Source organism: Rana temporaria, chromosome 9, assembly GCF_905171775.1.
Source record: "Rana temporaria chromosome 9, aRanTem1.1, whole genome shotgun sequence".
Classification (NCBI taxonomy): Eukaryota; Metazoa; Chordata; class Amphibia; order Anura; family Ranidae; genus Rana; species Rana temporaria.
In genome coordinates, this window is record NC_053497.1 from 60399647 (window position 1) to 60688004 (window position 288358).

The 288358-nt window shown below is 43.0% G+C and overlaps 3 protein-coding genes across 16 annotated transcripts; 1 reads left to right on the top strand and 2 right to left on the bottom strand.

Annotated features, from left to right (window-relative positions):
• Positions 1 to 10557: 10557 nt before the first annotated feature.
• Positions 10558 to 199339, bottom strand: ZNF185 (zinc finger protein 185 with LIM domain). 14 transcript variants are annotated; one of them, XM_040323636.1, is made up of 44 exons: positions 199195 to 199339; positions 134513 to 134581; positions 134082 to 134205; positions 130756 to 130827; positions 129946 to 130017; positions 128517 to 128603; positions 126039 to 126062; positions 125746 to 125811; positions 124487 to 124570; positions 123002 to 123082; positions 116545 to 116628; positions 116380 to 116421; positions 113950 to 114042; positions 112695 to 112757; positions 112256 to 112360; positions 111178 to 111255; positions 107925 to 108044; positions 105002 to 105082; positions 103807 to 103875; positions 102277 to 102339; positions 97201 to 97275; positions 95811 to 95873; positions 90750 to 90824; positions 89048 to 89110; positions 86641 to 86748; positions 82896 to 82964; positions 80599 to 80712; positions 79051 to 79116; positions 72756 to 72875; positions 66215 to 66268; positions 65376 to 65432; positions 53423 to 53485; positions 51961 to 52020; positions 46052 to 46159; positions 44778 to 44885; positions 44245 to 44352; positions 43901 to 44008; positions 32208 to 32297; positions 28228 to 28335; positions 24696 to 24764; positions 21401 to 21481; positions 20744 to 20846; positions 18702 to 18806; positions 10558 to 11041 (listed from the first exon to the last, which is right to left on the bottom strand). In XM_040323636.1, the coding sequence occupies exons 2-43, from the start codon at positions 134535 to 134537 to the stop codon at positions 18708 to 18710; spliced, it is 3402 nt and encodes a 1133-aa protein (XP_040179570.1). In that variant the 5' UTR covers positions 134538 to 134581; positions 199195 to 199339; the 3' UTR covers positions 10558 to 11041; positions 18702 to 18707. The 14 variants fall into 14 exon arrangements, with proteins under 14 accessions (XP_040179570.1, XP_040179569.1, XP_040179568.1 ...); XM_040323635.1 differs by having other exon boundaries at positions 10558 to 11034; positions 126039 to 126065; XM_040323634.1 differs by having other exon boundaries at positions 126039 to 126065.
• Positions 199340 to 213934: 14595 nt separating this feature from the next.
• Positions 213935 to 252470, bottom strand: NSDHL (NAD(P) dependent steroid dehydrogenase-like). Its single transcript, XM_040323650.1, has 8 exons — positions 252354 to 252470; positions 249851 to 249898; positions 248070 to 248231; positions 242469 to 242615; positions 234471 to 234599; positions 229710 to 229852; positions 217868 to 217970; positions 213935 to 215194 (listed from the first exon to the last, which is right to left on the bottom strand). The coding sequence occupies exons 2-8, from the start codon at positions 249869 to 249871 to the stop codon at positions 214862 to 214864; spliced, it is 1038 nt and encodes a 345-aa protein (XP_040179584.1). The 5' UTR covers positions 249872 to 249898; positions 252354 to 252470; the 3' UTR covers positions 213935 to 214861.
• A 185-nt stretch (positions 252471 to 252655) lies between these two features.
• On the top strand, positions 252656 to 268309 carry CETN2 (centrin 2). Its single transcript, XM_040323651.1, has 5 exons — positions 252656 to 252758; positions 255764 to 255922; positions 258905 to 259033; positions 264243 to 264380; positions 267887 to 268309. Exons 1-5 carry the CDS (start codon positions 252756 to 252758, stop codon positions 267974 to 267976), a joined length of 519 nt encoding a protein of 172 aa, XP_040179585.1. The 5' UTR covers positions 252656 to 252755; the 3' UTR covers positions 267977 to 268309.
• The last annotated feature ends 20049 nt before the right edge of the window (positions 268310 to 288358 follow it).

A 288358-nucleotide genomic window follows, 5' to 3' on the forward strand; every position in this document is an offset into this window, starting at 1 on the left:
GGATTGCAGATGAGGCTTTTCTCCAATAACGCTCGAAAAACGCCCCAGTGTGAAAGGGGCCTTAAAAAAATGGCGTAGGGGTCCCCCTCAAAACTTGAAGGGTCTGGTATGAATTTTAAGGGGAACCCCGTGCCAAAATAAAATAAATGGCATGGGGTTCCCCCCAAAAATCAATACTTGACCCTTATCCGAGCACGCAACCTGGCAGGCTGCAGGAAAAGAGGGGGGACGGGAGAGCGCCCCCCTCTTGAACCACCGGTCAAGGGTTGTGGGGATGCTGCCCTTGCCCCCATCAACATGGGGACATCCTCCCCATGTTGAGGGCATGTGGCCTGGTACGGTTCAGAAGGGAGGGGGGGCGCTCTCTCGTCCCCCCTCTTTTCCTGCGGCCTGCCAGGTTGTGTGTTGGGATGAGGATCTGGTATGGATTTTGGGGGGGAACCCCACGTCTTTTTTTTTTTTTGGTGCGGAGTTCCTCTTTAAATCCATACCAGACCTGAATGGCCTAATATGGAATTGGGGGGAACCCATGCCGTTTTTTTAAATGACTTTTATCTGTATTGCCGGGGCCCGACAATTCATGAATAGCCGCAAGTAGTTTTAAATGACTTTTTTCCTTTAGAAATGTCATTTTGTGCAGAGACTGTTATAAACACGGGAAACATGCACTACTTTACAGGCATACTATAGACACCCCCCCAGGTATGAAATTTAAAGGAATATTTCACTTTTATTGTTTCACTTTAAGCATTATTAAAATCACTGCTTAAAGCGGATGTGCCACTAAAAAAATATATTAAAAGCCAGCAGCTACAAATACTGCAGCTGCTGACTTTTAATATTAGGACACTTACCTGTCCTGGAGTCCAGCGCCGATCGCAGCAGATGACGAGCGATCGCTCATCACCCTGCTGCTCCCCCCTCCATCCACGGTGAGGGAACCAGGAAGTGAAGCGCTCCGGCTTCACTGCCCGGTTCCCTACGGCGCATGCGCGAGTCGCGCTGCGCCCGCCGATTGGCTCCCGCTGTGTGCTGGGAGCCGAGTGTTCCCAGCATACAACGGGGGACGGACGGGAAGCAAGGAAAAAACCCGTCTTTTGCCCGTATCGTAGGGCCGGAAGTGGGTGCAGATACCTGTCTGTAGACAGGTATCTGCACCCCCCTCCCCCCTGAAAGGTGTCAAATGTGACACCGGAGGGGGGAGGGTGCCGATCAGCGCGACTTCACTTTAAAGTGGAGATACGCTTTAAAATTAGCACTTTTGATTTCTCCCATAGACTTTTAAAGGGTGTTCCAAAGCTTTCAAACACCCCAAATTGTTCGCTATTCGGTGAACGGGCGAACAGCCAATGTTTCTTTGGCTCAGCCCAGGCGAACAGCCGGGCTGGGCCACGGCTCCGTGTTTGAATGGACACACAGAGCATCTGCTCAGTTGCCCCCATAGCAAGCTGCTTGTTGTGGGGGCAAGGAACTCAGGCGAGGGACCCAAGAAGAGGAGGCTCTGGGCAGCTCTGTGCAAAACATTTACACAAAGCAGGTAAGTATAAGAGGTTTGGTATTTTTAAACAAAAAAAGACTTTAATATCACTTTAATCTATCCATTCTTATATGTGCTCCTACTATGGAGGCTTTGGAAATTTAGAGTTGGGACTGCAGTATATACTGAGGTCCCTTGGCCTAAACAATGGCATCTTATGCATATGTGTGCAAACAAAACCCCTTTTAACGCAAACCATTCGGCAGGTTCAATATGGTTGTTTTGCTGGCTGGTCGGTAAGTGTGTTTCATGTGCACCTAGCTGCAAAGGCCAGTTATAGATTGGGGTGGGGTGCCACTTATTTTGTACATTTGCTCTTAGACCCCTTTCACACTAGGGCCTGGTCAGCGCTAAAGTGCTGTTTAAGCGGCACTTTTCGGCCGCTAGAGGGGCGCTTTTAACCCCATAGAAGGGGGTTAAAAACTTCCGTGTTGCACCAGTTTTTGGGCATTTGGAGTGCTGCCCATGCATTGGCATGGGTGTTTTGGGAACTGCCCCAAAGATGCTGCTTGCAGGACTTTTCCTAAAGTCCCGCAAGCACACCGCACCTATTGTAATGAATAGGAGGCAGTTTTCTCCTTTCACCTTGAGTGAGTGAGTGAGTGAGAAACTTATATAGTGCAACACATGCGAACTGAATCGCCTCTGGGCGCTTAGTGTCCTTTCCCTACTGTACTTTTGCCCTCAGAAAAGATGGGTTCTTGCAGGACAGCCTCTGAGACATAGGGCTCCTTCTTCCAGGACAGGAAACACGTACACCCAAATTCCTTAAAGGTGGTCCTCCAGGCCTTTCCCTTCAGTTTTTTGTGTTTCCTGCTGGACGGAAAGGGAGCACGTAGGAACTTGGGGAGCTCCATGTCTCAAGGCTATCCTGGAAGTGCGGTAAACTTACGGCGGAGTGACATCATCAGCGGGCGCCCCCCAGAGACGAGGTTCTGGTCTCTTTGGCGCGACGGATGATAAAGACCCAGCAGAGGCTGTGGGCAGCGCGGAGGTGGTGTGGGTTTAGGCAGTCACGTATGGGCAATTGTCTCTCTGTTTTTGGCTTTTAGGTTAAAGCTCAGGACAACGCCCAGATGCAGCCTCCCAGAAAAAGATGTACAGTATGTGCGACAAAGCTGAGTACCAATTGGAAAAAAACAGTTCGCCCTGAATGTGTCAGTAATCTGGTCAAGGAGGATTCTATGACTGCTTGTCATAAGATCCTTTCGTCCGTTAAGGATGAAATTGCTTCCACATTCCAATCTTTTAAGGGGATGATGGATAGGATGCAGGGTCCCTCTATGTCCCTATCCAGGGCAGCCAGCATGCCTCCCCTATCAGAGCCTAGTCAAGAGGATAGCGAAGACAGGGAAAGGGAACACAGGTCGCTCTCCTCTTCTCAAGCAGACTCAGGGTATGATTTAGAGGGAGAGTAAGAGTAAGGGTCCAGATACAGATTGACACTGGACGATGTGGGGGACTTACTGAAAGCGATCTACGACACTTTGTAGATTAGAGAGGAGTCGGTACAGCTTTCAAAGCAAAACCTCATGTATCAGAGGGCCAGTGCACAGAAGGCTAGGGCATTCCCTGTGCACAAATCTCTAGTAGAATTGCTCTTGCTGGAGTGGGATCACCCTGAAAGGAGACCATTCTTTTCAGGCAGCCTTAAGCGCAGATTTCCCTTTGAAAAAGATGCGACCCATCCCTGGAACAAGGTTCCAAAGTTGGATGCACCTCTGGCCAAGGTCTCTAAAAAGACGGACATGGATAAAAGGGGTGATGTGTTGCTAAGACGGGCTTGGGATGCCTCTTACATTGGGCTTAAGCCAGCCCTTGCAGCCACTTGTGTTGCTAGAAACTTGGAATGCTGGTTAAAGCAGTTGCAATCCCACATTTCTGCAGGCACATCCAGGCAAGATTCCTTTACAGCTTTTTAGCGGATGCTTCAGCAGAATCTGTAAAGCTGGCAGCTCGATCAGCAGCACTGGTAAACGCTGCAAGAAGGGCCGTGTGGCTGAAAGCTTGGACAGGGGATGCAGCGTCTAAGCTTAAGCTTTGTGGATTACCTTTTTCAGGTGATCACCTTTTTCGGCCCCAGAGAAGAAGAAAAAACCAGAGGGTAAACGTTTTTTTTTTTCAAGGTTTCAGGCAACAGACCCAACAGGAGATAGAGGGGAGCACTAAGAAGCATTGGACAGGAAATAAGGGGCGAGGAAGAGGAGGAATCTTATTCAACCCTCCTCAGACCTTCACAAAACCCAAGTGACTCGTGCATCCCGGTGGGAGTAAGATTGGGGGACTTCCTTCCACAATGGACCAATGTTACTTCAAGCCCGTTCATATTAGAAATAATAAAGAACGGGTGCAAGTCGGAGTTAAATTCCATACCCCCCTCCCACTCGCTGGAAAAAACAGAAATTACAGTGATACTAGACTTTTTCCCAGGCAGGAATGGAATTAGGCTTCTCTATTAGCACCCTAAAGGCACCCTAAAAATATATATAAAAACTTTTTTTTCCCTCAGTTTAGGCCGATACGTATTCTTCTACATATTTTTCGTAAAAAAAAATCGCAATAAGCGTTTGATTGGTTTGCGCAAAATTTATAGCGTTTACAAATAGGGGGTATTTTTATTAATATTTTATTTTTACTAGTAATGGCAGCGATCAACGATTTTTTTTTTGGTACTGCGACATTATGGCGGACACTTTAGACACTTTTGACACATTTTTGGGACCATTGGCATTTTTATAGCGATCAGTGCTATAAAAATGCATTGATTACTATAAAAATGCCACTGGCAGTAAAGGGGTTAACACTAGGGGGCGGGGAAGGGGTTAAGTATGTTCCCTGGGTGTGTTCTAACTGTAGGGGGGGGTGGACTCACTAGGGGAAATGATTGATCTTCTGTTCATACATTGTATGAACAGAAGATCAGCATTTCTCTCCCTGACAGGACCGGGAGCTGTGTGTTTACACACACAGCTCCCGGTCCACGCTCTGTAACGAGCAATCGCGGGTGCCCGGCGGCGATTGCGCCTGCCGGGCACGGGGTCGGGGGCGAGCGGAGGGCCCGCACGCGCCCCTAGTGGCCTGCGCGAGAGCCGACGTTATATTACGTGCTCTCGCACAGGGGAGCCGACCTGCCGCCGTAAAATGACGGTGGCAGGTCGGCAAGTGGTTAAGAAGGGACTTTTTTGAGTTAGAAACATATACCCAAGTTGATTTTTTTAAAACCAGAGTTTAGTGTCACATTAGGCCAAGATTGATGGGGGATTCATAGACAAAGCATAAACAATTTGCAAAAGAGGTCAGCATATTGACGGTTAAATCAAGTAAAGCCTTTATTACTCAAGGGTCCATTTATTAATGTGTTGGTTTGGATGACTGACACAATAATAGACCGTTGATTTTGAGAATCTTTTCATTGATCATTAAAAAAACACACATATTAATGATTATCTAGAAATTGATAGACTTTATTGAGTACAATGCAACTTTAGAGAATTCCAGATGTGTATGCTGCATAGATGTATTAAACTTGTACAGCTTCCATTTCTTAAAAGATTGTACAATCACCGCAGCAAGTATACAATATTTAATAGCCTGCCCTACACATGGATACCTATTATTAAGGATTTTTGTTATAAACAGAAATTCTTCACCTGCATCAGGACCCTTTTTGTACTGACCCAGAGGTGTCCATCCTTTCTGCATTTGGTGTTTTTTTAAATTTGATCAGATTTCACATATAGCCCCCTGCTGGTAAAATATGGTATTGCGGCTCCTCCCGTTTTTAAATTCTATGGGGGAAATTCATTTAGACAGACAGAATCTGGAACAGCTGTGCTTATTAACCAATCAGCTTCCAACGTCAGCTTGTTTAGTTTAGCTTTGAAAATGAATGCTGGAAGCGGATTGGTTGCCATGCACATGCACCTTCCAGTCTTGGTAAATTCCCCTCTGTGTATTTTATCAGATGAGGAGGGATTCATGACTGCAATAGTGGAAAAAAGGTGCCACTCCCAATCCCAATAGATTTCCTAGGAAAATGGAAATCACCTATATCATTGCTGACTTTTTGTGTAGAAACGAGAAGTGGTCCCCCAGCTTTTAGAGTCTGCTAATACCCATTAGTAAGCTTCTGTTTCTGTGCTTGGCAGACTGCCATATGACCATAAAAACACAATGATTCCCATGCAGATTACATTTTAGCCCAGGTTAACACTGGGCTGCGGGAATGAAGCCGTGCGAGTTCAGCTGAGCTCACACAATTTCACTCCCGCTTGTCTGTCCTGATTTCAGCCGCGATTACAGAGACATCTGGGCAGTTTCCTTTTGAAATTGGTGCAGCGCCGCAGATGTGGGGTCGCACCGATTAGGACAGTGCCATTGCCGGCAAATGCCGCTGATTTGACATGTCAAATCGCACCAGTGTGAACCAGGGCTCAAGGTTAAAATGCAATACTTTAATAAAAGAAGATACCAATGCATGTGACATCTACGTTACGGTAAAAAAATAAAAACTAAGTTGTATAAAGAGGGAATCCTGCTGTGTTACTACATGGTATGTGTAACAGAATGGCCCAGGACACCCAGAGACTTTTGAAGGATGTGGGGTACTCCTGTGCCAGCGTCACTAATGACTCTTGGGTCTAGGGTCATCCTGTGCCCCTTTTGGGCATAGGATGACTGAGAAATAATAATTATAAATTACATGAGATGGGACATTACTGATAATTCATGTTTTGCAGGATATCTTGGAATATTACAAGTTGTTAAAGTCTCACTCCAAATGGAGTGTTTTCATTTAATTGGGGGGGGGGGGGGACACATGCTTTTGAGGTGTTAATTGCGTCTGCTCCTACACATTCCATTGTGTGATGCTAATACTGTTTTGTGTCCATTGTGCTAATTAGGTCTGCTCCTAAGACCTTTCATTATGTATGCTAATAACACTGTTTTGTGTGAAAAGTATAAGATGTGGAATGTGACTTGTCAAGCTGTCTGCGGAGACAGGCTGTCTGGATAATGACTAATAATTAACTCAACTGAATGTCATTGTCTAAGAGAAGGTGTATTGAAGCCCCATTGTGTGATGTGTGGGTGGAGTGTGTCTTTGTTCCTTTGATTACTTTAAAATGTCTGTTCTGTATATAAGAGAGCTAACCATTAAAGCATTCATTCATTCATTCATTTGACTCAGAAAGAACAGAGCTCGTCTTGTCTTAATTCTGGGGCAATGGATCGTGTCTGATGTCTGTCGGACTGTCGGATAAGCTGTCATGGGGCGATGGAATGGAATATCGTAAACAGTGGTGACCGTTACAGTATGGTCCAAAACAAATGAAACATTTCCAGTTTCTTGAGGGTTATTTTTCAAAAAATTTAGGTTTTTTAAAAATCCTCCTCTTTTTCTAAATGTCCTCTCAAAAAGTCCATGATATTTACTGTTCTGTACATCTAAAACCTCAAGCATGGCTTGGGTATGTATAGGCAACCTAGTGTCTGCCTAAGCACTCTGGTGCCCTGCATTGGGCCCTGCAAAACGGTCACACACTGAGACACTGCTTGTAGAGTTTAATGTATCATATCAACAAAGGAAGGATGTGTTAATTGTACTGAGTGCAGTCTGATGCTGGCCATCTACTGTACACCTACCTGTAAAATAATGGACACAAAACAGGACAAAGTTTGTTTACACATTGTACTCTTTAAATCTGTCAGGGTCAAAATATGGGAGCTGTCCCACAATTTGGAAGTCACTGACCTGGAAAGGGCATGTTCACATCAGCTTTTAGGACAGCCCTGGGACTACACATCATACATTGTCCTTTGGTCTTGCAAATATTGGCATTAAATGGAGGCTTGGATCTCTCTCCTGGAATCCAATGCATGTTCCCCATAGATCATTAAAATAATATGTAGCTATGACTCAATAGAAAAGTGTCACTTTGCATTGCTCTGCAAAGCTGCTTGCAATGTCTAGACCAGGGGTGTCAAACTCAATTTCATTGTGGGCCGCATCAGCATTATGATTGCCCTCAAAAGGGTCGGTTGTATCTGTAAGATTAGTTTTCCAGCGTATTCCCTCCCCTTTACATTAGATGTCAAGAGCCACCCCACCATCAGAAGTTGAGTCCCCCACTCTCCCTTACATCACCCCCCTTTCCTTATGCTGCTGCTGAAAAGAAGCTGGATGCATTGCTTGAAAGCAGAAAGTAAGGGTCTGGAGCAAGACCAGAGGAGGGCTGGAGCTCTCCTGCAGCTGCTGGAGAGGTGCGAGGGCCACATGAAATGGCCTGTATTTGACACCTGTGGTCTAGACTGTGCTTGATGCTGCAGGAATATTTACTTTTAGGACTCCCTTTGCCTGGGGGGGCATTTGAAAACCAAAGGACATGCCGTAGATGCAGACTAACACTAAACATAACTAAGGGCTGGTTCACACTGCCTCCATGGTAAAAACACTTTCACTGTGCAGGAGGTACCAGTTTTGGCCGATGGTACCTTGAACTTTTTTTTCTCTGTTCACATATCATGATGTATTATTTTATTAATTTTTATACACAGAAGCTGAGCTGCAGTGCATAGAATCACAGACAGAAAGCAGCCTTTGGATAAACTGAAATCTGCGACATGTGTGCATTTCTCCATCCCGCATGGCAGCTCACTCGAAGGCTGCGTTTAAGTGGGAATTGTGCCCTTGCAGGGATTGGTGTTTTCGTAGTGCAGAAAAATAGTTATCTTCACAAAAGTGTAAATGAGCCCTACCTGTTGTCCAACAAGCCTAGAGGTCTACAGATGCACATGGGCTGAAAAATGATAGGATTGATGCTTATTTCTAATGCCTATACAGTGCTTCCTGAATTCTAGTATTATCGTTCATTTGTTCAGGCTTTCCTTTATTTAAACACAGGAGAAATTCATCTTAGAAACAAGATCAATTTCTCTTGCAAGTGTTTAGATGTGTTCAGATTATCTAATTTGCCCCTGGACACACAGATTTCGATTTTTTCTAAAAGCAGATAAAGTGAACGAACCCGAATGCAGGTAAATGCACAGTGTAGATCATACAATTCAAAATCATTACATGCATTTATACGAAATTCGAAATGTTCTATAATTGCATATAATTGCATGCCCATGTGAATGAGGCCTGAAGGGTGTGCACCGACCCTAATGGTTCTATACAAACAAGCACTTAGAGAAGAGTTAATTTTGCTCTTATTTTAGACAAAACTAATCTACAGCGTCCGCTGAGTTTGGACTTTGTGGCAGCTGTTCCTGTCAATGGCTTCCCAAGTGGCACTGGCAATACCGCCGATGCAGGAGATTTAAACACAACCACTAGGCGCATTGAGCTTGGAGCGCTTACATGAACTCATCCTCATACAGTTACATGTCCTAAAGTAAAAGATCTGTCATTGGGTTTTTGCAGACTACCAACAAATGTTGCTCTACCAAAGTATCAGTAAAACATGGGGAGGATTTACTGAGGCCTCGTACACACGATAGGTTAAAGAGAGGACAGCGGTCTGATGGACCGTTTTCATCGGTCAAAACCGATTGTGTGTGGGCCCCATAGGTTATATAACCATCGGTTAAAAAAAAGCCAACTTGCTTTAAATTTAACCAATGGATTCCTAACCGATGGTAAAAAAACGATCGTTAGTAGGCACAACCATTGGTTAAAAATCGACGCATGCTCAGAATCAAGTTGACGCATGCTTGGAAGCATTGAACTTCGTTTTTTTCAGCACGTCGTTGTGTTTTACGTCACCGCGTTCTGACACGATCGTTTTTTTAACCGATGGTGTGTAGGCGCGACGGACCATCAGTCAGCTTCATCGGTTAACCGATGAAAACGGTCCATCGGTCCGTTCTCATCGGATGGACTGATCATGTGTACGAGGCTTAAGGCATGGGTCGAATTTCGAAAATCTTATCTAAGAATTTTCGTTCGTATTTCGCACCATTAGTGGGGCTGCAGCAACAGCCTATTTTTGTGCGGCCATCGAATTTGAGTAATCGGACATGTTGGAAATTTTTTGAAAAACAAATGAACTTCTAATCAATGATGGGAGAATCGTGCGAGAAATTTAATCGAAAAAGAAATGTGCAAGAAGCGTGTCACAATCCTACAGGGTAAAATGACCGCACCAGCCAAGCAGACTCTGGCTGGAAAAAGCGCCCAGAGGCGATTCAGTTTGCATGAGTAGCGCTATACAAGTCATTCATTCATTCAAGAAAAGAAAATTCCCGGAAAGAAAAGAAGATTCCCAGCCACGAAAAATTATTTTCTGTAGGAACATGAGGTGAAATTGAAGGCTTGGTTGGTCGAATTTCGAAATCAATGGTGGCGTCATCGGATCACAAAACGCACACATTTTCTGATTTTCAAAAGAAAATTCTTTCGAAATTCGACCCGTGTATGGCCTAAGCCTGGAGAGTGCAAAATCTGGTGAAGCTCTACACAGAAACCAATCAGCTTTGACGTTTTAGCCTAGGTTCACACTGCTGCGAATTCAAAATCGCGGTAAAATGCGCGATTTTACCGCAATTTCGCGGCCGCGATTTTGGCCGCAATTTAATGTAAATCGCGGCCCGAAATAGCAAAAAGTAGTACAGGAACTACTTTTTGAAATCGCAGATGCGGCGTCGCACTGATTAGGACAGTGCCATTGCCGCCGATTTGAGATGCGATTTGACATGTCAAATCGCATCTCAAATCGTTCCAAATCGTACCCAGTGTGAACCAGGGCTCATTGTCAGAACCTAATTTAACAAGCTGAAGTTGGAAGCTGATTGGCTACCAAGCACAGCTGCACCAGATTCTGAGTGCTCCAGTGTTAGTAAATCATTACATATACTCTGGCAGCAGAACAACCAGCGGTGGAGCAGGCACATTGGGCGATTTGACACAAATAGCAATTGCTTAATAAAATAACACTGTATGTTTTATCAGGATAAGGGATAAATACAAACAACCAAAATGTAACTATCTATATTCCCAAAACACCAGTCATAAGCAGTTAGATTCATAAAAACCTTTTTATAGGTTGGACTTGTTAAATGGAAATTTTGAGTAATAGAACATGATTATTAGAAAAAATAGTAAATACTGTAAATACATTGCCAAAAGACAAGTCACCCTATATACTTACTCAATATCCCTGCTATAGATAGAACTTCACTAAGCAGATTGCACTAAGTCATATCATGTCTTGATAAGAATTTGTTCAATAAAAGGAATATATAACAGTCAGAAGAGGCCTATGACATTAATGTATGTACTGCATACTGTCTGTCTCCACTTCAATATGTACAGATGTCAATCACAGTAAAAAGGTGCAATCCCTCTGAGTAAATAACTTGCATCTTACATATTATAAGCAAATGAACACGATTAAGAAAATACTTTAATTTGTAATAACTTGGTCATGTTTAGCCAATAATAAGAATCTGGTTGATGATGATGATTCAGAGTTCCCATGATGGTCTTCCTTAAGCTGTAACCTACCATAAAAAGAAGAATATATATATGATAATTCTGCAATGGTAAAAAAAGATACAATATCAGTAAGGGTTATTTACAATGCTCAGAAGGAAAGCTGACCTCTATGCAGATTTAAACTACTGTATTTATCAGCGTATAACACGCACCCTAACTATGAGGGAAGTTTCTGGTAAAAAAAATTCTACAGCCCCCTGCACAGTACACAGACCCCCCACCCCAGACCCCCCTGTCCCAGACATGGGGTCTGGGGTGCCCTGGACATGGACCCCCCGCTCCAGACATGGACCCCCCACCGTGGACACGGACCCCCCACCCGGCAGGGCAGCCATCAGGAATTATTGGGCCCCTTACACAGCTTCAGGCATGGGCCCCCTGGAGCAGAGAACCGGGGGTGGGGGGCCTGGGGACCTTTGGGCCCTTTAATTAAAAAATAAATATATATAAACAAAAATAAAAAAATTATAAAAAAAAAAAAAGGGGGTTTGCCACATGGGGCCCTGGGGACCTCTGACCCCTTTAATAAAAAAAATTATATATATATATATATATAGATAGATAGATAGATAGATAGATAGATAGATAGATAGATAGATAGATAGATAGATAGATAGATAGATAGATAGATAGATAGATAAAAAAAGAAATAAAATAATATAAATAAAAAAATCTTTTTATAAAAAAAGGGGGGTTGCCATACGGGCCCCTGGGGACCTCCGGGCCCCTTACAGGTGTACTGCCTGTACCCCCCTGATGGCGGCCCTGCCACCCGGGCATGGAGAAAGGATGAGAAAGGACTGGCAGTAATGATTTCTCAACTTTAAAGTATGCTGGCAGCGCTGCCCCAGACACAGACCCCCTGCCCCAGACCCCCCTGTCCCAGGCACGCCCCCCCCCCTGCCATGGACCCCCCGCCCCAGACATGGACCCCCCACCCCGGACACGGACTCCCTGCCCCAGACAAAGGATGAGAAAGGACTGGAAGTAATGTTTTCTACGCCAATAAATACATTTAATTCTAAAATGCAATCATTAAAATCCTTACAATCCTTACACTTTCAGGACAACAGATATACGTGTATTAATTGGTCTTGGTAATGGTCTTCTGTAAACCTATAAAGCAGCATCCAGGCTGGGACTTTGGCTTCAATACACATTAACGGCTAGTTTACACTTGCTTCAAAACAAGGCTTCTGACAGGCTTTGTTAAAGCTCTCCAGGGATGGACTGGCCATTGGGACTACAGGGAGTTTCCCGGTGGGCCGATGGCTCAGTGGGCCGGCTTCAGTGACAGCGGCCTGGGAGTTTCTCACTTCTGCCTAATCTTGTCCCATAAGGGGGGGCACCAAACTGATTCTTTGCCCGGGAGAAATAATGTCTAGCTTCCCCACTGGTACTGCCTATAAGAGTACCAGTACCAGCCGTTCTACTCTAATAAAGTAGAACGGCTAGTGGCTAGTGAAGGGGGAGAGGGGGCTTGGGTGGCCGGGGGGGGGGGGGGTGCGGGAGTTGGCCGGCCGCTGTGGGAGAGACCTGTCAAAGTGGGCCAGTCTGGATGAAGTCCAGGGCCAAATTTTTGTCCCAGTTCAGCCCTGAAGCTCTCTGAATGCTAGTCAAAGCTTCAGTCACTAAATAAAATGGTTAGCTTTCAGTCCTGTTTACACCTTGATTTTGCTTTGCCTCAGCTTCGCTTCAAAAATTATACCCAATGTAGCATCTTCAAAGCCCCCATAGAAGTCTATGGCAAAGCTTGCTTGAAGCTCCACCAAAGGCTCATTGAAGCCCCACTGAAGCACCAAGCAAAAGCAAGGTGTAAACGGGTCTGTAAGCTAACCATTTTATTTAGTGATAGGAGCTTTAACAAAGCATGTCCAAAGCCATGTTTTGAAGCAAGTGTACCTGAAAACCTATAGGTGTTAGCAGTCTAGCTACTGTATATATGAGGCCAGTCATAAAATCAATGCGGAAGTAGACTGTCCCTTTTGGTCTGCAGCTTGTCATGAATTATGCAGGCTATTTAGTCATGCTCTACTGCATCTGCTTGCACATGAATCTTCAGCTGGTTAACAATTTGTATGCCTGATTTCCTGCTATCTGCTGGTTAGGACAATACATACATAAATACAAAATGATAGACCTTCTTCCAGCACAAGCACCAAAAATCGTGTTCAAACTGAAATGGCTTGGTAAGGCTATTCTATGATATTCATGTATGTATAAAAAACGTGACTCCCGTTATCGAAGATTTATTAAATCACATTTTAAGACACTGGCGGAAAATAGAGCAATAACTCATTTATTCTGGTTTCATGAATCAAATCACTTTTTCTTTTTTCCACAGTGAATATGTATATTAAACAGAATAAAGTGGGCTTTTTTTTAAGAATTGTGTTTCTAGTGAGAAGAAACCTACCTCATCTCTTTATTTTAAAAGGGAAACTAAAAACTTTAGTACGTATATCTTATTTTATAAAAGTATATTAAAACTTAATTACTAAAGTGAATTTCTGGATTTTTACATCGGCAACTTTTGTTAAATAATGCCTGGTGATCCTGCCATTGAGGTCCTTGTTGAAGCACTATCTTTTATAGGGCGACAATGTTCTCTTCATTGCACCATCTTGTCACATGGACTTCCAATGGAGACTACAAGTGGCTATTTCAGTATTCATTATGCAGATGAGGTCCACTGTTGTCACCATCAGAAAACCTGCCCTAAGAAATGCCACGTAGCAGTTGCTGGAGGGCATGTACACAGCCGGGGGCTGCCAGGGAACTCCAAGATAAAGTTTTTCAAATAATTAGCTGTATTTTATTTTAAAAAATATGGTTTAGTTAGGCCAGCCATACAAGAGTTGCAGGAAAGAAATTTGCACGATTCCCCCATTAACCACTTAAGGACCGCCTCCTGCATATATACGTCAGCAGAATGGCATGGCTGGGCAGATCCACGTACAGGTACGACCTGTACATGTACCCAGCCGTGGGTCGCGGGCGCGCTCCCGCGACCGGGTCCGAAGCTCAGGGACCGCGGACCCGATCGCCGCTGGGGTCCCGCAATCGGTCCCCGGAGCTGAAGAACGGGGAGAGCCGCGTGTAAACAGGGCTTCCCCGTGCTTCACTGTGGCAGCTGCATCGATCGTGTCATCCCCTTTATAGGGAGACACAATCGATGACGTCACTCCTACAGCCACACCCCCCTACAGTTGTAAACACACACTAGGTGAACCCTAACTCCTTCAGCGCCCCCTGTGGTTAACTCCCAAACTGCAACTGTCATTTCCACAATAAACAATACATTTTAAATGCATTTTTTGCTGTGAAAATGACAATGGTCCCAAAAATGTGTCAAAATTGTCCGAAGTCTCCGCCATAATCAATTTTGTTTGGGAGCCACGTCGCACGACCGCGCAATTGTCAGTTAAAGCGAGGCAGTGCCGAATCGCAAAAAGGGGCCTGGTCCTTTACCTGCATTTTGGTCCGGGGCTTAAGTGGTTAACACAGACAGTGCTGACAGGCGAATCCCTCCTGCCAAGCAATTTGAGTTTAATTCTGCTTTAAATAGTGAGAGTGCAGTCAAAATGTATCACTGTCTTCTACCGATGGAGATGGCTTCCCCCAACCACCCCCCCGCCGGGAGAGAACAGTGAATATCGCTAGTGGCTATAACAAAACGCTAGCAATGTTCGCAAGAGAATCCGGCAGGTTGGTTGAACCCAAGCTGATCAATCGATCAACTTGGGTACAACCAGCCTTTGAAACTCGGATGGTTCCTGCTGAGCCGGTTGAGATTCCAACCATGCATGGGCGGCCTTAGAATTTACACCTACTTCAATAATAAGTAACTTTGATGTGAACTTAACAATGTTAAATTAACGACTCCAATGTTAAGTAACGTTAACTAATGTGAACCAACGTTAACATTGGTGTCATTAATTAACGACCAACAATGACTCCAATAGACACAAAGAATAAATCTAATTTGCATGGCCGCAGCTCATTAGGCACCAACTGCCTATAAGTACAAGTAAGTGTTGTGAATAAAAAACTAAGGCAGAGTCCCATTCATAATAATTTTATAGTTCTTTTAGGAAGATTGGTGTTCTTCACTATTTTCTTTGGAATCACCTGCTGGATACACTTTGGAAGTTAACCCTTCACATGGACTTTTTCTATAATATTATTATGAATGGCACTCTGCCTTAGTTTTTTATTCACAACACGTATTTTTTCTTTTTAGTTATTTTCTTTCTTTTTTTGAGTGTTTATTATCATTATTCATATTTGTTTAGCATTGATCACTGTGTTTGACAATTTGATTCAGGGTTTATTACCTATTTGCTTTTTACGCATCAATTTCATTTCACATTTAGCACTGCACTCCTTTGAAATGTATCTTTATCCAAGTTTTTGTACTAAACTTTAGTGTTAGGTGTAATATTGAATTAATAAAGAAAGCAGCTATCACTTTTCATTATATAGCGCAGCGTCAGTCCTAGGGCTTTCTTTTTCCTTTGCCTATAAGTACACCCTTCCTTGTGAAATGACAGGCAAGTGCACAGCTTTGACCAACTGTGCTCTTCTTCGGGTTTACTGCAGGAGCAGGATATAGCTCAGCTGTTGTAGAACTACACATCACATGAGGCATTGTAACACACTGACATTCACAGACATGACTAGGCATGATGGGAATTGTAGTTCCTAAACAACTGGAGGGCCATAATTTGAAGACCCATAATATAGCTGGTACCTCTAGACCAGGGATCACTAAATGTCTGAGCCTGGACCACTTATCAGCTGTGTGAGCTCTTGGGAGTTTCCCGCCTGGCCGCTGCGGTCATCCTCACAGCAGGCAGGGACAGGAGGTGCTGCAGATCGGGATGAAGGCCGGGAGTCTTTTTCAATTAACAACCTACTTGTTAACATAGTAAGTTGGGCAGCTCCCACCCTCCATCCAGATCTGTAGCTCCTCCCACCCCCTGCTCTGCTGTAAGGATGACAGCGACGGTCGGGTGGGAGACTCGGGAGAGCCAACACAGCCAATAAGTGCCTCTACCCTGCCGAAGGTAGGACAGTGTAGGGGAGGCTTACATTAAAAGGGGCACTCTGATGTGGTGGGGCACTCCAATGTAAATGGGGGCTGTTCATGTGAAGGGGAACTGAAGACACTGTGGGACTGTTTTAAAGGGGGGAACTGTGATGTAAAAAAGGGACTATGGACACTGGTGTAAATAGGGGAAACTGATGTGAAGGGGTGGCTGAGGATACTGGTGTAATGAGAGAGCTCTGATGTTAAGGGTTGGCCAAAGACATTGATATACACAGGGGTAGGGGTGGGTGTTACAGAGCAAACGTGAGATTCAGACATCTGCCAAAATACAATTTTAGTGATGGAACCTCTGTAAATTTTTATTCAAGACCCCTGCTCAAGACACTCACCAGTCTTGTGGATGATCTAGTTATGGCTCCAGTAAAGGAAGATTTTCTTCTGGTTCAGGCAAGTTTAGCTTCGATACAATGAAGAGGAGGAATAGCCTCTCCAAATATTAAATATTTAATATTCTTGCACATGTACCTGGAGCACTGGGTTTGCTTAAATGGTGTTCCCCTGCCACATGAAGCATTGTTTTTTTTTTTTTTTGTACATGCATTGGAGTTACCAGTATATTCTAGGAACGGTGTACAACAGAGGCATTTAATGCTTAGTGGCGCTCTTCATCTTGGTGGAAAACATGTTCTCCCTGTGCCTGCATGGGTTTCCTCACACACTCCAAAGGCACGCTGGTAGGTTAAAGTGGAGGTTCACCCGGAAATTGCTATTTTTAACCTTAGATTGATGCTCATTTTGTCTAGGGGAATTGGCTAGTTTATTTAAAATCGAAGCTGTACTTACCTTTTTAGAGATAGATCTTCTCCGCCGCTTCCGGGTATGGGCTGCGGGATCTGGGCGTTCCTTCTTGATTGACAGTCTTCCGAAAGGCTTCCGACTGTCGCATCCATCGCGTCACAATTTTCCGAAAGTAGCCGAACGTCGGTGCGCAGGCGCAGTATAGAGCCGCACCGACGTTCGGCTTCTTTCGGCTACTCGTGACACGATGGATGCGACCGTCGGAAGACTGTCAATCAAGAAGGAACGCCCAGTCCCGAAGACCCATACCCGGAAGCGGCGGAGAAGATCGCTCTCTACAACGGTAAGTACTGCTCGGATTTTAAAACAACTAGCCGATTCCCCTAGACAAAACGAGCATCAATCTAAGGGTAAAAAAAAATGTATGGGTGAACTCCAGCTTTAACTGGCTCCTGTCTAAATTGGCCCTACTATGTGTATGTATGATTGTGAGTTAGGGATCTTAGATTGTGAGCTCCTTGGAGGCAGGGCTGGACTGGGACAAAAATTTGGCCCTGGACTTCATCCAGACCGGCCCACTTTAATTCAATAAATAAAAATCACGCCCACCAAAAGGCCCCTACATCCATTATTTTATATCGTGAGAGAGAGGGGAATGAGAGAGAGAGAGAGGGAGGGTTGAGGGAAAGGGGGCGAGAGAGGGGGGTGAGTGTAAGAAAAAGAGAGTGAGTGTAAAAGAAAGGGGGTAAGTGTAGGACCCCTTTTTACACTGAGGCGTTTTTTAGGCACCTTTGGGCTAAATATAGCGCCTGTAAAGCGACTGAAAAACGCTTCCGCTGCAGTACCAGTGTGAAAGCCTGAGTGCTTTCACACTGGGGTGCTGCCAGGGTGTTAGAAAAAGTCCTCCAAGCAGCATCTCTGTTTTAAAAAACGGCCCACTGAGCCATCGGCCCACGGGAAACTCCCTGTAGTCCCTATGGCCAGTCCATCCCTGCTTGGAGGCAGGGACTGATGTGAATTTAGAACATACAGTATATGTAACGCGCAGCGTAAATTAACGATGCTATATTATTACCTGTGATACATAAAAAAATAAAACATCTGTGGGATTGGGTAGAAAACCTTGTATTTTGGTAAATAGATTCAGTTTTGTGACTTTAAGGATAACTATACTTTTAGTACAATTATCCTTTAAATAGATCCTTTTCCCCAGCAATTCCCTGAAGTCTCAGGCCTCGTACACACGACCGGACATGTCCGCTGAAACTGGTCCGCCGACCAGTGTCAGCGGACAGATCCGATCATGTGTACAGGCTAGCGGACAGATTTCCAGCGGACAAATGTTTCTTAGCATGCTAAGAAACATGTCCGCTGGGAAGCTGTCCGGCGGACATGTCTGCTGGTTAGTACATTTAACCAGCGGACAGAAATCCCGCACATGCGTCGAATTGATTTGACGCATGCGTGGAAGCATTGAACTCGCGCGATAGAGAACGTCGGTGTCGTCTACGTCACCGCGTTCTCTGTCCGCGCGGATTTCGGTTTGATGGTGTGTACAGCCATCAGACCGAAATCTCCCAGCGGACATGTCCGATGAAAACGGTCCGGCGGACCGTTTTCATCGGACTGTCTGCTCGTCTGTACGGGGCCTCATACTTACCTGTCCACACACAGTCTCTTTACCAAAAGCCTCCTGGATGGGATCTATACAGGACAAGCTCCATTGGTAAGGACATCTGCCATTTGTCCAAATGGGGAAAACCATCCATAAATATGAATAAGGATGTATTGTGAAATTTTAAAAAAATACTTACATCCAACTAGAAGAGCTTCTCATAGCAGCTCTCGCAGTGAACCACATCCCGATGAATAAAGAGGCTGTCAATTAAATCTCCCATTGGCTTATTGCAAATTCCACACTGTGGGGATAGACACAAAGTTACATAAGATCAGAAGTACATTTATGCAAAAAAAAAGTGGCTTGTTGCTCCATAAACAGAACAGAGTGTGGATGTAGTGCACCCAAACTTGTCACCTACTATATACAGTACATGAGGAGCCTTCACACATTGTTTTGTAAATTGGGAGACTGCTGATGAGCCCTAATCATAGCAAAGGTAATGGAGAGCCTCTGTACACAGATAACACTCAGTAATGCAAGGCTTTCTCCCTGGTGTGGAGTGTCGTGCTCGCCCCCTCCCTTGGACTACAGGAGAGTCAGGACGCTCTCTACCTTGCAGATAGAGAAAGGAGCTGTGTGTTAGTGGGCGTCCTGACTCTCCTGTAGTCCAAGGGAGGGGGCGAGCACGGCACTCCACACCAGGGAGAAAGCCTTGCATTACTGTGTGGAGTTACAGACAGAAGAACACATACACACACACACACACACACACATTATATATTATATATATTGTACAGGATAAGGCGGCTTCAAGGATTGGTTGCTAGGGGGAATGGGCTGGGCCTGAGCTCTGAAAAAGTATTGCCCCAGGGAATTCTGGGTCTTTTAAGGAATGTGGTTGGAAGAGCTGCCCACCCTCCCGCCCCTTTTCCTATGGTAGGTCACAGCTTGCTGCGGCTTCTTGACCTTGCCAGCATAAAATGGCTTTAATGGGCTATGCCCTTGATGGAAATCGGAAGTAGGCAGCCTGTCCAGTACTTATGGTAAGGACGGGACCCTCCCATTTTTGGAATTGTGTGCTCACAGTACAACTGTGACTGGCACTGGTTGAAAAGTGTTCACATGTTATGTTTGGATTTAATAAAGCTGTGGCCTTGCCCTTTCCAACCTAATGGCTGCAAGTGTGTTTATTTAACAGGGTGAGGGGGCAAGGGCAGAGGCGTATCTAGTGAAAATAGCGCCTATGACAAGCACTGAAACTGTGCCCCTGTCGAAACATTTGAAACCCATCTTTGAGATAACCTTAACAAAAAAGATAGCTAACAAAACTAGTGATATTTATCATCCCTTGTGATACCTTGGGTAGTCATACAGGGGCGGACTGACAACTCATGGGGCCCCCGGGCAATAGAAGATTATGGGGCCCCTGGGCTTACAGATGACCACCAAGCCACGAGGCATTACAGAGGCGGGGCAGCTAAAATCTCAGGATTTTCACATCAAAAGCATGTCGGTTTTGGACATATCAGGGACAGATGTAAAAACACAGATTTTTACATACTGTCCCTGGTTTTAATGAGCCTGGTAACCCTGATGGGGCCCCCTAGTGGCATGGGGCCCTCGGGCAGTGCCCGAGTGCCTCAATGGTCAGTCCACCCTGGTGACATATCCTCTTTATGGAGAAATGTGGGGTTTATTAGACCCCTGATCCCTCCTCTGCCCTCCAAGGCCAGGTAAATGCAGAACCAATACTGGAAGTGATGAAATCTTCATCACTTAAGGCCTCAGTTTTCACAGAGGAGAGGGAGAAACTAATGTTCCTCCTTCTTTGTGTGCTGCCAATCCGACCAGATGGAATGGGAGAGCCTGGGCGAACATGGGAGAGCTGTGGCTGAACGCAGCAGGGATATCGCTGCCATTGTCCATTAGCAAAGGTGCTAAAAAGGAGATCCTGCCTATGCTCTGGAGGAGGTAAAAAGAGACCCTCAGACCCTGGTAAGTGCCTTGCTGCCCAGCCACTCAACAGCACCCCCTTCATATGGCGCCCATGGCACTTGCCATGGCTGCCATACCCTAGATACGTCACTGGGCAAGGGGGAAGGTTTTTCTATACATCTATGTTACAGTTAATTGTACCTGGGCTCATTGCGCCTCAGCAGTCAAGATAGATATATGTGTTGTGTCTTTCAGGTTCAGTTATTTTACAAGTTTAGTAGAAATAACAGGTATGATTACCTTAAAACAATACTCATGGCAGTAGATATTAAGGTGGTCTAGCATGATCTTGGCACAGTCTTTGATTTCACGACCACAGTAAGTGCAAGGACCTTCCTCAGACCTAAAAGGCAATTGAGTATGTTAATTACATTTTTAAAGAAAAAAAAAGTAGTGCAACTTGACTTATGTACAAAGAGCTAATGTTTAGAGTTGTTACCCAGCTCCTAAAGTTGCCTATACTGGTAGATTTATGTGCGAGAAAAATCTCATTGGTACAATCGACAATCTCTACAGACACTTGACGAACACCATTTGATAGTCCTTTAACATTTCACTTGCTTTTAACATTCAATTTTGGAATGAATATAATCTTGTAAAAGGAAACCACATACATTAGAAATTCTCCACTTCAATAATTTTTTTTCCATCCTGCCCTTTCAAATGTTTTTATCGCTGCGGTCAAAAAACGAATATAAATTTGAGCCTACTACAGATTAAGGAATTGAACGAATGTTCAATAACATATACAAATACAAAGCATTTGCCTCCAGAGTTACAATACATAAACCAGAATACTGAAATTCAGTTTGGATTGGTTCCATTGAACAGGAACTCTTGTGTCACTTCACATAAACATAAAACAGTCAACTGGTTTCCCAATGTCCCTCAGCTTACCTCCTTGGTGCACTGCTGTACATATAATTGGAACTGCTGCTGTAGGATATCTCAGAATCACCTGAGAAGTCTGGGAGACTTCTGTAAAAGAATAAGAAAACACACATCAGAAACATTACACTGGCAAGACATGCTTACAAACCAACATTTCAGAATTATTTTTCAGTTAGAACAGAGCAGTTTGCTTCAGGAAATATAAAAGTGTGTCTATTCTCTCCATTGCATTCAAGTGAAATTTATGATCATTTGCCATTATGTGTAAAGCCTGGTACGCACCAAGCCGGCGGGTTCAAAGGAAAAAAACTCACAGCTCAGATTTAAACCACTATACTAACAATCAGATGTTAGTGCAGCGATTTCCACTACTGTGCTCTTGTATTCTGACAGGAGGATGCCTCCCACACCACAACACTTCGGTCAGCGCTCTCAGCCATTGGCATGGAGCGCTCATTGGGAGCTGGTCGGCTGCTGGTTTTCCAGCAAGAAAGTCCATCAGAAGATGGCCGGCTTCTGTCGGACCAGCTGCCTCATACATGGGCCGAATGTCAGCCGGTTTTCATTGAATTGTCCAATGCTGCCTGACATTTTTCCCATGTGTACTAGACTTTAGTTTATCTAGGCACCTGCTGGTTCTGTTCTTTGCATCTTAGAGATGCTGGGCATATGCCAGGACTGACTAATGTTTACTAAAAATGGTTTAAGATTTTGGGATGTCACCAGAACAGGAGTGGAAATCTTCCAATGGGGACAATAGTTCTGGGGACAACCAGGGATTCCCGCACTTTGAAGGGATTTTTTCTCACTTCCTGTTTTGGCTCTGGGACAGGATATAAAGGGAAATCTGCTCATTGGCACACAGATGGCAAAAACACAAACCTCCCTTACTCTATACAAATGAAAAAAAAAAATAGAAGTAGGTTTTACCTTGCTGACTAGTAAAAACATCTAACAACTTCTAAAGAAAACCTAAGGTTCCACAGAAACCTGGTTGAGATAGGCTACCCTGTAGCAATCCGGCATCTTTTTAAATGGGATGCAGACCAGCAGGATCATATGACTCGGTTTTAAAAGACAACTTCATAGAACTTTATTTCATTTTTTATAAGCTGAGGTTTTAAATGCATGTACTGGGTGTTTCTCTTCCAAATTGTATATTTTTTCTAACAAAACAAAGTAGTACACCGCTCAATGTAGTCACCCTTATTTTCCCCCTATACTGTACAAGCAAAGGGTGCTGGCCCTGTGTTGTAATATTAATATATATGTGTAGGTATGTATGGCACAATATATTGTATTGCATTACCGTATTGACCAGGAATTCAGTTGAACTGTCCAAGCCAGCTGAATTCTAACATATCAAAAGGTACAGAAGACCCTTAGATGTGTTAATCTTATGCAAGACTACCTAGGTGTGTGTGAGGTATGGCCCGTTAACCTCAAAGGTTACATTGTTTACATACGTTAGGAAGTATTTATTAATGGTAATTAGACTTGAGGGGGTATTCATTCATGAGAAACATTTGGTTGGGGTCATTATCTGTCACTCTGAAAGACAGGATGTAGATCAAAGACGGCCAATCAAATTGCTCAGCTATTCAGTGAATAGGGAATATAATCCTGGAGGTGAGTTTTGTCACTCAGAATATTCTCTGTGTATTCTCTGGGCATGGCACAGGTCTAGAGCTGATCTAGTCAGATGGGACTTTGAATTACTCTGTTGGATTTGTATCATCTGTGGAATTTGGACTTTATTCTGTATTGGAAGTCAAATAAATGCACTCTCTGGAGAGCCTGGTGTGTTGCTGCGGAAGAACATAACTTTTAGTCATCATACCAATACCTAAATATCAATTATCTATTCCGGACTACACTAAACATTAATATCACTACACCCTGCACCTAGCAGACAGTCAGATACAAAGCAGAAATGTTTGGATAGCCTCACTCCAATAAAATCACCTTTATTTGAATACAAAAAGCATATAAAATGACAGTCCATACAGCTGTATTGCTTTCTGTATCTTTTTGCCCTTGCTTGCTGTATGGACTGTCATTTTATATGCTTTTTAATTCAAATAAATATGATTTTATTGGACTGCGACCATCCTGACATTTCTTATTCATATCGGTATATTTTTTCTAGACATGTGCACACCAAAATATTTTGTTTCGGAATTTCGTTTTCGTCCGAAAAATACATTTATTTAGTTACTTCCGAAATTCATTTTTATTTATTTTGTTTCGTTAAAAAATGCATTAGTCCAAAAATCCAAATTAATTAAGGTTGAATCTGTCATTGAAGGCGCCTATGGTGTCTTTCGAATGTTCTAAGAAGATTCGACGGAGCAGCTAAACTGTACATTTCCAGGCGAATGTTCCGCCTACAAGCTATAGAAGAATTCTAATGTTGTATGACACTAGTAACAATTATATTTATAAATTATTATTACTAGTCAACCAACATTCAAATTGACCGAAAATGTACGATTGCGGTGTCGTACAGTTTAGCTGCTTGTCGAATCTTCTTAGAACTTTGGACAGACATCATAAGCCTTCAATGACAGATTCAACGTTTGTATGTTTTTCGCTGCTTTGTCGAATCTTCGTCGTTTATGTCGAATGGTCTTCCCCAACACTGTCTCTATAATGTCGAATCTTTTCTCTCTATGTAGAATAATCTTGGACTAAGAGTTAAGGTTAGGCACATTCGACCGCAGATTCGATAGACACAGATTGCTATTGCCAGCGTCATGTCGAATCTCCTATCTATATCGAACTGTTGTAGCAACGAAAACGAAAATAAAGCATTTTTTTTTTTGTCGGATCTTTCGGATTTCGGATCCTGCGCGTTTGTTTTCGTTTGTTAAAACGATAACGAAAAACACCCGAAATTCAGACGAAAATGCATTCGGACGAAAACGAATGCACATGTCATTTTTTCTGATGCCTTGACTTTTACTTTTAAAAGTTAGTAAACCTGATATATGTCTGTTGTCTGTTGTCTGTTGTACCATGTACTTGAACGAAAAAAGTATCCTGTTCTCTTTGTATTGCTTGCCTTGTATGAAACCCCTGGTCCCTCTGATTTCCCAGTCAGCGTCATAATTTGGGCACAATTTATTTTATTTAAGAAGACTTTAACTTAGCACCTGCTGCTAACCCCCCAGAACAAAAAATGGTCTACGGCCCTGCCCAGGGCTTAGAACTGGGAGGCCTGGATTCAGATCATGTAAATAGGGTTATACAGCAGTAACCTGGCCATTACATCTGTATGATGAATAAAAACACCTCTCACCCAGCAGTGGTTGGAGATTTCATATTCTCACTTGTGTTGACATACTCCTTCAGAAAAAGGATTCCTTTGCTATCAGAATAAAATAAAAAATGTTAAATTTAGGACCAGTTGTCACAAACACATTTACAAATAACAATTGAGCTGTGAATACTTCAAATAATAAAAGAGGTCTATTCATAGAACATACAAATTTATTTTTCTTCTTCTGCACTTCACTCATTTTGTCTGCTAAATTCTATCATTTCTTCTACAGTTCATGAAATAAGAAGTATAACAAAATACCGTCTGTTGAAAATTGAGCCTTTATTCCGTTGTAAAGTATGCATTGTATATAAATCAAATTGTCACTTTTAGTGACATGTCAAACAGACAAAATTGCAGAGTAGCTTTATAAACAACCAAAATGATAAGGATGGACATAGGCCTGCGCACAGGGTGTGCCAGGTGTGCATATTTCCAATGTTTCCAATGTTTAGACCACTGATATTTCACCAAATAAAAGTTCTCTTTATTTCTTATTTCTCCTAAAAAATATATATTTTTTTTTTTTTAGAACATTGTAACTGCCCTACTGACACCAGTCTCTGCCCTTATGACACCGTCCACTTCTCTACTGACACCGTCAGTATATATACAAATGCACACACGCATGTGTGTTTGAGCTTTGGGCTACACACCCTAATGCAATAGGCTGCGCACACCTATGAGGATGGAAAAATCATGACTACTGATTGCCATTTCCAAAGTACCCACTAGGTGGCAGACAGGGTGAACCAGACCTGTGTCTATGATGGCTTGCACACCTGAACAGAATGGGGTAGATTCAGGTAGCTGTGCTTGATGTTACGGCGGCGCAGCATATCGCATTTACGCTACGCCGCCGCAACTTACAGGAGCAAGTGCAGTATTCACAAAGCACTTGCTCCGTAAATTGCGGCGGCGTTGCGTAAATGGGGCCGGCGTAAGCCCACGTAATTCAAATGTGGAAGGGGGGGCGTGTTTTATGCTAATGTGTGATGACCTGACGTGATTGACGTGTTTTACGAATGGCGCATGCGCCATCCGTGTACATATCCCAGTGTGCATTGCTCCCAAGCAACGACGTATTGGTTTCGACGTGAACGTAAATTACGTCCAGCCCTATTCGCGAACGACTTACGCAAACGGCGTAATAAATTAAAATTTCGAAGCGGGAACGACGTCCATACTTAACATTGGCTGCGCCACCTAATAGCAGGAGCAACCTTACGCCGAAAAAGCCTAACGTAAACGACGTAAATAAATTGCGCCTAACGTACGTACGTTTGTGAATCGGCGTATCTAGGTAATTTGCATATTCTACGCCGAAAACAACGGAAGCTCCCCTAACGGCCAACATAATATTGCACACAATTATACGCCGCCGCATTCAAGTTACGTCGGCGGAGGAAGCCTATTTTTTTAGCGTTTCTGCCTTTGAGAATCGGCGTAACGATACGCCGGCGCAGATTTCAAATTATGGCGGCGTATCTGGAGATACGCCGCCGTAAAAGCTACCTGAATCTACCCCAATGTATTCTTGGTGATTTTTTTTTTTTAGCCATTTTACAAGTGTTTTTGCACATGTATCAAGCTTCAGAACTTAGTTTTCTGGACTGGACAAGGGGAGGAGAGAAGGAAAGGAATTACTTAGGTGTGAAAGCATGCAAACACGCACAGATTGCGTATTTACAGACACTCTTATTGAAGTCTATGGGACCAAAATGCCTAAATATGCTCAAAACGGCTCATGTCTACGGCATAGCATAGGACAACTGAGCGTACATCTGTAGATGGCTGAGCAGTTTTTAAGCTGCAAAAAAAAAAAAACAGGACCAGTGCGTTCTCAAGCTCCAGAGTAGAGCTGTAAAAACGGCAGATGTTAAACACTCAAAAACGCTCAATAAATAAATAAATAAATAAATAAATAAATGAATATGGACAGGCGTTTTTAAGCTGTAAAAAAGGCTAAAGAAAGTGGCTGTAAAAACGTCCATGGAAATGAAGCCTTAAAGCAGTGGTCTCCAAACTGTGGCCCTTTGCTTGCCTGTATGCGGCCTTTGGGGCACTGCACCTTACACCGATACAAGGCACTATTCCTCCCACAGTAATTAGATGGGGCTCATTCTTTCCAATGATGGAGAATATTCCCTTCCATGGACACCAATGCTGGGGCACCATTCCTCCCACAGACACCAATGCTGGGGCACCGTTCCTCCCACAGACACCAATGCTGGGGCACCATTCCTCCCACAGACACCAATGCTGGGGCACTATTCCTCCCACAGACACCAATGCTGGGGCACCATTCCTCCCACAGACACCAATGCTGGGGCACCGTTCCTCCCACAGACACCAATGCTGGGGCACCGTTCCTCCCACAGACACCAATGCTGGGGCACCGTTCCTCCCACAGACACCAATGCTGGGGCACCATTCCTCCCACAGACACCAATGCTGGGGCACCATTCCTCCCACAGACACCAATGCTGGGGCACCATTCTTCCCACAGACACCAATACTGGGGCACCATTCCTCCCACAGACACCAATGCTGAGGCACCATTCCTCCCACAGACACCAATGATGGGGCACCGTTCCTCCCACTGATACCAATGATGGGACACCATGTATCCCATTGATACAAATGCTGGGGCACCATTCCTCCCACAGACACCAATGATGGGGCACTGATCCTCCTGCTGACACAGAATGATAGGGCACTATTCCTCCTCCTACTGACCAGGAGTGCTATATATATTTTTACTCCCACTGACCATGACAGTAAACTTGCCCTTTGTTTAGAAAGTTTGCTTTAAAGCAAAACACATAAAACACGGTTGGAGCTTTAATTTCACCAACCTACATTTAGATCTCTATTAAACACTTTCTAGTTTTAAGAAAAAGCCGCATTCGGTATTGCATGCCATTGAAGTCAATGCGGAAAAAATTATTTTCGTTTCCATTGACTTCAATGGGGAAACTCGCTTTGATATGCGAGTACTCTCCTGGAACGGATTACGCCCGTAATCTGAGGTTCCACTGTACTGGAAATGGAGAGAGTGCAAGAAGGGCAAAAAAGCTAACAAAGGGTCTGAGGATATTAGTTATGAGGAAAGACACGTGGCCACTCATTAAAATTAGAGGAAAATAGGTTTAACCTTAAACAACGTAGAGGGTTCTTTACTGTAAGAGCGGCAAGGATGTGGAATTCCCTTCCACAGGCGGTGGTCTCAGCGGGGGGCATTGATGGTTTCAAAAAACAATTAGATAAGCACCTTATCGACCACAACATACAGGGATATACAATGTAATACTGACATATAATCACACACACAGGTTGGACTTGATGGACTTGTGTCTACTATGTAACTATGTTTCAGGTCAGCTTAAAGCTATTTTGTCACCAGGGTGGTGCTACAAGTATAGAATTGTGCTTGTGATAATCCCCTACAAGCATAAAAGAAGGCTTCTATACTTCAGTGCTGTAGGCCTTTAGAAAATAAATACTTTACCTGGAAGACTGAGGATCGTACGGACTTGTGTCTCCATAGGAAGAATTGTCATACCGAGTCTCCACTGTGGTAGATGTTGTACCATTTTCCCTTGAGTTATGGACAGTTCTGAAAAATAAGAATTTCCAGGTAAAACATAATTACAAGGGTATAAGCAATACATTAGCATATTCCAACACCACTCTTGGAGACAAATACTTTTTTTTAAATATATCTAAAACCAACTTTTTTCTATTTTGGGTAAAGTATGGAGTGAAAGAAAAACCCTGCCTGCTTTTTGCATATATGTGTGTGTGTGTGTGTGTATATACCATTAAAGGGGTTGTAAAGGTAAAAATGTTTTCCCTAAATAGCTTCCTGTACCTTAGTGCAGTCCTCCTTCACTTACCTCATCCTTCCATTTTGCTTTTAAATGTTCTTATTTCTTCTGGGAAATCCTCACTTCCTGTTCTTCTGTCTGTAACTACACACAGTAATGTGAGGCTTTCTCCCTGGTGTGGAGTGTCATGCTCGCCCCCTCCCTTTTGACTACAGGAGAGTCAGGACGCCCACTAACACACAGCTCCTTTCTCTCTATCTCCAATGTAGAGAGCGTCCTGACTCTCCTGTAGTCCAAGGGAGGGGGCGAGCATGACACTCCACACCAGGGAGAAAGCCTTGCATTACTGTGTGTAGTTACAGACAGAAGAACAGGAAGTGAGGATTTCTCAGAAGAAAAAAGGACATTTAAAAGCAAAATGGAAGGATGAGGTAAGTGAAGGAGGACTGCACTAAGGTAAAGGAAGCTATTTAGGGATTTATTTTTTTACCTTTACAACCCCTTTAAAAGGGAAATGTAACTTTACTTACTATCCTGTAAACAGGAGGCAAGAGGAAATTGCTACAAAATAAGAGAAATGCCATCTTAGGCAGTTGTCGCCATGGATGGAAAGATGTCCCTTCAATTCAGTGGGCACCAGAACAAATTGAGAACATAAACCCAGGGCTTTTTTTCAGGGGGAACTTGGGGGAACTCAGTTCCACCACCTCTGGCTCAGACCCTTTGGTGCCTGCTCACCACAATCACTTGTAAACACAGAAGTCTGGTTTCTGTGTTTACAAGTGACAGCTCTGCACTCTGTATGTAATGCAATCCTGGTATTTAATGCCCCTTTAAGGTCTAGTACACACAAGAGGATTTATCCGCGGATACGGTCCAATGGACCGTTTCCGCGGATAAATCCTCTCGAGGATTTCCGCGGATTTGGATCCGATGGAGTGTACTCACCATCGGATCGAAATCCGCGCCGAAATCCCATCATGATGACGTGTCGCGCCGTCGCCGCGATGATGACGCGGCGACGTGCGCGATGCTGTCATATAAGGAATTCCACGCATGCGTCGAATCATTACGACGCATGCGGGGGATCCATTCGGACAGATTGATCCGGTGAGTCTGTACAGACCAGCGGATCAATCCGTTGGGATGGATTCAAGCGGATAGATTTTAAAGCATGTCTTCAAATTTGTATCCGCTTGAAATCCATCCCAGGGGATAAAAATCCGCTGGATTGTACACACCAGGGGATCTATCCGCTGGAGCCGGTCCGCGGATCAATTCCAGCGGATGGATCCTCTCGTGTGTACGTGGCCTTAGACCCTTCTACTGTTTGTGAAATTTGAATGGGGTTGTGGTTGAGTTCCTGCACCTATTTTTTGAGGAAAAAAAGCTCTGCGATAAACCCCACTGGTAGGCACACAGACCGCAATAAAAATTTGATTGTTGTCCTAACCCTTCACCACTCGATTTAATATTTTTTTTTAATTTTTGATTTTAACAACTAGCCGACCAATTTACAAAGATTACCATCACAAGCTATTTTTTTTTTTTTTTTAGCAAACACCATTATAATTAATGTAAAAACATATGCATGCTTCTAGCCATGCAAATATAAAATCATACGTGCAACGTCATCTACTTTAATGTTCAAAAAAATATAAATTAGGTACAGGAGAAATATTACTCCATTTTGAAAATAATTCATGCATCAAAAAAAAAAAAAAAATATTTAGAAAGAGGTAGATAAGCGACTGGCATTCTTGTCTGACAGCGCTAAGGTTCATGGGATAGTTACGGTTAGGAAAAAAAAAAAACATGCAAACACAAGGAGATCATACAATCTCAATGCAAATGACGATTTCCTGTAGATTGTACATTCTTCCCGGTGTTTGCATGGGTTTTCTCTTACATTCTGAAAATAGAAAGTTAACTGGCATCTGACCAAACTGCCTCTAGTGTATGTGGAAAAAACATCCCAATACTGGGAACAATAGGAACAATGAAATCTAGTCATCCCCATAAAGCTCTTGTGCAATTCTAATCTTTCTCCTTGAATATATTCCTGTTTACAGGCTTGCTATGGCATTCAGGACTCGTTTTACTTTAAAGAGAAACTGCAGTCTGCTCACACAATTTGTAATAAAAACATCTTTGCCATTCTGAAGCTTCCCTCCGACCACTTGCATGGGCACTACGCTAAAGTTATTGGGGAATGGGAGAGTTACCTTGCTCCCACTCATGATTTGTTCAAATTTCGGGACCTCTGTCATTCCAGAATTGTCCACTGGGTCAGTCTGTGGTCCAGGGATGCAGTGCCATCCCTGGCCAGCAGTTGGCGCTAGAGGGGTTCTGGCAGAGCAAGCTTTCTCAGCAGCCAATTAGAAGAGTTTTTCCCTCGCAAGGCATGCTGGGGGAGAGTATATCTGGGACAGGTGTCATGTGTTCCAAAGTTCTTCGCGGGGTCCCCGTTCCAGGTGCGGTACCCACCTTCAGGGTACGCGCATCCATGGACCCCGCCAGCGCGGCCCACCTGGCCAAAGCTCAAGGCTGCATTGAACCTCATCCGGAGGTGAGGGAGGACCCCAGTGTTTTGCTGGGTTCCAGGACCTATTGAGAGAATCCCAGTCTGGGATCGGATGTCCGGACCACTGACAGGTATGCTTGCTGTCATCCGGGGGGCCTGTTTAATGAAAAGTCTACTGGGAGGAGGTGCTCTTTGTTCACCTAAGTCTTTTATTGAAATTGGCCTGTGGCCGAAGCCCTGGAGCCGGGTCTGTGAGACAGACCTGCTCCTCCCAGACAGTTCAGAATGACACTTTGGCTGCCAGACCCATCATAGGGGTCTGTCCGGGGGCACTTTACCCACTTCAAGTAGAGTGGCGACGAGTTACAGAAGTTGGTGCTATACAGAGCAGTACTGACTACTCCATTGCTATATAGGCCTGATACTGCAAAGTTCTCTCCTTCTATCCTTTCATCAACCTTGTCCTTCCAAAATGATGTTGATGTTGGCCGTGTTGGCCTAGAAATAAAGCATTGAAAACCTTCCAGTCACTGTCTGGACCGTCGCTCACTATTTGTTCCACCCCTTCCCCCCCTCGAGCCATGTCAGGGTAACTTAATTTGCCGATCCCAAATCAATCAGCGGCTCCTTCGGGGGTGAGCGCTACAGTTATAAATGTATGTGCACCCTCTCCGCTTGGGTTTCTGCCCTTTATTCTAATTACAGATGGCATCAAAGGAGTTTTTTAGTGTGCTAAGAAAAGGTTACAACCCTTGCATATTTTTTGCCTACTCTTTTAAAATTACTGATCATATGCTAATTATTTTAATTTGTATTTAGTTTGTTTTTGTAGCATTGCAATAGAAAAAAAAAGTGAAAAAAATGCCTTTATTTTATCTGTAAAAAATATATTTTTTGGGAGGAAAAATTATTTTAGTATTGTAAAAAAATAGACAATGCACAGTAAAATTTACACCCATAGGAGGTATACAGATATGGAAGAGTAAATGGTTTAATACATACAATCCAATTCATAATTTAATTGCTTAATTATGCATAGGTATTAACTGGATTACATCTACATTATTTAAAAGTATTTTAAGAATGGAATTTGTTCATATAGACTTCTTTATATACAGATGAATGCTCTTCTCCTACCGTGTTGATCTGGTATTGCGGTCTTCTAGATAATCTGTGTACACAGGATCTGTGGTGCGAGTTGTAGTGACTGTAGTACGTGAGCTGGATCTAATTCAAAGATAAAGTCAAGGCTGTTAAAATATTCATCTATGGTATGTATGTGCTTATGTAACCATCAACCATATTGTATACAGTATTGATTTAAAGCAGTGGTCTCAAAGTACCGGCCCGCGGGCCATTTGCCATTAGAACCCCCAAACATTATATATATTTTTTATCCTAACACCCTAGAAAATAAAATGGCGATCATTGCAATACTTTCTGTTACGCCGTATTTGCGCAGCGGTCTTACAAGCGCACTTTTTTGGGAAAAAAATTACACTTTTTTTCATTAAAAATAAGACAACAGTAAAGTTATCCCCATTTTTTTTTAATATTATAAAAGATAATGTTACGCCGAGTAAATTCATACCCAACATGTCACACTTCAAAATTGCGTCCGCTTGTGGAATGCCGACAAACTTTTTTACCCTTTAAAATCTTCATAGGTGACGTTTAAAAAAATCTACAGGTTGCATGTTTTAAGTTACAGAGGAGGTCTAGGGCTAGAATTATTGCTCCCGCTCTACCAATCGCAGCGATACCTCACATGTGTGGTTTGAACACTGTTTACATATGCGGGCGCTGCTTGCGTATGTGTTCGCTTCTGCGCGCAAGCCCGTCGGGACGGGGTGCGTTTTCTGGCTCCTAACTTTTCTAGCTGGCTCCTAGATTCCAAGCAAATTTGTCAAACCCTGCCTTACACCAGTGCTGGTGGTAATAATGCGCTCGCTGACACCAGTGCTGGGGGTGAATAATGTGTTCGCTGACACCAGTACTGTTGTTTTTGAAGTTTGAAAGTTTGCATGCGGCCCCCCATGGCATATGAAAACTTGTCTTGTGGCCCTCAGGTAATTTGAGTTTGAGACCCCTGATTTAAAGGGTCTGTGTTATGAACCAATACACCCCTTTTGATTAGGTTCTGATTTCCTATTGCAAACTGACCTTGCTGGACATCCTTACCAGTGTAGTCAGTATTCTGACTGTGCTAGGAGCACAGCCTGCCTGTCCTCCAATGGCCAAGACCTGCACTGACATCCCCCTGCACAGCTCTTCTCTGGGAAGATCAGTGTATTGCTTTCTCTGCCTTCTGCTAACCCACCACCTCCCTCCCCTGCATCTCCACCCCTACATCTCCAAGGCTGCATTCACACCTGAGCGTAGCGTATTTGAGGGCTTTTCCGATTTTTTTTTGCATGTTTTTGCGCGTTTGTATGCAGCGTTTTTGGACTTTGGCATTTTTTATTAGCCAACAGAGAAAACTATTAGGCCCCTTTTACACGGATGGCTGTTCTGCTGCAGTTAAAAGCATGTTTATTTTCTGTTGAAATTCAAGACTCCAGGCACAGCGATCAGCTGCATTTGTACAGTGCGATTAGCTGCGGTTGCGTTTAGCCGCAGCACGATATTGAATGGGGAACCAACTTGGATCCCTGCCTATACCAGGCACAGTGTATGGTATGATTCTTGAGGGGGAACTCCACGCCAAATTTTAAATAAAAAACAGGCATGGGTTCCCCCTCCAGGGGCATACCAGGTCCTTGGGTCTAGTATGGATTTCAAGGGGAACCCCGTACGCCAAAAAAATGACATGGGGGTCCCCCAAAATCTATACCAGACCCTTATCCGAGCACGCAGCCCAGTCGGTCAGGAAAGAGGGTGGGGACGAGCGAGCGCCCCTCCCCTCCTGCACTGTTCCAGGCCGCATGCCCTCAACATGGGGGGGTAGGTGCTTTGAGGCATGGGGGGCGCCCTTGTCCCCATGTTGATGTGTCCCCATGTTGATGGGGACAAGGGCCTCTTCCCGACAACCCTGGCTATTGGTTGTCGGAGTCTGCGGGCGGGGAGCTAATCGGAATCCGGTAGCCCCCTTTAATAAGGGGGCCCCCAGATCCCGGCCCCCCCACCCTAGGTGAATGAGTACCCCTACCCATTCACCTGGAGAAAAAAAATACACACTAAACAGGTTTAAAAGGACACAGTGCTTCCCCAGTGACGTAGCAGAGGGTGCGTCAGAGGGGGACGGGGTCACGTGACGGGTGGCCCCGCCTCACCTATAAAAAATGTCACAGCTTCAGCAGCATCATTCGCCGGGCTGTCTCCGGTGGAGACAGGCGGCCGGCGATGCTGCGCTCTGGATCCCGGACGATCTTCACATCACTGGACCGAAGAGGAGATCACCCTTCGCTGGATACCGACAACGTTGGAGCGGGGACCCGGGACCGAGTGGATTACCACCGCTGGATTTATTTATTTTATTAAATTTTTAATAAAGGACTTTTTTCCACGGTGTGTTTTTTTACAACTATTTACACTTCCTTTGTGAAATGGTAGGGGTACAATGTACCCCATTACCAATTCACATGGGGGGGCCAGGATCTGGGGGTCCCCTTTGTTAAAGGGGTCTTCCAGATTCTGATAAGCCCCCCGCCCGCAGACCCCCACAACCACCGGCCAGGGTTGTGGGGATGAGGCCCTTGTCCCCATTAACATGGGGACATCCTCCCCATGTTGAGGGCATGTGGCCTGGTATGGTTCAGGAGAGGGGGGGGGCGCTCTCTGCCCCCCCTCTTTTTTGCGGCCGGCCAGGTTACGTGCTTGGATAAGGGGTCTGGTGTGGATTTTTTGGGGAACTCCACGCCATTTTTTTTTTTAATTTGGGGTGGAGTTCCCCTTAAAATCCACACTAGACCTGAAGGGTCTGGAATGGATATTTGGGGGGAACCCCACGTCTTTTTTTTTAAATTGACAGCGGGGTCCCCCTTAATATCCATACCAGACCTGAAGGGCCTGGTAACTTTTTTTTTTTATGAATGAATTCTCTCTGAATTGCCGGGAGCCGACAATTCATTATATAAAAGTAGGGGTTCTGCGCAAACCAACACACTAACGTGATAAGTGACAATGGTGAATCACTAATATGTGTAAATAATCATAATAATAGTGATGTAAAAGACAAAGCTCACAGCATATAGAATAATAATAAAAAGATTATGCGAACAATAATGATCAGGAGAGCAGAGCTCAAATCATGTGAAATCAATATAAAGTAGAAAACATAAAGTGCAAGAATGTCCCAATGATAGCCCCAGACGAAGACACGTGACCCCGTGTCGCAACGCGTAGGGATTGGACGGACGTACACCTGGAGTGACGTAAGCAGGCGCTGTGGGCGCCGCTCGTGAATATTAGTGATTCACCATTGTCACTTATCACGTTAGTGTGTTGGTTTGCGCAGAACCCCTACTTTTATATGATTTCTGTACTTGTGTATTGTAAACACGATTAGGTTTTGCTGCACCCTATTTTGTTTTGGGTTATCGTCACTAATACTAGCGCGAAGGCACTTTTCATTTTTTTGACAATTCATTATAGCCGCGAGTCCGGTTTTAAATGACTTTTTTTCCTTCAGAAATTACACTTTGTGCAGAGACAGTTCTAAGTACGGGAAACAAGCGCTATTACACATGCTTACTTTACACCCCCACTAGGTACAAAATTTAAAAGAATAATTCACTTTTATTGTTTCATTTTAAGCATTATTAAATTCACTGCTCCCGAAAAAACTTCAGTTTTTAAAACTTTTTTTTGCATTGATACATGTCCCCTGGTGCAGGACCCAGGTCCCCAAACACTTTTTAGGACAATAACTTGCTTCTAACAGGGGGATGCCCCCTCCAACAAAATAGTACAGTCACCCAATCAGCAGACCTTTTTTGGCCAGGCTCTATCAACAGGTAGGCGGAAACATTTTTAAGAATAGGTGTAGATAAGCTTTTTTTTGTTTTGCTTTAATTTTTCTTTAGGTTTAGATACATTTTAAAATCACTTCTGGATGATAAATGCTGAAAAATAGCAAACAATGGATGACAACTTTCCTATATCCCCAATGTCAATCAGTAAACAGACAGAAGTCATTTAATAATTTGCAGTGTTTGGAATCTTCTGTTTCCCAGTCTCCAGGATGATGTGAGGGGGTCACACGAGTTAGAGTAATTGGAAGGACAGTGAAGCAGTGGAAGACGGGCAGACTCCTAATTACTGGTGACAAGCTGGAGACAACTGAATAAAGAGTCCTGGAGAAGAGCGCATCCGCCCCTACTCTACATTAACCCCTTGGCTGGCTTGGAAAACCTAACCTACATTGGTCTTCATTTATCAAAGCATGAGAAAGAAGAATTGTTCCGATTCCTCATAGCTTATCCCCAGTGCAGAGAAGAATCCGATTGGTCTATGGGTTTTGAACAAAGTCGATCTTTCCCACCCCCTTGAGGCTCATGGCTTCTCTCAGAATTATTCCAGTGAACAGTACAGGGATATCTAGAACTAGGTAGTCATATTTTTCCAAACCCAGCACAGGGCTGTATCCGATTTCTGGAAGGGTGAATCTGAAAGTTTGACTATGCCGACTAGGATACATTGGAGCCAGCAGATAACAACGATGAACAACTAATCACAGATTCAAATGATATATTGCCCAAGAAAGATTGTTTTATACAAAAATAAATTTCAGTTGGATATTCTGTTATCACCAATTGATCTTTTGCAAAAAAAATATTAGTTTATTGATCAAAATGATCACTTTGCATAAATCGAAGGCCTCATTCACATGAGCGCTGTAGTCTGTACAGCATGAAGGAGTGACGTATTTATGCAGCTGGAGCTGTGTGCAGGCATCCCATGTTTCCCTATGTACAGACACAGGGCGTGATTTACTAAAACTGGAGAGTGCAAAATCTGGAGCAGCTGTGCATGGTAACCAATAAGCTTCCAGGTTTTTTTTTTTGTCAAAGCTTAATTGAACAAGCTTAAAAGGAACACTAAAGGTTTGTTTTTTTATTAGATCAATTGATTGCTGTAAGCTAGAGCATTTAAATATCACTTGCCTCGTTTTTCCTTTTGACCTCCAAAATACAGTAATCCAGGTTTGAAAATACCATTTCCTGTCACTCCTCTTCTTGCTTTCCACCAGCATCTGAGTCGTTTTGCATGGTGGAAAGCAGAATGTGCTCACCCCCTCCCTATGACTACAGCCCTGCGTGAAGATGCTCTCTTATCCCTCACAGGCATGGAGGCTAAGCCTAATGGGAACTGTAGTTCCCATTAGGCTGGGATGTAGCAAGAATGAATGCGCACTGCAAACCAGGAAGTCAGTGAGAATAATGATTCAGGAGTGACGGAGGTGAATAAAACAGCTCGATTTCAACAGGTATCAAACTAGTTATAATGCAAAACATTACTTTTTACTTTATCAGCTACTGTCAGACTTTAATTTAGGAGGAAAATATTTTTGTCTTTACAACCCCTTTTGCACTCTCCAGTTTCAGTAGATCCCCCCTGCAGTCTTTTGTCCTAATATGACTGGTGAAAGGGTGAGGCCTCGTACACACGTCTGAGGAACTCGACGGGCAAAACACATAGTTTTGCTCGTCGAGTTCCTTGTGAAGCCGCCGAGGATCTCAGCGAGCCGAAATTTCCCATTGAACAACGAGGAAATAGAGAACATATTCTCTATTTCCTCGCCGAGATCCTCGTCGGCTTCCTCGGCCAAAAGTGTACACCCGCCCTGGTTTCTCGGCAGAATCCAGCTCCGATCGAGTTTCTGGCTGAATTCTGCCAAGAAACTCGGTCGTGTGTAAGGGGCCTGAGAGTTTGGTTCCAGACGACTTACCTGCCCCTGCACGCCTGTGACATTAGGACATGTCTTTATTGGGAGATCGTCCTTCACCTACTGTTCTGGTATCAACTACTACAATTTTTTTTTTTTTTTAAACAGCTTTAAATAATATTGGTGTTCATACAACATGAACCTTTAACACTGTATTACTAAATTCAAAAAAATATTGTAGGATAATTTTTTCATATTTTATAGTCGGATAAAGAATTCATGCCATATAAATTTGAAGTATAAGGCCCCTTTCACACATGCGGACTGTTTAGGTCCGCCTCTCAGTATTTTAGGCAGACCTGAACGGACGCTCCATACAGTTCTATGGAGCGAGAGATGTCAGCAGTGACATGTCAACTGACATCCACTCCACTAAATTCAGACGGATGGAAACCCTATTTTACTCTCGTCTGGAAGATCAGATTGGATGAAAACGGACAGGCGGATCTGTTTTCATCTGATTCCACATAGAGGAGAGTGGAGTTCCAACAGGTCCATCTGCATAGTGAGCAGAGATGGACCTGTCATCCGCTGGCTTAGCGGGGATCAATGGAGTGATCTGTGCTAAGCAAGCGGAGTCCGTAAAACTGGACAAGCGTGTGTGAAAGAGCCCTTAAGCTAAATAGCATATGATAAAAATCTCAAGAAGGTTAATCAGACACTATATTACAGATTTCTGGCCAAACTGGTTCTTGGTAGCAGCCTCCCCCTTCACAAAAAACGAACCACGCCAACCAGAAGCATGCTGGGAATGTGGACAACCCACTTCTATCTAGATATGCCAAAACACAAGTAAATTGTCTTGGGGCCAGTCACCTCCCTTGACAAATAATGAACTTCAGACTCTTGATCTGAGGTTAACCAACACTTTTTTTTGAGAGCATTACCCATCAAATATAGTGGGTGAATGCATACCATGATAATACAGATGCAATATGCATTTCACATAACAAGGGTGCATTATTAGTCAGAGATGACCACAATCAACTCCCTCATAAAGGAATTAGAAGTCCGATTGGCTGCCTGCATTAAAATGGTGGCAGATCTGGGGTCCAACACAGAAACACACTTCTGTCCACAGCCCACACTGCATATATTCCAAATGCTGATAAGTATCATAAAATGAACCTGTTGCGAGGCTATGGGAATTAAAGTGTTTTCATATTAAAAGCAAGCAGTATAAACATTTTAGTCTCTGGGAGTGTAAGAGGACACAGGGCCACACAACGAGATTGGAGGAGAAGTGGTTTAACCTTAAGCTGTGTATTGGGATTTTCACTGTCAGGGCAAGAAGGGTGTGGAACACTTTTCCACAATTGGTGGTGTCAGCAGGGAGTATTACAATTAAAAAAAAAAAAAAAGACTCTTGGGCATGCATCTTAGTGAGCACAACATACAGGGATATGGGAAATGATTAATCGACATTGACACACATACACCTACACAGGTTGAACTGGATGGACTATTGTCTTTATTCAACCTTACCTACTGTGAAACAGTATGTAGCTGCAGGCACTGTGGTGCAATTTTGCAATTTATCAAAGTTGATAGCAGAAGTACTGAAGGTATCCAAGTCCTTCTCACAGCACCTCAGTTCCCCCGCTTTCCCTTCCAGAACTCCTACTCTGGCTTTACATTTAGAAGGCTGAAAGGCTGCCGAGTTAAGCACTTGGACAACTTCAGTGCCTTTGCTGTGAGGTTTCATGATGAATTTCTCTGCAGTGCTTGCAGCTACATAGATCAGTGAGAACTTGTCGCTAAGCTCATTTACTGCTTGCTAAAAAAATTGAAAACTTGAATTTCTGTAGAGTGGCCACAAGTTAATTTTAAAGTACCTACATACACTCACAATTCAACTACTAAAAGATCTTTCCGATAAGAGATTATGGTCCAGATGGAAATGTCATCATATCCGGTTTACTTGTGCCTATGGAGAGGAAGCACTATAGTCATCTCCTGCACTGGGAAAAGCAATGGTGATCGGCTGGGTAAAATCCAACCTAGGTTATGAACTTTGCTTCTGAAAATCTTGGGTCAAGAAGATGCCCTCCATTGTTGGGTAGGGCCTACGAACCAGAACATTCTCTACTTGTATATAGAACAGGCAGATGTTTTCTGCTAACTATAAGTACCTTAAATGGCAACAGCAAAATATGAAACAGTGCAAATGGTAATGATGGCAAGTATCCTGATAATAACTATGCCACATATAAAGTCACATAAAATATTTTTTTGGAATAACGTGGTATCTGCATCATCTAAGGTGGAAACATTTTGTCCATTACTATTGTTGTCCTTGATGAGACTACATGAAGAGATCCTGTAGAGCCGCACAATTCTCATACAATCGCTATATTTAAAGAGATCCTGTCATAAGAAACAAAAGGGAGGTTGATTTACTAAAATTGGACAGTGCAAAATCTGGTGCAACTCTGCATAGAAATCAACCAGCTTCCATTTTTTTTGTCAAAAGCTTAAAGCGGAGTTCCACCTAAAAATGGAACTTCCGCTTAACCCACTCCTCGCCCCCTTACATGCCACATTTGGCATGTAATTTTTTTTGGGGGGGGAGTGGGGGCTTCAGGAGAAGGGGACTTCCTGTCCCACTTCCTCCTTCTGCCAAGGGGCTGGAAAGGCGATTAGCTTAATCCCACCCTGTAGGCGAGCGCCTGTCCAATCGGACGGCGCCGCGCCGCTCGCGCATGCGCAGTGGGTGCCCAGCCGTGAAGCCGAAAGCTGTCACTGCCGGGTGCCCACACTAAGAATGAAGAGGGGGGGCGAGGAGCGGAGCCCCGGCCGGTGCGTCACTGGACCCGTGGAGCAGGTAAGTGTTTGTTTATTAAAAGCCAGCAGCTACACTTTTTGTAGCTGCTGACTTTTAATAAACTTAAAAAAAAGGTGGAACACCCCTTTAACTGAACAGGCTAAAGATACAAGTCGATTGGTTACCATGAGCAGCTGCACCCAATTCTGCACTCTCCAATTTTAGTAAATCAACCCCATGGAGTCTGCCATTGCTGGTCCCTCTCTCCTACTAAATGCTAGATGCCCTAGATATTCTGGCTTTTTGTCTCAATTCTTTGAACCCATATCCAAAACAAGTCTATAGATGCATTCTGGCTGTACTTCGGCTTTGATGATCTGCATCCCTGTTTTGGGAAATTGATGCAAACAACTGGAGCCGGTTCGTCAAAATAACAGCCAGGCAACTAGAACTTTCAGAAGCAATCCAATGCCAACACAGGGGCAGGTTTCATGTAACAGAATGAAACAGTCATGTCAAAAGTATTTAAGCAAACCTGTAAAAGTGTGCATGTAAAATGCCAATGTCTCATAACCTAGAAAACCAGTTATACTATTTGCGTTCTAAACTGGCTTTAGTGACATTTCTGTAACACTATAATGGCTGCTTTAAAGGGCACACCTAGTGAAAGTTTCCAATACCTACAAAATACTCAATGCTCAAAAGGCAAACATACAAGTATAGGGGCATTCCACACATTCACCTATGGTGTGTACACTGGAACTGACACACATTCATGAGCAATTACTATGATTATGATCTATCACTGCCCTAAAAGTCATATCCAACCAAGCACAGCTGTATTTTACTCAGGGTCAAACAGGCACAGCAAATAAACAAGCTTATGTTACAATGAGCTACAACTTATTTTTTTATTGAAATATGACCAGTGCTTAGACTTCCTATGTTATTCAGAAATTGTGATTAATTACGCTCATGTTAATAAGGTGCACCAAACATCAAAATAATTATGCAAATACAACATAAAATAAATTATGCGTATTAAAATGTCCAGCCGCTTCCCCAAATTTTGTTTAAGTATGGCTCAAACTCCCTGTGCAATTCAATAAGATGTAATCATTTACACTTGTATAAAGTGCAACAAACATCAGATGATTGTGCAAAAAAAAAACAATAACGTACTTATTTTGCGATCACAGGCCCAGATTCTCAAAGGGCTTACGACGGCGCAGCGCCATGGGCCGTCGTATCTATGCGACTGATTCTTAGAATCAGTTACGCATAGATATCCATTAGATCCGACAGGCGTAAGTCTCTTACGCCGTCGGATCTTAAATGCATTTTTTTTTTGCTCGCTAGGTGGCGCTTCCGTCGATTTCCCCGTCGAGTATGCAAATGATCTAGATACGCAAATTCACGAACGTACGCGCGGCCAACGCAGTAAAGTTACGACGTTTAGGTTAGGCTTTTCCCGGCATAAAGTTGCCCCTGGGTCTATGAGGCGCAGTCAATGTTAAGTATGGCCGTCGTTCCCGCGTCCAAAATTTATAAAATTACGTTGTTTGCGTAAGTCGTCCGTGAATGGTGCTGGACGTAATTTACGTCCACGTCAAAATCAATTACGTCCTTGCGACGTCATTTAGAGCAATGCATGCTGGGAAATTTTAGAGACGGCGCATGCGCAGTTTGTTCGGCACGGGGACGCGCTTCATTTAAATGAAACACGCCCCCTACCCGCTGAATTTGAATTCCGCCGGGTGATTTACGCTACGCCTGCCGCAACTTTACAGGCAAGTGCTTTGTGAATAAAGCACTTGCCTGAAAAACTTGCAGCGGCGTAACGTAAATCAGATACGTTACGCCCGCCCATTTTTACGCCGATCTACGAGAATCTGTCCCACAGTGTCCATCATCACTGCAAAAGTGTCCAAACAAAGTGACACACTCCTTAAAGTGAGAAGTGCAAAGCTTTTCTAAAAGGCCAAATTCTAATTCACCAGAAATATTTGACCTCTTTTTTCAAAAGAAGGTCAAACAACGCTTTGTAAACCCTCAGATCTCTTCCACCCCCTCTCTCGAACCACCACAGAAGCGCCATTGGATGGTTCCAGATGTGGTTTTGGATAAAGGGTTACCTGCAAGTGAGGGTGTTGAAGACCCTACTCAGTGGAATGCTATAGTTCTTTACAAATGAGATGATTCTACGAACCAAGGAAATCACCTTTTACAACCTATGGACTGCCTTCCTTCACATACTCCTCTGTATAAAAGAGAACCAATTTTTGGTGACCCTATACTGGTACAGAGAATACTCACTGATTGTGTTCCTATGAGTTTAGTTAGGCAGACATGTAAACAAAACTAGTGTAGCTCAATATAAAACACATTCACTATATGATCAAAAGTCCCAACAATGTGAAAATTCCACCGTTTTGCAACTCTGGGTGATAGTTCATAAAAATATAAAAAAATCATGATATCTGGTGACTTCCGTGACTACCACCTCTAGCTAGAATGCCTGCTCTCTGTTGAGCTTTTTTAGCAGGTTGACCTGCTGAAGAAGCTCAAAAGAGAGCGCAATGCGTACAGGTGTGATGTGCCGCTATTCAGGACGTTTTTTTTTTCGTTTTTATACCAACATGGAATGTTGATGATATGCATGTTTTTCACATTTATGTGAGTATTTTAATCCCTGTGTGTAGTTGTAATAAATATTCAAAACAGAGAGCACTATGGTTTCCCCTTGTTACTCTATGGCCATACATAATTGTTTGAGATCCCAAGAGGAGGTCAGCGAGGTCCAGGGACGCCAAGAGGAGGATTTATCCCATGGCATTCTGAGAGACATACTATCAGGCATTTGGGACTCAACATTTGGAGGTGAGCAGGCATTCCTGCTAAAGGTGGTGGTCACTGAAGTCACTGGATATGAATTTTTTTATATTTTTATGAACTATCACCCAGAGTTACACAACGGTGGAATTTCCACATTATTGAGACTTTTGATCATATAGTAAATGTGTTTTATTTGGCTTTGCTACACTAGTTTTGTTCATTTGTATTTTATTTATTTATTTTGTACCAAGTTTTTCCAATACTGTGCAGATTACATTTTGCTTCACATTCCCCTGCATGTATTACCGACATCTGAAAGAATAAGGATAACAGAATGAGCCATACCTGCTGGGACTTGATTCAAGCATTGTATCTCCAAGTGTCTCTGGAACTCGGTATCTAGATTCTGTGACTTTGGTTGTCATGGTGCTTTCTCTGGAACGTGGACTAGGCCTGAAAAACACATTTGAGCTTTTAGGAAAAACTAAGTTGAGATAGGTGATAAATGGGTGCCTTGAGTTCTTTTATATCATTGTGGGACTTCAGAGGTGACAACTCAATCCCCAGCCCATATTGTAGTTCATAAGATCAGCGCTCCCATACATCTGCCCATGACTGCAGAAAGTACCTGAGACCCTTGGTGCAGCCCCTAACTGTGGAGTGACCCTTTTAATATCACAGATAATCACCTTGGAGAGCTGCTTCTCTCTGCTTTGGGGGTTTCAGTTGTTTTCGGTTGCTCAGATAATGTCTCTATTGATATCTTGACATTTCTGTTTGAAGAATTTGAGGGTATGCTGGAGATACAAAAAAGAGAAATATTGTTGAACTCTGTATACACTATATTTCTTTATACCTTAGGCTGGACTGACACCTGTACATTCCACTGTCTTGTGTTAACGCATGTTATTTCGCCCATAAACATGCGTTGCTTGAAGGCGGCCTATTCAAATTAATGGCCTGCCAAAGCACCAGAATTGACAACAAAAATGGACATGCAGCATTTAATCCAACGCGGTGCACCACAATGCACAGGAAGCATGCTTTAACACGCATTGTGGGGAGATGAAAATAGACCCTATAACAACAACATCTAAATGCCCCTTGCATTTGAAGTGAACATACAATATAACACCAAGGTTGGAGACAACTAGATCTGGGAAACTCAGGTGCCAACAAATATCAGTTGATGAACAGACCCTTTTTTATGATAGATAATCACCTTGGAGAGCTGCTTCTCTCTGTTTTGTGGGTTACAGTTGTTTGTGGTTGCTCAGATAATGTCTCTATTGATATCTTGACATTTCTGTTTCCTGAATTCGAGGTTATGCTGGAGATACAGAAAAAATAAATATTGTTGAATTCTGTATACACTGTATTTCTTTGTACCATGGGCTGGATTGACACCTGTCCCAGTGCCTTACATTATTTCGCACATAAGCATATATTGGGTTAAGGCAGCTTATTTAAATAAATGGCCTGCCAAAGCATCAGAGTAGACAAAAAACGGACATGCACCATTCTTTCCAATGCAGCGCACCATGATGCACAGTTGTGTGTGAGGCCCCGTACACACGACCGAGTTTCTCGGCAGAATTCAGCCAGAAACACGATCGGAGCCGTATTCTGCCGAGAAACCCGGTCGTCTGTACACTTTCGGCCGAGGAAACCGACGAGGATCTCGTCGGGCCAAATAGAGAACATGTTCTCTATTTCCTTGTTAGTCAATGAGGAAACTTGGCTCGCCGAGATCCTCGGCTGCTTCACAAGAAACTCGACGAGCAAAACGATGTGTTTTGCCCGTCGAGTTTCTCGGATGTGTGTACGGGGCCTTGGAGGATGTTGTCATAAGCTTCAGAGCATGTGCACTGGAGGTGTGTTGAGTTAGTGCATTGGAGTGCCTTTGACAATAAATGGCACCACAACCTTCTACTAAGGGCAACATGCATTCTGGAGAGACGAGAATAGACAGTAAGTGCCGGTTTCACAACATGAAAGTCGGCACGACTTTGAGGCAACTTCGAGGCGCCTCCAGGACAGGCAACTTTGCCAGTGGCCAATCAAACAATAATCAGCTCTGTGGGAGGGAGGGGTTTGCCTGAGAAAACTATTTTCTCTTCCTGTAAAGTTGTTTCAGTTAAGACACTGATGGCACCTTCCATTGAAATCAATGGGTACAAGTCACCTAGAAGTCTGTTTGAAGTAGTACAGGAACCTTTTCTGAAGTCGGAGCGACTTTAGTAGTGTGCATTAAGACGGCTCTCATTCACTTTAATGTAATTTCTCATGTCGGGCGACTTGGGGCGACGCAAGTCGGATCACAAATTCTCGGTGATAGCATGAACGGGCACTAAAAGAACAACCTCTAAATACTACTTGCATTTGAAGTGAACATACAATATAACTCCAAGGTTGCAGCCGGCAGCAAGACCTGGGAACGCAGGTGCCAACAAATATCAGTTGATGAACAGACCCTTTTTTATGATAGATAATCACCTTGGAGAGCTGCTTCTCTCGGTCTTGTGGATTTCAGTTGTTTGTGGTTGCTCAGATAATGTCTCTATAGATATCTTGACGTTTCTGTTTCCTGAATTTGAGGGTATGCTGGAGATATTGAAAAGAGAAATATTGTTGAATTCTGTATTCAATATTTTTTCTTTGTACATTAAAGAAGAACTCTAAATACAACTTGCATTTAAAGTGAACATTCATAGCCTAACATAACAAAAGGTAACACCAGGAAAAAAAAAGTAATGCAAATGGAAAGAACAGACAACATTAGCACCTTAGTGTGCCCACTTCTAATACCGTACAATATAAGTTGTTTCCTGTGTCAGTCGTGATGATAATATGGGTGAGACAACCCGAGACGCAACAGGTCTCCTACTAATTGTAAAGTAAGAGCCGGTTCACACAGGGGCGGCACGACTTCTGGGGCAACTCGGCCAGGCGACATGAAGACGACATCTAAGGCGACTTGCAAAATGACTTCTGTATAGAAGTCAATGCAGGTCGCCCCGAGTCGCCCCTGAAGTAGTACAAGAACCTTTTTCTAAGTCGGAGCGACTTGCGTCACTCCTATTAGAACAGTTCTATTCACTAGAATGGGACGCAACTTGTCAGGCGGCTGCGTCGCCTGACGAGTCGCCCCAGTGTGAACCGGGTCTAAGAGGTGACCAAAGAAAACCATTTATTCGGGGTCTTTGGTTTTAGGGAATCAACTAATTTGCAAATTAGGAATCAAAAACTGAAAACATTTTGAAAGCTAATTTCCAGGGAAATATAAAAACACCTTTACGCTTAGTATGTAATATTTGAAAACTACTGAATTTTCAAATACAAGTAATATAAGAAGCTAAACAAGTGGTCTGAAGAAATAAAAAGAAAAAAAAAAAAACTAACAGATTCCGGCATCCACAAGCAAAGTGCATGCAAGAATCCCCACCACTGTGCCATTGTATTCTGACAGCAGGGACTCCTAAGCTGTCAGAATACACTGATCAGCGCTGCAACCAACTGGATGCAGCCACTGATTGCTGAAGGTTTTCCAGCGGGACCAATAAAAGCAGACCCAATGAAAAAGGGGGCATTATTAGTGCCCACTACATGGGATTGTGGCTATCCCTAAGGAAGTTAAGTTAAATAAAAAAAATAAAAAAATAGGGGGTTTCATAGTTTTAAATAGGAATCAATAGGCACATGTTTTTGAGAGGGAAAAACGTGAATTTAGGCGGGATTTGCACGTGTTTTTTGGGCGGGAAGCGCGTGTAAGTTCAGGCGGGAAAAACACGTGTACTGATGACTCACATGTGCTACGAGGTGTATATAAAGCCCGCAGGTATAGAGGTCAGGTCACAATTTTACCTTACAGGTCAAGAGCTCCCCATCCCCCCCACCCTTGTCGCAGCACCTTGTATGTGGTTTGTCACCCTTGATTCAAGGGGGGACTTGGTTGATAATTTATTTATGGCACTCACTTGAGTCTTATGACTGAGTGAGAATTTTTTAAAGATTGAAAAAGAAAATATATTTTAAATTAAAGATTTATAGATTGATATTTTAATAAAGATTATTTATTTAAATATATTTAATGTTTGTATTATAGATTATACCAATAAAGGTGCCGCGGCCGAGTTATCACCATCTTTGATGGTCTTGTTTGGTTCTCTTATTTTAAGATTTTAATAGCTTGGTATAGCCTACATTCCCATGATGGCTTCTGTCAAACAGGGAGGGTCACACATGGATTGAGATTTGTCCGGCCCCTGCTGCACCAAGCAAATTTTGTTCTGTGTGTACATGGCTTGCAGTGCTGTCTGTCAGCAGTATGTGCATGCTTACAGAAGAAGGGGACAATGAATTAACTTTGCAGGATGCTGTTGTTTTCTAATTGTTCAAACACAGGTATACGTGCACCTGCACTGAATTCTTGAGCAGACTTCAGTGCATTCTGTGGAGAAGTCACAGAGCTAGCTGTGGTGTCTGGCTGGGGAGCCAGGATAACAAAACTCAATGCACATATTTGCCAGCACACCACAGATCATCAAGCATCATCCAAAGCTTTTATTGAAGAACGATCACATTACAAAATGCCAAGTGCAATATTTCAGGACCAAGCAGAACCTGGAGAAGGGGTCCTGCGCGGCTCTGAAATGTTGAACTTGGTCCTTTGTGATGGGATTGTTCTTCAATAAAAGCTTTGGATGATTCTGGTGTGCTGGCAAATATGGGCATTGATCTATGATGTCTCTAGTCTCCACCTTGTAGTTGCTGCAGCACCCGCTACTTTTGAGCCTATTCCAGGAACGTGTGCAATGGTAATACTTACAAATCTTAGGATCACAAGACTGGCAACAGAGCTACAAACACTTTGGTATTTTAACTGTGTATTTAGCTGTTTGACCTAGCAGCTGCAGCAACTTTACATTTGAAGGTACTAAAACCGGAAGTTCCTGTCAGGCTGGAGCTGTCTTTTGGGAGTTCTATAAACCGGTCAGATGCAAATAATAGAGATAAGTCCAGGAGGTGGTATGCACCTCTTTGGACTTAACTCATACTATGCCTTCACTTTTTACAAAGGAGCAAAATTCCTGGAGTTCAGCTTTAAGCTTACAGAACCTCCTACAATGTCACCCCTGCTGGGCATATTTCTAAAGGTGTAGATTTGATCATGGTCTGTGTTAAAAAAAAAACACTGACATCATCTCTTGCCACAACAATTATTGATAGAACAATGTAATTTGTCTGCTGTTCCGAGCAGCCAATTGCAATACAACAACTTTGTTACATTTTAATTAGTCACAGCAATTCTTGATATTAGCCTCTAATTAATCCTCAATTTTAATATCTTTTTTTTTTGTTTTTTTACTTTTCATAAGCGAATATTGATTTGGTATACTTTTTTGTTTAAAAAACATAAAGCAGAATATATATATATATATATATATATATATATATATATATATATATATATATATATATATATATATATATATATATATATATATATATATATATATATATATAAATAAATAAAAGTCTTATTTTGTAATGATCTCCTAAATATATTAGTAAAAGTATTTTATATCTGTTGAAAAGTAAAACAAATACCTGATGATCCTGATGAACAAATTACTTTTTTTCCAGCTTAAAGCGGTTGTGCCACGGGAAAATAATATTAAAAACCAGCAGCTACAAATACTGCAGCTGCTGACTTTTAATATTAGGACACTTACCTGTCCTGGAGTCCAGCGCCGATCGCAGCAGAGGACGACCGATCGCTCGTCTCTCTGCTGCTCCCCCCGCCATCCACGCTGAGGGAACCAGGAAGTGAAGCGCTGCGGCTTCACTGCCCGGTTCCCTACGGCGCATGCGCGAGTCGCGCGGGGGCCCGCCGATTGGCTCCCGCTGTGTGCTGGGAGCCGAGTGTTCCCAGCACACAACGGGGGACAGACGGGATGTGACGGAATGCCCGTCTTTTGCCCGTGAATGCCGGGCCGGAAGTGGGTGCAAATACCTGTCTTTAGACAGGTATCTGCACCCCCCTCCCCCCTGAAAGGTGTCAAATGTGACACCGGAGGGGGGGGGAGGGTTCCGATCAGCGGGACTCCACTTTAGGGTGGAGAACCGCTTTAAGTTGGCAAAGTTACAATTTCTCTCTCTGGACTACAGAACACCTCATCCCTATGTTATGGAGGTGACAACGCTAATCATCCCTAATACAGTAGGGCGAGTGTCGTCACTCTAGGACAGAAAACGGGCTGCTGACAGGGGGCCAGATTCTCGTAGATTTGAGGCGGGCGTAGCGTAAGCCATTTACACTACGCCGCCTCAACTTACAGGAGCAAGTGCTGTATTCCCCCAAACACTTGCTCCGTAGTTTGGGGCGGCGTAGTGCAATTGGCCCGGCGTATCCCTGCGTAATTCCAAGGGGGCGGCTTGTATTTAAATTAAGCGCGCCCCCGTGCAGTTCGAACTGCGCATGCGCCGGGCTTAAAATAGCCCAGTGCGCATGCTCCAGTTCTCGACGGAAAACGTCAATGACGCCGACGTGTGCGTCATTGACGTAAAGTCGTATTCAAGAACGACTTAGTAAAACGACGTACTCGACGGGAAAAGACGACGCGGACCCACGCCATACTTAACATGGCATACGTGGGACTGGCGTAAGGTTACCCCTCATATAGCAGGGGTAACCTTACGCAAACGACGTAAGCGACGGTTACGCCACGCGATTTTGTTCGGGAATCGGCGTATCAGGCTCATTTGCATAAACAAATGAGACCTGAACATAAACGCCACCTAGCGGCCGGCGGCGAATTACATTTAAGATCCGACAGTGTAAGTGACTTACACTAGTCGGATCCTAGCCTAAATCCGGCGTATCTTGTTTTGTGAATACAAAACAATGATACGCCGGCGGGAAATTTTTTCGATTTACGCCGGTGTATTAGTAGATACACCGGCGTAACTTGTTTGAGAATATGGCCCAGGGTCACCAGGAAAAAATGAAATAAAAAAAAAAAAAATGAATTCAACCACCACATCTAACAAATGGTAAGCTGACATATATTACATTTTAGGTATTGGGCCAATATCTACTTTAAGCACAGGATTGGAAAACATATGACATTTGCATGCAGTATGCACACACTGGAGAACCATTAGGCCAAACCAAAGCTATGTAGAGAAACGTTATGCTATTGCATTCTATAATAATGTTGTTCAGCTTACTATTTCCTAAGGTCGGGCTCAATTTTAACCATATGTGTAAACACATGACAGAGAAACTTTTGTAAACTTTCTATCTGTCTAGTCCTTTGCCATGTTCACTTCTTTTGCAGTTATCTTATTTTCCCATGATAAGTTTAAATAAGGAATGATAGTACAAAGTGATACTTTACACAAAAAAATGATATATTTTTAAAATGTATAATCATAGGGATGATCACTTCTTAATGCAACACAATACAATAGCCATGTGCATGAGTCCTAAAGTAACGCCTTACTGATTACTGCTGGGAATCAGCTCAGGGTCATCCAAGGACTCTGAAACTTTGTATCTTGCCTCCGTGCTGATTGTCCCAGGTCTGGAGGGCTGAGTAGATCTGAATCACAATTTAGAATACACGTATAGCAGCGCAAAAACCATGACACAGCAAGAGGGGGTATTCAGGAGTGGGCAGGATTGTGGCGGATAATCACATGCTATATCATATAAACTATATTCCCAAAAGTATTGGGACGCCTGCTTTAGACGCACATGAACTTTATTGTCGTCCCAGTCTTAGTCCGCAGGGTTCAATATTAAGTTGTCCCACCCTTTGCAGCTACAACAGTTTCAACTCCTCTGGGAAGGCTGTCCACAAGGTTTAGGAGTGTGTCTATGGGAATGTTTGAGTGCATTTGGGAGGTCAGGCACTGATGTTGGACAAGAAGGCCTAGCTCGCAGTCTCTGCTCTTATTCAACCCAAAGGTGTTCTATTGGGTTGAGGTCAGGACTCTGTGCAAGAGGTCAAGTTCCTCCACCCCAAACTTGCTCATCCATGTCTTAATGGACCTTGTTTTGAGCACTGGTCCAAATCATTTGATGGAGGGGGGATTATGGTGTGGGGTTGTTTTCTTTTTAGTTGAGCTTGGCAGTGAAGGTAACTCTTAAGGCGTCAGCATACCAAGACATTTTGGACAATTTCTTGCTCCCAACTTTGTGGGAACAGTTTGGGGATGGCCCCCTCCTGTTCCAGCATGGTCCATAAAGACATGGATGAGCAAATATATATATATATATATATAATATACACACACACACAGCATATATATATATATATATATATATATATATATATATATATATATATATATATAAAAATGATTTCATAATATATTCATTCATGTCAAAGAAATACCTCTTATTATCGAGCTCTGGGGAGATCACAGCCAAGGGAGCTTCATTTGCAGGTTTCCCACTAATAACGAAGGCAAATAAAAATAGATATACAAAATAAACTATACACACCAACTAAACCTAAAAGAGAAATGTATGTTATGTGCTGCATGATGGGAAAATATACATGTATAAAAATATTTAAAGGTTTCAGAGATTAAGGGAGGTTTGCCCTGTCCCAAAGCCCTCTTTTCCTCTCCCCCTTGTAACCCCCTCCTACCCCTAACCTGCCCTTTTCTTTACTTCCTCTCTAATTTTACTTCCTTTCTTTTCCCATGGCTCATACTCTTCTGTACCTTTTGGTATTCTCCAAGATGGCAATGACTTTGCAGTTGGGTTGCCCCAATATGTGTGTGGCCATAATGTGATTTGGGTAGTGAGGTTTCTAACCTGTAACTGTACCCTTGATCAATGCCAAGTCTCTTGCTGTCTTTGTATTCATCTAGTATTTTGTAACTTGTAAAACGATATTTATATCAGAGTATGCCATTTACTGCTCCCTCTGCCCATGCAAGAAATTCCTATATAGCCAAATCTAAGGTCCATGAAGTCTGCCCATGTACAATGATATCTCATACCTCTTTTCTCATATGATTTATGTTTTTATCTTTTCTCTTGGTTAAAATCAATCTAATGTCTTTAACATACTGACATTCAGTAGGCCTAATCTAGGTGGAAGCTGATCAACCTACCAGTATGTTTTTTTTTTTGGTAGCAGCAGAAAAACACACATAAACATGGGAAGAACAAGCTAATTATGTAAAGTTGATTCCTTGACAGGAACTGAACCAAAGGACCTAAAACTACAAGGCAAGTGGTCTAACCACTTGGCTACGGTGATGCCTGGTAATACCTTCTAAGGGACTAGGCAGCTTTACTAGTTGCATCTTACATTCGTTCATTCAAAATGCTATTAATTCGGCCATTTCATTTAAACATAAACATGTTCAAAGGGATCATGTAAATTATAGCTAAAATAGGATAAGCTATCCTCAGATGAATTTAAAGACATGAGATCATTTGCAACTATTACTACTGCTACTAGCATTTCACATCCATCTCCGTAAACAAAATTTATTCAACAGTTAAGATCCCCCCAATCCATTCAATAACATCTAAAATCCACCCGCTTTCAAGTAGAGCCCCAATCATGGGACGTCCATAACTGGACTTTACTGGGACTTCTGGGACAGTTTGGTTAAAGGCATTGCTTCTTAATTCAAGCTTACTCCAACAATTGTCTTTATAGCAGGAGTGTTTATAGACATTGCTGTGGGATAATCAGCTGTTGGAAAGTTTACATTTTATTTCTTCATTGTAGCTATGGATTTATCAATAGACAAAAAGCTGCCCATACAAATTAAAGATAAAAATGCTTTAAAATAGTAAGCAGGAAAGAAAAAGCTGCAGTGTTAAATACTTGCCTGTCCTTATTGGTGATACGGGGAACTGGTGTTGGGGCTGTTGCTGGTTTCTCCTTTGGAAGTCTGTAAAAATACATGTATAATTAGCTCTATGACCAAACAAACATTTTTTTGAAGCACTTCCTCCATACATTGATTAAAATGCATCTATACCCAGAACTTTTTTTTTGTTTTGGATACAGTAGGGAATAATTCGAACCCATGTCAGGTTACATAGTTACACTGGTTAAAAAAAAAGACAAGTCCACTCAGTTCAACCAATAAAAAGGGAAAAAAAAAAAAAAACTATTATATACACAATCCTATACCCACAGTTGATCCTGAGAAAGGCTAAAAAAATAAATAAAAAAAAAACATGCAATGATCCAATTTGCTCTAGCAGAGGAAATATTCCAAGAGGCAATCTGATATTCCTGGATCAACTTTACCTATAAATATTAGTATCCAGTTATATTATGTACATTTAGGCAAAATCAGAATTCAGGCCTTTTTTTCAAAGCAATGAATGGGAGCTGGACATAACCAGCACTTGAGAGAGTCTATTTCACATTTTCACAGCTCTGATGCCGTGTACACACCATCACTTTATGTGATGAAAAAAAATGACGTTTTTAAAAACGTCACTTTAATTGACCGTGTGTGGGGGAAAACGTCGTTTTATGTCTTGTAAAAAACGACCAAAAAAAATTGAAGCATGCTTCAATTTTATGTGTCGTTTTTCAAAAGTGCACTTTTTACTTCACAGAAATTGACCGTGTGTAGCAAAAAACGTCGTTTTGTAAGACGTTTTTTCATCCACGCATGCCCAGAAGCTACTTCAATGGTAAAACGTGGTGGAACGTAACCTCACTTTGCAAGAACATTGTGAGAAAAACGATGGTGTGTAGGCAACTTCGTCTTTGAAAATTGAAGTTTCAAAAACGTCATTTTTTACTTCACAGAAAGTGTCGTTTTTTTTCATCACATAAAGTGATGGTGTGTACGGGGCATTACTGTGAAGAAGCCTTTTCATATTTGGAACATAAATCTCCTTTCCTCCAGATGCAAAGAGTGCCCCCTTGTCCTCTGTGATGATCTTAAAGTGAATAACTCAACACCAAGTTCACTATATGTTCACTTATGTATTTATACATGTTGATCATATCCCCCCATAATCTCCTCTTCTCAAGAGAAAATAAATTCAGTTGATTCAAGGTAATACTGCAGTCAAAGAGATTTTGCTTTACTTTCTGTTCTGGGGACAACATTTTACCAGACAGGGGGTCTGGAAAAATCTGTAACAGGGAAACAGCGTGTGCTCTATGGTGCAAGGTATATACTAAGCTTCTACAGAGCCCAACATCTGCTTACACCAACCCACTACTACTAGTACTGCATGTCTTCAGTAGGTTAAAACAGAGCCTGACTCATTAAAAGTTTGAATCCCATGCTTGTCACATTTGCTATGCTAACCATTAACTTTCTCAAAAATAATCAATTACTGTATAGAGTCTTAAGATTTGAAAAAAGTTTCACTTAAAGAATAGTGAACATAAATGCATGGTTGGAGTCTATTTCAATTTAATCCATAGTAATGATATCTGACTTCCATTTGAGGTTATATCTATAAATGAATAATTTTGATTAGATGCTGTGGGTCATATCTTGAAGAATACGCTATTGTATGGGCCTGTATGGTAAAAGCCTAACCAATGATACACGTGTAAGAAAAAAAAAAAACAGTGCTACCACTTAAAGCAAAGCCTACAAGTCCCCAACAAGTTGGCAACAACTATTTAAAGATCCAGTAGCCAAGAATATAGAGATATGAAGGTGCCCATGAACATCACAAATAACCCCCAAAGCCTGCCATTGGGTACACTAGTGTAAAATGCCCTTATACCTCTTGACCATGCAGTTTTATATCAGCTGGAGATTAACATGTCAACTAAGTGTAGGTAAATGGCTGTCCTGTCCTGTGCAGTCCAGTGTGTGGAATCTGGTGCTGCAATGAATCCAGCAGCTTGGAAAGCATTGTTGTTATGGTTCATATCGACCGATAAAGCAAAATTCCAATGGAAAATATTAGGCAATCGTTGACACACTCAACACACAGAGAGAAAAAGGAGGATCCCCAGTTAGGCATTAAATTGTTGTTATAGATGTTGACTGATAGGGGGATCATCCAAGAGTCTGCTTCTTCAAAAATGTTGATCAGATTCCTGCATATATAGCCAGCCTAAAATATTCTTCCCAAGCATACAGCTTATAGGATTTATGGATCCATGAAACATGAAATGGCAATGGTTTCCTCCTCCTACTCGAAACCTAAATATTTCCTTTCTTACTAGTGCTAACTTTCCTCCCAAGATGAAACCTTACCTGGCTTCAGTGGCTGTGTCAACCTCCCCGATCAGTCCAGTTCTGTCTAATACAGCTTCTGCAGCTTCTCACACAGCCAGTTTACTGTTTTAACATAACCTGGGTCATATATCACTGACATTGTCTAGGGTGTGTCCTGTCCTAATGTTCTACTCCCACAGCCCAGGGAATTTCATGAATTAAGTATTGTTAAATTCTAGTGATGTTTCATGCTTTGTGTCACACACTGCCAGTCCTTAATACTTAAGAACATAATGTTACACAGGATAGGAGAATAGTTTTCAAGGCACAATAGTAAGTTCAAGTGTAAGATATTAGGTCTCGTACTCAGAGGGAATTGACATGTGCATGCCTGTCTTTATCTGGATGTTCATGTGGACAGCATTAAAAATGATTGCATGTATTGCCATGATATACCAAGCTGACTTTTTAGTTACGTCAAGAGTAGGCAAATTACTTTCAAATTGAGGAATTTGTCAGTCCAAGCTAAGAGCACATAGACAGATTTATAGAGCTGGCCAGTATGTGTTAGTATTGTAAACAATAAGAAAAATGGGTGTTTAAGAACTATGGCTACATATATATATATATATATATATATATATATATATATATATATATATATATATATATATATATATATATATATATATATATATATATATATATAAAAAGGCAAAGACTGGATTTGTCATAAGGCATGATTAGCCCATGTCAAAGTACCACTGCCAAGGGTTTGTTGCTCTACTGATGGCAACATGTCCCCAATACATTGTTAGTACAATGACCCCCCCCCCCCCCCGACCCGCTGATCTGCAGTCAGCGCTCGTTGGCCTGTGTGCTAAGTGCCAAGTATAAATAAAAATACATATAATTAACAAACACTGTACAGTAGGTGCTAGCTATCCTTGTGATTAATGTCAGAAAAATGCCTACTTTCAAGGTACAGAGTTAATTATTTTTTTTTTTATACTTTTTATTTAATAAGTCTGCATTTACAAAAATTGACAATATCACATTTCATCGTTATCCAATCCTTTGTTTCTTTATATTGATCAATGCAAACCAAAAAAATAAGAAAAATCAATATATTAAAGATAACCAATTACCCTGGTTGCAGCGCCCTCTTCCCCTACTTTTCTAAGATCCATCAATTAAAGTCCTCTCCTATCTATGCCCCTCTTATGCATTAATTTCCACTAAGAGTTAATGATAAGTTCAACCACCTATCCCAGATTCTGTGATATTTCTGAGGTGTTCCTCTATGTTCATATGTAAGTTTCTCATATGGAAGTATTTGGTTTACCGCTTTAAGACATTGTTCCCTTGAGGGGGGTATTTGTTGCATCCACCTAAGCACAATTTGCTTGCGTGTCATAAATAAAGTTTTCTGTATACAGGTCTTAACATATCCAGTCCGATTCTGGCTCTCAGCCAGTCCTAACAAAAAAACTTCTGGAGTGAATGGGATGCATTCTCCCAGCACTTTGATAATATATCCAAGACCTGTCTCCAGTATCTACTACTGCCTGGACAGGACCGCATTAAGTGCACAAAGTCAGCCCCTGGTTGATAGCACCTTTTACATATTCTGCGGTTGCCGTTCGTCCCATTAAACTTAATTTGCATGGTGTGAGATAGGCTTGATGTATTATATACAACTGTATCAATCTGTTATTACTTGCAGGGGATACTACCAAATGTGATTTACACGCCTCCTTCCTGGTCTCGTATGTCATAGATGTACAAAACAAATTGCCACTTCCTCTTAATCTGTAATGGGGCATCCCATATCTTAACCTGCATTAGATATGTGTATAATTTAGATACTAATCCCCTTGGTTCTTAGTATACCAATAAGAGGGAATTTTTATTATATTAACACTTTTACTACCAAATTGAGCATATAGTGTGTGCCTTAACTGTAGGAATCTATAAAAAAATATATCTGCTAGGTTATATTGTGTTTTTAGAAAGTCAAATGAGCATATATTCCTACTTTGATATACCTGATCCAATACTAGTATTCATTTTTGCGTCCAAGTTCATTCTTTAGGTAAGAAAAAACAGGAAAAAAAGCGCCTCTGAGTCATCTGATTTAATAAAATGATTAATGTAGATATCCAACACTTACATTACATATAGCAGGAACAAGGGTGCAAGTGAGGATCTATGGATAGGAGCCAGATCGTGTATCAATCCTGATGAGCCAAGTCCGTGGCTGTGTATGAGCGGTCTTACACAGCCACGGACTTGGCTCATCAGGATTGATACACGATCTGGCTCCTATCCATAGATCCTCACTTGCACCCTTGTTCCTGCTATATGTAATGTAAGTGTTGGATATCTACATTAATCATTTTATTAAATCAGATGACTCAGAGGCGCTTTTTTTCCTGTTTTTTCTTTTCATGTATGCCCGAGTTGACTTCACTCTTGGAAGAGCAGCCCTTGGTCATCTACTGATAAATTGTCCAGAGAATACAGCTTCAATGCATGGACTGATTGTATTCCCATTGATGAACTTTTAACTATTTGGTTCTAATTTTATTCATAATTGCTGCTGTCATCCTGCATTTTAACCTTTTTAACCCCTGCTACTGATTGTTGTCACTTGATCACTCTGAGCGCTGTTTTCTTGTAATTTTTTCTTTAGGTAAGATTGTGAGCCAGAGCAATCAATGAGCGTTAAATTCCATATATCTCAATTTATATTTATTCTTTTTATTACAAATATACTGATCTTTAATGCAGTACATATCACTGTGGATCTTAAAGTGACTGTAATCCTAAATGTTATCCCCTACACTGAGTTGTTAAAAGATTCTCACAAATAAAATCACAGATACTCAAGTATCAAAAAAGTGCTCTTAAATACACTTTTTCCCCTCATAGGTCACATGACCTCATCATAGAGTCTGCACTGCCTGGGTGATAGGTGGGACCTTCCAGTTGTGCAAAATCCGGAATGGGGTGGGGCAGACTAAGCTATAGATGTGACTTTTTTTCATGTATGCATATTGAGGTGGCAGGCCTGCAAAGGGTAGACAGAACTGCACATTGTTGCCAATGCAGACAAGAAATGGAAGGTCACTGGCAGAATCAAGAGGACGTTTCATCAAAAGGAAGATTATGTAAATATAAATAAGTCACACACTGTTAGCAAAATGTATTAGTACGGTTATAATGTGATATTTTGGGGTGCCAACAATAAAGCAGATTTAGGGACATTTGTCAAATCTGTCACATTGCAAATCACTACTAAACAGGAGCAGTGAGGCACATTGTCGGACAGAAAATGTCCAAGGTTACAACCAAAGTCATAAATTCCTCATTTGGCTGCGACTGAATGAAACCTGACCCTGATCACGTCCTAATCTTATGTTTGTTTAGAGTGAAAATGGGTCTCAGCTTCAGTAATAAATCTGTCTTAGAACTTTCCAAACTGTCGCACTTGGCTGCCCAGGAACACAGATGCACAGGTCTGTAAACCTGTTGCAGAGTGTTTGCTGTAGGAGATACAAACTCTTGCAAACCCACATCGCATAATAGCTTTAGAGCAGACCTTTTCATTGCAGCCAAGAATAGAATTGGTAAACTGAAGGTCGGATGTATCAATGACATACACTGGATCAGCTTATGTAGGCAATGTTATTCTTTGTTTTTGTCTCACAGTGAGAAGATAAATTTGCATGGTGCACCCTTGTTTATTTACACTCTTAAGCAATACAGCATATTGAATGAATATCTTATCTGTGACAAGGGTTAAAAGAGAGAAGTGTCCCATATTACATCACGAGGATCACAGGGAATACCACTACTGTTGTCTTTGGCGATGTTCTCCCTTATTGTTCAAAGCACAATTCATATGTGTCTTCATGAGATGGAAACTAGCATCTTTAACCACATTAGAGCTCAACCACGGGAAGGTAAATAGAATGACAGGCTATATATATATAATGCACCTTTGTGTAAGAATTGGTTGTCTCAGTTCTATTTAAAGACAACAAAAATATTCCCTAAAATGACATATGACAAACTCCTTATTTGCCCAAAACACTTCTTATATTTCTATTGCATTCTTTATTAAAAAGGACTTGAAACCTAAAGTGGTTGCAAACCCACTCTTACAACTTGCACCTACAGGTAAGCCTAGATTAAGGCTTACCTGTAGGTGCAAGAAATATCTCCTTAAAGTGGAGTTCCACCCTGTTTTTTCTTTTTTCCTAAACCCCCCCCCCCCCAAAAAAAAAATAATTATATACTCACCAGAAAGGGCTGTTATGTGGAAATCGCTCTTCTGCCTCTTCCTCCACTGCAGTCGTCTTCTTCCTTGTCCTCCATTGCTGTGTCTTCTGGTGAATGGGGCGTGCTGCCTTTTGGGAACTGTGTGCATCCCAGGAGGCAGCCGCCCATTCACAAAGTTCCGTGCGAGTCGCGCATGTGCAGTAGGAAACAGGCAGTAAAGCCGTAAGGATTCACTACCTGTTTCCCTTAGTCAGGATGGAGGCGCCAGGACCGAGCGATCGTCGTCGGGGGCCCATTATCGTGGGCGCCTAGGACAGGTAAGTGTAAAAAATCAGTAGCTACAGTGTTAGAAGCTGCTGACTAAAAAAAAAAAAAACGCGGGTCGAATCCCGCTTTAACCTACACGGTTAAGGAGATATTTGCAGAAAACACTGAACCGATGTCTACGGCGCATACACGCCATAGACAACGGCGCAGGTGCACTGAGAGTCCCGGCATTATTATTGAGATTATGCCGGTCCCACACGCATGCGCAGGAGTGACATCATCAGAGCAGCGATACCCGGTAGAAGCGTGGAGGGGACATGCCGGTGGCGGAGGAGGGTAACGAGAAGCGATTTGGGGGCCTCGATCTCAGGTAAGTCATTCATAATGAGCTAGTATGCTATGCATACTAGCTCATTATGCCTTACTTCCTCTTAAGGAGGCTTCAGCAACTTGGAACTGGTCAACCTGTATAAAGGGTGAAGGAAAGATGTCACCAGCACACCATGGACCTTTGTCATCATGTCAAAAATCTCTGAAAAGAGATCATATCACAGTGCAACTAGTTCTATATTTCGGGGCACTCAGGACCCCTGCCTCAGTCATGTGCCGATTGTTACATGCCTGAAAAAGGGTTCTGGGTGGTGTCATCTTTTAATAAAAATGTGCACATTATAACAAAGATTAATGTTGTGTTGGTGACTTATTTCCACATACTTATCCAAATGTACATTTATGTGCGATATCTTTCATATAACAAAACCAGGCAGATATGCTTTAAACAGGGTAAGGACTCCCTGGGACCATGGTCTGGTAGAATTGTTTCCTTTTGCTACCCTGTTTCTATCCCACTGCTTATATGCCAGTTCTTCTAACTGAAGACTAGTAAACATGCCATGCAACATTTAATTTATTGAGGTATTTATATTCCAATAATGAAAAGGTTTTTTTTGTATTATTATTATTGAAAAAAAAGGCCATTCATATGCAAATCCACCACTGGTTAATGTACGTGCAAATCATATGCGGGTCCGTCTATATGTAAAAGAACTCACAATTTGCCCATTAATAAGCAGTGGACAACATGTACAGGGGCACAGCCTCTGCAGGACACAACCCCTGTAGCATAAAAATCCAGGAATCTTGGGAGGCATTTAGGGCTGCAACTAACGATTATTTTTATAATCAATTAGTTGGCCGATTATTGTTTCGATTAATAGCCATAAAAAAAAAATTGCATTTTTAATTTTTTTTGGCCCAATTTGTTGTTGGGCAGATTACAAAACACAAATTGCCACAAAAACACATTACATGCTTTTCTGCAGCTTCTCCATTGAAGTATATTGAACCAAAAAAAATAAATAGCACCGTTTTGCGTTAAAAAGTTCTTGCCCTTTCCAAATACGTAGCAGCTGGAAAAAAATCATGGATGTGAACGTGTCCCATAGGAAAACATTTAAATGAACTGTAGTGTGTTTCTGCAAAAAGCACCAAAAAAACAGAGGTGTGAACCCAGGCCTGAGAGGTTTAGCAACATAATGGGCTTAAAAAAACAAAAATAAGTACAAAAAGAGCAAATAATCGCTACTGTGCTACTTTTTTTATTGTGGGACAGTGAAAGTAATATTTACAGTAGCAATTTGCTTTTTTGTACTATAAAGGGCTAATTTTTTTTTTTTTAACCCCATTATGTTACTGGCCGATTAATCGACTAGGAAAATTGTAATCGATTAGTTGACGATTAATCAATTAGTTGTTTCGGCCCTAGAGGTATTATTGTGTTCATATTTATATTTCAACAGCTCTGCACTTTAAATACCGTGCAACAGTCCTGGATGGTGCAGGAGTATCCTTCATTTTCACCCTTCTCCCGCTGTCCTGTGTACAGGGTGTCATGCAATTGCTGTGCCCCTGTACATGGTGTTCCCTGCCCATTCACATGCAAATTGTGACTTAATTTGAATTTATATTCACCCACATATGATATGCATTAAACACTTGTGTCATTTGCATATAAATGAGCTTCACCTGCGGCTTGTTCATAATGAGAGCGAAGGGAAGCACCTCCTTGGCTCTAGTCAGATTGCACCTCTTGCTTCCACTGCATCTCACTCTTTCTTCTGGTGAGTGATCTTAAGGGGGAAAGAGGTCTGTACTGGTCGGGGAGCAGGAGTTCGGTACTGGGAAGGGGGGGGGGGGGTCTGTACTGGAAAGGAGTGGTCTGCACTGGTGGGGAGGGAGGAGGTCTGTACTGGTGTGGAGGGAGAGAATGTATACTTGAAGGAGGGGATGGTAGGTACTGAAGAAGGGGAGGGGGGTCTCTACCAGAGGGAGACCTGTACTAGTGGGGAGGGAGGGGGTCTGTGCTGATGGGTATTATGGCCAATGGGGGGGGGATCTGTACAGGGGGATATGGATTTAGGAGGGCTGTTTTCTGTACACTAGCATGTGTGTTATGTACTTCCTATCACTGCACTTTTTGCATTATGCACTCCTGACCACTGTACTCTAATTGTCACCGATTCCTGCCCCCTGCACTCTGATCATCACTGATTCCTGACTCCTGCACTCTGATCTTCACACATCCTGCATCATGGAAACTATGATTATTTTTTATTTGCTTTGACTTTTTTAGACCTGTTTCAGTGACTAAGAATAGGAATAGTGATGGCCACACAAGTAACTGAAAGCTGGGGAAGTTAAGAGCATTGTGTTTAAAATGAAAAGTGAGTATTTCACAAAAAGGCTTAAAGTTTTTCTTATATTTTAATAAATTTCATCCATAATTTGTATGCAGTTTGCTACTTGCACTTTTTATTTATTTTACCCCGCTTTGATGTGCAAGCATAGTATAGACAGAGTCATCTTAGTTTAGCTCCTGACTGCCACCTAGTGGAACTGCTGTATATTACAGTGTATAATTACACGTTTAGGGCTCACTCATACTAAAAACAAGCCCTTTGGTGTGCATTGTGTAGGGATTGTGCAATGTATTGTTAAAACCTATCACTTTTTCTTTTTTTTTATTTCACCGAAATGTCACAAAATTGTATTTTATTTAACCCTATCCACAGCAGCGCGTTGCAACCCACTGCAATGTGTTGACATACAGTGATGTACGTTGACTTATACAGACATGTTGCATTTATACACAATACACACATGTATAATGTGAACAGGGAGCATAGATCAACTTTTGAATAGAGTGGGAAAGTCAAGTTTTATTCTTGTTATTTATTCTTGTTACTCTCGCGCTACAACTGTGTATAAATGGTGCAAATTATATGAGTCCGCTGCTCTCTCACTAATAGCTAATCCGTGGCTAATTGGTAAGAAAGTAAAAGGTGGGCAGTGATGTGCTGTCAGCCAAAACAATAAAACAACTTAACATATGTAATATTTATTCTTGTTTCCGTCACCACTCAACACATTTCCTGTCACTGCCTGTCTATTTGATGGGTAAATCGAGGAGAAATTTTACCCACTAGAACACAGACTTTTTTTTCTTTTTTAGAGTTAGAAAGAATCAGAACTTCTGCAGGTTGTAGTTGATTTTTAGTCATGGCTGTTATGCTCTAATTTGTGGTGTACCTACCCGGGGGAAGCATGAACTTCCCCAACAAATGTATCACAATAGCTTTTTCACTGGGTCAGACTTTTGAGTTCTTTTTACAGTGGAACCTCGGATTACGAGCATAATCCGTTCCAGGAGAATGCTCGTAATCCAAAGCACTTGCATATCGAAGCGCGTTTCCCCATAGAAGTCATTGGAAACAAAAATAATTAGTTCCGCATTGACGTCTATGGCAAGCAATACCGCATGTGGCCAGAGGTGGGGGGGGGCACCGGAGAGCCTCGGAAATACTAGGGGACAGCTCGGTTGAACTCAGAAAGTTTTTCCGAGTATTTCCGAACGCCTCAGAACAGCTCAGATCAGCTCAGATCAGCTCCGATGCCCCCACTCCTCTGGCCAAATGCAGTACTGCACACCGCTGTGGCTTGAATCCTGCTCGTATTGCAAGACAACACTGGTTAACGAGCTTTTCGCAATACAAGCTTTTTTTTATTTTTTGTTCTTTTTCATTACTCACAATCCGAGGTTTCACTGTAACTAACAATATACATGTGCATGATTAGTAACTCTTAATATTGCTCATTTACTAAACCGGGTGGGTGTCACATCATGCTCTTCACCTCATCCAATCATAGAACAATATTCACTCATTCAGAGAATGCTTTGCATTCTCTGAATGGCACTTGTGCTGAGCAGCCCACCTCCTGTGTTCACAATGCATCCAGCTGGCCACTTAGCAGGGCCCTGCAAGCTAGTGGGGATATCACTAGTAGCAGTGTCTACTTCAGTGATTTCCAGCTTCTAGGGTCATCGGTCCAGATATGGTACATACAAAGTTACATTGGTCCATGCTAAACAAATGTAATTATGCATAACATTGTCATACCTGGAATTCTTCTTCAAAGTGTAAGTATAGTACCCCTGTTAGGGGTTTATTGCTGTTTGTGTTATTCACCATATCTTCTTTGTCCTGATGCCCATTGTCACCAAGGCAGAAAGTGATGGGAAATACAAATTGTTACAGTTGCCACTAGACGATGAAGAGGGTTCTTTACTGTTAGAGCAGCAAGGATGTGGAATTCCCTTCCACAGGCGGTGGTCTCAAGCTTTTTGGATAAGCACGTGAATGACCACAACATACAGGGATATACAAGGTAATACTGACACACAGTATAATCACACACATACAGGTTGGATTTGATGGACTTGTGTCTTTTTTCAACCTCACCTACTATGTAACTATGCAAGGGCAATTCTTCCAATGGAGACTCCGGTTTTGGTGACAACTTTCCAAGATGAGAATTTCTCTTACTCGGTTGAGGTTTAATCTCAGTTATGTTGTGTCTTTGGAGCAGGAAGTCAAAGGAAATCTTTACAACAAAGCAAAACTGAAAGAGGTTTTACCATCCCTACTTGATCCATCAGTGAGAGGACAGATTAGAGAATGCATACTGCATGCATGTAATCTGTGAATTACAATACTTCCCATTAGCTGCTATGCCTTACCTGTTGTCATAGTTGTTTTCCAAATCAGTCCAGCTGATCAGATCAAAAGGTTTATTACTGCAGAATGAAAAACAGAAACTGATATAAGCAACACCACATAAAATCATGTTGTTGAGGTACTGCTGGCCAGACACAATTATTTTCTATCCATTCCGAATACCATATAAACATTCATAAACAATGATCGAGATAGCCATTTGTATTGTAGCCATGAGCCATGACTAAGCACTGACTGCCAGTGCGAAACGCGTCGGCCATACTGAATGTTGTTGGTTTGCAGTGACTGTATGTACAGTTGAAAATAAAAGATATTTCTTTTTTAAGTGTTTTTGGAGTGCGGCAGTCCAGTTTTTCGTCCTTTCCATTTTTGCTACTATTTGTATTGTAGGTGTTCAACAAGACTTTTATTTACCAAAATTTAGATGTTGAATTATATCCATTAACCTTGGTCAGTCAATTTTTTTTTTTTTTTTTAAACAAACTCAAAAAGTTGTGTACCCCTACATCTGCCCAGGACACCAAGCATGCATCTCAATATCCATAATAATAGGGGGCTTGGACACTCACTGGCCCTCTAGATGTGGTGATGCTAGTCCATAATCCTCTTGTTACAGTTTATTTTTTAGTTAACAAAAATGGTAAATAAGAAGCAAGTGCTGAATAAGAATCGACAAGCTGGACTGCAGATTAGGCATTTTACATAAAATAAAAAATAAAATAAAAAAATAAATAAAAAAACAGTACGTTATCAAGTATAATTATTTTTAGTAGTTTGATTTTTTAACTGCTTTTTTGTTAATAGCATCTTCTATAAATTTGTTTTTTGGTGGCATGCTTACTTTGAGGTGTCTTTTGGCTTTGATTCTGTTCGGGGGACAGGTTTAGGAGGTAGGCTGGTAAAAGAAATATGGTATTTAAATAGATATAGACAATGGTACTTAAATAAATCTAAATAAATTAAATTGATATTAAACTTACAAGGACTACAAAAATTGTTTTGATTATTTAAGGTTTTAACCAATCAAGAAGAAATAACAAGAGAAACTATTTAGAGCAATGTGATCTACCTGTGCCAACTCCTTCCAGCTATGGTTATATGACCCACACATTACAGTATATAAAAAGAAAGTCGACTCCAATACTCAAGGAACTATCAGGACAACAGTTTATTTGAGCTTTCTTCCCTTCACCACTCTACGGTTATTCTAAGGGAACTACACATTTAGCATAAACAGTCATGTCTAAAGGCAATCTACCAGAAGTGCCATCTGTGGGCAAAAAATGGCAAAAAAAGGTAACAACCCCCCTCCCCTCCAATTTTTTTTTTTTTTTTTATTATTAGGATACCTTATGTTGATACATCATATTCTCCAATGCTCTACAACAGGGTGTATGGTAAATATACATATGCTCTTAGGGCTTTATTTATCAAAAATTCACTTGTTAATGTTTGCTGGATAATCGTCCATCTGTATTTTACGTGCATTTGGCTCACTTTCACAGGATTCCTAATGTATGTAACGCAATGGCAAATCTTGTTTGAGTTTTCAAATATGAAAAGGAGAATTTTGTTTGCAAATTTAATCTCTTATGTACTGATATGAAAGGGGAAATCTTGTCTGAATTTAAAGCCCAATGCCGCGTACACACGAAATTCCGAAACAAATGTTTGATGTGAGCTTTTTGTCGGAAATTCCGACCATGTCAAGGCTGCATTGGAAAGAAAAATTTGAGAGCTGGTTCTCAGTTTTTCCGACAGCAAAAGTTCTTGTTGGAAATTCCAATTGTCTGTATGCAATTCCTAAGCACAAAAATCCTACGCATGCTCGGAATCAATTCGAAGCATGCTAAGAATCATTGAACTTTTCTCGGCTCATCGTAGTGTTGTACGTCACCGCGTTCTTGACGTTCAGAATTTCCGACAACATTTGTGTGAACCGTGTGTATGCAAGACAAGTTTGAGCCAAATAAAAAATTCAGTTTTGTTTTCGGAATTTCCGATCGTGTGTATGCGGCATAAGACTGGCCATACATGAACTGAAATTCAGCCAGTTCAGCAGGGACCAACCAAGTTTCAATCCATGTATGGGCAGGCTGGTTGTACTCAAGTCAATCTATCGATCGACTTGTGAACAACCAGCCTATTGGACAATTTTCACGATCAGTGCAGCCTGCTATAGCTGGCAATGCAGATAAGTGTATTCTGACGGCAGGGAAATCTTCTTGCTGTCAGAATACAAAGCCTTAGTGTGTGTGGATGGGGTAATGGAGTCATTTTCTTTCATTCAACCCACTGATTGAATGAAAGAAAATGACCGGTGTATGACCAGTCTTAGTTTAGTATTTTTTTTTATTAGCAGATATAACAGTGTTTAGATTCAATAAGAAGTGTCCCTTGTGCCGCTCGCTGCACTCTTGGTGGAAATCCTCAGTCCCCTGCCCACACCATACCCCCAGGTGGTCCCTGGTAATGGGAGGTGGGAAACCTTTAAAATGGCCACAAAGTCTCTATTTACCTCTAAAAGGGGCTTCTTTTCCTATTACAACAATGATCAGAGGCGATTTATTAAAGCGGAGGTTCACACAAAAAGTGAACCTCTGCTTTTCGGAACCCTCCCCCCCTCCGGTGTCACATTTGGCACCTTTCAGGGGGAGGGGGGTGCAGATACCTGTATACTACAGGTCTTTGCACCCACTTCCGGGCATAGATATCCGCAGAATCTGCGGATAATCTACGCCACTTCCTGTCCCCCCCCCTCGCTGTCTTCTGGAGATAGAAGACAGGAGGGACCATTTCGATTGTGCAGCGCGACTCGCACATGCACAGTAGGGAACCGGGAAGTGAAGTCGCAAGGCTTAATTTCCTGATTCTCTTAGCGAAGATGGCGGCGGCAGGAGCATCCAAGGAACGCGTTGGCCTCGGATGCCGACATCGCGGGCGTGCTGGACAGGTAAGTGTCCATGTTTTAAAAAAGGCCAGCAGCTGCAGTATTTGTAGCTGCTAGCTTAAAAAAAAAAAAAAAAAGGATGTAAGTTACTGTATTTGCTGGCGTATAAGACTACCTTTTACACTTAAAAAAACTGGCAAAAAAGCAAGGGTCGTCTTATACGCCGGGTCAGCTGCTTGGATGCCTGCTGGATGTGCGGTAATACTGTATGTAGCTTCGGCTACATACAGTATATACTGCTTAGCCAATCCCGGTGAGCGATGTATTCAAATGAATACAGAGCCTGCTCGGATTGGAGTAACAACCTCTGCCAATCCGAACAGGCTACATACAGTAGCCTGCTCTGATTGGCTTTGAGAGTCAGAGAGGCGTGGGCTGATGATGTTACAGCCTCTGCCAAGCCAAGCAGGCTTTGTATTCATTAATAGAATACATTGCTCGTGGTGATTCGCTCCAGCAAGAATGAAGAAGAATATGGCTTCAGAAGGAAGAAATATGAAGCGTCGGCAGGGGGGGTCGTCTTATACGGTGAGTACAGGCAAAAAATATTTAAAAAAAATGTAAAATCAGGGGGTCGTCTTATACGCCCGGTCGGCTTATACACCGGCAAATACTATGTACTTTATACCAGGAGATAAGCTGTCAGTGATGATATTTCTGGAATTTTGGAAATTATTTGAAGTTTTTAATCAAACGCGTCATCATGTTATATGGAGTTTATGGAATCAGTTTGTCTTTTTTTAAATTAATAAAAATGTATAGTTTTATTATAAAATAAAAATGCATGATGTATATCTGACACCTAAAAAGTCCTACAGATAATGAATGTGTAAATTGAGAATTCAAATGTGACAGAGAATGTAGTCTTTAATTGAAATCTGTGATGTTGACTGATGGGTGACTCTTATTTGACTTTAAATGTGACATAATGTGATGTGAATCTTGTATGGAATCACTACATCATTATGTTGTATGCTGATTGGCGAATCCTCTTTGAAAATGATGACCGAATACTGTAAAATAAACTCTGCTCACATTTGCTGTGCAAAATCACACAGTGAATCCTATATATACAGGATATGTTTAGCCAAAATATTTTTTTATTTTATTTTTGAATAGGGTAGGGAAGGGTTAAACTTATGTTCTCTAATAATCTGATGTTGTAAAGCGCTGCGTAAACTGTTGGCGCTATATAAATCCTGTATAATAATAATAATAATAATACAGTAAAACCTTGGTTTGCGAGCATAATTTGTTCCAGAAACCTGCTTGTGTAATCCAAAGCACATTTTTATTACAGGGTATAAAAGAGAAGAGAGTCACCTCCAAGTGTAGCAATACGTTGCTAAATGTTGTGCCTTTAAATGTAACCATATTGCTACACTTAGAGGCTCCTCTCTTCTTTTTTATACTCAGTTGTGACATGACGCTACTCTTATATCAAGACATCGCTTGTATATCAAGTCAAAATGTATTGGTTTTCTTGCAAAATGCTCTCAAACCAAGTTACTCTCAAACCACTTTGCTGTTTTACTGTACTAATTTCTAATGATTCAATTTTATTGATTTGGTTTTTATCTTGTACAGCATAAATCAAAGGAACACCTGTGTTTTAGGACTAACCATACTGTAATCAAACACTATTATACAGGTGAATTCCACAAGATGATCCTAGACTTTGTACAAACACTTCAAAGCTTCAGAAATTCACACGTTAATGCGGTCACACTACAAAGAACTAAAAGGAGAAACAAGACAGACTCTGCAAAGAAAACACACAATGAAAGCAAACCATCATCCAGACTGCAGACAGCAATTCATTGTGAATACAGGATCTGCACATGACACATAAAAACACACCATCAAGGCGGCTCTCGCCCAGCAGCACTTGTGTTCAGCTCTTTGGCTCTTTGTACACATGATCAGAATTTCCGATGAAAGTCTGACGGAATTTTTTCATTGGATATTCCGACCGTGTGTGTGGGCCCCATCAGACTTTTATTTCCGTCGGAAAATTCCGATCGTCTGTGTGGAACTTCGATGGAGAAAAAAAACACGCATGCTCAGAAGCATTGAACTTCATTTTTCTCGGCTCATCGTAGTGTTTTACGTCACCACGTTTTAGCTATGACTAAGCACTAGTTTCAGTGCAAAACGCGTTAGCAGTCAGGTTTTATTTTGCTGCGACTTGTAGTGCTGTCCTTCTTTCAATAAAAGGCTACAATTTGTTAAGAGTGCAGCTGTCCAGAGACAATCTTTGTTCCTACCACGTTTTGGACGGTCGGAATTTGGTCTGACAGTGTGTATGCAAGACAGCTTGAATGGAATTCTGACGGAAAATTCCATCAGGTTTTATTCCTTTGAAAATTCTGATCGTGTGTACAGGGCATTAGGCCAAGTTTACACATGCAGCAGACCTTACCAACGTATTTGATCGGCAATGAGAAAGCGATATGCCAACTTCTCATAGCCTGTTTAACCCGGTAAAGCCAAGACCACCGCAACTGCAAGCATTGCACACATGAGTTCTTATTCACTTGAATTGGTCACATTTGCTTGCTGAACATGATGGGGGGGTATAATTTTTGCTCTGTAGCGTATGTACAATTCTGTCCGGCTGCCTTTGCAGCTTAAAGTGCACTTAAATTAAACTAGGGTTGTCCCGGTACCGATACCAGTATCGGTATCGGGACCGATACCGAGTACTTGCGGGAGTACTTGCAAATGCCCCCGATGCCTGGTCGAATACTTAGCCCCCCCGCCGCCGCCTCCGCTTAGTTAATACGGGCGGGAAACATTACAGCTTTCATTTGAATAGCTGTAGTGTTTCCCGCTGCGCCGCGTATAGACACTGCCCCTTGCTCGGGATTGGACGGGGGATCTGTCCAATCCCGAGCAAGGGGGAGTGTCTATACGCGGCGCGGCGGGAAACACTACAGCTATTCAAATGAAAGCTGTAATGCTCCCCGCCCGTGTTAACTAAGCGGCGGCAGCGTTGCGGCGGGATGCGGCGGCGTTGCGGCGGCATCTAGGTATGGGGGACATGGCTGCATCTATGGTGGGGACATGGGCTGCATATATGGGGGATATGGGGGACATGGCTGCATATATGGGGGGGACATGGCTGCATATATGGGGGGGGACATGGCTGCATATATGGGGATATGGGGGACATGGCTGCATATATGGGGGACATGGCTGCATATATGGGGGGACATGGCTGCATATATGGGGGACATGGCTGCATATATGGGGGGACATGGCTGCATATGTGGGGGGACATGGCTGCATATGTGGGGGGACATGGCTGCATATGTGGGGGGACATGGCTGCATATGTGGGGGGACATGGCTGCATATGTGTGGGGACATGGCTGCATATGTGGGGGGACATGGCTGCATATGTGGGGGGACATGGCTGCATTTGTGGGGGGACATGGCTGCATTTGTGGGGGGACATGGCTGCATTTGGGGACACATTTAAAAAAAGTATCGGTATTCGGTATCGTCGAGTACTTGAAAAAAAGTATCGGTACTTGTACTCGGTCCTAAAAAAGTGGTATCGGGACAACCCTAAATTAAACTATTAAAGCAGGCAGCTATATTTCGCAGAAGAGACTAGCAATGTCTCTTCTGCAATGACAAACACTTGCCTTCCTGCCTGCATGGAGCCTTCTATTAAATGCACACTGAGCTGAGCATAAACAGCTTGGCGAGCATCCCCAGCACACTCCAGCTTTGTTAAAATGACCGGCTTCCATACGTATGTGCAGAATGACATCATTCAAACCTCAGCCAATCAAGAGGCTGAAACCCCAGACCCCAGAAGCAGCTGGGGAAAATATGAAAGCAACTGGTTTAGTTTTGCTTTAAGAGGAGGGCATTGGTGGGGAGAGGAGGGCATTGGTGGGGGGAAGGGCGAACTGTCAAAACCAAACACTAGAAAGTGGCAACTGTGGCAGTGGAGGGGGTTGTGAAAACGAGCGGAACTTCCCCTTTTTGGTAAAGTTCTGCTTCTCTTATTTTTGCTACCCCTCACCCCGAAACACAAGCGTTTTAAAAATCCCTAAGTGAGGGTTGAGGAGCAAGTAAAGCATTACATTTTGCTTGCCATTAAATTTTTCCTTTTTTTTTTGCCCCATGGATCTCCTTTACATTACATTTCCCATTTCAGTTACAGAAATAAAGAGAGTAAAGATTCTTAACCCATTTAGTAAATCAGCCCAACAGATTCTTATTATTGATAATTTGATATGATTATTGATAATGCGTAAAAAAGTAGGAAAACTTATCAGATTAGATTGGAATGATTATATATTAAATCGAGTAAGTAATGCATAATCACGATGCATTCTAGTGAAGGGAACGTTTCCAATCACGGAATTACATACTTATAAAAATAAAATAGTAATAATGTGAGGCTATAGTTTTACCTATCCTCTCTGATTATAGTGATTTTTCCAGGTCCAGCCTGCATTATGGGTAAATTCTCTGTGAGAGTTCTGGAGAAGGTGGAGGATGTCAGGGTTGGGATGTCTGGACTATCTTTGTTACTATGAAAAAAAGCAATTCTTAAAAGCTGCATTTTACAAGGCAAGACAGGAGCAGATTAAAGAATACCCGTCAGAAATGTTGGTCATTTAAATTAAGAAAAAAAAAAAATGCATAGGCAGGAGGTTACCATCAGTGAAATCATCGAATTATCAGCAAATCCACTTTTCTGGTGAGAGTTAAACTTGGATCAAACCCCTTCTCTCCTGCCTCCTGAATCTCTTTATTGGTCCCTTAATGTTATGAGCAGTCCCATTGCCCATTGACCAATAAAGCGACTTGGCAGGTATGAAGGTGTGAAACCAAGCCCAACTTTTATAGGTAAAATCAATATTTGCATATCACTGTAGCCGCCTATATTGTTGCATCTCCTTATCATTTTGACATGTGGTTTTCATGAAAGGTTACCACTGATTATGTATTTTTATCATTCAGTTTGAATTTCCCAGGTTTGCTTACTTGGAGTATTAGGCACCATTCACACTTGTGCAACTTGTCATGCAACTTTTGGACATCAAAGTTGCATGACAAGTCGTTCCCCATGTTTTACAATGATAACCATTCATATATATGTGACTTAAGCCTCGTACACACGACCAAGGAACTCAACTGGCGAAACACATCGTTTTCCTCGTCGAGTTCCTTGTTAGGCTGTCGAGGAACTCGACAAGCCAATTTTCTCCATTCCCGTCAAGGAAATAGAGAACATGCTCTCTTTTTGGCTCGTCGAGTTTCTTGACAGTTTCCTCGACGAAAATGTACACACGACCGGTTTCCTCTGCAAAAAAATTTGTCCCAGCAAATTTGTTGCTGGTTTTTGCCGAGAAACTCGGTCGTGTGTACGAGGCCTGAAAGTTGCAGCAATTTCAAAGTAGTTCATGCACTACTTTGGTCTGATTTTCATGCAACTTGAGGGCCATAGACTTCAATAATAACCCTCAAAAGTTGCATGAAAGTTGTACCTGAATGTTATACAATGCAACTTGTGTGGAACAGTTGTCCATTATCACTGGCTGCCAAAGTCGTATCCATGTTGGACCCATCAAAAGTTGCGTCAAAGTTGCACTCCAAAGTCAGCACAACTTTGGAGTCGTACAAGTGTGAATGGAGCCTAAAGGCCATAGCCCCCTGTATTTCATAAAACCACGCTTTCATTATTGTTCAGCTATAGGGCTGCTAATTTAAACTCAGATTTCTTCTTTGTTAATGTACCCAAGCACACCAGATGATAGCCTTGGCTTGATTAGGCAACCACTGTATGTCCATGGGGCACTACAGTAACTGCTAGTCAAGGCTTCTCAGGGCGATGGTGACCGAACAGGTTAGAAGGTTTGTCCAATGGATTCTTTTCCCCCTGATAAGCCAATGCAGATGTCTGCAGCATGCCTCTGCTGCCTTGCTTAAACATAAATGTCTGACCAATTCAATTTGAAGATTGTACAGTTCGACACAGATGCCCTTGGGCAGATCAAGTCTACATGTCCAACCCACCTCTGGATGGTCAGCTTTAGAGGTTGGTCAGATGTGCAAACCAACATCCCAGGCTAAACTGTCTGCAAAGCTCTTCATAAACTTGGACACTTGCCTTAGCCAAACATACATGTTTGTGTCAATGGAGAATGGAGGGGCAGAAGAAGTACTGTATACTATCCAATTGTAAGCAGTTTCCCAGTGGGTATGTGCTGCGGACATAAACATTAGTGGCATCCGGCTAATGTCACCTCATGTCTATTTGTAGTTTTAGTAAACCTAATAAAAATGCTAGACAGTGTAAAATAGAAAATAAATGGGGATTTAAAATAAATAGAAATAATGTTGGTAAATGATGTTCAACTAGGTGAAACCGATTATTTTATAACAATGCAACACTTTTTCAAATGAAAAGTGTTAAATAATGAGTAGATTCATCACAGGTGACTCCCTAGCCGATGTAATTTAAAGAGGAGCTCCAGTCTGGAAAAAAATATAAAAAAAAACAGCAGCTACAAGCTACAGCTGCTGACTTTTAATATAAGGACACTGTTACTGTCTAGGGATCCCCTAATGTCCTCACCCCGAACCTTTATTCATCAGTCAGCGTCGGGTGCAGGTGCCGAGTTATTGTAAGTACGGGAAACCGGCAGTGAAGCCTTCAGGTTTCAGGCTTCACAGCCAGTTTCCTACTGCGTGAATTTTGCTGCACTTTCTGAATGGTCCTGTTATTTTCTGGGACCTGTGTGTGGGCTGGAAATGCTCGTAGATTGCCACGCCAAAGTGAGAGCGGGTACCTGTCAAAACCAGGTGCCCGCTCCCCCCCCAAAGTGGCAAATGTGGCATTGAAGGGGGGTGCTTCCCCTTTTTGGTTGAGCTTCCGATTTAACATTCACATAATTAACTATTTAGGTCTACAGCGAATGCTATATCAGGTTTCAACAGCAAGTGGCACTGCAGGTAAAATCTGGAGGTGGATGCTCTTAATACCAGCAAAAACCACAAGCTGCTGAACCAGGGAACCTTCTGCATTACTGTACTAATGCAGAGATAAGAGCCACAAACACAAAAAATCTCTAAAATGCACTAAAACTCTACAATGGTACTTACTATTGGCCAGTGACAGACCAATAGTAAGACAGAAATGGTGAGAGAGGGCAGGCCAGGGACACCGATCACAGAATTTGGTTGTTGGTCATATTAGGGCCTCTGCATGAAATCCATCAGGTGTATTGTAGTCGGGCAACCATAAAACACACCAAAAACACACACGTACATCAAAAATGCAGCAAAAACACATATGCGTTTTTACTGTATTTTTTGAAAGTAGCAAAGTGAAGGGGTCCTTGGATTCTGGAGGACACTCTGCTGGAAATCCTTTAAAGCGGAAGTAAACCCAAAGGTTTAATAGTTTAAAAAAAACAGTCACATTCCCGGCATGCCAGAAGTGATAATTGTCACATTGGATGTGCTCCCAACCAAACTGTCAAACCATCCAATGGCTATTGTCATAACTGATCACATGTGCAGTATCATGGCAGTTGAAGATTAAACAGTGACCAAGACAGCCTCCAAACACACCTCTATGTTAGCCTGTATGGCCATGCACACTGAAGAGCTGAAAAAAAACTATCACTTGTGCATTCAGGAAAGCAGCATTTGGGAAAAAATAAAAACACTAAAAGGCGTATAAACAAATCTAAGGGCCGGTTCACACCATGCCCATACATGAATCGCACAGGAATGAGCTGTACGTTCCTATGTGATTCAGACTGCATGCAAAACACACTCCATTTGCGATCTGCAGTGGGTGTCAATAGAAAGTCAACACCACCACCAAACACAGTGCGTTTGCCTGCACCTGTTCGCACTTTTGTAATTTTGTACCATGTGATCCGAGTACAGTGCATGCACTACTTTAATGAGGTGCGGTGCTATTTTAGCCCATTCAAAAAGAAAAGGCTGAAATTGCACCACACAGAACCGCATGTGAATCGCACAGTAACGCTTGTCGCAGTCCTGTGTGATTAATGTGCGGGCATGGTGTGAACCGACCCTGAAAGGGCCTAAATGCTTTGAGTGTTTAGCACTTGAGCGCATGCATTCATTCATTCCAGAATACATTAATACTGTCCAATGGAATGAATAAATGGCCAAATGTTTAAAGCGCCTAAATGCGTTTGCAAAACGCAGCTTTAGGAGCATTTTTTTTTTCAAGCTGCTTTTTTCCTGCTTAAAAGCAGAGGTGTCCAGGGAAGGAAAAAAAAAAACACATTCTGTGTGCCTGAGGCCTAAGATGGCCGTAGACAATATAACCAGGTCCTTGCCGAGGTTTCTAAGATTTCCTTCTGCTGTGGCTTATTGACCTACCATCTAATGGCATCTGCATAATTCTGGGCCAATGTCACTTGGCAAAACCAGCGGCAAGACCCAATGATCTCATTAGCTGTCTATGAGGCCGGCATTCTTCCTACTGACCACTAAGGGGCATTTTCCCCATTGACCCCCAATTCATTGATTTAGTAACCTAAAAATCATTTTAGGGTTTCCTCTGGGGTATTAAGGTTAGGAGAGCCTGCAGTAGAGGGTTGTCTGACATGAACACACAATTTGATCATTTAGTAATCTCTAATGGTCAGCACATGGGGAGGTAGGGGAGCTAAAAACACCTCTGACACCAATTTATTGGGGCAAACAACAGTTTCCAACCTATCTCATTAACTGACCATACATGGGTCGAAATTCGGCCAGTCCAGCAGGAATGTCGATGTATGGCCAGGCTATCTATCTATTGATCGACTTGTGTAGAACCAGCCTGTCGGGTATTTCCTGAACGATCAGTGCCGCTGGTTAGAGCCGTCAACACTGATCATTGTATTCTGCTCGCGGGGATATCTCCCTGCTATCAGAATACAAAGGCTCAGTGTGAGTGATTCATCCATCCACATTGAGAGTGTGAATGGGGGAAATCAGCTAATTTTCTTTCGTTGAACCCACTGGTTGAACAAAAAATATGTAATGTATAGCCAGCCTTACTATTTCCCTTAGAGCCCCAGCTGGTAGTGTCTTTCACTGACCATATATCATACTGACTGTAAAATCTCCTTTTGATCTACTGTGTGATTGGATACAAATAGAAAGAATTGTTCAGGTTTGTCCTCAAATTATATACTTTTGATCAGTTTAAAATTGATTGCACAGAAATTGTACAATCAGATTGTAGTGTGTACGGCCACTCCTAAAGCTGGCCATACGCATAGAGATTTCTTTGCCTGCAGGCTGATTAAAAGAATTCCAAGAGATTCCTCCATCCTTGTCAACAGCGAATATGGACTAATCTCCCCCCGAGGGCTATTGTTTTCTGACAATTGGTGCCTCCAGTTGTCAGAATATTTGAACAGTGGCTGCATCTGATGGGATGCAGGTGTGTTGTTTCCACCTGGCTCCTTTAACAAGAATCGACTTTTATTTACCCGGTTGTTGCGGACAGGGCTACCCTACGGATCAAATTTTATTGCGTGTATGGTCAACTTTAGACATTGGTTTGGTGCCAGATGACTATAGTTGGTGGTGTCTAATGCGTCTGGACACCTTAAAAAGAGGTGACCTTTTTTGAACTTCTAATTGATGGGATGCAGGCATGTACTGGCTATCGGGACTACTGGGAGTTTCCCGGTGGGCTGATGGCTCAGTGGGCCGGTTTTAGCAACAGCGGAGGTAGAGCAGGAGTGGACTCCCAAACCCTGTCCACCAATAAGCTAATCTCCCGCTGTGTGGCTGTTTAGAAAAAAACATCTCCAGGCCCCCTGTGTTTAGTGGGGGGCCAGGGGAAAGAAAGCAGACTATTTTATCACTTTCTGCTTTGGGCGGATTAATCCGTAGCAGCGCACTACTCAATCGAAGGCCGGCCTGTGCTATATCAGAACACTGGAGCCGGCCGGGAGTGCTGCTGCGAATGAATCCGCCTAAAGCCAAACGTCATGAAATAGTCTGCTTTCTGGCCCCGGGCGCCCACTGAACACAGAGGAGACCCAGGGAAGTTTTTTTTTTCTAATCAGCTACACAGCGGGGAGTCGGGGAGATTAGGTGGACAGGATTTGGGAGTCCCTGCTCACCCTGCCCCCCCCTTCCAGTTTCTTCCAGCCCTAGTTACCCAGCTCTGTGGTGCCCAGGAGGAAGGGAGAGGATCAGATTTACCAGCAACCCGGGCTTCCAGCTCCAGAGAAACCACCTGCAGGACAAGCACTGCAGCCGGAACCTAAGTAGAAGAAGCTGTGCAGACCAGGTACTGGGGGGACGAACATCGATGGGCACTTATGAGGCTAAGCTGATGGGCACTGATCAGGCTGCAATAATGGGCACTGATCAGGCTGCATTAATGGGCACTGATCAGGCTGCATTATTGGGCACTGGTGTTCTGTCCTATGCCCAATAGTGAAATGTTTTTACTTATTTTTTTGGCGCAATTGCGTATAGTTTATATACTGTTTTTGTGTGTGTTGGCAAAATCAAAGTGAGCTGGTTTGGAGGAAGTCCAGGGCCAAATTTTAGTCCCAGTCCAGCCCTAATGGGATGTCCTCAGGTCTGTGAGGTCACTAGAAGATAAATGTATGCAGTTGGTGAATGAACCAAGTAGAAACCAACGTCAAATGAAATACCAACTTTGGGTGAAGGCAACCTTTAATACATACATTCCCACACACCTACCTTTCATGAGAGGTTTCCACAGTCCTTGTAGTGGAACTTGCTTGTGTCGTCACTTTTGGAGGCTCCCTGTTATATAATGACAATAATAATTGTAAACATTGTTACTTATATAAAAAACAAAAAAAAAAGTTTGTAGCGCGCTCCCACTGCTGTTGATCAAGTCCAGTAACGAAGGAGTAGGGGTGGGGCTTAGCCACGCTCTGTGTGTTAAGGGACACACATAGCCGACTCAAAAACGACCCTACATGAGTGCCCCCATAGAGGGTGGCTTGCTATGGGGTGCACTCAGCAGAGGGAAGGAGCCAGGACCACCCGTGGGGGACCCCAGAACAGGACAATCAGGCTGCTCTGCGCAAAACCATTGCACAGAGCAGGCACGTATTACATGTTTGTTATTAAAAAAAAAAAAAAAGGATTACAATCACTTTAACATTAATAGATCAAGCAATAGCAATAGAAACAGAATTTGTCTGGTGAACACAGGAGGTCGCTTACTTAGTGCCAATCACAAAATTTACTAAGCTCTGACGCAACTGCAAGTGTACCAGATGTCTATCCAAGCATGCATCCCGGCAGGTCAGAACTATACCAGGCCACATGGCCCTAAAAATAGGGGGCTGGGTGCTTTGGGGCAACGGGGGCTATGCCCCCCACCCAAAAGCACTTTGTGCCCATGTTGATGAGGACAAGGGCCCCCAGATCCCATCCCCCCAAAATGAATGAGTATCGGGTACATGGTACCCCTACCCATTCACCAAAAAGTGTCACATGGTAATAAAAACACACACAGTTTTTAACAATTCTACCAGGTGACCTAGCCAGGTGGCCACGCCCCTTACCTATATAAGAAGTGTCAGATGGCGGAGCCTGTCGTAGGCAGCCAACCTTCACCGATGGCAGGAGCATCTTTGTTTCCTTTTTGGGTCCGGTGGGTGCCGTGATTGATGGTTAATTTACATCAGGGGACACAATTTTTTTGTTTGTTTATTTTTTAATAAAAGAATTGTCAAAAACTGTTTTTTTTTTTCTTTTACCTTGTGACACTTTTTTGGTGAATGGGTAAGGGTACTATGTACCCGATACTCATTCACATGGGGGGGTGGGATCTGGGGGCCCCCTTCTTAAAGGGGGCTTCCAGATTCCGACTAGCCCCCTGCCCGCAGACCCCAGCAACCACTGGCCACGGTTGTGGGAATGAGCAAACAGATGTGATGGGAAGATGGTGTCAACTGTGTTAGAGTGCCATCAACAAATGTGGGGCTGATCTATGCCCCGTCTCTGCCTCTATCACTCACAGGGAGATATCTGCAGCACGCTCCACCCAAATCTTAAAGAACCGCCTGATATCTGCATCAAAGTTTCCAATGCCTTCTACAGTCATTCCAAAGAGCCTGCTGCATTCTCCATTAATTTATATATTTCCTTTGATTGCAGAAAAAGAGTGAGACTCACTTCCTTGAATTCATAGTGGCTACAAGTGAAGCAGTAGACAATCAATCCATCACTTGTATAACATGGATGGAATGGCCTGGTCCAGTTTGCACTTACCTTTCTTCTCTAAGGAGAGTGATCTTCCCAGGTCCTGCTTGTACAGTTGAGCTTCTTGTCTCAGTGTTATCACTGCAAGATTTCAGCTTAGGGATGTCGGAAATGATGTTTCCACTATAAAGAGGTTGATAAAATGTTATATTTTCTTTGATCTTACAAGAAATCCAGAGAATAGTTTAGAATACATAGTTTGTGAAAATAAAAAGATAATTTTGGTGGCCATGTGTGCCCTCTCTCTTTGGTGTAAGAACCCATCAGTCAATAGTATAGAAGCTGATGAGTTCCTAGCAGTTTAAAAGTCAGTGTGGCCACCAACTGGAGCAAGCAAGTGATGCTCCAGATTTTGTGGATTACTTGTGGCAATCAAGACTTTCTCTAATGCCGCGTACACACGATCGGAATTTCCAATGGAAAAAGTCAGACAGACCTTTTCCATCGGATATTCCGATCGTGTGTAGTGCCATCTGAGTTTTGATGAATTCCATCGGAGTTTAGATATAGAACATGTTCTATTTTTCTCCGATGGAATTCCGATGTGATTTGGCCAGGCAAAAGCCCGATCATGTGTAAGCGACATAAAGTGAATCTGATCCCCTTCTATGGAGGAGAATGAATGTGGTGTTAAACCAAAAAAGATTTATTGTTAATTCTTAGACATGGTTGCATTTGTTTTCTATTTAACCACTTGAGACCCGCGCTATTGACAAAAGACGTCAACAGCGCGGCTCTCAGGTGCCAACTGGACGTCTTTGGACGTCATTTCAAATGCATTACCCGGGCGCGCAGCGGGTAAACACTGTCACGGCGCATCGCTGGGGAGCCGATGCGTGTACCTGGCGGCCGCGATGTCCACCGGGTACACGCGATCGTCGGTAACACAGCAGATACGTGGAGCTCTGTGTGTAAACACAGAGCTCCACGTGCTGTCAGAGGAGGCCAATCTGTGTCTCTTGTACATAGGGACACAGCATCGGTCACCTCCCCCAGTCACCCCCCTCCCCCCACACAGTTAGAACACACCCAGGATACACATTTAACCCCTTCCTCACCCCCTAGTGTTAACCCATTCACTGCCAGTCACATTTATACAGTAATTAGTGCATTTTTATAGCACTGATCGCTGTATAAATGTGAATGGTCCCAAATTTGTGTCAAAAGTGTCCGATGCGTCCGTCGCAATATCGCAGTCCCAATAAAAATCGCAGATCGCCGCCATTACTAGTAAAAAAAAAAATCATAAAAAAATCATAATTCTGTCCCCTATTTTGTAGGCACTATAACTTTTGCGCAAACCAGGCGCTTATTGCGATTTTTTTCTTTTTTTTACAAAAATACGTCGAAAAATACGTATCGGCCTTAACTGAGAAAAAAAATATTTTTTTTTTAAAAAAAATTGTATATTTATTATAGCAACAAGTAAAAAATATATATATATTTTTAATTGTCGCTTTTTTTTGTTTATAACGCAAAAAATAAAAACCGCAGAGGTGATCAAATACCACCAAAATAAAACTCTATTTGTGGGGAAAAAAGGATGTCAATTTTGTTTGGGAGCCACGTCGCACAACCGCGCAAATGTCAGTTAAAGCGACGCAGTGCCAGAAGCTGAAATTTCGCCTGGGCACGAAGGGGGTTTATGTGCCCAGTAAGCAAGTGGTTAAAGCTTTTTTTCCCTTTATTTTCACTTGCCATATTATCTTTCAACTTCTTTTAACAGACTAAGCTTTCCAGACAAAATGACAGTTAGACGCCTTTCACACCGAGGCGCTTTGCAGGCGCTATAACGCTAAAACTACCGCCTGAAAAGCGCACTGAAAGAGCCACGCTTGACTCCAGTGTGAAAGCCCGAGGGCAATGTCCTGCAAGCAACATCTTTGGAGCGGGTAAGGAGCAGTGTGTATACCGATCCTCCACTGCTCTTGCCTGTTGAAATCAATGGGCACCGTGGCCATACATACTGCAGTAGATGCCTATCGAGGATCGCCAACCATTCCATTACATAGCACACTCATTGAAGGATGCAGAGTTACCCAGCCTTGTAATCATTATCAAGATGGTATCTGTCTATGGCCAAATTTCACTGTTTCCCACTGTTGTGTAAAACCCTGGCATCATTACATGAGTATGAACTGTCCAAGACCATAATCTGCTCAGGGGGCATCCCAGCCTGCTGTACTAAATCAGAACAATGAGTGGGGTTTTGATACCTACATCATACCATATACCACATCGGCAACAAATGAAAACGCACAACCTTTGCTACCATAAGCATATTCCCATCCAATGAATTAGATTACCTGTCAACTGTGGTGGTGACAGTTCTGGTGGATGTTCTGTTCTCGGTAGGTTTGGGTGTCAAATTGTCACTGCAAAAAAATTAAGTTTAAAAATGTATCTGTGTTCTAGATTTGCTGATAATAAACTACACATGATAAGTAGTAGCAGGAACAGTATTGTATTATTCACACAGGAGCTCTATAGGTTAATGATGGATAGATAGCTTGACAAGACTTTGCATGTAGAGAAAGGTCTGCTAGGACAACTATGCGCAACACACACTGGACCCCCCCCCCCCCCCATTATCCACTGGCTCATGCCAATTTCAAGGCACTGATGTCAGCCTGTGAAGAAAACTCTTATTTCAGAGTTACAACAGATCAATCTTCCCTAAAATGTGGCAGCTAAAGGTTACAGCCAAACTCCAAGCATAGGTGTGGGCACAGGGTGTGCCAGGTACACCCTAATCAACATGTGTGGCACAGATTCCCCCCTATTTTAACCCCTGATTTTTCACCAAAGCCCCAGATGTGGTTCCTACAAGGCTGTCTTAATGAGAGGGCACACCTGGGCACTGCCCAGGGGCCCCAGCTGCATGGGGGGCCCCTACACTTTCCCCAAAGCAGCTGTTCCTTGAGACCACGCTGCCCCGGAATGAGAGTGATGGATACACAGGGGAGGCAGGCTGGCAGCGGTGCGTTTTGCTGTGCAGAACAATACCTACTATTTCACAACCAGCAAGGAGGGGCGGCCGGAGCGCCAGTGATGCTCTGACCACACCCCATGCAACTTGAATGCTCGGGACTCAAAGGCTGCGGGGTAGGAGCTGGAGTGGGAGCTGCTGAGTCGGCAGCACTGAGAGCCTACCTGCAGAAGTGGCATTGTGGATGGTGTCATGGTGAGACCAGCTATCCAGCACTGTTTGCACTGAAAGGCTTGGAATGCCCGGAGGGATGCTCCCTCCTCCACCCCTCCTTCTGCCTGCTTGATTGGTATAGGTGAGTGCAGTGCTGGAGGTGGGCACAGAGCCAAAAGTTTACATCACTGTATCTCCACTGGAAAAGGGGGTACTACATGGCTGGAATAACGGTGCTGGGGGATATCAAGGGTGTATGGGGAAAAACAATGCTGGGGTAGTTTGGGTGGCTATAGTGCTAGAGGTATCAGTGAAACAGATAGGCCATAGTTTAGGGGGTATCAGGGATGTAATGGGGTCACAATACAAGGGGTATCTTATTGTATATGGTTACAGTGCTGGGGGGATTATCTAGGGTGTAGAGTGGTCAGAGTGCTGGGGGGATATCTGGTGCGTAGAGGGGTCAGAGTGCTGGGGGAATATCTAGGGATGTAGAGGGGTCAGAGTGCTGGGGGGATATCTAGGGATGTAGAGGGGTCAGAGTGCTGGATGGATATCTGGGGTGTAGAGGGGTCAGAGTGCTGGGGGGATATCTAGGGATGTAGAGGGGTCAGAGTGCTGGATGGATATCTGGGGTGTAGAGGGGTCAGAGTGCTGGGGGGATATCTAGGGATGTAGAGGGGTCAGTCTTGCTCAAAAATGAGCTGCTTCAGTTTGAAGCCCTGTACACACGATCGATTTGTCCGATGAAAACAGACCGATGGAACATGCTGCATTTTTTAATGTCGTTTTTTAAAATGTCATTTTTCGGGTTGTAAACAATTATCGTGTGTGGGCTAAAATTACGTAAAAAACCCGCGCATGCTCAGAAGCAAGTTCTGAGACAGGAGCGCTCGTTCTGGTAAAACTACCGTTCATAATGTAGTAAGCACATTCATCACGCTGTAACAGACAGAAAAGCGCGAATCGTCTTTTACTAACAAGGAATCAGCTAAAGCAGCCCAAAGGCGAATAGAACTTCCCCTTTAGAGTGCCGTTGTACGTCACCGCGCTTTGCTAGATCATTTTTTTAAAACGATGGTGTGTGGGCAACGTCGTTTTTAATGATGAAGTTGGAAAAACTTAGTTTTTTTTCATGATGAAAAACGACCATGTGTACTCGGCATTAGAGCTTGTGAACTCGGAAGGAAGATCGGGTGAAGATGGAGATGCCTGGGAGCCGTGACAGCGCTGCGTTGGAGGGCTCCGTGTCCAGGTAAGTCTGTCATAATGTGCTAGTATGCGATGCGAAGTGCTTTACATACTGTGCATTCAGTGCTCTCAAGTAGCTTACAATCTAAGATCCCTATCTCCCAAACAAACTAGCATCATTTTGGAAAGGAGCAAATTAACCTACCAGCATGTTTTGGAGTGTGGGAGTAAGCAGGGGTACCCAGAGAAAACCCACGCAAGTATGGGAAGAACATGCAAGATAATGTCCTGATTGAGATTCGATCTGAGGACTACAGTGCTAAAAGGTATGAACAAACTAAGCCACTTTGCTGCCAATAATATACAATATTGTATTAGACTGTAGTGTTTTATTACATAAAGTTTACAGTTATAGTGGCTTTTAGGTCTCATTCACATGAGCGCTGAGGCCTGTAGTCCGTGAATGGGATGCGTCTCCTTGTGGCTTGAACTGTCAGGTGCTGCATGCAGGCTTTTTCAATTACGGGGGGAGGCAGTGGGCGCTTTCCCAATTTGACTGGCGTGCGAGTGAGCGGCCCCCAAAATGCGCACTGTCTGTTTAGGGCCGCTCATCTGCACCCACATACCCGGCAGATTGGAACACAACTGTTGTGTCCCCATTGACGCGAATGTCTGCATGCAGCACCTACCAGCTCACAGTCCAATCATGGACTACAAACCTCAGCGGCTGGGTAAATGAGGCCTAAAGTATCTTTGACACGATTAGGAAAGGTTTAAACACCTGGGGCCAGATTCAGGAACGTTTTACGCCGGCGTATCTATTGATACGCCGCGTAAGTTAAAAGATGCGCCGTCGTATCTATGCGCGGTATTCTTAAAACAAGTTACGCCTGAATTTTGGCTTAATACGACCGACGTAAGTCTCCTACGCCGTCGTATCTTAGGTGCATATTTACGCTGGCCGCTAGGGGCGCTTCCGTTGATTTACGCGTCGAATATGCAAATGAGCAAGATACGCTGATTCACAAACGTACTTACGCCCGGCGCATTACTATACGCTGTTTACGTAAGGCGTACGACCGGCGGAACTTTACCCCTCATAAAGCAGGTGTAAGTCATGTTAACGTATGGACGTCGGAACACCCGTCGAAATTTACGTTGTTTATGACGTAAGTCGTACGTGAATAGGGCTGTGCGTAAGTTACGTTTACGTCGTTGGCAGTGTTCGACGTATATTAGGCATTCTAGCCGACGTGATTTTGAGCATGCACACTGGGATATGTCCACGGACGGCGCATGCGCCATTCGTTCGGCCCCTAGTTTGCATGGGGTCATGGCTCATTGTAATACAACACGCCCACTGCCTTGATAATTTGAATTAGGCGGGCTTACGCCGGCCCATTTATGCTACGCCGCCGTAACTTAGGGCGCAAGTTCTTTCTGAATACGGTATTCGCCTCTCTAAGTTACGGCGGCGTAGCGTATATGAGATGCGCTACGCCCGCCTAAAAATACGCCAGCCTTTCTGAATCTGGCCCACGATATATTTTTTTTGTCCCATTGAGGAGATTCTGCTTTATTTCCTGTCTTGAGACACAACAAGAGGAAAGAGCAAATCTCTTTAGAGTAAGGGAAATCCTTGTTGGACCATACGTTCTAATAAAGTTAAGGCTTTTGATGGACAACAAAGCTTACAATGTGACCAAAAGATATTCTACCTTTCTGGTCTTAGAACTGTGATCTTTCCAGGTTCAGGTTTGATGGTGGAGCTCCTCGTCTCTGTATTCCAGGATGTCAGCTTGGGGCTCTCTGAACGGTCTGATGCGCTGAGATAAAAATATTGTAAAAATTATTTTTTACTCGTAACAAATGCCAGATCTGAGGAAAAAATTCAACAAAGCATTCTTTCTACGATACGTGTTTGAAATAAGAAAACAAGCAACAGCTTAAAAGCTCCTAGACTTGCTGTTTATATAATTAATGAAATGGGATTTAATAGTTAAAGGAGTTGTAAACCCTGTTTTTTTTTTTACCTTAATGCATCCCCCGAGCCCCTGTGTTACTTACCTGAGCCCCGAATCTCCGAGGTCGCGATCCCAGGCCGTTCACTCCATGGCCGATCGGCTCCTCATTGAATAGATTGATAGCAGCGCAGACATTGGCTCCTGCTGCTGTCGATCAAATCCAATGATGCAGCCGACTGGGGGTGGGGCCAAGTCACACACTCGGCGGCTATGCACACCAAGTGTATAACATGGAAGCGCGCCTGCAAGGCAACCCCCTCGGGAGAGAGCTTCCCAGAGGGGGTTAGCTCTTGCGGGGAGGAGCTGAGACAGCCGCCGTGGGTTCCCAGAAGAGGAAGTTCACGCCCCTCTAAGCACATGCCCAAAATAGGAATAGTGTGAAATCAAATAAAAAAAAAAAGGATTGGGCACCTGTCACATCAAAAATACAAAGCTTTTTACGTTCTAAAATGATAAATATGCACTCCTCATATAAATAAAGATATTGGACACCGCTAACACAACAAACAATTTTAAAAAGCAACATTGTTTTGTTAAAAAGTTACACTACGCCAACTAACCCGAAACCTGCCTAAATTACACTTCCTAAACTTTGCAACTATTAAGACAGTTGTAATGCTACAGAGGACTGTCAGAGACAGCAGGCATACTACAGAAGATGACCATAGACAGCAGGCATACTACAGAAGATGACCATAGACAGCAGATATACTATAGATAATGGTCAAATATAGTAGGCATACTATATGAAATGGTCAGAGACAACAGACAAACTACAGGAGATGGTCGGGGACAACAGACAAACTACAGGAGATGGTCGGGGACAACAGACATACTACAGGAGATGGTCAGGGACAACAGACAAACTACAGGAGATGGTCAGGGACAACAGACAAACTACAGGAGATGGTCAGAGACGAACAAACATGCTATAGGAGATAGCCAGAGGCAGCAAACATACTTCAGGAGATGGTATGGGACAGCTGACATACTATAGAGCAGGGATATGCAATTAGCAGACCTCATGCCTCTGCCTCTGGGTGTCATGATTGTGGCTGTCAGAGTTTTGCTATGTCTCATGGAACTTGCAGTTCTGCTACAGCTGGAGGTCCGCTAATTGCATCTGTTGTCAGTTGGCAGTTGTCGCCAGATGAGGAGGTGAAGCAAATCTTTTAATAAACAGAGAGGATATTCATTTACTTTGGAGGGTTTTTCTCGCAGTCACCTTTGTGTTCCTGGAACAGGAAGCAAGAACATCGCCCCAAAAAGACATTAAGAAAAAAAAAAAGTTTTCGCTTTACATACTTTGAGTTAATGTTGTATTAAACCAAAAAACAAGAAATGTATATATTGCAGCCTACCAATACTTAGACATGTGTAGATATGGTGGCTGCATTGTTTTTCTTTACGCTTAATGCCAGGATCGTCATTTGAAAAACAATGCAGATACCACATCTTTAAAATTCGTGAGCTGCAATATAAGTACTATTTGTTTGCTTTTTTATTTAATACCACTTTGGGTTTAAAATTAAAGCCCTGTACACACAATCGGTTTGTCCGATGAAAACAGACCGATTGACCGTTTTCATCGGACAAACCGATCGCGTGTGGGCCCCATTGGTTTGTTTTCCATCTGTGAAAAAAAATAGAACATGTCTTTAATCTTTCCTATGGATAAAAACCGATAGAAAAAAAAACGATCGTCTGTGTGGAAGTCCATCGGTCAAAAATCCACGAATGCTCAGAATCAAGTCGACGCATGCTCGGAAGCATTGAACTTCATTTTTCTCAGCACCTCGTAGTGTTTTACATCACCGCGTTTTGGCACGGTCGGATTTTTGACTGATGGTGTTGTAGGCAAGACTGATGAAAGTCCGCTTCATCGGAAAAAATCCATTGTATTAGATTTCATCAGATATCCGATCGTGTGTACAGGGCTTTCGAGTTTGTGTTTGGAAAGAATCAAACTGGCTATACATTATACAAGATTTTCGATCAGCGTGTGGCAGTCCTTAGGGTGAAGTGTAAACTAAATGCATTATATCTATTTTTCTCTTGATATAGTCAAACAGAATGCCAAGGTGAGCTCTCTGATACAAACCTGGCAGGTGATGTCTGGAAAGCTGGCTGTAGTGCTTGCATTGATTTCCAAGCATTTTCAAACCTGTAATAATAGATATACAACATATACCTTTATGTTATGGCACTTTAAATCATAAAGAAAAACTACTGTAAAATATTTTATCACAAGCATATAAAAAGTGATGAAGGATGGAAAGCCACGTTTATTACTTAGATCTTTTAGAGCAGACCTTCGCCTATTACATGAACCAGTTTTCATTTAGTTCCTTCCGCCTCTCTATTACAGAACAAGGACACATTTTATTATTATTGGTAAAGTATAGTGTAGTTTTTCTGCTGCAAGGCAGCACATCCAGCTTATTTGCCTTGGAGCGAATTGGGTTTTGTGCTTCCCTAGGCCTGACTAAACTCGTGCACCCCTAATTTAAATATGCCCCACCCCTTCCTGTCAAGGTCACACCCCTTGCCGTTTAAGACCCGCCCTGAAAATTTACAGTGGGGATACTAGTTCTGAGGGCCTGGGGGGGCAATGGAGTCCCTTAAATGGTTTTCCTCTCGCTTCCTGTTTGCCTATGGGGCAGGAAGTACAGGGAAATCTCTAAAAAAATAAACTGACCGGGGCTAAAACTTTCCCTTACTCTATCCAAAATGAAAAAAAAAAAAAAAGCATTGCCTATAGTTCTACTTTAATCACAAATTTTTGATCATTTTATGGAGAGGACTAAGAAGATATAATGGTGCAGCAGAAAACATATAGCACAGTGAGGAAGGTTTGTAGTCCAGGATGATAGGACAGTCAAAATTAGAAGCACCACCTCTCCCCCACAGTTGCGGATGCTTGACGCCTGCATACCAGAAGCAGTGTGGCCGCTTTATGGGGGTGCTAGACTAATTTGCCTCTCTGTCCAGTCCGCCCTATAAGACTGGCACTACACCAACAGTGTAGTGCAAGCCGGCTTGGACTCTTTTGATGCTGCCCCCCTGCAAAGTGCTGCCCTAGGCCTCGGCCTTGTTGGCCTAGGCCAGGATACAGCATTGTGTGTACCCCTTTCTGCCTCCTGGAATTGCCACAACACACATTTCTAGGAAGTAGTTCAATGAGGGCACATGGGTTCTGAAAAACTGCCAATTTTTTTTTCGAACATGCTCTATTTTTCACGACGTGTTTTACGTTGTCATTTTTCGGGTTGTAAAAAACGGTTGTGTGTGGGCTTTAACGACGTTAAAAATCCGCACATGCTCAGAAGCAAGTTATGAGACGGGAGCGCTCGTTCTGGTAAAACTACCGTTCGTAATGGAGTAAGCACATTCATCACGCTGTAACAGACAGAAAAGCGCGAATCGTCTTTTAATAACACAAAATCAGCTAAAGCAGCCCCAAGGGTGGCGTCATCCGAATGGAACTTCCCCTTTATAGTGCCGTTGTACGTGTTGTACGTCACCGCGCTTTGCTAGAGCATTTTTTCACGATCGTGTGTAGGCAAGGCCGTTTTAATGATCAAGTTAAAAAAGGCTGTTAGTCGTTTTATAATGGGAGAACATGATTTTTTAGAAACTTCTGGAAGAACTTGCATCCGTGAATAGGCATTTTTCTTATCTATGATCAAAACTGTCACAATTTGGACTGAATGTGCATATAAACATAGAAATAAACATAGAAATAAACATAGAAATAAACATCATAGAAATAAACCAGTCTTTCAGCATTCAGAGAAAATTACCTGCTGGCATCCTCAAATAGGTATGAATCAAGGGATTTCGACAGAGATTCATCCTTTTTGTCTTTGACCTCCACCCTGTGCAGAGAGAACAATCACGGTGATATATCGGTCTTTGCAGTTCATGTTTTCATGTTTATCATGCAGTGAGATACATCTACAGATAGAACTGGTTGGAAGGACTTATGCCTCGCACACGATCAGGCTTTTGCCCGACCAAACTCTCATCGGAAATTCCGATGGAATTCAATCGGAGGAAAGGAGAACATGTTCTCTATGTAAACTCAGATGGAATTTCTTGGAATTTCCGATGGAAAAACTCAGATAGGCATACACACGGTCTGAATTTCCGATGGAAAATATATACACAGTACAGACCAAAAGTTTGGACACACCTTCTCATTCAAAGAGTTTTCTTTATTTTCATGACTATGAAAATTGTAGATTCACACTGAAGGCATCGAAACTATGAAGTAACACATGTGGAATTATACATAACAAAAAAGTGTGAAACAACTGAAAATATATTTCATATTCTAGGTTATTCAAAGTAGCCACCTTTTGCTTTGATTACTGCTTGGCACACTCTTGGCATTATCTTGATGAGCTTCAAGAGGTAGTCACCTGGCGCAGCACCCCATCACTCTCCTTCTTGGTCAAATAGCCCTTACAGCCTGGAGGTGTGTTTGGGGTCATTGTCCTGTTGAAAAATAAATGATGGTCCAACTAAACGCAAACCGGATGGAATAGCATGCCGCTGCAAGATGCTGTGGTAGCCATGCCAGTTCAGTATGCCTTCAATTTTGAATAAATCCCCAACAGTGTCACCAGCAAAGCACCCCCACACCATCACACCTCCTCCTCCATGCTTCACAGTGGGAACCAGGCATGTAGAGTCCATCCGTTCACCTTTTCTGCGTCGCACAAAGACATGGGGGTTGGAACCAAAGATCTCAAGTTTGGACTCATCAGACCAAAGCACAGATTTCCACTGGTCTAATGTCCAATTCTTGTGTTCTTTAGCCCAAACAAGTCTCTTATGTTTGTTGCCTTTCTTTAGCAGTGGTTTCCTAGCAGATATTCTACCATGAAGGCCTGATTCACACAGTCTCCTCTTACTAGTTCTAGAGATGTGTCTGCTGCAAAAGGTGGCTACTTTGAAGAACCTAGAATATGAAATATATTTTCAGTTGTTTCACACTTTTTTGTTATGTATAATTCTACATGTGTTACTTCATAGTTTTGATGCCTTCAGTGTGAATCTACAATTTTCATAGTCATAAAAATAAAGAAAACTCTTTGAATGAGAAGGTGTGTCCAAACTTTTGGTCTGTACTGTATATATACACACACACACACACACACACACACACACACACACACACACACACACATATACATACATACATACACACACACTTGTTTTTATAAGATGCAAACTAGCATTGCTGAAACCTTCTTCCCTTCTTCTGAAAATAGCTTGGAGGATGACATGAGAAATGAGAGTATGATGTTCTGCAATCCATTTCAGTTAAATTTTAAGTGCCCATAGCTAGGGATGACCTTGGGTTTGGCTCCAGGTTCAGCCGAATACAAGTCATATGTCAATGCTGGGCCAAAGAGCTGCTGGTGGGACCAGATTAGGTAAATTATGTAACGAGCATCTATGTATCCCAGCCACAGCCGTTTGGCCCAGGTATGACAGTTGCCTTCTGGGTGTGGCCGAATCCAAACGCTTTACTACATAAACACTGAATTTGCACAGCTCCCAACTGTCCCTGATTTCGAGGGACTGTCCCTGATTTGGAGAAATGTCCCTCTGTCCCTCATTCCTCCTCATTTGTCCCTCATTTTGGTCTGATCTATATAGTTGTATATAAAATGCACTTTTTATCTATTCCAGGTCTAAACCTTTCATCCCATTTCTATATTGCAGCATTTGTAAATTCCAAAAGCCAAAATGAAGGAATAGTAGTGATAAAAAAACAAACAAAAAAAACAACAACACTTTTTTTGTACAATTCTCCTTTAAGAGGGTGTGTCCTATGTCTGCATACTTTTGCCGATAGGTGTCCCTCATTCCCATCTCAAAAAGTTGGGAGGTATGGCATTTGTCATGTGTTCATTTTTTGAATAGCTATATACTTGTCTATATTCTCCTTTCTTCTAGAATTCATCATGACATGAGAACCGGTCCACTTTATTGCATAATTAATTTATGTGGTAGTGGACAGTGTGCTCATGTAATGCAATAGCAGGTTGCCTCTTCTCAGTCACCCTCAGCACACTTAGGTCACTTTTTTAAAACTGTGGTGGATTTTGACTTGTGGACTTTGCCATAAAAATGCAAAGGAACCTACAGCTGATTTGCACCCAAAAAGCTAAATTTTAAATATAAGCAGATACCATAAAGTTGAATGTAATGCTAACTTATGTACAGTAACTTGAGCATTCCAGCTTTGACATTTGTGGAGTTCCCATCTTTATCCCCCCACTTTAGCAATATAAAACAAGACAAAAAAAAAAAAAAAACTTGCTCTGCTGCTTTGTTTGCAATTTGCAAAAGTTGAAAACCAAATTTGAGAATTAACAATTTTGTGGCTGCAGCAATCAGGTGGAGCTACAAACTTAGGTACACAAATCTCATTACTCCCCCATGCTCCTCTGTCCTCCCCCTGCTTCTTTGTCCCCCCAGGTGAGCGCTGCGGGGAGGGAGAGGAGGGGAGCGCTGCGGGAAAGGGAGGGAAAGAGGAGTGGAGGGGGGCGACGGTCTGCTGTCATTGAAGCTGGCCCACTGAGCCATCGGCCCACCGGGAAACTCCCTGTAGTCCCAACGGCCAGTCCATCCCTGGACATACTACAGGAGATGGTCAGGGACAACAGACATACTACAGGAGATGGTCAGGGACAACAGACATACTACAGGAGATGGTCAGGAACAACAGACATACTACAGGAGATGGTCAGGGACAACAGACATACTACAGGAGATGGCCAGGGACAACAGACATACTACAGGAGATGGTCAGAGACAACAGACATACTACAGGAGATGGTCAGGGACAACAGACATACTACAGGAGATGGCCAGGGACAACAGACATACTACAGGAGATGGTCAGAGACAACAGACATACTACAGGAGATGGTCAGGGACAACAGACATACTACAGGAGATGGTCAGAGACAGACATACTACAGGAGATGGTCAGGGACAACAGACATACTACAGGAGATGGTCAGGGACAACAGACATACTACAGGAGATGGTCAGAGACAACAGACATACTACAGGAGATGGTCAGGGACAACAGACATACTACAGGAGATGGCCAGGGACAACAGACATACTACAGGAGATGGTCAGAGACAACAGACATACTACAGGAGATGGCCAGGGACAACAGACATACTACAGGAGATGGTCAGAGACAAGAGACATACTACAGGAGATGGTCAGGAACAACAGACATACTACAGGAGATGGCCAGGGACAACAGACATACTACAGGAGATGGCCAGGGATGAACAAACATGCTATAGGAGATAGCCAGAGGCAGCAAACATACTTCAGGAGATGGTATGGGGCAGCAGACATACTATAGAGCCGGGATATGCAATTAGCGGACCTCATGCCTCTACCTCTGGGTGTCATGCTTGTGGCTGTCAGAGTTTTGCTATGCCTCATGGGACTTGCAGTTCTGCTACAGCTGGAGGTCCGCTAATTGCATATATTGGCAGTTGGCAGTTGTCGCCAGATGAGGAGGTGAAGCAAATATTTTAATACAACACAACAGAGAGGATATTCATTTTCTTTGGAGGGCTTTTCTCGCAGTCACCTATGTGTTCCTGGGACAGGAAACAAGAACATCGCCCCAAAAAGACATTAAAGGGGTTGTAAAGGTTTGTTTTTTATTTTCTAAATGGGTTACTTTAATCTCACTTACCTTTTCCTTCAATTTCCCTTCTAAATGTTTTTTTCTTTGTTTTCTTTTTCTGAATTTTTCACTTCCTGTTCCTGTTCAGTAAGCTGTTTTAAATGACTTTCTACCGCTCGGATGATGGTGGAAAGCTTACTGAGGCGAAACAGGAAGTGAGAAATTCAAACAAAGAAAAAAAAACATTTAGAAGGAAAATGGAAAGAAAAGGTAAGTGAACCCACAATGCACGAGATTAAAGGAACCTATTTTGAAAATAAATGCTGAACCTTTACAATCCCTTTAAGAAAAAAAAAAAAAAAAACGTTTTCGCTTTAGATACTTTGAGTTAATGTTGTATTAAACCAAAGAACAAGAAATGTATATATTGCAGCCTACCAATACTTAGACATGTGTAGATATGGTGGCTGCATTGTTTTTCTTTACGCTTAATGCCAGGATCGTCATTTGAAAAACAATGCAGATACCACATCTATAAAATTGGTGAGCTGCAATACAAGTACTATTTGTTAGCTTTTTTATTTAATACCACTTTGGGTTTAAAACTAAAGCCCTGTACACACAATCGGTTTGTCCGATGAAAACAGACGGACCGTTTTCATCGGACAAACCGATCGTGTGTGGGCCCCATTGGTTTGTTTTCCATCTGTGAAAAAAAAATAGAACATGTTTTTAATCTGTCCTATGGATAAAAAAAAACGATAGAAAAAAAACGATCGTCTGTGTGGAAGTCCATCGGTCAAAAATCCATGCATGCTCAGCATCAAATCGACGCATGCTCGGAAGCATTGAACTTAATTTTTCTCAGCGCCCCGTAGTGTTTTACGTCACCGCGTTTTGGCACGGTCGGATTTTTGACTGATGGTGTGTAGGCAAGACTGATGAAAGTCCGCTTCATCGGATATCCGACGAAAAAATCCATCGGATTCGATTCCATCAGATATCCGATCGTGTGTACAGGGCTTTAGAGTTTGTGTTTGGAAAGAATCAAACTGGCTATACATTATACAAGATTTTGGATCAGCGTGTGGCAGTCCTTAGGGTGAAGTGTAAACGAAATGCATTATATCTATTTTTCTCTTGATATAATCAAACAGAATGCCAAGGTGAGTTCTCTGATACAAACCTGGCAGGTGATGTCTGGAAAGCTGGCTGTAGTGCTTGCATTGACTTCCAAGTATTTTCAAACCTGTAATAATAGATATACAACATATACCTTTATGTTATGGCACCTTAATGACAGTAACAACATAAATCATAAAGAAAAACTACTGTAAAATATTTTATCACAAGCATATAAAAAGTGATGAAGGATGGAAAGCCACGTTTATTACTTAGATCTTTTAGAGCAGACCTTCGCCTATTACATGAACCAGTTTTCATTTAGTTCCTTCCGCCTCTCTATTACAGAACAAGGACACATTTTATTATTATTATTATTGGTAAAGTATAGTGTAGTTTTCTGCTGCAAGGCAGCACATCCGGCTTATTTGCCTTGGATGAGGTAAGTGAAGGAGGACTGCACTAAGGTAAAGGAAGCTATTTAGGGGGAAAAAATCCTTTACAACCCCTTTAAGTTGGTTATTCAGCATAATGCATAATTCCAAGAATAAATAGGCAGTACAAAGAGACATAGCAAAAGCAAAGCACACAATACATTTTGTTGAGATTTTCTGAAAAAATTATAAAGCCAAAATGAACGAGCTGCATGGAATGTGATCCTATAGAAGTTTACACGCTACTGGCTTGACTCTGAGATTTAGTTCTCTTCATAGATTAAAATAGGACTTCTGAAGCATTTTCTTTTTAGCTTCTGTGACTATGTTACCGTGTACTGATGCCAACGGCAAGATGTGAGCCTGGTGAGTGAGTGGAAAGCTGTGTAAACATTGTGAAAACCACTGATGAGTGAATCACACATTTCCTGTAATGCCAACTAAAATGCAATTGACCAAGAATACTTTTATACGATAGCTACACATACAGGCCTCATGTACAGGAGTGAGGACTCTATCCCCACCTTATGTAAATGTTCTAGGTGCACAATCGCCAGTGCTGTCACATGATTCGCTATACTCAGAAGTAGGGGGTATGTCACTGCCTGGGCTAGTGTTGGCCAAACAAAGTGGCACAAAGGTTAGGCACGTATGTGTTGCTGGTGGGCAGCATTAAAGTGAATCTGTTGATTTGTCTTGAATTGGGAAAGAACTTGTTTACTTTAAGATAATCATGTACATATTATTACAAAAAACACACTAAAAGGCTGTTAGTCATTTTATAATGGGAGAACATGATTTTTTAGAAACTTCTGGAAGAACTTGCATCCGTGAATAGGCATTTTTCTTATCTATGATCAAAACTGTCACCATTTGGACTGAATGTGCATATAAACATAGAAATAAACATAGAAATAAACATAGAAATAAACATAGAAATAAACATAGAAATAAACATAGAAATAAACATAGAAATAAACATAGAAATAAACCAGTCTTTCAGCATTCAGAGAAAATTACCTGCTGGCATCCTCGGACAGATATAAATCAAGGGATTTCGCCAGAGATTCATTCTTTTTGTCTTTGACCTCCACCCTGTGCAGAGAGAACAATCACGGTGATATATCTGTCTTTGCAGTTCATGTTTTCATGTTTATCATGCAGTGAGATACATCTACAGATAGAACTGGTTGGAAGGACTTATGCCTCGCACACACGATCAGGTTTTTGCCTGAGCAAACTCACATTGGAATTCCGATGGTATTCAATCGGAGGAAATGTAAACTCAGATGGAATTCCTTGGAATTTCCGATGGAAAAACTCAGATGGGCATACACATGGTCGGAATTTCCGATGGAAAAAGTCAGACTTTTTTCATCGGAAATTCCGATCGTGTGTACGAGGCATAAGAGGCATATCATAGGTGAGAAACACTCTGGAGATAAAAACACATTCTGAAATGTCTACAGATATATTCCAGTCAAAAACTAAAACAAATATTAGGCAACTTATCAAATCGTTACAGAGAAACCAGTTCTAAATGCGTTCTGTGCCGCCACTGTATATATACACATACACACATACAGTACAGACCAAAAGTTTGGACACACCTTTTCATTCAAAGAGTTTTTTTTTTTCATGACTATGAAAATTGTAGATTCACACTGAAGGCATCAAAACTATGAATTAACACATGTGGAATTATACATAACAAAAAAGTGTGAAACAACTGAAAATATATTTCATATTCTTATTATTAACAAAATAAAGAAAACTCTTTGAATGAAAAGGTGTGTACAAACTTTTGGTCGTCTGTACTGTATGTATATATATATATATATATATATATATATATATATATATATATATATATATATATATATATATATATAGTGACAGGAAGTCAGGTAAATCTGTGGGTGTTGTCACTGATGGGACATACATTTCTGCCTTGTTTAGACAATACACAGATTGTTATCGGACGTCGGCTACAAACGTAGCCAGAGGAAGGCTAGAGGCCGTTAGAAAACTTCAGCTGTTCAGAATGAAGCAATCAAGGCCTTTATAAGTAGCCAGAAGGTTACCACTTGGTTGCTGCATCACTCCTAAGGCTGTGTGAGTAGGAGAGCAGTGCCAGAAAGTCTCCTGATGAGGTGAGGAGACCATTGACTTTTTCCTGTGTTATCAATGTCAAAAGACTACTGTTTGTGCTGTATGACCAGCATTGTCTGCCCAGCGCTAGGCTGAGCCAGACTCCTTAGATAGGTTCCTGTGTGGAAGGTAGACGCCCAGAGTGGCTAGGATTTATTTTATATTTGATTTTGTTTATGCTGTTTGGATGCTTGCAATTATTTTCCAGCAAGATGGAAAAATAAACAAAAACATTTATTTTTCAACTGTCTTCGACTGCCAGTCTGTATAAAATCAGTGTGTGGTGAACCCAAGTAAGGGGTCACACACCCCGCTACCGAGCTAACCCCTCACATATGGTGGAGAATGCGGGCAATTAAAGTAAACCCAAAATGGAGGAGATACTGAAATCAACAACAGGCAAATGCAGCTCAACAACAGACGAATGCAGGTTTGCAGCGGAGCCTTGCAGCTCAACAACAGGCTCAACAACAGAGCCTTGCAGCTCAACAACAGGCTCACCAAGAGAGCATTGCAGGCTTGGAACAGAGACACCAGCAGCAAATGGAGGCCATCGTGAAACTACTTCAGAGACAGCAGACCGAGGCTGGGAGTCAGGCCAGTAACGTACCGACTTTTCAGGTGCGAAAATTATATTTGATTTTGTTTATGCTGTTTGGATGCTTGCAATTATTTCCAGCAAGATGGAAAAATAAACAAAAAAACGTTATTTCTCAACTGTCTTCGACTGCCAGTCTGTATAAAATCAGTGTGTGGTGAACCCAAGCAAGGGGTCACACACCCCGCTACCGAGCTAACCCCTCACAATATATATATATATATATATATATATATATATATATATATTTTTTACACACACACATACATACATACATACATACATACATACACATATACACACACATACATACACGCACACTTGTTTTTATAAGATGGAAACTAGCATTGCTGAAACCTTCTTCCCTTCTTCTGAAAATAGCTTGGAGGATGACATGAGAAATGAGAGTATGATGTTCTGCAATCCATTTCAGTTACATTTTAAGTGCCCATAGCTAGGGATGACCTTGGGTTTGGCTCCAGGTTCAGCCGAATACAAGTCATATGTCAATGCTGGGCCAAAGAGCTGCTGGTGGGACCATATTAGGTAAATTATGTAACGAGCATCTATGTGTCCCAGCCACAGCCGTTTGGCCCGGGTATGAAAGTTGCCTTCTGGGTGTGGCTGAATCCAAACGCTTTACTACATAAACACTGAATTTGCACAGCTCCCAACTGTCCCTGATTTCGAGGGACTGTCCCTGATTTTGAGAAATGTCCCTCTGTCCCTCATTCCTCCTCATTTGTCCCTCATTTTGGTCTGATCTATATAGTTGTATATACAATGCAATGTTTTCCAGGTCTAAACCTTTCATCCAATTTCTAAATTGCAGCATTTGTAAATTCCAAAAGCCAAAATGAAGCAATAGTAGTGGTAAAAAAATTTAAAATAAATGTTTTTGTACAATTCTCCTTTAAGAGGGTGTGGCAGGGTGTGTTTCCTATGTCTGCATACTTTTGCTGATAGGTGTCCCTCATTCCCATCTCAAAAAGTTGGGAGGTATGGCATTTGTCATGTGTTCATTTTTTGAATTGCTATATACTTGTCTATATTCTCTTCTTCTAGAATTCATCATGATATGAGAACCGGTCCACTTTATTGCATAATTAATTTATGTGGTAGTGGACAGTGTGCTCATGTAATGCAATAGCAGGTTGCCTCTTCTCAGTCACCCTCAGCACACTTAAAGCGGAGGTTCACCCATAGCGAACACATTTTCCCCTTAGCTTCATGCTCGTTTTGTCTAGGGGAATCGGCTATTTGTTTTAAAATATGATCCGTACTTACCCGTTTACGAGATGCATCTTCTCCGCCGCTTCCGGGTATGGGCTGCGGGACTGGGCGTTCCTTCTTGATTGACAGTCTTCCGAGAGGCATCCGACGGTCGCATCCATCGCGTCACGATTTTCCGAAAGAAGCCGAACGTCGGTGCGCAGGCGCAGTATAGAGCCGCACCGACGTTCGGTTTCTTTCGGCTACGAGTGACGCGATGGATGCGATCCTCGGAAGCCTCTCGGAAGACTGTCAATCAAGAAGGAACGCCCACTCCCGAAGACCCATATTCGTTTTTATTTTCTATTTTCCCCTTAGCTTCATGCTCGTTTTGTCTAGGGGAATCGGCTATTTGTTTTAAAATATGATCCGTACTTACCCGTTTTCGAGATGCATCCTCTCCGTCGCTTCCGGGTATGGGTCTTCGGGAGCGGGCGTTCCTTCTTGATTGACAGTCTTCCGAGAGGCTTCCGACGGTCGCATCCATCCATCGCGTAGCCGAAAGAAACCGAACGTCGGTGCGGCTCTATACTGCGCCTGCGCACCGACGTTCGGCTTCTTTCGGAAAATCGTGACGCGATGGATGCGACCGTCGGATGCCTCTCGGAAGACTGTCAATCAAGAAGGAACGCCCAGTCCCGCAGCCCATACCCGGAAGCGACGGAGAGGATGCATCTCGAAAACGGGTAAGTACGGATCATATTTTAAAACAAATAGCCGATTCCCCTAGACAAAACGAGCATGAAGCTAAGGGGAAAATAGAAAAAAAAAAACGAATTGGGTGAACTCCCGCTTTAAGTCACATTTTAAAAACTGTGGTGGATTTCGACTTGTGGACTTTGCCATAAAAATGCAAAGGAACCTACAGTCGATTTGCACCCAAAAAGCTATATTTTAAATATAAGCAGATACCATAAAGTTGAATGTAATGCTAACTTATGTACAGTACAGTAACTTGAGCATTCCAGCTTTGACATTCGTGGAGTTCCCATCTTTATCCCCCCCACTTTAGCAATATAAAACAAGACAAAAAAAAAAAAACTTGCTCTGCTGCTTTGTTTGCAATTTGCAAAAGTTGAAAACCAAATTTGAGAATTAACAATTTTGTGGCTGCAGCAATCAGGTGGAGCTACAAACTTAGGTACACAAATCTCATTACTGGAAATTCCACGATGTGCAAGAAGCTAATCTGAATACAGATATCAATATCTAGACACTAGTAGAAGCTTCCCCCAATTATACACAGCTCAAGTGACCCAACATAGTGTGACCATTATGCTTCTGAAGACATCAGCCACCACATCTCCACTTCCCCCACTTTTATTGGATAAGCCAAATACTTGCTCCCCCCACTGGTCACTGTGTTTCCTCCCACTAACATGTACATCCTATATTGATGTAAGATCTTGTGGGAGAAACCACAGCGGAAAGGTGGGGGAGAAATAATTTGACATAATCAGTAGTCTAGAACACATGCAGCAGCTGAAAGTGAAGAAGCCAAGTGGCGTATTGAGAAAAAATGACCTGTGGTGACATCAATTTAGGATTATTTTCAATGATTAGATATAGTGCCAGCATTTAGATGAAGGTTAAGGCAGCGTTTCTCAATTCCAGTCCTCAAGGCGCACCAACAGGTTATGTTTTCAGGATTTTCCTCAGATGAAGCGGCTGTGGTAATTACCAATGCCCCGTACACACAATCGGAATTTACGATGGAAAAAGTCAGACGCCCCATCGGATTATTTCCATCGGAAATCCCTGAGGAATTCCGTCAGAGTTTAGATAGAGAACATGTTCTCTTTTACTCTGATGGAATTCCGTCTGTATTCCGATGTGATTTTGGTCGGACAAAGGTCGGACCGTGTGTACGGGGCTTTAGGCAGTGAAACTGATCAAATCACCTGTACAAAATAATGGAAAGCCTGAAAACATGACCTGTTGGTGCGCCTTGAGGACTGGAATGAAGAAACACTCGGTTAGGGTACCACCTAGTAAAAATAAGATAAAAACTAAAATTTATTAATTATATTTGATACAATCAAGAAGAACGCAGAGGTGATCTCTGTCATACAAACCGTGCAGGTGATGTCTGCAAAGCTGGTTGTGCGTTTTGATTTACTTTCCAATTATTTTCAAACCTGTAATAGATATGTAACAAATATAATTTCAGATACTTAATGAGAGTAACAAGGATATATCAATTAGGAGAAAAAGGATTAAAAGGATAAAAAGGTTGACATTCAGTGCTTCAATAATAAAACCTGAGTTTCTAGAAGCCATATTCCTGTTTTCAAATAATCGGTATAAAAACCCTTCAATTTGTACAATTCATAAAACGTATTTGGTTGCATTTAAACATGGTTAAAATAAAAATGAGTCATTGTTAATATTTAGCTTTAAATTACAATGTGTAAAGATTGGTAATGGCTGGTTTGAAAATAAGTTATGCTAGCTTGGGGTCCTTCTTTAACAGCTTATAACATCCTATGATTATCACTTGTATCATAGTGCCAGGTCTAAAAATTGGAAATAAATCAGAATACAATCATGAATACAAGTTCATATTTAACTGATGGCATACACATGTATATCAAAGTGGGAGTACATGATTGCATAGCTCCCAACTGTCGCGGATTTCGAGGGACTGTCCTTGATTTGGAGCAATGTCCCTCTTTCCTTATTTGTCCCTCATTTTGCTCTGATCTATATAGATGTATATAAAACGCACTTTTTATCTCTCAAAAAGTGTTTCCCAGTGCTAAACCTTTCATCCGATTTCTAATTTGCTGCATTTGTACATTTTAAAAGCCAATATAAAAGGAATAGTAGTGGTAAAAAAAAGTCCTTGTGGATTTAATGAACCTTTTTTTGGTCACTTCTCCTTTTAAGGGGTTGTAAAGGTAAATGTTTTTTCACCTTAATGCATCCTATGCATTAGGGTGAAAAAACATCCGACGGTACCGGCCCCCCCGAACCCCCATTTTACTTACCTCACCCCTCGAAAGTCCCATGCGCGTCCCCGTGATCCTCTTCGGTTCCCAGCCTGGCCGTTGATTGGCTAGGCTGGACGGATTGATAGCAGCGCAGCCATTGGCTGGCGCTGCTGTCACTCACTTCCGATGACGCGGCGCGCCGGGGGGCGGGCCCGAGTGATACAGTCGGCGGCTATGCCCGCCGCTGTATCACGGGAGCGCGCCCGCAAAAGATTTCCACCATGTAAGCGCGAGCTTGAAGGTGGAAAGCTCTTGCGAGGAGGAGCCGAGACAGCCGCCGAGAGACCCCAGAAGACAGCGTTTGGGGACACCCTGTGCAAAACGAGCTGCACAGTAGAGGTAAGTAAAATATGTTTGTTATTTAAAAAAAAAACATTTTTGCCTTTAGTGTTCCTTTAAGGGGGTGTGGCATAGTGTGTGTCCTATGCCTACATACATTTGCTAGTAGGTGTCCCTCATTCCAATCTCAAAATGTTGGGAGGTATGTGATTGCCAATGTGAATTACATGTGAATAGGCGATAGGTTATCTATCATCAAACTGTCACCAGTTGGACTGAATGCGCCCACGATCATCTTAGAAATAAACCAGTCTTTCAGCATTCGGAGATTACCTGCTGGCATCCTCATAGAGGTATGAGAGAAGCGATTTCGGCACATCCTTCTGGTCTTTGGCCTCCACCCTGTGCAGAGAGAACAGTCATTGTGATAGATCTGTCTTGTCTGATTATCATTCAGTGCTAAGTGAGATACATCTACAGGTAAGACCGGTTACAAGGATGAAGAGATATATATAGAAGGGCGAGCACACTACAGAAACATGCAGATGAAAACAATTGCCTAGATACAGTCCAAATTGTTTACAGGTACATTCCAGGTAAAAAAAAAAAAAAAAGGTAGATGCTTTTAAGCAACCTGCCTATCAAAGGGTTTTGTGCAGCCAATTCTCAGTTCTTTCTATGGCTTGCTAGAAATGCTACAGAGCTGTTGTATTCTTAAAGTGGAGTTTCCATCCCCAATTTTTTTTTTTTCATTATTGTGCTTATTAGACCTAAAAAAGTAAAAAAAAACATTTTTTTTACTCATCTGGAAATGCCTGTTGCTATGCGGTCCCACGAAATCTGCCTTTGAAAGTTCTTAGGATTCTGACATCATCTCCCTCTAATGCTCCTGGAAAATGTGTGTCATCATTTCCCAGGATGCAGTGCGGTGTCCAATTATCACTCCCCATCCAAGACTTCCAGGAAGTAAGTGCTTGTAGGCTTCACAATGCCCACAAGCAAAATGACAACGGTGTAGACATAGTTTTATAAACTATCTTTTTTTAATATCTATGCGGATCGGTGGCGGATTGTAAAATAGTAAGTGACCAGATTTATATTATAAAAACGCAGGATGAAAGGACATACATTTAAAAAAATGCTAATTGTGGTTGGAACTCCGCTTTAAAGAGACACGGTCATAAAGAAACGTTTCCAAAGGGTTAAAAAATTTTTTTAAACAATTATCACTTATGCTGCACTTGCATACCAATTAATAATGTATTTTGTCACCAACAGCGGTATCGTTTTCTTCAACCTACATGTCTGGACAACATTGCTCGCTCTGTCCCTCCAGGGGGCCTGACTGCTGCTTGCAAAGCCTCCGGCGCTCCCTTGAGCGACAGTGGGGACCAGGCCAAGTTTCCCCTGCCTGTGCTGAACATCAGAACCTACCGCTGTCACTGATAATGTGAAGGTACCCCTGTGTTTCTGAAGAGCTAAATATTTTCCCCATTTCTCTTATTGTATAGAATTATTTCACAATTACCTCTCAGTTCTTGTAGTGTGCGTAGTTGTAGAGCTCTCTTTCTCTGTTGGTGGTTTGGAAGCGTCTTTGCTTTCATTGCGGCTGGAAACACAGAGGCCATTAGCTGGTTTTGTACAAGGTGCATGAATTTTGTACCCACATTTATTTATCAAAGGTGGTTTTATGGCACCAACAATTTACGCAGTGCTTCACATATTGTACATTTATATCAGTTCCTGCCTTCAAGGAGTTATAGTTAGGGTCCCTATCCCACCTGTATGCTGTGACGGACCCTGTACTCAAGATGAGTCTGTCCGCCGTAAATGCTTCCTCTGTCCGCAACCACACCATCCAAAGACCCCTTAGCTTTCCCATTCACTAGTCGTAGCTCAGTGTAGGGTAAAACAGACAGTTTTATTAGAACCAGAATAGTCAGAAACATAAATTAACATGAGCTAATAAACTAATCCCTTACATCAGCCGATGTGACTCCCTAACTACAATAGACATTATCATACATATCAACACAGAACTCCTTAATGCAATTGCAGGGTTAATTAGCACAACCAACAATGGGTGAAAGAAGCTACACTAGACTCATTTACATTATAACAGACAACAGACAGGTGGCTGAAGGTTACATCAGCATCTTCTAACAGTATGTGTCCCAACATATGAATCAGTCACTATTTCTAATATGACATATACAGGGTTCCCAGAGTCTGTGTGTCTTGGGGGGACATGGACCCAAATCCAAAGTAACACCACCTCAAGGGTCCCCAGGCATACAGCTCACAAAGAGCACCGTTCCCCCAAATGCCAGGGCCCATAATCGCAAGGCAAGAGGCTGGCATTCAGTCCTCTCCAAAAGTCTCTGTCCCGGCTAGGTCTGTCACACATGCATTCAGGCACACACACATACTCCGGTCAATTTAGACAGTACGTTTTTTGAAGTATGGGTGTAAAACAGAATACCCAAGGGAAACTCACACAAGCACGAGGGGACGATGCAAACTGTATGCAGAGAGTGTCCTAGCAGAGGCAATCGGGTCCTCTCTCCTGCTAGACTGGGATACGAGTGAGATGGCCCCCACCCGTCCCCATAGCATAGCAGGGCGGAAGCGATGTCAAAACGTCACTTCTGCCCATGCTTCTTAAAGCAATATTTTCTTGTTGTCATTTTTTCAAATGACAATTTTTTTTTTTGCATTTTAGTCTTTTTGATCCCAGATCAAATATTTAAGAGGATCTGTCATGCCTTTTTCTATTACAAGGGATGTTCACATTCCTTGTAATAGGAATAAAAGTGATCCATTTTTTTTTAGTGTAAAATATAATCAAATAAATAAGCAAACAAAAATTTTTTTTTGAAGTGCCCCGTCCCGATGAGCTCGCGCGCAGAAGCGAACGCATACGCGAGTCTGCAATAGCTCTCTTCCCTCTTTCACAGGACACAGAGGCAGCAGTGGGAGCCATTGGCTACTGGCTTGGAAGCGTACCTGCACTACTGCCACCATATAAAGTGGCCTCCTGTGGTGGAACATGGAGAAGATGAAAAGCCAAGAGTGCTGACCCCCTACTGTATAATTAGATAGAGAGGGAACTGTCAGTGCTACCTCTAAGATTTAAGCAAAAGATTCACCACCTGTGCTTCTCATTTAGGTGTAAAGATACAAGCAATAATCTGGTGGGTTACCAGGGATGGACTGGCCATCGGGACTACCGGGAGTTTCCTTGCGGACCGATCGGCTCAGTGGGCCGGCTGTTACTGTCAGTGACATTCATAGTCTCTGAGTCGGTCTGTGTGGATGTGTCACTTAAGCGAACGCTGCTGCACCCGGCAGCGGCGCTAATAGCCATCATCGATGCCGCACGACACTTCCCTCCTATGTTTACAGCCCTGTCCCAGCGGCGCGACGTCACTCACGGCCGGAGGTGGAAGAGGATTATCATGGGAGGAGCCAAGGAGAGCTGCTGTGCAACCAAGAGGAGCCAGCACCGCTGAGGAGCCACTATTGCCAACAACTTCAGGCAGCAAAACACAACAGTCAGTGTGTAACTAGTATTGCATTCAAAAGTAAGAAACCACTAAGCTAAATTAGGCTGATGCCATACGGAATGCAGCCATCTGATTTCAGTATGAAGATTATGAACTGGGACTATCTGTCTGTTTTTTTTAATATGCAGCATGGTGGGGGAGGGGGGTAAATGTACTGCCACACACTGGTCATAGTAACTGATGTAATAATGTCCTGCACTGGTCATGGTCACAGATGAATGAATTTACCAGTCACTGATGAATGAATTTACTGGTCACGGTCACTGATGAATGAATTTACTGGTCACGGTCACTGATGAATGAATTTACTTGTCACTGATGAATGAATCTACTGGTCACGGTCACTGATGAATGAATTTACTGGTCACATTCACTGAGAAATGAATTTACTTGTTACAGTCACTGATAATTGAATGTACTGGTTACGGTCACTGATGAATGAATGTACTGGTCACTGATGAATGAATTTACTGGTCACTGATGAATGAATGTATTGGTCACTGATGAATGAATGTATTGGTCACTGATGAATGAATTTACTGGTCACTGATGAATGAATGTATTGGTCACTGATGAATGAATGTATTGGTCACTGATGAATGAATTTACTGGTCACTGATGAATGAATTTACTGGTCACTTATGAATGAATGTACTGCCACTGCTGGTCATGTTACTGATAAATTAATGTACTGCCCCTACTGGTCACGGTTACGGATAATTTTTTGTTTGCGCAATTGCGTATAGTTTATATACTGTTTTTGTGTGCGTTTGCAAAAAATAAAGTGGGCTGGTCTGGATGAAGTCCAGGGCCAAATTTGTGTCCCAGTCCAGCCCTGTGGCTGTTAATAATAATAATAATAATAAATAAAAGAAGACAACATACCTCTCCTCTCTGACCACTGTGATTTTTCCAGCTTCAGGCTTCACAGGGGAACTTCTGCCATCAACATTGCTGATCATAGAATAGGAGGTCAGCCTGGGGCTGCTGCTTCTCTCGGACACCCTAAGAAAACAATATGTTACAGCAACTCAGGAAACTGGGGGATCCTTTTTCTTAACAGACAATATTTAAAGCCATAAAAGGAAAGAGAAAGGTGCCTCTAAGTGCAGTAGTTAAAATATTTATTACAGGCACAACAGGACTAAAAACACTTAGAGTAAAAGGTCATAGGTATATATCAATTGCCTAAATATACCTGCACTGACAGAAATCTCAACTCTAGCACACTACCCAAGTAGAGGGTGCTAAAAAAGATTTATTACAGGCACAATGGGATTAAAAACACGAGAGTAACCGGTCATAGGCATATAATGATTAGGCCTCATGTGGATCACTGTAATCCTTGTCTGTCTGGGTAAAAGAGAGCTGTCCTGCAGCTGTCAGAGTCCCTGGTGACCTGGATTAGTGAGGAGGTAAAGATGGGATGAGGCGGCCCAGGTTCTGGAACCAAGCTGGAACGCACAAGGCCGATATACCATCAGGTGAAGGTGGTGTTCGGTAACGCATTTCGGACCATGCACGGCTCCTTTGTCAGATGGGGTCTATGTCACCAGGGACTCTGACAGCTGCAGGACGTCTCTCTCTCTCTCAACCAGACAGATGAGGATTATAGCGATTCGCATGAGGCCGAATCATTATATGCCTATGACCGGTTCCTCTCTTGTAAGTGTTTTTAATCCCATTGTGCCCGTTATAAATCTTTTTTAGCACCCTCTACTTGGGTAGTATGCTAGAGTTGAGATTTCTGTCAGTGCAGGTAAATTTAGGCAGCCTAGCTGACAGCTATGCCTTTTTGTCTTGATCTGTGAGCTGGTAGTGTTTTTAAAGTATTCTGGTGACTCACAGCTAGCTTCATTTTTTGATTGCCTCCCTTCTGTTTCTAGAAGGAAGGAGTGGAAGAAAGGTGGAGCTGTATGGGGTGTTCTAAAGAGCCCTGATCAATCCCCAACCTGGATTTGCAGGGGGCTGGCCTCCTTTTAAACCTAGATTCAGCCCAGCTGGGAGGACTTGTTTGGGTAGAATAACTGGAGATGGAGCATTAGGCTGTTGGGCCTTGGAGGAAGCACCCCAGTCTGGGGGTGACCTTGGGCCAGGGGCTCAGAGCTGAACAGGAATCCCACACAACCCAAGGGCTGTCCTGAACAAGAGCAAGAGAGGACAGCGGGGAATACTGCCAGGCAAATATCCAGGAGGGATTCACCAGGTGTTGGTGAGTGGCAGGCACACTCGGGAGAGGGATGCCGGAGAGGACTGGGAGTGTGGCAGTGATGTCGGGCTGCTGCAGTCAGGAGGGCTGTCAGGGTCTGCAACGGGCTGACTCGGATCAGCAGTCCGTCAAAGAGGGCAGCTAGTATCAGTACTTTATTTGCTACAGGATAGGGGCCTGAGGTCCCTGCCTGTAATAAGGTACTCTTTGCTAGGCTTAGGCTTAGCCATGTGCTAGCTGCATCGGAAGAACTGTGCTGGAGGTAAAGGGAGAGCTAGTCTGTAGAAAGTGTTGTGCAGTAGGAGAATATCTGAATTGTCCCAAACCACACAAGAATCTTGTTTCTGGGCATCCCATGAATTCCTTAACTCCATCCAAGTTCTAATCATTAAAATAAAATACAAAAACAAAGCTGACGAACTTGTTCATCGTCTTGGAGTGTCTGGAAGTGAATGCCGGGCCAGGCCGGGCAGGGTGACAGGTGGGTCACAATCACTCAACAGCCCCTACGGGGGTACCGCTACACTTTTAACTACTGCACTTAGAGGCGCCTTTCTCTTTCTTTTATGACCCTCCAGAGCTGCTTCTTCTCTAAAAATTGCTGCCTTCAGTGCCATCTCTTCACCGCTACAAAGGACTGGATATCCAGCCTCCAACCAACCTTGGCGTTGAATACATGAATGCTTAAATTGATACAAAGGCTGCTCTGTGCAACAATATTGAATAGTAAGGTTCCTTTCTTCCTCTTCTGCTTCCCTCCAGCGCCGGCAGCTTATCCCTCTTCCGGGTGCATCCTGTAGCAAGCCTGGTGCTAAGGGGGCACCTGTACATGCACACTCCCCAGCTGGGCTGTGTGTGTCCATAGGCACACACAGTACAATTAGGCCACACCTCCACTCCCTTCTCACAGGAGTTTGACTGATAGCAGTGGGAGCCATTGGCTTGTCCACTGCTCTCAGTTTCTCTTGTGAATGCAAAAAGTTAGGGAAACAGTGCTGGAGCCGGAGATGTTTAGGGACAGAGGAGGGTAGGACAGGTAGAGAATACATTAAAGTAAAAAAAAGTTTAAACTTTAGAACAACTTTAACATGTTTGACAGTTTCTATGCACTCTACACATCCCACAGTCCATATCCATAATTGGGAGTGAATAAAAAGAGGGTGACTATGTTCTTACATACATTAGGACCATGGAGAATGAGCTTTGCCACCCTGTAACAGGAAGGCAGATCAAGCAGCAGAATATAAAAGGAATCTGGAGATTTGGAGGAGGCTGAGAATAATATAAGGGACTTTTTTTGAGTTAAGAATATTGTACATACTCAAATAGAATTTTCTTTTTTTTTTAAAACCAGAGTTTAGTGTCACATTAAAGCGGAGGTCCGCCTAAAAAAATATATATTAAAAGCCAGCAGCTACAAGCTGACTTTTAATACATGGACACTTACCTGTCAAGGATGCCCGTGATGTCGGCAGCCGAAGCTGATCAGTCGCTCGGCTCTCGGCTGCCCCCGCCACCATCCTTGGTGAGGGAATAAGGAAGTGAAGCCTTGCGGCTTCATTTCCTGGTTCCCTACTGCACATGCGCAAATCGCGCTGCGCATCCTCACTGGTTCCTACTGTCTTCTGGGACCTGTGTGTCTCCCAGAATACAGCGGGGGAGGACAGTGTATGTGCAGGAAGTGGCGTAGGTGACCGTGATCACTGTGGTGATCTATGCCAGGAAGTGGGAGCAAATACCTGTATTACACAGGTATCTACTGCCTCCTTCCCCCTGAAAGGTGGTGGGGGGGGGGTTCCAAAAAGTGGAAGTTCCATTTTTGGGTGGAATGCCACTTTAAATATTGTAGACACACAACAATAGCCATTGGTAGTGATTGAAGAACTAAATATTGGCCTATATTCTCTAATACAAGTTTTTCCCAATTACCTCTCAGTTCTTGTGTGCACAGTTGTAGTACTTTCCTTCTGTGTTGATGGTTTGGAAGCGTCTTTGTTTTCATTGCGGCTGGAAACACATAGAAGGTCATTAGCTTGTTGTGCAAGTGACATATTTCACCAGCAAATCCACCAAAACGGGAAGGCTGACTCACAAAAATATATGACTAGTTTGTGGTAATTCCGTATGTCTCTCTATATACTATACATATGTCAGGCTGTACACTGCTGAGAAAGTACAGCAACTGCATGATAAGTAAATTGTAGATCCTCAGACTGCATATTTGTTGATAAATCTAATTGTCCAGAGTTTGTACAAATCAGGTTGTAACATGCATGACCATCTTACAGCATATTACCATAAATAAATGTGAATGGGCAGGTTGACACTTGGCTAACAAATACCAAAATTTCACAGTTTTATTTATATGAGAAAATTGAAAAGATATAATCCTGACCCTAAAATGTCATAGTTTCATAGTTTTATAGTTACATAGTAGGTAAGGTTGAATAAAGACAATAGGACTTTTTCCATTGGAAATTCCGACCGCGTGTATGCCCCATCGGAGTAATTCCATCGGAAATTCCAATGAATTCCATCGGAGTATACATAGAGAACATGTTCTCTTTTCCTCCATCGGAATTCCGATGTGAATTTGGTCGGACAAAGGTCTGATCGTGTGCACGGAGAATTACACTCCCTAAAACTGAATAGTTTCTTCCCTAAGATGGGACCACCATTGAGACATTTGTATATCGCTATCATATCTCCTCTCAAGCATCCTCGCTCTCTCCTTGCAGCTATCACTGGAGAACTCTCCTCTGGAAAAACTAGTTGCAATGCTAATCAATGGCTTTGTCACCTTCTATGTGACTAATCTGGAATATGCATGTTTGGTTAGACTCAGTAAATCAGAAAACATTGTGACCCAACATAACCAGGCCAAGGGCATTTTCAAAAGAAGATCAGAAATGGCCCCGTATTTCTGCCATCATAGATTTCCTTGGCCTACATTTTCCTATCTTTGCATTTTGCACATGTCTCTCATGCCCAGTAATAAATAATGTACCTATCCTCTCTGACCACGGTGATCTTCCCAGCTTCAGGTTTTACAGGGGAACTGCTGGTCATAGAATATGAGGTCAGCATGGGGCTGCTGCTTCTTTCCGTCACCCTGAGATAAAAAAAGAAAAAAAAACAATATATTGTATGGAATCAAATATCATACTCATCCTAATGGGGCAATTATGTCTGTGTGCAGAGATTCAGAGTTCCTACTGTGTGCATTCCTACCATGAATCAATGTGAGGTTATCAGGAGTATCTTATTGATCAAACCCCTGTTTTTTGGGGGGCAGTGTCTTTTAAAGGCCAAGTTCACTTTTCCTAAGGGAAAAATAATAAATGCATTTTTTTTGGCAGTAAACAAAATGTGCAATTATTATTTTTCCCCACAGAAGCCAATATTCATAGTGGTTTAAATACAATAAAAACATTTGTTTTACCAACCTAGCTGGAGATGGCTGAGTTGAAGTCTGCTTAGTTTGTGTTTCTGCCCAGTTATTTTCATACCTACAATAAATTGAACAAAGATGAATACAATAGAGCAATGAGTGAATGAGCCACATGCACATATAATAGAGCCATTTTTTGGGGTTTTTGTTTTTGCTGTCAGTGATGTTATTGGAGGATGAATCCACCTAAAAACTGGTATTTCACAAGATGGAGCACTCATAGGGGAAAGAGACCGCCACTCCAGATGAGTGCACCTCGGTGGTGAGTATATACTCAGAAAAATCCAGTGGGTGCAGGCAATGCACGAAGCATAAATAGAAGCAAAAAGGTATGGACAGCCGCACACGGAGTGCGGCTGTCTATACCTTTTTGCTTCTATTTGAGCACTTATAGGGGGTCAGATTCACACAAATCGATAGAAACAGAGTTGAGCATTACGGAAGGATGATCTACCTTATGGCGTATCCTCGACATCAAAGAAGCAAGGAACTAACTCAACCCACCAGGCTCAATCTATAGGTAAAATATAATTTTTTTTGGTGAGCCATTACTTTAAATCTTCAATAGCCTGGAACGTGCTGCTTCCCTGGCTGTGCCGTACAGGTAAAAAGGGAGCTGCTAATATTAGACTTCTTGTGATAATGCAGGTTACATGGCATTGTCTGGCTTGTTAACACACCCAGACCAATCATAACAACCAATAAAAGTTATAGAAATCTATGAATTGCAGAATGTTGGAGACACTCTAGACACTTAACCAATCACAAAACACCTAAGGCCTCATCGACACGATAGGTTAAACAGAGGACATCGGTCTGATGTACCGTATTCATCGGTCAAAACCGATCGTGTGTGGGCCCCATAGGTTATTTAACCATCTGTTAAAAAAAAGCCAACTTGCTTTAAATTTAACCGATGGATTCCTAACCGATGGGAAAAAAACGATCGTTAGTAGGCACAAACATCGGTTAAAAATCCACGCATGCTCAGAATCAAGTCGACGCATGCTTGGAAGCATTAAACTTCATTTTTTTCAGCACGTCGTTGTGTTTTGCTTTACTACGTTCTGACACGATCGGTTATTTAACCGATGGTGTGTAGGCGCGACAGACCATCAGTCAGCTTCATCGGTTAACTGATGAAAACGGTCCATCGGTCCGTTCTCATCAGATGGACTGATCGTGTGTACGCGGCATCACACAATACTTAACCAAAACAGCTCCTTCTCAATAAACCTAGATTTCTGTACCTGTTGGCATCATCAGCGAGATACGATGACAGGTTTTTGGGGAGGGTCTGACTCTTCCTGGTGGTGCCAATCTCTTCATCTTGTATATCAACCCTTTAAAATACATTTTGAAAAAAGTGTGAACAAGCTCTTGCACAAATTGCCCAATTTTCCACTAAAAAGGTGTACCTACACAATCTTCATAGTAATAATAATGGAAAACAAAGTACAAAACATTTTTACATATTCATTCAATTTCAGCAGTGGGAAATAATTTATTCTGGAATTTTTTGTTTATATTTCTGGCAGCTCAGCAAATAGTCGCACAGAGATGGGAGAATTTAGCGCTGTAGACAATTGTTGAAATCCGTAATTCTCAAAGTGAATTTAACATTACAATATAAAATACAGATTGCTATGAAAGCAATTACTATTCTGTATTACTAGAGGAATTGCCTTTGAGATTGAGATTTAAGTGGCACTGGCAGGGGGTCCCTTAATGGATTTGCTATGGTGCCCCCATTACACAGATGGAGACGTATGTTATAATGTTATCAGAATGAAGGACGCAGAAGTTACATAATGTTTTTATTGTAATTAGAGAGCTGCTGCATGTCAGAGCGTCTGTTTTTCGAAGTGTGAATTAATGGGAAAAACAATGAATTTTAAAAAATCTTTATCATTATCACAGACAGTTTCTATATCTGCCATACACATGGCAAAAGAAATCTAGCAAAGGCTTTATCCATTCCCTGTTCTGAGCTTAAAAAAGTCTTATCTAGAATTTCACTCTGAGGACCACTGTAACTATAAATATATGTGTTAGGTATAGTTTTAACATGAAGAAGGATACACCTTCATATAAAAGGAACACTCGGAAAAAAAAAAAACTTGGTTTACTAAAAGGTTTTATTTGCACTAACATACAATTTTTCAGGACAAGCTTTCGGGGTATGTCGCCTTCTTCAAGGTCCAAGCAGTAAAATTTTACTTTCAGGGAATGTGGATGTTAAATGCAATTGTGCAAGTCATGCCCAAATGGCCCTGAACTGAATCCACCTGGCTCATCTGTATTTTCCAGGTGGGAGTTCATGTAGTGCACTAAATCAGAAAAATGCTGCACGTGTGTTTTTTGGTCTGTTCTTGTGTATTGCCAACCCCATCAAAAAATAATTGACTTACCCAACGCAATGCATGTTAACACATGACACTCTGGGGTTGATTTACTAAAACTGGAGAGTGCAAAATCTGGTTCAGCTCTGCATCGAAAACCAATCAGCTTCTAGGTTTTATTGTCAAAGCTTAATTGAACAAGCCGATGATAGTTGATTGGCTACCATGCACAGCTGCACTGGACTTTGCACTCTTCAGTTTTAGTAAATCAACCCTAATGTGTGCTAACACACGTACATTAAAGCCTCGTACACACGATCAGTCCATCCGATGAGAACGGTCCGAAGGCCCGTTGTCATCGGCCAACCGATGAACCTGACTGATGGTCCGTCGCGCCTACACACTATCGGTTAAAAAACCGATCGTGTCAGAACGCGGTGACGTAAAACACAACGACGTGCTGAAAAAAACGAAGTTCAATGCTTCCAAGCATGCGTTGACTTGATTCTGAGCATGCGCAGGTTTTTAATCGATGCTTTTGCATACGAACGATCAGTTTTGACCTATTGGTTGGGCGTCCATCGGTTAAATTTTAAAGCAAGTTCTCATTTTTTGGACCGAAGGTTAAAAAACCTATGGGACCTATACACGATCGGTTTGGACTGATGAAAACGGTCCTTCAGACCGTTGTCCTCTGGCGATCCTATCGTGTGTACGAGGCCTACTGCAACACAAAAGAACAGAGATGTGTGAATGGACCCTAAAGCCTCTTACACACGATTGACAAAGCGAAAGACTTTTGTCCGAAGAGCTTTGGCCAGGAACTTGTCTTGCATACAAACGGCACAAATTGTCGGCCAACAAACACAAAGTAGTGGCGTACTACGTAGTTTTTCAGCTCTTTAGCGCCACTCTTTGGGCACCTTCTGCTAATGTTGTGTTTGAGCTGCCTTTCAAAGCACCTCAACGCACATCTACTGTGTGATGTAATACACCTTATTATAAATATTAGCACACCCCAATACACAAATGCATATATATAAAAAAAAATCATGCAACACTTATTTTTTCATGTCTTGAAGTACACTGACAGCCCATTCAAAATGAAAAGGCTGCCTAAAGCTGCACTAGAAAGATATTGCAGCACCCCATATTATGTGAGAAACAGCCCTAAATTATGGCAAAATAAAAAAATTAGATTCTAGTCTGATTGGTGGTACAAGTGATCACGGCGCAACAAGTTGGTATAAAATGTGTGTTTACTGTATAATTCACCTTTTAAAAGATTTTAGTATGTGTATGAAAGAAAATTATATTTGCGTAAATTAAATATCTCACCTTTTGGCTAAAAAAGGTGTACCTGAATCTTGTGTGACAACTCTGAAATAAAAATGAATGGAGAAATCTATTAGATACATGAAGTTTTGCAATATGTGAACTATTTTATCCTTTCATAAAGAAGCAGATGTTGACCAATGTTTACCCGTGCTTGCCAACACTCACCCACTATGTCTTTTTGCTGCAGATATAACGTATGAGCGATCTTTAGATGTAGTGTTCCTCAGCACACTGCTCGCTTGTTCAGTCCTAATTAAAAAGAATAACAATATTAGTAATTAAATTAAGACGTTTGTCAATGGGCTTTTGTTCATTTCGAATGGGTTTGAATTGCCATACAGGTCTATTATGCCGCGTACACACGGTTGGAATTTCCGACAACAAATGTTCGATGTAAGCTTGTTGTCGGAAAATCTGACTGTCAGGGATCGGATGGGAGACTGATTTGATGAGGTCGGCCTCTCTTATATCTCCTGTCCTGGCTCCGCTGAAGATGAAACAGAGGAAGCCGAAGGACAAGAGGGACACGAGTGCCTGGAGCCGGAGGTCCCTGGGGAACAGCTTGGCAGGGTTTAGCGGCCTGGAGCAGACCGTGATAAGTTGCGCAGGAACAGGTGATAGCCAGGCAGGTAACCGAGGGTTAACAGTGATCAGGGGCATAGACAGGAGCAAGGTCTCAGAGATAGCCAGGTTCGTCAGCAAGCGGGCAGTGAGGTACCGAATCATAGACAGAGCCAGAGTCAGGAACGGAGCCGGGTCAGAATACTGGGAAGACATACAGGATCAAGCAGGATTTCAGAAACAAGCTGAAGATCAGTCAGCAAGGCACAAGAGCCCAGACACCCTTTTGTCTGGCACCAAACTGAATTAGGCTCGTACGTGTGCGCGCGTGCCCGTATCTGTGCGCATGCGTGCCCGCAATTGCGAGCTCTGGCGCGCATGCGTGCGCCTGTGAGCCATTCTAAGGCAAAGGCTATGCACTTGCGCACGTCTATGTGCAAAGCGTCTTACGGGAGTTCCCTGACACCGACCGTGTGTAGGCTGCACGGTTTTGTTGTCAGAATGTCCGATCGTGTGTCCGCGGCATAAGAATGTAAAACCTAATTAAATCTGGTCAAATGCAGGTCAACTGCAAGTCAAATGCCAAAGCCATCAACCCAGACCATACACACTTTTAGGAATTTCCGACAAGAAAAGTTCCATGTGAGCTTTTGGTTAGAAATTCCGACCGTGTAAAGGCCCCATCAGACGGGAAAAGTTATTGGTGGAAATTCCGATCGTCTGTACGCAACTCCGACAGGCAAAAAAACAAGCATGCTCGGAATCAATTCGATACATTCTCAGAATCATTGAACTTCATTTTTTTCAGCTCGTTGTAGTGTTGTACGTCACCGTGTTCTTGATGGTCGGAATTTTGTATGACCGTGTGTATGCAATACAAGTTTGAGCAAAAAAATTCTGTCTGAAAAAATTCCACGTTTTTCCTGTCTGAATTTCCGATCGTGTGTACGCGGCATTAGAGTGACTTGGGGGGTTAACCAGATCCAGAACAAGGTTGGTATGAGACTGAACCCAGCTGAATAAACCTTCTTCGAGAGCAGCTTACTGTGTCCTCAGAAAAGAGTTTATCTTTGCTTAATACATTTCTATGGGCACAGGCAGCCCTACGCAGACATCCCTGGCTCAGTGACCTTGGTTATATCTCTATTCTCAACGATAACTCACATGCCTTTTTATAAACAGTCACATGAAACATAAAAGTACTTAGTATATTTAATCCACTGCAGATAATTGGTTTACTTTAAGTAAAATGTTAAAAATGTGAAGTGCCCATGGTTTTGCCAAGCTTGTGCGGTCACTGTGCATAGCAATCATTGCATAATCACGAAACTGCAGCTGCTCCCATTGGGTACATCCAATTATCTGTGAACCACAAAAGTCATCATCATTCATGTGGTCTAAAAGCAAACCACAGAACATACTTGTTCTCACCTGTCTTTTTTTTGTCTGCTTCCATGACTCCAAGCACAAGAACAGATCACCTGGGTAAGTTAGCGCCCAATTCCACCCATAGAGCAAACAGGGTTATACTTTGTTAGGTTTTTACTTTTGTCTGTGACCCTATTTGAGCGATTTTAATGTCCTGGACCAGCGAAACCAGCAAAAGAATAACCAAAAGCTCCTAATTTTTCCCTAATGCAAAATGTGTTGCCCATTTAAAGGTCACCTGTATCCAAAGAAATCTAGGACACCATTGCTGAACTCCCCCTGTGAAAAATGAGAGTAGCTTGGCTGTGTCGGATCTTTTTTGTAACAGAACGGACATTTACAAAAGGAGACTTTATTTATTCATTACAGGTACTTATATAGCGTCGTCAATTTATGCAGTGCTTTACATATACCGTAAATAATGTACATTCACATCAATCCCTGGCCCTTAAGGAGCTTACAATCTAAAGTCCCAAACTCACATACATACATACATATACTAGGGCCAATTTAGACAGGAACCAATTAACCTACCAGCATGTCTTTGGAGTGTGGGAGGAACCCAGAGTACCCAGAGGAAACGCATGCAGGCACAGGGAGAACATGCAAATGGTAGTGCCGCATTTGAGATTCAAACCAAGATCCAGGTGAAACTCGAAAAATTTGAATATCGTGCAAAACGTCATTTATTTCACTAATGCAACTTAAAAGGTGAAACTAATATATGAGATAGACTCATTACATGCAAAGCAAGATAGTTCAAGCCGTGATTTGTCATAATGGTGATGATTATGGCTTACAGCTCATGAAAAAATCCAAATCCACAATCTCAGAAAATTAGAATATTGTGAAACGGTGTAATGTTCTAGGCTCAAAGTGTCCCACTCTAATCAGCTAATTAAGCAACAACACCTGGAAAGGGTTCCTGAGCCTTTTAATGGACTCTCAGTCTGGTTCAGTAGGAATCACAATCATGGGAAAGACTGCTAACCTGACAGTTGTGCAGAAAACCATCATTGACACTCTCCATAAAGAGGGAAAGCATCAAAAGGTAATTGCAAAAGAAGTTGGATATTCCCAAAGTGCTGTATCAAAGTACATTCATAGAAAGTTATGTGGAAGGGAAAAATGTGGAAGAAAAAGGTGCACAAGCAGCAGGGATTACCGCAGCCTGGAGAGGATTGTCAGGAAAAGGCCATTCAAAAGTGTTGGGGACTTTCACAAGGAGTGGACTGAGACTGGAGTCAGTGAATCAAGAGCCGCCCCACACAGACAGATCCTGGACATGGGCTTCAAATGTCGGATTCCTCTTGTCAAGCCTCCTGACCAACAAACAACCTCAGAAGCGTCTTACCTGGGCCTAAGAAAAACACACCTGGTCTGTTGCTCAGTAATCCAAAGTCCTCTTTTCCGATGAGAGTGAATTTTGCATCTCATTTGGAAACCAAGGAGCCAGAGTATGGAGGAAGAATGGAGAGGCACACACTGCAAGATGCTTGAAGTCCAGTGTGAAGTTTCCACAGTCAATGATTTGAGGATCTGTGTCATCTGCTGGTGTTGGTCCACTGTGCTTCATTAAAGTGGTTGTAAAGCTTCATGTTATTTCATCTTAATGCACCCTGCTAGTACCTGAGTGAAAGTGAAGCTTGGACCGCACGCTACCACAGGAGAACACTTGTTGAAGACACCAGCTCCATTACACTGCTGGAAAGGCTTGGTGCCGGCTTGTGGGCACTGAAAACTGTAAGTGCAATCGTTTTTATTTTTTTAAAGTAGCAGATATACGGCGCATGATGGCTATTTATTTCTCCATGAGCTGCTGCTGATAATAATATACAAGAAGCTAATTGCTGAAACGCTGACATTGCTGATACGCTGATTGGGGAAGGCTTCAGACTGATCCTTGAGAGTGCAGTGGTTATCCCATAGATGAACCAAAGGCATACAAATAGTTTACTTCTGGTGAGTGGCCAACTTATAAGGTGCTGGTGCCATCACAAATTGGTGAACACAGATGTGCTGATGGAGGAATGGTTGATTTCACAAATCTACAGTTGAACCGCACTGTAGAGATTCACTGGGACTATAATATATAATATATTTAAGCCTATCTCTTTTAAATCTTAGACACCTTACAAATTATTTGTTGTTTTTTTGTTGTGTTTTTTGATCCGTTTGGTGATTTATTGAGATACATGCAGTGTTTAGTATTGTATCACTGAACAAGCACATAGGGAACCATTTGATTGTAGTTTTTTTAAGGATATCAATATTGAGCCTAGGTTCACACTGCTGCGAATTCAAAATCGCGGTAAAATGCGCGATTTTACCGCGATTTTGCCGCGATTTCGGCCGCAATTTAATGTAAATCGCGGCCCGAAATCGCAAAAAGTAGTACAGGAACTACTTTTTGAAATCGCAGATGCGGCGTCGCACTGATTAGGACAGTGCCATTGCCGACAATTGCCGCCGATTTGAGATGCGATTTGACATGTCAAATCGCATCTCAAATCGTTCCAAATCTTACCCAGTGTGAACCAGGGCTTAAAGTTGCATATTTATCATTTAATAATTGCACATTTATTGCTGAATTAGAAACGTTAAGGACCAGTTCACACCAGACGCGGCTCTGTACAGTTTTGTGGGCATTTTTTTCTGCACTAAAAATGCATGCAGTGTTTTCCATGTATTCCAATGGCTCTAGTTGGCTCTTGTTCACACCATGCAGCCAGTTTCCGATGCAGGAGCTGACCAGAAACTGGCTGCATGGTGTGAACTAGAGCCAACTAGAGCCATTGGAATACATGGAAAACACTGCATGCATTTTGTGCAGAAAAAAAGCACACGGAACTGAACGGAACTGCGTCTGGTGTGAACTGGCCCTTAAAATATATGAAAGTTAGCGCAGTTATCACTTTTTCTCTTTTTTCAAGTACCCCACTCTAGGGTGGGATATATATATATATATATATATATATTTTTTAAGTGTATTTTGTGCGTGTACTCGAGAGAGAGGAGCCGGACTGCAGGAGTTGGGAGTAGGCAGGCCTCCCCCAGAGGCAATCTGCCATCTTTCTCCATGCCCCGGGTGGCAATGGCGGGTGTGTGAGGGTGGGATATATATTTAACTGCAGCAAACATAATTTGAGATTGACACTATTAAGTTTTGTTAGCGCCGGTGTATTTCATACATTGTGATGATGCTTGCTGCATTTTTAGGCTGGTCATTCATAAAGTGTTGGAGGTAAGCAATAGCAGCCTACTTTTTTATTTCTTTACAGGTTTCTTAAGGCTGGGTCCACACTAGAGCACAGAGAAGCTCACAGCAGGGGGTCCGATGCATCTCCATTCACTGGTTCAGGTCTGATTTCAGGCCCAAATTTTTGGCTGAATTCAGACATAAAATAGACCAAATACGCACAGGACTGCTGTGCAATTTGCACCATAGAGACCTGATCACAATCTCCTGCTATGCGAATTGGATGCAGGGGAAACACGCATCCAATTCACAATAGAGTGTACCCAGCCTTAAAAATGATATGCATACATCTTATTTAGTTTTCTAATGTGGCAGAACTGGTTTGTGGGTCATCCATACATTTCTGAACAACAAATTAGGCTTCTATAATTCTCATTTACATTTTGCAAACTTACAAAACCATTATATGGTAATAAGACTCATAGGTTGAAACTGAATTTCTACTCTTATATGCATATGAAGAGAGTCTGCATTTCAACATGAATATATAAATAAATTAAACAGGAATATTATATGACTGTAATTATCAATCCCTTTTACTAGTCCTCAGGATCTGGGTGTACAAAAGAGTCACTCACCGTCCAGACACTTCGAGAGAATACCTTGGTTACTTATAGTGTTCTATGGCCATCAAAAATCTGTTCTGTGGCTATCATGAGCCATGAGCTTATTCTTGGAGCCTTCAATCAAACCAGTCAGCCATCGCAAAGTTTTTTTTTTTAAGCAAACATTCTACCGAAGAATGGCTACCACGAGGTACTTCCATTTACATTTGTTAGCTTGATAACCTGATTTTGGCTTTACACTCTAAGCCCAGGTTCACACTGGGCTGCGGGAGTGAAGCCGTGCGAGTTCAGCTGAACTCGCACGGCTTCACTCCCGCTGGCAGTCCCGATTTCGGCCGCGATTTAAGAGACATCTGTGCAGGCTTCTGCACAGATGTCTATGTAAATCGCGGCCTGAAATCGCAAAAAGTAGTACAGGAACTACTTTTTGAAATCGGTGCAGCGCCGCAGATGCGGCGTCGCACCAATTGGGACGGTGTCATTGCCGACAATTGCCGGCGATTTGAGATGCGATTTCACATGTGAAATCGCATCTCAAATCGAAGCAAATCGTACCCAGTGTGAACCTGGGCTTAAAGGCCTGACTTCTAAGAATTAGAACACAGGGTGAGATTTACTAAAACTGGATCAATCTGGTGCAGCTGTGCATAGTAGCCAATCAGCTTCTAACTTCAGGTGGTTCAATTAAGCTTTGATGATAAAACCTAGAAGCTGATTGGTTTCTCTCTTGCAATCTCCAGTTTTAGTAACTCAACCATACCAGTATCTCCCCACTACTGCATACAAAATTCATAGAAATAATTGTCACCTCTTAACTTGCTCCTGCTGTGTGAACGTTGTCTCGTCATCTGAATTGTCTCCCGATTTGCTTTTTATATTATATGGTGCCCTAAAAACAAAAAAAAACAAACATACAATAGATGAAAGGCTATAATATTAAAAGAGAAGTGTGGGTTTTTAAAATCACAAACATACATATTCTCCTCTGGATCAACTGTGGGTATGGAGTTGGGTGTATAGGATTTGACTGTGTTTTTTATTTTGTTTTTTTATTTTTTGTGGTTGAACTGGATGGACTTGTGTCTTTTTTCAACCTGACTAACTATGTAACTATGTAACCTTGGTGGATGCAGCATTGATCTGATGCTACATATGTCCCTTGCTGCCTTTTAGAGTGAGAACTGAGCTATCAAAGACTGCTGATTGGTCAGTGCTATGTCTTCAGTGAGCAGAGAACCAGTGACTGTCAGCTGTCACCGACTCTCTGCTCTGCGGCTCCAGTTCACTTTGGCCCTACTTTAGGCAGGGCTCACACTAGTGAGAATTGGATGAGGTTTTTTTCACATCCAATTTGCATGACAGGAGACTGTGACCGGCTCTCATAGGAGCCTGTTCACACATCTCCTGGACAGCCACGGAGCAGATTGCACAGTGGTTCTGTGAGTCTTTGGCTCAGTTTCAGGTACGAATTCAGGCAAGAAAATAGGCCTGATTCATCCCTGAAACGGAGAACAGGGACGCACTGGACCCCTGCTGTGAGCTGCGTCCGCAACAAGTGTGAACACAGCCTAAATGGTTGAGAATGGACAGTGTATGTTCTCTTTATTATAAAATAATTATTAATGTAGAACTATAGGCAAAACTTTTATTTTTTCATTTTGGATAGAGCAAGGATAACCCGTCCGTTTTTTTTTTTTTTTTTGCAATCTGTGCCCCATTATGGAGATTTCCCTTTACTTCCTGTCCCTTAGCCAAACAGGAAGTGAGAAGAAATCTCTGCAAATTAAGGGAATTCCTTGGGTTCCCCCCACGTCACCAGAACCATGGTCCCATTCATTTACTTTCGATGATAAACAGGACAAATAGAGAGGGTGCGTCTCCTTAACAGGGCACAGACAGCAATAAAACCTGACATGCATTCTAATCCCTCTATGCTCTATCCAAAACGAAAAAAAAAAAGTTTTGCCTTTAGTTTTACTTTAAAGCCAAACAGCTGTCAAAATATGATTATTTCCTAGATTGTCAGCTTTTTATTGTCATCTGTTGGTGATGGACATCAACAAAAACACATCAGCAGACTCCATTAAACAGCAATAAAGCCCTTGCAGAGCTTCCAATTCTTTCCAAAATTCAGCTCTCGCATTCCCTTATTGACCAGAGACATTTTTACATTTCTACTATGAGTGTTTTGGCAATAACTTTGTCATATATTGTTTTTTGCTTGAGACAAACACGTTTTGGTGATATTATCTTACAGAACAATATTAATTACATTTCAATATTTTTTGCTTACAGTTTCTTGTATTCTTCTGTAGACATTTTGTAGCCAGTAGCCGTTGGGACTCGTGGAAGGCTGGTTGTCCGAGCCTGGATTTGGCTGACAATAAAATAAACCAATATTTTTAATGGAAGAAAGGATTAATTTTATACTGAAGTATATTCATTTATTATGGCCATAGGTGTTGGGTTGGTTGCAGGCTCAGCACATTTACAAAGGCCACTACTTATTGATAAGTAGTCTGGCCAAAGAAAGTTACAGTTGTTTTTGCCCACTTGTGTTTAAAATACCAAAAAATGTAAGGATTTCTTAGTGGGGGTGGCTTATCATAGCTGTAGTGGGCGATGTAAAGTTGAGCTTTCCTTAGGCCCACTATACATGGGTCTATTTCCGAAATAATTTTCTTTCGAAAATCTTATTCAAGAATTTTCCGTTCGAATTTCACACCATTAGTAGGCCCCAGCAACGGTGGATTTTCAAATTAGAGTGATCGGGCATTTTGAAAGTTTTTTGAAAAACGACCGATTTTCTATTCAATGATGGGTGAATCATGTGAGAAATATAAATCAAAAAAAGAAATGCCCATTAGCAAAAGAAAAAAAAAAATTCCCAGAAAAAAAAAAAAAAAAGATTCCTAGCCATTAAAATGATTTTCTGTAGCAACATGGAGGTGAAATTGAAGGCTTGGTTGGTCAGACTTTGAAATCAATGGTGGCACCATTGGATCACAAAACACACTAAATTTCGGATTTTTCAAAAGAACATTAGTAAAATGTATGTAAAGTGGCAGCAGTTTCAGGTGTCTGCATATGCTAGAATCTAGTAAAATCTGATTTGTAAATACAGTGGAACCTCAGATTATAAAAAAAATTACCGGTAGTTCCAAAGTACCATATTAAAATTGTATTTACAGAGAAATAAGCCATAATTGTTTCATATTACTAAATTGGTCAACCTATGAGCAGTGAGACATGCAGTCAGGTTGTGACATCTGCAGGTGCCCCCTGGATTGTCTATCAAAAGAAAAAAAATATTGTCACGCAATGTTTATGGGCAATTTGAGAAATGGTAATGATTTGTCATTAACAAATTCAGAAATATTTCATGATCGCAGTTCAGAAAGTTCCTTGGTGTGGAGAATACTGTATTTTGGACCATGCACCCTTAATATAGTTCCTTTGACCACAAAATAATATTTTACTCTTCATTTTTATATTAGTCAATCAATGTAACTTTACCATATCTTTTATTAGTATTGTAAAATAAATTGTTACCTTTTCTGGTATCCATTGAAGAAAGTTGGGTTTTTCACTTGAGAGACCGCATTTACTGGCTGTCCCCTGCAAATAAGTAAAATATTATTTTATTTTCTGCCACGATTGTGAACTCATTAATAAAACTGCGGTAACTGAAGAATATTCAGTAAATGTAAAAGCAAATTTCAGTAACTTCATTATTCAAAAATTCTCATGTGATTTTCATTTTCTTTTTTTGCATTACTACATACTAATAATTAATTGTATTCTGTTATGTTGTGTTATCACATTGCTTATAGTACTGAACTCACCTTATGATGTATGAGGTTGCTTGCCTGCTAAAAGAAAAGATGAATTACCACACAGAATAAATGTTGGGATTTAATTCACATAGATAGGTGGCTCTTTGGAACTGGTACATTACTCCTCAGTCTTGGCTCATCTACTGCAAGCAACACTAATCTTAAATTGTTTTCAGAAGCATTAATTTAGAGCAGGGAGGAATAACAGACAGAAAATGTTTTGTGGGGTTTGAGTTTGTATGGGCCTACCGATTTCTGAAATTGGCTTTTATGGACAACATATAGCAACAGATAAATCCCAACTCCAGCACATTTTTTTTTTTATGGTATATAAAGTAGGAAAGCTTCAATGATATCTCCTGCGCATAAGTGTGATAGCCCAACTGAAAAAGTCACTCAGTTGCAAAAATGGCTGATCCCTTTAAAGCCTTGCTGCCCTCTAGGACTGGGGTTGTCCTCAGAAACACTGTCAAAATGGATAAAAACACAGAGGGTTCACTGGCCTAGTGCATTATTCAACACAATTTGTATTGAAAAAAAGTTCTGGGCTCTAATGAAGAAGGACATACCTTTGAAACGTGTCAGCCAGCAGGGACCCTGGTAAGGTCCCCACTGAGCTCGAGTCCTTGGTAAGGTTGCCACCTCATTCCTTTAAATCCGGACACATAATTACAATATCAATAAATAATTACTGCGCTCATTCAAAAAACGTGAAAGCGGCAGCTATAAATTTTATACAAACACTGGACAAGATAAAGAAAAGAAAGCTGCGCTAATGAGGTCAAATTAATACTAATAAATTGATGAATAAGTTACTAACAAAATAAACAATAAGTGATAAGGGTCTATAAGACCTAAAGTGCTACACAACCACTAAAGAAAGTGAATGGATATCAGTCCATGTGGTCACGGGAACACGTCCCTCTAGTGATGAAACATTGGGAGAGCAACGTTCTGACATCACCGCGTCACGCGCTAGAGCCGAAAGATACGGGCTGCTAGATCGAGGAGCCAGCCGACTCGATTGTTTACATGCTTTCATTTACTGCATTTATGCAAGTGTGCACTTTTTTATGATCTTAATTACATTTAAAAGGGTTTTATGCTATGTGAGCCTTTTTATTTTATGTGGCATAGCCTGAATTGGTATACTGCACGAGTCATCTATGCAAGCAGAGATTTCCCAGAGGAGATCCCAAGCTGGGATAAATGCTACATACGCCAACGGATCTCCTGTAACTAAGAGATCATGTTTATCCGGTAAGCGGCAGTGTGTTATTCAGGTGGAAGCACTTTTCTATCACCATTACTTTCTGGATTCTGTGGATTATTTGCACTTTGGAGACATTTCTGATGTATATTGACATTCAGGGTGGTTCACAATATCACTAGTGTCAATTTTCAAGAACTGGTTTATATACATTGCACATGGACTGATATCCATTCACTTCCTTTAGTGGTTGTGTAGCACTTTAGGTCTTAAAGACCCTTATCACTTATTGTTTATTTTGTTAGTAACTTATTTATCAATTTATTAGTATTAATTTGACCTCATTAGCGCAGCTTCCTTTTCTTTACATATTAATTACAAAAGGTTCTGAATCTAATTAAGGTGGGAATTAATCTTATCTGCATTTAATTAGCCTCAGAACCTGTATAATTAATATGTGTTCAGGTTTAAAAGGGATGTGGTGGCAACCCTAGTCCTTGGCCAGTCTAGGAGAGTGGAGCCATGAATAGTGGCCCGATGAACGTTTTAACAACATATGTTTGTAAAGTAAATAAAAATAGCATTGAATAATGCACTAAGCCAGTGCACCCTCTGTGTTTATCTATTTCTAAAGTAGAAAAGCATTAGTATCTATAATAGAAAGTTAACTTTCTATTGCAATATTTGTCTCTACAGGCAGTCCCCGGATTACAAACAAGATAGGGACTGTAGGTTTGTTCTTAAGTTGAATCTGTTTGTAAGTCGGAACATGTCAATTTTTTAAGTGTAGCTCCAGCCCAAAAAAATATTTTTAACCTTTTTGGATAGCATAGGGAAGGGTTATCACCGCTATTTGTTTTGCTGTCTGTGCCCCTGTTCAGAAGATTTCACCTCACTTCCTGTCCCTATGACAATTAGATTTTGAAAATTTTGGATTGTTAGGGAAACATGGACTGGTGATAAAGCATCAGTGGAGACACCTCGTTCCCATAATAACTCTTACAAGAGTGAATTTCCCTTCCTAGGGGTAGATTTCATCTCACTTCCTGTTTCCCTCCATTTGCAAGTAGGAGTCGTTTGTAAGTCGGATGTTTGTAAGTAGGGGACCGCCTGTACTTGGAAAATGTCCCCTCACTTTCTGTTGATTTGAAGGTATCAAACAGAACATGAAGTGAGGGGAACTCTTGAAAACCTTTTTTTTTTTTTTAGTAAAGTAGAAATGTCTTTCAGGTTTAATTGGTGTCTGGTATGCATCATTATACAGTAAGGTCACTCACTTGCCGCCTGTGGTGGATGGTGGTGGTGATGGCTTAGATGTTGTGGACTGTGTTGTATTGTTTTCAGTGGAGCTGTATGAGAACCGTCTGTTGAAATAACAGAAATATACACATATAATATACACATCGATCTTTAGGTACAGGATGGGCTTACCAACCCACAATCCTATTTTATGTGCATTACATATCACTGATCAACAGTGAACATAAATCTGCTGTTTGTAGGGCTGAAATCGGGAGTCCCTATAAATACCCCTTTCAACTGCCACAGTGTCAGTATGCAGTTAGTCCTTGACTTTTCCAGATAAATCAACTTGAATAAATTCCACTGAAGAAAACTGAAACTGGAGCATCTATGCAGAAAACATGAGCAACTGAGATCTAATTTCTATCACTGAAATGGCTTCATAACGTGCGGTCCAACTTCCTCTAACTATGAAAGAATACCTTCCTGATCCACAAAAGCAATAGAATACTCTCTTGGTCAACATTCTATAGGGGTATTTCTTATAGGGGGCCATTCACACCTGTTGGTTTCAATATGTAGCAACCATCACACCATCTAATGTATCCCAAATGTGTTTTATCAGGTTGAGGTCAGGACTCTGTGCATGCCAGTCAAGTTTCTCCACCCCAAACTCGCCCGTCCGTCTTTATGGAGCTTGCTTTGTGCACTGGTCCAAATCATTTAGTTCAGTGGTCATCAACCCTGTCCTCAGGGCCCACTAACAGGCCAGGTTTTATGTATTACCCTGGGGAGATGCAGACTAGAATACTGCAATCACTGAGCAGCAAATTATATCACCTGCATATTTCAGTTATCTTGCAAACCTGGCCTGTTAGTGGGCCCCGAGGACAGGGTTGATGACCACTGATTTAGTGGAAGGGGGATTATGGTGTGGAATAGTTTTTCAGGGGTTAGGCTTAGCCCCTTAGTTTCAGTAAAGGCGCCAGCATACAAGACATTTTGGACAGTTTCTTGCTCCCAACTTTGTGGGAACAGTTTGGGGATGGCCCCTTCCTGTTCCAACATGACTGCGCACCAGTAAACAAAGACACGGATTAGCGAGTTTGGGGTGCAGGAACTTGACTGGCCTGCACAGAGTTCTGACCTCAAACCCGATAGAACACCTTTGGGATGAATTTGAGCGGAGACTGTGAGCCAAGCCTTCTCATCCAAGATCAGTGCCTGACCTCAGTAATGCGCTTCTGGAAGAATGGTCAAACATTCCTATAGACACAATTCTATACCTTGTAGACAGCCTTCCCAGAAGAGTTGAAGCTGTTATAGCTGCAAAAGGGTGGGCCAACTCAATATTGAACCCTACAGTCTAAGACTGGGATGCCATTAAAGGTCATGTGCGTGTAAAGGCAGGTGTCCCAATACATTTGGTAATATAGTATATATCTGGATAGATCCATCACTTACTTGTTAATTGATTGAACAGGTGGAGAAGAGGAGTTTGTAATGAACTCTTTAGCTGTAAATATTCCAGAGTTTCTGAAGAAATAAAAAGGCTATATGGTGTCAATTATTTTGTCTTTTAGAAACTTGTAAAAACAGAACTATAATATGTTATCTTTTGTAATATGATTAATTGCAGTACTGAGGGTCCCCCATTCAAATCCCAGACAGGGTGCTATCTGTTCGTATGTTCTCCCTGTGCTTGTGTGGGTTTCCTCTGAGTATTGCAGTTTCCTCCCACACTCCAAAGGCATGCTGGTAGGTCATTTGCTCCAGTCTAAATTGGCCATACTACTGTATGTGTGTGCGCGCGAGTGTGTACGCATACCATACATTATACAATTCTTATTCAATTTCTTTTGGATTTACCTTCAACTATGTAGTACAAGGGCCTGCCTAATTACATACAAATAAAAAATTTGACCTCATGTTATGTTATATGGTTATGGTAAACTTAAAGAAAAATTGTATAATGTATGGCTAGCCTTATGGAACTTAGATTGTGAGCTCCTTAGGACAGAAACTGATGAGATTGTAAAGCACTGTGAAAATTGCCAGCACTATAAATACCTACAGAAGTAGTAAGGAAAGCTTTCTAACATGTCAGATTCCTGGGGAGAATAATCGGTATTGGCCCCACCTAGGCAAGTAACATTTGCTAAAGACACGCCTTTCACTGAAAACATTATTGAACACTTTAGTTGAAATTCATTTTATTTTTTTTTGCATTACTCCAAGACTATTTATTACTACATTATCTACTGTCACACCCACCTGTCAGGCTCAGATTCTGGGGTTGGAGACCACAAGGCTTTCCTTCCCTCGAGCGCCTTCAGCTGTGGAGATCTAAAAAGACAGAAAATGTTGTATTTATCTTAGGAGTGCACTGAGGAGTGCTGGATTTTGTTTTATCTGCATTTCTTTGCCATATACTGTATAGCCCTGTACACACGACCGGGATTCCCGGCGGTATAAAGTCCGCCGGGAATCCTGACGGGAAAACCTCAGAATATGCTCGGTAACTTTCCCTGTGTACACACCAGAGGTTTTCCCGTCTGGAAAACTGCGTGGAGAGCTTTGCCTGGGAATCCCAGCCGTGTGTATGCTCCCTCATTTTTTTGCCATAAGAAACTGCCGGGTTTAAAACCGCCAGGTATCCCGGTGGGAAAATAGAGAGCAGGTTCTCTATTCCCACCAGTTTTCCTCTCGGGAAAACTGCGAGAAAGCATAAACACGGACGGTTTTCCCGGCCAAAAGCTCTCCCCCAGGGGTCAAGTCCTGGGGAAAAAACCCAAGATCCACCCCCCCACCAAAAAAAATTTAAATAAATTATACGCTCCTATGCATAATTACTAAACCGCATGTTTTTGTTTCGATCCACTGTACCTTAGTAATCCTTTATGTTACTGTCCTCTTCCTGTATATGGATTCATCGGGTAGTGTGCAGGTATTCCGTCACTTCCTCGATGCCGCAATGTCTCCTGGGAGCTTTTGTCATTGTTCCCAGGAGACATTGCGGAGGTCTGCCGCGAGTTATCGTGGGATTTAGAAAGAACTTGAGGCACACTACCCGATGAATCCATATACAGGAAGCGACCAGTAACAAAGGATAACTAAGGTTCGCCTGCCCCTGACAGTGATTCGAGCTGGGCATCGCTGCTTAGTGAAGGATTGGCTCGGGCAGCTCGGTTGCTCGAAGCTGCTCTAGTCCTGCAAAGGGAACCAAGTTCCTGCTGTGAAAAAGTGCAGGGACGCCATTCCCACGCGTTCCTGCAGGACTTGAGCCCTGCTCTCCCCGCGGTTTTCCTGGTAGCAAAACCGGTCGTGTGTACAAGGCTTAGGTTTTAGAGATACTAGTTCCCAATCAGGTCTGCTCCCCTGGTGATATACAGTAGGCAGTAGGTGGATCCATAACCAATAGACAGCCCGCTATTGGCTATAGAATTGGCCCACTCCCTGCTGTCAATCAAAGCAGAGAGTGGATCTAATGGAGAATTGTCCCCCACCTTTAATATTGGGGTCCACCCACTGTCAGCATCACCGGTTACTTGGAGCCCATCAGCTGTGAAGCTGACAGCATGTCTTCACTGTCCTTTCAGTCTGTCAACTGTTGTGCTAGTTCACACTAGACGTAGTTCCGTGTGCTTTTTTCTGCATGTGTTTTCCATGTATTCCAATGGCTCTAGTTCACACCATGCAGTCAGTTTCTGGTCAGTTTCTAGTGCTGAAAATGACTGCATGGTGTGAACTAGAGCCATTGGAATACATGGAAAACACTGTGCATGCATTTTTAGTGCAAAAAAAAAGCACACGCAACTGAAATGAACCGAGTCTGGTGTGAACTAGCACTCAGAAGCTGGTAGTTAACCAGTGGGGGAGGGGAGGAGGTAGTGGCAGAGGTAGTGGCAGACAACATGCTGTCTGCTACATAGCATACAGAGACAGGCACTGTGCCTGTTTCTGTACGCCAAATACAGTTGGTCTTTCTCATCTCCAGTTTTATCATTTATAAACGTGGGGTAATAATTGTTTTAATTTGGTGCAGTATTAGAGCCACTTTGTAAAAAATTACCTGAATTTTCCACATGGGTTGGTAAAGCTAGCAAAACTGGCGGCAAAGATTTTTGAATTTAAAGCAGGACATTTAAAATATTGCCAGTAAAGCATGCAAATCCAGTGTGTTTTGGAAAAATATTCTGCCACTTTCAAACATTAACTGGTAGAAAATCAATCACTGCATTTTGTCAACATTTACCTGGAAGATGCACCTGCAGTGAATGTTTAGTGAATGTCAAATGCATTGCTTTATAAATATACAGTATCCCCTTTAAGTGGCACACCAGCCAAGCTTTTTTTGTTAGTTTTAGATTGGGGGAGTGGTTAGAATCTCGGTCTGATATATTGCAGTATGTGTCCCTATTGTAGAGATTTCCTCGATCGGTTTGGAAATTCCAAAAATGACAGTTGTCACAAGCACAAGGAAAAAAGGAACATCCTAAAATATGGAAACCTGTTGCAAGTAACTGTCAAAGATGACATTTACTCTCCCTTTGGGAAGATTTGCGCCAACTTCCTTCCATGTCTCTGGAATGGCAAGTAAAAGGGAAGTTTCTCCATTGGGGACTCACAAAGTGATACAATTCTGACTAAGGTTTATATCCTTCTATGATCTAATTAGTTCTGCCTAAGGGCTCATTTATTTCTGCATGATGCAGTAGCGTGCATTTGGAGCTTGTTTACAATAATGCATCATGGTAGAATACTGTAGGCCCTATTCACGCAGGCATATCTATGAGGTCCCAATTCTTGTCTGGTAGGATGCAGTGGCTGCACAGACACAGCCGCTGGCCCAAAATTTACATCTGTGTGGGTGCATGTCCCCAAATGCACACGGTCAACATTTAGGACATACACATGCATGGTTGTCATATTGGGACCAGCAGATGTGGCTGTGCAACCGCTAGGTCTCAAAAAAACATGAATGGGACTGCTTGCATGCAGATGGACAGAACACCCGTGCATTCCATGCGGGCAAAGACAGCCATTCATGCAGGTGTACACATAGGTACAACTGTGTAATTGAGGCCTTATTGATCATCCAACATAGTGGTGAAAATGTACCACTATTAACACATCAGCATTAGTAAAAGCACCATTACCCTAATCATGTAGCAGCTATTACACAGTTTTTGCGATTGTATGCAGAATTTTGTTCAGGGCAGAACAGCATGTATAAAGCTTTATTGGAGACTATGCTCTCCTGATGAAGTGCTCTGTGCAGGGATGAAACAGGGCAGGAGGTTTGTAGTAGCTGTTATACAAATGGTAGAATAATAGTGAATGCAGTTTTGAGATTTTTGAGTTGCTTGTTTCTTAAATGTATGTTTTATTTCAGTGGAGACAATCATTACTACTTATGGAATTAATGTGCATAAAAAAATATTTAAAAGTCTGTCATTATGTTTGTAGATTAAGCCTATAAACGGGCTGCCAAGAAAATACAAGCTTTTAGTTAATGATTGAAGAGAATAACACTATACTTTTATGAAACAATAACTATATAAGCAATTTATTTGCAATAACCAGTGAGTATGCCTTACACAGGGCTGGTGACATCGTCTCTCTCATCCTCGGAGCCTTGATTAATCCAGCTCTTGTCCATTTTCAGTTTTGTCCGCACTTTCATCTGTTTCAGAATAGTTTGCCGGTCTTGATCCTTCCCTTCTGAAATCATTACAAAGGTCTTCAGTTAAAGCTCAGATCATTTCACTTAAGTTTTTGTTTCTTGCGTTAGATAAATAATTTTTTGGGGTGTAAAACACGTTCCAAAATTTATGACGGGAAAGCGGCCATTTAAAAAAAATATAACACTCCAGTTTTCAGACTTAAAAGCTAAGTGGTCGGAGCCAAATCTAGAAAAGGACTTATCTTTAGTTCATAAGAATTTTTTTATTATCTGATTGGGATTTGAACCAAGAGTCCTAGTGATGCAAGCTACTGTGCTTCCCACTCATGTGCATTAAAAAATTACCTTTCTTTGTTTGTACAGATGTCATTGTTGCAACCAGTCTTTATCCACGTCTATTGTATTCTGCTAAACCTGAAAAACAGAATATATTTATATTATATTACATAAACAGCAATATAATTTAAAGTGGAATTTCACTCTCTCATACAACATTGACTATTTCTAATCCTGCTACCATTAGTAAATAGATGGTAAAGTATATCATTTTTACTTGTTTTAAACAATATTTTAAATTTCTTTAGTTACTTCCAGGTTTTCAGGCCTAGGCAATTGATGTCATACATCCTAGGAGTCCTCAGGAGGGGTCAGCCAAGCTGAATATTATGTCATGTCAGAGGTCGCACTTGAGGCCCCCTATATCAAGTAAGTTGACCACCACTAGACTAAAGAATACATTGGTTTCACAAAATTTCAGGCAACTATAATTTCTTTCCACTAGCCAATTTATAGAGCCTAGGCTCTCAAGATATGGTGCATCATGGCCCCAGATGGTATGTCTAACAGGCTCAGGGGTACAATTAATAGGAGCAAGGGGCACATTTATTGTGCTCAGAGAGAATTTCTGCTTATAAAACCAAATTCCCCATAGTATTTTACAGTTTTAGCAAAATATAAAACTACATATAAAAGGGAAAATATAAACTACATGTAAAACAATTTTAACGATTTATATTAAAACATAAAAATAGATCATTAGAAAAATGTAGTTAAAGCCAAGCTCCAGCCAAAATGTTTTATTTTGGTTTTAATATAATGGCAAAGGGTTGGAGATTCTTGTAATTTTTTATGGCTGTGTGTGTCCCCATCTGGCAGATCTTTCTTTGCTTCCTCTTAGGGGACGCACACATTTTCAATACATTATTAATATAGTAGGGAAGTGTTATGCTGGCCATACACTATACGAAAAATCGGGCGAAAATCGTTCGTTCAGACAGTTCGTTCGTTTTTCGTACAGTTAATGGGCACAAAATCGATAATCGTTGGGACGTTTTTGAGCCGAAAAAACAAAGGAAAGTTAATGTGTTTCCCGTCCGAACTTTCTGCACTAGGTATATGTAAAAAAAAAAAAAAAGTTTTATTAATGTCCACTGAACGATTTATCGGTCATTACATGATGGCACTATCGTTTGCGCTCACGGCCGAACGTTCGTTTTTCGAAAGTTTGTTCGGAGGATTTTTTGAGGAGTGTAAGGCCAGCATTAGAAGTTTTATTGATGTCAGTGTCTTCCTGTCCCCATTGTCATCTGATCCCCCTATTTCTTGTCCTGTGTCACAGGGAATAAAATCCCCCAAAACGATTTACAGAAAAAAATAAAAAAAAATAAACGCAATTTTTTTAATAAAAAAATAAAAAAAATTGGATGGAGTTAGGTGAGATACTTGAAAAAAAAGGTAATATCAACTCTAGAGTTTTTTGAGGATCACTGCTAGAGAGCAATTATAAAATTCCTCACTCTGTAGTAATCAATTAGAAACAATATCATCACTTATGTGATCATAGAGAACTGGTCTATGAACGTTTCTGAAATTTGTTTGGCATTTTTTGCATTTCCAAGTTGTGTGAACTGGAAATAATATTGCATAATTCATGGTCACTAATGTAGCCAAACAACTGAATCATTAGGACGACTAATTGGGTCACCAATAAGCCTTAAATTAAATTAATTTCTCAACATACAACATGTAATAGTGTTAGAAGTGGAACACAATGATCTGCAAATGACAATACCTCAACAAAGTTACTGCATTCCAGTCTGAATGAGCCACGTACTCAGACAGGCTTATGTTCCAATAACAGACATGACATACTGTCAAGCCGTCCTGTTCTGTGGTGATGAGGAGTTACAAATCTGCGTTAATTTTCACCAAGCTAGAGAAACGTGCAACACAACTGGAAACCGAAGACTGGCAATTTAGTAATCAATCATTTAGTTTTGTATAAGCAGCTCTTTATGGACAACCAAAATCTACGTTTTTTTTTCTAAATATTTGTTTCCAACTAGTTGGTAGTCCTAAAAATTATCTGATGTTACGCTCAGGTCATTGCTTTAAACATCATCTAATCATATGCAAGCAACATTGCTGGCTTTTTGTTTTTTTTTCGCATGTGATTGGGTAATCTTTGCAAAGTGAAAATCCACCACCTTCACTAAGCTCTGGGGAAAACTCTCCCACAAAGTGCAACTTTCCTTGCAAAGTGAACAGCCTATGTGTTTTTAGTAGGTCAACCCTACTGTTTTCCCCCAATGGCATGCTCTGTGCATGGATGTGATGTCTCTAATCTAGTGTGTGCTAGATGTAGGATATTTTTTTGTAGTATAGGTAAATTTAGTTAGCTCAGGGCTAAGCCTAATGCCGCGTACACACGATCGTTTTTTCCGATGAAAAAAGTCAGACAGACATACTTTTTTCATTGGAAATTCCGACCGTGTGTGTGCCCTATTTTATTTATTTCCGAGGAATTTCTTCGGAGTTTAGAAATAGAACACGTCCTTCGGAATTCCGATGTCCATTTGGTCGGGCAGAAGCCTGATTGTGTGTACGCGGCATGAGCTGTGATTTTGGGTCAGGGCTCAGTGAGTCCGAGCTGAATCACAGCTCCTCTAGTGCCTTCTCCTGGTCTAGAAGGTTGTAGAAACTTCTAGAGATAGTGGGTGGAGGTTAGGAAGGGCGGTCCGAAATATTTTTGAGGGCCTCAGCTAATACCCAGTAAACGGCTGGCAGGGGGCAAGGCATAGGCCATAAATAGGCATGAGCCATGCCATTGGGTGAAAGATGGAGATTTAGTATGCTGTTGGTGGCCCTCCAGGGTACCCCCAGGTCTGGGGGGGGGGGGGGGGTGACCTTAAGCCAGGGTTTGGGTGTTGGAAAGATCCTGCCACCGCACACAGAGAAAGCCCTTCCTGGAGGCACGGTAACAAGAGAGGACAGCGCAATAGAGCAACACTACTGAGGACTTACAAGGGGGGAGACTGCCACATGTAGCCAGTTCTCTCTGAATACAGCGGTGTGCCAGGTCTTCATCGCTTCCCTGGGAGATCTCCAGGGAGCCAGTCAGGTGAACTGGTGAGTGTCAGTCTGGGAGGACTGTGGAAGAAAGTTAGCCTGGAGGATTAGTGAAAGGCTCAGCTGAAGCCAGGTGGGTTGGCAGTGTCTGAAGAGGTGGTGCTGGGACCAGTAGCCACAGGAGGGAAAGTACAAGCTGATTACTGTATTCTGCTAAACAAGGGGCTTTGAGTTCCTGCCTGTAAAGGGTCATTACTACATCTGACTGTGCCTGTCAGATCCACTAACCGTGATCTAGCTGGGGCCTGCAAGCAAGTGAAGTGCAGGAGGAGTGGCAAGGAGACTGTATTTAGACTGTATACAGGAAGCTGTCCCTGAAGAAGTTGTTGCCAAAGATTTGTTGCTGAAATCAAGTGGGCATCCCATAACCTCCCATCAAGTTATTAACCTTCAATAAATCACAAAAAAACATCACAGACTGTTCTCAGTCTCTGGAGTACCTGTGAAGAATTGGTGTGCCTGGTTGTGCAGGGTGGGGGATCCCAGTTCATTGGTGACTCCTAAGGGGGTGCGCTACAGATGGAACAGGCGGGATGTTTATAGTAGTGGTTTTAAAATTCACAGAATAAAAGTGAATGCAACTTGAGATTTTTGAGCTGCTTGTTTACATTTTCCTTGCACATGATTGGGTGTTCTTTGAAATTTCACAACATTCACTAAGCTCTGAGGTAAATTCCCTTACAAAGGAAAAAGCCGATTAGCTTTTAGTAAATTAACCCCATTAGGTCTCTTTTGCAATAAAAATCCTTCCTGCTTAAATACCGTAATTTTTTTTAACCCCTTTTCGTGGAGTATATTTATATATGTGGCCTTAGGGACATGGGTCTTAACCCTGTAGGGCCACATATATGTGTACTTGTGGCTCTCACCGAGGGGTCCCATACTAATTATCAAGAACTGGGAGGCCCGATACCTGATCACCTGATTGCTGCGATTAGCTGTGGGAGCCAGCAGCCCCCCATTGCTTTCAGCTAATTTCCAGAAATCCCTGCTGGGGTTCACACATGTAAACGGCGATGGGTGCACCCTAGTCCTCCTTCGCTTTTGTGCGTTTATCAGCCACTTGCTTTTGTTTTACTATGGGGGTTATTTATGAAAGGCAAATCCACTTTGCACTACAAGTGCAAACTTCAAGTGCAAAGTGCACTTGAAATTGCACTGAAAAAGTGCACTTGCTGTAAATCTGTGGGGTAGATCCAATGCTGTATCCTGGCCAACAAGGCCCAGGCCTAGGGCAGCACTTTGCAGGGGGGCAGCACGGATAGTGTCCCCGCCAGCTTGTGCTACACTGTTAGGCAAATTAGTTTAGCGCCCCCATAAATCGGCCGCACTGCTTCCAGTATGTGGGCGGTTGGCATTCTGCAACTGTGGGGGGGGGGGGGGTCGTTGCTTCAAATTTTTTACCATCCCTGTTCCATTCCAGAGATTTCCCTTCACTTCCTGTCCCATAGCCAAACAGGAAGTGAGAGGAAATCTATGAAAATTAAGGGAATCCATTGTAGTCGTCCCCCCCCCCAGGCCATCAGAACTAGTGTCCCCACTTGAAAATTTCAGGGTGGGTCTTAAACCGCAAGGGGTGTGGCCTTGACAGGAAGGGGTGGGTCATATTTAAATTAGGGGGTGCACGAGTTTAGTCCGGCCTAGGGCAGCACAAAACCTAAATACATCCCTAGGTAGATCTAAAAGGAGGGGAAGCTCTGCTGATTTTATTATCCAATCATGAGCAAGCTAAAATGCTGTTTTTAATTTTCCTTGTATGTCCCCCTCGGATCTACAGCGACTGCACTTTGCACTTGTAGTTTGCACTTGTAGTGCGAAGTGGATATGCCTTTAGTAAATAACCCCCTATATATCAGTGGAGAAGGGAGAACACAGGACAGAACACGGAGGAGACACACTGTTTTGTGCAGTGGTATACTCTGCCCCTTAGGCAAATAGGAACATAATGACATACTTAGAGGAGGTGTGGAAAGTCCATGACCTTCAAGCTGTGCAGCCAGCAGAGATCAAGCCAGGAGGTCATTGAGAAGTCCTGAATTGTGCTTACACAGCAGCTGGGAAACCTATTACAGACATGCATGACTGATTTTCAACTTGCAATTTCAGTGTTTGCAATTAAAAAGAAAGGAAAGTTTAGTTATGCCGTTATTGGTTGTGGTGTCATGAATAGAGATTTCTCTGTTGCATACTAGACCCAAAACTTTGATCCAAAACTGTGCAATTGTATAACAGCACTTGAGAAACGTTAATGCTGAATATACACAGTTAAGCCTTGTACACACGATCGGACATCAAACAAACTTTCCCTTGGATTTTTGTCCGAAGGGAGTTGTCCGGTCACACCCATAGCATACACACGCTCTGACTTTTTCGGCAACAAACACGAACGTAGTGACGTTTCAACGTACTGACGAGAGTTTAAAAGAGGAACTTCAATTCTCCGGCGTCACCCTTTGGGCTCCTTCTGCTAAATCGAGAGTTAGTAGAGGTTTTGTCTGTGTGCATTCGCGATTTTCAGGTTTCGTGCAATTTTGTTTGTTTCTGAAAAGTCCGTTCGTCAAGCAGACATGTTGCGCAATGGGGTTGTGCTAACTTGACCCACAAAAAAAATATAGAAATATGTTTGATTCATATAACCAAAATACACTAATCCAAAGTAAAGACGTTTGTTTTTACTCCGTCAGTATCACCAGCAACCAGCAACCACCAGGTACCCCTGGAAGAAGTCATTGGACGAAACGGCGTTGGGAAGAGCGGCGTGCTGACGTCACCACGATTTGCGCTGTCTATCCGGAAGGACGAGCGGACAGTACAGCCGGCCGGCTAAACAAACTACACGCACGATTTTTACTGCATAACTGTAAGTGCAACCTTTTTATTAATAAAAACCCTTTTTATGGTAAAACACTATGTCAGCCTTCTCTCTTTTGGGTTACACTATGGAGATTGAGTGGTCTGATTTGTGAAAGTGAGAAACGTACCCTGGAGATCCTGGAAACTGTCTCGGTGGTTTTACTTGGCTACATGCTTGATTATTTCAACTATCTGGTAAGCAGCTAGGATTTACTGGTGGAGGACACTATCATCTGTCTTACAGATTCACGGGATACTGCCAGGATACTTTTCACCCATTTGGAGAATTTTCTGCCTTCTTTTTGATATTCTCTGCGATTTCTCCATTCATATGGACTTTGCACTATTCATTTGTTTTCTTGGTTTTCTTAGAATTCACTAGTGATTTGTGCATGTAGCACCTATTTATATTTGAACGTCACGTTGATATTGTTTCACATTTCGCAGCGCAGCTTTTTTTTTTTACAGCCATCACCAGCAAAGCAGCTTTTAGTATGATCACATTATAAAGAAGAAGAGAATGTGCGCTGCTTTCCTTGATTTCAGAACTTTCCGCGTCACGAATGTGTTCTTTCAAATATGAACGCTAGTTTTACCAGACAGAACGCTTCCAGCTGGTCTTTGCTTCTGAGCATGAGCGTTTGTACTTTGTACAAAAGTCCGATTGCTTGCTGTACACACGGTCGGACTAGGCACCATCGGACTAGGCACCATCGGACTAGGCACCATCGGACTAGGCACCATCGGACTAGGCACCATCGGACTCTTGTTGACGTAAAGTTTGTCCGTTTGCAGACCAAACTTTTTGTCCGATGAAACCCGAAAAAGTTTGTCCGATGGAGCGTACACACGATCGGACTATTTTGAAAACTTGCTCATTTTGAAGTTTGTTGGGAAAAAGTCAGACCATGTGTACGGGCCTTTAGATCTCATTTCAGATCTGAACCATCTATGCAACGAAGTTTCCAAATTATACATATACATGCATCTAGCCACTTATATTACCCAGTCACTGGTAATTATTGATCTTACTAATCAAATCTAAAATATGCTGGATTGCAAAGCATATTTCTGAGGACATTTAGGCCTTCTGTGCATGGACAGCAAGGAAATGTTAAAGTGGTAGTAAAAAAAAAAAAATTCTGGACTTGTACCTATAGGTAAGCCCATATTATATGCCCGTACACACGACCTGACTTTTTGACATCAACGGTCCGACAAACTTGTTTGACCGGACAATCCGACCTTGTGTACGCTCCATCGGACAATTGTTTTAGATTTTTCATCGGACAAAAGTTCGCTGTGAATGCTCTCAAATTTGCAGCCAGAAGGGTTTGTACGCATCCTGCGGCCACAATGCCTTGCTTCACCACCACATCATATGCAAGTCAACTTGCAGAGTTGGACAGGTGGCACTTTGCCTATTGAAGTGAATGGGACCCTGCCACAACTGCAAGCAAAGTGTTAGGCTCCATACACACGAGAGAATTTATCCGCGGATACGGTCCAGCGGACCGTTTCCACGGATAAATCCTCTCAAAGATTTCGGCAGATTTCTATGCGATGGAGTGTACACACCATCGCATTGAAATCCGCGCGGAAATCCTCTGGCGATGACGTGTCGCGCCGTCGCCGCCATTATGACGCGGCGACGGGCGCGACGCTGTCATATAAGGAATTCCACGCATGCGTCAAATCATTACGACGCGTGCGGGGAATCCCTTTGGACGGATGGATCCGGTGAGTCTGTACAGACGAGCGGATCCATCCGTTGGAATGGATTCCAGCAGATGGATTTGTTGTGCATGTCAGCAAATATCCGATCTGCTGGAATCCATCCCAGAGGAGATTTCTCCGCGGAAACAGATCCGCTGGCGTGTACACACCATAGGATCTATCCGCAGAAACCCATTTGCTGGGATTTATCTGCGGATGGATTCTATCGTGTGTATGGGGCCTTAGGCTCATGGTTGTGGCATGGTATCTCAAAACAAAATCCAGCTTTGGCTAAAGAAAAGAAGAGAACAGGCACTCAGGAGGCAGCAGGATCACCTCCTGAATGCCTGGAAGCCTCTGCTCTACCCATAGGTGTGCGCAGCCTATTGCATTAGGGGTGTGCACCCCAAAGCTTTAACACCTATGCGTGTGTGTATATATAAGGACTATGTCAGTGGAGTAATGAATAGTGTCAGTAGGGCAGAGATTGGTGTCCGAAGGGCAATGGACAGTGTCGGTATTTTTTATTTTAATTATTTAACTTTTTTGATTGTTTTTTTTTCTAAATGTATTTTTTTTATAATTTTTTTGGAAGCCCTGTTAGGGGGGCTTTGGTAAAATATAAGGGGTTTAAACAGGGGGAATCTGTGCCAGGCACACCTGGCACACACCAATGGCTGTACCACCCTCTGAAAAGTGATCCACTGCTAATAGAAAACACTGCCCGTCTACACAAGCCATTAAGACTCGGCAAGACGATCTCAAGACGACTTTAGAGGAAACTTGCAAAATGACTTCTGTATTGAAGTCAATGCAAGTCGCCCCCAAAGTCGTACAAGAACCTTTTTCTAAGTCGGAGAGACTTGAGTCGCTGCTATTAGAATGGTTCCATTGAACAGAGCAGAGCGCGACTTGTCAGGTGGCTGAGTCGCCTGACGAGTCGCCCCTCTGTGAACTGGCTCTTAGGCCTCGTACACACGATCGGTTAACCAAAGGACAACGGTCTGATGGACCGTTTTCATCGGTCAAAACCGATCGTGTGTGGGCCCCATAGGTTAGTTAACCATCGGTTAAAAAAAAGGCCAACTTGTTTTAAATTTAACCGATGGATACCTAACCGATGGGAAAAAAACGATCGTTAGTAGGCACAACCATCGGTTAAAAATCCACGCATGCTCAGAATCAAGTCGACACATGCTTGGAAGCATTGAACTTAATTTTTTTCAGCACGTCGTTGTGTTTTACGTCACTGCGTTCTGACACGATCGATTTTTTAACCGATGGTGTGTAGGCGTGACGGACCATCAGTCAGCTTCATCGGTTAACCGATGAAAACGGTCCATCGGTCCGGTCTCATCGGATGGACTGATCGTGTGTACGAGGCTTTAAGGTTTCTCTTTCAACTGGGAGTTTATCTTTTTATTAGACAAAAGGCATGCTTTAGACATGCAAATCACTACAAACAAGCAAGTTTTCCATCCACAATAGATTAAAGCTTTATGCATTTATCGAAACCACCCCTGGGATGGAAATGACACAGACGGATGTCAGTATTTATAGTGATCAACAAGGAGAATGATATAGCTCTGTCAGGTTCTGCCAATCAGTTGTTTATTGCCCTGGATTAGGAAGTCTAGACCAACTGCATTTACTTTTGAACTTGATTATATAAAGATTTCCACACTGCATTTACTAGAGTCACCAACATAAAGCTGTAATGCAATAAATATACTAAAATGAAGCTCATATTTCTTCAAGGCAAGCAATGACATCATTCATAGCTGCATTTACAACATTTTAAAATATTTTCTGGGACAACTCATTACTACGGTGTAACTGAATTTGTTCTGCACAGTACTGTATGAGAGGTCAATGAAGCACTGTACGCCCAATTATGACAAAAACAGAAATCTGCCATTAGCTCATATCATTGTGAGATATTAAAAACATATGCCTGGTTAGCTGTTGCCTTTTACCTATACATAGGTAGGTTTTTATTAGCAGCGTAACCCATCGTGTCTATGGGGTCTGCTTGTCTTTGAAAGTGACTGTAAACCCATATTTAAAAAAAAAAACTGTCATACTTATCTGCTCTGTGCAATGGTCTTGCACAGAGCACACCTGATCCTCCTGTTCCTGTCGGTGCTCCTGGCTCCTGCCAGGTGCCCCCATAGCAAGCCGCTTTCCCTGAGCCTATGAGGAGAGAGAGCCGAGAGAGCTGCTGCTCCTGTGCACAGTGCTGGAATAGAGATTGGGCTCAGGTAAGGATACGGGGGGACTGGGAGCTGCTCCCTAAAGCTGAACTAAAAAAAAACAGTAGGGCCGTGCCCTCAATGCAAGGGTTAACTGCTCCTTTTTGTTTAGTGGTTCCGAGAGCCAAGATCTACTCTCCTATACCCCCAATCCTCCCAGCGCAAAACTGGTCCCTTTGGCTCCTGCCCCCTCCTCTTGTGGTCCAGCGGTCTTGTATAGTGGTCCTTTCCTGACATCATCACACACATAGACTGGCTCTGGACATGAAGACGACAAGAACAGTCCACTATTGGACATGGGGGAGCACCATTTTCCGAAGAATTAGGTGAGTATATGCTCGGTGTTCAATCCTAGACAAAACAAGCATCGACAGCATTGTTTTATTCACACCAGCAAACCTGCCCATGCACCAGTGCAAAGGGCCATCTTCAATTGTACGGGATGCCTAGGTGTTCATGTAGCCGCATGCATTGCAAACAACACGTTCAATCAATGATAAGCAGACAGTTGCATGGACCTGGATGGATCTCCAAGTTTCTCCTGGACTGTATATCCAATGCACAGATCAGAAGGCAGACAGATTGTGCAGAAGATAGCCCTTCGCACAGGTGTATTGATGGGCAATTCCTTGTAAATGAGGCTTATCATTTAAAAAGAACAGAAAGGTAGTACGTCAGAGTCTCCTCTTCCTCATTGAGGATACTGCAATGCTGTTAGGGCTCGTTTACACTTGAGTTAGCACTCTAAAGAGCTATCAATGTTAGTGCCTCGCCACCGCCTGTCAAATGTCCTCAGAAAGGTGCTCTATGTTACACCTCTTGCATGTTTTAACACCTGAAAGCCTGCACTACTCTGCTACCAGGTACATGGCTTGTGGTTGCAGGATAGTTGCGACGCAGCCATATTAACCAGTTAAGGACCGGAAGATTTGCCCCCTTAATGACCAGGCCATTTTTTGCGATACAGCACTGCGTTGATTTAACTGCTATGCTGTACCAAAACAAAATTGATGTCCTTTTTTCTCCACAAATAGAGATTTCTTTTGGTGGTAATTGATCACCTCTGCGGTAAAAAAAATTGTGCTATAAAAACAAAAAAAAGAGCGACACTTTTGAAAAAAAAAATCCAATATTTTTGAATTTTTGCAGTAATAAATATCCAAAAAAAAAGCTAAATTTCTTCATCAGTTTAGTCCAATATGTATTTTTGGTAAAACAAAAGAAAACAAAAAAAAAAAAATTGCAATAAGTGTATATTGATTTGTTTGCACAAAAGTTATAGCGACTACAAATTGGGGAATATATTTATGGCAGTTTTTATAATTGTGGAAAAAAAGGAAATAATTGCGCAAACTCAAAAATGGTAAAATATGAAATAAGCAGCTACACAAGAATGTGACTAAATTTCAAAAAGTGATTGGAAAAGAAATGTAGCCCTAGGTAGTAAGAGATATTGCTATCTCACTGGGTGAAGTATAACCATGTGCTAATAGGTCCACATAACAAAAAAAGGGAAGAAAACACAAATGTAAATAGTCTATCAACATAATATGAAGAATCCCAGTGGTAATAAACGTGTAACCGCGTAGATCCTCACATGAAACTTTCAAATGGGTAAGAGACTGGATACGCATACCAGAGCAGGCGGATCTACCTGCCAGCGACAGCAGATCATTCAGGCATATCCTGAAGTCGCATGAAACGCGTCGGCTTGGTAGACCACTCCCCATATTGCTTTTACCTCGTTACCTGTGATCATTTTTAATTTCAATGTTTTGTTGGTTTTATTACATTAAAACCCAAATCTTTTGACCTGCACCATTGGAGCACCGTTTTTTCTTTCCCCTTCCATGTTTTGGCAGATTACGTTTTTGAGTGGTCTTATTTTGTGCCTTTACTGACCCTGCAAGGTTTTTTTTCCATCTGGAGCTGTCTCAACACCTTCTGAAAACAGGGTGGACACCCTGTGAGCTCTGAGTTTTCCACAAGTCCAAGATACCATCTACTAAGGATCTCCAGCCATGGACTGTTGGCCCCAGGGGCTACGCATGTAGTTTCCATTACCCAGAGTCTTCAGACAAGCCAAGTTCACTTGCCGTTGGGATTTCATATGCCTGAATGATCTGCGGTCGTTGACAGGTAGATCCACCTGCTCCGGTAAGGGTATCCAATCTCTTCTTACCCATTTGAAAGAAAGTTTCATGTGAGGATCTACACGGTTACACGTTTATTACCACTGGGATTCTTCATTTTATGATGGACTATTTACATTTAAAGCGGTAGTTCACCCTCTCGTACTTGATTTTACCATCGAGACAGGCATTGTAGCGCGAGCTACAGTATGCCTGTCCCGATTTTTTTAACCCCGTACTCACCTCGTAGTCGTCCATCGTAGATTTCGGCTCCCGCGGGGAATGGGCGTGCCTATGGAGAGGGAGGATGATTGACGGCCGGCCCTGGCACGTCACTCTCCCCGAAGACAGCCGGAGTAGGTCTCGGCTCTTCACGGCGCCTGCGCACAGGCTATGCGCACGCGTCGTGAAGACCAAGCCTATTTCGGCTATTTCCGGAGAAGCGTGACGCGCCAGAGCCGGCCGTCAATCATCCTCCGTCTCCAGAGGCACGCCCATTCCCCGGTATCTTCGATGGACGACTACAAGGTGAGTATGGGGGGAAAAAATTCGGGACAGGCATACTGTAGCTCGCGCTACAATGCCTGATTTAAAGGTAAAAGAAAAAAAATTTTTTTTTTTCCCGTCGATAGGGTGAACCCCCGCTTTAAGGTTTTTTTTCCCTTTTTTGTTCTGTGGACTTAATTAGCACATAGTTATAATACATTTTTACTGCACCAACTCTGTTGGTTAAACTTCACCCATATCTCTTACTACCTAGTGCTACATTTCTTTTCCAATCAGTTTTTATTATTATTTTGTATATATTTTTTACTAGTAATGGAGGTGATCAGCAATTTTTAGCGGGACTGCAACATTGCGGCGGACAGATTGAACACTGACACATTTTTGACATTTATACAGCGATCAAAGCTAAAAATAGCCACGGATTCTTGTATAAATGTCGGGATCAAAGGGTTAACACTGGGGGGGGCGATCAAGGAGGCGTGTCCTAGAGAGGTGTTTCTCTGTGCAAACTAGGCCTTAAAGGGAAAGTCCACCCTAACACTAAAATTGTCAGATCTACAGGCACCCACAATCTAACCTATATAACCCTGTAAAGAAGAGATCGCTATACACAACTTTTTTTTTAAGCCAATCCAGTCCGGTCTCCAGCAGCAGAAGCTCTGCAGAGGACACAGCCGACAACAGGTAAATGAATGGGAAGTGACGTCACCCATAGAGTTACTATGGAGCTTCCGTTGTCGGTTGCCTCTTTTGCACCTGCCTCCACACTGATACACTATGTATAGCATTTTTTTCTTTACAGGGCTATATAGGTTAGTCTTAGATCGTGGATGTCTGTGATGTAGAGATTTTAGTGTTAGGGTGGACTTCTACTTTAACTTTGTAGTTAGTCACAAGGTGAGAAGCTTCAGCGCAGCTGATCTGCGTGAGACATTTGTGAATACACAAGAACTCAAACACGGATTTACATGACTAGGTCATCTCTGAGCCATCATGTCAGTCCAGGTAGTAGACACTGACCCTGAATGATGCCTGAACAAAGGTAGTGCTGTCCCTCTGGAGAGAATAGCAGATGAAGGGGGAGCACTGGGATCTCTGCGATAGGCAATAAGTATCTGGAAGCATTATACATAAACATTGCTTAACATGCATGCATACAACATAGAAAAATATATTGGAGGCAATGTTCACTTTAAGTTGAAGGGAATTTAAAGTATGTGCAGAGTGTATCCACAGCCCGTGGCTCTACAGTTCTCAAGCATACTCATCACCCAGGTCTCCTCCTGTACACATAACACACTGGAGGTCCCTCCAGCAATCAGATACAGCAGATGTAATTTTAGCACTGACAATAAATCCTTTCATACAACTAACTAAACAAGAACCAGCATGTTCTAAAATGTCAAGTGAGACCAATATATAAAATATATATTGAAATAAATATTTGCAAAAAAAAAAAAAAAAAGCTCAGGAGTATAAGTGGAAACAAGTCACTTTATACAACAATGCATGTGGAGACTGCGTTCATGTGAAAAAGTACCTTGGAAAAAGTGTATATTTTCCCATGTCACTACACACCAGGTCAGGGGATGCAGGTGATGTAGAGCCATGATCATAAAAAAAAAAAAAAAAAGGGGGGGGATCGAGCTTCGAGGTTCATAGCTCGGCGACCTGGGGTCACAGAAATCCCAAATTTTAGGCTCCTATAATCTATGGCTCCCGAGATACGGTCTCCTTGTGTAGCCTGTCAGAAGCTACATACAAAGCAGCCAGTTTAGATACAAGCTTGCACACTCGGTTCGCAGCAGATCGAGAGGATGGGCTCACAGTGCCTCTCCTCACTTCTTTCAAGAGACGCTGAGCTCAATGGACAGCTTGGAGCCTTGGACCAATGGTAAAGCACCATTGGAACAAGCTGTCCAAAAAAAAAATGCTGCAGTGGAGGCACGCCTCTCACTGCAGTGTCATAGAAGGGGCAAGGGTCTAAAAGACAAATGCTCCCTTACAGCCCAGCCCTAACTACAAGGAAAAAACATGTGTTTATGGGTATAAGAATTATCCACAATCCCATGTTTTTCCTCACAAAGTTATCTATTTGTAGCGCCTGGTTGCTTAAAAAGTACCGCTGCTAGTTAAATTTAGAGAGGGATCAAAATGTGAACTGACTCTGATCCAATGATTATGTTCAAAACTGGATCTCTGTCTCAGCTTGGCTGTGCTGTGGGCTGTCTGTTACTGGGTGGTAGTTCCTACCCCAGGGCGATGGGTGGCAGCAGAAGAGTCGAGGTTTGGGTGCTTTTTGCCAGCAGCCTATCAGGAGGGTTGAGCCTCGCTGTGCATGCTGGGGGAGGGTATTTTTTGGGCAGACGCCATTGGTCTGGGTTCTTCTTCGGAGTGTGGCACCCACTTTCAGGGTGACTGCGTCACGGCGCCCCGGCGTAATGGCCTTCCAGGTCGGGTGCGCGTGCCATGCAGTGTTTCTGGACCATGTTGGTCTGGAACATTTGCAGGGAGCCCAGTGGTCGACTGGGTTCCCAATCTTGAAGATCCCAAGCGAGATAGCTGTTCAGTGGGGAGTCCATCTGAGGAGAGCCAATGAGAGGCTGGCGATCCAATAGGGTCTCGACAAACCATCAGGGATCAAGGTAGCTGGACACTGAGAGGCTGGTCACCTCTCAGTCGGTACCTGAAAACTATCTGAAGGAGATCCTGGCGCAATTCTATCAAGGAGGATCATCTCCGTAATTACAATCACAGAGAGGGCCTGTGGCAGAGGACTTTCCCTGAGTCCATTTCAGGAGGGTCTGTGGCAGAGACTTTTCCTTCAAGTTCCGAGTAATACTCTGGCTGCCAGGCCAGTGAGAGAGGCCTGTCCAGGTATGCTATACCCACTCTGGCTGGAGTGGCGAAGAATACAAAGTATTGTTTGGAGCAGGACTGTTGCCCTGTTGTTACGCCTGAGTCTGCCATTTCTCCTTCACCTCTACTCTTCATCATGTTTTAATTTTTTTACCCGGCTGAGTAAAGAGCACAGAAAAAGATACCTGTCGTGGACATTCCGTTACTGCTATATTCACTATACACCCCTAAGACGGCAGAGGAGCCACGAGGTAACATGCCACCCAAAACAAGCGGAGCAGCTCCTTCGGGGATAGGGCTACATATTTACTGTGAAATTACTGGTTTGAAGTTATAACTTCAAACTTCAGTAATTTGTCCATTAAGCCACCTGCTTGAGTACAGTTTTTGAAAATATAGTAAATTACCATAAAAACAATATATAATAATTATTTGTATATTACTTACGTTACTTATGGCAATTAACCACTTGCTACCCATGCCAATTCTGACACTTCTCTCATAAATGTAAAAAAAAAAAAAAAAAAAAATGCTATAAAATTACTCAGAACCCCCAAACATTATATATATTGTTTTAGCAGACACCCAAGGAATAAAACGGTGGCTGTTACAACTTTTTATGTTACACGGTATTTGTGCAGCAATTTTTCCAATGCATTTATTTTAAAGAAACTGTTTAATGAATAATAAAAAAAAATTAAAGTTAGCCAGATTTTTTTGTATAATGCGAAAGATGATGTTACGCCGAGTAAATAAATACCTAACATGTCACGCTTTAAAATTGTGTACACTTGTGGAATGGTGCCAAACTTTAGTACTTAAAAATCTCCATAGACACTTTAAAAATGTTTACAGGTTACATGTTTAGAGTTACAGAGGAGGTCGAGTGCTAGAATTATTGCTCTCGCTCCAACGATCGCGGAGTATGTAGCCTGTGTGTATTTGGCTTTGATACTAGCCAAGGCCTCACCATCCATTGACCTCACCGAACGTCCCTGCTACACACTGTATTTGATGCATGTTGCATTCGGAGGGACATGCTGAGCCTGCACCAGTCCAGCATACCTCTGTTACCTCACTCCCAGTAACAGAATGGGGGCCCACCGTGCACATAGCATGGACCTCATGCATGCTCATTAAAGGATAAAGTTCACCTTTTAACAAATTTTCAGGTAAAAAAAAAATGTGCATTTATTATTTTTTGTTTCTGGAGCCTCTAAAGCAGATCACTGGTGCCATGCAGGTTTCCTGCAGACCTGTTAGTGTATCTGTGTGCCCATATATCGTACAGGCGATTACAATCTGACAGGAAGACTCAATGAACTACCACAGTACTCCACAGTACAATGGTAGTTAAATTAAAAACCACTAGCCAACAGCTGCAAGGGACTGTAAATAAGTTACAGGGCGGGGCGGCTAGAGCCCAGAGCGGCCACGTTTTTTAAAATTGTGACAGCTAGTGTGGGGGGGGGGGGGGGGTCCCTGCTAGCTATCAGAGCGGGGGATCAGGAGGGGGGGCGGGGACCAGTCTTTTCATAGTATGTCAGTCTTTAGATATACGCCAGAACCAACATGCATCACCTTGAATAACTGAAGACCAGGCTCACAACGGTTAATGCAACTTTACTAAGGAAATGTGGCATACCCGTTCAATATGAACAAGGTCTTTCCCCCAACTATAGCAATGTGACTCCCCAGGCATACTTTTGTGAGGTGAGAGTCCACTACCGCATTATCCATGACTTGAATGTCTTCAAAAGTCCCAATGTCTTAAGTGAACTGCAAGGTGCAGTAGTCCCTATACCAGGAGAAGAACCAACCAATTTGGTTGAGAGAGAGGGACTCCTGGACCTCAACCTTCCCCCTTTTTTCATCACAGGTGGGCTGCCTAGGACCAAAAAGCCTGGGAACTGGGCTCCACAATGTAACCTGTTCCCCCAGCCTAAGATAGCTGCTAACTCACAGTTCAACCTGCCCACATCATCCAACCACCCGGGAGATGCTACCTTTCAATGTATATAGAGAGTAAATAGTAACAATATAGCAGAAGGAGGTTCCAGAACTCACCAAAATCAAAAGGTGTATCTTTCCAGATACAAAATTGATACAAAGGGCGAAATTAACTAAGACCTGGTCTATTGCTCAGTGGTCCAAAGTCTTGTTTTCTGATGAGAGCAAATTTTGCATCTCATTTGGAAACCAAGGAGCCAGAGTATGGAGGAAGAATGGAGAGGCACACACTGCAAGATGCTTGAAGTCTAGTGTGAAGTTTCCACAGTCAGTGTTGATTTGGGGAGCCATGTCACCTGCTGGTGTTGGTCCACTGTGTTTCATTAAGTCCAGGGTCACCGCAGACGTTTTTTTGGAGCACTTCATGCTTCCTTCCGCAGACGAGCTCTATGGAGATGCTCAAAAATAGAGCGAGCGCTTGCGCCAAACTTAGTGTCTGCCACCCACCTAATTGCTCATGATGGGAAATAATGAAAATGATAAAAAAGATAAAAGCAATGACTTAAAAGGTCCATAAAGTTTGTAGATAGCAACTTTTAGAAGGCAGTGCAGTTGAAGAATAAGAAAGGGTCTTCTGGCAAAGCTGTAGGTAAAACAAAGGCGCCACTCTAAGTGCAATAAGTCAGATGATTTTAATAGCATTTATTACTATGTATAAATGCTATTAAAATCATCTGACTTATTGCACTTGGAGTGGCACCTTTGTTTTACCTACATATATGGGGATGCTGACTTCATTTTCCAGCAGGACATGGCACCTGCCCACACTGCCAAAAGCACCAAAACCTGGTTCAATGACCGTGGGATTACTGTGCTTGATTGGCCAGCAAACTCGTCTGACCTGAACCCCATAGAGAATCTATGGGGCATTGCCAAGAGAAAGATGAGAGACATGAGACCGAACAATGCAGAAGAGCTGAAGGCCGCTATTGAAGCATCCTGGTTTTCCATAACACCTCAGCAGAGCCACAGGCTTATAGCTTCCATGCCACGCCGCAATTGCTGCAAAAGGGGCCCAAACCAAGTACTGAGTACATATGCATGCTTCTACTTATCAGAGGTCCGATATTGTTCCATGTACAATCCTTGTTTTATTGATTGCATCTAATATTCTAATTTTCTGAGATTGTGGATTTGGGGTTTTCATGAGCTGTAAGCCATAATCACCACAAGTATGACAAATCACGGCCTGAACTATCTTGCTTTGCATGTAAGGAGTCTATCCCGTATATTAGTTTCACCTTTTAAGTTGCATTAGTGAAATAAATTAACTTTTGCACGATATTCAGATTTTTCGATTTTCACCTGTATATAAGCCCTGGACCTTTAACCAGGTCCCCATCTGACCAGAGGATGAAAATAGGTTCGTGGACAAGATATTGCCCAGAGTTTGTGAATGACGGCTATAAAACCTGCAGACAAAATAGGTGCCAGACCTGGATCTGCATGTAGAACTGGCAGATATTTAGAAATAATCCCCGTCACAGAGATAAAATCTTGAAAAAAGTAGTGACAAAGGTTGTAGGGTTAGATACTTCAACATTTATACCACCATCACACGTGGGTTTAATTATGTTATTACTTCTATTTCTATTCCTTTCTAGGAGATGGGATCTTCTTTGGTTGTAGCCAAACAGATGGTTCTGTTTATGTGCCAATCTTTGTAGCCTCGTTCTTTGAGTCTAGCGGTAATAATCTTACACTCATGCAGGAAAGACTCTTCATCAGAGCAATTGCCTTTTGCTCCGATCAACTCCCCCACAGGTATTGCCTGGATGGTGTGGGACGGGTGACAGCTGGTAGCCAACAGCAAGGAGCTCCCGGCACAACCCTTTCCAATATGTGTGGGAATAAACAGTATTTGTTGTGATGTTGCTGGTGTTTAACATCCAAAAATGTAATACAATAAAGCCTCGTAAACACGGTTCGATTGTTGGAAGGGGATTGTCTGTTGACAGACTGTTTTTAAATTCTTACTGTTAGTACGCTCTTTTAGACAATTGTTTTCCAATTTTTGGCCAACAAATGTTGTATAAAAGGCTAGTAAATTTTCGTCAGACAACGGCCCCACATCTGATTTTCATATGGTCAGTACACAAATCCATCACACAAAAGTCAAAAGTACAAACACGCATACTTGTAATCAATACTCACCAAAACACGAAATTAGCAGAAGGGACCCAAAGGGTGGCGCTCAAGAGCTGAAATTCCTTGTAGTATGTCATTACGTTTGTGTTTGTGGCACGACAATTGTGTACCGTTGGTATGCAAGACAAGATCCTGGCACACTCCCTTTTGACATAAAACAGACGCTCGTTTGGCCAACAATCCAACCGTGTGTACGAGGCATTAGGATGATTCTCATAACTAAACTCCAAGTTTAAAACAAACCAAAAAAAAAAACGACTGCTTGCCGACCAACCGCTATCATACTGCAGAAGGTTGGCACCGCTGTGTGAATCGCCGTTGGTATATGTCAGCCTCTTTACGAGCGGAAGCAGAAACGCACGTGCCAATGGCGCGTCGCCGGAGCCGATGTGCGTGGCCAGCAGCCGTGATGTCCGCGGGCCACCCGCGATCACTCCGCAGAGAGCTAGAACAGGGATCTGTCAATGTAAAAAAACAGATCCCCATTCTGATGGGAGTAGAGAGAGATCTGCTGTTCCTACTGATCAGGAACAATGATCTCTCTTTACTCCCAGTCAGTCCACTCCACCCCACGGTTAGAAAAACCTCTAGGGAACACTTAACCCCTTAAGCGCCCCTAGTGTTAACCCCTTTCCTGCCAGTGACATTTCTACAGTAATCAGTGGCATTTTTTAGCACTGATCGCTGTATAAATGTCACTGGTCCCAAAAAAAAGTATACGGTCTATCCGCCGCAGTCCCACTAAGAATCGCTGATCACCGCCATTACTAGTAAAAAAAAAGAAAAATTATAATAAAAATTGCACATATCTATCCACTATTTTGTAGACACTATAAAGTTTGCGCAAACCAATCAGTATACGCTTATTGCTAAATTTCGTTATTTTTTATTTTTTGGGGAGATATTTATTATAGCAAAAAGTTAAACCTTTTTATTTGTTTTTATTTTTTCCGGTCTTTTTTTGTTTATAAGCAAAAAATAAAAACTGCAGAGGTGATCAAATAACACTAAAAAGGAAGCTCTATTTGTGGGGGGGGGGGGGGGGGAAGCACATACATTTTGTTTGTGTACAATGTCGCATTAAGGGGGTAAATCCTTCCGGGGCTGAAGTGAAGTGTTTTTCAAAAAAAGGCATTTAAAGTGTCTGTCTGAAAAGGCAAAACACTGCCTTGCAGTCAGTTTTCTCCCATGTCCCAGAATAGAATGTGCTGCATGGCTGTCAGTCACACCAGTACCAGGCTACTTAGTCTGATCATCAGCATCTCAATGACCTCATGTTTTTTTAAGAGGTTGAAAAAAATATCAGGTTCCCTTAACTTCGACAAGTTTCACTTTGGATGAACTAGGACCTGCTCCAGCCTTTCATATAAGGGTGTGACGGCTTCTAGTTAATTCCTCTCTGGAGGTGTGGTACGACAACATAGTTTGTTGTCAGTAGATCTGCCACCCCTGTCCTTGCTCAACCTGCCCTGCAACATTCTCCTTGTCTGAGGAGGTACCTAATAAAATGGGACCTGCACCTCGCACAGGCACTCGGAGCTCTACGCACTTTTCTGACCGAAATGACTCCAATTAGGAGCGTCACTCAGTCTTCATGAACAGTTCATCTCTACCGAAAGTTATGATATAATAATGACACATAATGAGAGACATTTAGCCAAATGACACAGTTGAAAAAAAATGGTGCAACTTTTCTCTGGTTTCTATCAATCAGTCTCATGAGGTCACATTCATCCAATACACACTTGCAGAAAAGTCAGTGTGAAAGGAAATAAGGGCCAGATCCTCAAAAGAGATACGACGGCGTATCTGCTGTTCCGCCTGCGTATCACTGTTTCTATCTTTGGAACTGATCCACAGAATCAGTTTCCAAGAGATAGACAGAAGATCCGACACGTGTAAGGGACTTACACTGCCGGATCTTGCCCGCCGCTGGGGGCATTTTGCGTCGAAATGCCGCTTCGGGTATGCAAATTAGCACTTACGGAGATCCACGAATCTTTTACGCTTGGTTTTTTCTCCGTAAGTATTAAGTTGCATGTGTAAAATTAGGGCTGCTTTTACAAAGTGTAAACTGTTTACACCTTGTAAAAGTAGACCCTTCTACTATTTATTTATTTATTTATTTTTCCCGCCGTATCTTTTTTTTTCCCCCCGACGCAACTTTTTTGACCCGGCGCGATTCACGAAGCTCGGCATAACGTAATTTCGCGCTATGCACGTCGGGAAAATGACGTCACGAGCATGCGCAGTACGTCCGGCGCAGGAGCGCGCCTAATTTAAATGGGACTCGCCCCCATTTGAATAGGAACGCCTTGCGCCGGCGGAATTTAAGTTACACACTCGAAAATTTCTAGGTAAGTGCTTTGTGGATCGGGCACTTAGGTAGAAATTTTCCGGCAGTGTAACTTAAATGGGAAAAGATAAGTTACGGCGGCTGGCTGTGGATCTGGCCCTAAAAACTTAGGAAAGACACAGGAGGATTTTGAAATTCTTGGCCTCTTAGGCTCACCATACAAGTAAACCTTAGATCTACCAAAACTTTATAATATGAGGTACTACAAAAACGATTCCACCATTTTCATTCAATCACACAGATCTTTGTACTATATACTTGTTGGTAGATCTAAGGCAGCTCATATATTCCTCTTTTTTTTTTGTCTGTTCACCCAGCAGGTAAACGAGAAAATAAAAAAACAATCAACGAAAATCAAACAACGATTTCACCAGGCCCCTTTTTGCGATTCAGCACTGCGTCGCTTTAACTGACAATTGCACGGTCGTGCGACGTAGCTCCCAAACAAAATTGACGTCCTTTTTTTCCCATAAACAGAGCAGACAGCAGAAATTCCTCTCCCTCCACATTCAGCACATTCAAGCATTGTAGGTAGTGTCACTGGCTCCTTCCGACCGGTTTCATCACCTGTCACATGATTTTTTCAAGGGTACCCTAAAAGCATATTGGACTTTCATGGCTGCATTCTAATTTTACACCCATTGTTTTTTATGCCATTGGAATGTGTATACATTTATTTAATATTGGAAGGTTGATTTTAGCGCAATTATTACTTTATTAATATAGCACATATGGTGATATCAGTACATTTTTAAATTAGTTGCAGCTTTAATCATTTATTTATCTTTTTAATATTTTTGGTTCATATCAGGGCTTTAGTACCCATTTTTTATTTATCTGTATCCTGCTGCTTCTTCATTATCCAATCATCACAAGCTAGGGCTGGTACTACCCCAAGCTTCACTGTAAGCTGTACAGAGGTGGGGGATCTGGTTGTGTTGTCTGACAACACAGCACTATCCCTAGAGAAATACAATTTCTTTGGCAAATCACTCACATGTACATATTTCAGTTGTGCATTTAATTGCCTCAAGTTAAGTTTAGTCTATATAATGTTTGGCATAATCGGTTTTCCCTAAAACTTAATATTCCTGCTGACAGCTCATCGTTAATAATAGATCTGTATACATGGCACATTAGTAGCATTCAACATTATCTTTCCATTTCAGAATACTCATGGCATGCTATGATTGTAGCCTATTCTGATCAATAATGACCTGGGAACAGTTGAATCTCTATGTAGACACTATGGCCCGTACCCTCGGTTGGTCAATTTTTTTTCCAAGTGTAGCACCTGGTTACTTTCCAGAAACCGGTGCTATGTTAAATTTAGAGGGGGTCAGAGAGTTAGTTAACTCTGACCATGTTGATTTGTCCAAATTTGGGTCTCTGTCTCAGCTTTGGCTGTGCTGTGGGTCCATTCTGTCGTTTCTGGGGTGCTGATCTCACCCCAGGTCGGCAGGTGGCAGCAGTGGAGTCAAGGATTTGGTGCTCTTACCCAGTAGCCTATCAGGAGGGTTTGGCCTCGCTGTGCATGCTGGGGGAGAGTATTTATTAGGCAGACGCCATCTTCCTGGGCTTCTCCTCATGTGGTGCCCACCTTTAGGGTAGCCGTTTCACGCCGCGCCGACAAATGGCCTTCCGGGCCGGGGTGCGCGTGCAACGCAAGGATCCTGGCTTCGGGACCACGTTGGCCCGGAGCAATTGATCTGCCGCTTGGGGACTCCGTAGTCGACTGAGTCCCACCTAAGGAGGTCCTGGGCCGTCTGTCCAGTTGGAGGCCGCCGTAAGGTGGAGAGTCTGCCTGAGGAGTACCAAGAGAGGCTGGTGTTCCGATAGGGGCCTGACCATCCATCAGGGAACTGGACACAGAGGCTGGATGTTGGCCGCCTGTCAGTGGGTACCCTAATTCAAAACTACCTAAAGGAGATCCAGGTGCCAAGTCTGCTAAGGAGGATTATATCCGCTGTTCATTTATCAGATGGGGCTGTGGCAGAGACTTTTTCCTAAGGTTCAAGTGACATTCTGGTTGCCAGGCTGGGGAGAGAGGCCTGTCCAGGTGCGCTACACCCACTCTGGCTGGAGTGGTGACAGAGACATTACACGTGGGAGCAGGACTGTTTCCCTATTACTGACATCTGGATCTGTTATCTTAATTTCTTCTAAACCTCTAGGGATGGATTCAAATAAGATACGTTACGCCCGCAGATAGATAGACGAATCTATCTGAATCCGGGCCCTACCCTTCACCAAGTTTTATTGTTTTTACCCGGCTGGGTAATAAAGAGCACAGAAAAAGGACACCTGTCGTGGACATTCCGTTACTACAACTTTCACTAAGCACCCCTAGACACCGGAGAAGCACGAGGTAACATGCCGCCCAAAACAAACCAGCAGCTCCTTCAGGGGTAGTGCTACACAAGGTTACTATTGCTTCTTTTACATTGCACCAGGAAAGGGATTTCTTCTCAGTGCATAGACAGGTTTGGCGAGCTGAAACAATTGTGTAAATCCATGGATGATCTTTCAGAAGCAAGATCTTTCAGCAGTTGGATAGCCCAGCCACAGTCATATATGTCTTTGGATAGGCTAACAGTTTTGTACCCCAATATTAATCCACCACTGACATCACTCAATGATTTTCACGTGAAGAAGGAATAGAACAGAAGTTTGTTAGTTTTAGCTAAAGCAGAGGAGTCACATTGAGAACCTGTTTTTTTGGGCTGGGTTGTTACTCTTAATATGTTCTAACTGGCTGATACTGTATAAATTGAGAGGCATTATTGAATTAAGCAGTGAACATGTACCAACTAGTAAAACATGGTAATGATCACAGCTGTAGAGAGGTCAGAAACGCACACTGGGATTCAAACATTACAGTCTCTTGTGGGTGAAGAGGCACACTCAGTATAAAAGCTTGTCACACTTAGGCCCCTTTCAGACGGACGGATAGAATGTTGCTTTTAGCTGCGGATTTTCTATTTTTCTACCGCAGCTAAAAGCACACAATGTTTTCCTATGGCCCCATTCACACACAGCGTTTGCGCGCGATTACGTTACATGCGGTTTGGTGCGAATAGAAAAAATAGAATTGAATGCGTCCAGGTGCGATGTAGCGCAGCTATATGCACATAACCGCAGGTAATCGCAGTCTTTTTTGTCAACTGCGGATAGCAGCGTTTTAGAATTCAAGGGACCCAAACAAAAACAAAAAAAAAAATGGTTGCTATGGAAATGAATACCGCAGCTAAACGCGGCCGCAGTTAAACGCACATAAACGCATGTAATCGCAATGTGCAAATGCAGCTAATCGCAGTGCCTGGAGCCTTGAATTTCACAAAACATTTGTAGTGCTTTTAACTGCGGCAAAACAGCCGTCCGTCTGAAAGGGGCCTTAACGTTATATTTATTGAAATTTACAGTTTACAGGTGATAAGTAAAGCCAATGCATTTCGGGAAAAATGCCTCCCCCCTTTATCAGAGCTGTAGTGGTAGATGTGGTCGGACAAACCTGGAACCAGGATATGGATAAGAGTATAATGAGGGGAAGAATAATAGAATATAGTAGAATAGAAAATAAAATAATAGAGTATAATAGAATAGAATGAAATTGAATAGATTAGAATAGAATAAAATGAATATAGCCGTCTTCCGAAATTCAAATTTCAAAACTCAAATTTTTAATAGGATTTGAAAATAACAGAAGAAACTAATCCGAATATATGAAATGAATTCTGAAAACGAATCATTCCAACATACCGAATATGACAAAACAAAAATGTATTAACTCAAAGAATTAATCAAAAAAATTTTTTTTTCATCCTGCACTCCTCTATAAAATTACCTAACATAACCTTAGGGTAACGGGGAAAAAATGTATAGGCCGTACTGACGTTATTGTGGCAATAAATCAGATGTATAAAACAAATAAATGTAAACAAGACAGGATAGAATGCCTGCCCTACTCTTTTAAACTGAGAAATCAGAGCAGATCCTGTTCCTAACAAAGTAGGCCCTTGTTAATTAGCAGCAATTGGCTCCGTTTTCTATACTATTCTATTCTCTATGCCATGTCTGCCCCAGACACGGCAAAGACACGGCATAGAGAACAGGAAAGCAGGAGCAGTTTGTGCTTACTCCGTCTGTCTGCCTCCAGCTCAGCTAAAAATGAGAGAAAGAAGTCTGCTAAACCTGCATGTGATATAGACAGGCTCTGTTCGTGTAGAGCATTCACTACCTGGTCAGAAACAGGCATGTGAGCTATCTGCCAGGTTACCAGCAAACAGTTCGGATTTGCGGTCGTTTTCTATACTGGAAAATGCTGTGATCCCTTTGCAAATTAGGTGCTGAACCCACACCAGTTTCTGCTTTGTTCTGAAATAGAAACAGGTTCGGGTGGTGCCGATAGACCTTAAAACAGATCATTGTGAATGCGTGCCACTCCTGCGAGTTTCCTGCTCCATTATAACGGCACAGAAAGCTTTGTTAATTCCCCCTATGTGTTCAATAACATATCTCAATTTTTTTTGTTGCAGGTAGTACCTGAATATACTTGTATTAGCCTCTTGCACATCCTATACAACAGTGCTCAGACTGGGGGAGGGAGAAGTAGCACAAGGAAACAATCAGTTATGATGCCTTGAAAGAAGCATACTGATATGAAAAGTGAGCAGAGTGACAGATAGGTGAGCTCATCAGCCGGATTCTTCTCTTTTAAGGGCCCATGCACACTGCATCTCAAAGAAACGACTCCTACAGGCTTTTGAGCTCAAATTTTTTCTGCCTAGAATCTCCCCCTCCATGTTAGCCAATGTGTCCATGCACACCATGGTTTTTCTTAGGAGTTTACAGGCATATGCTTTTACAGGCAGAAACAAAACCCCAAACTCATGTTTTTGAGAGGAGCTTTCAAGCAGAAAAGATGCCCAAGTCCCTAAAATGTGCGGAGAAAGCTCAAAAAAATAGTAAAAAAAAGCGCGAAAATGCACATAGGAAAAAAATACAAAATAAATAAAAATGAGCTGATGGGAGGGTTTGTGGAAAACAAAACGCTTATGCCTACTACGTTTTTCTCGACGGGATTCCTCTAAAGACTGCCGTGAAAAAAAAAATGCTTGAGCAAAGCGCGGTGACGTACAACACGCACAACGGCACTATAAAGGGGAAGTTCCATTCGAATGGCGCCACCCTTTGGGCTGATTATGCTAATTTCCTGTTTCATAACTTGCTTCTGAGCATGCGTGTTTTTTCCTCCTCGTTAATCACTTCCCACAGAATGGCACGTACAGGCAAATGGGCGTACATGTACGTCCTTGCCTTCTAGCGGGTGGGGGGTCCGATCGGGACCCCCCCGCTACATGCGGCGGTCGGGTTCCCTCGGGGAGCGATCCGGGACGACGGCGCGGCTATTTGTTTATAGCCGCTCCGTCGCGATCGCTCCCCGGAGCTGAAGCACGGGGAGAGCCGTGTGTAAACACGGCTTCCCCGTGCTTCACTGTGGCGGCGTATCGATCGAGTGATCCCTTATATAAGGGAGACTCGATCGATGACGTCAGTCCTACAGCCACACCCCCCTACAGTTGTAAACACACACTAAGTGAACCCCAACTCCTACAGCGCCCCCTGTGGTTAACTCCCAAACTGCAACTGTCATTTTCACAATAAACAATGCAATTTAAATGCATTTTTTGCTGTGAAAATGACAATGGTCCCAAAAATGTGTCAAAATTGTCCGAAGAGTCCGCCATATTGTCGCATTCATGAAAAAAATCGCTGATCGCCGCCATTAGTAGTAAAAAAAAAAAAAATTAATAAAAATGCAATAAAACTATCCCCTATTTTGTAAACGCTATAAATTTTGCGCAAACCAATCGATAAACACTTATTGCGATTTTTTTTACTAAAAATAGGTCGAAGAATACGTATCGGCCTAAACTGAGGGAAAAAATTTTTTTGTTTAGATATGTTTTTGGGCGATATTTATTATAACAAAAAGTAAAAAATATTGCATTTTTTTCAAAATTGTCGCTCTATTTTTGTTTACAGCGCAAAAAATAAAAACCGCAGAGGTGATCAAATACCACCAAAAGAAAGCTCTATTTGTGGGGAAAAAAGGACACCAATTTTGTTTGGGAGCCATGTCGCACGACCGCGCAATTGTCTGTTAAAGCGACGCAGTGCCGAATCGCAAAACCTGGCCTGGGCATTTAGCTGCCTAAAGGTCCGGGGCTTAAGTGGTTAAAGCCTACACACGACTGTTTTTTACGTTGAGAAAAACGACGACGTGAAAAAATAGAGCAGGATCTAAATTTTTAATGGCCATTTTTCTCGGAGCCTACACGGTCAATATAAAAAATTGCATTTATCTCATCGTGAAAAACGGTCGTGTGTACGTGGCATTATGCTCAAATAAGCTCAATAAAAACGTGCAAAAGAGCACACAGCTTCTTCAAGCTTTTAGGCAGACAAATAAAAGCTCAAATGCCTGCAAAAGCAGCTTTTTAAAAAAAAAAAAAAAAAGACCTTAGTGTTACTGAACTGCAGAAGAATAAAATCAAGAAGGGCTGTGTGTTGTAGCAGAGCAGTGTAAATATCAGGATCGGACACAAATACAAATTGTTTGGCAGGTAAAACATCTTTTAGCTGTGTATTTAGCTGTTTGCCTGGATATCAGCCTAAATATTTGTTATTGCACGTGTTGTCCTGTGTCGTGTTAAGCCTGCCATTAATTTTGAGTAGGCTGTCAATCCACAGCAACCCAGGTTATAAAGGCACCTGCACCATGTATTCCTGCACAGCACATTACAGCCAACCCTTCAGAGTCTTCACACATTGGTTTTAAAGCAACCCTCTAATTTGCCAAAGACATTTAGTGGTGGCCGAACATTTTCAAACAATCTTATAACTAAAAATCTTCTACTGCTGTAGTCCATTAACAACCACTTCAATACTGGGCATTTTCACCCCCTACCTACCCAGGCCAATTTTCAGCTTTCAGCGCTGTAACATTTTGAATGAAAATTGCACGGTCATGCAACACTGTACACAAAGGACATTTTCATATTTTTTTCCCCCCACAAATAGAGCTTTCTTTTGGGGGTATTTGATCACCTCTGTGGTTTTTATTTTTTGCGCTATAAACAAAAAAAAAAAAACTATAATAAATATCCCAATTAAAAAAAGAAAAAATTATTTTCCTCAGTTTAGGTCGATATGTATTATTTTTTCCAAAAATAAAAGGAATAAGCGTACATTGATTGTTTTGCGCAAAAGTTATAGGGCCAGATTCACAGTAGAAATACGCTGGCGTATCTACTGATACTCCGGCGTACTTTCAAATTTCCCGCTTCGTATCGTTAGTTTGAATTCTCAAACCAAGATACGACGGCTTTAGACTTCGATCCGACAGGTGTACGGCTTCGTACGCCTTCGGATCGTAGGTGTAATACTTCGGCGCCCGCTGGGTGGAGTTCGCGTTGTTTTCCGCGTCGGGTATGCTAATTAGCTGTTTACGGCGATCCACAAAGGTACGCACGTTCGTCGCATTCTCTTACGTCGCTGCTAGTCGGCTTTTCCCGGCAGATAGTTACGGCTGCTATTTCATGGCGTATATTTAGACTGCCCATGTAAAAGTATGGCCGTCTTTCCCACGTCGAATTTTTTATTTTTTATTTTTTGCGCAAGTCGTCTGTGAATAGGAATGGACGTAACGCACGTCACCACTCAAAAGATTAAGTCGGTGCGACATCATTTCGTGCAAAGCACGGCGGGAAATTTCAAAATGGAGCATGCGCAGTACGTTCGGCGCGGGAACACGCCTAATTTAAATGATACACGCCCCATTTGAATTAGGCGGGCTTGTGCCAGACGCATTTACGCTACGCCGCCGCAAGTTTACAGGCAAGTGCTTTGTGAATCAAGCACTTGCGCTTAAAACTTGCGGCGGTGTAACGTAAATGGGATACGTTAGACCGCCGCAAATGTACCTGAATCTGGCCCATAGTACCTACAAAATAGGTTATTGATTCATGTCATTTTTTTTAATTTATTTTTTTACTAGTAATGGCGGTGATCTGCGATTTTTATCGTGACTGTGACATTATAGCGGACAGATCAGACACTTTTGACACTATTTTGGAAGCATTTCCATTTATACAGCGATCGTGCTATAAGTATGCACTGAGTACTGTATAAATGTCACCGGCAGGGAAGGAATTAACACTAGGGGCCAATCAAGGGGTTAAATGCGTTACCTAGGGAGTGATTCTAACTGGGGGGGATGGGACTGACTAGGGGAGGAGACCGATCGGTGTTCCTATATACTAGGAACACACGATCTGTCTCCTCTCCCCTGACAGGACGTGGATCTGTGTTTACACACACAGATCCACCTTCCTGCATTGTCACGAGCGATCGTGGGTGGCCGGCGGACATCACGGCCGCCGGGCCTGCGCATCGGCTCCTCTGTGACGTGGCGGCGCGCACGCCCCCTATACTGCCGGGAAGCCAAGGATGTCATATTACTATAGGTGGGTATTAAAGTGGTTAAAGTAACAAGAAAAAAATATTTTGCCTTTAGTTTACTGTCTTGATATCCATTCATTAGTGCCAAAAGAAATAGGACACAAGAATGTTCCTGAAAACGGACAGTTGCTGCTTATAATAACTTGTAGTGTTTTGCTGTGGGGGACCTGGCTTGGGGGATGAATTTAATGAGAGAAGGTAATGGAATATATAGGTAACTGACAGTTGTAGACTCATGTCTTATTATGGTGAAATGTCAGCACAGCACAAGAAAAGATTTTCCTCTAGATCTTATCACACTCACTCCTTGTCAGTGAAATGATGGCTGCTGAACAAAGCGTTCCAATTCAGATGAATTGATATTGTAGGTCAAGGGTCTCCAAACTTTCTAAACAAAGAGCCACTTTGCTGTTCTTCAGGTTTGAGGGGTCCGGAATGTGGACAGTGGGAGAAAAAAAAATGCCCCAGTGTCAGTGTGGGAGCAAGCAATGTTTCTGTCTTGGTGGTCAGTGGGAGTAAATAAATTACACAGCACCTTTGGTCAATAGGAGGAGGAATAGTGCCCTATTGCTGGTGTCAGTGGAAGGAATAGTGCCCCAACATTCGTGTCAATTTGGAGGAATAATTTACCATTGTTGGTGTCAGTGGGAGGAAGAGTGCCCCATTGTTGGCGTCAGTGGGAGGAAGCGGGCCCCATTGTCGGCGTCAGTGGGAGGAAGCGGGCCCCATTGTCGGCGTCAGTGGGAGGAAGCGGGCCCCATTGTCGGCGTCAGTGGGAGGAAGCGGGCCCCATTGTTGGTGTCAGTGGGAGGAAGCATGCCCCATTGTCAGTGGGAGGAAGAGTGCCCATTGTCAGCGTCAGTGGGAGGAAGAGTGCCCCATTATTAGTGTCAGTGGGAGGAAGAGTGCCCCATTATTAGTGTCAGTGGGAGGAAGAGTGTCCCATTATTAGTGTCAGTGGGAGGAAGAGTGCCCCATTATTAGTGTCAGTGGGGGTGCCCCATTATTAGTGTCAGTGGGGGGGAGTGCCCCATCCTTGGAGTCAGTGGAAGGAATAGTGACCCATTGTTGGTGGGAAGAATACTGCCCCATCACTGGTATTAGTGAGAGGAGTAGTGCTCCATTATTGGTGTCAGTGGGAGGAATAGTGTCCTATCATTGTAGTCCAAAATGCAGTGCTTCTGTGAAAGTGAATAATAGCAATGTGATAGTCCATGTAAAAAAAGTCAATATGAGATAAAACTGATATAAAGCCGATAAGAAACCTCCACCAAGCTTCAATGTGCAAAGGAAAAGCACACCACACCAACGTGCTATCAATCATACAATGCAGGGGGTCAGTGGTAAAAGCAACACTCCATACTTGATAGATCAATCCAAGGAATATCCAAAGTCACCAGCATCAGAAAGACCTGCAGGAGTGGGTATATTGTGCAATCAACGGGTAATTTTTACCCAATATGAAGATAGAAACAATAATAGTGAAGCTAAAACATACAGGGCCAGATCCACATAGCGAGTACGCCGGCGTATGTACTGATATACGCCGGCGTATGTACTGATACGCCGGCGTACTTTCAAATTTCCCACGTCGTATCTTTAGTTTGAATCCTCAAACCAAGATACGACGGCATCTGGGTTCGATCCGACAGGTGTATGGCTTCGTACGCCTTCAGATCGTAGATGCAATACTTCGGCGTCCGCTGGGTGGAGTTTGCAACGTTTTCTGCGTCGGGTATGCAAATTTGCTTTTTCCGACGATCCACGAATGTACGCGCGGCCGTCGCATTCTCTTACGTCGTCTCTAGTCGGCTTTTTCCGGCGTATAGTTAGTTAGACTTGCCATGTTAAGTATGGCCGTCGTTCCCGCGTTGAAATTTGAATTTTTTTTTTTTTTGCGTAAGTCGTCCGTGAATAGGGATGGACGTAATTCATGTCTAAGTTAAAAAAATGACGTCATTTAGCGCAATGCACGGCGGGAAATTTAGGGACGGCGCAATCCGCAGTTCATTCGGCGCGGGGACGCGCTTCATTTAAATGAAACACGCCCCCTACTCGCCGATTTGAATTACGCGCCGAGAGATACACTACGCCGCCGTAACTTACGGCGCAAATTCTTTGTGGATTCAAAGAATTAAAAAGTAAGTTACAGCGGCGTAGCGTATCTTACATATGCTGCGCCCATCTAAATGTATGTGGATCTGGCCCACAGTGTTTATTGTAGTCTACGTACAGGTGAAAAAGAACATCATAACATATAAAACTCCACGGCTCTTAGTGTGCTTGCATTGGCCAGCCTGACATGTTTCATCCTATGTGGATATCATCAGAGGCGTGCTAGAGTGTCCTATCATTGTTGTCAGCGGGAGGAAGAGTGGCCCATCATTGGATTCAGTAGAAGAAATAGTGCCCCACCCATTGTCTGTGTCAGTGAGAAGATAACTGCTCCATCATTGGTATTAGTGAGAGGAGTAGTGCCCCATTATTGGTGTCAGTGGGGGGGAATAGTGCTCCATCATTGGTGTTAGTGGGAGGAAGAGTGCCTCACTGCTGGTGTCCATGAGAGCAATAGTACTCCATTGTTGGTGTCATTGGGAGGAATAGTGCCTCATCGGTGTCAGTGGAAGGAATAGTACCCCATTGTTGGTGTCAGTGGAAGAAATGGTGTTCCAAGGGCTGACTTCAAGCAGAGGGCACAGTTTGGAGACCTCCTTAAAGGTGAACAATGAAGCAAAAAGGTGAAAAACAAAAGATCACAGGATTAAAACTCCTACGAGTTGGAAAGATTCCTATCCCAGAGACAACACAGGAATTAAAAGGAAATGGCTTCTATAGGAAAGAAATTCCCTTCTTAGTCCTGTACTGTGTCCTGATATCTCAGTGTGAAGTGCTGCTACTAATGCTGCCCAGCTCTGCCCTATTGGTGTGTACAGATGACTCACCTGCAGACCCTGTGTTTACATGTAAATAACGGAGCATTCATATGTAAATAACGGGAGCATTCATATGTAAATAACGGGAGCAGTCATATGTAAATAACGGGAGCAGTCATATGTAAATAGATGAGGATGGTTGCATTCATATGTATATCATGCCTCTCTGCAGTGAAGAAATGTAACCTCTAGCAACCAGTGAGCAGTATTACTGTACAGTAATCTATAGCAACCAATCAACAAGAAGAAATCATGTGCTGTAACCTCTAGCAACTAATCAGTGAGCCATAATGTGTGCTGTAACCTCTAGCAACCAGTCAATAAGTGGTAATGATATGCTGTAAATTCTGGCAACCAATCGCAATCACTGCCTGATCTGATACAGTAAACTGATTTTAAGTCTAGGTGATATTCATTGTATGTCTCAGAGCAGGTGGAGAGCAAAATTGTATGGGGCGGGGGGGCCTCCATATCCCCCAACGTTCTGAGATGGAACGGGGACACCTATTAGCAAAAGTATGTGGGCGTAGGACACACCCCTTGTCACGCCCCCCTTTTAAGGAGAATTGTACAAAAAAAATGAAAAAGAAGATTGTCAACCTACAAGTGCTTTTTTTTACCACTACTATTTCTTTATATTGGCTTTTGGAATTTAGATCTAAATTTAGATTAGATTTCAAAATTGGATGAAAGTTTTAGCACTGGGAAACACTTTTTGATAGACAAGTAGTGCATTTTATAAACAACTATATAATAAGGGACAAATGAGGAGGAAAGAGGGACAGAGGGACACTGTTCCGAATGAGGGACAGTCCCTCAAAATCAGAGACAGTTGGGAGCTATTCAAAACGTTTAAATGTTTATTTAAAAAATTATAAAATGTTTTTGTTCAAAAATGTAGAAAACTATTTAAAAAAGGGGCCAATTCACACAGCTTCTCTGTTATCTTTGTGTCCGCTAAGAATGATTTTAGTATATTTTAAAGTGGATGTAAATCCACTCTCATCCTTTCTAAACTACTGCCATAGTGCTGATCTATAAGGATATACATGCCTCCTGCATGTATCCTTACCTGTCAAATGTCTCCCCTCTGTTATAAGACCTGAAAAACTGCAGATTCTGTGGGTGGGTCTGTTGTCTGGAGCTCGGTGGGTGGAGTCGTGATGTCAGTAGCCTCCCCGCCCACCTCTACACTCCCCTTGTCAATATGCATTTTTTCCCTATGTATTTCTTACATTGAATTCTGCTATGAACACCAACATCCAGTCAAAATCCAGAAAAGTAAGCACATGACTTGGGTGAGTGGGGGTGGGAATTAAAAAATAATGCCTGTCTGAAGCTAGTGCATGAGATATGTAAATAACCTGTCACTCACAGCAAGGGGGTGGAACAGACTAAGGTTTTTCTCTGCAAGTCTGTTTTATTCCACTAAACAATAAAAGAGGATTGCTCAGAGCTGGGATAACTCTGTGTGACAAGACTGGGCACAGATGATAGGAAATCCTATACTCTATATTGTGACATCAAAATAATAAAAAAAAAAAAACGGGTTTACATCCACTTTAAGTGAAAATCTTGTTTTGATATATTTGAGGGGGGCCCTGCCAGGTAGGCTGTATTTCTAACAGCAGCCCTGATTAGGGGTACAAACTGGCCCATTGTAGAAAAAACAAAATGGACATCAGTGCATCTTGCCAAAAAACGCACGACAAGTGTTTTTAGCAGACAGTAATGCACGCTCTACACAACTAAAGTGATGTGAATCCAGCCTTAGACGTGTGTCAGGAGGATGTGAATGGGCAACACAGAGAATATTTCTGACAAATATCATCACACTCTTCAGTCTAACCAGCTACTGTATACATCATGGTGGACACCAACATACCAAAGACTGTAGTCCATATGACAGATTTTATATATATTGTGACTGGTGTTCTACAAATTGTCATACATCATTGTTAAAAAATGTAATTGGTGTCTATCTGTTGGTGCGTATTTTGTGCAGCAATAAGCTACTAAACCAAAATGAACGTTGGAATAGCTGGAAGTCTCTAACACATGAAACTGTGTCGTCGTCATCATCATCATATACACCAATACAGAGAGTGCTCTGGAAAATGGACAGCTAGGTCATCCGATTTTGTATAACATTGCATTGTGCATCAAACAGAGCAGGTCTGGGATTATCTAGGGCAGGGTTTGACAAATTTGCTTGGAATCTAGGAGCCAGCTAAAAAAGTTAGGAGCCAGAAAACGCGCCCCATCCCGACGAGCTTGCGCGCAGAAGCGAACACATACGTGAGCAGCGCCCGCATATGTAAACGGTGTTCAAACCACTCATGTGAGGTATCGCCGCGATTGGTAGAGTGAGAGCAATAATTCTAGCCCTAGACCTTCCCTGTAACTCAAAACATGCAACCTGTAGATTTTTTTAAACGTCGCCTAGGAAGATTTTAAAGGGTAAAAGTTTGTCGGCATTCCACGAGCGGACGCAATTTTGAAGCGTGACATGTTGGGTATGAATTTACTCGGCGTAACATTATCTTTCATAATATAAAAAAAAAATGGGGATAACTTTACTGTTGTCTTATTTTTTTAATTCAAAAAAGTGTAATTTGTTCCCAAAAAAGTGCGCTTGTAAGACCACAAAAAGTATTGCAACGATCGCCATTTTATTCTCTAGGGTGTTAGGATGAAAAATATATATAATGTTTGGGGGTTATAATTAGAGGGTAGAAGATGGCAGTGAAAATAGTGAAAAATTACATTAGAATTGCTGTTTAACTTGTAATCCTTAACTTGTAATACCAACGGCCACCACCAGATGGCGCCAGCTTACACATCTGGTGGTAATAACTTGTAATACCAACGGCCACCACCAGATGGCGCCAGCTTACACAGCTGGTGGTAATAACTTGTAATACCAACGGCTCACCACCAGATGGCGCCAGCTCACAAAAAAGTCGCCAGGACCCCATTTCTAGTCGGCATGGCGACCGGGATTTGTCGAGCCCTGATCTAGGGGGCAGTCAAATATAACTTTTCAACAGGTTTAAAAGTCCACTAAAAACCTTGTGAGCTGCCAAAACGAAAGAAATACCATAAACTGAACTAAAAAAACGAAAAATCAGCTGCCTGCACTTCCCCACAATGTGAACATATTAAACATTTTTTAAACAGTATTACACTATTGCATGCCTCTATCGTTTTTCATATATGGTATGAGGAGGCTTGGTGGAAGTGACAAGGAGAAATTGGTGCCCTTTTAAAGCTGTGCTACTATCAGGAGGTGACTAGGATGACCACATTTCCAAACTGCCATTCAGGGACACACCCCCTCTCTCACACACCTTCCCCCCCAAAAAGATGAGGGGGGGCGAGGGGGATTGTAGTCTCGGGGTTGATGGGGAATTTAAGTTGTCAGGTGAATGTGCCCCTTGCCACCAGATGCAGTGCCGCTTGCCACCCATAGCCTGCCACCAGATGCAGTGCTGCTTTCACTCCCTCTGCATGAGCCACGTGCGTAGAAGGAAATGAGTGGCGTCATTATCTGGAGAGTGAAGATCACACCAGTCCCTGCTGCTTACCGCTGGGTGCCGGAGAAGGAGGAGGTGCCAAGGTGGGTGGGGACAGCAGTGCTGCACTAGGCGCAGGCCTCGCTCCCGGTCTCATTGTCTGAGAGTAAATTGTCACTGGTTGCAAGATGCCAGGCAGAGCCGTCCCTAGAAACCAGTTCTGGAAATGTAGTTATTAGTTAGTAGGTGGTGTCCTGTATTTCATTCCGGGACATTGTATTGTCCCGGAAAGAAGGTGCCCGGGACCTAGGACAGACATGTCAATTGCGGGACAGTCCCGGGCAATCCGGGACATGTGGGCAGCCTAGAGGTGACCAATGTGGAGTATCAGCATACAGCAGCCAGTATAGTAAATGGGAAGCATAAGGAAGACCCCGGCCAGCTGTTAACTACTATAGGCTTATTTTTTAAGCCCTTAAAGGGTCACTAAAGGAAAAACATTTTTTAGCTAAATAGCATACCTTACTGCAGTCCTGGTTTCATGTCCTCATTGTTTGTTTTTGCTCTGATGTTGCTGTAATCCTTCTCTGTTCTGAACAGTCCGTTTCCTGATGAAAAAAGTCATGGGAGCTTTCTCTCTGTGGTCACTAATCAAGGAGGTGTGATTATTGTGTGTTTCCAAACCATCACTGCCCTGTATTGGCTCTTTGTCTCTGTTCATCACAGAAGCATGAAATAGCATGCAAAAACGAAACCGAAACTGTAGGTACATTATATGATTGATTTTTATCTATTTTTAATCATTTTTAAAAGGAATCAGTTAAAGGGTCTCTAAAGGAAAAAATGTTTTTTGCTAAAATGACTGTTTATTGGGTATAGAGACATAAAAGTTAACTGATTCCTTTTAAAAATGATTAAAAATTGAATTTAATCTATCATATAATGTGCCTCTAGTTTTACTTTCGGTTTTAAAGTACATACATGAAGTTCCGGGTGAGAGGTGAGTCGGGAAGACTCACAGAACAAAAACAAACAAATCCAGGGCAGTGTTTTGTTTTTAAAATGAATCTGATTGGTTCTGAGGAGTTTTAGACACACAGTAATGACAGCTTAGACCACCGTGAAAAGCTCCCAGTACTGTGGTTATAAGGAAATAGACAACCAGGAAGTGTGGAGATCACAGCAGAATTACAGCAACTTCAAAGCAAAAACGAACAATGAGGACATGAAACCAGTACTGCAGTAAGGTAAAGGAAGCTATTTAGCTAAAAAAAAAAAAATCCTTTAGTGACCCTTTAACTATTATGTCTCTATACCCTTTAAACTGTAATTTCAGCAAAAACATTTTTTTCCTTTCCAACTCCTTTAACCACTTAAGGACCGCCTAACGACGATATTCGTCGGCAGAATGGCACCGCTGGGCACAATCATGTACCTGTACGTGATTGTATAAAGCCCAGCGGTGGGTCGCGGGCGCGCTCCCGCGACCCGGTCCGAAGCTCCGTGACCTCGGCCGCGGGACTCGCAGACCCAATCGCCGCTACAGTCCCGCGATCGGTCCCCGGAGCTGAAGAACGGGGAGAGCCGCGTGTAAACACGGCTTCCCCGTTCTTCACTGTGGCGCTGTCATCGGATTGTGTGTTCCCTAATATAGGGACGCACAATCAATGACATCAGACCTACAGCCACACCCCCCTACAGTTGTAAACACACACACAGTGATCCTTAACTCCTACAGCGCCCCCTGTGGTTAACTCCCAAACTGCAACTGTCATTTTCACAATAAACAATGCATTTTAAATGCATTTTTTGCTGTGAAAATGACAATGGTCCCAAAAATGTGTCAAAATTGTCCGAAGTGTCCGCCATAATGTCGCAGTCACGAAAAAAAAAACGCTGATCGCCGCCATTAGTAGTAAAAAAAAAAAAAAAAATTAATAAAAATGCAAAAAAACTATCCCCTATTTTGTAAACGCTATACATTTTGCGCAAACCAATCGATAAATGCTTATTGCGATTTTTTTTACCAAAAATAGGTAGAAGAATACGTATCGGTCTAAACTGAGGAAAAAAAAATTATATGTGTTTTTGGGGGATATTTATTATAGCAAAAAGTAAAAAATATTGCATTTTTTTTCAAAATTGTCGCTCTATTTTTGTTTATAGCGCAAAAAATAAAAACCGCAGAGGTGATCAAATACCACCAAAAGAAAGCTCTATTTGTGGGAAAAAATGGACGACAATTTTGTTTGGGAGCCACGTCGCACGACCGCGCAATTGTCAGTTAAAGCGACGCGAAGCTTGGTCTTTTACCTGCATTTTGGTCCGGGTCTTAAGTGGTTAAGGTGAGGGTACACCCGGTGGGGGAGGAGAGCACACTGCATGAAGACACCTTTATTCATCATTTTTTTTTTTATGGACTTTTCTAATCATTATTTATTATATTTTTATCATTAGTCATCATTTATAATATTAGGGACTGTGTGCGATTCACAGAGCACGGCACTTTCATATTGTCTATATTTAAAAAAAGTCAAGTTTTTATGCTATGCATTTGAATCTGTATTATTTTATAGCATAGGTTTTATTTATTGATTAGTATTAGTAGCGCGGCACATGATATACATCTTTAAAAATCGGCAAAGCCTTGGTGCTAAATCGAATCAGACCCCAACATGGATCTAAACCAAAAAACACAAATGCAGAATATTGAAGCTCATCAGTCCTTAGATGTGGAGGTTGTAGTAGTTTTTATTTTTCTTCGCTCCCCCCCCTTTAATTTTTTCTTGGTAATCCTGCAATAAACATACTTTCTACACCTGGGTGGCAACACTCACTCCTCCACTGTATCTACAAAGGGATTTTTGGTTATCATCCATGCTGGACTTCAAACGTATTTGCCTTTGTTCAACTTTACATGGTGGAGCGATGGGATTAGTAGTTTACATAAGATAAAAATTGTTTTTGCTATCTTTTCAGCTCACATGAAGTGACAATAATTGCATTTCTAGCAAGATCAGTTGGTGTTTTTAGTACTTGCTAAGAATGTGGACTAACGCAACTGCCATGATACCACCAGTAGGTTAAAATACACTGAGCTCTCCTAAGATGTCAGGCCTGAACATATGCCACACATCCTATCCAATGTGAGTTTTTCTGGTGCTGCAAATGGCCTAAACAATATTTTCAAAACTGCACCGTGCATGTTACCCTACTAGGGCCCCTTGACTGCCCAGTCCATATTATTGAAAAGATGAACTTTACATTTTTGTTTTTTGGGTTTAGATATTAGCAGGCCTTTGCAATAACATTTTTAATGGAGTATTATTACTCCATCCATATGCCTAAAGGTATCTATAGACACCCAATGGTAGTCACTGTGGATGGAAAAATAAGTCATACTTACCTGCTCTGTGCAGTGGATTTGCACAGAGAAGCCCAGATCTTCCTTTACTCGGGTCTCTTTTTGGTGCTCCTGGCCCCTCCCTTCTGTTGAGTGCCCCCACAGCGAGCAGTTTGCTATGGAGGCACCTGAGCCAAGCCACAGCTCTGTGTGTCCATTCAGACACAGAGCCACAGCCTGGCCCCACATCCTTTCTCATTGGCTGACTGACTTTGATTGACAGCAGTGGGAGCCAACTGCACTGCTGTCTCAGCCACTGAGGAGAGGAGTCCCGTCCAGCTGAGTGTCTCGTACAACATCGGTGGATCTAGACGGGGCTTGTGTAAGTATTAAGGGGGCTAAGGAGGGCTGCTGCACACAGAAGGCTTTTTATCTTAATGCATGAAAGACAGGGTAAAAAGGAAAGGTGGAGGGGTCTGTCTCTATGTGAGAAGTGACCTCAAAGCAAGCGTGAAAGAGAACCTGGTTGATGGAGAGTGTGATGAGGCTGAAGCATTATGGGTGGAACTGCATACAGATGTGCGTAGTTCAAAATTAATCATTGGAGTTTGTTATAAACCACCCAATGTTAATGAGGAGGTGGAGACTCAGCTCCTTGCACAGATGGAAAGGGCTGCAAGGTCTGGGACGGTGATAATAATGGGGGATTTTAACTACCCAGAAATTGACTGGATTAATGGCACTTCTGGGACAGTTAAAGGACAAAAATTTAAAAACCTATTGCAGGACAATTTTATGGTGCAGTTTATTGAGGCCCCAACTAGGAATGATGCCCTGTTGGACCTGATAATTTCAAACCATGCAGAGCTTATTACTAATGTTCAGATAAAGGAACACCTGGGTAGCAGTGATCATAACATGATTTCATTTAATGTTAACTATAAGCAAGAAATACATACAGGAAATATTAAAACACTAAATTTTAAGAGAGCAAATTTTCCAAGGATGAGGGCTGCTCTCCAGGACTTGGACTGGGAGGGACTATTGGCACAGATGAACACAGAACAGAAATGGGAATTCTTCAAAAAGACTGTGTGGAACCTCACTGCAAAGTATGTTCCCATGGGCAATAAGTTTAAAAGGCTAAAAATAAAACCTATGTGGCTCACGGTCAAAGTTAAAAAAGCTATAAACAATAAGCAAGTAGCTTTTAAAAAATATAAAAATGAAGGAACACTAGTGTTGTTTAAATGTTACAAAGAATATAACAGGATATGCAAAAAGGAAATCAAGGATGCAAAAATTCAAAACGAACGACAGATTGCAAAAGATAGTAGGACAAACCCCAAAAAATTCTTTAAATATATTAATAGTAAAAAGGTGAAGTCTGAGCATGTAGGCCCCTTACAAAATAATCTAGAGTGGGTGACTGGGGACAAAGAGAAGGCAAATTTACTAAATGTTTTCTTCAGCTCTGTGTATACAATGGAGCATGGGGGAGCTCATGTCCAAAATGGGGGTGGGAGTGACACAGCCCCAAATCCACAATGGCTCAAAAGTGATATGGTCCAGAAATATTTAGACAGAATAAAGGTGGATAAAGCACCTGGACCTGATGGCATCCATCCACGGATCCTAGGTGAGTTGAGCTCTGTCATTTCAAAGCCACTGTATCTAATATTTAGGGACTCATTAAAGACAGGAATAGTACCACTGGATTGGCGCAGGGCCAATGTGGTGCCCATATTTAAAAAGGGAACAAAGTCTTTACCAAGTAACTATAGACCTGTTAGTTTAACTTCTATAGTTGGGAAGATACTGGAACGTTTAATAAAAGACCACATGGATGAGTTCTTGCAGGAAAAAAACTATTTAAGCAGCAGACAACATGGATTCATGAAAGACAGAAGTTGTCAGACAAACCTGATTTCCTTTTATGAAGAGGTAAGTAAAACCCTGGACAGAGGCGTGGCTGTGGACGTGATATATTTGGATTTTGCAAAAGCGTTCGATACAGTTCCGCACACACGGCTCATGTGTAAGGTAAGGTCTACAGGATTGGATATATCAGTTTGTAAATGGATAGAAAACTGGCTGAAAGACAGAATTCAGAGAGTCGTGGTTAATGATTCTTACTCTGAATGGTCCAATGTTATGAGTGGTGTACCCCAAGGTTCAGTGCTGGGACCCTTACTTTTCAATATATTTATAAATGATATTGGGTCTGAGATCAAAAGTAACATTTCTGTCTTTGCAGATGACACCAAGCTATGCAGTGGAATAACGTCCTTACAGGATGTCTCCAATTTACAAGCCGACCTCAATGCTCTGTCTGATTGGGCGACTAAGTGGCAGATGAGGTTTAATGTAGATAAATGTAAAGTTATGCACTTGGGGGCTAAGAATATGCATGCATCATACATACTAGGGGGAGTACAACTGGGGGGGGTCTGTAGTGGAGAAGGATCTGGGGGTTTTAGTTGATCATAAGCTCAATAATGGCATGCAATGCCAAGCTGCGGTTTCCAAAGCGAGCAAAGTCCTTTCTTGTATTAAGAGAGGTATGGACTCCAGAGACAGAGATATAATTTTGCCCCTGTACAAATCATTAGTAAGACCTCATCTGGAATATGCAGTTCAGTTTTGGGCACCAGTTCTCAAAAAGGATATAGGAGAACTGGAGAAAGTGCAGAGAAGAGCAACCAAACTGATAAGAGGCATGGAGGAGCTCAGCTATGAGGAAAGATTAGAGGAACTAAATTTATTCACTCTTGAGAAGAGGAGAATAAGGGGGGATATGATCAACATGTACAAATATATAAGAGGTCCATACAGTGAACTTGGTGTTGAGTTATTCACTTTACGGTCATCACTGAGGACAAGGGGGCACTCTTTACGTCTAGAGGAAAAGAGATTTCACCTCCAAATACGGAAAGGTTTTTTCACAGTAAGAGCTGTGAAAATGTGGAACAGACTCCCTCCAGAGGTGGTTCTGGCCAGCTCAGTAGATTGCTTTAAGAAAGGTCTGGATTCTTTCCTAAATGTACAGAATATAACTGAGTACTAAGATTTGTAGGTATAGTTGATCCAGGGTAAATCCGATTGCCTCTCGGGGGATCAGGAAGGAATTTTTTCCCCTGCTGTAGCAAATTGGATCATGCTCCGCTGGGGTTTTTTGCCTTCCTCTGGATCAACTGTGGGTATGGAGTTGGGTGTATAGGATTTTACTGTGTTTTTTTATTTTGTTTTTTTGTGGTTGAACTGGATGGACTTGTGTCTTTTTTCAACCTGACTAACTATGTAACTATGAAAAAAATTAAAATAAAATAAAACTTCTGACGTTACAATCACTATTTTGCATAGTTATATTGGTCTTGATTGGACTAACGTAAGTAGCATGTTCTGTACCTGGTCGATCCCTGTGGAAATTGGAAATCACTGTAGTAAGTGATTGCTGCTAGCTTCTGAATGCCATGCCCTGCTTACTTGGCTCAAGCGCCAGAGAACACATTGCATTTTCCTAACCACTTCCATACCGCGCCTATTTTGGCACTCCTCTCCTACATGCAAAAATCATAATTTTTTCTTGCTAGAAAATTACTCAGAACCCCCAAACACTATATATGTTTTTTTAGCAGACACCCTTGAGAATAAAATGGCAGTCATTGCAACTTTTTATCTTGCACGGTATTTGCGCAATCATTTTTCAAAAGCCTTTTTTGGGGGGGGGGGAAAAAACGGTTTCATGAATTAAAAAATACAGTAAAGTTAGCCCAATTTTTTTGTAAAATGTGAAAGATTAAGTTACGCCGAGTAAATAGATACCTAACATGTCACGCTTTAAAATTGCGCACACTCATGGAATGGCGCCAAACTTCAGTACTTAAAAATCTCCATAGGCGTCGCTTATTTTTTTTTACAGGTTACCAGTTTAGAATTACAGAGGAGGTCTAGTACTAGAATTGTTGCTGGCGCTCTAACACACGCGGTGATACCTCACATGTGTGGTTTGAACGACGTTCACATATGTGGGCGGGACTTATGTGTGTGTTCACTTCTGAGCGCTATCTACCAGGGAGAAGGGCGTTTAAAAAAAGTTTTATTATTTTACTTAATTTATTTTTACACTTTTTTTAACATTTTTATTTTTTTATCACTTTTATTCCTATTACAAGGAATGTAAACATCCCTTGTAATAGGAATGGTTTGTGACAGGTACTCTTTATGGAGAGATGCAGGGTCAATAAGACCCCACATCTCTCCTCCAGGCTAGAAAGCATGAGATTGTGAAAAAAATTCACGGATCTCATGCTTTCAGCCGCGATTGAGGCTTTGTTTACATTCCGGTACCCGGGCGTAACGTCATAACATCGCGCCCGGGCCTATGACGATCACAGAGATGACTGGTGACCATCTGCCAAGCGAGTGACCTCCCATGTTCACCAAGAAGCAGGCGTGGTACCCAGAAGCTTGTGCCAATCACTGTAGTAGAAGTGCCTACTACAGGGATCATCCAGACATGATACATGGATACTTGCAAGCTGGATCAATGTAACTATGCAAATTAGTCTATTCCTAATCTTCAGCTTTAATACACCACTTTAAAGATATTTTGTCAATATTCTTCTGAGCAGCTCGCCCCTGGTTCTATCAGTTCTACGATTGTTTGCTTTGAATGGTTCAATTAGTTTCTTCGTGATTCACCTTCAATGATAAGATCCAATTTTCTAAATTAGAATGTGGTTCTCGCCCTTCCTCCTGACACATACCTGAACTCTGTGTGTTGCAACACCTTTCCTGACATCCAAAAGCTTGCAGAGGTTTAAAAGATAATAAATAAATTGATTTTGTACTAATCAAAACTGCTTTCAAACTTTTTAAATTTCAACGTTTTAAAAAAAAAAAAAATTATATATTATAATATATATATATATATATATATATATATATATATATATATATATATATATATATATATATATATATATATATATATATATATATATATATATATATATATATATATATATATATATATATATATATATATATATATATATATATATATATATATATATATATATATATATATATATATATATATATATATATATATATATATATATATATATATATATATATATATATATATATATATAGATGGAGTGGGAAGATTTACAACCACACAGGTTCCCTTCCTTTTATTTTGATCTGATGATAAGCAAAGACAGGTTGTTGGAACCAGGACCCAAAAAACAGAGATCAAATGGAAGAGTAAGCCTAGAGCAGTATGTTGGGATGGGATGTTGCCAACTAGTTGTTGGAATTTGCCACAAAGTAAGGTTGGTCCATACATGGTTAGCTGATCAATTGAAAATATTCTGACATGTCCTTTTTACATACATTATTGAATTAAATATTAAAATACAACTAAAAGACAAAAAACGTTATTGTTTTTGATTATAGTGGAGAGGGATTAGAATGCTTGTCCATTTTTATTGCTGTCTATACCCCCCATTAGGAAGATTCACGCTCTCCATTTGTCCCGTTTACCATTATCATAGAAAGTGAAAGTAAAAGAAAAAAAATATATAAAAAGTGGAAATTTTTCACTAGTTCTGGTGACTTGGAGATCCAAGAAATTCCCTTAATTTGCAGGGGTTTCCTCTCACTTTCCATTTGGCTATGGGACAGGAAGTGAAGAAAAATCTCTGCAATGGGACACGGATGACAAAAAAAAAAAAATCTGACAGGGATTATAACCCTCCATTGCGCTATCCGGAAAAAAAATAAAAAAAAATAAAATTACCTATAGTTCCACTTTAAATAATCGATCTTTGTCGAGAGGTGGAGGCCAAACATGAATCTAAAATCTGATCAGTGTATGGCCAGCTTAACCTCTTGACGACCGAGGACGTCCCTGGGACGTCCTCGGGTTTGTGCGGTGATATCTGAATGATGCCTGCAGCTACAGGCATCATTCAGATATCGTCGTCTTCAGCCGCCGATTCTGTGCACGACAAGAACAATCAAAGCGGTTCCGCCGCTTGATCGTTCTTATAGGCAATGGGAGGGGATGCCCCCCCCCCCCGCCGCCATCCGATGCTTCTTCGGAGGCCCGGAGAGCGGATCGGTCGGCGCTGCTGGAAAGCATAGAGATGACTGGTGACCAGATGGTCACCAGTCATCTCTATGATCGTCGGAGGCCCGGGCGCGACGTTATGACGTCACGCCCGGTACCTGGAAGTAAACAAAGCCGCAATTGCAGCTGTCGGCATGTGATCAGTGATTTTTTTTTCACAGATTTCATGCTTGTAAGCCTGAAGGAGAGATGTGGGGTCTTATTGACCCCACATCTCTCCATAAAGAGGACCTGTCATGCTGATTTCTATTACAAGGGATGTTTACATTCCTTGTAATAGGAAATAAAAGTGACCTAAAAAAAAAAAAAAAAAGTCAAAGAAAAGTGTAAAAAAAAATAAATAAATAAAAAAAAAAACGCCCCTGTCCCCGTTATCTCGTGCGCAGAAGCGAACATGCATGCAAGTCCCACCCACATATGTAAACGCCGTTCAAACCCCACATGTGAGATATCGTCGCGCTAGCACTAGACCTCCTCTGTAACTCGAAAATAGTAACCTGTAAAAAAATGTTAAAGCGTCACCTATGAAGATTTTTAAGTACCGAAGTTTGGCGCCATTCCATGAGTGTGCGCAATTTTAAAGCGTGACATGTTAGGTATCTATTTACTCATTGTAACATCATCTTTCACATTATACAAAAAAAAATTGGGCTAACTTTACTGTTTTGTTATTTTTTAATTCATGAAACCATATATTTTTTCCCAAAAAAAGGCGTTTGAAAAATGATTGCGCAAATACCGTGCGAGAAAAAAAAGTTGCAATGACCGCCATTTTATTCCTTAGGGTGTCTGCTAAAATATATATATATATATATATATATATATATATATATATATATATATATATATATATATATATATATATATATATAATATGTTTGGGGGTTCTGATTAATTTTCTAGTAAACAAAATTTGATTTTTACATGAAGGAGAGAAGTGCCAAAATAGGCCCGGTTGTAAAGTGGTTAAGAGTGCAGTAACTTTTTGAAAGCAGAAAAATAAACTAAGGGATAGTGTCATGCAATGTATCCTCTTAGTCTGTGACTCTTCGTGTATTTTTATAAAGTCAAAACTTTATACATAGAACCATTGAAAATATGTCATATTGTAATCCCACAATGTTGTCAGTTCCAGACTCCCTTCAGAGTCCCACCCAGGAGCATATGGTCCTCACTTGGAGCACCTAGGGTGTGAATGTTACATTTCTGATGCTGTGGGATGGAAGTGGGGGTTATTGTAGGAAGGTGTTAACCTATCCCCTTTAGTTTGGATCCCTCCGTATAGGAAGTGACCTGTTAATCCTACCTTACATACAGTATATTGGATGGATGGAGACCAGGAGCAGCGAATAAAATGTATCTTAGAGAAGAAAGATGTAGAAGTGGACTGTGCCTGGTTCCTCCATATGGGCTTGACCTGATTTGGTCCCCTTATACTCCGCACTTACCTACGGGAAAAAAGACCCTAAAATTGCACCAGAAAATGTGTATTTTATGGACTGAAATCATAAGTGCCTATATACTTTGCTAATGTTTGGAAGCTGCGCTATTTTTTTGCTGAGTAAAATAATTAGAAATGCTGCCTTTGGCTTAAGATTTGTGTAATTTCAAGAGAATGCTTAAATACCGAGTAGAAGTTTGTAAAGTGGGCCAGTACACAAGTGGCTGGATGGGTGCAACTCATAATAGGCTACATTGGTGCAGGTAGACAGGATTCTGAGTTTACTAAATACAGCGTAAACCTGGTTGGGTTGGGAGTTGCTGGTGGCAAGTGGAAAGATGTCTACCCTCCTGACGGTGAGTAGAGGACCCCTTAAATGGAACACAAGTCAGGTGGTGAAATGGGCCTATGTGTCAAAAAGGCCCCAGGTGCACAATGAGTTAGTGGGAGACATAGTCAACAACCATGAGTATGTAAAGGGGGACTACGATTGGGCAGGCATTGGTGCCAAGCAGTCCCCACCTGGCTTCTTTGCAGATAGGACAGCCACCCACTATTAATGAGAAACCCTCTCCCATCTTGTGTCATTCTCCTGGCCCGAGGCCCTAATATTTTAGAATAAAAGGATTGTCCCACACTTTACTGTACCTTTTTTTGTGAAATATTGACACTAGCAGAATCTTCAGTGCGGAACGCCACAACCAATGTTTGATATTCTGTAGCAGTCATTTCAGAGCAGAGTGCAGGCATACATCTTTAGGCTATTTTTACTTTATACCTCCAATCCTCTTCTTGAGAACAGAGTTGGCTACTAGATGGCACACTCATTCCCATGCTTCACCACTACTCTGATCAGAGGACTCTGTCCAGGCCTCCAAGGCTTTATGCACCCAGCTGCAGGACTTGCAGAAGTATGTCAGGGGAGACCGGGTGACTACAGCAATTCTTCCCATGTTCTGTACCACCTTGCCTGGGACTTCATCCCTGCAGGACACTACATCATATCAGCTCTGGGGTATCTCAAGTAGAATACAAAGGCCTTGTGAAGAAGCAACTCCTGACCATATGATGGGTCGGTGTTGAACCTGCCATCTGTACACATGGTGGACAGACAATGTAGTTTTGGGTGGACTTTGAGGTAGTGCAAATAAGGTGCCCCCTGGATAACTTGGCATTCCTTAGTGAACCAATGACTTATGTGGAACATCTAGGGAGTGTCCTACAGTCTGGCAGTGATAGCCAACCAACAGACAAACTGGTGTACAGTACCAAGTTAAGAGAGGTAGAGGTGTAGTCAAGCAAGAAAGAGGTTGAGGAAGAAGCAAAGTCCAAATTAAATGCAAAGGTCAGATTTTAGAAGCAAAGTGTAAAAGCAGCGCGATCAGTTACTGGCTGGAATTACTGTGTTCCCTATACAGATGTTAAACAATTGTCAAATTTGTAGGTTGGCAACACTGCAAAAAGTGCAAATGCCAAAAATAGTACCAAACCACGCAGATAAAGAACAAGGAGCATGTTTTTGGTTTGTGAAAGGAAAAGCACCCGAAGACACACAACCTATACAAGTTCCATGACCATAGTGTTATAAAGGGCAAATAAATCCCAAATCTTAGTACGGCAAGACTGGAGTGCTTAGTCACCATGCTACCAATTCAGTTGCAGAGATTTTATAGTTACTGTATAGTATGTTATTTCACAGCAATTTGATCTTTAATTAGGGACACGCTGAATTGTAGTTATTGGCACTGGTTATCTAATAAATTGGATGTTTCTGTTACATCAGCTGCTTGCTGGGCTCTGTCCAAGCATTCCTTTATAGGACATGTGCAATCCTGCTCTGGAACAGGAGAGTTTTAGGTTTTACGACCAGACAAGGAAAACAATTAACATGAATTAAACCAGTGGGAGTGAGGTGGGAAACAGAAGTCTATGACTTGAAGCCATTAATGAAGGCATGGCTTGGCAGATAAATCCTGTGGTTTTTGCAAATGTAAGTTACAGGCATCAAGGCTTTGGGTGCTTTGTTAACCATTAGTGTCAGTAGTGTGATACTCTCAAAAGTATTCAAATTTCACTGTTAAAGGGTCAGTCCACTCAATAGTGCTATTTCAGTTATAAGGGGAAAATGGACGGCTGAGTCAGGCACCAGCATCCTATATGTTTTGGATTCTCAAACAGTAAGTTCTCCCTGCCATAAGTTCTTACTCTGTTCTTGTCCGCCTAGGAGTGTTCCTGGATCTCCCGTTATATTCTCTATAATATATGTAGCGGCCTGCTACTTTCTAGCCGGCTTTGTTTTAAATTTAGAGGGTAGTCAGAGTTAGTTGACTCAGACTGTATGATTTTTCACTAAATTTGGGCCTCTGTTCCAGCCATGGCTGTACCGTGAGTGACCACGATTGTTGTCTGGGGTGTTGTTACCATTCCAGGCCGAGGGTGGCAGCAGTCAGGTCAAGGTGTTTTGGGTGTTCCCCTTCAGCAGCCAATCAGAGGGAGTTGATCGTCCCGCTGTGCATGCTGGGGAGGAGTACTTAAGGGACAGACATCATTAGTTCAGGGTCATCACCGATCCTGGTCTGTCGTCCCACCACCCACCGTGTGTGGCCCTCCTGGCCGGGGGTGCATGTTCAAGTGTTCCTGGCTCCGGGACCACGTTGGTTCGGGGTTGTGATCTACCAAGTAGGCCCGGTAGTCAGACTGGGTCTATGCTACAGAGTGGTCCTGTGCTGTCCATCCTGAGGTAGGAAGCCACTCGATGAAGAACCTGTCTTGGAGAGCACCGAGTAAGAGGCTGGTATCTCGGGAGAGGCCTTGAACTTCATCGAAGGACGCACTATTACTGAGAGGAGGAGTGAAGGTTGCCTGTCAGTTCTAAGTTCACAAGAATTTATTCAAGAGAAATCCGGGTGCTCAATCCTGTGCTGAGAGGATTCTGGACCGACTATATCTCCATCTTTGGGAAGGTCTGTGGCAGAGACTTTACCAAGTTTCCGTGTGACATCCTGGCTGCTAGGTTAGTGAGAGAGGCCTATCCAGGTGCACAATACCCGCTCTGGCTAGAGTGGCGACGAAAGCCGTGTTTCTGGAAGCAGGAGTGTTTCCGAACAGAAGTTATACACCTGAACCTATTACCCTTCCACCTCTTCAACTACTACTTTTATTCTCTTACCACGTTTGGCAAATAAAGCAAAGAAAAAGAAGCCTAAAGTGTGGACATTGAAGTTTTTCTCAACTCTCATCTGATACCCTAGACGGCGAAGAAATAGAGGTAACATGCCGCCCAAAACAATCCAGCAGCTCCTTCGGGGGTAGTGCTTCATATACAATACATTATAAATCCATCAAAGGAGAGTGGGGCCTCTCATAATAATCATATCAGGTATGTAGACCTGGATCCATCACCAATGGAGTCACTGGAGAGATGAAAGAAACTCACAAGTGGCAGTACCCAGACCCTGAAATCACCAAAAGGATCTGGCAGTGAATGGCTTTTTTTTTTGGATTGAGTGATTAGAACGCTTGTCAGTTTTTATTGTTGTATGTGCCCATCTTTAACCACTTAAGCCCGGACCAATAAGCTGCTAAATGCCCAAAGGCGTTTTTACAATTCGGCACTGCGTCGGTTTAACAGACAATTGCGCGGTCGTGCGACGTGGCTCCCAAACAAAATTGACGTCCTTTTTTCCCCACAAATAGAGCTTTCTTTTGGTGGTATTTGATCACCTCTGCGGTTTTTATTTTTTGCGCTATAAACAAAACTAGAGCGTCAATTTTGACTTTTTGCTGTAATAAATATCCCCCAAAAACATATATAATTTTTTTTTCCCCCCTCAGTTTAGGCCGATACGTATTCTTCTACCTATTTTTGGTTAAAAAAAAAAAAAAATCGCAGTAAGCGTTTATCGATTGGTTTGCGCAAAATGTATAGCGTTTACAAAATAGGGGATAGTTTTATTATTATTTTTTTTTTTTTTACTACTAATGGCAGCGATCAGCGATTTTTTTCGTGACTGCGACATTATGGCGGACACTTCAGACAATTTTGACACATTTTTGGGACCATTGTCATTTTCACAGCAAAAAATGCATTTAAATTGCATTGTTTATTGTGAAAATGACAGTTGCAGTTTGGGAGTTAACCACAGGGGGCGCTGTAGGAGTTAGGGTTCACCTAGTGTGTGTTTACAACTGTAGGGGGGTGTGGCTGTAGGACTGACGTCATCGATCGAGTCTCCCTATAAAAGGGATCACTCGATCGATGCAGCCGCCACAGTGAAGCACGGGGAAGCCGTGTTTACATACGGCTTTCCCCGTTCTTCAGCTCCGGGGAGCGATCGCGACGGAGCGGCTATAAACGAATAGCCGCGCCGTCGTCACAGATCGCTCCCCGCGGGAATCCGACCGCCGCATGTAGCGGGGGGGGGGGGGGGGGGTCCCGATCGGACCCCCGGAAAGGCAAGGACATACATGTACGCCCATTTGCCTGTACGTGCCATTCTGTGGACGTACATATACATGCGGCGGTCAGGAAGTGGTTAAGGAGATTCACCCTCTCTATTTGTCCTGTTTAACATTATCATTGAAAGTGAAAGTCCCCAGAAAAGAGGGGAAATCTTGCAATGGGGGGGGGACACCAATTCTGGTGACCTGGGGGCCCCAAGGCATTGCTTTAATTTGCAGGAATTTCCTCTCATTTCCTGTTTGTCTATGGGACAGGAAGTGGTGGAAAAGCTCTGCAATGGGACACTGATGGAAAAAAAAGAAAATCTGACAGGAGTTATAATCCTCCCTTGCTTGAACCAAAATAGAAATAAAAATGTTGCCTATAGTTCTACTTTAAGCCTGCCAGATACAATGACACAATCCTTGCAGCTCACACTTGCTAGTATTTGGCATGGCTGTAACACCAGACCTTGGCAGGATTTAACAATTGTCATATTGCCATAACAATATAAAGTAAAAATTCTGATATGAATACTACAGCTATTGAACTGCCTTTGTTTAACTTAAACCTAAATATACTGTATGTGGCTGAAGGTATATTCAAATCTTGAATTTTCCCCTTGAGACACCCTGTTGGTCAGTGAGGCCACACATCACAGTAGTAAACAGTAACAGTAACAGTAAGACAGTAAAGCCAGAAGAGAAACTTAGAATTAAGCAACACACCATCATGTTTCAAAAACCTTGAACCTGTGTATAGTTTAACCACTTCAGCCCCGGACCATAGTGCTGGTCAATGACCGGGCCACTTTTTGCGATTCGGCACTGCGTCGCTTTAACTGACAATTGCGCAGTCGTGCGATGTGGCTCCCAAACAAAATTGGCGTCCTTTTTTTCCCACAAATAGAGCTTTCTTTTGGTGGTATTTGATCACCTCTGCGGTTTTTATTTTTTGCGCTATAAACAAAAATAGGAGTGACAATTTTGAAAAAAAAAAAAAGAATATTTTTTACTTTTTTGCTGTAATAAATATGCCCAAATTTATATATATATATATATATATATATTAAAAAAATGTCCTCAGTTTAGGCCTATACGTATTCTTATACATATTTTTCGTAAAAAAAAAAAAAAACGTAATAAGCGTTTATTGATTGGTTTGCGCAAAAGTTATAGGGTCTACAAAATAGGGCATAGTTTTATGGCATTTTTTATTTAAAAACATTTTTTTTACTAGTAATGGCGGCGATCAGCGATTTTTATCGGCACTGCGACCTTATGGCGGACACTTCGGACACTTTTGACACATTTTTGGGAGCATTGGCATTTTTATAGCGATCAGTGCTATAAAAATGCATTGATTACTATAAAAATGCCACTGGCAGGGAAGGGGTTAACACTAAGGGGCGAGGAAGGGGTTAATTATGTTCCCTGTGTGTGTTCTAACTGAAGGGGGGGTGGGACTGACTTGGGGAAATGACTGATCGCTGTTCATACATTGTTCATACAGGCATTTCTCCCCCTGACAGGACCGGGAGCCTTGTGTTTACACACACAGCTCCCGGTACTCGCTCTGTAACGAGCGATCGTGGGTGCCCGGCGGTGATCACGTGGGACCAGGGGCGGGCGGCGCGCACGCGCCCCTATTGGCTGAATCGTGAGATGATGCATAGCTACGTGATCTCGCGCAGCCGAGATGACCTGCCGCCATATAACTGCGGCGGCTGGTCGGCAAGCAGTTAAAAATATAAGTTGCCCCAGCGGGTACACAAACTACAATAAAAACAAAAACAAAAAAAAAACCCATGAAACAATATCTTACTATTCTATTCAAAGATAAAGAAATAAGCACGTTGGATTAAAATGTTTATGCACTTGAATTTCAGTATACTTAGATAATGATTGTGTATATTGATGTGTTTATTGAGACTAATGCCTCATACACATGACCATTTTTCTCGTCTGGAAAACTGCCATGAAAGCTTTTGGCCGGGAAAACCGGCCATGTGTATGCTCCATCGCAGTTTTCCCGACGAGAAACTTCGGTCTTTTTCCCTTTGGGAAAACCGGTCGTGTGTATGCTTTCCCGAGGGGAAAAAAATAAATAAAAATGCGCATGCTCAGAATCAAGTATGAGACGGGAGCACTCGTTCTGGTATAACTATCGTTCGGAATGGAGATAGCACATTCGTCACGCTGTAACAGACTGAAAAGCACGAAGACTGAAAAGCGCGAATCGTCTCTTACCAAACTTTTACTAACACGAGGATCAGCAAAAGCAGCCCAAAGGGTGGCGCCTTTTGAATTGAACTTCCCCCTTTATAGTCCCATCGTACGTGTTGTACGACACCGCGCTTTGGACAGGCAGTATTTGGCCTGAACGTGTGTATGCAAGGCAGGCTTGAGAGGAATCTCGTCGGGAAAACGTCTTTTTTAATGCCGAGAAAAAACGGTCGTGTGTACGAGGCATAAGTATAAAAAAGATTCAATGACAATACCAATATTTGTAGCTCCAATATTGCATCAACTGGAGCACTAAATAGTTTAGGTAACACATTTTAATAGCAAAATACCAAATAATGGCACATGCAACATTGATAGGATAGTATCATAACTATATGTCATGGGGCCCCCATATCAAAACACTAAATCCCTTTCCCCCTGGTATGTCTAGCCTCCATTGCAAAGGCATTTTTTTGACACAGAACACAAATTGCATTTATAGCCATCTTTTAGGGTTCCTAAATGATATATAAATTAAAAAAAATCCACATTTATTTCTGAAATGTTACTGCTACCTGTATAAATCTCTAAGTAGCCACACAGCACTGGGCACTGTGTATTTCTGGGCCCCACCATAGTCATGTACAAGCGGTCCCCGGGTTAAGGACAAGACTGCTCTTTACTAAGACTGCTTTTTGGTATATATCTCTTATTCAAAGTCCCTAACAAACTCCCCCCTTTTTTGTTGGAACCCATATAATCAATATGGTGTTTTATATCTCCATGCTTACCCTACATAGTGATTGGCCTTATTTAAAGTCCCCCTGACCAAACTCTCTCCTTTTCTGTCCAAATTTGGGATGGAGGCCAATTACTCATGGCGCCTTGGACCACATCATTCTTTCTCAAGGACAAGTTGTTCTTAAAGTGGAGGTTCACCGTAAAACAATTATCTAACATTACATCCAGCATACTAACGACATGTACAGTATGCAGGTCTTTTTTTTTTTTTTTTGCCGTACATACCGTTATATTCTTATTTTCTCCCCGGGTTCTGATTCCCGCGGGACTGGGCGTTCCTATCCCTGGGTTAGATAATTGACGTCTGGTGAAAAACTTCCCATGGCGCACAAGGCGCGTCACCAGTTTTCCGTAAATAGCTGTCCTGCGAGTCGGCTCTATATGGCGCCTGCGCAGTCAGCTCTACACGGCGGGCGCAGGAGCCGTATAGCGCGACTCGCAGTTTGGCTATTTACGGAAAACTGGTGACGCGCCATGGGAAGTTTTTCACCAGACGTCAATCATCTAACCCAGGGATAGGAACGCCCAGTCCCGCGGGAATCAGAACCAGGAAGCCGGGGAGAAAATAAGAATATAACGGTATGTACGGCAAAGAAAAAAGACCTGCATACTGTACATGTCGTTAGTATGCTGGATGTAATGTTAGATAATTGTTTTAGGTGAACCTCCACTTTAATCGAGTTTGTAAGTCAGAACAGTACATTTTAAGTGTAACGCCAGCATGTGCCATGGTGTGTGATGTTCCAGGCGCTTCTGGGCATGAAGTCTTGTTATTTGGGGCTCTTGTGGCCATGCAATACTGCAGTGTGTCCGGCGCTGGGAGATGGCTGCTCGGCGTTATCCAGGACCAGCATGGAGCACAAGCAGTCGTCAGCCGCCTCTGTTCGTATGTAGGAGTTGTTCGCAACTCAGATGTTCGTAACTTGGGGACTGCCTGTAGTCTGCTAGGAGTATAGTTGTGCTGTTAAAAATATTCACAAATAGTCTTAAAAAAGGTTCACTGCTTGTTTTAGGTAGTCAGCAACCTAAAAAAACACTCTATCCCGTATGGGCCAGCATTGAGTTAGTGGCTGAGTCTTGATTTTCTCTTTGATGTGTGATGAAGGCCCTTTTGGAGAGGCTGATGTGCCTTTGAAGATATAGGGAAGAACAATTATCCTTGAGGGCTTCTGATTCAGTTATCCTTAATGCCAACGTACATCGAATATAGCACTTTCTTTAGCTGTCACTTTTTTTTTTTTAATCGATTAATCGACTAATTTCGATTAATTATAACGTACATACCGATCCAACAACTTTTAGCTGATCTCCAGTGCAGCTACCAACCACTGGAAAAAATGGATAGCAGGATACAAAAAACACACAAAGGCAGCGCTCGATGGGAGTAGCATTAACACTTTTAAAGTCTTCAAGTAGGTAACCAAATAAATATTGCACTGGAGATAAAATCGATGTAGCTACATAAACTGTAAAAATGTTGCAAGTAATACCAAACTGTAGCAAAAGCAGTCATAAAAACATGTAGCTAAGTATGATACTGGTATAAAAATGTGTTCAACGATGCCACTGCTGAATCCAGATGAGGAGAGGTTAACATCAGTCTGTCGGCATGTAGATGTCCCATGAAGGGAACTATCACAACTCCCAGTGGATGGTTGTAGAATCCCAGGTTGATAGAGGGAAGTAATAGAGGGAAGTGTAACAGCCCTTGCGTGTGGCAGATAGTAAGGTCCCGCCGGCATGCAGATATGAAGGCACAGCAAAGGAGCCCTTCAGATGGACACGGCAAGTCCCGCTGGTGTCGGTGACGTCACCGGATCTCCGACGGCATTTCCTGAAGGCCCAGGGGAGGCGAGTACCAATCAAAAGAATTTTGATCGATCAAAAAAAATTTGATCGATCAAAAAAATTAAAGATTAATCGATGAATTAATAGTTAATTTCCACAGCCCTACTATTAATATATCTATATATTCCATCCATATTGTAAGTGCACATGCCTTGCATTTTACTAGTAGAAATGAGTGCTCTGAACAATCCACGGTGCTGTGTGTTTTCCGTTTCACAACCTGTCTAAAACCAACTTGATCCAGCTGGTCAGAGCCTGCATTCATACTAAGAATCCATTCATTCCAAGCTAGAAACCAATGACAGATAAGCATGGGTGATGTAAATGCACAAGGTTGTTCCCAAACGTAAATACCATAAAAAGGCTTTGAAATCCGTAGGTTGCCACACCTTAATAAAAGTAAAGCCACATAATGACAGGCTGAGTTTAGAAGTACAGGAGAATATTTTAGGCCTCCGACTTGTCAGGGCTGGAGTGCAAAACACTGTGATCTCAGCAAACTCAAGAACAGTCTTCAAACAATTGGCAATCTAGTTCTTCGATATTGAAGGTTATCGCATTGTTTTCCTTTGATAGATGTGCAAATATAACTGTAGACACAGCAGATAAAAGCTTTACTCTCGTATACAAGGGAAGTAATCATCATACATTCAGTGAAGCGATCCATGTAATCCAGGTGTAGCTGTGATGGTGCATGTCATTATCTCCTGGTGCGTGTTTGTACAGTCGTATGTAAACACGGCACTGCTATAGCTTTCCCATCATGTTTCAGAATCACTGTAAAGTTCTCACTGTTACTCCACCACTAAAGAGGTTGTGTCACATTATAAAAACGTTTAAAGACAAAACTTTTTTAAGTTTTGCATCGAGGGGAGATGAATTAGAACCCCTGTCAGTTTTTGTTGCCGATTCCTCGTTAGGGGAGGTTCATCATCATCTCCATTTGTCCCGTTTACCATTATCATTGAAAGTGAAAGTAAACGAAAATCCCCAAATTTGGGTTGTCCCCAGAAAAGTAATAGTGGGGAACACTTTGAATTGGGACACTAGTTTTGGTGACCTGGGGGTTCCCTTAATTTGCAGGGATTTCCTCTCACTTCCTGTTTTGGCTATGGGACAGGAAGTGAAGGTAAATCTTCCCAATGGGACCAAGATGGCAAAAATAAACCTTATGCCCTGTACACACGATCGGTTCGTCTGATGAAAACAGACCGATGGACCGTTTTTAACAGACGAACCGATCGTGTGTGGGACCCATCAGTTTTTTTCCCCATCGGTGAAAAAAAAAAAATAGAACCTGTTTTAAATTTTTCGTATGGTTAAAAAACCGATATAAAAAAAAAAAACGATCGTCTGTGGGGTAATCCATCGGTCAAAAATCCATGCATGCTCAGAATCAAGTTGACGCATGCTCGGAAGCATTGATCTTCATTTTTCTCTGCACGTTGTTGTGCTTTACGTCACCGCATTGGACACGATCGGATTTTTAACCGATGGTGTGTAGGCAAGACTGATGAAAGTCAGCTTCAGCGGATATCTGATGAAAAAATCCATCGGTTCGTTTTTCATCAGACGAACCGATCGTGTTTTTTTCACCTATAGTTCTACTTTAAGTCAAGGACATATCTGGAGAAATAAACTGAATACTTGCAGCTCCATTGAGGAATACTGGTCTTTTAAATTTTTGCTGCGACGCTGACACTTCCAGGGGTGTCAATCTCTGTTGTCTCTCACAGTTCTCACTGGTTCCTCCTGCTAACCTCCACATCATTACTCTCTCCTGCTTTGAGGTGAAGGTCAACAGTCCAAACCAGTGAGAACTTCTGAGGACCACTGGGGAAGGGAGAGGGGGATTATGCTTGTTTATTGTAGACAGTCAATAGTATTATACTTTTAGTTAACTCTTAAAATCGAAAAGGGATACAAATACTGATAATGCACATTCACAGTTTCATCCAGTCCAGGCTGAGAATGTTTTCTAGAAATGCAGCAGATATAAGCAGGGCTGGACTGGGACAAAAATTTGGCCCTGGACTTCATCCAGACTGGCCCACTTTGACAGGTCTCTCCCACAGCAGCCGGACAACTCCCGCACCCCTCCGGTCACCCAAGCCCCCTCTCCCCCTTCACTAGCCACTAGGCGTTTTACTTTATTAGAGTAGAACGACTGGTACTGGTACTCTTATAGGCAGTACCAGTGGGGAAGCTAGACATTATTTCTCCCGGGGCAAAGAATCAGTTTGGTGCCCCCCCTTATGGGACAAGATTAGGCAGAAGTGAGAAACTCCCAGACCGCTGTCACTGAAGCCGGCCCACTGAGCCATCGGCCCACCGGGAAACTCCCTGTAGTCCCAATGGCCAGTCCATCCCTGGATATAAGCAATTCTAGTTATAAAACAGCATCAACCGTCTTGTTGTGTATAGCTGGACTAAAGCCTCGTACACACGGTCGGACATCCGACAAACTTTCCCTTGGATTTTTGTCCGAAGAGATTTGTCCGGTCACACCCATAGCATACACACGCTCGGACTTTTCTGAAAACTTTTCTAAAACTTTCCCAACATCACGTGTCTTTTCTGCTCTTTATCGCCACCCTTTGGTTAACTTGTGCTATTGTTGGTTGATTTTAACATTGGTTCTGGGCATGCGTGTTTGTACTTCGGACAAAAGTCCCATGGCTTTCTGTACACACGGTCAGACTAGGCATCATCGGACTTTTGTTGTCGAAAAGTTTGTCCGTTTGCAGACCGAACTTTTTGTCTGACGAAACACGAAAAAGTTGGTCCGATGGAGCGTACACACGATCGGACAAATGTGAAAACTTGTTGATTTTGAAGTTTGTTGGCCGAAAGTCCAACCGTGTGTATGGGGCTTTAGGCTGACGACACATTATAAAATGTGACAAAATTATATTCCCTTTCACTTTACATTCACATCCTTGGTTTTCTATAAAGTAGTACAGGAGAATCATTAAATTTGTTTCACTTATCACAATGGAAGATCATGGAAAATTCCAGCTTGCCCAATTGGTAATCAGCTCTAATATCTGTTGCCAACAGCCTCCCAAAGAAAATATTCATGTATCATATATACATACCTCCCAACTGTCCCTCATTTGTCCCTCATTTTTGTCTGATCTATACAGATGTATATAAAATGCACTTTTTATCTATCAAAAAGTGTTTCCCAGCGCTAAACCCTTCACCTGATTTCTAAATTGCTGCATTTGTAAATTCCAAAAGCCAATATAAAGGAATAGTAGTGGTAAAAAAAGCACTTGTGGGTTTAACCAATCTTATTTTTGTGTACAGTTCTCCTTTAAGGGGGAGTGGCAAGGGGTGTGTCCTATTCCTACATACTTTTGCTGATAGGTGTCCCTCTTTCCCATCTCAGAAAGTTGGGAGGTATGTATATAGGAGTAATAACAGTGATTAGGAAAATAAAAATGCCGAACCAAATGATTGATTCCCCCAGATTGGCCACCCAAGGGGTGCCCAATGGAAATAACTGTTGCCCAAATCAACTGTAATCAGCGGGATCATATAATGCAAAGGGTGGGGCACCAACAGGCAGCTTTTTGTTGATGCTATTTATTATTATTATTATTATTATTATCATCATCATCGCATAAAAACATCTGGATAAATGATAATTATCACTGATAGAGAAGAGGACACTTATTATTCTGGGATTCTGGAGAAACTCTGTTAATGATAAAGTGCCACTTCATGTTTTGAATCTTAATATATGGCCAAATAACCACACTCCATGCTGGCTGAATCACTTGGAAAATTCCATCCATGTGTGGGAGGCCTACAAAAACACTTCTGTCATTGAAGGCCACTATGTAAATGTGACAATTGTGTCAGACATGCTGAGGTCTCTTCAATGCCAAAAAAACACAATGGAGATGTGTTGACAAGACAAAGTTAGAGGGCAATAAACTAAGCAACACAAACAGCGTTTCAACAAAAGACATAAATCAGCAATTAAACTAGTAAATGTGATAAATAAAAATTTCTGAAAAACAGAGAATAAAATGGAATTCTGACTTCCCTTCATGTTAAGTGAAAAAACTTAACAGATCACAATGGAAGCGAGTCATAAAAATATTAACAATTCACTCAAAAGAACAACCACGCCAACTTCTACCATACCTAAAACTATATGTGTCAGATTAGATTATATCCAAGCTAAAATAGCTTAGTTATAGATAATCTGACACATAAAGCTATACAGTAGATATTCTGAGACATAATGAATAGAAAATCTCAGATATGCAAAACAACACCCAACTAAACAGGCTATGTTTAGAAAGATCTCAAGATAATATAGGAGATGTCATTAGCATGCCAAATTGATGAGCGAAAATGTATATAAAGGAACTAAATCGCTAATATCGGCAAGGCTAACTTCAGATAAATGCAATAAAACTGTAAAACGTCCAAAATGCAGAGACCCCAAGCAACCAATGGAACTTTGAAAAGAAAATATTGAGATGTGATAACATCAAAACAGGCTAAGGCTGGGTTCACACTACGATTTTCCCGTCCGTCAGCCGCATACGATTTATATGAAAAAACGTATGCGGCTGAAACGGACGTAAACGTATGGAACCGCACATATGTGCGTTTTCCATTGACATTAATGTTAAAAAAAAACGTATTCGTTTGCCATACTGTTTCAAAAACGGCCGCAAAACCGTGGTTGAACACGGTTTTGCGTACGTTTAAAAAACGTTTTGCCAGCAAATCCTATGCACCCGGATGCATCTGAGTGCATACGATTTGCAATGCATTGTCTATCTATACGTTTTCCCGTCCGGGCCCGTACGTTTTCAATACTGAAATCGTATGCGGCTGACGGACGGGAAAATCGTAGTGTGAACCCAGCCTTAGCAGTGCTACTCAGGTTTGCTGCAAAGCCATTAAAACAAAATTACTCAAGGTCTTACACCAGCCTTTCTCCATCTTTTTAACTTGAAGCCCAGGTTCACACTGGGTACGATTTCCTTCGATTTGAGATGCGATTTCACTTGTGAAATCGCATCTCAAATCGGCGGCAATTGTCGGCAATGACACTGTCCTAATCGGTGCGACGCCGCATCTGCGGCGCTGCACCGATTTCAAAAAGTAGTTCCTGTACTACTTTTTGCGATTTCTGGCCGCGATTTACATAGACATCTGTGCAGAAACCTGCACAGATGTCTCTTAAAGCGCGGCCGAAATCGGGACTGCCGGCGGGAGTAAAATCGTGCGAGTTCAGTCCCGCAGCCCAGTGTGAACCAGGGCTGAGGATCCCTTAAAATATAAAGTCAATTTCCAGGCTCAGGGAACCCCTCCTAATAAGTACTATATTCATAGGTGTGCGCAGCCTTTTGCATTAGGGTGTGCACCCCAAAGCTCAAACACATATGTGTCAGTAGTTTTATTTTTATTCTTTTTTAAGATGACATTTTTTTATTTGGTGAAATATCAGGGGTTTAAACAGGGGGGAATATGCACCACACGGTGTGATTAGGGTGTGCCCAGGCACACCTGGCACACCCTGTGCGCACGCCTATGACTATATCTGCATAGTGCATAAAGCTGGCCACACATTGATCGAAATTTGTCTCTGTTGGACCAGCCAAATCTGATCCGTGTATGGCTCCCTTCTGGATGGTCACGGAGCATAATGCTACTTTAATTTGTGGTCATTGGAAAGAACCCCCTCTTGTTGTCACCGATTAATCATCCGATTAGGTAGGGATGAGCTTCGGCGTGTTCGCACACTCCACATGCAGAGTCCGACAGGAAGTCGGCACGGCGCTAATCACAGGCAGGGAGACATTGGGGGTTATTTACGAAAGGCAAATCCACTTTGCACTGCAAGTGCACTTGTGAGTGCAGTCGCTATAGATCTGAGGGGAAGCTCTGAAATTAGGGGAAGCTCTGCTAATTTTATCATCAAAACACGTGCAAGCTAAAAATGCTGTTTTTTATTTTCCTTGCATGTCCCCCTCAGATCTACAGCGACTGCACTTTCACTGTAGTGCAAAGTGGATTTGCCTTTAGTAAATCAACCCAATTTGTCCCGATGCGTGGCTGCAAAGATCGGGAAACGTCTCACTGCCTGTGATTAGCGCAGCGCAGTGCCGACTTCCTGGCAGGCTCTGCGCGTAGAGTGCGCAAACACGCCGGCGCTCATCCCTACTGATAGGCAGACATTGCTCACTGCTCAGGGAACCCCTGGCAACCTCCGGAGGAACCCTAGCTGACAAAGGCTTTCTTAAGCTGGCCATACACTAATTGAAATTCATCGGGTTCAGTAGGGACTGGTTCAATTTCAATCAGTGTGTGGTCATTCCTGCTCGACAGAAGTCAATCGCTGGCCGAGCAAGAAAAAAAAAAAAGAAAAACGCAACAATCTACGGCCAACTTAACACGAAACGAAGACAATTCCATTTCTTTCAGACAACTGTATGTACTTGAGCAAAGACCAGATCATTTATAACTCAACGTGTTGAATAATTGTCAGACTAGAACTCGCAGTGTATTGTGAGATCTTCCAATATTTCATGCTTTGCTGAAATACACATGCACAGGGCAGTGTAGAAAGAACAGAGGGGTAGATTCAGGTACCTGTTACGGCGGCGTATCTCCAGAAATCTGCGTCGGCGTTTCGTTACGCCGATTCACAAAGGCAGTTAGGCTGTAAAAATAGGCTTCCTCCACCGACATAACTTGATTGCGGCGGCGTAGAATTGTGTGCAATATAACTTTGGCCGCTGGGGGCGCTTCCGTTGTTGTCGGCGTAGAATATGCTAATTTCTTAGATACGCCGATTCACAAACGTACGTGCGCCCGACGTTTGTTTTTTACGTCGTTTGCGTTAAGGCTTTTCCGGCGTAAAGCTGCTCCTGCTATTAGGAGGCGCAGCCAATGTTAAGTATGGACGTCGTTCCCGCGTCGCGATTTGAAAATTTTACGTCGTTTGCGTAAGTCGTCCGTGAATGGCGCTGGCCGCCATTTACGTTCACGTCGAAACCAATGACGTCCTTGCGACGTCATTTACCGCAATGCACGTCGGGAAATTTCAGGGACGGCGCATGTGCAGTACGTTCCGCGCCTAATTTAAATGATCCACGCCCCCTACCTGATCATTTGAATTACGCGCGTTTACGCCGGCCCCTTTTACGCTATGCCGCCGCAACTTACTGAGCAAGTGCTTCGTGAATACAGCACTTTCTCCTGTATGTTATGGCGGCGTAGCGTAAATACGATATGCTGCGCCGCCGTTTAAATTGCGCGCCCCTACCTGAATCCACCCCAGAGTCTACAATGTTGTTCAATGACGGTGACAATAAAAGCAGTAGACTGTCACTCCCTTTTATACGAAGCATCGGTCAGAAGAAAAGTCATGTAACAAACTGATGGGCACTTAATTATTGTTGCCGTAATGCATGGGTACCTTAGACTTAAAGGATTAGCTATAGAAAGAAACACTCAATATACAGAGAAATATACCAAAAACCAACACAAATTCTGTGCAAGGTCAAAAAACAAAGTATAATTTATGAAGGAGTTCCTACCTGTGCTTTGTGGGTTTGGAAGCTCTCTGTGATGAAATTCAGACGTTGTTTTCCTAGGTACAGGTGTGTCTGTATTACCTGCCTCCAGAGCTGTCAGCAAAATGTGACTCAGTTCTACCTGTGCAAGTACTGACTGAAATTGTTGCTGGAAAAAGAAGCCAAGCCCAGGTCTGAAGACTAGGCGGAGCAGAGAGTGTGCTGTGCCCTTCAGGGCACCAAACAGGTTTGTCCTCCAAATTCCTCTGTCCTCGTCTTTCTCTGTTTCTAAGTGGGCATTACTGCCACATTCTTCAAATTCTCACTAAAGGCGTCATTGGAAGCCTGGTATCCTGGAAACAAACACCCATCACTTTTTTTTTGTGTCAATATTCTTCCATGGTTAGGTTGAATTGATTTATCACTTGAATTCACCATCAGCTATTGGTTTTTCCATTAACCTGTTCTACGGCTTTTAAGAGAAAGGCAGACCTGATTTTTTTATTTATTTTTTGCAAAACTTGACATTATGATCAGCCACTATTGAAATCTTCTTGCAATGGGTCTAAAGCCTCGTACACACGAATTTTGTCCGAAGGGCGTTGGCCGTGAACTTCTGCATACAAATGGCAAAACTTTCTCAGCCAACAAACACAAAACTATGGGCCAGATTCACAGCAGAAATACGCCGGCGTATCTACTGATACGCCGGTGTATTTTCAAATTTGCCGCGTCGTATCTTGATTTGGAATCCTCAAACCAAGATACGACGGCTTTTGGCATAGATCCGACAGGCGTACGGCTTCGTACGTAGGTGTAATTCTCCGGCGGCCGCTGGGTGGAGTTTGCGTCGTTTTCCAGCGTCGGTATGCAAATTAGCTGTTTACGGCGATCTACGAAGGTACGCACGTTCGTCGCATTTTCTTACGACGTCGCTAGTCGGTTTTTCCCGTCGCAATCTTAAGCCTGCTATTTCATGGCTTAGATTTAGACCAGCCATGTTAAAGTATGGCCGTCGTTCCCGCGTTGAATTTCAATTTTTTTTTTGCGTAAGACGTCCGGGAATACGAAAGTACGTTACGCACGTCGCCGTTCAAAAAACACGTCGGGGTGCCGTTATTTCGCGCAAAGCACGGCGGGAAATTTTCACACGGAGCATGCGCAGAACGTTCGGCACGGGAGCGCGCCTAATTTAAATGGTGCACGCCCCATTTGAATTAGGCGAGCTTGCGCCGGACGGCTTTACGTTACACCGCCGTAAGTTTACACGCAAGTGCTTGGTGAATCAGGCACTTGCGCTGAAAAGTTGCGGCGGTGTAACGTAAATGAGTTACGTTACGCCGCAGCGCAGGTACATGAATCTGGCCCTATGTGTTTTTTCAGCTCTTTAGCGCCACCCTTTGGGCAACTTCTGCTAATGTTGTCTTATGGTTAGAATTGCTTCTGAGCATGCGTGTTTGTATCTGACGGACTTGTGTACACATGATCGGATAATCCGACGGCACACATTTTAAAGCATGCTATCCAACTATCCGACAACAATTGTCCGATGGAGCATACAAACGGTCAGATTTTCCGACAAAACCCTGCCATCACACATTTGTTGTTGGAAAATCCGATCATGTGTACGAGGCTTAAAGGGGTTGTAAAGGTTCGTTTTTTGTTTTCTAAATAGGTTCCTTTAACCGCTTAAGGCTCCATTCACACCTATGCATGTTGCTTTTGAGCGTTTTTGCAATGCTTTTTGCGTTGCTTGCTGAATTTTTTGACGTGCGTTTTTACCGTGATTTTACCGCGATTTTCGTTTTTTTTTGGCCAGTAATTTTTCTTTTTTTACATTTCCTTTAACAACCAGCTATAAACAGGTAAAAAAAAACTCAAAATCGCGGCACTTGCGTTTTGATGCAGGTCCATAGAATTCTATTGCATGCAAAACGCTGCTTTTTGAAGGAAAAAAAGTCCCTGACCCTTTCCAAAAGCGCGGAGGCACAAAAAAGCAATGATGTGAACATGTTCTATAGGAAACCATGTTAAAAAATTTCCCTGCATTTCTGCAAAATGCAACAAAAAAAGCATAAGGCCCCTTTCACATTGAGGAGTTTTTCAGGCGGTACAGCGCTAAAAATAGCGCTGCTATCCCGCCTGAAAAACTCCTGCCCAGCTACCTCAATGTGAAAGCCGAAGGGCTTTCACACTGAGGCGATGCGCTGGCGGGAGAGAAAAAAATCTCCTGTCAGCAGCATCTTTGGAGCGGTGAGAGGAGCGGCGTGTATACCGCTCCTTCACCGCTCCTTCCCATTGAACACAATGGGAAACCGCGGCAATACCGCCCGCAATGCGCCTCTATATAGGCGCATTGCCGGCGGTATTAACCCTTTATCGGCCGCTAGCGGGGGTTAATACCGCACCGCTAGCGGCTGATTTCCACGGCAATCCCGGCGGTATAGCGCCGCTACTTTTAGCGGCGCTATACCCCCACCGCGGCTCCCGCCCCAGTCTGAAAGGGGCCTTAGTGTGAATGGAGCCTAAGACCCGGACCATTATGCAGGTAAAGGACCAGGCCCCTATTTGAGATTCAGCACTGCGTCGCTTTAACTGACAATTGCGCGGTCGTGCGACGTGGCTCCCAAACAAAATTGGTGTCCTTTTTTCCCCCCACAAATAGAGATTTCTTTTGGTGGTATTTTTTAACCTCTGTGGTTTTTATTTTTTGCACTATAAACAAAAATAGAGCGACAATTTAAAAATAAATCCAATATTTTTTAGTTTTTGCTATAATAAATATCCCCAAAAATAAATAAAACATTTTTTTTCCTCAGTTTAGACCAATACGTATTCTTCTACTTATTTTTGGTAAAAAATCGCAATAAGCGTTTATTGATTGGCTTGCGCAAAAGTTATAGCGTTTACAAAATATGGGTTCGTTTTATGGCATTTTTATTAATATTTTTTTTCTAGTCTTGGCGACGATCAGCGTTTTTTTGTTTTTTTTTGTGACTGCGACATTATGTTGGACACATCGGACACTTTTAACACATTTTTGGGACCATTGTCATTTTCACAGCGAAAAATGCTATAAAAATGCACTGTTTACTGTGAAAATTACAATGGCAGTGAAGGAGTAAACCACTAGGGGGTGCTAAAGGGGTTAAGTGTGTCCTATTGTGTTTCTTACTGTAGGGGGCGTGGCTGGATGTGTGAAGTCACTGATCGTCGTTCACTATGACAGGGAACAGACGATCAGTGACAAGCCACAGAGAAGAACGGGGAAGGTTTTCTTACACTCTCCTCTCCCCGTTCTTCAGCTCCTGTGACCCGATCGCGATTGGGTCCACAGGTCCCACGGGCACGGTCACGGAGCTTCGGACCCACGGCTGGGTTCTTAAAGGGGACGTACATGTACGCCCTTGTGCCCAGCCGCGCAATTCTGTCGACGTATATGGTTGTGCGGCGGTCCTTAAGTGGTTAAGCTAGTGTATTGTTGGTTCACTTACCTTTTCCTTCGATTTCCCTTCTAAATGTTTTTTTTTCTTTGTCTGAATTTCTCACTTCCTGTTCCTCCTCAGTAAGCTGTTCTGGCTGACTAACCCCCAGCCAGAACGGCTCGGATAATAGGGGGCAAGCTTACTGAGGAGAAACAGGAAGTGAGAGATTCAGACAAAGAAAAAAAACATTTAGAAGGGAAATCGAAGGAAAAGGTAAGTGAACCAAAATAAAAAACAAACCTTTACAACCCCTTTAAGAATGTGTCACAATTGATGCTATTCACACTAAAGCCTCGTACACACGGAGGGTATGATTGTTGTCAGGGGATTGTCTGTTGACAGACTGTTGGCCTAAAATCCGACCGTTAGTACGCTCCTTCAGACAATTGCTGTCCAACTTTCGGCCAACAAATGTTGGACGGCAGGATAGTAAATTTTCCGTGGACAATGGTCTGTTGTCAGATTTTCGTATCGTCTGTCCAAAAGTCAGTTACACAAAAGTCCAAACACGCATGCTCGGAATCAATGCTCACCAAACACGACATTGGCAGAAGATGCCCAAAGGGTGGCGCTCAAGAGATAAAATTCCACGTAGTACGTCACTACGTTCGGGTTTGTTGGCCAATAATTGTGTGCCGTTAGTATGCAAGACAATATATAGACATACGCCCTTTTGAGAAAAGTCTGACGCTCGGTTGGCCAAAAATCGGATCGTGTGTACGAGGCTTTAGTGTTCATTCACCGGGAATTAATTGTTTGCTGCATAAAGCTTCCAGTTTCGTAAAAAACAACTACAAACTGTTTTTAGAAACTCCAAAAATATTAGTATAGCCAAAACCTTTTTTTGTTTTGTTTTGGGTAGAGGGGTAAAGGGCTAGAACCCCTGTCAGGTTTTTATAGCTGTCTATGTTCCTGGCTGGGAAGGTTCACACTCTGTCCTGGTGACCACCAAATATTTTATTTGTGGCCGGAATAAAAGGGGAAAGGATATCTTCCAGTGGGACACAGGCAGCAAAAAATAAACTGACAAGGGTTTGAACCTTTTCCTACTGTATCCAAAACATAAAAAGATGGCTTTACATAAACTTTTAATGCATGCCCAATTCCCAAAGCAGCCATGAAATAAATGGGATTAATTACTAACAATACAGTGCTTTTTTTATTTCTAGCGCAAAAAATGGTGATCAAATACCAGCAACAGTTCTGTTTGTGGGGATTTTTTTTTTTATAAAAATTTAGTTTTTTTGTTTGTAGTTTGTAGTGTTGTAACCAGTGGCGGCCCGTCCATAGGGCCCTTTAAGGCTTTTAAAAATTTGTTTTGCAGCGCCGCGCAAATAACATACACTCATACATTGCATGAGTGTATGTTATTGTGGCCAGCCTATTCAGATAACCAGACATTGTGCGCCGATTATCTGAATAAGGACAGCTGGTTGGCTGTGCGGAAGTGCCTATCAGAGCCAGCGGCTCTGGCTTTCCCAGTACAGCCCTTCAGCTCCCGGATGTCTTATCCTCGGAACGTAGTGGGCTACGTCCCTTGGATAAGACCGACGGCCGTCTCAGCCAATCAGTTTTACTGATTCTGGTTATCAGTAACCTGATTGGCTGAAGCGTCATCGAGGGCGACAGAAGACATCGAGGGACCGTGGAAGGACCCCAGAAAGGTAAGTGCCGGGCGGGAGGGCAATCTGACTGGCAGCATTTTACAGGGCACAGTGGGGATAATTGATGTGGGGACAATTGATGTGGGCACAGTGGGGAAAATTGATGTGGGCACAGTGGTGACAATTGATGTGGGCACAGTGGTGACAATTGATGGCATGGCACAGTGGCTGCGTTTGGCATGGCACAGTGGTGACAATTGATGGGCACAGTGGTGACAATTGATGGGCACAGTGGTGACAATTGATGGCACAGTGGCGACAATTGATGGCATGGCACAGTGGCTGCATTTGATGGGCACAGTGAGGCTGCAATTGTCTTTTTTTTTTCATTTGTTTGCGCCCCCCTAACATTTTTGAGCACCAGCCGCCACTGGTTGTAATGCAACAGTGCTGAAAATTGGTCTGGACATGAAGGGGGTGGGGGTTCCCTGTATTGACGTGGTTAAACTAAAGCTGATTGGCTACCATGCACAGCTGCACTCATCATTTGTGAGTCTCCTAACATTCTCTGACTCTGCTAGATGTCTGGGGTCGTCTCGCTGAAGCACAAGATGCTCTATATATTTTTTCCTGGTACTGCTGGAAAATGTACCAACAATTATTATTTTATTTTTTAAGTACAGCCCGTGCGTTGTGGGAGGGGCCTAAGCCTGGTATATTGCAACCTTTTTATACCAGGTCCTCGTTTTCCTCTCACCACTGATTTATAGAAGATGGACAAAAGATTCCAAGATCATTTTAAAGTGGAGTTCCACCCATAAATATAACATTACATCAGTAGTTTTTTTTAGATGCCTTCAAAGTGTTGTTGCTAGGCAGAATAGTTAATATTCCCACTTCCTGCACCTAGGTGCTTAATAACCTACACCGCACAGACTCCTGGGAATGTAGTGGGTGTAACTTTCCAGGAGTCTGTGCACTCCCCAGTCTCAAAGAATCATGTGACTTGGACAGCACAGGTGCTGAAACCTGATCTGACACTGCTTGTGCAGCACTGAGCATGTGCGAGATTTGCAAGGCTGAAATCCAGGAAGATATACAGTCTGGCATCATGATGCACACACTTAAGATGGCCCCAGTCAATTCCTATTTTTTTAAAGTGTCTAAATGCTGTAACAACCTAACAAAACAGGCCTTAGTTTACAGACCAACTTTACTAGAATACATTAAGCTTGTGTATTACAGGGGTATTTATATTTAAAAAGTGAAATTGTGGCCGGAACTCCGCTTTAATTGCTGGTAAAGAAGTCATATAAAAAGAGACAATGCATGTCCTTGTTTTGCTCTTGGTCAGATAGGGCTGTAGACCTAGTCACACCCCACCCATGTAAAGTGTTGGATTCAGTGACACAAAGTGGCTTTTGCTCTAATGTAACTGACCCATGTACCATTACAGCCACTTTGTCCTCGGTGTGGATAATCGTCGGCTTGCATACATCTTTCTGGTCAGTAAACATGGCCATCTGCAGTTCCCCATCCTGAGAACTTGATGTCCTTCGCTGTAGATGCCGTCTCTCACAAGCTGCTATGGGAGATCTTTTCAGGTTTTATGTATGGTCCCACATGCTCCTGTGGTTGAAGCCTACAAAGACCTAAAAAGCTGAACACTGATGTAGTGAACACTGATGTAGTGTAGCGTCCACACAGGCAGTAGCCATTGAGGAGCACAAGGTGCATCAACTGCCACACAAGTTTACTGTTTATGGCTAAAGCCTCGTACACACGATTGGACTTCCAGCTGACTTTTTCTGTGGATTTTGGTCTCAAGCAGTGGCGGCTGGTGCTCAAAATTTCTGGGGGGGGCGCAAACGTAAAAGAAAAAAAAAAAAAAGAACAAAATTGCAGCCTCACTGTGCCCATCAAATGCAGCCACTGTGGCATCAATTGTCACCACTGTGCCATGCCATCAAACGCAGCCACTGTGCCATCAATTGTCACCACTGTGCCATGCCATCAAACGCAGCCACTGTGCCATCAATTGTCACCACTGTGCCATGCCATCAAACGCAGCCACTGTGCCATCAATTATCACCACTGTGCCATGCCATCAAATGCAGTCACTGTGCCATGCCAAACACAGCCGCTGTGCCATGCCATCAAACGCAGTCACTGTGCCATGCCATCAAACGCAGTCGCTGTGCCATGCCAAACGCAGTCACTGTGCCATGCCATCAAACACAGCCACTGTGCCATCAATTGTCACTACTGTGCCCATTGTTGCCACTGTGCATGTCACTGGGCCCTTTAATTGTTTCCACTGTGCCCATTGTCACTATTGTGCCCATTGTTGCCGCTGTGCCCTGTAAAATGCACTTACCTTAATCCTTCGACGTCCCTCGATGTCTTCTTCTCCCGCCATGGTGACGCTTCAGCCAATCAGGTTACCGATAACCAGAATCGGCGAACCTGATTGGCTGAGACGGCCGTCAGTCTTATCCAAGGAACGCACCCCGTACGTTCCCTGGTTAAGACATCCGGGAGACGAGGGCTGTACATGGAAAGCCTATCAGAGCCGCTGGCTCTGATAGGCACTTCCGCACAGCCAACCAGCTGCTGTTATTCAGGTGGTCGGCGCTCAATGTCCGGCCACCTTGAATAGACCAGTGGCAGCTGGCAATAATAACATACATTCATGCAATGCATGAATGTATGTTATTTTCAGTAGCGGTGCGGAGCCAGAGGGGGCGGCGCTCCAGCGCCCTCTATGGACAGACCGCCGCTGGTCTCAAGGGCGTTGGCCATGAACTTGTTCTGCATACACGGCTCAACATTTTCAGACAACATTCACCAAATCACATGTTTTTTCAGCTCTTTACTGTCACCCTTTCGGCAATTTCTGCTATTGTTGTCTGATGTTTAGCATTGGTTCGGAGCATGCGTGTTTTTACTTTGGATTTTAGTTGGACAGATTTGTGTACACACGATCGGATAAACCAACATAACAGATTTAGGCCGGGTTCACACTGGTCTGACAAACGCTCCGACATTGGGAGCTCATGTCGCATGACATGTAAAATTCAATGGCCCGGATTCAGGTAGATTTGCCCCTTATTTGCGGAGGCGCAGGGCAGCGTTTTTGCCCTGCGCCCCCGCAAATTTACTGCGCTACCCGCGATTCACGGAGCAGTAGCTCCGGAAATTGCGTGTGCGCTGTGTAAACTTGCCCTGCGTAAGGGCGCCTAATGTAAATGATCCCGTAGGGGGCGGGAATCATTTAAATTAGGCGCGCTCCCGCGCCGAGCGTAGAGCGCATGCTCCGTCAGGAAACTTTCCCGACGTGCATTGCGGCAAATGACGTTGCAAGGACGTCATTTGCTTCAAAGTGAACGTGAATGGCGTCCAGCGCCATTCACGAATCACTTACGCAAATTACGTAAAATTCGAACGTTGCGACGCGGGAACGACGGGTATACTTTAGCATTGGCTGCCCCTGCTATTAGAAGGGGCAGCCTTACGCTAAACACGCCGTACAGAAACAACGTAAATTGCGTACGCAGGGCTCGCGCAATATTGTGAATCGGTGTTAGTATGCAATTTGCATACTATACACTGAGCACAATGGGAGCATCGCTAGAATGCAGCCTAAGATATGCGTGGCATAAGAGCCTTATGCCACGCAGATTTTAGGCTGCAGTCGGCGTTACGATGTTCCTGAATCGGGAGCATTCGTAACGCCGGGGCAAGTAAGCAATTGCGCTGTGTAACCTATGGTTACACAGGCGCAATTGCTACTTGAATCCGGGCCAATGTTTTCCTATGAGAGCTGTCTTAACTGGTCCAACACAAGTCGATCCGACTTTGGAAATGCTCCCTGTACTACTTTGGTCCGAGTTCGATCAAACTTCAGCCCATTGAATATCATTGAAGTAGGATCCTTGTCCTTACCATCCGACATGGTGATTACAACAGCAGTAAAAGGAATTTATCTCACACTGGGGCTGTTTTGATTGGTCGAAGGTCAAACTATCACAAAGTCGGAGCAAAGTAGTATCCTGTTCATGAAAGTCGGATGGATGTAGGACCAATGTAGGACCGATGTGGAACCAATGTCACAGAGAAAAGTAGGATGAAAGTCGTTTCAGTGTGAACCCAGCCTTATTGCCAGACAGTTGGTAAGCATGAACAGCCAACAATTGTCTGGTGGAGCATACACACAGTCAGATTATCCGACACAACATGTCCATCAGACAATTATGGCCATAAAATTAGATTGTGTGTACGGGCCTTATATCTTCCTGGCAGCCCCTGGGAATGACTTGGCACAGTTGGCAGTTTCTTCCTTATTCTATTTGCAAGCCAAAGGTGTAACCTGTTGTGAATTTGCACAATATGTAAATTGTAACCCCAGGCACACTTGGAGGGTGTGAACTGACTAAAATGGAATGGCCCTTTAAGGCTGGATTCACACCTATACATTTTTTGTGCTTTTTGCACTACAGTTCATATAACATGGTTTCCTATGGAACACGTTCTGTAGAGCAAATGGCACTAAAAATGCATAGGTGGGAATCCAGCCTTAAAGCATCAGTGACTCAGCTATAGAAATATTTTTTATACTTTTAGAAATGTGTTGGATTAAAAAAAAATAAAAGAAACTTGTGGTTTAAAATTTAGAGTTGATCATGTCTGGGGTTGCTACTTGGTGGACACTGTGAATTGTTGCTTGTGGTCAATGGCACTGCATAGGTTAATGTAGTCTAAGAACTGACACGTCTTGTGAAGAAACTACATATCCCACAATCCCCGGGTCTCTCAACCTAGTGCTCTTTAGCTGAAAACTAGTAATCACATCTGAAGCAGGCCACAAAAAAATATTATGCGCTGCATATTTGCCTTGAGTCACTGACTCCAGGTGTCAAAACAAGAAGGCCAATGGCCAGGTAACTAGCATTTTCAGAAGAAAAGGTTAGCAATTGTAGATTCCTTATTTTTTTTTAAATCATGGCTCGATTTGCAAACAACATTCAAGCTAATGGCATGTGCAGTACCGCATTTGGCCAAAAGGTGCAGGGATGCCAGTTACATGCGGAACGGTTCGGAAAAACTCGGAATCACTCCGTTCCTGAGATCAGCTAAACTGTCCCTGAGTATTTCTGAGGCTCTCCGGCGCCCCCTCACCTCTGGCCACATGCGGTATTGCATGCCATAGAAGTCAATGCAGAACAAATTATCTTCGTTTCCATTTACTTCTATGGGGAAACTCACTTTGATATGCGAGTGCTTTGGATTACAAGCATTCTCCTAAAACAGATTATGTTTGTAATCCAAGGTTCCACTGTACAGTATATTACATTTTTGTTGTTTTGTTTTAGATACGCTTTGGGGCTCATGCATAACTCCTTAATTTATTCTAATTAGCCTCATTAATTTCTTATTTTCCTTCTCAATTTAATTATTTTCCTGCTGGCTTGTTTCATTTACTTCTATTTTTACAAACTATTAATGATTAAAACTTTTTAATTTTTTTTGTTCGTTTTTTGCTTGGTTCATTATTATTTTTACACCTTTTAACATATATTTACATGTTTCACATTGAAAAAAGTGCAACATTTAAAAAATAAAATTCTTAAAATTTGTAAAATAACTTTTCAATGTTTTGTACCATTGCTGGCAGCTAAAGTGTAAACAAAAAAGTTGCATTCGGTATCGGCGGGGGAAAAGACCACAATATAACAATGGTCATTTTTTTTATTTCTTTACATATTACTCTATTTTTAATTACATTTCTTTATAATTGATTGAAGCAAAGTGTATTACGTCTTATTTTATTGCCATCTTGTCTGATAACCTAATGTTCAGGGGTTGTAAATCTTTAAAGTAATAAAAAATATATAAAAAAGTTCAGAATCGTGATCTTTATTCTAAGCAAAAATAAATCTTAATTCTCATTTTATCCAGAATCGTGTAGCTCTAGTGGATGCATTTATGCGACTACAGGTCATTAAGGCCCACCCACCCTGCTGCCCCAGATATACGATATGCTGGCGGGACGAGGTTAAATGCTTCAATAAAATATATATATTTTTTTTTTTCAAGAAACTGTTTAATAACAATTGTTTCCTTTACAATAATTAAGAACATTAATCAGTATGAACATATACAGTTGAGGAATGGTGAAGTAATACAACAGTAACCGCTTTCTGTATAATAGGAAATCGAATACTCAACGTGAATAGTCAATGGATGATGCAGTAACATTGATATGAATAGTTATTTACACTTAACGTAAACATATTCCTTACTAGGCAAAGTAACAGGTTTATGTTGGCCATACAAAATGCCAAGGATAAATTGTAGATGGCACCAAGAAAATTAGTCTGAACAGTGGAGGTGATTTGCTAAATCTGGTGCACACTGAATCTGGTGTTGTACATAGTAACCAATCAGCTTCTAGGTTAAAGGCCTGGTTTACACCTATGCATTTTCATTTTTGCAGAAACACTACAGTTCATTTAACGGAAAAGGTCCAGCGACTTTTTTATGGTTTTTGGGTTCCATAGACTTCAATGGATCAAAAACGTGCATCGAAAAATGCACCTGGAATATGCAAACTGCATAGGTGGGACCCAGGCCTTAAGCTCGATTCACACATTTGCATGTAACTTTTGAGCGTTTTTGCGGTGCTTGTTGCGTTTTTCCCACACACGTTTTTACCGCGATTTGCGTTTTTTTTTTATATATATTTTTTTTTAGTTGGCAATTTTTTTTTTACATTTGCTTTAACCACTTGCCGACTTCCTCATGTACATTTACGTCAGCAGAATGGCACGGACAGGCACAATCACGTACCTGTACGTGCCCTGCTTGACGTGGGTGGGGGGTCCGATCGGGACCCCCCCCGGTACATGCGGAGGTCGGGTCCCCTCGGGGAGCGATCCGGGACGACGGCGCGGCTATTTGTTTATAGCCGCTCCATCGCGATCGCTCCCCGGAGCTGAAGAACGGGGAGAGCCGTGTGTAAACATATAATAAATACAAATAATAAATATCACCAAAAGAAAGCTCTATTTGTGGGGAAAAAAGGACGCCAATTTTGTTTGGGAGCCACGTCGCACGACCGCGCAATTGTCTGTTAAAGCGACGCAGTCCCGAACTGTAAAAACCCCTTGGGTCTTTAGCCAGCATATTGGTCCGGGGCTTAAGTGGTTAATAACCAGCTATAAACAGGTTAAAAAATGCAAATTGCGGTTCTTGCGTTTGGAATGCAGGTCCATTGAATTCTATTACATGCAAAATGCTGCTTTTTGCAGGGGAAAAAAGTCCCCGACCCTTTCCAAAAACGCAGAGGCACAAAAGAGCATTTTTGTGAACATGTTTCATAAGAAACCATGTTAAAAAATTTCCCTGCATTTCTGCAAAATGAATCAAAAAATGCATTAGTGTGAATGGAGCCTTAGGCCTGGTTCCCACCTATGCAGGTTGCAGTTGATGCATATTCCAGGTGCATTTTGCAATACAAATTTTTGATCTATTGAAGTCTATGAAACAAAAAACACAACCTGCTAGTCCCTGGCCCTTTGCATTAAAATGCACAGATGTGAACGTGACCCATCAGAAACCATGTTAAACAGACTGTAGTGTGTGTCTACAAAACTGAAAACATCCTATGCATTAAGGTAAAAAAACATCTGATAGCACCGCCCCCCCCCCCCCCGTTTTACTTACCTCTCCCAGCCTGGCCGTTGATTGGCTAGGCTGATTGATAGCAGCGCAGCCATTGGCTGGCGCTGCTGTCAATCACAGCGGATGACGCGGCGCGCCGGGGCCGAGTGATACAGATACTATGGCCGCCGCTGTATCACGGGAGCGTGCTCGCAAAAGCTTTCCACCATGCGAGGGAGCTTGCATGAACGTGGAAAGCTTTTGCGAGGAGGAGCAGAGACAGCCGTCGAGGGACCCCAGAAGACACGGATCGGGGCCACTCTGTGCAAAACGAACTGCACAGCGGAGGTAAGTATAACATGTTTGTTATTTTTAAACAAAAAAAATCTTGCCTTTAGTGTCCCTTTAACTAAACAAGCTGAAGTTAGAAGCCGATTGGTTACTATGAACAGATTCTGTATTCACCAGTTTTTGTAAATCGCCCCCAGTGACTCTATCCTAGCAAATGCAGTCACTGTTTGGGTATTCAGACAGTTGCGAGTGCTGTGGCTGTTTGCATACTACAGCTCGGAGTTGAGATTCAACCATCCACGCTGTTTGGCATGGATGGAGGAACGGTTTGATTTTCGTATGGTTCAGCCTGCCTGGTTTTGTCTTGGCAATGCCCTATTATTACACAGATAACAAACAGCCAGAAACCTATAGATGGACATTAAGTGCCTTCTGAGTAAATGACCTTGTACAAGCATGCAGCCAGTGAAGACAGATCTCATTTGCATTGTTTAACAAGTCTACGTAACCAAAACCCCCAAGAAAGTCCCTGGCCCTTTCCATAAAATGCACCGATGTGAACGTGACCTATAGGAAACCATGTTAAATGGATAGTAGTGCATTTCTGTAAAACGCACTAAAAAATGCATAGGTGTGAACCAGGCCTTTCTGGAGATTTGCAATTTTTAGCGATTAGTATTTTGACTACAGTCACCGACAGCTCTAGATGGAAGTTTGTGTATAAACAAACCACTGTGATCATGATGGTTGTTTGTCATGATGATTATGTGATAATGAAGCATGAGGATTATATTCTCATTGCTAGCAGGAGATCCGGAATCATCAGAGGTGCATTCCTAGTTTTCAAAAGGAAGGTAATTCAGGTCCTCGTGGCTTGTGGAATTGTGTCCGATAACGTTAATGTACAGATTGTGGACATATGAGGATTAAATAGCCTGTCATTGCTCTGTCACAGCAAGCATGTGTGGTTCTAATTTTTTTTCTTTAATAAGGTGAAACTAAACCTAACTCTTAGAAAAATGCAAGCAGGCAGCTCTTTATTGCAGAAGAGACATGCCAAGCCTTAGACCCCTTTCACACTAAGGCGTTTTTCAGGCGGTACAGCGCTAAAATACTGTATACCGCCTGAAAAAACTCCTGCACTGCATACTCAATGTGAAAGCCCGAGGGCTTTCACACTGAGGCGATGCGCTGGCGGGAGACAAAGAAAATCTCCTGCCAGCAGCATCTTTGGAGCGGTGAGAGGAGCGGCGTGTATACCGCTCCTTCCCATTTAAAACAATGGGAAACCGCGGCAATACCGCACGCAATGTGCCTCTGCAGAGGCGCATTGCGGGCGGTATTAACCCTTTATCGGACGCTAGCGGTGGTTAATACCGCACCGCTAGCGGCCGAATCCGACGGTATAGCGCCGCTATTTTTAGTGGCATTATACCGCCACCGCCCCAGTGTGAAAGGGGCCTTATTCTGTAATAATAGATACTTAACCTGCCTGCTCGCAGCTTTCTATTGAATGGACACTGAATTGCACATGCACAGCTCAGCATGCATTCCTGGAACTTTCTGGCTGTGCTGGAATGACTGACTCCCATATGTGCATGCGTGGGATGATGTTGGTCCTACCAGCCAAATCAAGAGTCCGTAAACCCGGCACCAGGGAGAAGATGACAGCGGCTGGCAAGGGATATAACCAATGCATCAATGGAAGGTGGAGGCGAATAGAATTGCCGATTTTAGTTCCACTTTATTATTGTGACCAGAGATCTTTGCGTCTATCATTGCGCTGGGGATGAAGTGCAATCTTGTAGGTAGTGCTATATTTGACATAAGCTTTACCTTCAATGTAGTGCAAGGGCCTGCCTGGTTAGAACACAAATTCAAAGCATTTTAGGTTTGACCTCGTATTATATGGTTTTGGTAAATTAAAATTGTATAATGTAAAGCCATTCTTAAGACAAAAAGATGTTGCAAGGCTAGATTAAAAATGTACCCAAAGGGCCAGTTCACACCAGATACAGTCCAGTGCATTTTTTTTCTGCATGGAAAGTAGGTTATATGATTTTCAATGGCATGGTTCACACCAGTGCATGCATTTCCAGTGCGTTGTAAAAACACTGAAAAACACAACTAAATGCACCAACAACGCACTGGAAAACACGTGTCCTTATCTAAGCTTAATAAAAAAGAAGAGGTATGGAAAAAAGCACCGACTGCATTAAAACGTACCAAAAACGCACATGCAATAAAAGCACCTGGAACGCATTTCTATGATGTGAACTGGCCCTAAATGTTTTAGAGCAGAGTGAAATTTGCGTTACATGGAGTAAATCTATTTTTTTTATTTCAGATATATCAACTATATTAAACAAGGCTTTTTGGTTTTGTATCATATGAAAGGCAGCGCTACACAGTTTATGAATATTGCAACTGAAACTGATGGAACTTTCAGTCGGTAAGAATTCTCTTGTTCATTGATAGCCTCATATTGGCGACTGTGAACAGCATATGGAAACTTTTTTTGCATCAAATATTCAGCCAGTGTGTGACCAAGTGTATTTTGAGACACTTGTTAAAAAATGATAAGCAGAACTAAATGCCCCATGTGATGAATTAAATTAGAAAATCTCAAAGGCAGCAGTTAACTGAAACCTAGCTTGCTCTTCTCAAATGTGGATAACTCTGAACGGTTCTCTCAATGGCTTGGTCCAGGCTGACCACCGGTTTGTATGCCATGTCTTTCTTGGCCCGCTCACAGCTGTAATAGTGGTAGGTCCCGGCCAGCGCCACTCTCATTGGTGTAAATGTTGGTTTGATTTTGATAACTGGACTAACAATAAACACCAAAAAGGACAAAAACAAAGCAAGGTAGTAAGCTAGCCAATAAGGAATCTTGTACTTGGGGGCGTCGTAATTCAGGCCAGTCAGGACGCGGGAAATAAATGTCCAAAATGGGAGGGGTTCATCGTTCGTGATATGGTAGGCCTAAGAAAGAAAAAGAGAGTGTTTGAAAAAAAAAAAAAAAAAGAGAAATTGAAAAAAAAACATAGTAACCATGCATATTAATCAGCTTCTAGCTTCAGCTTGTTCAGTTAACCTCCCTGGCGGTATGATTCTGTCTGGAATTACGTACCAAAAGCGGTACAATTATTTTGCAAGGAAATTTGGCGTTTTATACTGTAGGCCTGTAATTTTTAGAAATAACTCACTTAAATCTGACCAGGCAAGAGTCTTGTAGGCATCCCGGGTATGATTTTTTTTTAAAACAAAATTATAAATTATAATATAATAAATAATTATAAATAATCATAACAAATAATAATATAATTATAATAAAAATTATTCAATAATGTAATCAACTCAAAATCACTGAAATTTGCTCAGTTGCAGAATTGTCGCTGTCATTTTTTTTTTTTTTTATGACGAATTTCCCCACAAATCGCTATCACACAATTCTGCAAGTGATTATAATTTATTATCGCCGTTTTCTAGCTGATCTAAAACCATTTGACATAAAGGGACACTTTTGGACAATCTACAGTTTTCAGGCAGAAAGAAATTTTTTTATTATATAAAAGTACATGTAGGGCACTGGGCAGACCACTAGGGACAAGGGGGGTGTATTTTTTACATACAGTACTGTAATCTATAAGATTACAGTATACTGTATGTAAAGTGTTTGTTTACTTTTTTGAATTTGGCGCCGTTCTCCGCTCCCGTGCGTCGTAACGTCGCAGGGAACGGAGATCGGCGGCACACGGGGAGACTGTGAATCGAGCGAGGAGGTCCCGCTTGCTCACACAGCGGGGTGGCATCGCTGGATCCAGGGACAAGGTAAGTAACTTGCCTGTGGATCCAGCGAGAAGGTAAGCCGCGCCGCTGCACACTCTGCACGTCCACCCCGAGCGTGACTCGGGGATACCGATCTGAACATGAAAAACCAACCCCGAGTCACGCTCGGGTTTACCGCCAAGGGGGTTAAAGACACATGTTTTTTCACCCTAATGCATTCTATGCATTAGGATGAAAAAACATCCGAGCATTAGCGGCCCCCTGTTTACTTACCCTCGAAAGTCCCGCACCGTGAACGCGCAGGCTTCTTGGCAGGGCTTCTCGGCCCCTTCATTGGTTGATTGAAAGCAGCGCAGTCATTGGCTCGCACTGCTGTCAATCACATCCAATGACGCGGGGGGCGGGGCCAAGTGATACAAGGGGGGCGCCGGCTGTATAACGGGAGCGCGGCCACAAGAACTAGCCACCATGCAAGCTCACTCGCATGAAGGGGGTTAGTTCTTTCGGGGAGGAGCAGAGACAGGCGCTGAGGGACCCCAGAAGACCAGATTCCGGGCAACTCCGTGCAAAAACGAGCTGCAACAGCGGAGGTAAGTATGACATGTTTGTTATTTAAAAAAAAAAAAAAAATTCCTTTACAACCCCTTTAAGCTCTCAAAATAAAAGCTAGAAGCTCTTTGGTTGCCACGCACAGACGTCCCAGCCTTAATAAATTCCTCCCACATTGTTTACATTAAATAGTACTATATCTGCTGGGGAATGCAATTTCTGCTTTCCTAAGCATGTCTGAAATGAATGTATCTTCATTACAGTATCATGCTGTAGATTTTAACTTCCTTTTCACAGTTGCATTTGTATCCTGGGAAACCTCTGTCTTGCCTTTCTATCTTCTCATCTAACCTCCTTTTTCACGACGAGTGGGGACAAAACTATAACAAAATTAACATCAGAACATGAGTCCAACTATTTTTTTTAGGTTAAAATGAGCCTGTGCCTAGACAATGCACACTAATTACACCTATTACAAAAAGCTGTAAAAGTGCTTTAAACAAGCCCTCATTCACCTCTGTAGCTATAGGCACAGTTGAGAAATTCATCTTCAAAATTCACACTCGAGGGATGGAAATCACAACTTTATTTTCTATAAAAAAAGTAGAATCTTAGCAGCCTATCAGCCATCTAATGTAACAAATACCCAGTATTTGTAAGCTGTTAAGAAATGGACTAAAACCTGAGTTTAGAGTTTCCGTTATGAACTTTGAGGATGAATTTATTGACCGTACAAACAGATATCAGGGTGATAAAGTATTACTTTATTGCCCATAGTCTGGTCACTGGGACAAAAATGATTGGAAGGTTATAACCCTTGCCAACTCTACTAATTGGAGTGCTTTTCTTTCCACTGTTTAACTTCCTGTCCCACTAACTTCCTACAGGAATTGAATGAAAAAAACTTCTCCCCTGGGGACTCGGACAACAAGCAACCCATAGATTTTGCGGTTTTTTTTTTTTCCTTCGACCACAGGGGAAAATTATTTGATTTTCCATCAACACAGTAGGCGTTGATTATTGTGTTCTGTTGGCAGGAAGTCTTCCTGGCTTTCAGAACACAATATTATTGCTAGCAGCCATAGCTGCCAGCAGTAATCGCATGTAAAAAATCTGACAGGCTGGCTGTTGACTTGGGTACAACCAACCTGCCCATAGATCGGTCGAATCTCGGCCTCTGCTGAACCGACCGAGATTCGCACCATCTATGGCTGGCTTTACAGACTTTTTGACTGGAGTTCTATGGTAATAATTCATTGAAAAGTAAAAAAAAAACATACAGAAGTTGATACAATAGGCAAATGCTACAATACTTACCTTTCCACATAAAGGAGAGTCTTTTTGTAGATATTCTGCTGCCAAAATGTGACCGTGTACTACATTCTCCACGTATGTAAAATCCACCAAATTCTGCCCATTCCTGGAAAAAAATTAATAGCAATAAGCAAGGTTTTCTTTGTGGATACATGAGTGGATATGACCAACTCTCCAACTTACTCAAAGGTTGAAAGAATTAAAGTGGAGTTCCACCCATAAATATAACATTACATCAGTAGTTTTAAAAAAATGTCATTAGTCCTTTACAAATTTTTTTTTTTTTTTTAGATGCCTTCAAAGTGTTGTTGCTAGGCAGAATAGTTAATCTTCCCACTTCCTGCACCTAGGTGCTTAATGCTTCCTAACCTACACCGCACAGACTCCTGGGAATGTAGTGGGTGTAACTTTCCAGGAGTCTGTGCACTCAAAGAATCATGTGACTTGGACAGCACAGGTGCTGAAACCTGATCTGACACTGCTTGTGCAGCACCGAGCATGTGCTAGATCTGCAAGGCTGAAATCTAGGAAGTCATACAGTCTGGCTTCATGATGCCCACACTTAAGATGGCCCCAGTCAATTTCTATTTTATAAAGTGTGTAAATGCTGTAACAACCTAACAAAACGGACCTTAGTTTACAGACTAACTTTACTAGAATACATTAGGCTTGTGTATTACTGGGGTATTTATATTTAAAAAGTGAAATTGTGGCCGGAACTCCGCTTTAAGAAATTGGGACATGAAAATAATTCCTCATGGTTGTGGGTCAAACTGAACATCCAGAACCACTGGTTTAGTCCTTATCCAGACAGGCAGTGACATACTTGCGATTTCTTGGATTTTTTCTAAACACATGTAAAGATATATTGGAATGATATAATTCCCACTGTACGCTGCATTTAAATTACTTGCACAGAAATCAGGGCTCCCAGGGGCAGATTAGATACTCTGAACACAGATACATGTAAATGCAAGGAACGTGTCCTGAGAAGTATAACATTTGTAAATGCAACTTCTTCTTTGTTCCAATAATAATATGTGAATGTGACCTTAAAGCGTGACTACAGTTTCCATATGTGCAGGTAAAAATATTAGCTTTTTTTTTCTGCAGCCTGCAGAGCATTGCAACCGCAATCAGCCTAACACCGGTGTAATGCCAGGATCCTGCAGAATCTTATGCCGTGTACACACAGTCGGAATTTCTGACAACAAATGTTCAATGTGAGCTTGGTGTCGGAAAATCCGACCGTGTGTAGGCTCCATCGGACATTTGCTGCCGGAATTTCCGACAACAAATGTTTGAGAGCTGGTTCTCAATTTTTCCGACAACAAAAGTTCTTGTTGGAAATTCCGATCGTCTGTAGCCAATTCCGATGCACAAAAATCCTATGCATGCTCGGAATCATTGAACTTAATTTTTCTCAGATCGTCTTAGTGTTGTACGTAACCGCGCTCTTGACGTTCGGAATTTCCGACAACATTTGTGTGACCTGTGTGACCGTGTGTATGCAAGACAAGTTTGAGTGAACAATCCGTTGGAAAAACAATCCACGGTTTTGATGTCGGAATGTCCGATTGTGTGTACGCGGCATTAGTGTTTCTGGAGAGCAGGAAGATCCATGGACTAGGAGAGCAGCATCCTCGCAGTTCATTGAGAACTACAAGCCATCTGTCGCAGTGGCAGGCGGTAGTTGAAGTTCATTTATTCACAGACGGCTGTTCTTTTTAAACTGTGATGCCGCGCACACACGATCAGTCCATCCGATGAGAACGGACCGATGGACCGTTTTCATCGGTTAACCAATGAAGCTGACTGATGGCTCGTCGCGCCTACACACCATTGGTTAAAAAAACGATCGTGTCAAAACGCAGTGATGTAAAACACCGTGCTGAAAAAAACGAAGTTCAATGCTTCCAAGCATGCGTCGACTTGATTCTGAGCATGTGTGGATTTTTAACCGATGGTTGTGCCTACCAACGATCGTTTTTTCCCATCGGTTAGGAATCCATCGGTTAAATTTAAAGCAAGTTAGCTTTTTTTTAACCGATGGTTAAATAACCTATGGGGCCCACACACGATCGGTTTTGACTAGGGTTGTCCCGATACCACTTTTTTAGGACCGAGTACGAGTACCGATACTTTTTTTCAAGTAGTCGCCGATACCGAATACCGATACTTTTTTTAAAATGTGTCCCCAAATGCAGCGATGTCCCCCCACAGATGCAGCCATGTATCCCCCCATCCAGCCAGCGTCACCCCCCATCCAGCCAGCGTCACCCCCCATCCAGCCAGCGTCACCCCCCATCCAGCCAGCGTCACCCCCCATCCAGCCAGCGTCACCCCCCATGCAGCCAGCGTCACCCCCCATGCAGCCAGCGTCACCCCCCATGCAGCCAGCGTCACCCCCATCCAGCCAGCGTCACCCCCCATGCAGCAATGTATCCCCCCATCCAGCCATTGTCACCCCCCATCCAGCAATGTATTCCCCCAGCCATTGTCACCCCCCATGCAGCCATTGTCACCCCCCATCCAGCCAGCGTCACCCCCCATCCAGCAATGTATTCCCCCAGCCATTGTCACCCCCCATGCAGCCAGCGTCACCCCCCATGCAGCCAGCGTCACCCCCCATCCAGCCAGCGTCACCCCCCCATCCAGCCAGCGTCACCCCCCATGCAGCCAGCGTCACCCCCCATCCAGCAATGTATTCCCCCAGCCATTGTCACCCTCCATGCAGCCAGCGTCACCCCCCCATGCAGCCAGCGTCACCCCCCCATGCAGCCAGCGTCACCCCCCCATGCAGCCAGCGTCACCCCCCCATGCAGCCAGCGTCACCCCCCCATGCAGCCAGCGTCACCCCCCCATGCAGCCAGCGTCACCCCCCCATGCAGCCAGCGTCACCCCCCCATGCAGCCAGCGTCACCCCCCCATGCAGCCAGCGTCACCCCCCATGCAGCCAGCGTCACCCCCCATGCAGCCAGCGTCACCCCCCATGCAGCCAGCGTCCCCCCCCATCCAGCCAGCGTCACCCCCCATCCAGCCAGCGTCACCCCCCATCCAGCCAGCGTCACCCCCCATGCAGCCAGCGTCACCCCCCATGCAGCCAGCGTCACCCCCCATCCAGCCAGCGTCCCCCCATCCAGCCAGCGTCCCCCCCCATCCAGCCAGCGTCACCCCCCATCCAGCCAGCGTCCCCCCATGCAGCCAGCGTCACCCCCCATCCAGCCAGCGTCCCCCCATCCAGCCAGCGTCTCCCCCCATCCAGCGTCTCCCCCCATCCAGCCATGTCACGCTTACCTGCATCCCCGCTGCCGCCGACTCTGTAATACGGGCGGGAACATTACAACTTTGAATCTCTGTTATGATTGGCGCCGCCCTTGCGTATAGACACTCCCCCTCGCTCGGGATTGGACAGTTCACCCGAGCGAGGGGGAGTGTCTATGCGTGGTGCGAATCATTACAGCTATTCAAAGCTGTAATGTTCCCGCCCGTATTACAGAGTCGGCGGCAGCGGGGATGAGGCGAATGGCGGCGGATTACGGCGTTTCGTGGCGGCGGGCGGCGTTCGGCGGCAAGTATTCTATTTATGTATCGGGGCGGGGTATCGGCGTCTGAGTACCGCCGAAAAAACTCGGAATCGGTCCCGATACCGATACTAGTATCGGTATCGGGACAACCCTAGTTTTGACCGATGAAAACGGTCCATCAGACCGTTGTCCTCTGTTTAACCTATCATGTGTACGAGGCCTGACAGCGGGTGATCAGAGAAGTGCAGGCAGGTGCTCTTTGGTAACATGTTGCACCCTAAATATGAGGGTAACGTGTTAGCAAAAAGGTAAACATATGTTTTAAATAAACTATTTCCTTCAAAAACACATGCAGCAGCTGTCAGAACTCTATGTGGCCTCAGCTACATACAGTATACAGTGCTGAGTGCTGGCAGCAGGACGCGTCCCTCTCCTGGATTAAGATTGAGCACTGCTCAGCCATTTAGAGGAAGCTTTGTAAATACATGGCTTCCTCTGATTCACTGAGACACAGATGGTGACATCATCCGCATCAGCCAATCAGAGATCCTGCTGCCAGAACACAGCCCTGTAGCTGAGGCTACATACAGCACTGACAGGTACTCCATATGTTAGTGAAGCAGATAGTTTCTTTGGTCCAAACAGTATTTAACCACTTAAGGACTGGACCAATATGCAGCTAAATGACCCAAGGGGTTTTTACAATTCGGCACTGCGTCGCTTTAACAGACAATTGCGCGGTCGTGCGACGTAGCTCCCAAACAAAATTGGCGTCCTTTTTTCCCCACAAATAGAGCTTTCTTTTGGTGGTATTTGATCACCTCTGCGGTTTTTATTTTTTGCGCTATAAACAAAAATAGAGCGACAATTTTGAAAAAAATGCAATATTTTTTTACTTTTTGCTATAATAACTATCCCCCAAAAACATATCTAAAAAAAATTTTTTTCCCTCAGTTTAGGCCGATACGTATTCGTTTACCTATTTTTGGTAAAAAAATCAAAAAAAAATCGCAATAAGCGTTTATCGTTTGGATGGCGCAAAATTTATAGCGTTTACAAAATAGGGGATAGTTTTATTGCATTTTTTTTTTTTTTACTACTAATGGCGGCGATCAGCGATTTTTTTTCGTGACTGCGACATTATGGCGGACACTTCGGACAATTTTTACACATTTTTGGGACCACTGTCATTTTCACAGCAAAAAAAGGGATTTTTAATACAGCTTACCTGTAAAATCCTTTTCTTGGAGTACATCACGGGACACAGAGCAGCATATTCATTACTATGTGGGTTATATGGAGTACCTTCAGGTGATGGACACTGGCAATCTCAAACAGGAAGTGCCCCTCCCTATATAACCCCCTCCCATAGGAGGAGTACCTCAGTTTTGTAGCAAGCAGTATGCCTCCCAAAATGGTCCCCACAAGAGGGGTGGGAGCTCTGTGTCCCGTGATGTACTCCAAGAAAAGGATTTTACAGGTAAGCTGTATTAAAAATCCCTTTTTCTTTCTCGTACATCACGGGACACAGAGCAGCATATTCATTACTATGTGGGATGTCCTAAAGCAATGCTTTACTGAGGGGAGGGAGAAATCTTCCCAAGACACAAGGATTTAATTCAGAGATACTCTCAAATAATAATAAATCCAACTTAGTTGAGAAAATTAAATTTAAACTTAAATTTTAACTCAAGGGTGCCCCCCGATTCTGAGGGTCTTAAATCGCAGCCCGCAGCACTGCCTGCCCAAAGGCTGTATCTGTATTCCTTCTTACATCCACCTGGTAAAATCTTGTAAACGTGTGGACTGAAGACCAGGTTGCCGCCTTGCATACTTGAGCCATAGAGATCTGATGGTGTGCTGCCCAGGAGGCGCCCATGGCCCTGGTAGAATGGGCCTTTACTGACAACGGAGGAGGCAACCTCTTCAAGCCGTAGGCCTGAATAATTAACTGTTTAATCCATCTCGAAATGGTGGATTTTGCAGCTGCCTGCCCCTTCTTGGGCCCATCTGGCAAAATGAATAACACATCTGTTTTCCGCATCTTCTCTGTAGCTTTAAGATAGGCCTTCATGGCCCTGACAATATCCAAGGTATGCAGCAACCCTTCCTTTCTGGAAGTGGGCTTTGGAAAAAAGGATGGTAATACCAAATCCTGGTTCAGGTGAAAACTGGATATAACCTTTGGTAAAAAGGAAGGATGAGGACGGAGAACCACCTTGTCCTTATGCAGAATAAGATATGGCTCCTTACAAGATAAGGCTGCCAACTCTGATACTCTTCTGGCGGAAACTATGGCGACCAGAAATACCAACTTCCTTGTTAGTAAAACCAAAGGAACTTCAGCCAACGGCTCAAAGGGTTGTTTCTGTAGAGTTGACAGAACAAGATTCAAGTCCCACGGACAAAGTGGTGACTTAACCGGAGGATTAATACGCAAGACCCCCTGAATGAAGGTCTTAACCAGCGAGTGGGTGGCCAGCGGCCTCTGAAACCACACTGACAAAGCTGAAATCTGTCCCTTGATTGTGCTTAATGCCAATCCTTTATCCACTCCTAGCTGGAGAAAACTTAATACTCTATCAATGGTATATTTGCGGGAAAGCCATTTCTTGGACTCGCACCAGCCTACATAGGCCCTCCAAACCCTGTAATAAATTACTCTGGAGACTGGCTTTCTAGCCTTAATCAGGGTAGAGATTACTTGTCTAGATAGACCTCTACCCCTAAGAATCAGGGATTCAGCCGCCAGGCCGTCAAATTTAGACGCCGTAATGCAGGGTGGAGGATCGGGCCTTGTGAAAGTAGGTCTGGTCGTAGAGGAAGCGTCCAAGGGTCTCCCACTGACATCTTTAGGATTAGTGAGTACCATGCCCTTCTGGGCCATGCTGGAGCTATCAGAATGACTGGCTTGTGCTCCACCCTGATCCTGCGCAACAGGCGGGGTAGTAACTGGAGCGGAGGGAAGGCATATAGAAGATCGAACTGATGCCAAGGGTAAACTAACGCATCGGTCCCGCAGGCCATAGGGTCCCGAGTCCGGGACATGAACCTGTCTAGTTTCTTGTTGAGCCTTGATGCCATGATATCCACGTCCGGCATTCCCCACTTCTGGCAAATTATCTGAAATATTTGCGGATGCAGAGACCATTCCCCTGGCGACAGAGTCTGACGACTCAAGAAGTCCGCCTGCAGGTTGTCCACCCCGGGAATGAATATTGCCGATATGCAGGGCACATGATTCTCTGCCCATAGGAAAATTAAGCTCACTTCTCTCTGAGCTGCTTGACTCTTGGTTCCCCCTTGGTGATTTATATATGCCACAGCCGTGGCATTGTCTGACTGTATCCTCACCGGGAACCCCTGTAATTTGGAGGTCCAAGCCCTGAGGGCTAGCCGAGCAGCTCTGAGCTCCAAGATATTGATGGGCAATTGACTCTCCTCCTGTGCCCACGTACCTTGGTGAGTGCACCCATCCAAGATCGCTCCCCAGCCCTTCAGGCTGGCATCTGTGGTCACTATCTTCCATGTCACGGGGCTGAAAGATTTTCCCTTCAGTAGATTCTGAGGGTCTAACCACCAACACAGACTCTGCCGGACTCTTGATGAGAGTGGCAACGGAAATTCCAAGGCCTGTGGCCTCTTGCTCCATGCTGACAGAATGGCTGCCTGCAGGACACGAGTGTGACTTTGAGCGTATGGCACCGCTTCGAAGGTGGCCACTAGCTTGCCTAGTAATCGCATGCATAGGCGAATCGTTGGTTCTCTCTTGCTTAGAACCAGATGTATCAATTCTTTGATAGCCTCGACCTTTATTCGAGGCAGGAACACCCTTTGTTGTTCCGTGTCTAATGACATGCCGAGATATTCCAACCTCTTTGTGGGTTGGAAAGCTGATTTTTCTCGGTTTAGGACCCAACCGAACCTCTCTAGGTATCGAACCGTGAGAGCTACTGCTCGCTCCAGGCCAGGAGATGAATGATCTATGATTAGAAGGTCGTCCAGGTATGCTAGGACAATGATCCCCTGGATTCTTAGGTTGGCTAGAATTGGAGCTAGGACCTTGGTGAATACTCGAGGAGCCGTAGCCAACCCGAAAGGGAGTGCCACAAATTGAAAATGACGCCGAGCCACTGTGAAGCGTAGAAACCTTTGATGTGGCTGAAAAATTGGCACATGAAGGTAAGCATCCTTTATGTCTATGGAGGCCAGAAAGTCGTCTTTCTGAAGTGCGGCGGCTGCCGATCGCACGGATTCCATCCGGAACGAGCGTACTTTTAAGTATGCATTTAATCCCTTTAAGTCCAAGATTGGCCTGACATCGCCGTTGGGCTTTGGGATGATGAACAGATTGGAGTAGAACCCTAGCCCCTGTTCCTGGGCTGGTACCTCTACTATCACGCCTTGGTAAAGCAAATGATTTAATGCCGCCATTAAGGCGGCCTTTTTTGTCGGCTCGACTGGCACTCTCGACTCCTGATAATGAGGTGGAGGGATTTTTAGAAATTCTAATTTGTAGCCTGTGGCCACGGAAGACCGGACCCACTTGTCGGGAATGTCGGTCTCCCAAATTTCTGAAAAAAGACGCAGCCTTCCCCCCACCTTCGTGGGTGGGGGCGTCCCTTCATGAGGCAGACTTAGGGGCTGTCTTTGCTGGTTTACGATACCACTGCTTCTTGCCTCCAAAGGCTTGTCCTGGTGGCTTATTGTTAAAGTATGATCTCGCAGGAGGCCGTCGATACTGCCTGGAATTGGCGGGCCCTTGAGCAGGGGGAAGCTGCCGTTTGAACGCAGGTCCCCGGACCTTCTTTTTTACTGGTAGAAGTGTACTTTTGCCACTTGAAATAGTCTGAATGTATTTATCCAGATCTTCTCCGAAGAGTCGTTCTCCATGGAAGGGAAACCCTGCCAGGAGCTTTTTGCATGGGGGCTCAGCCTCCCAGTTCTTTAACCATAAGAGCCTTCTCATATGTACTAAAAATAGTGACAGACGAGACGCTTGCTGGATGGAATCCCTTATAGCATCCACCGCGAAGCACATGGCTCTAGGAATATCAGATAATTCTTCCGCCTGTTGGGCCGGAATAACCTTAAGCATTTGTCTTGTCTGGTCTGTTAGTGCCTGACAAACTCCAATAGCAGCCACCGCTGGCTGTATTACTGCACCCGCCGTAGTAAAGGATGCTTTTAAAAGCGTCTCCAAACGCTTATCAACCGGTTCTTTAAACACCTGTATGTTTTCTACCGGGCAAGTCAAGGACTTATTTACACAGGAGATGGCGGCATCCACCACTGGGAGAGTCCACCTTTTGGCAAATTTTTCTTCCATAGGATAGACGACGGAAAATTTTTTAGGTGGTAAAAAGATTCTGTCTGGTCGTGCCCAATCCTGGAAGATTACTTCCTCTAAAAGAGGATGGACTGGAAAAACAGCGCTACTGCGAGGCGTTTTCAAAGAGCCTAAAGATGATACGGCCGGACCCTGAGGTTCCGGTAAAGGCAAATTAAACGCCAAGTGGACCATGTCTGTCAGAGAATGAACCCAGAAGCTTTCCGCTTGGGAGGCCGAGCAAGGCTCTTCATTAGCCGAACCCTCAACCTCTGAACCAATTTGGTCCCGGTCCAAATGATCCTCCTGCAACTCAAATCCCCCCGGGGAGAGAACCTCAGCATCTGAGGGTCCACACTCAGGCGACGGAGACCTAGTCCGCTTTTTACCCGGTGTAGATTTGGCTATCATAGCCGCCAATCTTTTCTCTAGCCCCTCCAAGGAGGCGGCTAGCATACTCTCTGTGATAAACACAGGGTTGGGTGGATCTGATGTAGCCTCAGCACCAGATCTCCCTAATGGCTTAACCAAGGTGCCCAATGGTGTAATAACCTGTGGGGAAAGTACCGGCATAGGCCGATCTGAACCGTCAGAATCTGAGGGGGGGCCCCTTTCTTTTGTACCCCCTGATCCTGAACCCTTGGAAGCCATGGTACAATACCGAGGTACCCCTGCTTACAACCCTTGATGGTTGTAGCTAGGAGAAAATAATAGTACGGTTTTAGGGAACGGTATTAACAATTAACGTCCAAAAACCAAAACGGGAAGACCAGTATGTTTCCTATATATTTTTTTTTTTTTTTTTTTTTTTTTTTCAAAAACCTTTTTTTTTTTTTTTTTTTTTATGAAAACATGCTATCTTCCCTCAAAAAATTGCAAGTATCCATCTGCTGTATAAGGAATTTTTTAGGCTAGTAACCACACAGCTAGTTCTGTTCACCAGAACTGCAATACTTCCTTGCGCCACTGGGTGCCCTCAGCCGCACTGCAACCGCTCTGCGTCCTCCTCCTTCAAGCTCAGCAAGCAACTGAGCTACACAGCATAGAGGAAGGGCCGCCCCTTCCTTTTATGAGACCGGATGTCCCGCCCCTCTTTCTCCACAACGGCGCGAATCATCACCCTGCGCCTATATTACAGGGCGCGCGCCCGCGCGCGCGCCCCTGTTGCGGAGGATGGGGCCACGCCGGAAGCGTCTGACATGCTGGAGGAGGACACCGCACGGCACCCAGACAGGTAAGGCCTCAGGTGAGTCACTGACCCCCCAGTCCTGGGAAAGCATAGCTAACACACAGCTCCTTTCCCAACCCAGCGCCCAGCAGACAATTTACAATGCAACACATATCTTTAGGAAGATCACACATGGGAGCCCATACACAGACCATCCTGTCTCTTTGATAGACATAGTGGCCCAAAACTGCCAATGCAAGAGCATACTCAGGCACATCCCCCAAAGATCTCCCTAGAGAGCCTGCCGACGAACCAAGTCCCGCAGGCCCCCCCTTTCTTACCTGCTCCATGCCGCAGGACTTTGCATAGCAAGCGGTCCAATCTTCCCCCATCTCCGTGGGTGGCGTACTAGACCTTCAGGCCCTGGGGTCCTAAAAAGGAACCCACTGTCCTGGGCCCATATAGCACCCTGGCAAACAGGTTACCTTAGGTACCGCAGAGGTTCTAAGTCCTGGGCCCAGGGTCCAGCTCTCTAAAAAGAGAAGCATTATGGGCAAAACCCCACGGTTTGGGGCCCGGGTACTGTCCACTTTGGCTCTGAGGCACCTTGGACAGATCCGGTTAGCCTGCCTTGATCCCAAGGATGTAGGAGACAAGCTATTCCATGACCAACACCTAAGACACTGGCGAAAAAACTGAGGTACTCCTCCTATGGGAGGGGGTTATATAGGGAGGGGCACTTCCTGTTTGAGATTGCCAGTGTCCATCACCTGAAGGTACTCCATATAACCCACATAGTAATGAATATGCTGCTCTGTGTCCCGTGATGTACGAGAAAGAAAATGCATTTAAATTGCATTGTTTATTGTGAAAATGACAGTTGCAGTTTGGGAGTTAACCACAGGGGGCGCTGTAGGAGTTAGTGTTCACTTTGTGTGCGTTTACAACTGTAGGGGGGTGTGGCTGTAGGACTGACGTCATCGATCGAGTCTCCCTTATATAAGGGATCACTCGATCGATACGCTGCCACAGTGAAGCACGGGGAAGCCGTGTTTACACACGGCTCTCCCCGCTCTTCAGCTCCGGGGAGCGATCACGACGGAGCGGCTATAAATGAATAGCCGCGCCGTCGTCGTCCCTGATCGCTCCCCCAACCCGATCGGACCCCCAACCCATGTCTAGGCAGGCACGTACAGGTACGTTGATGTGCCTGTCCGTTCCATTCTGCCGACGTATATCTACATGAGGCGTTTGGGAAGTGGTTAAAGTTCACTAAAGTCTGCGCTTTAAAAATAGTTGTTCAGTATGACGTGTCACTACATATGTAGCATAATCTAGTAGATAGAACACTGAAAATCGTTTAATGAGCAAGGTGCTATAAAATAAAGTGTTTACAAACCTTTTTTAAATTTGTGGATAATAGTAAGGAAGGTTTAGAACCCTTGTGGGGTTTTTACTAATATCTGGGGCACCGTTAGAGAAATATCAGATCATTTAATGTCACAGTTGCAAAGATTCCAACAGAGAGAAAGTAAAGGAAAAATCTACAACAGGGGCACAAACAGGAATAAAAATCTGACATGGGTTCTAGCCTCTACTCCACTCAAATTGCACCACTGCAGCAATGGCATAGAGGGGGAGTCAACACTGCTCCTTATTTTATTTTATTAATTCTTCCAGATTAGTAAAGGTTTTCCCTTCATGGAAAGGGATGATGTTTTTTTAAAACTTTATTAGGGTTTGGTGAGCAGCATAGATGTAAATAGTGCAGAGCTCATACTTCATATATGAAGCCAGGGTCAAACCCACATCCCGACTTACCCAATCATAATTTTCATTTTGCCACTTTTGGCAGTTTCCACCATTATTGGAACCAGCTGGGGGTCTCTTGGGCCAAATATACCATGAGGTCGAATAGCCACAGTCAAGAAGTTTTTTGATGGGTCATTTGCAGCCAGAACTTCCTGAAAGAAGCAAGTTAATTATGTCGTCAATTAAGCATTATTAATATGCGTTCATTACAAGGAATAATTATATTATTTTTCCAAGACTGCTTTTTAGTATAATGTATGTAATAAAATACACAGAGTGACAGATATGCTAAATGTTGGTGCATCTTGGAAGAATTTCTTGGGATATATAGTCCAGATAAAGTTATAGAGGTACAAGCTGCTTGTCCATGGTATCTGGTGGGTTCCAATTGGTTATAACAGGAGCAATTGCTGCCTAAAGAAACCTCACGAGAGGCAGGCTGATGACATCATGATCTCCCCCTCAGCCAATCAGAGGAATCTTTAAATTCATTAACGGAATACAAAGCTGCCTATGAGCGCCACTCAGACCAACTCTGTATTGCTCCAGGTATTAGATGGGAAGTCTGTCTCACGGCCGGATCCCAGCACTGTGTACTGTATGTAGCTGAAGTTACATGAAGTACATTCAGTACTTAGAACCAGTGCAGCACTTAGTGAAGAAAATGGTTTGTTTGGACCAGCTTGGGTCAAATGAACTACTTAAATTTACAGAAAACCTGGGAGATCAGCTTTAATCCCCCCAGGCTCAACTGGGTTGTCTTAAGTTGACCATACACTGATCGAAATGTGGGCAGTTCAGCAGGGGCTGAATGATCATTTGATCAACTTCTGTTGAAGGCATATGCTGAAAAACCTTTATCGAATAACAGCTACAGCCAATATAATGTCCCGGTGGGGGAAGATTCTGTAAAAAATTTGGCCCGGATTCACAAAGCACTTGCGCCGACGTAAGTACAAATGTGCGCCGTCGTATCTATGCGCCGACCCACATACTAAGATACCAAGATGAAAATAGGCTTCCTACGACCGACGTAACTTGCCTACACCGTCGTATCGTGGGCGCATATTTACGCTGGGGGCATTTGCCGCTCCCATTGATTTTCTATGCACATATGCAAATGAGGGAGATACACCGATTCACGACCGTACTTGCGCCCGGTGCATAATATACGCGGTTTGCGTAAGCCGTACGTCCGGCGTAAAGTTATTCCCCATATATGAGGCGCAACCCATGCAAAGGTATGGAACACAAGCCGTCGTATCTTTTGTCGTTTACGTTGTATGTGAATATGACTAGGCATAGGTTACGTTCACGTCGTAGGCAGTGATCCGTCGTATCTTAGGCAGTTGTTTCGATGTGATTCTGAGCATGCGCACTGGATGCGTCCACGGGACGGCGCATGCGCCGTTCGTTACTCGTATCTTTATGGCACTTGGCCCATCATTTGCATGGGGTCACGCCTCATTTGCATGGCTCACGCCCACTTCCACTTACCACGACTTACGCCTAAGAAACCTAGCGCAGATTTGGTGGCAAGTGCTTTGTGAATCCAGTGCTTGCCTTTCTGCTCTGCGTCGGCGTAGCGTAAAGAAGATACGCTATGGCGGCATATATATGCGCCAATGTATGTGAATCCGGGCCTTTATTTTTATTTGTTTAGTCTGCTGGCTGAACCCTCCCCCCCCCCCCCACCAAAACTGCTTCACAGGGGCACAGAGGGAGCCCGTAGTTTTAACCAGATGACATGTACATGGGGCCTTTTGACTTTACTCCAACCAGAGAACGGGGTGGTGGGATAATATATAGAAAGTGAGCATAGGGGAAAGAGGGGGTCCAATTAACCATTTGATCACCGGACCCTTTCACCCCCTTCCTGCCCAGGCCAATTTTCAGCTTTCAGCCCTGTCGCACTTTGAATGACAATTGCGGGTTTATGCAACACTGTACTCAAACTACATTTTATCATTTTTTTTATGGGACAGCGCCTTCTTTTGGTGGTATTTAATTACCACTGATTTTTTTTATATTTTGCTAAACAAGCGGAAAAAAACTTTTTTTCTTAGTTTCTGTTACAAAATGTTGCAAATAAGTAATTTTTCTCCTTCACTGATGTGCGCTGATGAGGCAGCACTTATATGCTGCAATAATAGGCACCACTGATGGGCACTGTTATCAGTGCCCTAATTGTCGGTGCAGATGTTCCATGCGTGGATTTGCCGGTTTTCGGCTCTCCTATCCTCACACGCCGTCAGCGTGAGGGGTGGATTCCCAATAACCAGCAAATCCTGTTTACTACATGATCAGCTGTATCCACTCACCGGTGATCACGGATGTAAAGAGCCACCGTGATTGGCTCTTTACTCCAATTTGATCAGCTGCGTCCGATCACAGATCAGTGCCGCAGGAGGCGCGCAAGCACGGGAGGATGTCATGTGATGGCCTCCTGGCAAAGTGTGGCCAAGCTATAGCCGCAATTTGGTTTGGCTATAGCGCGGTTAATTGAACCTGTTACTTTACCCTGCATGAGCATACCCCAGGTTCACAATACAGATCAATCCAGCAAATTATTTGGGCCGAATATATCAACAGGAGGTAACACATTTTACATTTTTTAAATAAAGCTGAACACCAGCGGTTTCCTCTGCCAAAGGATCTGTATCTCTGTCCATCCAGTGCCAAGATTTACAAAGTTTTGTCACACACCACAACCCTGTCTGGCAGAGCAGGCAATCGGATTTTTCTCTGCTGCAGTTAGGTTAGTTCTACGGGTCTTTCCTTCTGGACAGTGAAAGGAGAAACAGACTAATGATCTAATTTCTATGCCATTCTGCTCTCTCCTCATATCAGCATGTTCCATGTTAGCCATGAGCATAATAGCACAGATGACAGGTACTGCTCCTCTCTCTCCTAGTCTGAGCTCTGCTGTACAGGGACTACAAGAAGCTAACATCAAGTCAAATTGAGGTACTTACACTGCCTGTGTTTAGTGATTTATTAATGACTACAGAGCTGCATTGATTTGTGTCTGTTGCACTGGCCTGAAGTTCAGCATTAAAGAACACAAGAGTACAAAATCTGGTACTGAAACCAATCAGCTTCAAAGGTTAATTGAACAAGCTAAAGTTGGAACTGATTGGCTACCATGCACAGCTGCACCAGATTCTCAGTGCTTTATTTTTGATTAAAGTATTATGCCGCGTACACACGACCGTTAAAGGGGAAGTACCATTCGGATGGCGCCACCCTTTGGGCTGCTTTTGCCGATTTCGTGTTAGTGAAAGACGATTTGCGCTTTTCAGTCTGTTACAGCGTGATGAATGTGCCATCTCCATTACGAATGCTAGTTTTACCAGAACGAGCGCTGCCGTCCCATAACATGCTTCTGAGCAAGCGCGTTTTTTTTCATGTCGTTAAAGCCCACACACGACCATTTTTTACGATGTGAAAATTTAGAGCATGTTCTAAATTTTTAATGGCAATTTTTTACGTGCTCTGGAGCCCACACTTGGTCGTTTTTAATGACATAAAAAAAATGTAATTTTTTACATCCCGAAAAACGGTCGTGTGTACGAGGCATTAGAGATCCTGTTCCCTTACAGCCTGTTATACAGCACATTGCTTGTGCTGTGTAACCTGCCCCTCTCAAAACTGTAAAAAAATCTAGTTGATCCGGCCACTTCCTGTGTTCCCCTCTCTGTGCTGACCATGATAATCAGGGCTGCTGAGCCCTGACCACTGTGGTCAGCATACATCCCTCTGTCATCTGCAGCTCCCCTCTCTCCCCCTTAACCCCTCCTACCTGCCTGTCAGCTGTGTCTGTCTCTGCCCCCCCTCCCCCCGTCACTATTGGTACAAATAAAATATTAGAGAAGGTCACTCTCCAGCCCCTCTATTATAGCCAGGCATGGCACACTGTATATGCGTTATATTAAACCAAGGCATGTAAATACCTTTTTAGAGCCATCTTCAGGCCGGTCACGTGACTCACGGCCGCTTTACATCTCTGAGACACGGCTACTGCGGGAGGGGCTGACCTCCCTGGCTGACCTCAGAGGGAGATCTCGGCCCAACCTGTAGTAGTCATGTATCGGAGATGTAAAGAGGCCATGAGCCTTGTGACTGGCCTGAAGATGGCTCTAAAAAGGTATTTGCATGCCTCATTTTAATACAACACATATACAGTGTGCTATGCCTGGCTATAATAGAGGGGCTGGCAGCGATTTCAAATTTTGGGTTAACAAATACTTTAAAGTGTAAGTCCAGCCAAACACTAAAATCCCTGCATCTACAGACATCCATGATCTTTACAGGGATAGATAGGTTAGTGTTAAATCACTATATATACACCCTTTTTGAAGCCGATCCGGTCCGGTCTGCAGTGGCAGAAGCTCTGCAGAGGACACAGCCAACAAAGGCTGTGAAATGAATGGGGAGTGACTTCACCCATAGACTTACTATGGGGCTTCTGTTGTCGGCTGTGTCCTCTGCAGCGAAGCCGCAGATGGCGGCTTAGCGTGGGATCGGGTCGGATCAGCTTCAGAAAAGGTCTGTATACGGATTTCTTTTTTACAGGGCTAGATAGGTTAGTGTTAGATCGTGGATGTCTGTAGATGCGGGGATTTTAGTTTTAGAGTGGACTTCTACTTTAACTTTTAGTAAATCTATCCAAATATTACACAATAAACTGTGTGAGACATAACCTTGGTTACTGTTCATTTTATGCAGGAAAGTACCACGCAGTAACCATACATTTGCATGAACACTCACCTTCTCTTGAAGGATCTTGGTCTCGGTGTAATAGTCAATGGGTTTCTTGGCATATGGCAGATCCTCTGTCCCATTCTTTATGTCCGTACCTTCAAAGACAACACTAGCACTGCTGGTCAGCACTAGCTTCTGAAAATACACAAAAACACATGCAAGATTTAAAGTGATTACTCTATAAATTGTCACTTGTGAGAGTGAGGTGTGACACTTTACTGCACAATGGCGATGAGTCATGTACAGAGCTAACCAGCATTGCTGCTGAATCTTACGCCAAGCCAGTATAAATATTACACATTCATTTTTTTAGTACAATTGTGCCCCCCCCCTCCCCCAAATTGATCACAGTGAGGGATTTCCAATGTCACAAGACAGGTAATCAGCATTCAGTAGTGACTTGCGACACACTGCGCCCTGCCTTCCACTGTTACTCATTTCCCACACCTGTACATGTCAGTTCAGTGACAACTCCCAGCGTCCTCCACCCTGGGGTGGCAGGGACAGACACCCCAAGGATAGACTGAAACTCTTAACACCCACTGATCAGAAAGCACTTGCTTTATGTATAAGTTCATTGAAACAGATGGCAAACCAATATTATGGTGAATAATATATACAATATTAAACAACTACTATAAACAACGTGAATAAAAAGCAATATAATGTTCAACTATTACTATTTTTTGCTTTTAGATGTTCAAAGCATATAAAATGCAACAGTCAATATATGTAGTTTGTATCCCCAAAGATAGATTTCAATAACCTTTTATGTTGAGTCAGCAAAGCAGAAAAGTGACAGTTGCTAGAAATGACCCCCAAATTATCATATACAGTTCTGTGCCAAATGTTTAAGCAGGTGTGAAGAAATGCTATAAATTAATAAAGCTTTCAGAAATAGAATCAGCGTCTGCTGACACTGTCAGCTGTTCGGCCAGGGGATATAAAGGCAGACATTCATTTGCCTGCCGGCCAATGGACGATTGATCCCGGGTCTCCTGTGGCCTTACCCGGCACACAGTAAGACCTTGCACCTCCTGTGAAGTATACTTCGCCATCTGTTCCCAGTCTTCCCACCTACCCCCTCCTCCCCAACCCATTTCCCTCCTCTACCTTCCCTTTCCTTCCTCCCCCCCCCCCCTCCCCCTTATCCCTTTCCCTCCCCCCTCCTTACCCAAACCCCCCCCCCCTTTTCCCCCCCTTACAACCCTCTCCTCCCCCCCCCCCCCTCCTCAATCATCACCATTTCACCAATTTTGCTTCCCTTCTCTAGGTGCCACTGGATGGCGTCACCACCCTGACGCCACTATGGGACCCTTTGTGGTCCCCCCACCCCTCGGGGGTCCACTACCCTGGTCCCCCTCGCGGAGGTCATACTGTGGCCCGAGATCTCAATCTGGGCTCTCGTTCCCGGGGCCCCCTACTTACACAACACTTCCTTGCAATCAAGGTAAATCCTTTCACACTCTTCACCTTTTTTTCACTTTGCTGCCTTGGTGCACCTTTTTATTTGGTTCCTGGGTGACCTCACCGCCTACCCCCCCTTTCCTACCCTCCTCCCTTCACTCCCCCCCTCTTTTTCTCCCCCCTTTTGGCTGCTAATTGCTTCCCATTATCACCCTTCATCACCTCCTTGACAACCTTCACAGCACTTTTAATATTATCACCGATCTACACTATGGTTTGCACTTCAACATCCCCCCCCACCCACAAACCCCCCCCCCCCCATCCGAAGCTGGGGCCTACTATACTAACCATTTTTCTTACCCTATTTACCTGTTAGAAGGTCCATTCGCCCACACACGTACCCCCTGTCCGCCACTCGGGACCCTATGTGGTGGTTACCGTCCTCCCCGCTGGTCCGGCGAGGGAGGCTTTTAGGTGAGCAGCAGAGTCCTTGTGTTCCCCAACCTAATTTTTGTAATTGCTTATGTATTATTGCTTGACCCTTGTCATTTTAACTTTAACTGTAGATGCTCTTCTGATGAAGCGGCCGAAGCCGCGAAACTAGTCAAGAGGCTCGATATGACTTTCAAACCCATTATGCTTTTCCCCCCTGTGGGGACTACTATACTGGTGCTATGTTGGTCGTATATTGTTTGCATTTTTTAACCCTGTACCCCCCTGTGTCTTTATTGATACTGTACCCAATAAAAATGTTTTTTAGTATCTACTTGTTTCCATGTATACTGTACACCTATGCTACTAGTACTGCGATAGTCCAACAATGGCCCACAACTCCCCCCTAGTTGGCTCTTTGGTTTGGGGGCCTCGGAGCCAATACCCTATATTGCCAGTGCCACCTGCCAGTCAGTGCCACTTGCCAGTGTCACCTGCCAGTGCCAACCAGTGCCATCTGCCAGTGTCAATTAGTGCCAAATGCCAGTGCCAATAAGTGCCACCTGCCAATCAATGCCATCTGCTAGTACCATCTTTCAGTGCCATCCAGTGCAACCTGCCATTGCCAATAAGTGCCTTTTGCTAGTGCCATCTTCCAGTGCCACGAGCCAGTGCCACCAAAAAAATAAAAAACAAAAAAATAAAATAAAATCGGCCGCAAAAATCGGCATCATATATCGGCCGCCCAGATTTCTAAATATCGGCATCGGCCAGAGAAAAAACCATATCGGTCGACCTCTAATTTGGTGTGACTACCCTTTGCCTTCAAACCAGCATTAATTCTTCTAGGAACATTTTCACATTGTTTTTGAAGGAACAGTGTAGAACATGGAAGGTAGGTTGTTCCAAACATCTTGGAGAGCTAAACACAGATCTTCTGTGGATGTAGGCTGCCTCAAATCCTTCTGTCTCTTCATGTAATCCCAGACAGGCTTGATGATGTTGAGATCAGGGATCTCTGGGGGCCAAACCATCACTTATAGGACTCCTTGTTTATTAAACTGAACATGGTTCCTAAAGACTATTGCCGCTTACACACGATCAGGTTTTTGCCCGACCAAAAGCTCATCGGAATTCCGAAAAATTCCATCGGAGTAAAATAAAACATGTTCTATATTTAAACTCTGATAGAATTCGTCGAAATTTCCGATGGAATTTCTCCGATGGGGCATACACACGGTCGGAATTCCTATGGAAAAAATCCGTCTTGACTTTTTCCATCGGAAATTCTGATCGTGTGTACGCGGCATATGGCTGTATGTTTGGGGTCAATGTCCTGCTGCAGAATACATTTGGGGCCAATCACAAGCCTCCCTGATGGTATGGCATGATGGATAAGTATCTGCCTGTATTTCTTAGCATTAACACCACGGATCCTGACCAAATCTCTAACTTCATTTGCATTTTGTTAATTGATAAAAATAAATAAATTAATAACACTTCCATTTCTGAAAGGATTCTTAATTTACAGCATTTTTCCCAGCTGCCTAAAACTTTTACTTACATACACACACTGAAGTTCTGGCTAGCTTGCTAAAATGTGAGTAGAAGCCTAGAGCACCATCTGTTGGCGGGAACAGTAAATGTAAATATATTCTTATGGAGTATTTCACATATACTTTATAATATATATATATATATATATATATATATATATATATATATATATATATATATATATATATATATATATATATATATATATATATATATATATATATATATATATATATATATATATATATATATATATATATATATCACATATACTTTATAATATATATATATCACATATTATATATATATATATATATATATATATATATATATATATATATATATATATATATATATATATATATATACATATATATATACACACACACATATATATACACACACACACACACACACACACACATTTGCAAAGCACTACATGCTCCAAAATGGGCTGTAGGTACAGTGTGACTCTGCAGGGATCAGTGCAGTGGGGGGTGGGATTGCACTTTGAGGTATTTTTATGAGATGGGGAGAGGCAATTCCCTGCCATCTTTTTTTGATCAATGTACACCATTATAAGGGATGGACTGGGACAAAAATTTGGCCCTGGACATCATCCAGACTGGCCCACTTTACTTTTGCAAACACACACAAAAACAGCATATATACTGTTGGGGGGGGGAACGTGGTGGGACGACGACGTGGTGGGGGGGGGTTGGTGTAAGACACAGGGGGACAGCATGGGGGCTGGGGGACACAGTGGGGGGGGGGGGTGGAAGACAGAGGGGGGACATCGTGGGGGGCACATGAGAGTATCATGGAGCCTCACCTGATGCCTGCAAGAAGACCTCTCATGGCGCGCTGCTCTCTTCCGGCCCCTCCGCTCTTGCAGCCGCTTCCAGTGCTAGTGCTGCAGCTGTCATGGGGCCCCACAGTGCCAATAGGTCAGTCCACCCCTGCATTACAGCAGTGCTCAAAGTAATGGCTGCGCAGCCATTACTTTGACAGGCTGTCACTCAACCTGGCCCACTGAGCCATCGGCCTACCAGGAAACTCCCAGAACATGCCTGCCCATTATAGAAGCATAGTATACACATTTAACAGCTTTCTGCAGGCTACTGTTCACATATATTTCATGAAAGAAAATAAGGCAAGCCTGCTGAGCTTTCATGTTTTGTCCCCGAGACCCCTAAAGCTCCAATTTAGAAATGCAAATCTAGGTTTGCTCATCTTTGTAGCCATTTCATGTTAGTAGGTTCAAGATATAAACATCATGTACTAATTTACCCAAATACTGTATAATGAAAAGGACAACTGTACATTTAACTTAAAGTTGTCTAACACACCCTCCCAAACTAAACAAGAACACCATTATCCCATTTGGTCAATACCTCAATCTCTTTAAACAACCAAAGTATGGTGTAACATGATTGTACCCTGAGCATGGTCCGTACATTTGGGCCTCTTTCACACAGGCGGCTGTTCTGCCGCTATTAAAAGCATGCTTTATTATTTAGAAATTCCAAGACTTCAGGCACAGCGTTCACTTGTACATTGCGATTAGCAGCGTTTACATGCGGCTGCGTTTAGCTGCGGTGGAACATACTTGCCATTTCTTCCTGTTTTTCTTTCCTTGTAGCCGCTGCCATCCGCAGGTGAAATAGAACACTGCAATTACCTGCGGTTATGTGCAGATAGCTGCGCTAAAATTGGTCCTGGATGCAGTCAAATTTATTTTTTATAAACGCACAAAACCCCATATAACGAAACTGTCGCTAAACGCAGTGTGTAAATGGGGCCATAGGAAAGCATTGTCTGAGTTTTGGTGCAGTAGACAACTTCATCTATCCGCAAGTTAAAAGCTGAATTCTATCTGCCCGTGTGAAAGGGGCCTTATACAGTTTGATCCTGTGGTGATGGTCAAGGTAATCTTCCAGCATGCAGAAAATGTCTGCCATTTAAAATGATAATTGTATGGAAGGGTTTTCTGCAGAGTAGTGTGTAGGGTAAAAATCACTTCTTGCTGTACAGTTTAATGTGCATCAATTTAAACTAACACCATATAACAGATATGGTTGTTTTAAGGCCAACTGAACTTTCAGTTTACATTTGAAAACATTTGATGGGTATCAAAACAAACTGTGTTCAAAGTCTTAAGCCTCATACATATGATCGGATTTTCCGACGGGAATTGTGTGATGACAGGCTGTTGGTGGAAAATCCGACCATTTGTACGCTCCATCGAACAATTGTTGTCGGATTTTCCGTGGACAAATGTTGGATGCCAGGCTTTAAAATTTTCAGTGGACACAAGTCTGTCAGACAAAAGTCCGAAGTACAAACACGCATGCTCAGAAGCAATGCTCACCAAACACAACAGCAGAAAATGCCCAAAGGGTGGCGCTAAAGAGCTGAAAAACTACGTAGTACGTCACTACGTTCATGTTTGTTGGTCGACAATTGTGTGCCTTTTGTATGCAAGACAAAAGTCTGAGGCTTTGTCTGCAGAAAATCTGACAGTTTATTTTCTTTAGAAAGCCGCCACTGCCAGAGTAAAAAACCTTTCCCCCCTGTTCTCTCTGAAGAGGTCTGACACACCCCTGCTGAGTCAGATCTATAGCTAGGCAATCAGCAAAACTCATGCTCACCACTGATTGGAGAGCTCCACCTTTGACTTAGCAGGGGGTGTGTCAGACTTCAGCAGATAGACCACCGATTCCATACAAACAGCAAGGGTCAAAATCTGCAGCATGCAGACAGGGCACACACTTTCTTCTCAGGCAGTGGCTGTTTTCTAAAGAAAACGAAGCGTTAAGCCTCATACACCCGATCGGATTTTCTCTGGACAAAGCGTAGGACTTTTGTCCGAAGGGCATTGGCCGTGAGCTTGCATTGCATACAAACGGCAAAGAATTGTTGGCCAACAAACACGGAACTACATGTTTTTTTAGCTCTTTATCGCCACCCTTTGGGCAACTTCTGCCAATGTTGCGTTATGGTTAGCATGGATTTTGAGCATGCGTGTTTGTACTTAAGATTTTTGTCCGACGGACTTGTGTATACACGATCGGATAATCCGACAACACATATTTGTTGTCGGAAAAATTTAAAGCATGCTATCCCACATTTTGTTGGTGGAAAATCCGACAACAATTGTCCGATGGAGCATACAAACGTCGGATTTTACGACAACAACCTGTCATCACACAATTCCCGTCGGAAAATCTGATTGTGTGTATGGGCCTTAAGTCTTCACATACCTTTTGCTTTGATGCAACTGGAATGTATTTAGCTGACTGAATCAGAAAGTTGAACTGGGTTTTAAAAGCAAATCTAAAATTCCACCCCTACTCCCACTAAGTGCTAGGCACAATTAGATGCCTTAACTCATTGTTGACGCTCCTGACAATTCTAATCCCTGCTAGACTCCTGAATAGATACGGACCCTGGATAGCTGGTGAACCCAGAAGCAGCAGCAATGTGAGAAATATTTGATGCATTTATAATAACCTCTGTGAAACAGAGAGATTGCAACGTAAACTAAGAACAAATTATTGTTCTGCCAAGCCCCATAGACTCATATATTAGACCAGTGGTTCTCAACCTGGGGGTCGGGACCCCCTCGGGGGTCGAATTACGATTTGCCAGGGGTCACCAAACCCTGGGCTGTTCCTGAATCGCGCACCACTCTCCCAGCCTTTTCACAGCCGCCCACTCAGCCTATTCGCAGCTTCCCAGTTCACAGCATGGATGGGGGCAGAGACTAGGGGTCAGCTGACTGGAGAGGAATGTCAAGTGGGAGGGGCTGGAGGAGACCCCATTTCCTGATTTCAGCATAGGGGTCACTGCTGTGAGACACTACGAAGCCAGAGACGCAGTGAGTAACATTGCCTGTGATTATATTTGCCATTAAAAGTCCTCACTACAGTTCTCTGATCAGCAGATTTAATCAAGAACACCTAAATGGGATGATCATAACTCCCCCAGCACTGCTACTCTTCCCATTCCCCCCCACCCCCTCAACAAGGAGCAAGAGAAAGAATAAAAATAGAGAATACATGGAAGGGAGAGCATAGAGGGGGAAGAACAAACAAAAAGGAAGAGAAAGAACAAGAAAGATGGCGAGAGAGAGAGAGAGAGAGAGAGAGAGAGAGAGAGAGAGAGAGAGAGAGAGAGAGAGAGAGAGAGAGAGAGAGAGAGAGAGAGAGAGAGAGAGAGAGAGAGAGAGAGAGAGAGAGAGAGAGAGAGAGAGAGAGAGAGAGAGAGAGAGAGAGAGAGAGAGAGAGAGAGAGAGAGAGAGAGAGAGAGAGAGTGATGGGGGGGGGGGGGGGGACAAGAAATTAGGATAGAGAGAGATAAAAGGTAAAGAAAGTACATCCTAAAATGTGGAGTGGAAGGGACTCAGGGAGCGCTAAAAATCCGTGGGTTAGAGGTGCAAATTACTTGCCTTGGGTGCTGACTACCCACGCTACGAAAATAATTTTACTGTTAGGGGTCCCCACAACTTGGGAAATTTTATCAAGGGGTCACAGCACTAGGAAGGTTGAGAACCACTGTATTAGACTATGTGGGTACAGCAATTAAAAGCTTTATTAGTCTACTCACTTGGACACCAGCATCCTTGCAGGCCTCAATGACTGTCCTCGTTCCAGTGTAGTTAACTCTATAGAATAGTTCTTTGTTATCGCTGGAGGGGGCCGGGGATGCGCAGTGAAAGACAGCATTCACACCCTGAAGTGCTGGCAGTAAATCCTAGTGTTTTTGAAAAAAAAAAAAAGCAGGATTGTAAAACAAGGCAAAATAAAAAACATAGATGCTGTTATATATATATATAAATATATATATATATATATAAAATATATATGATATGAGCACTGTGATGTCCAAGACATGGAAAATATGTTTTGTTATTTACTTAAGGACATGGCATGCAGTACCATGAAGTCTATTACTCTATAACTTACTCTAAATAAGTAACCCACTGCCAGCTTAAAACGTGTTATGATAGCATTGGGCTAAAAGCATGGGCAGGACAAATCATAAGTCATGGATATTCTAAGACCTGTCCTGGCAGCTTGGAGATCCATTAATGTAGACATATCACAAACATGAGCAAATCAAACTGAGCATATAATAAAACTATGCATAGACATTTCCTAAAAAAAAAAAAAAAAATGCTCATTAGATCCTGAGATATATGCAGCTAAAGTTTACTTTTGAGAACTTCTGTCTATGAACTTTTTTCAGATTCCACTAGCCAGGCTTGTGAGAGGTTTATTGTATGTAGAGAAACCGTAAACACATCGGGCCAGATCCACAAAAACCTGACGTAACTTAAAAAATCCAATTTAAGTTACACTGGCTTAAAGTTTCTACCTAAGTGCCTGATCCACAAAGCACTTATCTAGAAATTTCAGGCTGTGTAACTAAAATTCCGCCGGCGCAAGGCGTTCCTATTCAAATGGGGCGAGTCCCATTTAAATGAGGCGCGCTCCCGCGCCGGCCGTACTGCGCATGCGCGTCGGCCGTACTGCGCATGCGCGAAGTTACGTTACGCCGAGTTTTGAGGATCGCGACGGCTTAAAGTTGCGTCGGGGAAAAAAAAAATGACAGCGGCATGCATTCCTGAGGGAGAACTCCATGCCAATTTTCAAAGAAAAAACCGGCATGGGTTCCCCCCCCAGGAGCATACCAGGTCCTTAGGTCTGGCATGGGTTGTAAGGAGACCCCCCCACGCCGAAAAATTGACGTAGGGGGTCCCCCTACAATCCATACCAGACCCGTATCCAAAGCACGGTACCCGGCCGGCCAGGAAGGGAGTGGGGACGAGCGAGCACCCCCCCCCCTCCTGAGCCGTGCCAGGCCGCGTGCCCTCAACATGGGGGGTTGGGTGCTCTGGGGCAGGGGGGCGCACTGCGGGCCCCCCCCACCCCAGAGCACCCTGTCCCCATGTTGATGAGGACAGGACCTCTTCCCGACAACCCTTGCCATTGGTTGTCGGGGTCTGCGGGCGGAGGCTTATCGGAATCTGGGAGTCCCCTTTAATAAGGGGGCCCCCAGATACCGGCCCCCCACCCTAAGTGAATGGATATGGGGTACATCGTACCCCTATCCATTCACCTGGAGGCAAAAAGTAAAAGTTAATAAACACACAACACAAGGCTTTTTAAAATATTTTATTATTCTGCTCCGGACGCCCCCCCTGTCTTCGTTATTAGCTCAATTACCAGGGGGGGCTTCTTCTTCCACTCTCCGGGGGTCTTCTTCCACTCTCCGGGGGTCTTCCGCTCTCCGGGGGGCCTTTTCCGGACTCCGGGGGGGCTTCTCCGGACTCCGGGGGGGCTTCTTCCATCTTCTCCCCTCTTCCGCTCTTGACTCGGCGAACCCCGGTTCTTCTGCAGCTCTCCGGTGCCTTCTTCTTCAGCGCTGGCTGCCTGCTATGTTTGTGTGTTAGCTCGATTTCAAACAGGCAGCCGGCGCGGTCTTCTGTGACGTCAGGGTCTTCTCTTCCTTTCTTCCGATGTTGTCTCGTCGCCTGTTGTCGCTGTAATGATGGAAGCGCGCCTTGCATCACATTTATATAGGCATCACCGTCCCATCATGCTCCGGTAGGTACCCACGTGGTGGGTGCCTACCCACGTGCACCCACCACGTGGGTACCTACCGGAGCATGATGGGACGGTGATGCCTATATAAATGTGATGCAAGGCGCGCTTCCATCATTACAGCGACAACAGGCGACGAGACAACATCGGAAGAAAGGAAGAGAAGACCCTGACGTCACAGAAGACCGCGCCGGCTGCCTGTTTGAAATCGAGCTAACACACAAACATAGCAGGCAGCCAGCGCTGAAGAAGAAGGCACCGGAGAGCTGCAGAAGAACCGGGGTTCGCCGAGTCAAGAGCGGAAGAGGGGAGAAGATGGAAGAAGCCCCCCGGAGTCCGGAGAAGCCCCCCCGGAGTCCGGAGAAGCCCCCCCGGAGAGCGGAAGACCCCCGGAGAGTGGAAGAAGACCCCCGGAGAGTGGAAGAAGAAGCCCCCCCTGGTAATTGAGCTAATAACGAAGACAGGGGGGGCGTCCGGAGCAGAATAATAAAATATTTTAAAAAGCCTTGTGTTGTGTGTTTATTAACTTTTACTTTTTGCCTCCAGGTGAATGGATAGGGGTACGATGTACCCCATATCCATTCACTTAGGGTGGGGGGCCGGTATCTGGGGGCCCCCTTATTAAAGGGGACTCCCAGATTCCGATAAGCCTCCGCCCGCAGACCCCGACAACCAATGGCAAGGGTTGTCGGGAAGAGGTCCTGTCCTCATCAACATGGGGACAGGGTGCTCTGGGGTGGGGGGGCCCGCAGTGCGCCCCCCTGCCCCAGAGCACCCAACCCCCCCATGTTGAGGGCACGCGGCCTGGCACGGCTCAGGAGGGGGGGGGGGCGCTCGCTCGTCCCCACTCCCTTCCTGGCCGGCCGGGTACCGTGCTTTGGATACGGGTCTGGTATGGATTGTAGGGGGACCCCCTACGTCAATTTTTCGGCGTAGGGGGGGTCCCCTTACAACCCATACCAGACCTAAGGGCCTGGTATGCTCCTGGGGGGGAACCCATGCCGGTTTTGTTTTTTACAAATTGACGTGGAGTTCTCCCTCGGGAAAGCATACCAAATGCCGTCGCTGCAATGGGCCTTTACAAGGTGTGACTAACTTTACACTTTGTAAAACGAGCCCTAATTTTACACTTGCAAAATAACACTTACGGCGCAAAAAAGAAGCTTTGTGGATCGCCTTAAGTGCTAATTTGCATACTAGCAACGGCATTTCGACTCGAAATGCCCCCAGCGGCGGATGCGGTACTGCATCCTAAAATTAGGCAGTGTAAATCAATTACACATGCCGGATCTTCTGTGTAACTTTGGAAAAAGCCTTTTGAGGATCGTTTCCAAAGTTACACACAGACTGAACAGCACTTAAGTCGGAGTATCTCTTTTGAGGATCTGGCCCCTGATGCTGTCTAAATGGAGGTATCCTGGATAAAAGCGGACCAGATCCAGATAAAGCGTTTGTTAACCAAAAAAAAAAAAATGGATCCTGTACCTTTAAATCATTTTATACAGCGCAGTGCTTGTGCTGTGTCATTTGGCCCCCTGTGATACCTGGCAGATCCTGCCAGTATGTAAACTGACCTTGGTTCATCATGGCTGCTGAGCCCTGACACCGTGGTCAGTTTACGTGCCTCCATCATCTGCAGCCTTCCTGTCCTCTTCTGTGCTCTTGTGTCCTCCTCTCTCCCCTCCATGCCTGTCTGCCCCTGAGTCAGTGCCCACCGTCTCCGCTCCAGCTGCTCTCATAACTGTTAACATTTTATATACGCCCCTCTGTGTTCTAATAACAAGTGCTCCTGTCTGTGTGCTTTATTAAAAAAATGCCTCACAGCGGTTCCCTGTGATCACGTGACCAGCCGGCTCTCCTCCTCGCGTCCTGTCTAATGTCAGTAGGGGAATCACAGCCCCACCCACTGCATCTGTCACTTGGGCATAGGAGAGAGAGCCAGCCGGTGACTTGATTGCAAGGAACCGCCATGAAATCCGGTAAAGTAGGCAATTTTTTAATAAAACAGAGACAGGAGCACTTGTTATTAGGACACAGAGGGGGAGATAAAAAATTATACAAGTGTGTTAACAACCACTTTAAGGCAAGTCCAGTTTGTAATTTAGAGGAGGAATAACTGAATTTTGGCGTTTATTTCATCTAAAATCTTGGTAAACTCATTTAATTACAATATTGGAGATCTCCCACTCCTGCATTATTTGAAAACAATTTAAGAGGGAATTTATCTTAAATATAGGTAGAAGACCTAGCGGGAGCAATTCCTTCAACCACATTAAATGTGTGGACTGGTTAAATGAAAAAAAAAAAGGAAATTATGTACGGCCTACCTTATTCTGCCCAAATTATATCCCTGTACATCATTATTATGCTACTGTAGATAATCTGAACATGTATGTGTACCAATAGACCTCAGGCTTGCTGGCCAAACAAGTTAGAAAACCAAAGAGAGAAAAGCTGGCACCCCAACAATGTTCCAGAATGGTCATTTACTAAAGTCTCAATGGTTTTGAGATGATGCAGACACTCTTTCTCAAGGTAATAGACAAAGTATGCAGATGCCTTGTGAAAGAGTCTGCATACTTGCAAAACTTTTTTTTTTTTTTTTTTGCATTGTTGGAGGGCTGGCTTTTCTCAGCATTTGGATTTGCTGTGGCATTATAACTTAGCCAAGCACTCACCCCATAGGCCAACTTCATGCTAGCTGTGGCCGGGGCATGCAGCAGGGGGTCTGGTGCGTCCCCGTTCTTCATTTCAGGAGCGAATCATGTCCGAATTCGGACCTGACACAGAACCAAAGACACACAGGACCCTTTTCTAGCGTGGACGGCAGCCGCCCCTGATGGGGTGTGAACAGTCTCCATTGAGAGCCAGTCACAGTCTCCTGTCATTTAAATTGGATGTAAAGGAAATCTGCATCCAGTTGGCATACGTGTGAACCCAGCCTCAAAAGGGGTTACATGGGCTCAGTGTTGTGTGATTTGATGTATTACAGGTTAGAAACTCCGTCCTGATTACCATTGTCCCCTGTGATAATACAGAGCCAGCAACAACTTGGCTGAACTAAGCTTACAAGTCAATACAGTTGTTAGCCAAGAGCATGTCCTCATAGTCACCGTGCCCAAAAAAAGGCAGCTGGGGCCAAAAGTTTTTAGGACTTTTAAACAGATTTGTTTGCCCGTGGTCTACATCACAGGTGTCAAATACAAGGTCCGCGGGCCGAATCCGGCCCTCCAGGCCATTTTCATTTTATGTGGCCCTCGCACCTCTCCTGCAGCTGCAAGAGAGCTCCAGTCCTCCTCCAGACCCTTACTTTTTGCTTTCAAGCAATCCATCCAGCTTCTTGCCAGCAGCAGCATAAGGAAAGGGGGTACACTGTGATGTAAGGGAGAGTGGGGGACTCTTGAGGGTGGGGTGGCGCTTGACATCTAATGTAAGGGGAGGGGACGTGCTGGATTTACAGATACAACCGGCCCCTTTGAGGGCAATCATAATGCTGATGCAGCCCACGATAACATTGAGTTTGACACCCCTGGTCTACATGGAAACACTGCCAAATTATAAATACAAAAACTGAGGGTCTAGCCGGGATAAATTTTTTTACCTGTTTGTTGCAGAGATCACCAATAAAAAACTGGACACGATCATTCTCAAAGCCCTGTCGAATATCAAACACATTAACAGAGTAACCTCTCTCTAGCAAGCGTTCCACCATGTGTTGACCAAGAAACCCTGAGCCCCCGATGACTGCGCATTTTTTGCTGGCCTGGAAAAAGACAAAAAGAGAACAAAATATTAAATTGACAAAGATCTGTGATATCAACTGAGGAGGTCTTCTGGAGACTTAACACATTGAAGAAAAAAAAAAGGAAGGAGTAGATAATAATATAAAGAGGTTTTAGAAAAACACTTTTGCATATTTTTTTGGACAATTGGAAATTCTGGGCATGGAGAGATGTAAACTGTGCCTCTGTTGGTTGGCAACAAGTTCTTTGTCAATTTAGTGCCATTATCGTTATTCAAGGGCTCCCAAATACAAATCCTACCACAAATCTTAAAAAAAAAAAAATGAATGGTAGCTTCTACTAGTCATTTACCTCCCCACATTGTGAATAGTAAGATCAGATCAGATATTTCACTTGATACATAGGATGTGAACATCTTTTAGTTTGGACAAAGTGGCTCTTGAACCACTTCCTGTCCATTGTACACACACAATATATATATATATATATATATATATATATATATATATATATATATATATATATATATATATATATATATATATATATATATATATATATATATATATAATCGTCCTCCTTCATGTAAAAGTGATCCAAGTGGCTATACAGCTGCCTGATCACTTTTACATGCCACCCACCATTCCCAGGCTCTCCTGTCCCACTGAGAGAGCCCAGGACCATTGTAAGTTGTTGGGTCAGCTGAGCACAGACAAGGAGGAACATCTGTTTTTCACTGTCCTATGAAGACTGGAGCAGGAAGTGACAAGGATTTTGTCACTTCTGGTTTCAGAGCTTGCTTTACCTGGCTGGTAACAGCCAAGTGGGCAGCCAATCAAACCGATCTGTGTTTGATCGGCTGCCTTGGAGCGCAGAGGAGGGATCAGGGGTCTAATAGACCCTTGATCTTTTAAAAAAAAACTGTCACTGCCCAAGTTTCAAGGAATGTTCTTCATCCCTTGCGATAGCGAAGTTGAATTAAAAGATTAAATACATTTTTTTTAAAAAGGGGGAGGGGTAGGGGTGATAGACTGAATGGAGAGGGAGGAGAGGAGAAAGAAAGTGGAAAAGTAAGAAACTAAAAAAAAAAAAAAAAAGAGTGAAAAGTGGTTGTTGTACTTGGCCGGGCACTTAGACTGCTTTCACACCGAAAGTGCCGGCCATTAGCGCTAAAGTGACGCTTGTTTTAGCAGCGCTTTAGCACTGTTTAAGCAGGGTTTTTGCACCACTTTTCGTCCGCTAGCGAGGGGCTTTTTACCCCCCAAAAAAACGCAAAGCACTTTTCAGGCACTTTGAAAGCGCTGCCCATTCATTCCAATGGGCAGGGTGTCTTGGGAGCGCTAAATATAGCTCTCCCAACCGACCCCAAAGATGCTGCTTGCTGAACCTTTTGGACGTCCCGCAAGAAGTGTGAAAAGTTACACTGGAATGAATGGGAGGCAGTTTTCAGGTGCTTAGCAGAGGCCATCTTCAGCATAAAGCGCCTGAAAACCTTCCCTGCAAATATCAAAATTGCACCAACCATCATTTTATTCTCCAGGGCCTCTGCTTTCATAAAATATATAAAGGTTTGGAGGTTCTAAACAATTTTCTAGGCATAAAAAAAGAAAAAGGCTGATTTTGCATGTGAAATACTTACAGGCCGTAAACGCGTTGCCATTTCTGAAACAAATTATACAACTTCAACCTAGAAAATAAAATGGAAATTATGAGAATCATTCAAAGTTTTTTAAATATGCAAAAAAAAATATTATAATTGTAATTATCTGTAGAAGAAAATCCATTTGAGCCTGTAATCTGACACGGTATCCCCTTTGACCACACTAGTTATACTGATACCATTGCAATCTATGGAGAATGTCACATGACCTACGTTCAGCTCTGCCACAGAAGTCAATGACATCTCCTTGCATTCAGGACACAAGAACCCGGTACAATGCAGGCTGTATGAGCAATGAATAGGGTTCTGTGCAGTACTGGCTGTGGCTCCATTCATCTTTGTAAAGAATTGAGGAAACATGAGAGTGGGCAACTTATTTTATGTCAATTTCCCATGTTTATTTGATCATGTGATATTTAATATCCACTGAGTTTATTTTTTGCTTAACAAATGTAAAAAGACTTAAAAAAAAAAAAAAAAAGTATTTTTTAGCTTCTGTTATAAAATTTGGCAAACAAGTAATTTGTTTGCGCTAATGAGGCGGCACTGATAGGCTGTATTGATGGGCACAGATAACCTGCATGGATAACCAGTGCCCTGATTATCGGTATAAACAATGTTCTCACTGTGCCCTGTCACCCTTGTCGGTTATTGACTCTCCCTTTCTCCCTTCTTCACAGAGACAGCATGCGAGGAAAGGAATGCCAATAGCCGGCAAGTCTGCTTACATGTGACCAGCTGTAATTGGACACAGCTGATCACATAAAAATTGGCCTCTGTGATTGGCCCTTTACAATGATCAACTGTGTCTAAAGGAGCACATCCATGGTTGCCCTCCTAGTACTGGAGAGCCGTGCTGTAGCCGTCTTTTAGCCATGGCAGGGAAGTGGTTAAAAATAAGGTGCAACCAGTCCATGGAGCGCAGCGCTGTCTTCCTGCAGCCAATTCTTCTCGCCACTGCGGGTCCACGGCGACACCATCTTGGATTCGTAGCTTCTTGAGGAATCCCAGCCGCATCCCCTCTGCACGCGCATGCCCAAAATCATGTGGTGCATGGAGACTAGTCCTGCAGCCTCATGTCCCAGAATTACACAAGTTCTGACGCTGATTTAATGCCGATAAGGCACCAAGTTTAATTATCACCTTAATCAGCCACAGAATTTGTGTAATTAATGTGTTTGGGTTTAAAGGGATGAGGTGGCAGCCCTAGCAAGGGGCACATCATTCTCACCCAGGAAGTGCGGGTTGTGGGGGCACATCATTCTCACCCAGGAAGTGCGGGTTCACATTATTCTCACCCAGGAAGTGCGGGTTGTGGGGGCACATCATTCTCACCCAGGAAGTCCGGTTTGTGGGGGCACATTATTCTCACCCAGGAAGTGGGGGCACATCATTCTCACCCAGGAAGTCCGGTTTGCTGGGGCACATTATTCTCACCCAGGAAGTGGGGGCACATCATTCTCACCCAGGAAGTGTGGGTTGCGGGGGCACATCATTCTCACCCAGGAAGTGCGGGTTCACATTATTCTCACCCAGGAAGTGCGGGTTGCGGGGGCACATTATTCTCACCCAGAAAGTGCGGGGGCACATTATTCTCACCAAGAAAGTGCGGGGGCACATTATTCTCACCCAGGAAGTGCAGGTTGCGGGGGCACATCATTCTCACCCAGGAAGTGTGGGTTGCGGGGGCACATTCTCACCTAGGAAGTGCAGGGATCTTACTGTAAAAAGACATTCCCCCCCCCCCAAAAAAAATTGTGCAAAAGTAGGAGAGAAGTAAAGTGCTATGCAAACAGTTGGCACCATATAAATCCTGTATAATAATTTGAATGAAAAGTGGGAGAGGCAAGATACTAAAGCCCTCAGCAGTGACCACCAATGTGTTCTTATTAAAGGGGTTGTAAAGCTTCCTGTTTTTTCACCTTAATGAATCCTATACATTAAGATGAAAAAACATCCGATAATACCTGAGCCCTCGAAAGTCCCGCATCAAGAACGCGATTGATCTTGGCGCGGTCTTCTCGTCTCTTCATTGGATATATTGATAGCGGAGCAGGCATTGGCTCCCGCTTCCGTCAATCAAATTCAATGGCGCAAGGTTACCCCCTTGGGAGAGAGCTTCCCAGAGGGAGTTATCGGAGGCGAGGAGGAGCCAAGACAGCCACCGAGGGACCCCAGAAGAGGACGTTCTGGGTCACTCTGTGCAAAATGAGCTGCACAGCGAAAGTATGACATGTTTGTTATTTTAAAAAAAATGTAACCTTTACAATCACTTTAAAGCAATGCAGAAAAAAAATGGCAGCCCTACAGAACGAAGTGAAATATAAATAAAAACTGCCCCTAGCAACCAATCAGATGCAACCGTTCACCTGAAAATGACAGCTGAGAAATGGGAGCTTCATTCTGATTGGCTTTTAGATGAGCCCAGGTATAACGAGACTGTCCCTATGAGCCGTGTGTATTAATTGTAGCAGCTCCTCACCTGTCCCACACCGTCCCCCGGCACACAGCGAACAATAACTCACTTTCCTATGATAACATCCTCAGCCATGGTCTGAGAATCAGCAGACAGCAGGCGCTCACTCCCTATTGGTGGAGCTTTCACATCCCCAACCAATAGCTAAACACGACGGCCGTGTCCTTGGCAACCCACCTAAACGTCATTTTTTTGCGCCCGCTGTATACAGGAAGCGCACATGCGTTTCAAGCCTCGTTCAGACGTATAATAACAGTTGTGTGCTTATTGGCTGAGAATCTGACAACACACCAATAGGAAATGGTATCATAAATTTCCTGAACGGTGATTGGTTGTTTATGGACAGCTTGGGCAGCGTGCGGGAGGAGGTGGGTGGATCGCGGGAGGATAATATCAGGCCTGTGCGATATGGTGAGTAATGGGGATGTGGGTGCAGCTTGTACCTGTAGACAGGTTTGTGCTCCATGGCATGGTACATTGAGGGACAGATCAAGGATGGTTCAGCCAGTAATGTGGGTCTACTTAGGCTGGAGGAAGAAAATTGGGCTTTTTCTGTCTAGACCAATTATCACTTTCCTTAATTCAGCCAAACTGTAGATAGAGAATGAAATAAGGATTTTGATTGGTTGACCAAAAGCTCCAATTTCAAGATCCAGGTGCAGCAAGATACATTTACATACATCCCTGTGATCACACATTACTGCATATTGCACATTGATCGTAGGGGGATCGGTGTCACTGGGGAAAGGAATGAGGGCTGCACAGTGTACATAGAAAATACAGATTAGGTGGCACTGATCTGCAGCACTAATAGGATTAGGTGGCACTGGCGGGGGGCACTGGCAGGTGGCACTGACAGCTGGGGGGCACTGGCAGGTGACATTTATGGGCACTGATGGGCAGGCACTAAAATGCCATTAGGGAAGGCTGCCTGCAACGCCCATGCTGGTACTCCTTGCACTTGGCCGCATAAAAGCAGCAGCGGCTGGCATACTGCGGCCGAGTGCAAGGACTACCAAGATGGGCGTCTCTGACGTCAACACAGAGCGTCACTTCCACGAACATATGTGACGGTGCCGGTCTCCCTGAACGCTGCACTCCCTGCCAGCTCGACGCGCCGCCCTCAGCACTGACTCCGCCTGCCGCTCTGCCCGCCGGTATCGGCTAAAGCATCGGGAGCATTTGCGCGAGTACAAGTACTTTCGCAAATGCTCAGTATCGGGACAACCCTATTTAATGCTGTCAGCAGATCGACCTTTACAAACTTGGTACAGGTTCAATGGCTCCCGCTCCTGCCGAAAGCCAATCAGGAGTGCGAGAGGCAAGGCTCTCGTGGACATCGCTGGATGGAGAGAGGGCTCAGGTAAGTATTGGGGGGGGGCATAGAATGCATGAAGGTAAATAACCTTGTACCTTTACAACCACTTTAATAAATTATAAGCTGGGCTTCTCCATTGCACGTTAATGAGAACTGGAATCAGCCAGTCCACAAAGTTTCTATTGGGACAGGTCACAATAAACTTGGTGAGAAATGCTTGCAGTCAGCCATGACACCTTCCCCTAACACACATCTGAAAGGTATGCTCTGTGTTTCTGACAATTCCAGGAGCAGCAAATCTGACCCCTCACCCCCTTCCTCCTATTCAGTTATTTCCATAATACCACCTCAAACCCCTTTTAGCTTTACCTGAGCCCCCATCCATGCCCCTCACTGGAACCTCTTCCAGGATATGTGCTGGCATTGACTGGTTTCCCTGTGGTGGCATCACTGTAATTGTGGGGCCTAATAGGACCTTGCAGTTGGACAGCCAATGGGGAGTGTCCACATAACCCAGGCATTGCCATGGGCACCTGAAGAAAGACCCTCACACTCTGGAAGATAGAAGACTTGAGACCTGATGTGTCACATGACCATGGATTTGGGACTAGGGGGGTTTAAAACTTGGCTCAGTGATTAGCCAGAAGAGAAGGAGGATGATTTTTGGGGTTTGGGGACCTTTCCCGAGGGGGGGCTTTAAAGTGTATGTAAACCCTGACAAGGAACTTCTGTTTGATAATTGCAAAAGCTGATAACTTGCTGAGGACTACCAGACCACACCAGTCTGTTATGTACAAGAGGACAGAGGGAGTTCCCAATAGTCCTGTATTAGAATTTTAGTCCTCCAAGATTGGTGTATAGGACCTGCTTACCTAATGAAATATGAAGTAGACATTTTAGGAGACTCTGGCCCTCATCACCTTCTTGTCCCATGGGGTAGGTGGTAGAGCGACGTTGAGCAGCGTCAGTCCTTGTTTCTGTTTCTATGTGAGGTCGGTCACTCCAGTATATCGCATCTTTTGGTGTGGGAATGATTAACATATGTTAGCAGATTTTATTTTACAGTGTGGTTAAAGGCGACCTTCAGTCATTTTTTTCAACTTTCCATCTATTAAATCCTCTGCCCTTGTTTTAACTTATACAGCCCACTTCCTGTTTCTTGTCTGGTCATTAGCCCAGGCTTCTGACATCATGCACAGCTCTCTCACGTGAGAGTTTGCCAGGAAGGGAGGGGGGATGAGTCATAAGAGGGCCAATGAGAGCTGGAGGTTTGCCTCTGTGTAAATCCAGGAAGTGAACAGGCAGCAGATTAAGCTGCCCACAGTTAAAATGGCTGCAGCCAGACTCAGTGGAGGGAGATTTCTGCAGCATATTTGGCACGTACATAATCACAGTATATATAAAATAATGCAACATAGTCGGAGGGAAGCTTCAGAATGGCAAAGATATTTTTATTACAAATTATGTGAGCAGATTGCAGTTCCTCTTCAAGCTAAACTCAGTACAGTAAGAGAGGGTTATAATCCTTGTCAGATTTTTTTTTTTTTTTTTTGCCAGCTGTGTTCCAATGGGGAGATTTCCCTTTACTTCCTGTCTCATAGCCAAAATGGGAAGTGACAGGAAATCCCTACAAATTAAAGCGGAGTTCCAGCCACAATTTTTTTTTTTAAATATATCTGTTAATATTATATGATATTGTTTTTGCATTGGTTGTGTTGTAAATTAGTTAATGTTTAAATTAAAAACTCACCTTATATTCCTTATGTTTGGGCTTTCCCATATTGCTTGTGGGCAGGCGAAGCCCACTAGCATAAACTTCCGGGTTTCGGTGCTGCTGAATAACCAGCTTGTGCAGTATGTACGGCTCGCAGCGCCGTACACTTCAGACGTTTGCCATCAAGTGCCTACCCCGCTGTGATGGCAATGAAGCCCTCGGCGCTGCCCACTGACTCCTGGAAAATTATGACATACATCTCCCAAGAGCACCATTACAAGTACATGTCTTCATATTTAATATAAATAAGCAATAATACCATAAGTGTAAAAATGTAATCATCCTAGCTTTTTTTTTTTGTGTTTTTATTTTACTGACATGCAGGCATCCAATTACATAAAACCACCATTGGGAGTGACAACTCAGAGGAAAAAGACTGTCCCAAAACCAGAACTGGCTGAGGAGCAGAAGCAGGAGATTCGAGAGGCTTTTGATCTGTTCGATACTGATGGCACAGGAACGATCGATGTTAAGGAACTGAAGGTAAAGGTTCAAATACAAATCAGTTGCACAAATATACGGGTTCAATTCAAATATCAAATGAATTGTCAGTAGGAACTCTCTAAGCCGTTTTTTTTTTTCACATATTTTTTTTCATCACTATTTTTTATTTTAATTATTGTTCATTTCTGTAACAGAATTGTCCATGATGTATAAAGTCCACATTATAAACAAGTGTGTATGTGTGTGTGTATATATATATATATATATATATATATATATATATATATATATATATATATATATATATATATATATATATATATATATATATATATATATATATATATATATATATATATATATAAACATTTGAGCGACAAGTATGTCAAGAAGCATAGCAAAACATCTATTACAAAAATGAGTTTTGGTGGTAGTGAGATCCTTACCTAGCTTTCAGTGTACATGATATTCCAAGACCGATAGAGGTGCAGTCACCAGGATACTAACTTTCTGTTGAGGATCATGTATGCAAACACTGGTTGGAGTACAGCAAGTTAACCACTTCAGTCCTGGAAGGATTTACCCCCTTAAAGGGGTTGTAAAGGTGAAAAAAAATTCCCCCTAAATAGCTTCCTTTACCTCAGTGCAGTCCTCCTTCACTTGCCTCATCCTTCGATTTTGCTTTTAAATGTCCTTATTTCTTCTGAGAAATCCTCACTTCCTGTTCTTCTGTCTGTAACTCCACACAGTAATGTGAGGCTTTCTCCCTGGTGTGGAGTGTCATGCTTGCCTCCTCCCTTGGGCGAGCAGGAGAGTCAGGACGCTCTCTACATTGCAGATAGAGAAAGGAGCTGTGTGTTAGTGGGCGTCCTTACTCGCCTGCTCGCCCCCTCTCCCCTTAGGGGGGGGGCGAGCACGACACTCCACACCAGGGAGAAAGCCTTGCATTACTGTGTGGAGTTACAGACAGAAGAACAGGAAGTGAGGGGCTGCTGCTAATGGGGACTTTGATGTAAGGGGCTGCTGGTAATGGGGACTCTGATGTCCCCATTGAAAATATGTAGTCTTTCGTGCTACTGGTGAGTAAGTGAGAGTAAAGAGAAGTTAGAGCAAAAAAGCTGCTAGATCTAATGGTGTTCACTGTACACATGAAAAGTAAGTAACTATTGGAAGTGATCTTGCGCTAAAGAAAAAACAAATAAATATACAAAAACTTGCAAACAAGTGCTGTGCATAAAATTGCATTGGAATCATATGTGATGCAAAGGTGCAAAACAATAAATAATCCACAAATAAATACAGCATCAATATATATCAATAATCAATAAGAAAGTACCAATGTTCAAAGTGGCAAAATGTACAAAGTGTAAAAAAAAAATGGTTCAATATAACGAATAATGAAATGAATGGATGAGAATAAAGTTCTGTATTGTCCCGTTTTAGTGAGTGATGGAAGCAAACAGAATCAGTCTTCCAATATATGGACAGTCATAATGAAGATGTTTCCTTAATTTTAGTATTGAACCACAATCTGTGTCCTCCACCAGTCTCCCAGAACTCTCACCTCACTGACATATGGTCACAGGCACATCAACTTAACACCAGTCTTCTTTGCTGTCCAATATTGAGATTGCTGTAATGTTGTCACTATTATACTCCTCTTTCCCTTATGGTGGCGCTATCCCCTTTGATTTCCAAAACATAGGCCTTTTATATGCTGCAAAGGGGACAGCGCCACCATAAGGGAAAGAGGAGTATAATAGTGACAACATTACAGCAATCTCAATATTGGACAGCAGAGAAGACTGGTGTTATGTGCCTGTGACCATATGTCAGTGAGGTGAGAGTTCTGGGAGACTGGTGGAGGACACAGATTGTGGTTCAATACTACAATTAAGGAAACATCTTCATTATGACTGTCCATATATTGGAAGACTGATCCTGTTTGCTTCCATCACTCACTAAAACGGGACAATACAGAACTTTATTCTCATCCATTCATTTCATTTTATTGTTATAGTGAACAATTTTTTTGCGCATTTTGCCACTTTGCACTTTTTGCACATTGGTACTTTTTTATTGAATATTGATATATAGTGATGCTGGATTTATTTGTGGATTATTTATTGTTTTGCACCTTTGCATCACATATGATACCAATGCAATTTTATGCACATCACTTTGTCACTTGTTTGCACGTTTTTGTATATTTTGTTTTTTCTTTAGCGCAAGATCACTTGCAATAGTTACTGATGTCGCCATTACCATTGGTCGGCCTCTTGTCTGAACTAACAATAGGAAGGAAGTGGTGGTTTATCTTTTCTGGACCATAAAGATTCCGACTCTTCGCCTGCACTGTATTGAAGCTGTGGATGCATTTCACTGATGAAAATGAGGCTTTAAAGTGGAGTTCCACCCATAAATATAACATTACATCAGTAGTTTTAAAAAAATGTCATTAGTCCTTTACGAAATTTTTTTTTTTTTTTTTTAGATGCCTTCAAAGTGTTGTTGCTAGGCAGAATAGTTAATCTTCCCACTTCCTGCACCTAGGTGCTTAATGCTTCCTAACCTACACCGCACAGACTCCTGGGAATGTAGTGGGTGTAACTTTCCAGGAGTCTGTGCACTCCCCAGTCTCAAAGAATCATGTGACTTGGACAGCACAGGTGCTGAAACCTGATCTGACACTGCTTGTGCAGCACTGAGCATGTGCGAGATCTGCAAGGCTGAAATCCAGGAAGTCATACAGTCTGGCTTCATGATGCCCACACTTAAGATGGCCCCAGTCAATTTCTGTTTTATAAAGTGTCTAAATGCTGTAACAACCTAACAAAACGGACCTTAGTTTACAGACTAACTTTACTAGAATACATTAAGCTTGTGTATTACAGGGGTATTTATATTTAAAAAGTGAAATTGTGGCCGGAACTCCGCTTTAAAATGTGAGCATTTGCATGAATAATTGTACGCACAGGAGATGAGTTTTTCCCTTGAATGCTAACATTAGAACCATTGCAGGTTGCCATGCGAGCCCTTGGCTTTGAGCCCAAGAAGGAGGAAATAAAGAAGATGATTTCAGACATTGATAAGGAGGGGACCGGCAAAATCAGCTTCGGTGATTTCCTGTCTTCAATGACCCAGAAGATGGTAAGTTCTACATACTGACTTCAAGGGAGAGAGAACACATTTCCACAACACAAAGGGGGAGATTTACTACAGCTGGTGCACAGAATCTGGCTGTGCATAGTAACCAATCAACTTCTAGGTTTATTGCCAAAACTTAATTAGGTAAAGCTGATTGGTTACTCTGCACAGCTGTACCAGATTCTGAGTGCACCAGCTTTAGTAAGGCGGGGTTCACATATATGCGAATTGCATGCATTTTCATCTGCATCCAATTCGCATAACATGTAAATGTGAACGGCTTTCAATGCAGCCGGTTCACACGTGCGGAGCGGCCGCAGTGCAGTTTCAAAAAGGGTCCTGTGTGTTTTTTGAATCCGGTTCAGGTGCAATTTCAGGTAAAAATTTTCACTTTAATCGTACCAGAACTGGTGAACTGAAACGTACCGGATTGCCGCACTGAAACCGCAGCCTCATATGTGTGAACCTGGCCTTAAAGCGATTGTAAACAATCGCCTTGTAATAAAATCAATACATTCGGTATAAAATAGAAATGAAAGGCAAAACATTTTGGTATAGATATATAAAAAAATGATATATTCCTTTTTTGCCATTTTTATAAGTGATCACATTCCCTCTGTTTTCAGCTGCATTGATTGTATTTTTTTGAACAACAAACATGTCTATACTTACCTCCTCTCTGCAAGGGTTTTGCACAGAGTGGTCCTGATCCTCCTTTTCTGGGGGTCCCCCGGCAGCGCTCCTGGCTCCTTCTCTGCATCAAGTGCCCACATGGAGAGCCGCTTTCCATGGGGGAAATTGGGCTCCTGAGTCCTGCTGCGGCGTCCATTGACGCATACAGCAGGACTCGGCCCCGCTTCTCGGCTCCCGTGGCACTCACTGGATTTGATTGCCAGCAGCGGGAGCCAGTGGCTCCTGCTATCAATCTATCCAATGAGGACCCAAGACAGCGACTGAAGCTGCTGGGCTCGTTCTCGTTGCTGGAAAGATCGGGTTCAGGTAAGTAAAAGGGGGCTCTTGGGGGGCAGCTGTAAGCAAAAGGTTTTTCACCTTAATGCACAGAAGGTGAAAAACCTCAAGACTTTACAACCCTTTTAATGCTGGGGAGAGGAGAAGCAGCAGCAGCACACTGATCTTCCCAGTGACAGGCTGTGCAGGCTAGAGAACTGAGCACAGTGTGGCTGCTTAGTGTGGTCAGTATTTAATAGGAAAGCATAGGGACTGGCAGGAACACCAGGGATTTCACATAAAGGATGCAATACAAAGAGAACAGGATACTTTTTCCTACAAGTACATAGTACAGCAGACACATATCGGGAATATGAAATGTTGGGGTAACAAACACTTTAATATCCCCCCCGAAGGGTCTCTTGTATCCACAGCACACAATTGCTTTCCAGCTTTTTGTTTGTCCAGGGATCAATTGTAATTAGGGCCGAGACAACTAATCGATTATGAAATTAATCGATTACAATTTTCATAATCTATTAATCGGCCAGTAACATAATGGGGTTAAAACAACTAAAACAACTAAAATGAGCTCATTATAGTACAAAAAAGCAAATCGCTACTGTAAATATTACTTTCACTGTCCCACAGTAAAAAAAATTAACCCCTATGGCCTCGTACACACGATAGGTTAAACAGAGGACAACGGTCTGATGGACCGTTTTCATCGGTCAAAACCGATCGTGTGTGGGCACCATCGGTTATTTATCCACAGGTTAAAAAAAAGCAATCTTGTTTTAAATGTAACCGATGGATACCAAACCGATAGGAAAAAAAAAACGATAGTTTGTAGGCACGTTCGTCGGTTAAAAATCCACGCATGCTCAGAATCAAGTTGACGCATGCTTGGAAGCATTGAACTTCATTTTTTTCAGCACGTCGTTGTGTTTTACGTCACCGCGTTCTAAAACGATATTTTTTTTAACCGATGGTGTGTAGGCACGACTGACCATCAGTCATCTTCATCGGTTAACCGATGACAACGGTCCATCAGACCGTTCTCATCGGATAGACTGATCGTGTGTACGCGGCTTTACAGTAGCGATTATTTGCTCTTTTTGTACTTCTTTTTATTTTTTTAACCCCATTATGTTACTAAACATCTCGGGCCTGGGTTCACACCACCTTTTTGGTGCTTTTTGCAGAAACACACTACAGTTCATTTACATGTTTTCCTATGGAACACGTTCACATCCAGGATTTATTTTCAGCTGCTGCGTATTTGGAAAGGGCAAGGACTTTTTTTAACGCAAAACGGTGCCATTATTTTTTTTTTTTTTGGTTCAATATACTTCAATGGAGAAGCTGCAGAAAAGCATGTAATGTGTTTTTGCGGCAATTTGTGTTTTGTAATCTGCCCAACAACAAATTGGCCCAAAAAAATGTAAACATTTAATTTTTTTTTTTTAAGGCCATTATCCGATTAATCAAAACAATAATTGGCCAACTAATTGATTATGAAAATAATCGTTAGTTGCAGCCCTAATTGTAATGAATGCAAAAAGAAGAAACGTATATGGACAGCCACACTCCAATAAGTCTAAAAAAGACGTGCCCTTTATTGGGTAAAAAGAAATGCACTACAAAAAAACAGCATACAGTGGGAAATAAACAGCTGACGCATTTCACATTGAACCTCAATGCTTAGTCATACCTAATTGTAATGAGCATATACAGTAAGTGTGTTCTATGTAATCTAGTATCAGTTTGGTTGGGTCTAGGGTTTGGGGCTGAAATACGTTTTGGGGTAAGCTGTGGAGTTTGAGTTTAGGAATCTGGTTAAAATAACATATCATGAGAGAAACACGGAGACTTCTATTCCTGATCATTCTTGAAAATGCAGATTTCCTAGCTGTGATTCTAAAACCAAACCAAAGAAAATTCCCAGCTCAACTTCCCAACCAGCCTGCAACCAACTGAATTATCCTGTCTTAACAGTATGTGTTAAAAACAGGGGTTTAGTTTGCATGCATTTGCGAATATATGGTATGCTGCAGAGCCACTTCATGGCACCCCTGTATTATATGCAGTCCTAACTCTATGGGGTGCTGTAAAGGGGCTCTTCAGCTTACCCATATATTTGCAAATGTGTGCAGACTAAACCCCTGTTTTTAACGCATATTGTTAGACAGGATAATTTTGGTTTGTTGCAGGCTGATCATAAGTTGAGCTAGGAATTTTCTTTGCTTTTGTTTGACATACGTCGCCCTTTCATGTGCTCCTTGCGAAGGTCAGTTATAGGTGAGGACAGTGGCCATTTGTTTGTACTGTGATTCTAAAACTCTGACTACTGTACTTTGAGTTACTGATTAAAAAAAAGGTATGCAAAGAAGGACTTCTAACTTCCCCAATCAATATTTGTTCCATGGCTCAGAGGGTCAACATAGCATCCAGGGAACTATCATTTTCACAAGCTCAGCATGGCAGCTCCCATATTTCTCTCATAATAGGTTATGCTTAAAGTGGTTGTAAACCCTCAAATATACCCAGTGAAATAACTATCCTCAGGTAATACACAGAGATAAAACAAATCTCCCTACATAAGATATTCCTGTTTATCTGCTGTCTTCTGTTCTCTACAGTAGTTCAAAGTTCAGAATTTGTAAAACTTGTCTGAGTTTTCAGAAAATGGGGCAGAGAGATAAAAATACACTATGCAGAGCTCAATGAGGAGAGCTTTGAGAGCTGATTGGAGGGAAGGGACACACCCCCTGCACACAGGAACAGAGCTGAGACTGTCAATCACAGGCTGTGTGCTGGAGATCCCTCTCCTGTCACCTTTTTTTCTTTTGATGTCAGGAAAACTTTTCAGAATTGATTCATGCAGATAGCAGAGAAACCAAGCAGCAGACAGAAATTTCACTTGGTGCTCCTAATTGAGACAAGTACACACTAGAATGCTTTGTTCATATCTCATGTCTGAGGTATGTTTTCCAACCACTTTAAACTAAAGGAAATGTTTTATTTCATTTTGGATAGAGTAAGGGAAGGTTATAATCCCTGGCTTTTTTTTCCGTTTTTTGCTTTATGTGCCTCACTGGGGAGATTTTCCTTCACTTTCTGTCTTCTAGCCAAAACGGGAAGTGAGAGGGAATCCCTGGTATGAGTGTCCCTGTTTGAAGATTTCCCTTATATTACTATTCTCAGGACCACACTAAAATTTGGACTTTCTTTCACTTTGCCTTTCCGTGATAATAGTGGACATAAGAAATGGAGAGGGCGAATCTACCTTAGACCCCTTTCACAAGGGGCAGATCTGTTTTGATGGATTCCACTTGCTCAGTAGGGATCTCTCCGTTGATCCCCGCTTAGCAGGCGGGTGACAGGTCTGTCTACGCTCACTAGGGAGAGAGTCCCAATCTCCTCTAAGGTAGGGATCGAATGAAAACGGACCGCCTGTCCATCTTCATCAGATCCGACCCACTGGACGGATGGCAAACGTATCACCATACGTCTGTTTTCAGCGGATTTTGTCAAAAAAGCGCCTGAAAGAAGCCTTATCTGCAATCCCAATGTTAAAGCCCGAGTGCTTTACGAGCCCTTTCACACTGCCAGCGCCTGAAAAACGCTGGTAAAGTGCCAATAAAACTACCAGCGTTTTTCGCACGCCAGCGGGCACTTTTAACCCGCGCTAGTGGCCGAATAAAGGGTTAAAAGCGCCCACAAAGTGCACTTTGCAGTGCGCCTTTCAATGGGAAGGGGCGCTTTAGGAGCGATGTATTCAGTGCTGCAAAAAGAGGCAGCGCCTCAGTGTGAAAACCATTGAGCTTTCACATTGGGATTGCAGATAAGGCTTCTTTCAGGCGCTTTTTTTAACGCTAAAGCACCTGAAAAATGCCCCAGTGTGAAAGGGGTCTAAAACCCAGCTCTCTTAGTCCAAATCACTTTCCTTTTGTGTATTTTATGACCAGCCTGAGGACTTTGGAAAAAGGCATGTAAGTGATTGGCTAGCCTCGGACTAAGCCCAGAGTTGGGTTTTAGTTGCTCCTGTTTTTACAATTGAACTAATAACTGATAAGAAAGCAATTTTTGAATTTTAGTTTGCCTGTAATTTTTTTTTTTTGTTCTGTAATTGCAATGGCTACCATTAACATATTGTAACATACAGAACTTTTACTAGCTGAACTATTACATGTTGCGATAAGTTTGTGGCTGAATCATTAATTGCCATCAATTTATAAAATCCCCCCCTTTTTTTTTCCAGGCCGAAAAAGATTCAAAAGAAGAGATCATGAAAGCTTTTCGGTTGTTTGATGACGATGAAACTGGAAAGATCTCTTTTAAAAATCTTAAAAGAGTTGCAAAGGAGCTTGGGGAAAATCTGACAGATGAAGAGCTGCAGGTTTGTTATTGATTGATTATTATTCAGAACTATATTTTTTCTTTTAATAGCCATCTCTGCTTTTTTTTTTTGCTTTTGATTAAGATCAGCTTCACACTGGAGCAGTTTTCAGGCGCTTTAGCACTAGAAATAGACTCTGCTAAGCGCCTGAAAACCGCCTCCCATTCATTCCAGTGTGTCTTTTTTCACGCTGGGGCAGTGCGTTTGCAGGACATTCCGAAAACTCCTGCAAGCAGCATCTTTGGGGCAGGTTGGGAGCAATGTATTTAGCGCTCCTAAAACGCCCTGCCCATTGAAATGAAATGGGACTTTTTACCCACTTAACCGGCGCTAAAGCTTTAGCACTAATGACCGGCGCTTCCAATGTAAAAACAGCCTTAGCGAACATTTTGATAAGGGTGGTAGTACCTGAGTTTACACAGCAGAGGGCAGCATCTTTCAGAATTTGAAAATTGGTGGCTGCAGGAACACGAAGTCTAACAAGTTAGGGCTAGATTCAGCATTGATTTACGCCGGCGTATCTATAGATACGCTGCGTAAATTCAAAGCTGCGCCAGCGTATCTTCTTTCTGTATTCAGAAAGCAAGATACGCCGAAATTAGCCTAAGATCCGACTGGCGTAAGTCTCTTACGCCGTTGTATCTTAGGGTGCATATTGACGCTGGCCGCTAGGTGGCGCGTCCGTCGTTTTCGGCGTAGAATATGCAAATGACCTAGATACGCCGGTTCACAAAACGTACGTGCGCCCGGTGGAATTTTTTATGTTTGCGTAAGGCTTTTCCAGCGTAACGTTGCTCCTGCTTCTATGAGGCGTACGCAATGTTAAGTATGGACGTCGTATTTTTTTTTATTTTTTACGTTGTTTGCCTAAGTCGTTCGCGAATAGGGCTGGACGTAATTAACGTTCACGTTGAAAGCAATGACGATTTGCGGCAGAATTTCGAGCATGCGCACTGGGATTCTTTCACGAAAGGTGCATGCGCCGTTCGTAAAATGCGTGGGGTCAACAATAATTTAAATAAAACACACGGCCCAGATACGTTACGCCGCCTTAACCTAGTTACTTTCAGAATACGGAACTTGCGCCCTAATTTACGGCGGCGTAACGTATCGGAGATACGTTACGCCCGCACAAAAGTACGCTGGGCTACCTGACTCTAGCCCTTAATATTTTCCTGTGTTAAGCAGTCATTAGCCAAGTTAGTAGAATAAAGATAGCATATAATACATTATATTTGTAATAATGAAGTATGGATTACATTCTGGTTTTTAAAGCTGAAATCCAAACAGCTAAATACAGTGCGTTGAAAAAGTATTCATGAGTCTGCAAAAGACTTGAAACTGGCAGCAGTGATTCAACTTCCAGCAGGACAACGACCCTAAACATACAGCCAGAGCTACAAACCAAATGGATTAGATAAAAGCATATTCATGTGTTAGAATGGCCCAGTCAAAGTCCAGACCTAAATCTTATTGAGAATCTGTGGCAAGACTTGAAAATTGCTGTTCACAGATGCTCTCCATCCAATCTGACGGAGCTTGAGGTATTTTGCAAAAAATAATGTGCAAAAATTTCACTCTCTAAATGTGCAAAGCTGGTAGACACACCCCCAAAAAGACTTGCAGCTGTATTTGCAGGGAAAGGAGGTTCTACAAAGTATTGACTCAGGGGGATGAATACAAACGCACGCCACACTTTTCAGATATTTATTTAAAAAAAAAAATGGAAAACCATTTATCATTTTCCTTCCACTTCACAATTATGTGCCACTTTGTGTTGGTCTATCACATAAAATGGCAATAAAATCCAGTTTTTAGTTGTAACATGACAAAATGTGGAAAATGTACACATCGAAGATATATGCAATAAGTCCTGCATATCTAGCCTGCTCATTGGACAATGAAGGATTAACAACAAATCCTCCACTCACTCTGGTCTCCTCCTCCTCCTTTCAGCATGTTCCCTCTAACTACATACTGTATGTATTGCAGCAAAGTGTCAGTATCTCCGTTTGCTGAGAAGAGGAGGAGCTAGGGACACCACTGAGGGACCCCAGAAGAGGAGGATTGGGGTCTTTTTTGTTTTTAAAAAAAAAACTTTACATATCCTTTTAAGCTATTTGAAATAGAAACATTTACTCAAAACATTAATTGGGTTTTCTTTCATTTTTTTTTTTTTTTTCAAAGCTCATTTGGCTGTACTTCTGCTGTGGATCACAGGAGTGCAGTTCATTCAGCAGACAGCGTGCTGAAGCTAAAATCACAGATCCAGTCCAGGCTCGGGAAGGATCATGACCATATAGTCGGGATCCGCCTAGATCCCTGGACCGGCATCCAACTCAGCCTCTCAGCAAGCCGATGAGAGGCTGAGCCGACTTCTCCAGTAAGCGAGGAGGGGGCAGAACAGAGAGCTGACAATTGCCAGTTGTCTCCTCAGGGAACACTGAGAATTGAGCGATCAGCGGTGTTTGATCGCTCGGTTCTTAGTCTTAGAGCCAGCAGGGGACAGATGCAGCATCAGACTGGTTCAAGGAAGAAGGAATCCGCCATCCAGGTGTGTGCAATGACCCAAATGAACTAAGTAGGAGTGCTAGCCCCGGCCTGCCTCCATGGGATATTTGGAAAAATAGGAATGGCTGCACATCCTAAGGTACCAAAACAAAGTGTGTAGGAAGTGAGACCACTTGAATACAGACTAAAGGCTGCTGGGGGCCAATTAGCATAATTACTCGTAGGTCAAAAAGGGTATTGATTGGGACTTTCGAGGCACTGATAGGAAACCATAGATAGGTATAAAACAAGATTTATTTACATACAAAAGTATAAATATAAAAACATTAGGGACAAGCCCCACAGATCGGATGAGGTAATGTAAAAGGGAACAAAACCATCTAGGTCTAATACGTGGAGCCAGCCAACAGCCTCGACCGGTTTCGCGGTTGTACCGCTTCTTCAGGAGGGTCTAGGAGATATATACAGAGTGTACAATAAACAACAAGCACAATGTAAAAATAATATTTAACACAAGTTAACAAAACAGTACATTATCTAGGGGAGTCAACATTGAATGCTCACCTAAGCTGGTCCAAGTGATCGATTCATGGACCTGATAATCCCCCCGTGGTGCACGAGGGGGATATTTAAGATGGGCTTTGGTAAGGTAAAAAAAAAAGCCTTTAATGATGATATTTAGTGGTAGTAGGTAAAGGGAAGGGCCACCCAGTGAAGTAATGAGAGAGGGACGGGGGTGAGGCTCAGCCTTTTGTGACTGTTGGATATATATATATATCCATTTGGACCGATGAAAACTGACCTTTTTTTTGCTGATCCGAAAAGGATCCGATCCGTGACTCCTGATCCGAGGATCGATCCGATCCGTGAGTTTTTTTGATCCGTTGCACCCCTTCTGTTGGAACTGTTTTAGGATGACCTGTCCAACAGTATTCTCAGCACTATATTGCCTGCTGTATCAATTTAATTGGTCCTCCTTTTTTTTTTTTCTGTAGGAGATGATTGAGGAAGCTGACCGAGATGGAGATGGGGAAGTGAATGAACAGGAGTTCCTCAGAATAATGAAGAAGACCAGTCTGTACTGAGCTGTCCTACAAGACATGATTTCACCACCTCTCTGCCTCAATGATAAGCATGTCTTCAATATACAAGAACCAACCTCTCGTACTTTGACAGTCGGTCTTATAGCACAGCTGGCATCTACGCACCACATAATGTGCCAATCAAAACAGTCTGCCATGTCCCAGTGTATACCGGGGTTTATTAAAAAAAAAAAAAATTCTATTACATGTATCCATGGTATTGGTGATTGTGGCCATTTAACTAAAGCTTAATCATCCTTGCCTAAAAGTGCTTTCCTCAAACTGTTCAACCAAATGGAGAACACAGTGCTGTGTTCAATAACAGTATTTAGAGAGTAGAAGTAACACTGGCAGCCAATCATAGAGCAGCATTTATTAAAGTGATTCTAAAGGTTGTATTTTTTAAATATAAATATATATATATATATATATATACAAACAAGTCATACCTACCTGCTCTGTGCAATGGTTTTGCACAGAACAGCCACAATCCTCTTTTATTTGGTTCCTGCCAGCAGCCCTGGCTCCTTCCCCCTGCGGCACTCGAGCAGACTCTCTCCTGAGCCACGCTCCTGTGAATGGACATTGTCCATTCATACACAGAGCGTGGCTCACCCCCGCCCCCTGCTCGCCTCATTTTTTCACTGGCTGTTTTTTGGCAGGAGCCAATGAGGAGTGAGAGACCCAGGAGAGCCATTGCTCACATGCACATTGCTGGATAAAGATGGGGTTCAGGTAAGTATAAAGGGGGGGGCCTCACCAGAAGTTTTTTTCTGCCTTTAGAGCCACTTTAAGCTGGCCATACACTAGGGGAATTCATTATTTATTTATAAATTTTTTGTGTTAAGAAAATGTGTTCAATTTTCGAGTTGCTAACCTGTTTCCCAAAAATAAGACCTACCCTGAAAATAAGACCTAGCGTTGTTTTCCAAGAGGGCTGAAATATAAGACCTACACCGAAAATAAGCCCTAGTTAAAAATGCTTGTAAAATCCCATAATCCCCTCTATTACGGTAGTATATAATGTACAATGTGTGTATTTCTGTAATTTATTTATGGGGAAGAGAGCTCCGGCGGGTCACAGAAGCGCAGAATGGCGCTATAACAAAGGTATTTCGCACAATTATATTACGGGAACATGCACATTGTACATTATATACTACTGTAATAGAGTGGATTGTAGGATTTTACAAGCATTTTAACTCGGTTCTCACTAGGAATTCCTGACAGGCAGGGTGGGAGAGGGGGAGAGAAGACAGCACATTACATGGTAAGACCTACCCCAAAAATAAGCCCTACTGTGTCTTTTGTTGGCATAATTAATATAAGACCCGGGCTTATTTTCGGGGAAATTGACGTTCATTTTTGACCACAATGATGAGAAAATTTGAAGACGCATGTTTTGATTTTATAAAATCAAATTTCATTTTGAAGAACTTTCGAACAACATTCGTCAAGTTATCAAAATGCACAGAGAATTTTTGTTCAAACGTTTGTATGAAGGTTCATTTGAAAATCTACTAGTGTATGGCCACTGAATTCTTATACATATACTGTATATCCGTAAAGATATATATTTGTTAGATGTGTTCCAGAAATTCATTGCCTGGTCCTCACCCAAATGTCTTTTCTGAATAGACAAAGCTCTGACACTTCCTGGTAATGTCAGAGCTTTCTTGCTCCCTGCCGGCCCCTCACTAAGATGGGCTGGCCATTGGAAAGATGTAGTAAAGCCCAGAGTATTACTGACTCAAAATGGCTCCACAAGTAGTCGTAGATTAGGCTATGTATGGGAAAGTAGCAGGTTCATTTAATAGCCCTCATCTGTTTCTGATACTTGTAGTCCCTGCACTCTCTCAAGATTTTGTTCACCTGTTGAATACTTAGTACTTCCGGGTATGGCAGTGAGTGAGTCTCTTTGTTTCCTTCTACAATGCAGTGCTAAGTACCTGAGCGGCCAATTACCAAGCTTGATTGTTGTCAGATAAGAGCGTTTCCTTAGATCTGTATAAACCCAGAGCAGGCTTATCCAGATGTGGGTGAGCGAGGGAGTGTGGGTATGCAGGGAAGGTGCGTTTTATCGCTGGATGGTCACGGCTATCATACAAGCCAGTTACTTTGCCTTGAATTGAAAAGAATAGGTTCCCCTCAAACTAAATTTAAAAGAGCTTTTCCACTTTTAGTTCTAAGTTGGCTTCTCACCTCTCTCAGCATATGGCAGTATCCTCAGCTTCTCGGCTGCTTCCAAAAAGCCTAACATGCAGGTGAAATGGTTTTCCATTTTTTGTTCATTAAGGCCCCTTTCAGACGAGTGGACTCCATCAAGTGTATCCGCCTGCTTAACAGGGGATCTCTCCACTAAGTAGGCGGATGGCAGGTCCGTGTCCGCTCCACTATGTAGAGCGGACACAGCGTGCTGTTCTCTATGGGATGGTCGGATCGTAACGGACTGCCTGTCCATTTCCATTCAACTGTCATCCGATTTGATCTGCCGGACGGATGGGGACTGGATTCCCATCCGTCTGTTAACGGATCGGATTCCGGCGGGTATCAGCCGACACATATCCGCAGACATCCGCTGCCCTATAGAGAGCTATGGATGGTCTGATCAGGTACGTCTGAAAAACTTAGGTGGGCTTAAAGGGGCTGTAAAGGTACAATTTTTTTTTTTCTTCCCCTAAATAGCTTCCTTTACCTTAGTGCAGTCCTCCTTCACTTACCTCATCCTTCCATTTTGCTTTTAAATGTCCTTATTTCTTCTGAGAAATCCTCACTTCCTGTTCTTCTGTCTGTAACTACACGCAGTAATGCAAGGCTTTCTCCCTGGTGTGGAGTGTCGTGCTCGCCCCCTCCCTTGGACTACAGGAGTGTCAGGACGCCCACTAACACAGCTCCTTTCTCTATCTGCAACGTAGAGAGCATCCTGACTCTCCTGTAGTCCAAGGGAGGGGGCAAGCACGACACTCCACACCAGGGAGAAAGCCTTGCATTACTGTGTGGAGTTACAGACAGAAGAACAGGAAGTGAGGATTTCTCAGAAGAAATAAGGACATTTAAAAGCAAAATCGAAGGATGAGGCAAGTGAAGGACTGCACTGAGGTAAAGGAAGCTATTGAGGAAAAAAAATTGTACCTTTTATAACCCCTTTAAGGGCCCATTCACGCCAGGACCCAGAGTCTGAATGCACTGGATGTGCAGTCTGCTGCAGGTGTCAATAGATTCCTAATGACACTCCAAACACAGATCGCAAATGCAGTGCGTTTACCTGCACCAGATCTCATGGTTATGCAGTACCAGGTAATTTGGTTGCCGTGCGTTTTTAAAAGTAGCACATGCACTACTTTTGGTGCAATTTCTGTAGAGCGCGTTTCTGTGCGATTCCGGTGTGAACAGGCACTTGGGTTTAATGGTCTTAAATTAAATATATTTGTTTCTGAACAGTCCTGTTGTATCTGACCATTTCCTGCTGCCCCTTATGATGAACCTGTGACTGGAGAGAATCCTGACCGGTGAACTGCTCAGAGTTTATCCTCATTTCTTAAACCAGACAACTCTCTTTAACTGCCTTTGGCTGTGTTTCAAAATGGTCACTTCTGCTTTTACAGTATATATGTAATGTATTTGTTTTCAGTGGTGATGTAATTGCAGATGCATTTTTAAAAAGTTGGACGTTTGCATTGACCAAAAATGTCTGGATTTGTGTGGTACCTTTTTAACTGTATTATTTTATGTACAAAAATGTGATTCTCTTTTTTTTTTTGACACTGCCATAAGTAATTGAGTCGATGGAGAATTTGAGAAAACTGTGCTGCAAATGTGTTTTTAAATATTTATATGTGTGTTATTCAGAAGATACTTGTACAGATATTTATCTGGTATTATATAAATGTTACATTTCTTTTACTTCCTCAAAGATCTTGTGTTTTTTCAAGTGTACAGTAAATTTCATAATCTTTATTGTTACATAATATATACTGTACATATATTTACATACAGTAATCATAACCAGCTTCAGCTGTGGGTGTATTATTTGATACCATTATTACTTATATATGTGATATAGTGTGTGTAAAGTGTATTTTTTATATAAAAAGAAAATGGGGAAAATTATATATGGGAAGTCTGATAATTTAGAGTTGGGGATTATGGTTTTCAGAGGCAGTGTGGCTTTAAAGTGTAAGTAAACCCCCCCTATCGTTTTCAGCCAAGAAAGCTGCCATCTTTGCCTTGGTTAATCTACAACTGCCCTGATGCTGCACATGTGATCAGTTATGACACCAGCCATTGGATGGTTTGACAGTTTGGTTGAGAACACAACCAATGGGAGTGTTACATTTCTAGCACGTGCCGGAAATGAAACCGTTTTATGGATGGGTTTACTTCCGCTTTAATGTGGATATGCAAATGTAAGCAACAAAAACCCTTGTTTTTAACCCGAATACAAAGAGGGGGAATGTATATCTACATATACTGGGACTTTACGACCCCTTTCACACTGGGGCCTTTTTTGGGCGTTTTTCAGGCGCTTTGGCGTTTAAAAAAAAAAAGCCTGTAAAGCGCCTGAAAGAAGCCTCATCTGCAATCCCAATGTGAAAGACTGAGTGCTTTCAGAGCCCTTTCACACTGCCAGCATCTAAAAAACGCTGGTAAAGCGCCGCTAAGACCCCTTTCACACTGGGGCGTTTTTCAGGCGCTTTGGCGTTTAAATAAAGCTCCCTCAATGGGGAGGGGGCTTTAGGAGCGGTGTATTCAACGCTCCTAAAGCGCTGCAAAGAATCTGCTTGCAGGATTTTTTTTGACGCCCTGCCAGTGCAGCGCCTCAGTGTGAAAGCACTCTGGCTTTGACATTGGGATTGCAGATGCAGCTTCTTTTAGGCACTTTTTTTTTATAATTGCTTCTTTTGTTTATTATGACAAATAACAACATATAAAATAAGAAATAAACAATAAAAGGAAAAACAAAACATACACACCAAGCAATGGTCTAGTATACATAGGAATATACCAACCTATTCTTATACATAATATAATGTACACTACCCCCCCCCCCCCCCCTCAAGAGCACCCTAGATTTTTAAAATCAACCTTTTATCTACAGGAGAGAAAAAGGAGTTTAATAGCTCCCTGTTTCGTGACACTTAATAACTCTTTAAACTGCTCCAGAGTTACCATGGGCCGCTTGGCTGCTTCTCCGATTAACAGAGGATCTGTCAGTTTAGGTGGACGGCCATGTCTTGGTACGTTTGCAGTTGGGCCATACTCGGATGATGAATTGAACAGCTCTCCGTGAGATGTTTAAAGCTTGGGATATTTTTTTTATAACCTAACCCTGCTTTAAAATTCTCCACAACTTTATCCCTGACCTGTCTGGTGTGTTACTTGGCCTTTATGATACCATTTGTTCACTAAGGTTCTCCAACAAACCTCTGAGGGCTTCACAGAACAGCTGTATTTATACTGAGATTAAATTGCACACAGGTGGATTCTATTTACGAATTAAATGACTTCTGACAGCATTTGGTTCCACTAGATTTTAGTTCGGAGGTATTCAGTTTTCACTCTGATACCCCTAATAGGTGGGATTTTTAAGGCAACAAAATTGTATGTGACAACTAAGGTCATAGAAAAATATATTTATTACAATACATAAAATATCAAAATCTTGAACACAGAATTAAAAACATTTTAGAAAAGTACTGTGAGTCACCACATGCCCCAGGGCTAGGCTAAGAGCATGCTGGACAGTTTCCAACGCGTTTCAAATGGTATACATCCTTCTTCAGGGAAAAATTATACAGTATCACTTTCTAAAAGGAATGAAAAACATAATAAATAATCAAATAATAACCAAGGGTAAAAAACAAACTCAGACATGATTGGGCATGAAGAAGAAAAGGGGGAGTGCTTATCGAGGAAAACCCCTCCAAAGACAAAGAGGAGGGGCCATCAAAAGAACTCACCCTCTCTTTAATGGAGGAAAACGTACCCCAGGACCCGAGATGTGGATACCCCAGACCAGGCTGTGGGTGTCACGGAGGACACGTCGGATTTGTGTATGGGCCACTGACTCCCCAGACTTCAAACCATAAGGGGCAGAAATAGGGAAAGGATTCCTCTTATGCCAGCATCCAAAAACCAATGTTCTCTCCTGTAGTATAGCTGGAAAAGGGGGAGAGTATGAAAGGTATATATAATAATATATAGATGTCCAGATAACTAGATCCATAAAGTGTATATGTAAGAGTCCCCCAACATCAAAAAATTAGTGGGGGAAACAGAGTAAAGGGGGCTGAATATAAATGCAGGCCACACTTTTCACACATTTATTTGTAAAATATTTTGGAAATCATTTTCCTTCCACTTCATAATTATGTACCACTTTGTGTTGGTCTATCTGTCACATAAAATCCCAACAAAATACATTTACAATTTTGGTTGTAACATGACAAAATGTGGAACATTTCAAGGGGTATGAATACTTTTTCAAGGCACTGTAGAATGTATGCATGGGCCTTGCCTGAAAGAGTTTGGCACCCAGAGGAGTTGATGGCCCTCAAAACATAGAAAACTTCCTTAAAATTTTACTAAACTCACAACAGTAAAATTAGGGTGTATATGCAGCTTAGCATGCTTGTTATACTCACTGTGGAACTTAAGGGGTTAATCCTATGCATTGTGTAAAAAGACTGTATGCATAGATCCTCCTCCTGCAATGCCTAGCTTGGGAAGGGCAATAGCCAACTTGCACATGCTAAGTTGTGTCTTTTATGCTGGAGAGAACATATACTTGTTCTCAGAGATAGCCAGGTCACGTAATATTGGCATCACACATTTGGGCGTGTATACAGGCTGAAGAGGAAATCTCCTCCCACCTGAACTCTCAGCACTGGAGAAACTCTGTGGTTTATCATGTAATCATGGTATACAGATCAGCATAAAAGGTATATAGTGACTACTTTATTGTAAAAAGAAGATGAACTATTTTCCTATTACTAGTTTTAGTAACACTATAACCTACAAGAATGTTGTTGGACTGAGTATTTGCAGAAATACTACTAAGCATGGTCATGCAAGTGATAAGGATCCAAGTCAATCAGGGAGTGCCTGTAAAAACAATGAAAAAAATTACATGACTTGTAATTTACTTTTTATTTTATATATACATTTGTTATATTTTATACATAATATGTAAGCTTTTATCAAACAGTATGTTTGATAGGGGTAACAATTTTTTTAACCACTTCTGGGCCGCCCGCCATCGTTATACATTGGTACTTCGACGTTGAATGCCGTTGTTATAGCAGCAGATATAGTAGCTGCCATAACCCCGGTATTTTCTAAAACGGCAGACGGTCCGCCTTAAGACAAAAGTGGTCTCCGCGGTTGGATTTTCAAAGCAACGTACAGGTACGTTGCTTTGCTCACACGAGCCATTCTGCCGATGTATATGTGCGTTAGGCGGTCGGCAAGTGGTTAAAGAGGTCCTGTCATGCTTTTTTCTATTACAAGGGATCCAAAAGTGTAAAAAAAGTAAAATAAGATTTTGTTTTCAAGCGCACCGTGCCGCCGTGCTCCCGCGCAGAAGCGAACGCATAGGTAAGTCGAGCCCGCATAGGTGTTCAAGCCACACATGTGAAGTATCGCCACGATCATTAGAGCGAGAGCAATAATTCTAGCAAAAGACCTCCTCTTTAACTCAAAACTGGTAACCTGTAGAAATTTTTAAACATTGACTATGGACATTTTTAAGTGTCAATGTTTGACACCATTCCACGAGCAGGCGCAATTTTGAAGCGTGACATGTTGGGTATCAATTTACTCGGTATAAAATGATCTTTCACAGTATAAAAAATTGAACTTACTTTACTGTTTTCTTTTTTTTATTATTCAAAAAAGTGTATTTCTTTCCAAAAAAAGTTAATAAGTTAGCTAGTTGTCTGTGCCCCCCTCCCCATGCTGCCAATTTGTCATTATAAAACTCTAAGGACGCTAATGTTTATCAGCACAGCAAGTGCACTGGGAACATGCAGTTTCAATTGTATAATGGTTCCTCAGTTTTTCTATCAAATTACAGTTTGTTTGGGACTCTACGGAATTAATCTTCTGGAATAACCCTCATTAGCCTGAAAGAAAAAAATTGATAAAATTAATGAGTCGTTCTTTTCTCATGTGAATAATTATTTGGTACAGATCTAAAAATCCCAGCTGCACTAATGCCAAAAAACTTTTGAGATGAAGTCTTGTTTTATTTTATACCATTGAAGGATTAGAGAATATTTAATGATCATATGTATTGATGATGAATGGATGCAGCAAAATCCTCAGATTCTTTTAGTAATTTTTAAAGGGGAATTATAATAAAAGTGTTGAGTTAGGTTTATTTTATTTTATTTTTTTATGTAATATTTAATATTTATATTTAGGGCTGTTACTGATTAAAATTTTCGTGTTCGATTAATCGATTTTTTTTTAATCGACTAATTTTGAATAATTATAACGCACATACAGATCCAACTACCGTATTTTCCGGCGTATAAGACGACTTTCTAACCCCTTAAAATCTTCTTAAAAGTCGGGGGTCGTCTTATACGCCGGTAACCTAACCTTACCTTATCCTAAGGCCCCATACACACGAGAGGATTTATCCGCAGATACGGTCCAGCGGACCGTATCCGCGGATAAATCCTCTCGAGGATTTCAGAAGATTTCTATGCGATGGCGTGTACACACCATCGCATTGAAATCCGCGCTGAAATCCTCTGGCGATGACGTGTCGCGCCGTCGCCGCTATTATGACGCGGCGACGGGCGCGACGCTGTCATATAAGGAATTCCACGCATGCGTCAAATCATTACGACGCGTGCGGGGAATCCCTTTGGACGGATGGATCCGGTAAGTCTGTACAGACGAGCGGATCCATCCGTTGGAATGGATTCCAGCAGATGGATTTGTTGTGCATGTCAGCAAATATCCGATCTGCTGGAATCCATCCCAGAGGAGATTTCTCCGCGGAAACAGATCCGCTGGCGTGTACACACCATAGGATCTATCCGCAGAAACCCATTTGCTGGGATTTATCTGCGGATGGATTCTATCGTGTGTATGGGGCCTTAGACATGCAGAATCGTGGCCGTACATATTTTTTAAAAGCCGCGCCTCCTACGTCTTCTGTTCCGTGATAGGTGGAACACTCAGCTTCCCAGGAGGCACTGTGTTTAGTGTCTACCTATCACGGAGGCCCTCTTGTCCTGTGTTTAGTGTCCGCCTATCACGGAGGCCCTCTCGTCCTCGGACGAGAGGGCTTTCCGTGATAGGCGAACACTCAACACAGTGCCTCGTGGGAAGCTGCGTGTTCCGCCTATCACGGAACAGAAGACGTAGGAGGTGCGGCTTTTGAAAAAACGTACGGCCGCAATTCTGCATGTCTTAGGATAAGGTAAGGGCTTTAGATATACTTTACCGAACAGTGGAATAACTGATTTCCAAGGGCAGAAAACCCCCCAGGTCTGCTCAGGGAGTCTGGCATGTAATGGGGCACAGTCTGGCATGTAATGGGGCATAGTCTGGCATGTAATGGGGCATAGTCTGGCATGTAATGGGGCACAGTCTGGCATGTAGTGGCACAGTCTGGCATGTAATGGTGGCACCGTGAGGCGAGGCATGACTAGTAGGAAGGGGGTAGTCTTATACGGCGAGTATATCCCAAAACCAACATTTTGGCTGGAAAATTAGGGGGTCGTCTTATACGCCCAGTCGTCTTATACACTGGCAAATACTGTACTTTTAGCTTATCTCCTTGCATTGCAACTCTGCATTAGTCAGTGGTAAATGTGGTATACACTATACAATCACCCAACACTAGTTAGTTTCCACAATCCATGACTTAACTTCACAGTTCACACAAATACATTTTAAATTCAAACTGTAGCACTGACGCAAGTATTTTTTTCTTATTAAACTTAAATTAAACTAAAATGTAGAAAGTTAGTTTAACTTTAATTATAAAATGTATCTAGTATATTGACTGTCAGTCACTTTATAGTAGGCAAGTAGGCATCACTTTAGCCAGTCACGCAGACATACCAGAGTGTTTACATTTTCTGGAAGCAGACATGATAGCATTTTATTGACAATAATACCCTGAAGAACTGAACAGTCTTTCGCACGGAACAAATGCTGCTGATACACAAATAATTGCCTGCACAAAACTGCTTAGGACAGGAAAACTATGGTTATTTTTGCCCCCTTCCCCTGATGGAGCCTGATGCATCCTCCTGCTCCACAGATGCAAAGGTACCTCAATCCAATGAGTGCAATTTGCTCGCATCCAGCAGGGTAAGTCTCACTGTCCAGGCTGTCCAGTGACATCAAGAATTTTGATCGATCAAAAAAATTAAAGATTAATCGAGGAATTAATCTTTAATTTCCCCAGCCCTATTTATATTAAATATTTAGTGTACAAGTACAGTTCTTATTTGTACATCACAAGACACAGAGGAGTTCAAAATCAAGACTACTTGGCTTATGTTGCCACACTTAGGTGAATGGAAACTCGTAAAAAAAAAAGTCAGGAATGCCTGACCAGACATAAACCTTCCCAGCTCAGCTAACCCTCCATTTTAAGTTGAGCTTGGAAACTGTGTGTTTTTTAAACCTCCGTTTTGTGCTTGTATCCTTAGGTGATAGATGTTCCTCCCTGTGTCTCTATAGCAGAGGTCTCAAACTGGCGGCCCTCCAGCTGTTATGAAACTACAAGTCCCAAGAGGCATTGCAAGGCTGACAGTTACAAGCATGACTCAGGCAGAGGCATGATGGGACTTGTAGTTCCGCAACAGCTGGAGGGCTGCCAGTTTGCCACCCCTGCTCTATAGAGATCTCTGTCATAGACTTTGTTTCCATATATTCGTGCCTGTTCCTTACACCCCTGGTGAAGCAGAAATGGGCTCCATCCAAATCAGTTACAACGGCCAGCAGGCAAAGGAGGACTCTACCGGCGGCGGGAACCCATATGTAAGGGCAGGGATAGTCCATAATGTCTGCCGGGCAGTGGTCTCAGATGTTTAGCTTACTGGGTGACCTCACTGCCAGGTTGTTCTTCAGGTTTACTATAGTGATTGATTCCCCTGTGGGGCATGACATACAGCAGTGGTAATGTGACAAAGGGGCAGTGTGCATGCGCAATGAAGTAATCGCTTGGGTCTGTGCATGCATGGGCACCATTTTCCTTTGATCCCTGGGCATATCTTGCAGCACTTTAGATACACAGCGTGAGGATACCAGAAAACAACTCATGAGTAGTCTGCCTACACAATATCTGCCTAAAGCCCTGCATAGCAGCATTGCCATGTATTGATCGAACCACTGTAAGTATTAGAACATTGGCAACTGCCACATACTGTAGGTGTTCTGGCATAGGCTTTGGCCGCGTACACACGGTCAGTCAAAACCGATGGAAACGGACTGAAGGACCGTGTGGGCCCCATCGGTCAGTTATCCTTCGGTCAAAAATTTTAGAACTTGCTTTAAAATTGAACCGATGGACGCCTAACCGATAGGTCAAAACCGACGGTTAGTATGCAAAAGCATCGGTTACAAACCCGCGCATGCTCAGAATCAAGTCGACGCATGCTTGGAAGCATTGAACTTCATTTTTCTCAGCACGTCGTTGTGTTTTACATCACCGCGTTGGACTCGATCGTTTTTTTAACTGATGGTGTGTAGGCACATCAGACCATCAGTCAGCTTCATCAGTTAACCGATGAGAACGGTCCTTCGGACCGTTCTCATCGGATGGACTGATCATGTGTACGCGGCCTTACACTTCTCTCAGCTGGGTGGGCTGTTCCATCTGGGGTTCACAGACCTGTTTAACACTCAGCAGGCCATAGCCTCACAAAGGCAGAGAAGTGGGGGAATGTGAAGGGGATCACAAATCCCTTAATCAGGTAGGGAGTACCTTCTGCATATGTTGCCCTTCAAAGGCAAGTATATGCCCTTATCTGGCATATACATGATTTTAGGGGCACAATGCTCAACTTCCTTTGTGTCAGAGGAATTATCTGCAGCTATATCTGGACTGCAGATCAGCTCTCAGGGGTTCTCATTGGCTTGATACAGAAGACCATGGTGGGCTTCCTGGCAGTTTTGGTACATACTTACCTTATCTCTGCTGGAATGCTTCCTCAAAAGTCACTGGTTTTAGGTCCTGACGAGTGCCAAATAGTCTTTTGCAGTGGATCCTCATCTACAAGAAAGGATGTATGTCGTTTGGGCTCAACTAGGGAAGGTGTTTTCACTGTCTAAAAGTTTTGCTCGCCAGTATTCCATGGAGGAGGAGTTCTATAAGAAATAGGGCTCGTCGACTGTTAAACCCGGCTATTTTATAATTAAATAAGACCCTGATAGTTCTGGTGAATTAAGTCTTGGTCTTTAAAAATTCCACAGGTAACAGGATAGCTTCTCTTAGTAGGAGCAGCTCTGCAGCCTGTAGTGGGACTTTGCCAAGCCCTTAAAGTTTGGGCAAAGTGTGTGCTCTTTTCCAGAGAATAAGATTCTGAAGATCCTGACATTTGCCAACTCCTGGAAGACTTTCTGAGAGCTTGACGTTTCTCAGTGGATGCCTTGGAAGTCTTCATAAAGCAGTTATCACAATTTGCCACTTTATCGGTCCACATGACAAGTGATAAAGTGTTGTTTGGCAGAACTTCTCTGCAAGCAGTATGCGAATGACTGCCCTTTGAGGGTGAACACTTGTTTGGACTACCCTTAGAAAACCCTCATCCAGAAGGTGACTAGGGAAACGCATGCTTTTACCCTTTAAGGAGAAGGTTACAAGTCAGAAACCAGAGACAACTTCAAAATACAATTGTCAGGGATGGCCAAATCTGAATAGCTACACTTAGGGTCTGCTTTATGTGAGATGTATTTACATTGAAACAAAAGTGGTGTACCTGGACGGCCTGCTTATCATGGAGCAATCGGCTCAGAAAGTGAAGTTACTGTCAAGCATACAGTACAAGTACTGTTGAGGTTCGGTTGGGTGCTGAACCTTCAGAAGTCGGTCTTGGTTCTGCCTCCTCTGGAGTACCTAGGCTTAGTTCTCAAAACTGCTCAAGCAAAGGTACTGCTCTTGTAGAGGAAATGCCTGCCTCCTTAAAGCCAGGTGCAGACTCTGAGGTTGATGGAAAGTCCTTCAACTATACCATGCATGAAAGTGCTGGGGAAGATGCTCCCCGCCTTTCATGCGGTCGCATATGCCCAGTTTCACTCTGCAGCTTGGTATTCTGTTGGTATATGACAAATGCCAGGAGTCCTTGGATCTGCCAATGCATTTGACTCCCAAGACTAGGTCACTCTGGAGTGGTGAATATCTACACAGATACCGCATCGAGGCCCTCGGGTAAAGACTGTGCTCTCAATAAGCATTTTTATAAATAGAATAAACAGATGTAGGATACAGGCAAAACCTAGTTTGAAGATGTCTCAGGCTTTGAATACCATCAAGGGTCAGATCTTGGCCATGGCCAATCTTTTTCAGAGATCTATTCCATCCCCATCGCTTGGTAAAATTTTGTGCAGAACATCACACAGATTGTTCTGCTACCTTTGTCTCTGTAGGACCTGAATTTGGGTTTGTCTGTTTCACAGTATTTTCCTTTTAAAACTCTTCAAGGGATTCCTTTCTCGATCCTTATGCACAAGTTTGTGTTTTTGGTGGCCATTACCCAAGTTTGCAGTGCGTCTGAGTTGGCTGTGCATTCCTGCAAGGAATCCTTCCTGATTTTTTAAAGGGACAAGGTGGTGTTGAGGCCTCTGTCCTCTTTCCTACCTAAGGTGGTTTCTTCATTCCACCTGAATCAGAAGATTGTGTTGCTATGGATAAGGTGCTGCAATCTTAGGATGCTGTTTGAGTTTACCTTCACGTCTACAGCTTTGTTTCAACAGTCTTATTCCTTGTTTGTTCTGTCTTATGCTGCGTACACACGGTCGGAATTTCCGATGAAAAAAGTCAGGCGGAATTTTTTCATCGGATATGTTGACTGCGTGTATGCCCCATTGGACTTTTCCGGCGGAAATTCCGACGGACTTAGAAAGAGAACATGTTCTCTATTTTTCAGCCGGAAAAAATATTCCGTTGGTCTGTATGGAATTCTGACGGAGAAAAAAACATGCATGCTCGGAAACAATTTGACGCATGCTCGGAAGCATTGAACTTAATTTTTCTAGACTCGTACTAGTGTTGTACGTCACCACTTTTTTGACAGTCGGAATTTGGTGTGTCCGTGTGTATGCAAGACAGCTTGAGCGGAATTCTATCGGAAAAACCAGTCCGAGTTAATTCAGACGGAAGAAACAATTGTGTGTACGAGGCATAAGTGTCCTCGCAAATGTAAGACATTCTTTCGATCCACTATTTCAAAGTGGATTCATTAGCTAATTTTCTAGGTTTGTGGTCTCAAGGACAAGGTTCCTCCTTTCCTGGTTAAGACCTATTCCACCAGGACCGTTAGTGTTTCCGGGAGTACTCAGCAACAAGCTTTCTTTGTTCATATATGTTAGGCTGTTACCTGTTTTTCTCTTCACCCATTTACAAAGTTCTGCCAGATAGATGTTTATGCCTCTGCAGACACCAGTTTTGGGTGAAAGGTCTTGCCACCAGCTTTTCCCATCATTCCCTGTTCTGTTAAAGAGATTTTAGGCATGTTGGCCCCGTTGCTGTGTTGCCCACCCTCCACGTTGTGTTATTTTGGACATCCAGAATAGTCATGAATATAAACTCTTCTGCGTCCTGTGATGTATGATTAAGAAGATAAGATTTTTGGTTTACCTGTAGGATGCATTTGCTGGAGTACATCACAGGAAACAGAGATCTCTCCCCTGTTTCCTGTTTCCTGTACCCGAGGTTTTGCATAGCTGGTAGGGGTTATGTTTGGGAGAAAATACATGCCTTTTTTGGATCAGTGTACAAAAACCCAAAGGTGTTAGCATAACCTAAGTAGCCATGAATATGAACTATTGTGTCCTATAATATTCTCCAAGAAAGGGATTTTACAGGTAAACCCCAAATCCTAATATTTTATAAAGAGTGTAGCCATAACACAGGTTTGATGTAAAATGTCTGGGTTTTCTAAAGAAAGAGCGCAGTAGTAGATTTTACCATTGTCAATCTCCCCAGAGACACAAAGCAACAGAGCAGGCATGAATAAGAAGGAAGGGAAGGATGGCATTTGTTCTGCTAACTCATTCAACCACGTGTAATTTGATCTTCAGCCCTGAAAATAACAGAAACAGGATTATTTTTAACAAAACAGTTAAAGCAGAGTTTCGCCGGAAGAAAAAAAATTAAAAGTCAGCAGCTACAAATACTGCAGGTGCTGACTTTTAAAATAAGGATACTTACCTGTCCAGGGCACCCGCGATCTCCTCACCCGAAGCCGACCCATCCCTCGGCTCCCGGATTGAGGCACCGGCATCTTGAGTAAGAAAATCAAGAAGTTAAACCTTGCGGCTTCACAGCCTGGTTCCCTACTGTGCACGTGCGAGTTGCGTGGCGTGTTCTGAGTGGTCTCTTCTGTCCTCTGGAACCTGTGTTTCTCCCAGAAGACAGCGGGAGGGGCCGGACATGGTGTAGATCGCTGCAGATAATGCGGCCATCTTTAGCCAGAAGTGGGAGCAAATACCTGTATTAAACAGGTATCTGCTCCCCCCTCCCCCTGAAAGGTGCCAAAAGTGACACTGGAGGGGGGGAGGAATCCGGACAGCGAAAGTTCCATTTTTAGGTGGAACTCCTCTTTAAGATGAGCTTGGTGAACATTAGAAAATGTTAAAGAAGCCTAGCACTCCAACTGCTGGCTGGAAATGAAAACATATGGAATCAGGGGTCAAGTCCTGGGGAAAAAAGTGTGGGAACTCCCACCCAAGATCCACTCCCCCACCAAAAAAATTTAAAAATGATATGCTCATATGCATAATTACTAAACCGCATGTTCTTTCTAAATCCCGCGATAACTCGCGGCAGACCTCCGCAATGTCTTCTGGGAACAATGAAAAAAGCTCCCAGGAGACATTGCGGCATCGAGGAAGTGATGGAATACCCACACACTACCCGATGAATCCATATACAGGAAACGGCCAGTAACATAAAGGATTACTAAGGTTCACCTGCCCCTGACAGTGACTCGAGCTGGGCATCGCCGCTTAGTGAAGGATTGGTTCGGGCAGCTTGGCTGCTCTCGGCTGCTCTAGTCCTGCAAAGGGAACTGAGTTCCTGCTGTGAAAAAGGTGCAGGAACTCTGTTCCCATGCGTTCCCGCAGGACTTGAGCCCTGTATGGAATCATCATGAACAAGATTTCATAAAACCTGGAAACTCCTCCATTACCCTCCTAAAAATCTGGAAATCATAACGATTCTTATTGGTCAGTTTCCACAGTCAGTTCAATGGTCCAGGGATTTGAAACTACCACTCTTCTCCCTATTCTCTCTGCAGTGTTTCAAAGATGGATCACAGCAATGTTTTGTGCTGAGACTGACTAATCAGAATCGCTCTAAACCATCCCGGATGCAGCAGAAAAAAGAGGGAGAAGAGTGAGGATTTCGAATCCCTGGTCTGCTTCACTCAGACACCGTACCTTCTATCTGTAGGGCTCAGAAAAACAAACAAGGCGCCTCTAAGTGCAAAGCTTCCAGGGAAGTCCACAAAATAACAGCCAACTTGTGCTGTGAGTGTTCAGGGGATACAATAGAGGCTCCAGCACTATTGTGTCCCCTGAACACTCACAGCACAAGTTGGCTGTTATTTCGTGGACTTCCCTGGAAGCTTTACCATCACAGACTGGGACTGCCCTGCCACTGGAACATCTTTTGGACACACTTACCTGCTACATGCCTGTTTCATCCATCATTAAACATTTTATACTGCACTTAGGCCGCCAACACAATCAGTTAAACCGATGAGAACGGTCTAAAGGACCGTTTTCATCGGTCCAAACCGATCGTGTGTGGGCGCCATCAGTTATTTATCCATCGGTTAAAAAAAGCCAACTTGTTTTTCATTTAACCACTTTAGCCCCGGGCCTGTTTTTCAGAGTCGGTGTTTACGAGACAAAACCATTTTTTTTTGCTAGAAAATTACTTAAAACCCCCAAACATTATATATTTTTTTTTTTCTAACACCCTAGAGAATAAAATGGAAGTCATTGCAATACTTTTTGTCACACCGTATTTGCGCAGCGGTCTTACAAGCGCACTTTTTTTTGAAAAAATTCACTTTTTTAAATGAAAAAATAAGACAACAATAAATTTGGCCCAATTTTTTTATATATTGTGAAAGATAATGTTACGCCGAGTAAAATGATACCCAACATGTCACGCTTAAAAATTTCGCCCGCTCGTGGCATGGCGTCAAACTTTTACCCTTAAAAATCTTGATAGGCGACGTTTAAAAAATTCTACAGGTTGCATTTTTTGAGTTACAGAGTAGGCCTAGGGCTAAAATTAATGCTCTCGCTCTAACGATCGCGGCGATACCTCACTTGTGTGGTTTGAATACCGTTTTCATATGTCGGCGCTACTCGCGTATACGTTCGCTTCTACGCGCGAGCTCGTCGGGACGGGGCGCTTTAAAAAAATTTTTTTTTGCTTTTCGCATTTATTTTTATTTATTTTACAATTTTTAACACTGAAAAAAAAAAAAAAAAAAAATTATCACTTTTATTCCTATTACAAGGAATGTAAACATCCCTTGTAATAGAAAAAAGCATGACAGGTCCTCTTAAATATGAGATCTGGGGTCAAAAAGACCTCAGATCTCATATTTAGGCTTAAATGCAAAAAAAAAAAAAAATTTGGAAATGTCATTTTTTCAAATGACAAAAAAAAAAATGTTTCTTTAAGACGCTGGGCGGGACTGACGTTTTGACGTCACTTCCGCCCAGCGGAGCTATGGGGACGGGCGAAGGAGATTTTTCCTTCAGTCTCGTCCCCGCTCACCATCCGGATGGTCGCGATCTCCTCCGCCGCTACCGACGGCTCCGGTAAGCGGCGGAGGGCGCGGAACAGCGGCGGGAGGGGGGGGGGGGCCCTCTCCCGCCACCGATAACGGCGATCTCGCGGCGGATTCGCCGCGGAGACCGCCATTATCGTTAACACGGCCGCCCACAGAAGAGATGAATATCTCGATTGTGGCAGCAGCTGCTACCGTTACCGAGATATTCATCTCTAAAGTGATGACGTATAACGACGGTGGGCGGTCGGCAAGTAGTTAACCAATGGATTCCTAACACAACCATCGGTTAAAAATCCACGCAGAATCAAGTCGACGCATGCTTGGAAGCATTGAACTTCGTTTTTTCAGCACGCCGTTGTGTTTTACGTCACCGCGTTCTGACATGATCATTTTTTTAACCGATGGTGTGTAGGCACGACTGACCATCAGTCAGCTTCATCAATTAACCGATGTTAATGGTCCATCAGACCGTTCTCATCGGATGGACCGATCATGTGTACAGGGCTTTAGAGGCGCCTTGTTTGTTTTTCTGTTTTCATTAGAGATTGCTTGTCTCCCTGAGTGCTGCCTAAAGTGTGTGAAGATTTGCTACCCTCTCCAACACAGACTTTATCTGTCAGGATTCAAATGCTTGGAGCGCCCTGGATATACACATTTTTCTGGATCTATCTGTAGGGCTGCATGTTTTTTATTTTGGGAGTCATTATTCATTGTCTGAGAACAACGTGTGTAATGGGTCTACTGGGTATTGTTCCCAAAGGTGCAGAAATTGTAAAATGTTAACACAAATTATATATTCCCAAATGCCCTAATGTAGAGCTATTTATACTTGAACAACCAACGCATATTGCCTGTTACACTCTTCCTGACTGGTACATGTGCTGTGTTTATGTGACATAAAATGAACCTCCTATCCTTATTGTTCTAATTCTTGAAATTTTCTACAAATCTCCTTTATCACACCTTCCTAGGTTGACAAGTGCTCTGATTTCATAATTTGCTCTGATTTGCCTAAAAACAACCTTAGAGCTTGATTTACATTTTTAAAAACTTCATATAATATAAAACCCACAGTTTTCTGAGTCCTTAAAGGCACACTCTAGTTACAGTATAAGTTAAAGTTAATCCAGGAAGTATAGGCTACCTGCTGAGATTTTTTTTACATTTTATCCAGACATTGCTACATTGCAACAGTCTACCCCATCTTGACTTGTCTGTAATTTTGTGATCCTGGAACACACCTGCTGGTGATGCTGGAACTCTCTTCAGAAAGTAAGATGTATAAAACACCAGACTAAGACGAATCCCTCTGCTACCAACCAGAATCTTTTTTTTTTCCTATGACATTTTTATTAAGAATAAAGAATAAATACACACTTTTTATACCAACAAGAGGTGAGTGAACATCATGAACATATATAGAATAGGTATATCCTTACTCATGAGAACATAACAAAGCAGATGATGTAACCAAAAATCAGTAATGAAAGAGCACATTCATTATGGGTCTGCAATTATACAAAGACAGGGCAGTCACCCAAATCATCGCCTATCAGGTGTAGGGCTCATTGTAGAGGTAGCACTTAGTTTACACGTGTATAAACATCTGTCTATACCTGAGTAGGCATGGAAGAGTTGGATCCTTAAATTGGGGTGAGGTTGCATGGGGTAACAGTCTTGGTCATTCAGTCTGGTGTAGAGAGTAGGGGTAACAGTCAATCACCTGGGCTAATGTATAAACGGGGATGTGTATGTGGGATGGTATCGCCCGGGCCAGTGGGGCCAGAGCAAAAAAAATGGGTGGAAAGGCGGGAAAGAGGGGGCATAAATAGAAAGCAAAAGAAGGGGGAGATGGAGCTCTGAGGGTGTAACCTCCTCGGTCTCCACAGGGCGCAGCGTATACGTAGAGGCTTGTGAGAGGTTCCCTGTTAGGAGGGGTCTCCTCCCGGAATCGGCTTTTGATTAAAAGAAGGAGGTTCTGTGTGGCAAATTAGATGAGTGTTCTCCTAAAAGATTGCCAATTGGGGCATCTCAATGACTATTGGAGGGTTCAGGATGGTTTAAACCCATCAAGGAGGCATATCTCTCTGTGGTACAGAAGTGGGTCCAGCAGGCCCAGGCCTGGGAGAACTTTGAAGGGAAGTCTCGTGCTATATGAATTAGTTCCTCCATTCCAGCTATTTTTCTCACACGGGTAAGCCATTCAGGGATAGTTGGAGGAGCCCCAATGTGCTGGGATACAAATTTTAGCTGCGTTAATCATATGTACAACTAAAGATTTCCTGTACGAATGAGCTGATGTGGAGGAATGGTGCAGGATGAGCTGAGCTGGAGTGTAGTCCAGAGAATATGTGGTCACTTGTGAGGTGATGTTGTGTGC

What these genes read in the sequence shown, in the direction of transcription:
- NSDHL (XM_040323650.1), bottom strand. Translation starts at nt 249,871, where the DNA reads ATGGCAACGCGTTTACGGCCT. An exon ending in TGGCAACGCGTTTACGGCCT is followed by an intron (nt 248,232 to 249,850) that starts GTAAGTATTTCA and finishes GTCTTTTTCCAG; the next exon opens with GCCAGCAAAAAATGCGCAGT. An exon ending in AAAATGAAAATTATGATTGG is followed by an intron (nt 217,971 to 229,709) that starts GTAAGTCGGGAT and finishes ATTTTTTTCCAG; the next exon opens with GAATGGGCAGAATTTGGTGG.
- CETN2 (XM_040323651.1), top strand. An exon ending in TCGATGTTAAGGAACTGAAG is followed by an intron (nt 255,923 to 258,904) that starts GTAAAGGTTCAA and finishes GAACCATTGCAG; the next exon opens with GTTGCCATGCGAGCCCTTGG. An exon ending in TGACAGATGAAGAGCTGCAG is followed by an intron (nt 264,381 to 267,886) that starts GTTTGTTATTGA and finishes TTTTTTCTGTAG; the next exon opens with GAGATGATTGAGGAAGCTGA.
- ZNF185 (XM_040323635.1), bottom strand. Translation starts at nt 134,537, where the DNA reads ATGACATCTGTACAAACAAAGAAAG. An exon ending in ACAGTTCTAAGACCAGAAAG is followed by an intron (nt 82,965 to 86,640) that starts GTAGAATATCTT and finishes ATTTTTTTGCAG; the next exon opens with TGACAATTTGACACCCAAAC. An exon ending in AAGCCAAAAGACACCTCAAA is followed by an intron (nt 65,433 to 66,214) that starts GTAAGCATGCCA and finishes TTCATTCTGCAG; the next exon opens with TAATAAACCTTTTGATCTGA.